General features: G+C 36.7%; 1 protein-coding gene and 2 pseudogenes across 1 annotated transcript; all 3 read right to left on the bottom strand.

Annotated features, from left to right (window-relative positions):
- Window positions 1-5,779: 5,779 nt before the first annotated feature.
- On the bottom strand, window positions 5,780-6,643 carry LOC141494690 (large ribosomal subunit protein eL6-like; annotated as a pseudogene).
- A 5,345-nt stretch (window positions 6,644-11,988) lies between these two features.
- Window positions 11,989-12,329, bottom strand: LOC141495109 (cyclin-dependent kinase 2-associated protein 1 pseudogene; annotated as a pseudogene).
- Window positions 12,330-77,629: 65,300 nt separating this feature from the next.
- HS3ST2 (heparan sulfate-glucosamine 3-sulfotransferase 2) lies at window positions 77,630-209,100 on the bottom strand. The gene is made up of 2 exons (XM_074196226.1): window positions 208,610-209,100; window positions 77,630-79,167 (listed from the first exon to the last, which is right to left on the bottom strand). Exons 1-2 carry the CDS (start codon window positions 209,098-209,100, stop codon window positions 78,549-78,551), a joined length of 1,110 nt encoding a protein of 369 aa, XP_074052327.1. The 3' UTR covers window positions 77,630-78,548.
- Window positions 209,101-288,358: the final 79,258 nt, after the last annotated feature.

The raw sequence follows: 288,358 nt of genomic DNA, 5'->3' as shown, positions 1-288,358 counted from the left end.
AGACTGTGCAACAAAAAAAAATCAATGCCTATTGAAAAATCAATTGGCTCCCTGGTGAGTAAAAGAAGAGGGATCAGTAAAATTAGTAAAGGAAGACTGGAAAAATTCCATTCCCTAGATACAGAAAGATTGTCTGAGCAAATGATGATTCAAATGAGGAAAATTTGAGTTGGAGTACCACCCACAGTGTCAGGAGAATTCACTCAAATTTATCAAAGTTCCAGAAGGATCTGGTTGCAAAGAGGGAAAAAAGTATGAACTTAAAGGTTATACCTTTCCTGCCTAATATTCCAACTGAGAAGGTCCCTAGAGAAAGTATCCCTAGAGATTAGGTCATTGACAAGTTTAAGATTGGAACTGCAAATCAGCAAGTAGATCTATGGATGATAATAGTCATCTTGGGCTATCCACAAGTTCAAGGGTCATGATCTAAGTACCAGGTCTATTTACCATTAACTTACGATGCTTCAAGGGAAATGGAAGCAGTGGTTACCCACATAGCCAGACAATACACTATTAGAATGTATGCAGTATTTGTTTTATACAACTGCAAATTATGTATTATGTATTATGTACCATATTTACAAATTATATGGTACCTTCATGTATACATTCATTTTTTTAATATATCATTTATATGTGCAAATTGTTGTGTGTCACAAGGGACTTTTATTTTGGTTTAAATAGATGTACCATTATTATAATTTTGCTTACAAAGCCAAGTCTTTTATTGGAAATACTGAATCATATTTGCTTATTATAATATGATAATGCATGGTGTAGTACATTGCTTATACAGTTTAGATGTAAATATGTAGGGAAAATTTTGGGATCCTCATTTTGACTTGCACTTATAGAATATTGGGTTTACAGAACTTGCCTAATTATATCTCTTCTTCAGTATTCAATGGTAACCCTGAGAGATTAGTTTGATTTTATTGCAACCAGATTGAATTTGCATTCTGCTGGGTTGTCTTCAATATCAATCATAAAATTAACTCTTTAATACCATCTAATCAGTGCCAGTTAGTATCTCTCCAATAGCAAGAGCTAATTAACTTCAATTAGATTTTATAAAGAGATATTTACTGAGAAGATAAGACAGGAACAAAAATATTTTAAAAAATTTGTCTCTCACTCTACCTCTTTATAATCTGGGAACATATTCTCCCCTTAACCAATTTACTATCTTAAAGAAATGGGCTCAAACTTAAAGTGTTGATAGAAAACATTTGGAAGTTGATAGAGTGGAACATGTACTCAGATGAACTCTTTTAACATATGAACAACTTTAAAATAGTATGTCAAATAGAATTCTGAAGTGGCAGAACAAACAAAAGGTTAGAGTGAAACATTTTTCTAGCATAAAACAACATTAAGAGGTTAGAGAGACCTGTAATTCAGTAGGAGGAGGCTGGCCTGGATCCAGGTGGATAAAAATTGAGGGATGAAATTAAGTGATAATGAAAGAAGCAGGAACAGTTTCAGCAGCTCTCCTTGTACCAGTTGCAGAACCAGGTCTGGCAATTCATTACCCTATACTCACTTCTAGATAATAGTTCAAGGGTGGAAAGAGGCACTTTTGGTCAAGAAGGAGTAGAAGCTGTAAAAAACAGTAATCACTCCTGATTCCAAGAGATCAGGAGCCCTGAGAAATAATATTGCTTTTGGTCCCAAGGGAGGAGGGTCCCTGAGGAACAGGTATTGATTGAAAACTGAAAGTTTCAGGGGCTCTTCTTGGGTAAGGAGCAGAAGGCAGAACAAGAAAGCAGTGACTACATCTCTCACTATTTCCCAGGACCTTGGAAGCACTAAAAATTTCCAAAACAAGTTCCTCATACAAAACCCTGAAAGCAACATTGCAAAAGAGTCTGAAGCTTGAGACAGAACCCTTGCACCACCCAACTGGAACAGAGACCAACATTAACACAAAGTTACTTAAGAAATAGAGTAGAAAAATGAGCAAAAAAAAAAAAGAACCTGACCATAAAAAGCTACTATGGTAGTAATAAAGAAACAGACTCAGAAAAAGACCATGAAAAAAATGTGAAATGGACAGAAGCCCAACAAAATTTCCTGAAAGCTAAAATGATTTTCAAAATCAAAATAAGAGTGATAGAGAAAATATTAGGTAAAGAAATTAAAACAAAAGAAAATTATGAAAAGAAAATTAATAGTTTAGTATAAGCACACAAAAACATTAAAGAAAATAATGGCTTAAATAATAAAATTAGTCAAAAAAGAAAAATAGGTACAGAAATTCAATGATGAAAATAACTCCTTAAAAAAGCAGAATTGGCCAAATGGGAAAAGAGCACTGAAGAAAATAATTCCTTAAAAATTAGACTTGGGCAAGGGGAGGTTAATTACTCCATGAGCTATAAGCAAAGCAATTAAAATATAAAGAATGAAAAAATAAAAGAACATGTTAATTATTTTATAGGACAAACAAGTGGCCTGGAAATACTGAGAAAAGATGGTTTAAGAATCTAAAAGTCACAGTAAAATTAAAAACCTAGACACATCTCAAGAAAATTTCAAGGAAAACTGCCTCTTTTCTATTACCATTCACTTTTCTCTAGAGGTCTAGCAAATCTCACTTTTCTAAGATGCTATTCATCTATTAGTCTTCTTTCTTGTTTATTTCTTAGAAAATTTGTTGATAGTATGTTCAAATATTTTTATAAGATAGGATTATTTATTATTTTATTTCTCTTCTGTTAATATGGGCAGTTTATGTTTTTGTAAAGATTCATTCAAATTTGTGTTTGATGGGAGTATTCAAAATTTAGGGCTTGGCAAAGAATGTTCAGTGATAGCGAAAGAGAAGATAGCTGAAAATGGTTTATTTAGTGAAGGGGTGATGACTGTCTGTTGGTTTTTTCTCTACTGCTTATAAACCTACTCATATCTCCCCCCATCCTGAAAAAAAATCCTCATTTTATCCTTCTATCCACATTATCATCCTATATATTTTTTGAACTTTGTAGCTAAACTCAAAAAAGCTATCAACAATAGGTACCTTTACTTTTTTTCTCACTCTCTTCTTAACTTTGTACAACCCATCTCCAACCTTATCCTTCTATTGAAATTGCTCTCTCCAGTGATTTCTTAGCTATAAAATCCAATGAGCTTTTCTTAATTTTACTTAACTTTCATGCAGTCTTTGATACTGTTGATCACACTTTTTCCCTCGATGCTCTTTTCTCTCCAGGTTTTTGATATATCAGTCTATTTTGGTTTTCCTCTAACCTAGCAGACAACTCACTCTTAGTCTTTGTTGGAACCTTATCCAGATCATGCCTTGTAATCATTGGTGTCCCTTAGGATTCTGTCCTGGACCCTCTTTTCCTTCTATATCACTTCACTTAGTGATCTCATAAGTTTTCATGGATTTAATTACCATCTCTATGATGATAATTTTCAAATCTAGTTATTCTGTCTCAATTACTCTCTTGACCTCTCACATCTATTAGTTTTCAGACATCTTGAACTAGATTTCCCAGAAATTTTAAACTCAACTTACAAAATGGAACTTCTCTTTTCCTCTAAACTTTTTTTCTCTCCTACCTTCCCCTTTATTGTAGAGGACAACCCCATCCTTTTGGCCCATCAGGCTCTCAATCTAGGAGTTATCCTAGACTCCTCACACCCTTATATCCAAGTTATTGCCAAGACCTATCAATTCTATCTTTGTATCTCTTTTTCTCCTCTGGTGCAGTGAGTACTCCTGGGAAAACTCTCAGCACCTTACCCCATTGTAGTAGCCTTTTGGTAGGTCTACCTGCTTTAAGCATCTTCCCCCTCCAATTCATTCCCCATTCAGTCACAAATGATTTTCCTAATACATAGGTCTCACCATGTCACTCCCCTACTTAATAAATCTCTCACTTGCAGGATCAAATACAAAATTCTCTGGTTACATTCAAAGCTCTTTGTAACCTAATCCCTCTTACCTTTCTGGGCTTCTTATTTTGTTTTTGTTTTTTTGGGAAGGCAATGGGGTTAAGTAAGTATTACATGTCTGAGGTCAGATTTGAACTGACTCCTGACTCCAGCGTCACTGCTCTATTCACTGTGCTGCCTAGTTGCCCCTCTTTCCATTCTTACACCTTACTCCCCACCACATATTCCTTGATCCAGTGACACTGGCCTCTTGGTTATTCCACAAAGAAGAAACTCCATTTCTCAACTCTGGTAATTTTCTCTGTCCCCCACACCTGAAACACTCTCCCTCTTCATCTCTGCCTCCTAACTCTTTTATTTTAAGATCCAGCTAAAATCCTACATTCAACAGTATACTTTTACCAAGGCCACTTAATTCTAATGTCTTCCCTCTTTTAATTATTTCCCTTCTTATTCTGTATATAGATTGCATAAATTTGTTTGCTTGTTTATTCTCCTATTACATTGTGAACTCCTTGAAGGCAGGGACTGTCTTTTACCTCTTTTTTGCTTTTCCATTGTTTATTATTGTATATGGGACATCATAAATAATAAATGTTTATTGACTGAGTGACTAGTGACCTGAGAGAAAATTGAAGTATTAGAGGGTTGGAGGTCTTAGTGAGAATGGAAACCAAAGTTAAGGGTCATAAGGCAAAGGGAAAGATAGAATGATAAGATATCATGATCAGATTAAGAAATTTCAGGTTTAATTAACATGAAAGTAAACACTAGCCTATTGCTGCTGAGATATAGAGATAGAAAATAGAAGATCTAAGGCCACTGAAAAGTGAAAGAATTTGCATATTCCATTTGGGATTTTTCTCAGGATTTTATTACAAATATAGCAAAGTAAACAGGTTAAAAACAGTAAGCAGTAAGATCTTGAGTACAGGCTAGGTCATGGTTGAGAGAGAGAGAGAGAGAGAGAGAGAGAGAGAGAGAGAGAGAGAGAATGAGATAAGGAGAGAGAGAAAAGGGCAGGTAGCCATGAGGTTTAGCTTAGTATGGCCACAAGGCATGGAGGCCCATTGTGCCCCACATGGAACAAGAAAGAGAGTGAGAAAAACCCATCCAACCAGATGGAAGTTAGAGTCAAAAAAGAAGAAGAAGAAACAAGAAGTGGCAGACAATTCCTGTTAAATACCCTTCTATAGTAAATTGGACAAGGAGTAGCTCTTGGGGAGTGGTCCTGCACCTTGTTATGTACTGGTGCTTCCTATCCCAAGGTACTCTATTCCCAAGTTCAACATGTTATTTCCTGTCACACCAGCATCTATGGTCAAGGTTAGGTGAAAAGGAAAATGGGAAACAGGATATAAACAACAGGGGTCGGTTTATATTTCAGGAGCAAATTCTTCCACAATTAACAAAATTTTAACAGTACTAAAGTTACATCCATAATTCTCTGCATCAGGCTTAGATTACTTTTTCTTACATAAAGTCTAAATAAATGTTGAATTGAATTTCAGCAAGGTCTATTTGTTTACTGTGGATTTGCTTTCTTCAACTTTAGTATCTTTAACCTCAGTTTTCCTCTTGGAATGTCAAATATAGAAAGGAATTTGGGAACCCCCTAGTTCTACTACTCCAGTTTACAAATGAGAATATTGAAGGCTAGATAGGCTAAATGATTTATCAGGCAGATGGCTAGAGGCAAAGCTGGAATCCAGGTCTTTGACTTCCAGTCCCATGCTTTTATACTCTCACTCTGCCTTTTACTTATACTTTGTAATTAGTCTTTTAATATAGCTATCATAGTAGTCATTCAACATATAGTTTTTGGGTTTTTTTGCTATTCCAAATATTTTAATAAGAGTTCTCTGCAAGGCATTTAGAATACCAATTTGTGAGGATAAACTCCATTGGAAAGAGAGAATACAGAATGCAGGTAACCGCGGAGCTGAGGAATTTTCTTGATTTTGGGCAGGAGCTGAGAGTCCACTGCTTTCTGATCAGCCTTGCGCTGCTCTGTAATCTCATATTTCTCTTTCTCTGTGTCAAAAATCTCTCCTTCTTGGTATCTGGGTTTACAGAGCCCCTTCTTCTTAAAGTAAGCATCAGTAAGATGATTTGGAATTTTTACACCAGAAAGGTTAACCCTAGTAGAGGTGGCAATGACAAATTTCTGATGGGTCCTTCATAGAGGAACCCGATTGATGGTCAGAGGTCCAGTCACCAGTAGCAAACCACTAGCCAGCTGCTTCAGGAAAACCACGCGCTTGCCCCTGTGGCGGCCAGTGAGCATAATCAGAACTGTGCCTGGGGTGATGCTAGAGCGAAGTTTCCTCACATGCTGGCTGAAGGGTTTTTTGCCATGACTTAGGAGTTTTCTGGGCACATCTTCAGTAGGGTAATACCTGGGCATTTTGCGAATCTTTACCACTCGGTTTCCTCCATTTTTATCACCACCAACTGGCTTTGAGATAGTAACAGGCACCCTGTCTTTCTTTTTCCTTTCAATCTGGGTTTTTGGTGCAGCATATTTCCGCTTGTACATGGCTCTGCGGGAATACATTGCAGACCTGGAGTATCTGTCGATCCCTCGGGCCAAGACTGGGTTTCGACTGCAGTGCTTTCGAGGTTTTTTCACCACCTTTTCAGCCCCATCTTCCTTTTTGGCCTTCCTTTCCTTTTTTTCCTTTCTGACCTTCTTTTCCTTTGGAGGCTTTGGGGAGTTTTTGCCCGCCATCTTGAGAGAAGGGGAAAGAGCCAACATATAGTTTTATGAATGAGTTAGTGAATGAAGGACAGAAATATACAGCTTGTAGAAAATGGGAGCTTTCTTCTAAGTACAAATAATAATAGCTCACATGTAGGCATATATAGGATAAAAGAATTTCATGATCAGGAAGAACTGGGTTCCTATTTTGCCTGTGATACTTACTTACCTATGGGCAAAACACTTGACTTTACCGAGCCTCAGCTTCCTTATCTGCAAAACAGATTATGAAAGTGCTGAGGCCACTAGGTTGTTCTGAAATTATGTGTGTATGTGTATGTGTATGTGTGCTTTGCCAACTTTAAACCCTATTTAAATAGCAGTTCTTATGATGCATATGGTGTTTCAAGATTTTCAAAGTACTTTTAACAGCAACCCTGAGTGTTAGACAGTATATGCATTATTTTCTACATTACACTGTTGAAGAAGAAAACTCTCAGATGCTTATTTGGAGATGCATAATCATTTACAAAATTCCTTTTTTGCAGGTCAGGCCTCCAGAGCCTCCCTTTAACAGAGAAGCCTGTCTCTGCCTCACATCACTGCCCTGAGAAGCTCTTTCAGAATCCCAGACTGAGCTTTTTGTTTAGATAATTGATACATACTGGTGCAGTTGAGCTGTTGTCATTCAGTTGGTCAACAAAGCCACAGATTGCTCTTTATCTAAACTGGGGTAAGAAGAGATGGTGTCTGGGACTGCTTCCCAAAAGAAATAGGACTAACCTAGACTTTAAAAGATGACAGACACTAGACAGGAAGGAAGAATATTTTTTAGCCATGAAAAGAAAGTTGTTTCCAAGTTCTTGACACTTACTGTGTTTCACATATTAAAGTGGAAAAAAAATGCTTATACGATGTACTGACTCTATAAAGACACAAAAGTTTTAAAATATAGTATTACCAACAATAAAACCAATATGTAGTTAAGGGAGAGTTAGTACATTTGGTTTGATTTGCCAGTTAAGTCAGAAAGTATAGGAGAGAAGATTGCAAAGGTCTATTAGAGCTAGTTTTTAGAAGTCTTTGAATGTTAGATGTTTGGGCTATTTCTATAGGCACCAAGAAATCATAGTATCATAGGTTTAGCTCTGGAAAGGACCTTGGAGGTCATTGAACACCACACATACCATTTTACAAATGAGGAAATAGAAGGCCAGAGGGGTTATAACTTGCTCAGGGTCACACAGTTAATTAGTATCCAAGATGGAATAGGAATTTAGGACTTCCTCACTTTTTAATTTTTAATTTTAATTCTTATTAACCTTCCTTCAGTCTTTGACACTGTTGATCACACTTTTTTCCTTGATACTCTTTTCTCCAGGTTTTTCCATATATCAATCTATTTTGGTTTTCCTCTAACCTAGCAGACAACTCATTCTTAGTCTCCTTTATTGGATCCTTATCCAGATCATGCCTTGTAATCATGCCCTATTCACTGAACAAAGAAACAATGCATTAATTAGAAAAGTAAACAATAATGATAATAGCTAATAATTATATCAGACTTTAAGGTTGCAAAATACCTTATATGTATGACCTCATTTTGACCCATCAGATAGAATATGCCTGCTCTATCTTCTTTTTCAAGAACCATATTACTCCCCAGAAGCCCGGTCATCATACAAACACTGGGGTGATAAGTGCTACTAACACAGACTCTTTAGAGTTTAGTGAAAGAGAGTGAGAGGAGGTGGGCCAGAGGAATAGTAAACTCCTTGAGGAGGATGGAGGAGAAGAAAAGACCATGTGATATGGGTATCAGTGCTCCAAAGAAACAAGGAGAGGAGTAACATTGAGTAAATAAGGACTTTGTCACTAATCTTTCTTCTTTGCTTGTATTTGAATTTCCAGGGTTGTGTTAGTTACATAGTAAGTGTGTTAAGATTTATTTATTAAGATAAATTATTGCACTCTTTTTTTCTTTGTCTCTCCATTAAAATGTGAATTCCTTGAAGTCAGGGGACATGTGCTTGATTTTTTTTTCTTGTACAGCACAACTTGAATTCTTTTTTTTTTTTTTTTTTTTTTTAGGTTTTTGCTAGGCAATGGGGTTAAGTGGCTTGCCCAAGGCCACACAGCTAGGTAATTATTAAGTGTCCAAGGCCGGATTTGAACTCAGGTACTACTGACTCCAGGGCCGGTGCTCTATCCACTGCGTCATCTAACTGCCCCACAACTTGAATTCTTAACAAAATAAGCTAAGTACTTAATAAATAAGAGCTTAAATAAATTATTTTTTGATTAACTACTTTTAGGATTCAGTTTTCTTATCATAACACAAATGAGTGTTAATTTGATGATGATGATAATTGTATACTTACAAGACCTATGATTTTTATCCAATGGTAACCACAACCTCTTCCCTTCCAAAATGACCTAGTAAATAGTACTTTATGAGTATTGTGACTAGGAAAAAAATCAACACTTTGTAGATAGTGATGCGTTTTTCCAACCTAGCTAATGATGATGCTTTCTCAGAATGGAATTCCAACCTCTGTAACTTTGAGTCTTTAACTCCAATAAATTCTTAGAAGCCTTAAATAAAAATTATGACTAAGTAGTTATTCCTCTGGAGAAGGAAATGGGAAACCCCTCCAATATCTTTGCCAGGAAAAACCCGTGGACAGAAGTGGTGAGCTGTAGTTCTTGGAGTCATAGAGAATTAGACACAACTGAACAACAACACCTAAGAAATTTTTGTGGAAAATGACATTCTGTTAATCTTCTGAGCAAATTATCCACTGTATGCCTCAGTTTCCTCATCTGTAAAATGGGGATAATTGCACCTGCCTCCTAGGATTGTTGTGAGAATCAAATGGGATCATATTTGTAAAGGGCTTTGTAAAGCTTTAAAGTGTTCTATAAAGTTAGCTATTATTGTCATTATTTTGGATTATTTATATACTAGACTATAGAGATAACCTGGGGAAATGGATGAAATTTATGGTGGAATGGATAGTGTACTGGATTTAAGAGTCCAGAGGACTAGGTTTCAGTTATTACTATATAACTTCATAGTTTTGTGATCTTGGGCAAGTAATTGAATAGCTTTCAGAATCTTTATTTTCCTCAACTAGAAAAATTGATACAATAATACTAACTCTGTTTAACTTCACACAGAGACTTTTCATATCTGAAAATTTCAGTCCAAATCCTTAACTTCCACCTATTCTTGTCTTCAGCACTTCTCCTGCAGAAACATTGGTCTTCTTATTCCCCAGGATTCTTTTAGGCCTTGAACCTTAACTCTCTGACCACATGGAGCCATGGCTTTGTCTGTTGAGTCCTTTCCAATACTGGTAAATTCTGTTCCATTCCAACTTATGTCAATTCCGGCTAAGTTGTCAATGCCTTTGACTGTCCTATGAATAGGTCCCCCAGATCACCTAAAACTACCCAGGAGTCCTCTCTTCTTTCCATTAATGTTATCCTTCATCTTAGGGAAGCTATTGTTTACTTATCTTTTTATCTATTCTTCCAGATGGAACTTTTTTCCTAGTCACTAAACATTTTTTTCCCCTACCATTTCTATTTATCTTTTGCTTTTTTTCAAGGCAATGGGGTTAAGTGACTTGCCCAAGGTCATACAACTAAGTAATTTTTAAGTGTCTGAGGTCAGATTTGAACTCAGATCCTCCTGACTCCAGGGCTGGTGGTCTATCTACTGCACCACCTAGCTGCCCCTCCCATCTTAAATTTTGTTTATTAAATAGTAATTTTACAAATTACTATGCATTAATTAGTGGTAATGATACATTTTGAAAATACTGAACCTTCTCCAAGCAGAATAACAATATCCCTGAATGTTATGGTAGAACATGTGACCCTTTCCAAGGTCCTAGATCAACCAATCAACTGATAAGCTCACACATCTCTCTGTGCTTGGGGTGGCTACTTGGCATAGTGGATAAAGCACCAGCCTTGGAGTCAGGAGTACCTGGGTTCAAATCCGGTCTCAGACACTTAATAATTACCTGGCTGTATGGCCTTGGGCAAGCCACTTAACCCCATTTGCCTTGCAAAAACCTAAAAAAAAAATTTGAAAACATCCCTTTGTGCTTGTAAACTGGCTTGGTGTCACACTGTTGTTGGGGTTTTCTCTGATAGCTTTATGGAATGGGTCGATAAGAAGAACCTCAAATAATATGTAGGCTGAATCTTCACCCACCCAAGACTTTTAGGACTTCATTGAGGCTTACCATACTCTTCTGCTATAGACTGAGGGCTCCTAAGAAACTTCATCTGATTGACATCATAGATTGCACCCTTATTCACCATGGTAATCATGAATATGTTAGAGGACATATACTTGCCTGGCCCTGTGTTCTAGGCTGTGAGCTTTATTAGGTCTGATAGTCTGGGGGCCTTGGTGAAGAGTAGATAATTGATAGTACTATCATCAGTGTACCTACAAGGAGGAATCAAATATTCACTTGTTTCTTCCTCCATGATTCTTGGATGTGTAACCTACCCTTACCTCCATCCTGGCTTTTCCCTACTTGATGACTACTACTTTCTAAAAGAAAGCACTATTAAACTATTTTTTCAGGAAGATCAGCTTTATTATATCAATTAATAAATATATAAATAATTCACATAACAGTTTTAGTCATTTATTCAGATTATTTTCTAAAAATCGTTCTATGGCAAACTCATCTGAAAAGTAACTTTGCAGTTCTTCATTTTTAGTAGGCTGATCAGTCATCTGTATTTATAATTCATGCATTTTAAATCGACTTCAAAGCAGAAACAATCATGCAAATGCTCACTCACTAAAAACAAAACCAAACCAAACCTACATTCTTTTTTTTTTTTTACAGTAGGGACTATTATCATGTAGCCCTAACTGGGAGAGACTCAACTTCCTGGGTTTGCAAATGCAATTGCCATTGACTTATGAATAATATCTATAAAGTCTTATTGGAGATTTTGGGAAAAGTCCAAAAAATGACATTTGGTTGGGTGCTTTTAAGTGTATTCAAAAGAAGAAAATTCAAGATTGGGGCAGGTTAGCAGGGCAATAAGCTTGAGTTGGCAGCAACAAAAGCAGAACTTTCTATACGCATGTTCTGGATTCAATATTAAAAAAGAAGTGACCTAGGTTGCTTGTAACTACTTATATGCAAATGTTAACTACAAAATTGCTTTTTCTTCTATTTTTATAGACTGAGGTGGGGATGGGAAGAAGAAAAGGGGAAAGAATCTAAACTTTTGGATCATTCAAAATAAGAGATTCAGATGAAAGTTTTGAAAGTCACCAGAGGAATGTTATTCTTTCTTCTTCACAAAGAAATGGAAAACTTTGGAAGTGAATTGGGAGGCTAGGATCCTGCAGTGTTCAGTACCAGGCATCTCTGAACTACTTCTCAAGCATGAATGATACCTCTTTTAGCCTCTCCATGTTGCTTTTACTCCCTGCATATGTTGTTCTGATCTCTTTCCCAAGCTCTTCAATGATAGTTTGAAGTTGGACATATTTGCTTTGGGGTACCTGGTTGCTCCCTGTGGCCTGGGTATAACCCAGAAATGGAAGTCTATAGTCACTGATCAGTTGCTATTATTTGGTGGATGCCGCCATGCAAGTGGAAAGAGAGTGGACGCTCCCAGGCAGGTTCAGGGATGTGCCAGGCATGTGGGCATTCAAGTTGGGTTTGTGAGACATGCTCTTGGAGACCAGAGGCTCCCAGAGTTTGCTGGACCAGTGATAGGACCAGTGATATAGTCCAGTACCTCCTCACCTGAGGACCCTAGTCCACTTTGTCTACAAATCCTCCCACCACCAAACTTTTTTTATATCATTACTTTTTTTCACATTCTCAGATTCCACCAATTTTTTTTGCAAGATTTTGAGTTTTACAATTTTTCCCTCTCCCTTCTCCCCCCACCCCCAACAGAAGGCAATCTGATACAGACTCTACATTTGCATCCATGATAAGCCTAGATCAAAATTGGATGTATTGTGAGAGAAGAATTAGATCCAAAAGGAAGAAAGAAAACATTAGAGATAGCAAAATTAAATAATGTATAAGATAACTTTTAAGAATTGAACATTCAGGGGCAGCTAGGTGGTGCAGTAGATAGAGCACCAGTCCTGGAGTCAGGAGGACCTGAGTTCAAATCCAACCTCAGACAATAATTGCCTAGCTGTGTGATCTTGGGCAAGTCACTTAACCCCATTGCCTTGCAAAAACAAAACAAACAGTGTGACCCTAAATAAGTCGTGTAAACCTTTGTCCCCCAGACAACTTGTAAGACTGAAATTAAAGAAAAATTGGGTGATCTACACTGGGAAAGGAAATTCCTCATTAGGAACTACCAGCACCAATAAAATCTCAAATCAGGTAAAACCCTGCCCCCTCCCTTTTTTTTTATCTGGAAGGTTGAAAATGTTTACTACATATTTTGCGGGTCTGAGTGAGATAGGGTTTTGAGAAGATAAAAGCAGCTGGTTCACAGCACAGGGTTACAAATTGACAATATCACCAATGACTTGAAAAGATATTTGTCCATTCCAAACTCCCAATGCCAGGGGAATTAAGTATTTTTGGAAATTTGACAGTTTCAGTAGTGTTGTTTCCCTTATGTTTATATTGTATAATCTTATTTATGTACATGTAATATTTCCCATTAGAATGTAAGCTCCTTGAGGGCGGGGTCTATTTCTTGTTTGTCTTTGTATCCCCAGAATCTAGCATACAGTAGCTACTTAATAAATGCTTGTAGGTTAATTGAAAAAGAAACAAAACAAACAAACAATCAAAAAAGAATTGAAAATTCTTCATTTAAACTCCACTGCTCCTTCTCTGGACACAGATGGTATTTTCCATCACAGACTCCCTAAAATTGTCCCTGGTTATTGCACTGATAGAATAAGTCCAGCATGGTTCATCATCACCCCATAATATTGTTAGTGTGTACAGTGTTCTTATGGTTCTGTTCATCTCACTCAGCATTAATTTATGCAAATCTTTCCAGGCTTTTCTGAAATTCCATCTCTCATGATTTCTTTTTATTTCATTTATTTATTTATTTATTTATTTATTTATTCGGTTTTTGCAAGGTGATAAAGTTCAGTGACTTGCCCAAGGTCACACAGATGGGTAATTATTAAGTATCTAAGACCAGATTTGAATTCAGGTCCTCCTAACTCCAGGGCTTGTGCTCTATCTGACTGCCCCCCACCATGATTTTTTAGAGAACAATAGTATTTCATTAAATATGCCACAATTTGTTCAGTCATTTCCCAATTGTTGGGCAGCCCCTCAATTTCCAATTGTTTGCCACTACAAAAAGAGCTGCTATGAATATTTTTGTACATGTGATATTTTTACCCTATTTCATGATCTCTTCAGGATACAGACCCAATAGAGGTATTGTTGGATCAAAAGGTATGCATACTTTTATTGCCCTTTGGGAACAATTCTAAATTGCTCTCCAGAGAGGTTGGATCAGTTCACAACTCCACCAATAATGCATTAGGGTCCCAGTTTTCTCACACCCCCTCCAACATTGATCATTATTCTTTCTGGTCATATTGGTCAGTCTGAGAGGTGTGAGGTGGTATCTCAGAGATGCTTTAATTTGCATTTCTCTCATCAATAATGATTTAGAGCAATTTTTCATATGACTATAGATAGCTTTGATTTCTTTGTCTGAGAATTGCTTTTGCATATCTCTTGACCATTTATCAATTGGTGAATGACTTGTTTTTTTTTTATAAATTTGACTCTGTTCTCTACATATTTTAGAAATGAGTCCTTTGTCACAAACACTAATTAAAAAATTGTTTCCCAATTTACTATATGTCTTTTGACTTGGTTACAGTGCTTTGTTTGTGCAAAACCTTTTTAATTTAATGTAATCAAAATTATCTAGTTTTTAAAATAATATTTTCTACCTTTTCTTTGGTCATAAATTGCTCCCTTGTCATAAATTTGACAGGTAAACTATTCTTTGTTCTCCTAATTTGCTTATAATACTGTCCTTTATGTCTAAATCCTGCACCCATTTTGACCTTATCTTGATATAGCCACTACTATACTCCTATCATTTATTTTCACATTTAAAAAGTAAAGCATAGTCTTAGAATACCCAAACAGACATCTAACCTAGAATATAAGGGAAACAACCAAAGAACCAAAGGATGCTTCACCACAAGAATATGTAATAGAGGTATTCTCTTTTACTCTTCACATCCAGGGCCATTTCCTGTCACCCTGATACATATCTGACCATTGGAACCAGATGACTTTGGAAAAGAAAGTGAGGCTGGTGACTTAGCATGCCCCCCCCACTCAAATTCAATTCATGTACTTGTCATAGCATTACCTCCCTGATATCATGGTCTTCGATAATGAAAGACAAACATCATCATCATCATCATCATCCATAACATAATATTACACTGAAGACTTCTGGATAGCATCTGTTCACTATTTCTAACAAATCCTACAGTGATGAGCATTCTTAACTTCAAGATTCTAGAAAGCTGAAAATGTGTGTCTTCTCCTTTCTAGATTGTGAGCTCATGGAATCAAGGACCCTGTCTTATCTAAATTTTGTATTGTCAATTTTGAGATGATGAAAATTGAATAACCAATTCTCACAAGCTGGTATGTGCTGACACTAGCACCCCCTGGATACAGATTCAAGGATAGGATGTATGATTACCATGGTGGGGTTAGCCTAGATTAGTTCAGAGTACCATTTATGAGATAGTTTGTCACCAGGTGATTGCTATGGAAATGCTTGTTTTATTTCAGAATAAAATAATTTAAAAAAAAACAACTATTCAAAGAAAAAAACACTTAAGGATTTTATTTCACTACAAACTCAGCATGCACCACAATGTAATATAACTGTCAAAAAAAGCAAAAAACCTAATTTTTCTTAATGCACATGAATAAAAGAGGGAGTGTCCAATATGAAGGACTTATACCTACTTAGAACACATTGGGAGTATCCATTTCATTCCTGATATTTCATATTATGAAGATCATTGACAAACTAGGCCATCTAGGAGGACATCTAGGACAGCAAGGGGACCTGAAATCATGCCATATGAGTAATACATGAGGGATCTAGTGGTATTTGACCAGGAAAAAAAGACAAATTAGGTTTTATATGATTCCTATCTTCAAATATTTTTCATGTGGAAGATATATAAGATAAAAAGACAGAACTAGGAGTAATGGATGATATAATAAAATAGAAATTGAATTTGAAGTCAGAAAATGGTTTCAAATTCAACTTTTACCACTAACTGTGACCTTGGCTAAGTTACTTAATCCCTCTGAGTATCAGTTTCTTCTCTAATTTATCTTTTTTTTGGGGGTGGGGAGGCAATTGGAGTTGTTACTTGCCTATAGTCACACAGCTAGGAAGTATATAATTTCCACATTTATTAAAGGAAGGTATTGAAAGAGATCAGTGGTCCCCATTTGTTTTTTGTTCTATAAACTCTTCAGAAACAATAACAACATGTTGTTTAACTCTCAGAATATTTTAATATACTCATTTTAGAAATTATTGTTTAAGGAATTATAAAACTTTTTAGTGTGAACCCCTTAAATCATACTCTAAATTCCCATGGGGTTCATGAACCACTAAATGGGAACCATCAGATTAGATGACCTCTAAATTCCCTTTTAGCATTAATTTACATGGCTCTATTTTACAAGCAGGCAGATTTCAATTCAACATAAAGAACTCCCTAACAATCAGCAATGGAATGGCATGCCTTATGAGGTAGAGAGCTCCTGGTCATTGAAAGTGCTCAACCAAATGCTAGCTGATTGAGTATTAGCAGTGGTGAGGAAGACATTAACCATAGAGCATGGATTGGACTAAATTGGTTACTAAGGTCCCCCCCGCCAATTTTAGAATTCTATAATTCTATGAATTAAGTGATCATAGAGTCAGGAGGAGAAATAGGAAGTACAATCATTAACTTACCATTAGGCACTCTAACCATAATGATAAATCAGTACACTCAGACCTTTGACTATAATTTTGGCAAGAAAATTTGGATGGGAAGGAATCCAGAAATATATTTCCCAACTCCTGCTCTCCCCCAGGAGGCAGCAGAGGACTGGGGAAAAAAAAAACTGAGTCTCAATTCCAAAGATTCTGACTCAGATCCACCCCAGATAATTACTACCTGTGAGATGTTGCACAAGTTTCTTAACTCCCTAGTTCTTTATTTCCACATTTGTGGAATGAGTGTTGAACTACATGACCTTTGAAGTCCTTCTAACTCTGATTCTTCTCTCCCCCACACCCAACCATATAAGTCATTCTAATATATCATTAAATTTAATAATTCCCATTTTACATTTAAGAAATCAAGCCTGGGGAGCTGAGATCACAGCTCATCTCTGAGCCTAGGCTGTACCTTCCCTAAAGTATTTTGCTGAGCCCCCTGCAGCAGTAACCATTTTCTCAGGTGCCCTCTCTGTGGCCTGCTGTTGAGCCTAGAACTAATGAATGTGGGGAAAGTTTGGCAGCAGTGGGTTCTGCAAGGGCACTTCAGCCTGTCTGTCCTTAGGCAGCAAAGAGGAGATGGCACATAGGGACATTCTGGGCTTCCGTTCCTTCTCCCCTCCTCAGGTAAAAGCAACTCAGTGGTTTACAAAACGGCACTTTAAACTATTTTTACAATCACATAAAAGAACTGGAGGGCGGCGGTGCTTCTCCACTGTGATTTAGATGCTAGTGGTAAATTGCAGCCTTTGACAGAAATGGCCAAGATTTATTGCCAAAATCAATAGCTGATTCCCACAGTCCAACAACTTGAAGAGCTGAAGAATATGAGGTTGCTGGAGGGAAAGATCATTCCTAGACCTGGGTGGGGGAGGGCAACACTAAGGCATCAGCAACCACATCTATCTACTCCATAAAATGTTGTCCAAACAGATCTTGCTTTGGTTCCCAAACTTCCCAGTATTCTAAAAAACATGTCTTTCCCTAACTTGCTGTGTGGGCTTTAATATCTCTTAGGGATCAGTAGAAGCAGCTGGAAAGCAGTGGAAGGACACTAGCAAGAACATGTCTGATTATTTTGTCTCTTAAGAGGAATTTTAGATAATTTCTCTCCTGAGAACCTCTAGGTTCTTCTGGAGCAGGGTTTCCAAAATAGTAGGCATGTATCCCTAGAGGGCTGGGAAATGAATCCCAGAAGTAATCAATAAAAGGATAGGAAGATGGCTCTCCTCATGGCTTGTCACCATCAAAATCCTATTCCCTTTCATTGATTATTACCCCAAGCCACACCACTGTCCCCCTCTTCCCTTTGGCTTCTTATGATTATGTAAGCTTCCAACATCTCCCTTTCTCATCTGGATATAATTGCCTTAAGGTACTAAGGGAAATCATGCATCTCACCAAAAGTGACATAGAGTAAATCTCCCCCGCCTCCAACATAACCTTTATCATGTCCTCTAGAACTGTGACTTTGACAGGTGCTCCTCGGTTGTTGACTCTGCATTCCTAACCCTGGTTCTGTCTCTTTCCCTCCCCACTTTTTGTGAAACACATAGGACGAGCAGGTATGTTCCAGTTGTAATCTCAATAACACAGTGTTTTGGACATAGTAAACTCTCATTTTTTGTTTGGGTTTTTTTCCAAGGCAATAAGTTTAAGTGACTTACCCAAGGTCACATAGCTAGGTAATTATTAAGTGTCTGAGGCCGAATTTGAAATCAGGTACTCCTGATTCCAGGGCCAGTGCTCTATCTACTGTGCCACCTAACTGCCCCCATACTAAACTCATACTAAACTCTTAATGAGATTTCATTCACTTATTTATATCACAGTATTATATTCCTCTCCCCAAGTTCAATCCTTTCCCAAACTTCTCTATTTCTGCCTATAGCACCACCAGTTTTAGTCACCCATATTCAAGAGTTCAGTGTCATTTTGCTTCTCACTCTCTTATGTTCCATATTCAATTGCTTGTCAAGTTCTGTCAATTCTTTCTCCCTAACAGCTCTCAAATCCATCCCATTCTCTCCATTCACGAGGCCACTACTCTTTTTTTTTTAAGATTTTGACAAGGCAAATGGGGTTAAGTGGCTTGCCCAGGGCCACACAGCTAGGTAATTATTAGGTGTCTGAGACTGGATTTGAACCCAGGAAATACTCTCTTTTTTTGACTCTAGGGCAGGTGCTTTATCCACTGCGCCACCTAGCCACCCCTAGGCCACTACTCTTTTGATTGGCCTATTGAAATATCATCTAAGTGGTCTTCCCAACTTTGTCACTCTCTATTCTAATCCACCCTTCACAGAGTTGCCAAACTGATAATCCTAAAGCACAGGTCTGACTAAATCATTCTCATACTCAACAAACACCAGTAGTTTCCTATTGATTCTGGAATCAAGTATTATTTTATCTTTTTTTCATCTTTTTAAATGTCCATTTCTGTATGTTTAACAATGTACATAATTATTACTAAAGCAGTGCATGTGCAGAATATATTTACATGAAGTAATTAAATTTATATGCAGGTAGTTGGCATGGATAGTGTGCCAGAACTGGAGTTTATCTTTCCAAATTCAAATCTGATCTCAGATGCTTACCAGTTCTGTGACCCTGGGCAAATCACTTAAACAAGTTTATCTTAGTTTCTTCATTAGTAAAATGAATTGGAAAGGAAAATGGTAAAACACTCCAGTATGTCTGCCAAGAAAAACTCAAATGGGGTCACAAAGAGTTGGACACAATTGAAATGACTCAACAACAATACCACCACCAACAACAATATATTGGGGGTGTGCTCTAAAATGTATTGATAGAATTTATGATCAAAAGATTAAAAACTACCATGCTAGATGACCATGCAAGAGTGAAAATATTTCAGAATTTGCCCCAGCAAGCATGTTAGTAGTGTATGTGGATCCCTTAGGTGATCAAGTAATGGAGGTAGTTCTGACCTTCTGAAAGTTCATTAAAACTGTCCTTGGATTGAGCTGAAAATTGGGGGAAGAAGTGATCATGGCAATGGTCTACATTACAATGGCCCTGAGATCAGGAATGGAGTACATAAGAGTCTTCTGGGATACCACATAGAGAGTAGAAAGGAAAGAAATAAGCTTTATTAAGTGCTTACTATGGGCCAGGCACTATTCTAATTGTTTTACAAATATTATCTCATTTGGTCATCATAACAACCTTGGGAAGAAGGAGCTATTATTACCTCCATTTTATAGCTGACAAAACAGAGGCAGACAGAAGTTAAGTGATTTGCCCTGGGTCACACAGCTATTAAGTGTCTGGGACAGATTTCTGATCTCAGATCTACTGACTCCAGTCAGGAGGATAAAAGAACTTCAGGGATGGTTTCAGACAGCTCTTAGGAACTCTAAAACTATGTGGCCAGACTCAGCCAGGGAACCAAGATTGTACATTAAACATAAGAGGCAACTCTTCTGTTTTTTAAGATCATTTTCTGTCCTGAAGGCTCCTTCTTTGTAGTCACATATAAATAAACTTTGAGATCTCTAATGTTTCTGGTGCTGGAGTTTCTTGACATTTTGTTTTGAATAATCAGTTACAGAAGCATGATCTGAATCCTGACATTATCTGTTTCTCTGTATTACCAATGTGTGCAAAAATTATCAATTGAATAGCAAAAGCATTTAGTTTAAGCTGAAATGCAAATAATAAAAGGTAGCCAGGGGAGTGGCTAGGTGAGGCAGTAGATAGAGCACCAGCCCTGGAGTCAGGAGTGCCTGAGTTCAAATCCGGCCTCAGACACTTAATAATTACCTAGCTGTGTGACCTCGGGCAAGCCACTTAACCCCATTACCTTGAAAAAAAAAACACTAAAAAAAAAGTAGTCAGATAATAGAATCATTTGCTGTCCCATGCACAAATGAATGAAATTTTCTACATTTCCCCAAATGAAAGATGGAGTAGAAACTTCTCAGGGAAAAATACAAAATGGGAGGGGAATATTGGAATAGAATTCTGCTAACTTTTCTAGGTAATCTGAATTATGCTGCATACACTTAACTTGATCTTATGGCACTGAGTTTGGAGGATACCATAGCAACATCCCTTGTTTTCTTCCCGCTACCATATCTCATTTTTAACCACAGTCTTTGCCTCACAGTGGTTCGGGAAAACTCTAGGACTCTCCATACCAGAGTCAGTAACTTCTCCTTGCAGCTTCCTGTTTCTTTCTTTTTTTCATTCATTTGCTTCTTCACTTTTGTCTTTCTCTAGAAATTTCCTATTGCCTGAGACTTTCTTCAACGAGCAGCAGCTACCATGTTGTGTCTGAGGTTGTAATGGAAAATTTCCATTAAAAGCAGCCTGACCTTTACCCGATCATAGACTCTTGTCTATCCCTATATAATGAACCCTTCACATTGCCCTCTCATGCATATCAAAGCTGTGGAAGAACTTTTCAGAAATCAAAATATTTTTTTTTCTGATGCTCTGTGATTCCCGGATCCTTTATTTCCCAACAAATTGTTCTTCACATGTTCTTCAGGAATCTCTAAACCCTTTGTACCTGAGACATCTTTGAAGAACTCCCTCTTGCCAGGGACATTGCACTTTCCCTGGAAACTACCTTTCTGGTAAATCTATTCTCCCATGAATGATACAAGGAGTGTGAAGAAAGGAAAATAACAAAGTGTGCTAACAAGGGAGTCAGACATGGAACCCTCTTAGTTTTTATGGGTTTCTCACTCTTCCAATCTCCTGCATAAAAAAAAAAATCACTTCTATTTTGTGCATAATGAAATGCATTAAAGCTTTGGTGGAACTGAGCACCATGCAATAATTGATACTCATGTCTGGTATAAAGAGGAGAGTGACTTTTATCTGTGAAGTTATTCGGTGTGAATGGAATTGGTCTTTAGGACTTGATGGAAATACTCTCTTTTTTTTTAATGACCTCTGGAGAGAAGTCTAGTAGTAAGTGATATTGAGAGAAGAAAATAGGAAGCCTTGGTTTCCAATGTAGTTGAAATTAAATTGATTTAATCAGTTCATGTCAGTATTCTATGCCTCAGTTTCACTATCTGTATGATGATAAGCAAAATTTACTGAAATGTTTTATTGAGACACCATGACAAGTAATGCCAGGGAAAATATAAAATAAAGAATTGTGTTTGTTGACTGGCTATCTTATCCAACCTATTTAAACTCTCCCCTTCTCTTCTTTCCCTCCTCTGTAGTAAGTCTTCTGTGCCTCTTCATGTGAGATAATTTACTCTATTCTACTTCTACCTTTCATCTTCTCCCAGTGTCATCCTATTTCTCATCCCTTAATTTTCTTTATTTCATCCCATCAAAGTTAGTTTATAATCACACTCATTGTATGTATACTTTAACTAATTTACATTCAAGGAGACACAGTAATTATAATATTCTGTTAGAAAACTGAACACCAGTCTTTATTCTTCAGTCCTTTAGCAACAACATCTAACTATTGCCCAATCCAACCCTTTCCCCAGTCCAAATTTCCATAATTAAAGACAGCTTTGAAAATCTAAGACAGATAGACTTGGTTAATTACCTTTACAGGATACTTTAAAAATATAGTAGGTGACTGATCCTAAAGATATAGGTTGAGTTATCTGAAAAGACATGTGATGACTACACACAAAAAATACTTCATAAATATGTTTATTGACCCATTAGACTGATGGAATGACAGATTGATTAGCATGTTGATTAAGAATGGCTGAGTGAGTAAATGACTAAGTGACTGACTGAAGGATTGGTAGAGGGACTAACTGAGCTGACTGAGTGAATAATAAGGATGAAGGAGCTGTGACAGGGAAGTGGATGAATCAGCGGTTGATTGAGTGACTAAGGGACTGACTGATAGGCAAGGAACTGATAGGCAAGGAACTGACTGATGGAGTAAACCTGGACATTATTTCCTTGTTGTCCTTGAGGAGTTCTGGATCTCATTTTCATTGTTAAGGGAAATAAACCATTTCTAATGATTCCATACGCTCCATGGCACTTTCTTCTCTGTAAATAATATCTGATAAAGAGAGGTGTGAGCCTACTTTACTGTAGCAGGAGCATATTTAGCCGTTAAGTGCTTGCTTTTCCACTCCATTGACTTCCCCTATTTATAGCCATTCCAGTGGAGAATTCTCTTCATAATCATTTCATGCCAGCTGCTGGTTTACTTATCCTATTCCTGAAGGATGACCTGCAGGTGCCTCCCCAATGCCACTTCTCCAGCATTAGGTTGGGATGACCCAACCAGGTAAAAGGAGAGAGAAAATTCATTGTGAGACTGACTTTTCTCCTCTGCTCTGAACCTCTTCTAAGAGCTTTCTGTATGCCCATGATGAAAATAATCATTCCCTAATCTGATTGTACAAAGTGTTGATGGAACTTCATGGAAACTGAAAGCATCTTGGGAATAGTGGGCACTAGAGAAAAATTGGAGTGAACTGGGATTGTTTAAACACTGAGATGAGACTATTTTGTGATTTCTTACATAGCATACTTTGTCTAACATTAATTGGTTCTGTAATAATGCCTTTGGCTGAAACAATGGTTTCCAGAATTTATTTCTAAAACAGATCTCTCTCTCTCTCTCTCTCTCTCTCTCAGTCTCTGTCTCTGTCTCTGTCTCTGTCTCTCCCCATACACACACACACACACACACACACACACACACACACACACACACACATACACACACAAAAACACCGCTATTTATGGTGATTGGTTTAATTAAATGACTTTAACTACCATCTCCATGCAGATACCCTATAGATCATTATCTAACTACTTCTTAGACTCTTTTGCTGGAGCTAAAGATCATACCCTTTAACCATAGGTTTCCTCAGAGTTCTCTACTGGACCCTTTTCTCTCTCCTCTATTACTATTCTATTTGGTGATCTCATTAAAACTAATATGCATTTAAATTTCACCTCTATGCTATTGATTTTCAATTCTACCTATCTACTCCTACTTCTCCATTGACCTCCAATCTTACATCTCCAGCCACCTTGCAGTCTTAAACTGGATATACACGAACTGGACTGGATGCCTTAACTGCCCCCCCCCTTCTAAGACAATAGTAACACTTTCTCAATCCCTCAGTCTTGAAAAGTAGAAGTCATTCTCAGGCTTCTCAATCTCTTATCTCCCCCTCCACCACATATCCACTCTGATGTCAAGGCTTGTCAGATTTGCCTTTGTAATGTCTCTCCCCTTCTTTCCTCTGATAGTTTCACTACTCTAGTCAAGACCCCCAGCATCTCACATTTGGATTTTTGCAACAGTCTTTTAGTGCATTTACCTGCCTCAAGTCTTTCCCCTTTCCAATACATCCTTCATTCAACCACCAAAATGATTTTACTAAAGTTCAAGTTCAATCATGTCACCTTTCTATTCAATAAACTCCCTATTGCCTCTGGTATCAAAAACGAAATGCTGTGTTTGGCATTCAAAGTCTTTCATAAGCTAGCTCCTTCCTACCTTTCTAATATTGTTATACCTTACTCATGCCTTATTCTTCTCTTTTTTTCTTTTTTTTGAAGTAGAATTATCATCTTTATTATATTAGCTTGGCCTTCCCATGAGCAACTGACATTTTCTCAGTTTTGTAGATCTGATTTTATTTGTGTGAAAAGTGTTTATGGTTGTTTTCATATAGTTTCTGAGTCTGCCTTGGCAGGTAGAATCCCCAAAATTTTATGTTATCCAACATTTGTTTGTTTTCCAATTATACATACGTATATATACATACATACATACATATATATATATATATACATATATATATATATATATATATATATATATATAAAACAGTATCTACCTATCATTTTTAAAGGTTTTGAATTTTACAGTTTCTTTCCCTTCCCCCCAGAAGGGTCTCTGATAGTCTTTACATTGTTTCCATGCTACACATTAATGTAAATTGAATGTGTTATAAGAGTAAACATAACTAAACCCCTCCCCAGAACATGAGAAACCTCAAGAATAGAGAGAGAGAAAAAAAATTGTACTTCAGTCTGTGTTGAGATTTCAATGGTTCTGTCTCTGGGGTGAGTTCCTTTCTTTATCATAAATCCACCAGAGAAGTTGCTTCAATATTTTTCGCTCAGTTGCTATTACTAGCAGCACCTCCACTCTATTCCTTCCCACTCTCATTTATTCTATTCTTTCTCTCCTTTCATCCTGGCCCTGTCCAAAAGCATGTTGCATCTGAGTACCCTCTCCCTCGATCTTCCCTCTCTTCTATCACCTATTCCCCCCTTCCCTCCCCCCATTTCCCCCTCATCCCCTCCCTTTCCTCCCATCCTTCTCCAGGGCAAGACTGATTTCCTCACCCTATTAAGTGTGTATGCCATTTCCTCCCTGAGCCATTTCTGATGAGAATAAAGAACCACTCATTCCCCCTTGCCTTCCCTCCTCCCCTCCATTGAAAAAGCTTTTTTTTACTTTTATGTGAAATCTCTCAGCTTCTTCTTCATCTCCTTTTCCTTCCTTCTAGTACTTTCCCCCATCGCCCATTGACTCCATCCCTTTACCACATCATACCATTATATTCCACTCCTTCCTATGTCCTGTCTATATATGCTCCTTCTAACCGCTCTTATAAATGAGAAAGCTCATATGAGTTATCAATATCTTCTTCCCATGCAGGAATACAAACAGTTCAATATCAAGTTCCTTCACGCCTTATTCTTATATGTACTTTTCGATTCAGTGACACTGGTTTCTTGGTTGTTCCATGAAGAAGATATTCTATATATTAATTCTCAACATTTTCTATTTGTTTATTTATCTTGTTTATAGTTTGTACATATTTGCTTGCATGTTGCCTTCTTCAATTCTAAATTTCTTGAGGTCAAGGACTATCTTTTGCCTCTTTTTACATTCCTAGTACTTAGCATAGGATCTACCAGGTGTAGGTGTTTAATATTTATTGATAATCTAGCCTTAGTCTGTCTCCTGAGTTTCCATCCAACATCACTTATGTCCATTTCAAATTGCCCAAACTAATATCCACTTCAAATGGACAAAAGATACAATGATTTTTGTCCTTGTTGAATGCGAATGAGTTTTGGAGATGGAACAAACAAGCTTATAACCTAATCAACTTTGAAAGGTCAAAGGAGCACTAGAAATCCAATAACTGAAGTCCACAGCAAAAGACTGGTGAGGAGCCAGCTCTAAGGACTATCCTGTATGACCCAGTCCAGCAAAATGAATTGATTTGGCAGCTAAGACACCAATCATGTCCTACACATAGTTATGCTACACCCAGTAGTTAACTTGGTGGGAGAAATATATTTTGCCAACCACTTTAAATTTCAATCCCCTTGTCCTAAGGACCAATGTGGTAGGAGAGCGTGAATTCTCACCCATCTGATCCCAGGTTCCCAGGGAGAGGTTCTAAATAGTCTGGTATAAAATGGAGATAGCCATGAGAATAAAGAGAATAAAATCTAGAATTATAATACAAAGCTTTTTTTTTTAGGTAAGATATTGGGAAGGACTTCCTGACAAGAAATTATCAAAAATGGATAAAAGATATGGAACCTCCCATGCTAGAGATTTTATAAAGTACAACAGATCCTTACTGTGGAGACACATTTCTGTGCTGTCTTAGTCTGAGTGCTTTGAATGGGCGATGTGTCCTTTCAGGCACATATATCAGCTACAGGAATCTTGAGAGTTCTTTGATAGCTCTGCACTTAATGGTGGAAAGAAGAATTAGATATTATTGTGTAAGTGCACTGAGTTCCTTGGAGAAATACACTGAATGATCATTACATTCCAAATGCAGCTGAGGCACTTGAAAACTTTCCTTATAATAGCTTGCTCCATCCATCTGAGCAAATATCATTATTTTCACTATCCAAAAGAACATAATGAGGTAAAGAGGAGTGAAGAGAGTTGAACCACATAGCTTAACCACCATAGTACTACAGTGTTCATCATCCAGGTCTTTGAAGTTCTGGAATCAGTTCTACTATCCTGCTTCCTGCCTTCTGTGCTTCTCTAAGAACCAGCATGGTGTAGCAGATAGGACACTGGATTTGAATTCAAGAACTAGTTCAAACTCTAGTACAGATATTTATTACCTTTATGACTCTGGACATTTTACTTAGTTTCTCTCTGCCTCACTTTCCTTATCTGTTAGATAAAAGGAGGAAAATGATAGATTCTAAGATCTCTTTAAACTATAAAATCTAAGATACTGGAATCTTATAAAAACAAGTCTATGTCATATCAAGGAAGAGACAACAGGGAAAGAATCCCAGATGCTACCAACACAAGTAGCTGTTGAGACTGAATCTCCCTAAAAACATATCATAGGTCTAATTAACTAAATTTCAGATCTGGAAAAGTAAACTGTCAGGAAGGATCAAAAGGGCTAAATTTAGGTAGACAATCTGAAAGGTCCTGGAGATTAGAGAATTGACAGGTAAAACTAGTAGTGATTAGCACATACTAGAAGCAAATTCAATTTCCAGGAAAGGGGCCATGTGTTCTCTTTCCTCTTTGAAATACTCTATTCTGTATTTGCATAGGTAAGACCTGTATTTGAAGTCAGAAAGAGGCAGGAGATCTTAATCATATCCTGTTTTTGATTAAGGGAGGGAAGCTGAACCTACCAAGAGAAAGTGTATAGTAAGTCTCTCAATCTTACACTATTCTTATCCCTCTTCATAACCACATTTTTTTAAATGTAGACTTGTTAGAAGTTATAAACATATTACAAAATTTATCAGAATCAGAATTCTTGTCCACATTCATTACAACCGTAGAGCAAACTCATTGGTATTGGAGTCAAAAACCTGGGTTCAAATTTCACCTCATTTGCCACCTGTTTAACTATGGTCAATTACCTCTATTTCCTCATATGTTAAATAAGGCAATTGATCTCTGAGATCCCTTCCAACTCTAAAACTGTTTTCTGAAATAAAGGTAGTGACATTCAAGATTCTTGAAATCAGTACTTCATCAGACTTGATTATATCCTGCCTTTGAACTCTCAGTAGAGGAGAGGCAATCTGAACATGGAAAGGATTTTCCCAACAAAATTTTGAGGAAGGAGACATAGAAGACTATATAATACATTCCAAGGGAGTCTAGTATTGAGAGTTTGAATTCAATTATCAAAATTTGATATAGATCCTTAATATTAACAATCAAGTGTATCAAACAGCCATCAATCTGATAGTGTTAGAGAAATGACCAATATTTTATTCTCAAAGAAAATAGAGACTCTGCTCAGTAGTGATAAGACAACTTTTTTTATAGGTTTAATTTGGCCTTAAACTACCAGATCACTCAGTGGTGGTGGGAATGATTAAAGGGCTTGATACAAGGTAGAGGAATATGGAAGGGTAAAAAAAGGGTAGTTTTCATAAAAGAGACTGTTTTAAGTTTAAGATATATTTACTAAGGATATCATGGATGAGATGTTAGAAGGCTGCCAAGACCCTGAAAAAATCCAAAGACCATAAAATGATGTCCGCAGGATTGTCTACACTTTGTTAGGGATGCTGTTTCCCATTTATGACCCTGAAGAAACCTGATGATCAGTGGCTCCTCCTACATCTATTTAATACATGTTTTGCAGTTGTTCAGAGATCTCCAGGGAGAGGGGGAGCAGGTAGGTATCAAATTTTTGCATGGTGACCTAAGTGCCCAATTAGCAATGCAAAATTAAGTCTCGTGTTCTTCTTTACAGCTAGGGGTATAAAGGGTATTATTATCCACCTCTTTTCAAGATTCTTTTCATCTCTTTATTTCCCCATTTCAAATAATAGTGTAGTGCTGAATCCTCCATGACACCATCCCATCCATATACTGTCTCATAATTCTGTTCATTGCTATGGCATTAATTTGTAACATTCTTTCCAATAAATGTTTCAATTCTAACTCTCTCCTTTTTTATTCCTTTCCCCTTCTAGGATATGCTAGAATCTAATCTTCCATTTATAAGTATTGTGCTTATGTGTTCATTTTTTATTATCTCTGTGCTTCTTATGTCAGTTGGGGCCTCCAGGGTACTTTGCCCCTACTTGCGGCCAGACCACAGTAATCCTGATTTAAGATCTTCTCACCTTAATGTTCCATCTTTCACTCTTTTTTTGTCTTTCTCAATGCTGGGGATCTAAGTTTGAGGATTCTTTTCTTTGCCTTTTCCCTTAGTATCTGTTCTACTAGGGGTCATAACGTCCTCCTTCTGGATCTATGAGAGGCAGTGTAAATAGATTGCTGAACTTGGAATCAAGAAGGTCTTAGTTTAAATCCCAGGTATGACACTTATTAGCTATGTGGTCCTGGTGTCACTAACCTCTCTGACCCTCAGATTCCCAATTGTTAAAAAAGATGACCTGTAAGGTTGACTTCAGCTCTAATTTTTTTTAGTTTTATTTCAGCTCCTTGAATTTTAAATTCCCTTGTCTCTCTTTCTCCCAACAGATAACTTATGAAGTTCCAAAAAAATTTTCCCCCTAGTCAGAGGTAGCCCCAAGAAGTAGCCCTTACTTAGAGAAGCTGTTCTAAAGTGTCCAACCCCACTAAAAGGAACATCCATCTTTTAACTATGTGGGATTATTCTGTGATAGTGGCCAGAGTGTATCTCCCTTTTGGATGGAATCCAATTCCTAAGTCTTCCTCCTCCAATAATTTTTCTATTCTTTCAGTCTCCAAGGAAAGGGAAGCAATTGCAAAGCTCCTTTCTATCTATCTTCTCAAGTTTTAGCCAGTTTCCTCCCAGACCTTCCTTCTTCATGAGAAATCTTACTATTGTTGTTATTTGTCTTTAATTCTCAAAGAGGACCATGCTATCAGGGATGTCATGTCATGACATGCAAGTGAATTGGATTTAAGTGAGGGAGGGCTGTGCAAAGTCACTAGCCTAACTTTCTACTCTGAATTCATCTGGTCTAGTAGTCAGATATGGATTAGGATGACTATAAGTGACTGAGTGCTATGGGAGACCTTGGTCAAATCACTCTGGTGCTCATTGATTAACTAATAATAAATTTCAGGTACATGTATATCTACAACCCACTTGGTCACTGTTTACATTGTGATTGACTCAGAGTGAATGTAAACTGCAATTATTTCTGTTTTGGAGGGGTCTTCCATTCCTGGATTGATTTGGAGGGGGGACTAGTAAAGAGGCAATTCTTTGATTCCTTTCTTTCTTACCTAACCTAGATCACTGAAAATATTGGTTTACTAATTAAGACATTCTTTCATTTTTTAAATCTGTAAAATAAGGGAAGCTAGCTGGCACAGTGGATAGAGTACTGGTCCTGGATTCAGAAGGACCTGAATTCAACTCCAGTCTCAGACACATAATAATTACCTAACTGTGTGACCTTGGGCAAATCACTTAACCTTGTAAAAAAACTAAAAAGAAAAAAATCTGTAAAATACTAATTCATCTCATCCTCTAAGTGACCTTTTTGCTTCTTCACCCTTTATCTTTTTCCCCCTAGAGATATCTTCTCTCCATCATCTCAACATCTCTCATTTTCTTTTTTTTAAATTTCTTTTTAATTTTTTCCTTACATTCAAAGATAGTTTTCAACATTCATCTTTTTTTGCAAGCTTTTGAGTCCCATATCTTTTTTACCACATTCCCTTTCCTCTTCCTTTCTCATGGCAGTGAATGATATGATATAGGTTGTACATGTACAATCATGCTTAATATATTTCCATATTAGTCATATTGTGAAAGAAAAATGGGGGGGGGGAACCATGAGAAAGACAGAAATGCTTTGCTCTAAATTTAGACTTGATAGGGTTTTTTCCCCCTCTGGATGTGGGTGGCATTTTCCATAATAGATCTCTCAGGATTGTCCTTGCTGAGAGGAGCTATGTACATCATTAACATCATTAGTTGATCAGATCACAATGTTACTGTTAATGTGTACAATGTTCCAAATTTCTCTCCAAAATGGTTGGATCAGTTCACAGTTCCTCCAATAGTGCACTAGTGTAACCAATTTTCCCACATCCTATCTAACATTGGTCATTTTTCTTTTTTTGTCGTTTTAGTAAGTCTGATAGATATGAGGTAGTAACTCAGAGTTGTTTTAATTTTCATTTCTCTAATCAATAATTATTTGGAGCATTTTTTCATATGTCTATAGATAGCTTTATTTTTTTTCCTGAAAACTGCCTGTTCATGTCCTTTGACCATTTATCAACTGGAAAATGGCTTGTATTCTTATAAATTTAACTCAGCTCTCTATTTTAAGAATGATTCATTCATTTATTTTTTAAATTTATTTTTATATGTATTATACATTACTAAAAATAGTCTTATTGTAAGAGTAAACATGATCCCTTACCCCCAACAAAAATAGAAAAACCTCATGAAAAATAAAGTGAGGGAAAAAAGAAAAAAAATTGTACCTATGTTCAAATTCCATCAGCTCTGTCTCTGGAATAGATTATATTCTTTATAATAAGTACATCAGAGAAATTGCTTCCATATTTTTTTCCCACAGTTGCTATTGCTGATTATATTTCCTTCCATCCATTCCTCCCCACTCCCATTTATGTTATTCTCTCTTTCTGTTCACTTTGACCCTTCTCAAAAGAGTGATATAGGGCAGCCAAATGGTGTAGAGGACAGAGCACTGGCCCTGGGGCCAGAAAGACCCAAACCCAAGTCTCCCCCCAAACCCCACAACTTAACACCAAATTATTGTAATTGTATTCATATAGTTTCTGAGTTTTCTGGGGGGAGGTAGATTCCCAAGTATATTATGTTGTCTACAGTTACTTTAAATTAAATTTCTCTATTTCTTGGTGTTGGGTTTTGTTTGTCATATATAGAAACACTGATTATTTATGTGAGTTTATTTTATATCCTATTACTTTGCTAAAGTTATTGTCTAAGTATAACACCACATCATCTGTAAAGAGTGACAATTTTGTTTCCTCATTGCTTATTCTAATTTCTTCTTATTGCTAAAACTAACATTTCTTCTCTTATTGCTAAAGCTAACATTTCTTTTCTTTCTTTTTTCTTCTTTTTTTCAAGGCAATGGGGTTAAGTAATTTGCCCAAGGCCACCCAGCTAGGCAATTATTAAGTGTCTGAGGCCAGATTTGAGCTCAGATCCTCCTGAATCAAAAGCTGGTGCTCTATCCACTGCACCACCTAGTTACCTCAAAAGCTAACATATCTACTACAGTATTGAATAATGAATGATTGATTGAATGAATAAATTATCTTATTGTGAGTACTTTGAGTTTATCCCCATTACATAAAATCCTTACTGCTGGTTTTAGGTAAATACTGCTTATCATTTTAAAGAAAACCCCATTCATTCCTTTGCTCACCAATGTTTTTTTTTTGCAAGGCAATAGAGTTAAGTGGCTTGCCCAAGGCCACACAGCTAGGTAATTATTAAGTGTCTGAGGCTGGATTTGAACTCAGGTACTCCTGACTCCAGGGCCAGTGCTCTATCCACTGTACCACCAAGCCTCCCATCACTAGTATTTTCAAGACAAATGAGTGCTGTATTTTTTTTCCAAAGGCTTTTCCAGCATCTATTGAAATAATCATATGATTTCTATTAATTTTGTTATTGTTACAGTCAAGTATATTGATTGTTTTTCTAAAATTGAACCAACCCTGCATATTTGGTTCCAATCCAACCTGATCACAGGGTATTATTCTAGTGATAACTTGCTGTAATCTCTTTGATAATATTTTTACTTAAATTTTTGCATCAATATTCATTAGAGAGATTGCTCTATAATTTTCTTTGTCTGTTTTGACTTTTCCTGGTTTAAATATCAGCACCATGTTGTGTCATAAAAGGAAACTAGTAGAACTCCTTCTTCACATAATTTTTCAAGAAGTTTATATAGAATTAGAATTAATTGATCTTCAAATGTTTGGTAGCATTCACTTGTAATTGCATATGGTCCTGGAGATTTTTTCTTAGGGAACTTGGTGATGGCTTATTTAAATTCTTTTTTTTCTGAAGTACGGTTATTTAAGTTATTTATTTCATCTTCTGTTAAACTGGGATGTTTATATTTTTGTAAATGTTAATACATTTCACTTATATTGTCAGATTTGATGACATACAGTTGTATAAGATAACTCTGAATTATCACTTTAATTTCCTCCTTGTTAGTGGTGGGTTTACCCTTTTCATTTTTGATAATAGTAATCTGACTTTCTTTTTTCTTTTTCTTAATCATATTAATCAAAGATTTATCTATTTTGTTGATTTTTTAATAAAACCAAATCAATTTTCTTTATTAGTTCAAGTTTTATTATTTCAACTTCATTATTTTCTTCTTTGATTTTCAGAATTTCTAATTTTATATTTAATTGTGAATTTTTAAAATAAATATTTTATTTGTTTGCCAATTATATACAATAGTAACTTCGGCCTATCTTTTTTGGTAATGTTTTGAATTTTACAATTTTATCCCTTCCCTCCCTTCCCTCCCCCACCCCCCCCCCACAGAAGGTGGTTTGATAATCTTTACATTGTTTCCATGCTCCATACATTGATCAAAATTGTATATGTGGAGGGAAAAATCATATCCTTGAGGAAAAAATAAAATGTAAGAGATAGCAAAATTAGGTAGGACAAAAGACAACTTTTTTTTTTTAAAAAATGAAGATAATAGTCTTTGGTCTTTGTTTAAACTCCCTAGTTCTTTTTCTGGATACAGATGGTATTCTCTTTCACAGATACCCTAAAATTGTCCCTGATTATTGCACTGATGGAATGAGCAAGTCCATTAAGGTTGATCATCGCCCCATTGTTACTGTTATGGTGTATAATGTTCCTAGCTTTAGGGGTAGCTAGGTGGTGCAGTGGATAGAAGCTCATTTAGTTCACCATCAGTTCATGTAAATCCTTCCAGGCTTCTCTGAAATCCCATCCCTCTTGGTTTCTAATAGAACAATAGTGTTTCATAACACCCATATTTGTTCAGCCATTCACCAATTGGTGGACATTCACTCAGTTTCAAATTCTTTGCTATCACAAACAGAGCTGCTATGAATATTTTTGTACAAATGATGTTTTTACCCTTTCTCATGATCTCTTTGAGTATAGACCCAGTAGTGGTATTACTGGATCAAAGGATATGCACTTTTTTATTGCCCTTTGGGCATAATTCAAATTGCTCTCCAGAAAGGTTGGATGAGTTCATAGCTCAACCAAACAATGTATTAGTGTCCCAGATTTCCCATATCCCTTCCAATATTGATCATTATTCTTTCTGGTCATATTAGCCAATCTGAGAGGTGTGAGGTGGTACCTCAGAGATGCTTTAATTTGCCTTTCTCTAATCATAATGATTTAGAGCAATTTCTTATATGACTATGATAGCTTTTATTTCCTCATCTGTAAATTGCCTTTGCATGTCCTTTGACCATTTATCAATTGGGGAATGGCTTTTTTTTTTTATAAATTTGACTCAATTCTCTATATGGTTTAGAAATACTAGTTATTTTTATTTTTGTTTTGGGGTTTTGTTTTGGGTTTTTTTTTTTTTGCCAGGCAATGGGGTTAAGTAGCTTGCCCAAGGCCACACAGCTAGGAAATTATTAAGTGTCTGAGGTCGGATTTGAACTCAGGTCCTCCTGACTCCAGGGCCAGTGCTCTATCTATTGCGCCACCTCGTCACCCCCAGAAATACTAGTTGTAAAAAATTTCATTTGATCTTGGTTATGGTGGTTTTGTTTGTGCAAAAGCTTTTTAATTTAATGTAATCAAAATTATCTAGTTTGCTTTTAATGATGTTCTCTATCTCTTCCTTGGTCATAAACTGGTTCCCTTTCCATAGATCTGACAGGTAAATTATTCGTTGATCTCCTAGTTTGCTTATACTATTGTTTTTTATGTCTAAATCCTGTACCCATTTTGATCTTATCTTGGTATAGGATGTGAGATGTTAGTCTAATCCAAGTTTCTGCCATACTAACTTCCGGTTTTCCCAACAATTTTTATCAAAGAGAGAGTTCTTATCCCAGAAGCTGGACTCTTTGAGTTTATCATACAGAATATTACTATAATCCTTTCCTGCTGTCTTATTTGCACCTAGTCTATTCCACTTATCCACCACTCTATTTCTTAAAATCAGTACCAGACCGTTGTGATGACTGATACTTTATGATATAATTTTAGATATGGTAAGGCTAAGCCACCTTCTTTTGCACTTTTTTTCCATTAAATCCATGGATATTCTTGATTTTTTGTTTCTCTATATGAATTTATTTCCATTTTTCTAGCTCATTAAATAATTTTTTGGAAGTTTGATTGTAAGGGACTAAATAAGTAGTTTAATTTAGGTAGAATTGTCTTTTTTATTATATTAGCTCAGCTTATCCATGAGCAGTTGATATTTGCCTGGTTATTTAAATCTGATTTTATTTGTGTGAAAAGTGTTTTATTGTTGCTTTCATAGAGTTTTTGAGTCTGCTTGGCAGGTAGACTCCCAAGTATTTTATATTGTCTGAAATTACTTTATATTGTCTGAAGTTACTGCCATTCACACAGCCAAAGCTTCTGCAGCTATTCTCAGGTTAGTCCTGAGCCTTATCCCACCACCCCTGGGCTGGCTCTCTGCTTTCTTCCCCCAGCTCACCCAATCTCCTCTGAGACAGACCTTGTTGGTAGATGATCTTCTCCCAGCTTCTTTTTCTGTGTTTTGTCAACCCAAATTTTGTTAAGAGGCTTGAGTCATATTAGTTCTGAGACGGAGCTAGGAGATCTTAGGACAGTGCATGGCTTCTCTCTGCCATCTTGGCTGGAATTCTGTGGATTTTTAATTTATTATTTCTCTAGCTTTTTTTAGTTGTGCCCAATTCATTGATTTCATCTATCTCTACCATATTCAAGTAAGCATTTAGAGATAAGAAATTTCTCCTAATAACTGCTTTGAATACATCCCATAACTTTTGGCATGTTTCAACCTTGTTATCACTTTGAATGAAATTTTTGATTATTTCTAAAACTTGTAGTTTGATCTAAAATTTGTAGTTTGATCTTCAAAATTAAATTAGTTTCCAATTAATTTTTGGTTTATTTTTTCATGACCTTCATTTTCAAGAGAAAAATTTCCTATACTTGAAGCTTTATTTAGCCTCAGACACATAAAAATTTTTATTCCTTAGTCTTTTATTTCTATCACAAATTTATTTAAACTTTTTTTCCTATTTGAAGAGTTGGTATTTTGAAAATTCTCATTTCTAGTTTATTTTAAATGAATGACTCAAATTTCCCTTCCTTAAAAATTTTAATTAACCACAGCTTTGCAGACTATATTGTTTGGGGAAATAAACTGGTGTCATTTATTTTTATAGTATCATTCAATTTTTTTTGGCTTTGATTTCTCTTAATTGAAGAATAACTTGAGTTTGATTTTACTTATGATGTGAAAGATTTTTTTTGATTACCTGAAATATTTGTCATTTTTTTTGTTCCAATTCTAAAGTTAGTGGGGGTTTTTTGGTCAGTTAAATTTGTGGTTTCTTTCTGTCAGTGTTCTGGGAAGTTTATATTATATTTTGACAACTGATTCTAGTTTTCTGTACTATTTTATATTTTTCTAAACTATATTTTTCTGGAATATCTAAAATATATGTGGTATAGAAATTCACTCTAGCTCTTTGGACTGGTTCACTAAACTCATGTGCCAAGATTGAGATTTCTAGAGGGAGACATACTCCATCAGAGTATTTCCCATTTATACAAGTTGATCAGTGTGACACCATTAAGATAAAACAGTTACTTATAAAACAAAAGAATAAATCATCATAAAATTTACTCACAGAGTGCAAAGTTCAGAATAATCAAACATCATTTTAACTCAAAAAAGGGAAACAAAAATAATTAAAAGATCAGAATCTACTCATGAGCCTGAGTAAGATTCTCCATCAATGTATACAGATTACATAAGAGATAGTAGGCACACATGTATAGAAACCCAGGAGAGAAATAGAAATGGGAAAAACTGTATCTAATGCAACTCAAAACAATGTATCAGCAGTCTTTATGCTGTGGTTCCCTTCAGGAACAATCTACTTCAAATAAAGTCCTTTCTCTTCTCCTTCTTTCCTTCTGACCCACATTGTTCTGGTACTCAACAAAGTTGTTTCTTTTCTCTCTCTCTAGTGGATAAAGTTGGAACAATCTCTTTTTGTTTACAGTCACTCTTAATAAGAGAGGCCTGGGAAAAAATGTTACTGAGTGTCAAGTAGTCCCTTTAAGTTGGGAAAATGCCAAACTCCTTTGATCTGTAAATAGAGGGGATTCTGCTTTGTCCAATCAGTTCCACACTCTCTTTTTCATAGCAAAGCACAGCATATAGTAAAGCACATATAAAGATTGTCTTTTCCCCTAGGCTTCTCCTTTTCAAACAACCACTGAAAAGTTTCTTTTTTTTTTTTTTAACTTGACATGGAACCAGGGAACAATAAGCTTTATATACAGTAGCAGAAATCAATTCCAAGCCAATGAACTTCCAGAATTTGCTCTAGCTTTTCTCTGGCCAATCAGTAATGCCTCTCTTCTAAACATCAAACTCTTAGAAAAGCAGATGAAAAATTGCCTGTCTGATCTAGACCTTCATTGTGATTCCTCTTGCATTCAGTTTACTCTCCTACTCCTTCTCAGGCTTCTTAATCCCTCCCTCTATTTTTTTAATTGCCTCTAAATTAAAGTCAGTGAGTTTTTTAAAAAAGTATTTTATAACACTATTTCAATATAATTGTTTTTCTTTTTAAATCTATCTGTTTTGTTTTATGCATTTTAAAGACTTTATTCTGAGAAGGGTTCCATAGGTTTTATCAGGTTGTCAAGGGATTCATATCACACAACCATTGCTTTAATGTAAGAAATACATATTTCTCTTAACTGTGAATCCAACAATCCTTAAATAATCTTTTCAGAGCCCTTAAGCAGTTATTTGATTTATAATTTTTCAGCCACAAACTTCAAAATTTTAAAAAAGACCAAAATGTTCTGTAACTATAGTTATGTCACTCATTGTTCTGTCCTAAAATATGTCCTTTCAATATATTCATCTTGAGGATAAATCTCTATCTCATCCTCAGAATATCCTATGCCTTTCTTTCACCCTGTGTTTTTTCATAAAACAGATTTTGTCATTTTTCCTTACAATTATGTTCTTTTTCTGGAACTTTTAGCAATCACATATGAAAAAAATGATACTTTATGTTTAGATTAATTTTATATCCTATCTTGAAGTTCACTGATCTTATTTTGCAGAGTTCTTTTGTGGAACTTTTCATTATTATCATTCTTTTAATTTGTCAATTTTCCTTCTATATCTGCATTTTTGCTTTCAAATTTTGTTGTTTTCTTTTTCAGAAAGCTTATTGTTTTTGAGTGTCTCTGTCAATTGTCTGAAATTATTTTTCTCATTGGCTGTTGATCTTCCCTGTCAGTATCCACTTTTCTTCCATCTCTAGACTGACTCCTAGGACTTCGTAGATTCATGAATAGCAGTTGAAGAAGGAATGGTTGAAGGTTGAGAGAGAGAGAGAGAGAGAGAGAGAGAGAGAGAGAGAGAGAGAGAAGAAGAAGAAGAAGAAGAAGAAGAAGAAGAAGAAGAAGAAGAAGAAATGGTAGGTTGATATAAGGGGGTTTGGTTTCATTTTAATATTCACGAAATATTTCCTGTCTACTTCAAGTACTCAGTGTTGGGTGTGTGGGGATACGAACATAGATTCAAGCATTTTATATAAAAACCAGTAGGGAAGGGGGCAGCTAGGTGGCACAGTGGATAGAGCACCAGCCCTGGAGTCAGGAGTACCTGGGTTCAAATCTATCCTCAGACACTTAATAATTACCTAGCTGTGTGGCCTTGGGCAAGCCACTTAACCCCATTTGCCTTGCAAAAACCTAAAAAGAAAAGAAAAGAAAAGAAAAACCTAGTAGGGAAGATGAGACATTTAAAAATACAGTATAGGATAGACCCTGAATTAGAGAATTAGAGAATCTCAACTAGAAAGGACCTCAAATGCAAACTAGAATAAAAATCTCTTCTATAATTTCTCTATGTCAAATAAGGTAGAATTCCATATCTCCCAAAGTATCTTCATTTAGATAATTCTAACATTTCAAGATTTTTTCCTTTATCAGGCCTAAATATACTTTTCTTTTTACAACTTATAGTCATTGTTCCTAGGACCAAATAAAATCCCTCAAATATTTAACATGAGATCTTTCTCCTTTTAAAGTTTATTTCTGTCCTTCTTCTGACTTCTCCAGTATAAGTATCTATAAGGCCCTTCATCTAAGGCCTCATGTAACAAGATTCATCAAATCTTCATATTACATGATTCCTAGGACTTTCATTATCTTGACTGTTCTAGTCCTTGTTTCAGTTTGTCACTGTCCTTCCTCTAAAGTAACTCTCAGTAAAGACATAACATGTAATATGTGATCTGACTGGGACAGGATACAACAGAACTGTTTCCTTCTTTGTCCTTTAAACTATGCCTTTCCTAATGCACCTTTAACAGGTACTAGAATTTTTAGCTATAATATCATATTGTTGACATATTGAGCTTTTAGCCCACTAAGACCCTCAAATCTTTTTGAGACAAACTGCCAGTTAATATATAAGTGTCATAAGAGTAATATAGATAAAATGCAATAGCAATTCAGAGAATGGAGACTCCTTTCTGATGAGGCATTTAGTATGTATTTCATGCTATGATGGGATTTGAACTAAGCCTTGAAGGATGAATAGGTTTTCCACAGATATAGGGGGAGGAGGGAGATATTCTAGGAAGAGGAAATGAAGATAGCAAGGGAAGGGATTGAATTAAATAGCCTCTGATTTCCCTGTCAATTCAGATTCTATGACTCTGTTACTACAGCTTAATGTCCTTGAATTGAAAGTGTTTTGTTTTTGTTTTATGATTGGGAAGGCGACAATCATGAAGCTAATGAAGATTAGGAAAAGGATAATTCTTTTCTCATTACTCAATGTAGTTTAGGTCCTTATCATCTCCAGGAAGGTCTCTCTGCTTCCATTCTCATCTCTAATCCATTTTCCACATAGCTGCCAATATAATTTTCTTTAAGTACGGATATGACAAAGTCATGTTTGTTAAAGTCAAAAGTCTTCATTATCTATCCATTGCCTTCATATTTTAAAATACAACATATCTTCTATTAAAGGAATCCATAATTGAATACCTCTTTGCTTTTGATATTGGTATTTAATAAATACAAGCTCCCTAACTTGGCACATAAAGCAGTAATTTTCTAATTCTTCTCACTTAACTTTGCATCAGCTTCTGTAAGTCCAATTTTTTCCTGAAATTATCCTGTTTGTCATTCTATCACATTTAATACCACAACTTGATCATCTTTTCTCCAATTGTTGGGCATCCATTCAATTTCCAATTTTTTCCCACCACAAAAAGAGATACTATGAATATTGTTGTACAGATAGCACCCTCTTCTCCCATTTGAGTTCTTTGGGTTTTAAAGCTATTAATTGTATTGCCAAACCAAAGGGTATGCAAAGTTTGATTGCCTTTTGGGCATAGTTCCAATGCACTCAGAATGGTTGGGTCAGTTCACAACTCCATTAACAATGAATTAGTGTCCCAATTTTCCCATATCCTCTCCAACATTTACTATTTTGTCTTTCTACCATATTAACCAATCTGATATGTGTGGGCTGGTATATCAGAATGGATGTAATTTGCATTCCTCTAATCAATAGTAATTTAAAGTATTTTTTCATATAACTATATATCTATATCTATATATATATAAAATCTCATTTCTTTATCTAAAAACTGCATGTTCATATCCTTTGACTATTTATCAAATTGAGAATAACTTGTATTCTTTGGTTATAAATTTGGCTCCATCTCTATATAATTGAGAAATGAAATATTTATTAGTGATATTGCTACTAAATTCCCCTGCCCCCCCCCAGCTTTCTGCTTTCCTTCTAATTTTGGTTGCATTGGTCTTCTTTTAATTTAACATAATCAAAATTATCCTTTTTATATCTCATAATGGTCTTTACCTTTTTTTGGTTTAAAATTTTTTTTCTTATCCAAATATCTGACAGGTAAAGCATTCTCTGATCTTCTAATTTATTGCATCACCCTTTATGCCTAAATCATTTTAGCCTAAAATTTCTTGTGAATCCATCTGGTCTGAGGCCTTTTGAGGGGGAAGGTGGAATTATTTGAGGTCTTGTTCAATTTCTTTTTCTAAGTAAAGGTTATTTAAATATTCTATTTTCTCTTCTGTCTACTTGAAAATTTTATTTTTTTTGTAAATATTCACCAATTATGCTTAGATTGTCAAATTTACTGGCATGTAATTGCTTTAATTTCATCCTCTTTGGTTGTACATTCACCTTTTGCATTTTTTTTGTACTTGTATTTGGTCTTCTTTCTTTTTTAAAATCAGAATAACCAATATTTTATATATTTTATTTTTTACCTATAAAACCAACCCCTAGTTTTACTCATCAGTTCAAAGGTTTTCCTCCAATTTTATTAATCTCCCCTTCAATTTTCAGCATTTTTGATTTGGTGTTTAATTGGAGATTTTTAATTTGTTCTTTTTCTAGTTTGTTTTTTAGCTGCATGCCCAATTCAATGATGTGCACTTTCTCTATTTTATTGATGTAAGCATTCAGAGATGTAAAATTTCCCCTAAGTACTGCTTTTACTGCATCCCATAAATTTTGGTATGTTATTTCATTGTTATTCTCTTAAATGAAATTATTGATTGCTTCTATGATTTATTCTTGGATAGACTCATTCTTTAGATATTAGATTATTTAATTTCTAGGTAATTTTAAAATCTATCTCTCAATGGCCCTTTATTGAACATATTTTTATTGAATTATGATATGAAAAGGATGAATTCAATATTTCTTTAATACCTATTTCTGCATTTGATTGTGAGGTTTTTATGTCCTAATGCAGGGTCAATTTTTTTGTATAGGTGCCTTGTACTCCTGGGAAAAAGATATATTCTTTTCTATCCCCATTCATTTTTTTTCAGAGGCCTATTATATCTACTTTTCTAAAATTCTATTCACCTCCTGGACTTCTTTCTTTTTTCTTTTTGTTTTCATTTCTCTTGAAAACATTGATCTCTTTTTTAGAAAAAAAATAATTTAAACTTAAATAGGAAATAGAAAAAGAAAAAAGCATTTCAATGTACCCAACAGAACATAAAAGATAATTCAATATAAAGCAATAAATTTCCATTTCAAGAAAGTCTCTATAATAAATATTACAGATTTTGTTCAATACTGTCTATCTTTTCTTTGTTTCCTTATACATTTTTTGCTGTGAATTTTTTACTTTATTTTTTCCCATTCCTTACCCTACTCCAATAAAGCTACAATTAAGGTAGAGATACACTGAGATGCATATATACATAGATGACTATACATATACCTAGGTATTTATAATCATATACATTTTTGCACATATACATTCATAGGATTATACTATTTCTGTTTGTCCTCTGTTTCTCTGAAAGTGGATAACATCTTTCTTCATAAGTCCAAGTCTTCCAATATTTTTCTAAATCTACCATTTCATCATTTCCCACACAGCAATATCCCTATCTATACTGTCTAATTATTTTAAATAGTCTAAAATAATATGAATTATTATATACAAATACGACATACATATAGTATAGTTTTCCTATTTTTCTCTTTTGAGTAAGTTTAATTTAGTTTTAATATTATTGAGAATATGATTACTATCCCTTTTTATATAATAAATTCTACTCCTGATCTGTATTTTATGTATGTTAGTATCTCTTATTTTATAGCATTTCCTGAAAAAACATATTGTTAAATTAAAATTTTTAATATATCTTTTTCCATTTTATGATACATTCATCCAATTCACATTTAAAGCTATAATTACTTGTTTATTTCCCTTCTTTCTATTTTCCTCACTATCCTTCTCATCTTATTCTTTTCCATCCTTAGCTTCTTTTTTGTTTATTTTTGGGGGGTTAGATTTATCTAGTTCTGTGAAGGAAAATGTGAAGTCCTAACTAGTATAGTTTTACTATTTTGTCCTATAATATTTATCTTTTCCTTTAAAATTGTTCATCCTATGGGAATTCAGGGAAGCCTGGAGGGATTTGCATAAACTGATGCTGAGTGAGATGAGCAGAACCAGAAGAACACTGTACACCCTAACAGCAACTTGGGGGCAATGATCAACCTTGATGGACTCACTAATTTCATCAGTGCAATAATCAGGGACAATTTTGGGCTGTCTGCAGTGGAGAATACCATCTGTATCCAAATAAAGAACCATGGAGTTTGAACAAAGTCCAAGGACTATTTCTTTTAATTTAGGAAAAAAAACTGATGTCTTATTGTCTGATCATGTTGTCTCATACTTTATATTTCTTCCTTAAGGATATGATTTCTCTCTCATCACACTCAATTTGGATCAATGTATGATATGGAAACAATGTAAAGACTGACAAATTGCTTTCTGTGGGGGTGGGGGAGGGAAGTAAGATTAGGGGAAAAATTGTAAAACTCAAAATAAATAAAATCTTTAATGGAAAAAATTGCTCATACTATACATATACATTTAGAATTAGTATTCTTTCCTTATCTCTTTTAATTAGATCTATGCTTGATTTTTATTAAGTTGCAAATTTTATTTAGTTACAAATATCATCTGTAGCTAACTAAATAGTTGAATCTTACCTTATGCTTTTATAAATCTTCTTTTGTGTCTTATATTTGAAAAAATCAAATTTTGTATTCTGTTCTGATCTTTTCATTGTTTGAAAGACTTTTATTTCATTTAATATTCATTTTCCCCTGAAGGATTATACTCAGATTCACTGGGTATGTTATTCTTGTCTATTAATACTAGTTCCTTTGCCTTCCAGAATAGCATGTTCCAAGGTCTCTGATCCTTTAATGGAAGAGGTGCTAAATCCTCTGTAATCCTAACTATGATTCCATAATATTTGCATTGTTTCTTTCTGGTTGGTAGCCCTATTTTCTCCTGGACCTGAGAGTTTTGGAATTCGGTTATACTATTACTGGGAGTTTTCATTTTGGTATCTCTTTCAGAGGCAATTGGCTAGATTCTTTCAATTTTTGTAATTTTGGGGGCCCATTTGGGGGCAATTTGACTTGATAATTTCTTGAAATGTGACTTCTATGCTCTTTTTTATTCATGGCTTTCAAATAGTACAATAATTTTTAAATTAGACCTTTTCGATCTGTTTTCCAAGTAAGTTGTTTTGCCAATAAGATATTTCATAGTTTCTTCTTTGTTTTTTCCACTCTTTTGATTTTGTTTGATTGTTTCCTGGTGTGTCATATTCCCCATTGATTAAAGACTGGTTACACCAATTGTGTATATGAATATAATGTTGAATTATGCTATAAGCAATGATGAACAGGATGAGTTAAGAGAAACCTGGGGTAGAGTCAAGATGGCGGTGTGAAGGCAGGAATTCCTGGAAACTCAGTCCCTAAAAAAAACTCCAAAAGCCATCAAATTATGACTTTAGCCAAAATTTAGAGGGACAGAACCCACAGAAAGACTGAATGATACAATTTCCTAGTCCAAGACAACTTAGAAGTTTTGTAGGAAAGGTCTATTTCATTGGGACAGGGGCTTGGAAAGAGCTGCGACACAGTTGCAGCACAGTTCAGCTGTGCTGAAGCAAACCAGCTCTAGCCTTCCAGGAACAATCCAGGGGGCACCTGGGTCCATGGAAGAGGGGGCAGTTTCCAGACCTCTTGGCCCTGGGATTACCAGGGACAGTTTGAAGGTAAGAGAACTCTGCCACACCAGAGTGAGTGTGGAGTGGAGTGTTGATCTCAGAACAATCCTGTGGTGAGACTCTCCAGTGGGTATCAGCAAAGCCATCCAGCACTTCCAGAGCTCCCAGCCTATAGATGGTAAGGGAGTCAGCTCTTTTCTCTCCCTGGGGCAGGACTCTGCTGTATGCCCACATTCAGATCCAGGTTGCAGTTGGGCTCCTATCCTACTACCATAGCTGAACAGGTACCTTCCTCACAGATCCAGGGCAGAGGGGAGGGCCTGTGGTCATGTACATCCCAGAGCACAGGCAAGAGAACAGTCAGGGCCTTTCATAAGAACTTGGAGGAATTTAGATCCCTGTGGGGTGTCCGAAAACCCCCCAAAGCCTTGAAAGTGTGCTAAATCAGTCATAGGCTGAGGAAATGTGCAAACAACAAAAAAAAGAATTTAACCATAGAAAATTACTTTGGTCCCATGGAGGACCAAAATACAAACTCAGAAGATGATAAAGTTGAAGCTTTTGTATCCAAAAACCTCCAAGAGAAAGAGAAAATGGGTTCAGGCTATGGATGAGCTCAAAAAGACTTTGAAAAGCAATTAAGGGAGGTAAAGGAAAAGTTGGGAAGAGAAATGAGAACCATACAGTTAAATCATGAACACCAAGTCAGCAGCTTAGTGAAAGAAATACAAAAAATTCTGAAGAAAATTACATGTTAAAAACCAATTTAGGTCAAATGGACAAAGCAACCAAAAGGCAAATGAAGAGATGAATGCCTTAAAAAGCAGGATTTGCCAGCTAGAAAAGTAGATGAAAAAGTTCTGTGAAGAAAATAACTCCTTCAAATGCAAAATGGGACTAAAGCAAGCCAATGACTTTGTGAGAAATCAGGAAGAAATAAAACAGTATCAAAGGAGCCAAAAATTAGAAGAAAATGTGAAATATCTTATTGGAAAAACAACTGACCTTGAAAACAGATCCAAAGAGATAATTTAAAAATTATTGGGTTACCTGAAAGTCATGACCAGGAAAAGAGCCTAGACTTCATTTTTCAAGAAATAATACAGATTTCCGGCCAAGATGGCAGAGAGAAGATAGGCACAGTTCTAAAGTCTCCTGATCTCTTCCCCATCTATCACATGAAACAAACCTCTTAAAATAAATCTGATCCACAAAACCCAGAAAGAAAAGCCAGGAGAAAGAACATCTACCTCAGGATTTGTCTCCGGCAGCAGCATTGGCCAAATTCGGGCGGGTGAGTCTGGGCTCAGAGGGAGGATCAGCCCCAGATCAACCAGATTAACAGCTGAATTGGAGCCAGGAGTCTGAGGGCCCCAGAGTTGGATCGGCTAGATTAGCGGTGGGGCTAGACAGTCAACTAGTGAGCAGAGGCACTGGTGTTGGTGCTGTCCTCTGGGAGCTTGCAGACAGGGCTGGGGGGAGAGTTCCATAGAGTTCTGGTGCAGGAGAACAGTGGACACCATCCCTGGGCTCCTCTGATCTGAGGAACTCAGAGTCCCATTAAAGCTCAGACCTCTTCCTGAACAAACAAACGCAAACTACTTCAGGCCCAGGTGTGTGAGCAGAAGAACCAGCCTAGCTGAGGAATGACCTCAGGCCAGGGTAAAGCCCACCATTGATTGAAGGCAAAAGAATTCAATCGCTCCAACTCCTCCCTTCAAGCAAAGGGAGAAGGCCTCAATTAAGGTCACAGATACTCCAGAGAAAACAACAAACACCTCCTACTGGCCAGCCAGAGAAATTGCACTCAGTGAGTAAAGCCTTTAGGGATCCCAAGCCCCTGGGAACAAGCCCCTCCCCAACTCAAGGTCTTAGCAAAATGAAGACAGGTCAGCAGAAAGGTGGATCCATAGAAAAATTCTTGGAAGGGAAAGACCCTAACTCAGAAAGACCTGTAACCTCTGAGGAAAAGACAATCTGGTCGTCAGCACAGAAAGACTTCCTTGAAGAAATAAGGAAGGAGCTTAAAAATTTGGGAGAGACAATTAATACCTTGCAGCAAGAAAACAAAACCTTAGAAAGTACAATTGGACAAATACGAAAGGAGAATAAATCAGATCCTCAATTGGGCAAATGCAAAAAGAAAATAATTCTCTCAAAATCTAAATTGGTCAAATGGAAAGCTCTTTCAAAAGTAGAATTGACCAATTGGAAAAGGAGTTGCAAAAGTTTAATGAAGAAAACTCCTCCCCCCAAAAAAGGAATGGAGTCTACAGAAACTAATGACTCCATGAGACAGCAAGAGTTAGTTAAACAAAATCAAAAAATAGAAAAAATTGAAGCAAATGTAAAATACCTCATCAACAAAACCACTGACCTCAAGAATAGATCGAGGAGGGGCAACATGAAAATTATAGGACTTCCTGAAAACATTGAAGAGAAAGAAAGCCTGGACTTAATATTACAGGATCTAGTGATGGAAAACTACCCTGATATCATGGAATCTGAGGGCAAAGTAGTTATTGAAAGAGTACATTGATCCCCACCAGAAAAAGATCCTAAAATGAAAACACCAAGGAATGTTGTGGCCAAACTCCAGAACTATCACATAAAAGAGAAAATACTGCAAGCAGCCAGAAAGAAACAGTTTAAATATCAAGGAGCCACAGTAAGGATCACGCAGGACCTGGGTGCATCAACATTAAGGGATCGAAGGGCCTGGAACGAGATATTTCGAAGAGCAAGGGAGCTTGGAATGCAGCCAAGAGTCTACTTTCCTACAAAGCTGAGCCTTCTCTTCCAGGGAAAAAGATGGACATTTAACAAAATGGAAGAATTCCAAAAATTTCTGATGAAAAGACCAGAGCTAAACAGAAAATTTGGACATCAAACAGGAGGTTCAAGAGATACATGAAGAAGTATTAAAAAGGGGGGGGGGTGGTAAAAGGAAAAAAAAATTGCTATCCAGTAAGTTGAAACTGGCTATATCCCAGCATTGGGGGAAAAAGATTCTCATAAATCTTGAGAATTGTAACTCTAACAGAGAGAATATACCTAGCCAGACATGATGGACATTCATGACCTATCCATGAGAATGCTATCTAAAGAGAGGTAACTGCCTTTAACCCCACTTGGGAGAAAGACTGTAATAACTCTCAGGAATTTTGACTCTATTCGATAGAATATACTGAACTAGAAGGGATAGACACTCAAAATTTTCTATCACTTAGAATGATCTAAAAAACACTACCTCCTTAAAAAGGGGACAAGAAAGAGAAGGCAGGAGGGAGGGGATTGAATGGGGTAAATCTCATTACAATAAAGATGTACCAAAAACCTACGGTAATAGAGGGGAAGAAGGGAGCAAATGAGAAACACCTGAATCTTCTTTTCATCAGACTTAGTTTAAGTCAACCTACACATACTCAGTTAACTTATAAAACATCTAACCTTTCAAGTATTAAAAGGGGAAAAGGGGAGGGGGGAATGGAGAAAGGGAAGGGGAGTGGGGGGAGGAAATAACAAAAGGAAGGGAAGGGAAAAGGGAAAAAGGGAAAGGGGAAAGAAAGGGGAAGGGGTGATATAGGAGGGTAAACACACTGAAGGGGGTGGTATTCAGAAACAAAATACTGTGGAATATGGATAAAGGGGGGGAAAGGGGGAAAAATACAAACAGAGGGAAGATAGCATGGAGGGCAATAAAGAATTAGTAATCATAACCTTGAATTTGAATGGGATGAACTCTCCCTTAAAATGTAAGCAAATAGCAGAGTGGATTAAAAACCAGAATCCTACAATATGCTGCTTACAAGAAACTCATTTGAAGCACAGAGACACATATGGAATAAATGTAAAAGGTTGGAGCAAAATACATTTTACTTCAGCTGAAGTAAAAAAAAGCAGGGGATAGCAATCCTTATCTCAGATAAAGCAGCAGCAAAAATAGATAGCATTAAAAGAGATAAGGAAGGAAACTTTAACCTCCTAAAAGGTACCATAGACAATAAAGTCATTTCAAAACTGAATATATATATGCACCCCACTGACAGCACCCAAATTCTTAGAGGAGAAGCTGAAAGAACTACAGGAAGACATAGACAGCAAAACTCTACTAGTGGGAGACATCAACTTTCCACTCTCAGATCTAGATAAATCAAATCATAAACAAGAAAGAAGTTAAGGAGGTAAATAGATTGTTAGAAAAATTAGATATGGTAAACTTATGGAGGAAACTGAACGTGGATAGAAACGAATATACCTTTTTCTTTGCAGTACATGGAACTTATACAAAAATTGACCATGTATTAGGACATAAAAACCTAATGATCAACTGCAGAAAGGCAGAAATAGTGAATACATCTTTCTCAGATCACAATGCAATAAAAGTCATATGCAATACTGGGCCAAGGAGATATAGACCCAGAACAAATTGGAAACTCAATAACCTCATTTTACAAAATGAGTGGACCGAAAACAAATCATAGAAAGTATTAACCATTTTATCCTAGATAATGATAATAATGAAACAACATACCAAAACCTATGGGATTCATTCAAAGCAACTCTCAGGGGATATATTATAGCTCTAAATGCTTACATGAATAAATTGGAGAAAGAGGAAATCAGTGAACTAAACATGCAGCTAAAAAAATTAGAGAAAGAACAAATCAAAAATCCCCAATTAAATACCAAATTAGAAATTCTAAAAATTAAAGGAGAAATTAATAAAATTGAAAGCAACAAAGTAGTGAATTAATAAATAAAACCAAAATTTGGTATTATTAAAAAACCAAAAAAATTGATAAGCCTCTGGTCAATTTGATTAAAAAAAGAAAGAAGAAAACTAAATTGCTAGTATCATAAATTAAAAAGGTGAACTCACCACCAATGAGGAGGAAATTAAACTAATATTTTGAAATTATTTTGCCCAACTCTATGCCAATAAATTTGATAATCTAATTGAAATGGATGAATATTCACAAAAATATATGTTGCCCAGGTTAAATGAAGAAGAGATTAAATACCTAAACAACCCTATCTCAGAAAAAGAAATTCAACAAGCCATTATTGAACTCCATAAAAAAAATCTCCAGTGCCTGATGGCTTCACAAGTGAATTCAACCAAACGTTTAAGGAACAATTAGTTCCAATTCTATATAAACTCTTTGGAAAAATAGGGAAAGATGGAACTCTGCCTAACTCTTTCTATGAAACCAACATGGTGCTGTTACCTAAACCAGGAAGAGTTAAAACAGAGAAAGAAAATTATAGACCTATTTCCCTGATGAATATAGATGCAAAAATCCTGAATTAAATCTTAGCAAAACGATCACAACAAGTTATCACTAGGATAATACATTATGATCAAGTAGGATTTATTCCAGGAATGCAGGGTTAGTTCAATATTAGGAAAACTGTTAGTATACTCAATTATATCAACAACAAACCTATCGAAATCATATGATCATATCAATAGATACTGAAAAAGCATTTCACAAAATACAGCATCCAGTCCTATTAAAAACACTAGAGACTGTAGGAATAAATGGACTGTTCCTTAAAATAATTAGAAGTATCTATCTGAAACCATAAACAAGCATTATATTCAATGTGGAGAGGCTAGAGGCATTCCCAATAAAATCAAGTGTGAAACAAGGGTGCCCATTATCACCACTACCATTCAATATTGTATTAGAAATGTTAGCATCAGCAATTAGAGAAGAAAAAGAAATTGAAGGAATTAGAATTGGGAAGGAAGAGACAAAACTCTCAATCTTTGCAGATGACATGATGGTCTGCCTAGAGAATCCCAAGAATTCATCCAAAAAACTCCTGGAAACAATTAGCAATTTTAGCAAAGTTGCAGGTTATAAAATAAACCCTCATAAATCCTCAACTTTTCTATATATGTCTAGCAAGATATAGCAGGAAGAGCTAGAAAGAGAAATCCCATTCAATGTAACCTCAGACAATATAAAATACTTGGGAGTCTGTTTGCCAAGACAGACTCAGAATCTTTTTGAAAACTATTATAAAACACTTCTCACACAAATTAAATCAGATTTAAATAACTGGGCAAATATCAATTGCTCATGGATAGGTAGAGCTAATATAATAAAAATGACAATTCTACCAAAACTAAACTATCTGTTTAGTGCCCTAACAATCAAAATTCCAAAAAATTACTTTAATGAGTTAGAAAAAATTGTAAGTAAATTCACATGGAGAAATAAAAAGTCAAGAATTGCCAGAAGCTTAATGAAAAAAAGTGCAAAAGAAGGTGGCTTAGCCCTACCTGATCTAAAATTATATTATAAAGCATCAGTCATCAAAACTGTTTGGTATTGGCTAAGAAATAGAGTGGTGGACCAGTGGAATAGACTAGGTGTAAAAGCAGGAGATGATTATAGTAATCTGCTGTTCAATAAATCCAAAGAGTCCAGCCATTGGGATAAAAACTCCCTCTTTGATAAAAAACTGCTGGGATAATTGGAAGTTAGTATGGAAGAAACTTAGATTACACTGACACCTCACACCCTTTACCAAGATAAGATCCAAATGGTAACAGGACTTAGACATAAAAAAACAATACTATAAGCAAATTAGAAGATCAAGGACTAGTTTACCTGTCAGATCTATGGAAAGGGGAGCAGTTTATGACTAAGGAAAAGTTGGAGAACATCACCAAAAACCAATTAGATGACTTTGATTATATTAAATTAAAAAGCTTTTGCACAGATAAAACCAAAGTAACCAAGATAAAAAGAAATGTAGTAAATTGGGAAACAATCGTTACAACTAATGATTCTGACAAAGTACTCATTTCTAAAATATGCAGAGAACTGAGTCATATTTTTAAAACAAAAATCCACTCCCCAATTGACAAATGGTCAAAGGATATACAAAGGCAATTTACAGATGAGGAGATCAAAGCAATCTATACCCATATGAAAAAATGCTCTAAATCATTAATTATTAGAGAAATGCAAATTAAAGCTTCTCTGAGGTACCACCTCACACCTCTCAGATTGGCCAATATGACCAGGAAGGATAATGATCATTTTTGGAAGGGTTGTGGGAAATCTGGGACACTATTACACTGTTTGTGGAGCTGTGAACTCATCCAACCCTTCTGGAGAGCTATTTGGAACTATGCCCAAAGGGCAACAAAAATCTGCATACCCTTTGACCCAGCAATGCCACTACTGGGTCTGTATCCTGAAGAGATGATGAAAAAGGGTAAAAACATTACTTGTACAAAAATATTTATAGCAGCCCTCTTTGTGGTGGCAAAGAATTGGAAATCAAGTAGATATCCTTCAATTGGGTAATGGCTTAGCAAACTGTGGTATATGTATGTCATGGAATACTATTGTTCTATTAGAAAGCAGGTGGGCTGTGATTTCAGGGAAGCCTGAAGCGATTTGCATGAACTGATGCTGAGTGAGATGAGCAGAACCAGAAAAACACTGTACACCCTAACAGCAACATGGGAGTGATGTTCAACCTTGAAGTACTTGCTCATTCCATGGGTACAATAATGAGGAGCAGTTTTGGGCTGTCTGTAGGGGAGAGTGCCATCTGTATCCAGTTAAGGAGCTGTGGAGTTTGAACAAAATTCAAGTACTACTCCCTTTAATTTAGAAAAAACAGATATCTTTATTGTCAGTTCTTGTTATGTCTTAGAATTCTTGTCTCTTCTCTAAGGATATGATTTCTCTCTCTTCACACCCAATTTGGATCAAGGTACAACATGGAAACAAAGTAAAGACTGACAGATTGCTTTCTGTGGGGGGGGGGGAGGGAAGTAAGACTGAGGGGAAAAGTGTAAAACTGAAATACTATCTTTAATAAAAATTAATAAGAAAAAAAAGAAATAATACAGCAAAATTGCCCTGAGATCCTAGAAGCAGAGGGTAAAATAGAAATTGAGAAATCACTTCCTGGAAGAGATCCCAAAAGAAAAAGTCCTAGGAATTTCATAGCCAATTTTCAAAACTCCAAAGTCAAAGAGAAAATACAAAATGCTGCCAGAAGCAACCAATTCATTGCTCTATATTCATGTGTCAATAGTCTGGATTAATTAATTTGGCAGCATCTACATTAAGGGCTCGTGGGACTTGGAATATGATATTCTGGAAGGCAAAAGATTGGATTGCAACTGAGAATCAGCTATCCAGCAAAACTGAACATCCTCTTTTGGGGGAAAAGATGGCCTTTCAATGATACAGCAAACTTTCAAACTTTCCTATTGAAACAACCAGCTGAGCATAAAGTTTAATCTCCCTGTACAGGACTCAGGTGAAGCATAGAGGGTTGAATCAGGACTAATTATGGGGAACTTAATGACGTTGAACTGTTTGCATTCCTGAATGGGAAGAAGATACTGATAACTCATATGAACTTTCTCATTTATAAGAGCAGTTAGGAGTATTTATAGACAAGGCACAGGAGGGAGCTGAATATAATATAGTAAAAAAGATGGAGTCAATGGGTGATAAAGGAAAGCACTGGGAGAAAGGGAAAGGAGAGGAAGAACAGGCTAAGATATTTCACATAAAAGAGTCAAGAAAGAGCTTTTGCAGTGGAGTAGAATGGGGAAAGGTGAGCGGGAATGAATGAGCCTTCATTCTCATCAGAAATGACTCAGAGAGGAAATAACATTCACACTTAATAGGGTATAGAAATCTATCTTACCATATAGAAAAATGAGAGGAAAGGGATGGGATAAGGGGGAATGAGCAGAGGGAAGGGGCATAGGTGATAGAAGAGAGGGAAGATTGTCAGAGAGGGTACTCAGAGAAAACACACTTTTGAACAGGGACAGGGTGAAAGGAGAGAGAGAAAAGAATAAATGACAATGGGGAGGAATAGAGTGAACGGAAATACAGCTAATAATAGCAACTGTGGGAAAAATATTGAAGCAGCTTCTCTGATTGACTTATGATAAAGAAGGCAACCCATCCCAGACACAGAGTTATTGGAATCTGAACACAGACTGAAGTGTACTTTTTTTCCTTTATCGCCACTCTTGAGGTTTCTCTATCGTTTTTTTGGGGGGATTTATGTTTACTATCACAAAAAGATTATTGTAATAATATAAAATAATTAAACCAAAAAATCCTAGTGATAGTGTTTACTCTGTGTAGTTATATAGTCAGTAGATATATTTACTGAAAAAAGAGATACCTGAAAAGATATGAATAAACTGATACAAATGAAATTGAGCAATACCAGAACAAATTATCATAAAAATAATTCAAAAAAATCATTTAAGAGAATTCTGATCAATGAATGATTATTCATGTCCTTATGAATTTACTCTGCAAAATGAGAAATACATTTTTAGACATGTTCAATATGGAAGTTTGCTTTGATTAACTAAGCATTTTTGTTCAAGAGCAATATTTTTTCTTTTTAGTAGTGTGGGAAGGTTGTGAGTCAGAAAATAAATGATTATTAATTTAAAAATCTATTTGAAAAGGAAAGTATGACAGTAGGTCCATCACTGACTGTAACAAAGGAGAAATGATACATCTGGTTTGACAGGTATGGAAAATGTTTGAAATGGTGGGCTATGTTCTTGATTGATTCTGGAAAAAAGCAAAGTTGGTCATACTTGTGTGCTCTTGCCTGAGGGAAGAAGAGGCACTGATAATAATTGAATGATGTCAGGCAGAAAGTCTCTCTCCTTCTGTGGCTATCTAAAGTGGATGTTGCCAGAATGAAAATTCACATGATATCTATTTAGGAAATTTTTCCAGGCTTCAAGAGAACTTGAACTCTAAGACTCACCATTGGATAAGAATCTAAATGTTTCATTTCAAATGACAGCCTGGTGTTGAGCAATGTCAAATGTAATAGGAAGTCAAAGAGAATAAGGTCTGAGGAAAGGGCATTGAATTTGGTAATTATGACCAAAGGGAGAGCAGCAATTTTGTCACAGACTGGAATGCTGAACAGAAAGTTGCTAGCTGCATTCTGTCCCCCCCATTTTTAAGTGAAGTCTCCAGTTATTTGCATAATCTCTGAAAGTGACTAGGAGCATGATAGAAACTGAAAGGAATGTTCACACTCTAACACAAAGAATAAATTGGATTCAAAGAGTGGCATCTGAGGCAGAAGAAAATAAGGTAGATAAAATATATGCTTAATGCCTAAAGAATGCTTTAGTATGGTGGGGTGGGGAGACCAGACAATAAATCAACTGTTCAGTAAAACACCAGAAGAGGGCAGCAGCAGAGATCAACAAGACAGTCACTCATCAGCAGGTGGCAGTGAAATAGAAAAGATAGACTAAAAGATACCCCATCTCCACCCCCATCCTCAATCAGGAGCATGTAGTCTGGAAAAGCTGCTCACATCATCTGACCAGTAGGTGACATGGGCAACTCTGTGATGATGCAGTAGTATCAGAAGCTGAGATACCTATGGGAACATCTAGTAAGCACCTTATATGTTTGTCCTCTTTCACATGTATTACACTAGTCCCTGTATATTCTCTATGCATGTGTCTTTCCTATCTGAGTTTCCTGGTCATGCATGTATAGTTTCCATGGAAGAATATAGGCCTATGAGCAAGAGAATTTTTCTTGTCATCATTAGATTGTAAGTTCCTCCAGGGCAGATAATGTCTGAAGTTCTTTTGTATGTCCAGTGCTTGGCACATATTCTTAATAAATGTTTATTGATTGATTGATCTATTGTTTTATACTGTTTAATTGAATGTTTTTTTGTTTTGACTTAGTATACCCTCTAGTTTGTCTGGTGAAAGGAACATTTTGAGGGGTTCATGTATCATAGACCCAAAGCATGCCTTGAACTTAGGATAGTTTTCTGCAGATGTTGTATTGAGAGTAGTCTCTCTGTCAATGGAGATTTGGAGAATACAGTCTTAGGAGAGTGTTGGGAGGAGGAGCTGAGCTGAAGAAAATTTGAGGAAAAAGGGAGTTCTCAGGAAGTTGAGGCTAAAAGTGTTATTACTGTGAAGACAAGAAATAGGATGGTACTTTGAGGGGGTAGGTAAGCCAATGTACACTTTATTCATTATGGATACACTGTGAAAATGTTTGAATTATAAATGAATCATTTAAGAAGAAAACCTAGAAGATTCTAGATAGCAAGGTCCATGAGCAACTTGAAGGGAATGGAATGGGAAGTCTAGATAAAGGTGTAAGATTTAGAGATGATGAGGGTCATTTCTTCCTCTGAGACTGGAAGAAAGGTAGGAAGGATGACTGAGGTATTTATTCCTTCTTATTATAGAATCATGCAATCAGAGCTAGGGCACTCTCAAATGTCACATAGAGTGGTTAGTATGATTTCCAATTGGGAGCACTCACAATGTTTTGAAGGAATACAGAAAACCTGAGGCATTAAAGGACACTAATAGCTTCCTCAGCTTCCAGAAGAATACATTGGTCTTTGTGAAGACCCTTGCAAAGCTGATCTCATCTCATTTGTGCCACATGAATTATCATCCTCTGTGGATTACTAAGATTTTAGGTTTTCCTTACCCTAGCCCATTCTACCTACTCCTTAATAGATATTTCTGGATATTGAGGATTAGGGGGAACATGCTCCATCTTGCTACAATAGAAACAGGGAATGGTGAAGTCATATTTTCATGCCTTCTCTGCAACCAGTCCCTTGCACTGATTACACAGCTATGGGTATAGAATTTTCTTTGGTTTCAGAACATTGGTGAACTGGAAGATTATTCAAACCTAACTTTAAGTCAATCATAGATCAATCTAGAAAGAATCTTGGAGATCATCCAATCCAATTTACTCATTTTACAGTTTAAGAAAGTAGAACCCAGAGATATTTGATGACCAGTCCAAGATCACACAGGTAGTGAGTGACAAAATCAGAATTCAAAATCCAATGTTTTTTTGCAATTCACTGCAATGTTAATCCAAATCCAATGATAACTAGGAAAATCCACAGGCTTCAGGGCCATGAAGCATCAGGTTACTGTCCTCCATATTGTTTTTGGTAATAAAGTAATGGTTTTTGAAACTTCTTGCTTTTAAATCACTCATTTCTGAAAATACTGTCACCCCTATATTCAACCTCTTTCTTCCTCTCCTTGCCACTTCTGAATTTTCTTTTCTTCCGAACTTTGAACAAAAAAAATTAAGCAACAACTCCCAATGTAATGCCTGATCCTCAAAGGAAAGCAATTTTCTGACTTAGTAAACCCTGATTACCTGCTAAAATCCTTTCCTATATTTCTCAAAGGAGCATCACACCAACCTACAGTTAGTCTAGAAAGGAAGGCCTACAAAATCATTCAGTGAAAAAAGTGTGCCATTTGGAAAAGCTTCCTTTATATGGCTAAGTTGAGTTGATTAGGTGTTGGAACCTTTTGGTTTCCTGGACCAAGCATGCAACACCTTCTTAAGTCACTTATTTCTCTTCAGACTAACCTCTAGATCTGACTTTTCCAGTTCCAGGCAGTTTTGTCCCCAGACAAATTTAGATTATCTTCTGAGGAACTTTCTGGCAATTCTTTTTTTAAGTCAAACTTCCCTCCCCAGGCACCCAAACTTAGAAGTAGATAATTGCTTCCCTGTTCATCTGGTTGCTCATACGGCTATGTTTTATGGGTCATATTTCATGGTCATGTTTTATGTAACCCTTCTCTACTCCATCTCTAACTTTGGCTCTTGATTTTTTTGCCCTATCAGCCATAGTCTTACAGGCTGTTCATTCCAATCCTTGTATTTAACTCATTCTCTTCATTCTTCTAGCCTTCTTCCCTAACACTTGTCATTTTTTTTCCTCTTTGCCATCCAGTCCCCATACCTGGCTGAAGCCCCTTCCATCTGTCTCTCTCTTTTCTCTCTCGAGTCTGCTGGTCTCCAGGTTATCCCTTAACAAATACAGATTTACAATTACAAAATAATCACATTCACATTCAGAGCACTCTTGTTTCAACCAAACAAGACTGAATAGAGAAAACACAGATAATTTGGGAGTTGTTTTTCAAACCCTCATTTGATGTCCTGGTTTCTTTTCTTCCATCCCTGGACAACAGGAGAGTGACTAGATTGTGAATCAGAAGAGGTAGCCTTTAATCTAGAATCCATTGTTGAATCACTACGTGACTTTGGGCAATACACTAACATTCCATTTTCCAGTTTGGTCATCTGTAAAAAGGAAGGGGTAGTAATTACCTCTATTTCCTTCAGGAGGATAAAATGGGAAGTCTTCCAGGTCCTTAGAGTACTTTGATAGACCAGATAGCAATATCAGGAGATATAAAAGATGTAACTGTAGAACAGATGTCAAGGCTTAGTGATACTCCATCTCACCAGAAAGGTTGTAGTTGGTAGTTCATTCAAATGATGTGAGCAAACATATTCACCAAAAGCCACTGGAGGAAGTTCTGGATGAGGAGTGAGTCTGAAAATCAGAAACGAATAGGAAGTCTGGGGGAGAGGGATAACAGATCACCCTGGAGGGGAAAAGTGAAGGTGAAGTAGAGAGCTTATATGAGAACTTTAGTATACTTAGCTTTGGGGGAAATGGTACCATGGGAATATATTTATCCTTTCGAGCATCAGAGCATATTTTAGCTCTTTCCTCAGTGAATTCATTCTTCTATGGCTTTGCAGGAAAAGTCAGTGATTTTTTGATTTCCCTTAAGTAGAATAGCAACCAGTCAACTATAATACCAACCAACCCTGAATAGATTGAATACTTCCGTTATCAAGGTATCTGGAAAATTATATGTTCTAGTTAACTGAAGATTAACCAACTTTCAAGAAAGTGGCTAAATGTTACTAAAGCCTTAGTTTCCTCTCCTTTAAAACAAGGGGTTCAACCTAGATGATTCCTAGTATACTTTACTGTTCTAACATTCATTAATTATATTTTTGTATTTTTGATATTGGACATCCTGGATTTTCCATGGAAATGAAAAATTATGAAATTCAATTTAATAAGCTTATATTAAGTACCCATAAGGCATATAGATGGAATAGTGGATAGAGTTCTGGGCCTGGGTAAGGAAGGTCTGAATTCAAATTTGGCCTCAAACACTTACTGGCTGTGTGACCCTGGGCAAGTCACTTATGTTTGCTTCAGTTTCTTCATAAAAATTAACTGGGGAAGGAAATAGCAAACCAATATCTTAGCCATGAAAGCCCTAAATGGGATTATGGAGATTTGAATTTGACTGAGAAATGACTCATTGACAACAAAACACCCACTTTGTACCAAGTTTTATCCTAGTGGTAGGGAAACAAAGACAAAATTGAAACAGGTTTTGCATTCAAGAAACTAGAGAAAATAAGGGTCTTCTCTGAGCTCCTGTCAGACCAGGGGTTAAAGCTAGACTTTTGCTGAGAAGTAGTGAGCCAGAGAAATATAGTAGACCAAGTACTGGATTTGAATAGAGAGCATAATTGAATTTCTCCTCTGCCAGTAAATACCTGTGTGACCTCACTTTAGGATCCTCTGTTTCATCATCTGTAAAATAATTATATAGGAATAATTGCCTCTAAGTTCCCTTCCAGTTTTGGCTCTCAAACTTCCCAACCCATTACCCTATGGTTCAGAGAAACGTGGAGGAGAGAGACCATGTTCTTGTCCTATATTTGTTTGAGTCTTGGCTACTGAAGACCCAATACAGCCTCAGAAAAGCAAATCTTTTGACTTCTCAAGTTAGCTATATTACTGAAGCAGTGGAAAGTAGGGAGAAAGGAAGTCAGGGATTCCCCAGGGAACTCTGTGGAACTGTTAGAAAAAGAAACCTGAAGGCTGCATTTCTGTCTTTGAATTCCTGGCAAAGACAAATAGCTAGCGAGCAGGGGCTTAGCAAAGGTGATTTAGAGGAGGGAGCCAAGAGCAGAAGAGAGATTGTTAGAGTGATGAATAGTAAAAATGATCATTCAGTGTTTTGCCAAGACAGAGGGCTACAGACATGCTGAGAAGGAAAAAAAACAAAACAGTTGAGCAGGAGCTCAGGAGGGATCTCATGAGCTATGACATTGGATATGCTTTACTTAGGATTATTTCTAAGAAAATCATTAAGCCTTAGAAACTGCAGTGAGGAGCTCTACTAGGAAGATGAAGAATGACAGAAGAGGCAGTCAAGACCTAAAGGCATTGATTCAGGAGCTCTGTCTTTTGAGTGGGAAACCTAACAAATTCATGATGCTCAACAGTTGTCTGCTTTTTCTCTCTCCTTTCATTTATTGATTCTTCTCTCTTTCCCTCCTTACCTCTCTCCCTACCTTTCTTTCTCCCTTTCTTCCTTTTTACTTTTCTTCTCCCTTTCCTTTCCCCTCTCTTCTTTTTCTCCCTCTCTCCATTCCTTCTTTCTTCTCTTGTCTCTTCCTACCTTTCTTCCTCCTTCCCTTTTCCTTCCTTCCTTCCTTCCTTCCTTCCTTCCTTCCTTCCTTCCTTCCTTCCTTCCTTCCTTCCTTCCTTCCTTCCTTCCTTCCTTCCTTCCTTCCTTCCTTCCTTCCTTCCTTCCCTTCTTCTTCCCTTCTTCTTCCCTTCTTTTTCTTTCTCCATCCCTTTACTTCTCTTATTTTCCTCTCTTGTTTCTTCTTCCTTAATTTTTAAGTACTTAATATGTGTCAGATGGAACAGCTAGTGATACAGTGAATGAGTTCTATGTCTGGAGTTCAAATCTGGCCTCAGACATTTAATACAGGTCACTTAATCCTATTTGCCTTAGTTTCCTCATTTGTAAATGAGTTGGAGAAGGAAAAGGCAAACTTTAGAATTTCTACCAAGAAAACCACTCTAGAATCTACCATTCTACCAAATGGAGTCATGGAGGGTCAATTAGGACTGGAATTATTGGACAATGTGTCAGACAATATTAGATGCTAACGATACAAAAGAATGAGTTTCTACCCTCATGGAGCTTATATTAAATTGGGGGGAAAAGAATAAATGCCACATAAATAAGCCAAAAATATATAAAAATCAACAATCAAATAATTTGATTGGTTTTTTAGCACCTAAGAACAGAGGGAAAGCCCTCTGTCATCCTCAAATTTTGACTGGACTGGACTGGACTAGACTTGACATAACTGGATTATGGGTTAAACTGGGTTAACCTAAAGTGAATTTTGATCTGAGCATGAGGTTAGGTCTGGGTAAGACTGGTTGATTTCTAGGTTTGTCTGGGCTGGAGTCTGGACTAAGCTAGAAACATAAGTCAGCTAGGCTCTAGCCTAAATTCTGAGATGAGCTCAGGTATGATTTGATTGTGCCTCAGGGTTTACTTGAGCCATCCTGGATATGGTTTCCTAAAGTTACAAAAGTTACAGCTCAGGGTCTTGGTAGCTCTTATCAAATTTAAAACCAGTCAATAGAATTGTGAGGAGCATTAATCTGGGGGAAGTTGCTCATGAATTGGGAATCCCCAGGATGTAACTAGCAGCAGGTGGCTCCTTCAGCCTTCTCAATCAGGCTGGACTTAAAGGGGTTGGTTCTGAGGCCAGAATGGCCTGTGTCCTTCTGAAGCAACAGGACTCAGAACTCCTTTTCTTGGCTAATTTTGTGTGAAGTCTCTGGAGGAAACTGGATGATTAGGGAGAATGAACCATCTGTCACAGGCAATTTTTGATAAATTAATTAGGAAAACACTTAAATTCTTTATATGCAAAGCATGTCCCTGAGGAAGAATAATTCAAAGTCAAAATCATGTGGGGTCTTGACCTTCCCACAAGCAGTCATGACTTACCCCAGGCAATCTCCTTCTTTGACTTCTGGCTTGGACTTGGACAGCATCACTTTACAGCAGTCTTAACTTGCCAAACTCTGGAGCTAAAGGACCTGACTCTCTGGGCCTCAGTTTCCTCATTTGTAAACCAATAGGAGTGAACTAGAAAGAGTATAAAGATGGAATGGGAATGGTTAGAGAAGTAGTGTAAAGTTGCCAAAAAAATATCACTGGACCTAGATACCAGTAAAATGTGGATTCAAATACCACACATTACTGACATGAATTTGAACAAGTCTTAGAGTCAGGAAAATCTGAATTTAAGTCTGGCCTCAGACATTCATTAGCTGTGATACCCAGGGCAAGTCATTTAATCTCTATTTGTCCCAGAAAAAGGGCAAATCACTCCAGTATCTTTGCCCAGAAAAATCCATGGACAAAGTTCATAGGATCATGTGGAGTCAGACATGCCTAATAAAAATAAACTACTCTGAACTGCAGCTTTTTGTCCCTAAAATTGGACTCATAGTTCCTACCTCATTGAGTTGCTATAAGGAACTGTTGTTTATACACTGTTATGTAAATGTTAGCTCTTTTAATAAACTAAAATTCAAAGGAAACCAAAACCCAAAAATTCCCTGATGAATCCTCTTCACAAACAAGTTCTGTGAGAGGGGAGGACAGAGTTTAGAAGCAGAAAGGAAAAATCTGTTAGGGTACTTGGTGGCTGCTGACCTGATTCTATTGGAGAATGGAACATGCTTTGCTCCAGTGGTAAAATTCTGGGGATGCTTTGTTTCATTGTTTGCTCCAACATTTGTTAACATGCAAAGGAGACAGCTCTAGCCAGAGGCCCTAGAAGTAGGAGGGTATCTGCTCTTCCTATACTCTTCTTCCTTCATTCCTCAGGTTGAATCTCTACTGAGTCTAGTCTGGCAAGATCTCTAACCACTGTCTTCCAGGGAGCAGTCTCATTTGGCACAGAAAACCAAGAAAGACAACTGTGAATCAGATCCATTGTTCAAGCAATGACCAATAAGTCAATCAGTCTATAGACTTTAATTAAGGACTCTATGTGTGCTAAGAGCTAGGCTAAATGTTGGGGATATAAGAAAAAAAGCAAAAACAATGCCTATCCAAAGAATTAGAAATTGAGGGGTAGAGAATGCCCAGCAATCGGGGAATGACTGAACAAGCTGTGATATATGAATGTAATGAAATTCTATGGTTATATAAGAAATGATGAGCAGGCAGATTTCAGAAAAACCTGTAAAGACTTACATGAATTGATGTTGAGTGAAGTGAGCAGAATCAGGAGAACATTGTACACAGTAACAACAACACTGTTTGATGATCAACTATGATAAACTTAGTTCTTCTCAGCAACACCAAGATCAAACCCAATTCTAAAAGACTTGTAATGGAACATACTATCCACATCCAAAGGAAAAACTATGGAGTCTGGAGGCAAATCAAGAATAATTTTCACTTTTTAAAATTTAGTTTTTTTCTTTCAAAGTTTTTCCCTTTTATTCTGATTCTTCTTTCACAAGATGACTAATATGGAAATCTGTTTAATATGATTGCACATATATAACCTATATCAGATTATCTACTGTTTTGGGGGAGTAGGGAAGAAATGGAGAAAAATTTGAAACTCAAAATTTTGCAATAATGAATGTTGAAACTACATGTAGTTAGAAAAAAACAAAATACTATTAAAATATAAAATAAAAAACCCTTAAAAACAGTGACTATTCTCAAGGAGTTCACTTTCTAAAGGACTCAGTTTTGGACTAGTAATGCTTCCAGTTCAGTGTCTGTGAGAAACAGTCTCTGTAGAGATATACCCTGCCAACTGTTCCTGCAGATGCTGTAATCACATCTATTGACAAGCCAGAAAAGAAAATTCTTTTCACCAAAGTCTTTACCATTGTACAAATGATTCAACATCAGAAACTGATATGATTCCATCAATGGAAATTCCATTAAATAAGAGGCATTACCTATCATCATCATCATCATCATCATCATCATCATCATTATTATTATTATTATTATTATTATTATTATTATTATTACTGCTTTGCTGCTACATCCTAAGGAGTATTGAACATTTAAGTCATGCTCAAGCTGAAAATGACCATATTTATTGCCTTCCCTATTAGAATGTGAGCTTCTTGAGGTCAGGGGCTGTCTTTTCTATTTGCGTACATCATTTATCCCAATGGATGCTAATCAAAGGAAATGTAAGTCAGTAGGTAAATAAAGGATATATAAAAAGTAGATGAAATGTAATCTAAGAGGAGAAGGTACTATAAATGTGAGGATCTGGAAAAGATCTCCTACAGAGGTTGAGATTTGAACTATGTCATAAAGTAAGCCAAGGAAACTACGAAGTATAAATAAGGAAGGAATGAATGCTTGTTTTCAAACTTAAAAGAATATAAATAAATGAACAAAAACTCATTTACTAAGTTCCACTGCACTAAGGGCTAGGAATGCCAATGTTAAAAAAAGAGATAGTGCTTGCCCTCAGAAGGCTTAAATTCTAGTAGAATATAAGGCACATACACAAGTAGTGCTTTGGTCTGGGGAGTCAGCAAATGGGGAGTGGAGAACTAGAATAGTACACTGACATCCTTCCTAGAAGCAATGAGACTAAAGATAATAATATTCTCAGAACAATCATTGAAAAGGTCAGAGTGAATATTTGTGATATAAGGCATTTAACAAGATAGTCTGGGTCAAAGTCTATACAGAATATGAAATAATACCTACGGTGGAGCTTTAGGGACAAATTGATATAGTGGCATGGATAAACTAGTTTTATTTAATTAACAATCAAGGCAGCCAAGTTTTAAGGTTAGAATTATAAAGGTAAAAAGACTAACCTTTTTTAGAGATTAAGGTCATGGATTCTGGGGGTCTGATGTGATGAATGTTGGTCAAAGGAAGTAGTGTAGCAGATGACAAGATGACCTGGGAGGATGGATGGAAGAGAATTGAAAAAGTCCATAGATACAATCTTTGTAGTTCAAACCCTCTTCCAGAAGGAAATTGAATGCTAGAAAAGGGCCTAGAACTTGTGCCCTAGTTCCTAACCTAGATTTTCTGACTCTAAATTTCCAGAATTCTTTTCACTATGTGATGTTGACTAGTTTCTCTAAACGGTCATTGATGGCTTTGTCATTCATGGATTTAAAAAAAAATCAACCCATATTTCCTGCTTGTGCCTCCTCTTGGGATAATGAATCTTATTAAGTTATTGCCTGCTGTATGAAAAAACTTCCTGTTATTTGTCCTATGCTTGCCTCCTTTAAAATAAAATAAGTATTTGGTGCCAAGAAGGTGAACGGGGTGATGGTGCCTTTCCCTGAGACAATCAGCTTTGGGCAAGTGGGATAGCTGTAGATTATCAGCTTTGACCCCTAAGAAGCCTTACAAACAGGGATAATATGACACCTTGGAATGAAATCTGTCCCACTGTATAACTGCAGACTCTAACCTGCTCTGGTCATCTCACACCTTCTCCATTAAAGTCTTCCTTCTCAGAGTCTGCCTTGAGCACCAACCCTGACACCCCCTAGATACAAACTATAGAATTCATCTGCTTCCTCCTTTATTCACGCTGACCTCTACTCTTTCTAGCTCCTAATTAATTCAAGCATTTCAGGGAATGGCAGATATAGCCTCCCTTTCCTCTCTTGACTTTCAAGCTTCCTGTTCACTCAGCTGCTTGTCATGGTGTGCTCCATTTGCCTACTGGGCTTCTGGACTGCATACTGCTCACTCCAGTTTGTCAAGCTTTCCTCTTATTATCACCTTCATTATACCTTTTCGTAGAATGCCACTCCCATTAGGAAGTCTTCCTTACAAATAGGAAGAAAATCTCCCCTTGATTTTCTTTCTCTCTCTCTCTCTCTCTCTCTCTCTCTCTCTCTCTCTCTCTCTCCCCCCCTTCCTTATTTCTTTCTATTTTGGGTTTTGTAAGGAAATGGAGTTAAGGATTTGCTCAAGGTCACACAGTTAGTAAGTATTAAGTGTCTGAGGCTGGATTTGAACTCAGGCCATCCAGACTCTAGGGCAGGTGCTCTATCCACTGTACCACCTAGCTGCCTTTCCCCTTGCTTTGCTAAGCTTTTATAATTTTCATTTCCCCCTATAGTCTACTCTGCCACAACTTGCATTTCTTTCTTTCCTTCCTTCTTCCTTCCTTCCAATGTTGGTGTCAGAATGATCTTGGTGTTCATCTTTGTCTTGCACTTGATATGTACTTAGTCCCCATGAGTCTATAGACAAAATGTCCCTATCCTAAATTATTAGTTTCTTGAGGAAATAGACAATGTTGAGTCAGAGAACCTGTGTTCAAATCTCAGATCTTTTATTTAACACCTGGATAATTTGGGGTAAGGTCACATATTCTTTCCATACCTCAGTTTCTTTAAATGAGGGGTTGGGTTAGATGATCCCTAAGGTCTCTCCCAACTCTATATCTATTATTCAGTGATATTGTTTAGCTGAGTCTGTACTCTGAACCCTGAAGACACATGCTTATTGAAGGTATTATAACAATGAATTTTTGAGTTGACAGTGAATTTCTGAGTATCACTTGGGCACAAGGAAGGGAGGCAAAGGGTATGATCTGCTAACTTAGATCCCCTTTGGAGGGTCCAGTAGGAGCAGACATTATGATTGAGTGACCTCCATTATGGTGACTTTGGTTTTAACCTTTCTGAAAATGCTCCCTTCTTTTCCTTTCCTGTATAGAACCTGAGACTCTATTCATAGCCCTACAGGAGAGAAACCAGAATTCCTTTACTATTCTAATGCTTAGTACCATTTTCACTTTCCCAGTAGTAATAGATAAGACTCCTTTAGCCCCCACTTACTGGGAAGACCTGGCCACTCCATTACTTGTTTCTAAGAATTACCAACTTCAATCCTTCCAGTAGAATAGAGCTATTCTTACCATTTATACTGCTACTATACCCTAAACACCCCCAGGCATTGTTCTTTGACTTATCACTGTTTCCTAAGAACCACTGGGACTTACATATTCCCTTGTACTACATAGTTAAGATGCCAGGCCCTTCAATTTATTCTGAAGTTGAATCCTCTTCTATATATGAGATCTGGGAGAGCAAGTAATACCTTATTAACACAGACATAGTAAACACTTAATATTTTTTCATTCATTCATCCAAGAACATAATGCAGGGTAAAGGGAAATAGTAGTATTTTATGTTGACCAAGTTCTTGGAACTCTTGAGAAGTAAAGGAAGTTGAATTCAGGGTCTATGTTGGTGACAACATAGTGGCCTTTGCCAGATTTACCATTCTGAATCCTTCTTGTCACCATAGTAAGTTTTTATGGTCAGATTCTTTTTTATTGTTGTTTGATCATTCTTTTTAAAGCCAATTTTTTGACTCTGAAGTTATGTTATGGTTGGATTCTGTTCCCAGTGTTGGGAAAAGGGACATTCTCCCAAACTTCAGGCTTTTTCACACTGCTGTTTTCAGAGTAGCTCTGGGAGGTTGGGTATTTTAGATGCTTCCCAGGTGGTGTGACTTGGGGGAGAGGTATAATCACTGCTCTCCTGATTTGGGCTTTGATTTTTACCCAGGAAGGGCCCTTGATTTCTTGATATTGCAATTGATACTGCTCCTAAGGGCTCTCGCTCTCCTAAGATTAGGATCAATACTGCTCCTCAGGGCCTGTGCTTCCTTGGCCCAGAAGTGACACTGTTCCTCAGGACCTTTGCTTTCTTATGATCAAAAGTACTCTTCCTGGTCCTTGAATTGTAACTCAGAAATGGGGACAGACATAGAGTTGCTAAACAACTTCCAGTCCCTCATCCAGTGCTAACACAGGGGTCTAGCTAATCTCTTTCTGACCAACTGTCAGGTCCCTTTAGGGTCACTGACTTGAGAACTTCCAAAGTAGTTCACTTCATCACCACCACCTGCTACCACCATTGGTATTACATCCATATGGACTCTGAGCCAGCCTTCATTTCAGTGCCACAGATCTCTCCTTCCAACTTCCTAAGTTGACTTAGCCTGGATGACTCCCTCACCTTTACCTTTTGTTGCTTCTGCCACTCCAGATTTAACTTTGAAGCATTATTTGAAAGTTCTTTGGAGGGAATGTTGAAAGTGCCCAACTGAATACTCTGCTCTGCTCTCTTGGCCACCCAGGTCTTTTCCTGATTTATCAATGAGGAGACTTTAGGATACAAGTTAGCCTTTTCTAAGCAGATATGGATCAGGAACAGCCATTCTGGAGACCTGATCAAGTGTCATGTGAATCACTGCTTCTGAATACTTAGTGCTCAGACCTGGAGGGGGCAATGAAAGTTGAGAGTGATGGGTAGAAGCTCTAAGCAGCTGGGAACTGCATTGAAAGAGGGCAGGGGCGGAAAGAGATGAGGAATCTAATAATTAAATTGAAAAATTAAACATCAGGTGTGAATGGTTGGAGGATTCCATCCGCTGAGATTCACAGCACTTGACATTCAATTATAATTGTGGGTTCTATAAAACAGGCCATTAACTGCAACTATAAATTATTATTGCTGTGTGGAATATACTGTTCACTTAGTAGCTCATGCCAAGGATAATGACAATTATTAACAAGAAGGAATATGCCTCTGTATCCCCTCACCCCTTGTTCCTTGGAGGATTGGCAAATAGCAGCACATTATCTTTGGGGAATCTATTTTTTAGTTTCTGTCCCCCATTTTCAATTCCTGAGTTGCCCCTTTCCTTTTGACAGTTCCTTATGCAAAGAGTGTGAGGGAGAAAAATAGGAAGCAAAGAAAGAAGGAAGGAAGGGAGGGAGGGAGGGAGGGAGGGAGGAAGGGAGGGAAGAAGGATGGAGAAGGAAAGAAATTGTTTTATTTCAAAACTGAATAATCTAGCTGATCTTAAAGTTTTAACTACTTCCTTGATAAAATCTCATATGTACTTACAACTATGGTACATATATACATTCAAAAGGGTATGCATTTAAATAATACACACCCATAATTATTATGTGCATTAACTAAAAAATCTTAGCATATAATACGTACAGAGAACTATGCAACATAATGAGAATACAAAGACAAAAATTAACATAGTCCCTGTCCTCTAGGATCTAATAAGGTCCTCTTTCTTTCCCTAATGCCAATCAGTCATCAACACAATTCATGGAAATCATATAAATATTTATTTTTTTAGTTTTTTAATATTTTAATTTTTAATTTATGGAATAAAATGATTGTATGTGAATTTTCTGTACAGATCTATTCTGTACAACTTGCTTTTTCTTTTAAAAATATAATAAATTTATGTAAATTTTTCCCCCTTTTCACTCCCCCTTGCCCTTGAGATAGCTGCCAACAAATACATATATAATATATGTGTGTGTATGTGTGCATGTGTGCATGTAAAATCATTCTATACATATATCTATTTATCTTTTCTTTCTCTGGATGCAGATGGTGTCTTACTTCGTATGTTCTTTGTAGTTAATTTGGATTTATTTATAATAATCAAAATGACTCATTTACTCAAGGTTGCTATTCAAACAATTGCTGCTGTTATATACAAAGTACTCATTTTTTCTCATTTTGTTCTTCATCATTTGTTATTTTCTCCCAGTTGAAAGTGTTGTCTCCCTTCTCAACTTTGCCTAGCATACCTTGGATCTCTCCTTATCCCCCCTTAACTCTATCTTTGCTTCTTAATATTTCTATGTACATTAATCTCCCATAAGTATAATTTAAGCTTCTTGAGGTTGGGGCCTATATCATTATGCTTTCATCCTCTTCTCATCCTTAACTCATAGTGCTATGCCATATATTTAGAAGCACTTACTTTTGTGTTAATAAAAATATTAAATTCATTGGAATCAAATTGGGAGTATTCACTCCATACCTCTACCTTCCTCACCCCTCAATCCAAGCAGGTAAGTGGGAGTGGTTGGCCTAGCCTGGTAAACTCACACAGGAAATACAACAACCTTTTAGAAGTATAAACTACAAAAGAGCCTGGAAAACTCACCCAATATTAACTATACTTCATCTTAGTTACTTTTTCTTCAAAAATATCATCACAATAACAACAATATTATAAAGCTAAACAACTTTAAAAGACTTAAGAACTCCCATCAAAGAAATGACCAATGACAAAGGAGCGTAATGAAATAGACTGTCCACCTCCTCCAGAAGAGGAAATGAATTCAGGGTGCAGACTGGAATATGTTTTTTTGGACATGGCCAATATGGGAATTAGTTGCATATATACATATATATATATATATATATATTTGTTACAAGAATTTATTCTCTTTTTCTTTTGAGGGGGAATGAATGCTAGAAAAATAAAAATAAAAATAAATAAACCCCACCACCACCACCACCAACCCCCCACCCTTTCTTTCAGTTCTTAACAACCGAATACAGTTTCAGATGTCCTATAGTCCTCATGAACAAGGAAGATTACTATACAGAAGTATGAAGAAGATAGAGTAAAATTAGAAAGACTTATTAATATAAGAAAAGAAAAACCAGGAAATCAATATATATGATTAGAATACCCTTCACCACCATCACCCACAGAAAAGAAAACTAGATAAATTGAATGTTATGCAATTATTATACTTAAGAAAGAGTTGTTCTTAAAAAAGATAAGAAAATATGTTCTTCCATCCCTTCTTTGAAGGGGTAGAGGGAACCATTAGCGTACATGGATGTGTAAAGAGTATAAGACCAGATGTGCAGCTCACCTGGCTCACATTTTATTTACTCCTATGCAGTAACAGTACAAATGTTGTCTTACGTAACTAATATGTAGGTTAGTTTTGCTAAGCTACTTTTCGTTCCTTCCTTCCTTCTTCTCTTCCTCTCTCTTTCATTCTCTTTCTTTCTTTCTTTCTTTTTTCTTTCTTTCTCTCTCTTTCTTTCCTCCTCCTCCTCTTCCTCTCCCTGTCTCTTCCTTCTTCTGTTCTGTTCTGTTCTGTTCTGTTCTGTTCTGTTCTGTTCTGTTCTGTTCTGTTCTGTTCTCTTCTCTTCTCTTCTCTTCTCTTCTCTTCTCTTCTCTTCTCTCTCTTTCCTTCTCTCCCTCTCTCTGTTCTCCTCCTTTAAATCACATGGCTCACAGGTTCATGTAATAAAATTCTCTAACCCAGGATAAGATTAGTGCTAATGAAGGGAAGAAGGCCAGGAAGTCAATCTACTTGGGAGAATTAGAACATAGGAAGAGAATGGAATGTTAAGGAGTCTCATAGTCTTGTCTTTTTGAGTTGCCATATTTTCTAGAAACACCAGTTCCAGAGTTTTCAAGAGGCCCTGAATGAGTCAAGGACAAAGTCACTCCTTGCCTCCCACCCCAAGACAACATAATTTGGTGTTTGCTCCCTAAACTGGACTCCCCATGTGTCCTTGGGAGTCAAGACAGGTGTCAGTCTGCACTGGATTGAGAAACTGCTTATACTACTGAAACCCCTAGAAATAAGTTAACCATCTTATTTTCATGGTCTAGCAGTTTCCAAGGGAAAGAAATGCTGCTTCTGTCATCACCTTGCTCCTCCTCTTGGGGTTTAGTTCTTTTTTAGTTCTTTTTTTCCCTAACCCTACCACTCCTTTCCTCCTCCCATGCCTTTTAGGAGGAGATTTCTGTTGTGCTGTCATAAAAATGCAAGTTTCTATTTGGATTGCAAACTCTGCACTTGCATAGGGTTCCACATGAATTGCCATTTTTCTTATAATAAATGCACTTAGAATGATGCCTCATGGACTTGTGATATTGTTTTTGGTTAATGTAATTGAGAATGGTGACAGAGTTTTGGGAGGACTATAAAGCCATCTTCAAGGTATGTCCAGACTCCTCTTTCCCTCAGTTTGGAAAAGCAGACTCCCAGTCCAGGAGATTTTCCTCAACACAAAGACATAGGGCTTTTAGGCAAGGGCAGTAAGATGTCACCCTGAGGGGCACACAGCTAGAAACAAAGCCACATAGTAGAGATTGGTCAAGTGTAGTCAGATCACACGCTGTATCAGTCAGGAGGGGCCTTAAAGTATAAGCTTCCCCAGGAAATGTTTGGTCTATATTTGCCAGTAACAAGTGGGTCATAAAAGGGTGATTAGAAAATTAGAGGGGATCCAACTTTCCTAAGTCTCAGTTTTCTCATCTAACAACTCCTCTCCTCTGTCTCAAAGTGTTGCCCTCTCAGCACTGCCACTATGGTGAGAAAGGAGAGTGGGGAAGGGAAAAGGACTGGAAACAGATGATCTAGGTTTGAATTGGGGCAAAAGGCCAGAGTCTGGGTCTTTCATTCTCAGTTCCTTCCTCAGTGAGCTGTGGACAGGGGCTTCTTGAAATAAACATCCTCTACCAAGATGAAGAGAATATATCTCTGCCTGTGGGTGCCCTCCCCACCAAATTTGTCTTATATTTATTTTAAACATTTTTTTCTTATCAAGTTATCATCCTGATAGAATGTAAGTTCTTGGAAGCCAGGGATTGTTATTTTGTTTAATTTCTTCTTTGTATTTCAGTATCTAGCACAGTGTTCGACACACACTACACATTTTGTTAATAAATGATGGACAGATTGAATCCTTACAATCATAAAGGGTCCACCCTGAAATGGATCTTAGAAATCATCCAACCCTCTGAAAGGAAGTAAATGAAGATTAGACGGGAATGGACTTGCCCAGGGGTCTCAGAGTCAATAAGAGGAAGAGCTGAGGTTAGACCCTGAGTCTCATGATTCCCCAGTCAAAAGTGCTTTCTACTATACCATGTTTCCTCTGTCATGAAGCAAAGTGAACAAATTATTTAAAACTATATCTCTTGTTCCCCATCTCCAAAGTAAATTCAACTATGTAAATACTCCCCTTCCCAGAGGTTAGGTGAAATGAACTAAAGTCTTTTTTTCCTCCCTGATAATCCTGTTTGTTGAGTATTTAGAGGCACTTGGGAGGGGGAGGGGCTCCCCAAAATCTCAATTTTGAAGGTATTCTGCCTCCATTGGGAAGGGATGGGTGTACCTGTGAGGAGAGAGAACAGGTTGGTTTTCCAATAAAGAATAAGAGTTTTGAAGATGGATGGGTAAATGTTGGTGGTATTTTTTTTGCTTTTATTTTACTTATTTGCAAAATAGTTTTGCATAAGAATAACTTCCTTCTTTATACCAGGTGAAAATGAAATGAAATGTGCTTGTTGCCATGTTTGAATTTGAGTTATCAGGAATCAAGAAACCTGAGTTCTACTTATGAATTATCTAAGCATGGGTAAACTCCTCCTCTTGTCTGTCTGAATCTTAATTTTTCTCATCTGTAAAATGGAGAGGGTTAATTTTTATCCTGCCAATCTCACAGATTGTGAAGAGTATCAAATAAGATAATATATTAAAAATCAGTTACATCAGGGCAGAAACTTGTTAATTTTTATCTTGTATCACCAGTGCCTAACTTAGCACTTTGAACATAGTAGATATTTTAAAAATGTATGTTGAATTTGTTGATTAAATGCATGTATTGTCATCATTGTTATCATTGTTGAATTTAATAATGATGTTGCTCTCTTCTAGGAAATGATTCAGTTTTTTTTCCCCAGGTCAAATTGGATGATTTCTGTTGTCAGAAAATAAGAGTAACCTGCTTCTCTTTTTGCCTTATCTCTCAGAAGTAGAGAGTTAAATTTAAGACTTATGTAACATTTTATGCCAATGAAGGCACTCCAAATCATGGGCTTTTCAAAGAAACTAATGGCATGATTCTTCATTTGGAGGACAACAGTGAGCAACTGTCTGTTAGAGTCATTCAAGGAAATAACATGCCAAGAGGGAGAACTCCTGGAACTGGCTATATTGAGGTAAGTTGGAAAAGTCTGGTGAAGGGTGGAGACTGTGAAGGCTATGTTCAAAGTGGAGGGGGATGCTCAGTTAGAAAACTAAACCAGTTTAGACACTCAGAGAATGTAACTGAGCATAAGCTAAGAGTCTAGCTCTTACAGAATAGAGTTCTGTATAAGCCTACAAAATCTTATCAGGAAATGAAACTTGACATATTACATGGAGTAGGCAAATAAATCATTTCACAGAATCTCAGATATGGAAGAGACTTCAGAAGGCATCTAATCCATACTAAAATTGAACAAGAATTCCCACTGTGACCAATCATTGTTCAGATGCTACTTGAACCTCTCTACCATCTACTATCTACTTCCCAAGATAACACATTTCACTTTTGCATAGCTTTAATAATTAGGAAGTTGTTTTTTTTTTACATAGAGCATCTCTGCAATTTCATCTGATCATTACTCTATACTTCCCTTCACCCTTCCACCATTTGCTTCCACTTTTGCCCTCTCTCAGAACATATAAACTCTCTTCCATATGATAGTCCTTCAAATACTTGAAGACAGCTGATTGGTTCTTGCCTTTCATTATCAAAGAAGACCAAAATGACATCACTATGTTTGAGACAAATTACAGTGTGTCCAACTGTGGCTGATCAGACCAATACAAGCTCGGGATGCTCTACCACAGGTTGGGCACAAATAGTCCACGTGAATACCTGAAGACAGCTACCCCTGCTCATAAGCCCTTTATCTTAGTTATCCTCAAATAAAACAAACAAATAAATAAATTCAATGAACTAGATGTTCTCCAAGGTCTCTTCATTCTGTGATTAGCACAGTGCTTAGTACATAGTAGGCAACTCAATAAATGTTTATTGATTGATTATAAGTATTCAACCAATCAGCCATTGAACAAGAAATTTGTTAAGTGCCTACTATACTAACTATGCTAGTTATTGAGAATCTTTCTTCTAAGTTAAGCATTTCAAGTTCCTCCAATTAATCCCAAACCATCTTGGCTATTCTCCTCAGAATACCTCCCTGTTTATTAATGTCTTTCATAAAATTTTGAAATCCAAAGCTGAATATTATATAACACTTTAGACATAATCTGACCCAGGCAGACCTCCTTTATTTGAACATTTCTCTTCTTAATGTTGCCTAAATTTTTATTTGTACCTTTTAACTGCCATGTCATCCTGTTGTCTCATATTACATCTGCAGTTCACTAAAAGCCTAAACTACTTTTCCAATGAACTTATGTTTAGATACTCCTCTTCCTGAAGCTAAATAATTCAAGTAAAGAATTTTATGATTATTTCTATTATAGTTTTTCTCATTTGAATCAATTCATCATTCTAACTCACTGAAATCTTCTTGAACTCTGACATTATTATTTAAGATATTATTCTCTCATAACTTAGCCATCCATGACCTTATTCCCCCGACTGATAAAATTTTTAAACAGCTAAGATTTAAAGACAAACTGCTGAGATGCTCCACTGCAAGAACTTTTTCATAGTTACTATCAATTAATTAATATCATTGATTTTGAATTATCTATTCTTTAGATCCAATATTTTAATCAATTACAATTTACTATATACCTAACTATATTAATTCTAGACTATTTCTCTCCATCTTATTCAAAAGAGTAGTAAGAACAATTTTGTTAAATGCTCTTCTAAAATCTTGGTATACTATGCCTTGATCTATAAGGATCTATATTTGATCTATAAAATTATCCTGTCAAAAAGGGAAATGAGGTTTAATTCTACTTTCTAGATTTTTGTCAGGAATTCCAGTCAAATTCATTGTTTTAGAGTTTGCAGACTCCTTCCTTTTTCTTTTTTTTTTGTTCAAAATTGGGAACTTGTCCTTAAGAAAGTAAACTTAATTTTATGGGGGGTGAAAATAAACTCAAAGTGAAATAGACCTTTGAGTTCATTTAGTCCAAACTTCTCATTTTGCAGATAAGGAAACTAAGGCATAGAAAGATTGAGTGACAAGGAGTAAATAGCAGAATCTTGAAGCAAATCACACTTCCTGACCCACACTCTTTCCACTCAAGCTTCCAATTCTGCTGTGCCATTCAAATTCACTATGATTTTTTTTCTAAGATCATTGAACATAGGTTTAGCAGTTATCCCCACAGTATATTGGAACCAGCTTGAAATGCCATGTGAGAGCCCATGTTAAATTTTGAATGTGAGCATTTACAATTCAGAATCAGCAAGAACTGCAATTCAGAGATTGATTTATTGTTTTGTTGATTGTCTAGACTTAAGAAAGCAATAGAGAAAAACATGAAAAATGTAAATTAACCTTTAAAGTGTGTCCTGTTGTACTTTTCCCCTCCAGAGAACCAGTTGTTAAACATTTACCAGTTCTTTCAGTTTCTGGGATTTATTCCTCTGGACCTGGTAATCTAATGCATTTAGAGTAAGACGTTATCTACCAATCTCCCCAATTGTCTTGGATTTTAACTCACTATTAATCATTTTGTTTTGTTCTTATTTGACAGATCATTTTTCTGTCATGATCTTGCCTTGGTAGACAAGGAATTGTGTAGTTATTCCTTCTACTTCATAGTTCTAGAATAATATTTTTAGAAGACCGCTGTTTGGAGTTAAACTATTTTTTAAATGTCATAAAGAAGATTTTCTTAAAGAACTTAGCACCTTTAATTTCCATATACTCAACTGATTCAATAATTACAACTTCAGAAACCCTGGTTGGTAATTAGTAGAGGTTACTGTATGTACTTGCAAGTAGCAAAACTGCTTCAAACCTACCTGTTCCTCTCCCTAATAAAACCAGACTCAATGAATGTAGTTTCACCTACTTTTTCTCTTCTTCCTCCTCTGTTTTTTCCCTTTCATTGCTTATTATGTGTAACTTCGATTGGAAATAATTCACCATTACCCCCTGAATACTGCATTTTGTAATATGTTTTAGCACTCCCATGGACCCAGAGAAATATAGAATGTCATAATTAGAAGGAATTTCCAAAGCCATCTAGTTCAACCCATATCTGAACATGAGGATCTCCAATATAACTATTCCATCTTATGGTCAACCAATTTCTACTCGATCATTCTTAGGTACTTATGGAAAATAATGAATGCTCCATGGTGTAACAGAGATATCAATGGAATCAGAATAGGAAGACTGGGTTTGATTGCTATGATCCTGTTGGATATCACATATATATACTTATGAACCCCAATTTCCCCATCTGTAAAATGGGGATAATAAATAGGCTACTTAATTCACAAGGTTCTTAGGAGGAAAATGTTTTGTATATATGAAATAATTAACTAATATTTGTATATTTTCTTTAGGTTTTCAAAGTATTTTGCAAATACTACAACCCTGAGAATTAGGTGCTATTATTTTTTCCATTTTACAGATAAAGAAACTGAGACAGACAGGTTAAATGACTTGCCCAAGATCACACAGCTAATAAATATATGAAACTGGATTTGAATTCAGCTCCAAATCCAGATAGAGAGGGAGTGGGTAGAGAGGGAGAGGACTTGTTGGAATATTATTGGAATAGTAATGAGTACTCCAATTGTCTAGGATTTGTTCCTTTTGTTGAGTCAAAACCCTCTTCCCTGTAATTTCTACAAGCCAAGCAAAATAGGTGTAATTACATTAGGAAGTCCCTTCTCTCCCTCTTTTTTCTAACTAGGTTATACTCAAGTATTATGATGGCCTATGCCTACTTAGAATGTACTTAGAAATGGTACTTAGAAGTGTGAGGGAAGCCTGTTAATAACCAAATTACCCTACCCTGTTTTCTCATCCCTAGCTTCCAGTCTATTAGTCTGTTAGGGGATAAGGAAGTCTTGGCTCTCTGACAACTTCTCATCTTTGACAACTTCTTGAATTCTATTAAAACAGATGACAGAGATGACCATGTGCTAGATTTCCAGTCCTTCCTGCTAGTTCAGTGACACCAAGAAAGGTTCTGGGACTAATGTTTTCTATAGAATGGAGCTTTCTCCATACTACCCTTCCCCCTCTTAAGTGAGTCAGATCTTAATAGCTTTTGGATATTTTTCTTGGTCAGTAAAGAAGAAAGAAAAATCAAGGGATGGATATATACTTATATCTATATTTATTTAAACATATCATGTATATATATGTACATACTCACATGTGTGTGTATATATATATATATATGGAGATAGACAAAGAGGGAGAAAGAGGAGGGAGAGAGATAGACTGGGAGGGAGGCAGATATAGACAGAAAGACACAGAGATAGAGGGGGTAGAGGGAGAGGAGAGAGAAAGAGAGAGGAGACAGAGACAGAGACTGAGAGAATAAAGAGAGAGAGTTACTCAAGAGGTTTCTTGGCTTCTATGAAGAGCTGTGAAGGCAGTAGTGAGGGGATCTTAGCTGGTCATACCCTTCTTGTGCCTGTTAAAAACCATGGATTTCAGGGATCGTTCTGATGTCAATCTTTCCACCTCTACTTTTGCCTACCTAGATCTATACCTCAGAGCTATCCCCAAACCTTGTCCTTGCTTTCTAGCATGACTGCTAGGGCAGAGTTATCCTCCTACTCCTTAGCATATTAGTTATGATGGCATGCCCAAGTTTACCAAGAAATGTCCTGAAGAAAAATGAAAGCACATTTTTAAGGACAAGAGAGAGAGAGAGAGAGCCATCTTTATTTCACATGAACAAGCATGAATTACATGCTGAACAAGAACACTAGTGCCAGTGAAGTACCCGTAACCACAAAAATCTGTGCTTTTATTCACAGGACCAGCTATCATTACAATGTGGCTTTCAAAGACATTGCTTTTCAGACGTCTCCATCATCATCTTCATGCTCCCAGGTTTCTCTTAGAGACTAAGGGCTCAACCTTCCTGGGGATGATGAGAATCCTTCCTTTCTCTAACTCCAGTGGAGGAGAACAGGGTGGGAAGGTTTCTCTCAAGGGTCTAGAGGATATGGGGTGGGGCTATGATGGAAGGACTCTTCTTTTCCCCCAGACTGTATTGGGAAGTCTGAGTCAGTGAACTCTCAGTGGGCATAAAGGGTAGGCACATGCCAACTAGGAACTGAGTTTACAAAGCCTTTTTTTGTGTAGACAGCACTGGGGATAGACTGGTTTATACATAGCAATATATTTGTAATCTCTGGGAAAATTCAATTTCTTCACAGACAGGTTGCGCAGGACTTCCCCTTTACTGCACATAAGTCAAACCCCATCCTGTTTTGAAGGACTTGGTGTATGATTCCCATATAGCAGAAACAGGTCCAAGGGTAAACAGGAACCTTGTTGGACCAAGGACAGACCTGTCTTGATTTCCTTTTTTAGGAGAACTGATAGGTCAGAAAAGGTCAGGTGGGTTTCCCTTGACCCTTTTAGCCCCAGAAAGGTTTTGCGTTGGCTGTCCAATGGTTGTTTTGAGGGTGAGGGGAAGGAAGAATGAGGTGATATGAGGTATAGGTAATATGGGATTCATGGGCATGTGTGTGATGATGGTGGCAGAGATTAGGACATGTGTACTCAAGAACTGTCCTCATTGAAGCCTGAAGAGTACACTCCCATCACAAATTGTTTATTCCCATCTGAAGTCCTGTCCAACAGTTTCATAAAATTTAATATTATATGGTCTATAAAAGTCTCGGAGCTGGTCTATCACCTCAGGATCTATCTGTACATGAGTTCTCCCTTTGGATTTTCCCAGACAGCGGGGTAGAATGCTACTCTCTGTTTTTTTCAAGCAAGGGAAGCCTTTGGTCTTGTTAAAATAGAAGTGCTTATCTGTGATGACCCTTTTGATGCCCAGGAAGTCCTGGACTCTGCCCATTTCCCCAGCAGGGTCTGTGATGAGGCGCTCACCACTGACAAAGTGGATCTGGGCCAGTGGAAAGTATTGAAGCCAACTCTCTAGGTGTACCACATACATGCCTATGCGAATGGCATTCCAAGACATGTCCACGAGTCCCAGGCTTCGGTTGCGGAAGGAGAGTCCCTCAAAAGTTGGGATGTCTGGCTTCTTGGAAAGCGTCTGAGTGTAATCTGAGATAGCCCGTGTAACGGGGTTTCGAACAACCACAATCAGTTTGGTATCTCGGGACATATTGAAAATTCGCCTTGGGGCTTCCTTGGTGACAAAGTAGCTGGGTGTTTTCTCCATTGTAATTTGAGTTTCAAGTGTCCTGGGCATAAGGCTTCTGAAAAGAAAAGACAAACATTGTCAGATCTTAGGAGATATGCATACTCCACCTAAGACTAAATCATTTTATTTCTGAGATTCTAAAGCTCTCAAGAAAGATCATAGTATATTCTATTTAGTTCTTAGCAAGTAGAAAAACATCTCCCCTATCAGACAGAAAGAAAAAGAAATATGGGGGGAGAGAGAGAGAGAGAGAGAGAGAGAGAGAGAGAGAGAGAGAGAGAGAGAGAGAAAAGGAAGGAAGGAATGAGGGGAGGAAGGAAAGGGAGGAAAAAAGGAGGAAAAAAGAGAAAAAGGAGAAAGAAAAAAGACAAAAGATAGAAGGGAAAAATAAAAAGGTGAGGAAAGAAGGAAAGAGAAAGAAACAGAAAAATAAAGGATAATGAAAAGGAAGAAATAGAAGAAAAAAGGAAAGAAGGAAATGAAAGAAGGGAGAAGGAAAGAAAGAAATGAGAGTCAGTGAAAGAAAAGGAGAAAGAAAGGAAGAGAAGAAAGAGAGAAAAATAAAAAGAAAAGAAAAATCTTTCTTCCTTCATTGGGAATGGAGACATCTATTTGATCAGATTCTTGGACTAGTCCCAAGGTCATCCTAAGGGTTCAAAATTATGAAGTCAGCAAATGTGACCTTATCTTATTCAATAAGATGACAAATTTTGATTCCAGAAGACTGATAGTAATAGCAGAGATGTGGAAGAATCTGGATATAGAGTGAATATATTTTATCAAATTTGGATAAGTTCAAGTTTAATTTGGCTTAATTTTACTTCTGTTTTGCACAGGGAGGTTCTTGATGTTCCCCTCCCTTGGTCAAGAAGCTTCAGAGGCTCCCAAATATCTGAAGGATAAAAAGCAAACTCCTCTTTTTGGTTTTTGAAGCCCTTCCCAATTTGACTTCAACTTCGCTTGGGGTGTGTGGTAGTAATTGGACATTAAACTCCATAATACACAAATGTGACTTATATATCCTTCTTTAGACAGAACTTTTAAATTCCTACTTCTCTGCCATCACCTGGGTTGTCCCCAATAACTAAAATGCTTTCCCTCCTCAATACCATGAACTAGAACTCCAAGTGACTTTCTAGGATCAGTTTAAATGCCACCTCTTTTAAGAGTTCTATTTTGCTTTCTTCCATCAATAGTGCCCTCAAATCCGATATAATTTCATATAGTGTATATATATATATATATATATACTTATCATTGAAATTATTACATACCCCCACTAGAACATATTCTCTTTGAAGGCAAGAGTTCTCACTCCTGTATTTTTATCTTCATTATCAAGTAAAATGTGTGACATATAGTAGGTATTTAATAAATTTTTATTAAATAAATTGGGAGGTTATTAAAAGGGATGAAGATATAGAAAAAAATGTCTTTCACACACTTGGGTTCCTGCCTTTACAGTTTTCTCTTGCTTCCATGGGTAACTATTATTTTTATATCCTTTTTTTCTTAGTAAATCATTAATTTTTTTTTTGTTCAGGCACAAGCTCTTTTGGAAATCAATTCTGTTAAAGTTGTCTGCATCTGATCTTGTGTGTATGTGTAAAAGATGGTTGCTAGGGGTGACTTGAACAGGGGAGGTTTTTACTGAATCTTAATTTCTTATGGTGTCTATCCCAGCAACTGATCCTGGAGATTTATGATGGGAAGAAGTATGTTTCTTTTGTCTTTAATCATTGAAATTCAACAGTGGAAAATGTTTCTCTATGGCACTTTGTAGAACTTAAAATGTGCACACACTCATGCACACACACACACACATACACACATACACACAATAGCACTTATAAAAGACTTTTCTCATCATAATAATCCTGTAAGGTATCTAATACAAGTATGATTCTCCTAATTTTACAGGTGAGGAAACTACATCACAAAGAAGCTACATGACTTGATCAATCTCCTTTCCATGCTGTCAGAATAGGAACTTAACTCTGAGACCAGTATGCTTTCTATTAAACCCTTTTCTCTGTCCCTAATTCTGTCTCTGATTATCTTTCTCTGTCTTCATCTTTTTCTCTCTCCTTCCCTGCCCCCTTCAAGAGATAAAGCTCCTAAGGCAGGAGCTTTCTCACTTTTATTTTTTTGTATGTCCAATATCTAGCACTGTCACACAGTAAATGTTTAATTAATACTTATTCATTCAGACATATAGTGCCAGTCATGGTCCTTTCCAGTGATACTTAGTTACAATCTTTTCCTTCTCCATAGAGAAGCATGGGTGCAGGGAAGGAGAAAGAGGGGGAAAGAGGATCAGAAGCAATGGAAGATAAAATCTGATATGGAAAGGATAGGTATCTTTTAATGACTTCTATGTGACTAATTGGAGAATACTATACTTGTCATTATCATAAAGGTACAGAATTAGTATTTTTATGCCAGGCTTGTCTCAAGTCCTGAGTTTGAAGGCACTATTGTACTGAAAACTATTATTAGTGTTGGGAGAGTCTTGAGTTCAATATAAAGATTTAGGATGAGTAAGAAGAAATATTCTAATCAAGTCTTGGGATAAGGCTATATTTAGATTAAGATGAAACTGTCACCAGGAAACATTTTAAATATTTTAAAAGATTTTTATATAAACATCTAAGTTTCTATTTAATATTTATGTTTTATCTGTTTTATTAAAGATAAAATTATTTGTAGAATATTATTCTAGGGACCTGGAATTGTTAGAAAGAGTACCATATACACAGTCCTTCCTCTCAGGGAACTTACAATTGTTAAAGGGATATAAGATATAAAGATACTGAGGATAAAACAATGTAGAATATGATAAATGATGACTATATGCTTTTTTCCTCATGTGGTTGGGCAAATGACATAAGTTACTTAGATCTCCTCTTGCAATAGATTCCCTTCAAAAAACCAAATAAGAAGGTGGTATGATCATTCGCTGAGCTAAACAATCATAACCAAAAGTCTACTGAACATGGATTGCTGGGTCATTAAGGACAAGTCACTCAAATAGTTTCCTGAAAAAGATTGACTTTTAAAAAGCAATATAATAAAAATGGAAATAGAATACTAATAAACTGTCCAATAAACACAAAAATTTTCTGTTTGTTAGTTAGCATGTTGACATTTATCATGTCTAGTGGCAACATTTATGAGGGGAATAGGAAAAAGAAAGCAATGGACTGAATTTATATTAATCAACAAGCATTTATTAAGTACCTACTAAGTGTCAGATATTATGCTAGGTGATGGAGTGGAAATATAAAAGTGACAGTCCCTAATCACAAGGAGTTTACAATCTACTAAGCTAGAATTTGTTTATTATTGTATTTTTTTAAAGCATTTTCTTTATCATAACTTTGTGCTAATGCATGTACAATTATTTCCTGATGAGACTATTTAGACCAAGAGAAGTAAATAGCTCTAGGCCAAGTAAATTTCAGAATTACATTTGAATTTAGGTCTTCAAATGCTATGTGATTTCTGAGGAAGGAAAAATTATTTCTGAAAGAGTAGATGTGGAAGGCTTCTTGGAAGAAGTGGTTTTTGAACATGATTTAGTTGGATATTTTCAACAGGAAAAAGGTTGGGTGCAGTTGGAGAGGATAGGTATTCCAAGTCTTAAGTGCAGTATATATTTTAGTGAAAAAGAGTAGTCTCAATTGACTTGGAGTGTGTATAGTGTGGGGGATGAGGGGAGGAGGGATAAATAGAAGAAGAAGAATAATATGAGACAAAATTGGAAAGGTAGAGAAGCACATACAGTACTGTACTTCCAGATGAAGGAGTCTGGACTTTATTTGGCATAGGAAGACAGAGAAAGATTTTGCTCAGAGGAGTAACATAAACAAACGTAAGCTATTCCCCAAACAAAATACTCATCTCCAGGCTCTGGGCCTCTTCACTGGATATTCTCTATGTCTTGGATACCCTCCCTCCTTATTTCTATCTTCTGGCTTCCTTGGCTTCCTTCAAGTCCCAAGTAAAGTCTTACCTTCTTTGAGAAGCCTTTCTCAATCTCCCTTAATGCTGGTTCTTTCCCTTTATTGATCATCTCCAATATATAACTTATTTTTACATAGTTGTTTTCATATTATTTCCCCCATTAGACTGTGAGTTCTTGAGAGGTAGAGTCTTACTTTTCTTTGAACTTCATCCCCACCCCAGTTAGCACAGAGTCTGACCCATAGTAGGTACATAATAAATGCCAGTTTAACTGACAAACTGATTGGACATAAAGACTATTAGTCTAACATCAATAGACAGGATGAATTGGAATAGGAAAGAATAAAGACCTGATTGGTTAGGAAGTAAATAGAGTATCTAAAGAAAGAGGTTATGAGGGTGTAAATCATGGTGATGATAAGAACAGAAATGGGGGGGGTGAATATAGGAGTTACTGAAGAAACTTCTTCCCCAGAGCTGGGGAAGAACCTGAAAGAGTTCTTGATTCTTTACTGTGGACCATGGGTTTAATGACCTGAACCTGGGGTTCACCTAATAAGTAGAAGTACTGTTCTTTTCTTGGGGACCAGAATGATTTTAATCTTGGTCAGTGGGTCCTGGTAATCACTTTAATGTCGACTAGTAGCAAGAGATACCTACTCTATTGAAGGTCAATCTCAGCTTCATTATTCAGGGGAAGTGGGCTACAACAGAAGACAAGAGCTAAGGTTTACTAGCTTTGTTCCAGCAACTTGTCCTAGATTAATTTCTCTTCCTCCACCATGGTATATTAAAAGTTGTTCATGGGGGCTACAGTATCTGTAAGTAAGAAGCAGGGGGATGTCATCTTCACAGAGCAGGAAGTTTGCTGGGGCTTGGGTATGTTCTATAGCAGTGAAGATGCTATAGATATCACATCTGTCAGCAGCACCTGGCCCTGCTCTTCATCAGCACCTATGCTATCAGCTGTTGAACTCCCCTTGATAATACCCTTGTTGCTTTGCAAGAGTCATTCTTTACTTGCACATGTTTTCTGAGTTTCCATTTAGCTTACAGGGTGCCTACGAAGGCATGCCTTCCTTCTGTCATCTGATGATTCACATAGTCAAGTGCATCCAAGGTAGAGTCATAATTAGTAATATTTATACCTGAGCCAAGGATCACAACACAATAGAACACACCTTCTTCAACCCTGTAAGACAAATTGTGGAAGGGGTAGGGCAGAGTCAAGCTAAGGAGGAGCTCACTTAGGGGTGCAGCAGCAGGGAGTGAGGGACAGGTAGCCCATTTGGTAGTTTCCTGTTCAATTAATTATCCTTGCCAACCAGATGTTAAGCTTTCTTGTTTCTATAAGGACCATAGCACTTTACATTTGGAACTCTTGGGGGAAACCCTGATTACCTCACCTTAGTTATGATTCTTGAAATACAGAATTCTCGGTGTATACAGGTTTTTGGCTGATTGGAAACAAGAAAGAAAAATGGCCACCAAAAAGGTTCTTCCTGGATAAGCTAATCAAGAGCAACGAAATCTGGCCAGAATAAATCTTGGGGTGTACATGAGTCAAAATTTAGGAGATTAAATCCAATAATTTAATTCAATAAAATTTTGTTAAGCATTTTCTATGCTAGGTACTAGGAGGGATATAAAGTTTAAGTAAGATATAATTCCCTATTTCATTAAACTTACAGCCCTATGTTCTTATAGAAGAAACACAAATAATTATATGACATTCTGGTTTGACAATGATACCTTCCTTATTCAATGAACTTCAGTAGTGCCCCATTGCTTCCAGAATTAAAAATAAAACTCTTGGTATAGGTTTTTAAAGCCCTCCATAACCTGGTACTTTCCTACTTTCTTACTCTTCGCTCCAACACTTTGCTGACCTCCTTTTGGTTCATTATATTACACACTCTATCTTTCAATTTCAGGTATTGTAACATGTGTCCCCCATGCCTAGGACTCTCCCTTTCATATGTGTCCTCTAACTTCTTTGATTTATCTCAGGTGTCAATTAAAATTTAGCCTTCTACAAGAAACCTTTCCTGATCTACCTTAATGTTAATGCTTGTGAAATTGTCTGTAATTTATCTTGTCTCTGTCTTGTTGGTTCTTTGCATGTTGTCACCTCCTTTACACTGTAAGTTCCTTGAGAGGAGGACATGTCTTTTACTTTTCTTTGTATTCCCAACATTTAGCACAATATCTGCCTCATAGTAAGTACTAAATAAGTATCTCTTGACTTGACAAATTATATTAGAATATTGCATTGGATTATATGACATTGAAAAGAAGACAAGTAATAACTGCTGTGAGGGAAAGGGGATCAGATGTGACTTCCTAAGGAGATGGTATTTGATTTAATCTTCAAAACTTGAATTGGGATCCAACACATTGAGGGATGGGGAGAGCATGTTTAATATAGGGAGCCAGTACCAGCAAAGGACTGAAGGCAGGAAAGCACAAGATCTGTGTGCAGAGCAGCAGTCTAGAGTTCATTTGGTTTCAAGTATAGAGTCGATAGAAGGCAAATTTAGGGGAAAGAAGGCAATTTCACAAGTTGGAGTAGGGAGAAAATGAAAATAAAGGTCTTCGAAGTAGACTAGGAAAAATTTTAATTTGGGATCTGCAGTTAGTGCAGCAGGTCAGTCTGGCTAGGATGGAAGGGAAGGCCAAGCCAATATGTAGCCAGGCAATCTCTATCCAAAAGCAATTATGAAAACTGTATTGTATTTAAAAATATCCTTGTTTGGGGATGGCTAGGTGGCTTAGTGGATAGAGCACTAGCCCTGGAGTCAGGAGTTCAAATCCAGCCTCAGACACTTATAATTGCCTAGCTGTATGGCCTTGGGCAAACCACTTAACCCCCATTGGCTTGGAAAAAACAAACAAACAAACAAAAAAGAAATATCCTTGTTTAAGAGCCAAGTAGAAATGTAATTTATTGCTCAGCTCTAAGGGTCTGAGACCATCAGCTGTAAAGATATATGGAGGAACCTAGTTGAGGGAGGGTAATGCAGAATAACATAAATGGGATTTTTCTATAAGAATATATATGTACAAATATACACATAAGTTTCAGAGAAATAATATTTTAATTTTGAGCTTACCCCATGGTTGTAATTAAGGACACTATCATCTGAGGTTAATTTCAGTTGGAGGTAAGGGAGGTTGAACTATGAGGTCCAAGGACTCCTTTCCCCATTGTTTGTACCAGGCTGTCCTGTACCCAGATTGTATATGGTACAAGGGAACATAGCTCCCATCCCTACTACTGACTTCTTGGTCTTTGCACACTGAAGTTTCCTTTTCCCTAAACAGAAGGCAGACTAGGGGAACATGACTCAGACTGTACTTCTTCCTCAAGAATCCTAATCTTCACAAGAACTTCCATATCTAAGGTAGAATGTCTCCTGATCTAGAACACCTGACACCTTCCTCAGCACGTCTAGACCCTGAAATTCCATCTACCTATGGAAGACAGTGGTTCAATATACTGTACTCCTGGGGCTCAATACAGGGCAGGTTTGAAGGATTAGCATCTCTTCAGCTGACCTCATGCCCATCTGCTCAAATCTGACAAGGATCAGGAATATCCCTTTTCTTCCCTTCTCTTTATGAATGAATACAATGGGGAGAAAATTGGCATACTTGATATACCTCTGGTTGCACGTAATTATTTCTGGTGTCTTAGATTGGGAACCTAAATCTAAGAACATAATAGAACCCTATGGACTAGTGGTGGTTCTTGCTGTTCAGTTATTTTATAGCCATGTCTGATTCTTTGTGACCTCATTTGGAGTATTCTTGGTAAAGATACTGGAGTGTTTTGCCATTTCCTTCTCCTATTCAGTTTACAGATGTGGAAACTAAGGCAAACATCATTAAGTGACTTGCCCAGGGTCACACAGCTAGTAAATGTCTGAGGTCAGATTTGAACTCAGAAGGATGTCTTCTTGATTCCAGACACAAGAACTCTATCCACTTTATCACCTAGCTGGCCTAGCTGGTTACTAGTGACCAAATAAAACTTTGATCTTTGCAACACTTACAAGTCAGAAATTAATGCTTTCAGGAAAAGATTGTAACAAGACTCAAAAGAGCAAAGAGAAAAAGAGCAAAGGGATAATGGGTTCTTCTGTGTGATTTACCATTCTAGCATTTTTGAACATGGAAGGTTTTTGTTTTATTTTGTTTTGTTTAGCATTTCAAAGGTAATTTCCCAATAGACATTAAACCATTCAGATAATCACTGGTAGCTATAAGCAAATTAGCTCTAATTTTTTTTCAAGCAGTCATGACACAATAAGATATTCTGTAAATTATGTATATAACTGATTCTAATAGTGAGTAACATTTGTTCAGGAATTGATCTGGAGGAAATATAAATTATTATTACAGTACTATGTTCAGCATAGTCACATAATACCAAATGTATTGAATGATGAATAAATGAGGAAACGAGTAACTTTTGATGGTATTCAAGACTAAAGGCTAATATAAAAAATTCTCTATCTCAAGGGTTCCTCAAGCTCATTTTAATTGGAGAAGAGGAGCCTTATGATACCTGCTTTGATCATGACAGTGAGTTCAGTCTCAAAATTCATTATTCTAAAGATTTAAAATCTAACTGAAAATAGAAGGAACCTCAAAGGTTATCTGTTTACAGCTAACCCAGAGCAAACAATCTCCTTTTGGACAAATTTCTATAATTAGTCATTCAATCTGAACTTGACAACGGGGAAGTTCATTACCTTCAGTCTATTCTGGAATATCTCTGATTATTAGGAAGCTTTCCTCATACTGAATCAAAAATCTTCCACTCTGTAACATCATTATGTTGTTCCTAGTTCTTTTCTCTAGTGTCAAGTGGAATGAATGTATCCCACTTCTGTATGATTGACCTCCAGATATTTAAGGACAACATTCCAATCCCCAAATATTCTCTTCTTCAATCTGAATATCCCTACATTTTCTAAATGAACATCATAATCTTTGGGCTTCCAGTACCTGTGCCATTTTGGTTATCCTCCTATGGATCCATTGTACTTTCATAATTCTTTATTCATGATTGAACGTTCAATTCAATTCAACTCCTCAAACATTTAATTCAACATTTACAGTTAATTCAACAACAACTCCTCAAACATTTAGCAAATACATAGGCCTATTTAATTATATATTTTTTCAGTTTCTTAATTGGAATAAGTTTGGGTTTGAGTCTTCAGAATTTTAATCTGGGAAGTTTCCCAAATCTCTTGGAATGATTTCCTTTGTAGTGTTGAGTTGTGGGACCCTATTTATCCTATAAATTCTGGGGAAAATTTCAATCTGGATAGTTCCCCAAATCTCTAGGAATGATTTCCTTTGTCATTAGCTATCAGTTACTTAGCAAAGTTCTACATATTTCTATTTTGGAAGCTAGTTGTTCCTTATTATTCAAAATTAGTTTCAGAATATTTGGTCTTCCCACCATTTTACACCATCTCCTCAGTCCTGCCTTCAATCACCTCCTCTCTTTTCTAAAATATGAAGTTGTCAGCAAGGTAAATCAAGAATTGATCAAACATTGTTCTCCTTACAAGGAAGCCTCTAACATAAGTACAGAGAACTGAAGTTTTCATTATCTCTATATCTTTGAAATTCAGCTTATCTGACTTCTGGAAAAAGTGAAAATGACCAGGCAGAGTGATCTACCCATGGTCACTTTTGTTTATGCCATTTTGAAAAATTCCTACATAATATAATGAATGTAATATGATAAAGTACTTTTCTTGAAGAGTGGTACTTCTTTGAGAAGTGGTCTTTGGGGGTCTCACATCTAGAAAAGATCTTAATTTAGATACATCAAGGTCACCCATTACACCCTGGGCCATTGCCAGTCACCTTGACCTTAGTCTTGCCATGGGTACATCAATAACTGGAGGAAACAATGACTTTATGCATCTCTACACTACTCACTTCCAAATTCATGCACAAGTCAAGATATTAGTCCTCTCTGAGAACAAAGGAAGAGCAATAACAGTGAAGTCTCAGAAATGAGATTTGAAGATACCATAGTGATAGCTATGAATTCTGTCCATTCAGTATCCATTCTTATCACAATTATGAGAACTAAACTTCTGGGAAAGGGGGGTGGTTTTCAAGATTTCATTTCCTTTTTTCCCCTTTTTAAAATATTTAATCATAGGTACATGCAAATGAGCAGGATTTGTGAACACAGCTTTTTTGCCTGACCCAATGATGCTAAAGTGATAGAAGGTAAAAGGAGGATTTAAGACACATGCACACAAATGCACACATGCAAATATATACTTATATGTTCACGCAGGCATATATGTGCAGTGCATATGCACATACACATTTACATGAACACACAAATAGTGTGTATACACACATGTGTATATACACATACATGTGTATTGTATAGAAATGCAATACACACACATATATACATACATATATATATATATATATATATATATATATATATATATATATATATATATAAATAAACTTTTGTTTTTGATGCTCCCAGGTCATTCCAGTCCTAAGAATCTGAGCCACTGATTTTGCTTTGACAGAGTTTAGGGACCAGGTGACCACCTTTGTAGTGATAAAATTTCAATTTGTTTCTTATGCTCTTAATGCCTGTGGGTTGTTTTTATTATTTTGGTATGTTTTCCAAGAGAGTGCTTCAATAAATAAACAACTAACTCTTTCTTTTTTTTGCATAGGTCAATTGGATAAATATTTATAGCCTGTCTAATTTTGCTGTGTTTCTTTTCCAAATGTATTACTTTAATTTGGGAATAATTACCATTTAGTGTATCCTATTTGCAAGTTGCTGAGTTTAGAGAGAGATAGTAGAATTTTAATACCTAGTTGAGTAAATGATCATGGAATAGAAATCTTGGTATCTGATGAAAACATAGAAGCCATCTCTTTTAATCCTTGCCAGATTTTCATTCAGTATTTGCTTGGATATTTCCAAGTATAGGCAAGAACATATCTTCCAAAAATGTTTATTTCATTATTGTACATGTCAAATGATCAGAAAGTTCTTCCTTGTTCTGAATTTTAAAACTATAGAGCTAGGAAGGATCTTTGAGATCCTGTAAGTGAGGTATTAGGTAGAGTATTGGACTTAGAGTCAGAAAGACTTGAGTTCAAATCCTACCTCAGATGCTTAGTAGTTAAATGACTGTGCAAGTCATTTAACCTCCCTTAACCTCAGTTTCCTCATCTATAAAATGATGATAACACTTTGCAGGTGCACTGAAAGGATAAAAGAGATAATATGTGTAAAACCTTTTGTAAACCTTAGAATATAATTTAAATGTTACAACGTAAGGTCTTATTTTAAAGCTAGGTATGCTGAGGCCCAGAGAAGTTAAGATCCTACTCAAATGATCACAACTATCTTGAGGTCAGAAACAATAGAAATCAGTTGTCTGGATCTCTAACCCTTAGCTTTTTCCCATTTTACTGAATTACTTTCTCTCAAATCTGCTTTTCTATATCATATGATTATTGGTTTTGGTTTTGTCCTAGTAACATTCAGGATTACTCTAATTTCTTCTTCCATATGACAGCTCTTCACAAGCTTGAAAAATTATTACAAATAATCCCCTAAGTCTTCCCTATTCTAGGCTAAACATTTTCAATTCCTTTATGTAATCATATTCCATATCTTGTTTATATATGAGAAAAGAAATTTTTCAAATGTCAATTAAGTGAGGAAAATATTGGGACCTAAGACCTCTCTGAGTCTTAGTTTCTTCAGCTTTAAAATGAGAGTGTTACATTACATTTTCTATAAGACCTATTCTGGTCCATTATCCTGGGAGGATAATGAACTTTTTTTTATCATATCTTAGCTCTAGTTTCACCCTGGAACACTCTTTAGCACTTGAGATTCCTTCTCTTTGGAACATACATCCATCCCTTTGTTTTTTCCAAGTCTGTAATATTACTCTGCCATAATAGCCCCCCTTCTTCCATTTGTAACTTCTTTCCATAGTCCCCATTTTCTGGAGGGGTTCCAGGTAGCCAATCTTCATCTACCTTCTAGCCTTTACTACCATGCCTTATGTAGGTATTTTCATTCCCCATACCCTTCCCTCTTCCTTACCCCCTCCATAAGAACATAAGTTTCTCAAGGGCAAAGGCAATTTTTCAATTTGTATTTTGATCTCTGAGACAGTGGGCACAGAGCCTAGCTCACAGTTGACATTCAAATAAATGATTGTTGCCTGTCTATCTACCCAACTTCTGTTATCTATAATTCTAAATCTTTCAATTATGTCATTGAGTCAAAGACTGAATAAGAAAGATTAATAGACAACTTGTTTCATCTACTGTTCAGCAGTAATCACCTTGATCAGGAAATCAGGTATCTGTGATTCCAAAAATAGTTCCTTAGAGGCTTTCAGCATAAAAATTAAAAGCACCTGTCCTCCTAAAATTCTAATTTAATCTTTTAATTAATCTCTGCATCAGTTTCCTGAATTGTAAAATGAAAATCTACCTTCCAAGGGTTGTCATGAGGATAAATGAGAAAATATTTGCAAAACATTCAGCAGAGTGCCAAGCATACAGTAGGTGTTTAATAAAATGCTTGTTTCCTACCTCCCTCTCTTTTTTAAATTAACAGTATCAATGTTATACTAGTTCATTTGTGCCCACACTCTATTATAAACTTCTAGTAGATTGACAGGTTCAGCATAATAAGGAAGATTAGTAGGATCCCAAATACATTGCTACCCATAACAAATAAAAATGATCAGTTGCTGGTTGACCCCTCATGAGACTTGCTTGCTTGGAAGTGAATAATACTGACATTTCCAAGATTCTTGTAACTTGTTCAACGGGTAGTCATCATATGATTTAGTGCTTAACTTTAGGCCTATTGTAATGTAGGTCCTTTTAGCTACTGCTTCTCAATATTACTAAGAAAGTTGGGAAGTTGACTAATACTCTTGTTTGTATAAATATTTGTTATCTAATTTATTCCATTAGATGCTTTGAGTTTAGCTCCTTGACTGCAATGATATACAGTACCACTGGAATCTTGTGGTTAGATCCCTTCATCCTGGGATATAGAATTAGGGTTCTAAATATTCTATCAACCCTGAGGGCTAGGGAGGAGGCCAGAACTGCTAGACCTAAATTTACCAAGTTATTTAGGCTCCAGAATTTCTCTAGGATCCATGATTTAAAGGAGAGTTCTAAATCCAGGACCCCAACTTTACTTAGCCCAGGTCAAGAGAACTCAGAAGTTAACCAGACTCCTAGTATGTACACAGCTTTATCCCCTACCCGTTCACAGAGTCAGAGTCAAAAGTCCCTGCCCTTGGAAGTCCACATATAACAAAGGAAATAGGGCAGATTCATACATATCATATGAATACACACAAGTGAGGAATACAGACTCAAGTCCTAATGGCAAACTGTACCCCAGAGAAAACTGATAAAAACAAAGCTGAATGTATGACAAAATTTGGTCCTAAGGTAGGAGACAGAAGAGGGAAAGCCTAGGGATCTGGTCAATGATCCCTGAGGAGGTGTTTAGACAAAAAATAGGTCCCTACTTTTCATTCAACCTCACTCATAGAGGCAGAAAAACTACCACAGCCATTTATCTTCCCAAAACTGATTGTGTGTTTGTATGAAAAAAGAGAATGGGAAAGGGAAAAAAGAGAGGGGAGAGGAGGTGAATAGATGGAAGGGGAAAGATAAGAGAGGAGAGGAGAGGAGAGGAAAGGAAGGAAGTGAAGGGGAGAGGAGGATGAGCACAAGCATTTGCCCTGAATTGAGAATAGCCATGTGAAGATGTTTAACAATGTATGAGTATGTGTTCATGTAATGTATTTGGAAGCATATGGCTTTAAATATGTGCATGTGAATGATTATTATTAGGAGCCTACAGAATTTCCAAATCTCTGATTATTACCAGGGAAATTAACTGGAAGAACTATTCATTTTCCGCTAAATTTATAAGATATCATTATATGTACTGGAAGATGTGTCTGCCTGGGGGGGCCCAGTGATGTATTGAGCTAGGCTGAGCTTGCTTGCTCCTTGAAGATAGTTTTAGTCTCTAGAGGGACAATTATATGAAGGGAGTAAGGAAGCAAGTCATTTTTTTTTAAAGAAACTAGTTCACAGAAGTTGAAACTATCAGACCTCAAAATGCTGAGAAGAGAACCAGAGATTTGACAATTACTGTTATTTTTTATGAGCCCTGCTATTGTGTGGCCCTTCTCTCCTAATGGATCAGACCCTTTCAGGTCAACAATCCTCAGATCCTCATCCTTAGAGAGTTATACAGGCTTTGGAAAAGTTCCTTGGAATATCTTCCATATCTTGGGTTCCTTCAATTGGCTCTGGGTCTCCTGATCCTGATAAGGCAGGTTGGAAAGTTGACACCTATGAAACTTACTATCATTACCTAGAACAAGTCACTTAACATTTGTGAAAAAGTCCATTTCCTAACCTCTAAAATGGAGCTTTTTGGACTATATAACAGGAAAGGACTTTAGGGGCTATTAAGCCAAGCTCCATCTTTTTAGAGATGAAAAAATGGAATGTTAGAGAGAATAAAAGATTTAGTGAAGATCACACAGCTAGTACGTTTCAAAAGTGGAATTTGAACTCATCTTCTTGATGTCAAGTCCAACCCTAATACCAGCTAGCTTTCTCAATAATAAGTTCTAGGTCTAGAACTTGAATTCTATAACACCTTGACTTTTAGGTTTCACAAATTCCCTGGTTCTAAAAGAATAAACAGTCAAAACCTTTGCTGCAAGTAGACAGACTGACACCTCTGGAAACCAAACTACAGTATTTCTACTCAGCTTCAGACTCTGGGCCTGGTTTCTAAGTATTCCATGAACCATTGCTTAGCAATGAGTGAGAAATGTCTATATTCCTTTGAGTGCTCCTGTTCTCCTATGCAGAAAACTTTTTAATTATTATATATTTTCTTATCTGTAGTCAGTTTGTTGAAGGCAGGAATATTTTGTTTTGGTCTTTATTCCAGGATCTAGAACAGTTTTTTTTCAGTCTGGCAAGTATTTAATAAATGCTTACTGAATGGATGGATGACTGTTGAATGAATAAACTGAGGTCCCTTGAAATCCTGAGAATACAGGACAAATTAGGCCCTGGAAATAGAAGATAGTGGTACTTCTACTAGACCATTTCTAGTGATGGGGAGTTCACTACCTCATGAGGCAACCTAATTTCACTGTTAGGCAGTTCAAATTGTCATGAAGTTCTTTTTTGCATTGAACTGAAATCTGTCTTCCCATAATTCCATTGCCCCTAGAGTTAAACAAAACTAATCTAATGTCTTGTCCACCTGATAGGTGTATTTCTACATATTGATATAGTTTTTATTATATATTATTATGAATTAATAATATATGTGTGTGACATAAAAACATTTGTATATAAATATAAAAGTATATAAAATGTATACATGTTTGTGTATATAAATGTGCATATATATTTACACATGGAGTACAGGATATGGTTTTCCTTGAACCTCTAGTGTGAAGGCTGCCAAGTCCTTTTCAGGGTTGCTTTCTACCTTTGATATCCACCTGAGTCACCTAACTCTTGCCTATGATTCCTAAAAAGCTATAGCATGCACATTAGCCATACTCAAGTAAATTGTTTTAAATACACACATGCACATATATGTATATATCTATCTATCTACTGTAGCTCCCAACCTGAAACATGTATTCTATCCCAATCTTATCTGTGATTGATTATATATATATATATATATATATATACACACTTATATTCCCTTATATATTGTTAATATGTAATATAATGATTTTCATAATATGGAAGAATATATTTATATAATATATATATATATATTTAAGACAGCTATTCTGCTTTACCTAAGTCTTGCCTTGTCAGGATAAACAATTCTAGTTCTTTCAAACATTCCTCAGATGTTATGGTTTAAATGCCCTTACCATTCTGGACAACCTTCTCTATGTATGCTCTATCTTCTTAATGTCCTTCCTAAAAATGTGGAGCCAAGAGCACAACTCAATAAACGTCAGATTTAAGGTCTAACCAGGATGAGACCCAGAAAAAACTATTACCTAACATGTTTTGAATACTATGCTTCTATTAATGAGGCCTAAAATGCCTATAACATTTAAAAATAATCTATACAATAAGTACTTCATAAATGTTTTTAAAATTTTAGTATCCCTGACATGCTGCTGATTCATTGTGGTTTTTAATTGACTAAAATCCTACTGTTGTTTTTGGTTTGCTCGAACCACTGTCTAGCCAGTTTAACACATGGCTTGAGGAGGGACAATATGGCAACTTCTATCTTAAGCAAATGGATGCTGAGGCAACAGCTCAGTGGCCTATGCGATAAAAAGTAAGAAAGCTGATCTTATCTAAGAAACAAAGCCAAGAGTAGAATTGGCTGGAAAGTAGGGGAAAACAAGAGAGGAACAAGGACTGTGGAATGGATGTTGCCAAGTCTATCTAGTGTCAAGAAGTTAGGATGAGCCAATTACCTTTGATAGAGAGACAGTGTCTAAATGCAGACTACTTTGTATCAAGCCCAATACAAACCACAGTCATCTCTGTAAAATTATTTTTCTTAAAACCCCATAACTGCTTTCTTTTCAAAACCTCAGTCTTGTTTTTAATGTGAACTAGGGGGTTAGAGGAGCAGTTTTTGGTTGACTAGAGGGGGCACTGTTAGGACATAGTCTATAAGTCAGACTTGGTAGGGGTTGAAAACATTAGATAATGAAACTGGGAAAAAATGGCAAGTGAGAAAGTTGGTGGAGGAGTTACAAAAATGAGAGATACAAATATGATGCTCCTTTCTCTGTCAGGAGTTCTTTGACACAGGTGCCTTTAAATATATGAATTTGAGAAGGGGAATATTGAAAACTGATAATTCAAGATCAATCACTCAAAAACACAAGAATTATCAGAAAAAAGTATACTTTTAATAACCAAGATAAAAGGCAAAGGCAGACTGAGCTTAGCCTGCTATAATAGGATCAAGCATCAGTTTCCTGTTAAGATTATCAGTTAAGCATGTATAGTTCCAGGAAAAGCATTTCCTTCAAGCACTCTAAGACAAGGAGGCTGGTTTTTAAACGGCAAAGTGGATTGTGATGTGAATTCTCTTAAAGGAAATTGGACAAGGGTGGGAGTGTGGGGAAGGGGACAAGAGAAAGCAGAAAGGTAGAGAGAAATTAGGAAATGGGAGAGAGGGAAAAGGAGACAAAGGAGAGGAAGAGATGGAGGGAGAGAAGTAAAGAGGAAATGGGAAGAGGGAAATGAGAAGGGGGAAAGGAGATAAGGACTTGGGGAAATAGGGATAGGGAGGAAGGAAGAGACAGGTGAGGAAATGGAAAGGAGATGAGGAGAGATAGAGAGGGAGAAACAGAGAGAAGATGAGACAGAGAAGAAAGGAAGAGAAAAAGGGAGTTAAAGAGATAGGGAGAAAGAGAGAAAGAGAGGAGGAATAAGGAGAAGCAGATGACAATAAGAGGAAGAAAGTTAAGGGAAGAGGAGATAAGGAAAAGAGGAAAAGGTAAAGAAGAGGTAGAGGGAGCAGGGACTTTCAATTTTATTTCTAATGACACAGAAGAGTCTTCCTCTCCCTCTTCTCCCCAACCAAACCTAATTTTTGCTAACCTACTTTCCTTACCACAATTTTAAACATTAATAATAATAATAACTGAAATTCACACAATTCATACAGTTTTTAAGGTGTTTTCAATAAAGAATCTTATTTAAGCCTCACAACTCGGTAAGGAGGTGCTCCAGATAAAAGAAAAGTTAAGTGATGGAGGCAGATTTTGAACCCAGGCCTTACTAAATTCAAGACTTTCACACTTTCCACTATTCCATGATTGATGCTATGATAACTATCATTTAGAAAGGAAGTGTTTCCCAATGGAAAAAAAGATTACTTTCTGTGGCTCATATTTTATACAGGAGTCTCTTGCATTTTAACTTGATTGTTTTTTGGTTTTTCTATTTTTTGGGGGGGGAGGGTTGCAAGGCAATGGGGTCAAATGACTTGCCCAAGGTCACACAGCTAGGTAATTATTAAGTGTCTGAGGCCAAGTTTTTTGGCCCTATGCTATGAAACTACTATAAGTTCTATTATGTTAATTTCATGAGTAATATATTATATAATAGGATTTTGGGAGGTTTTTTTGCAAGGCAAATGGAGTTAAGTGGTTTGCCCAAGGCCACACAGCTAGGTAATAATTAAGTGTCTGAGGCCGGATTTGAACCCAGGTACTCCTGACTCTGGGGCTGGTGCTCCATCCACTGTGCCACCTAGCCACCCCATAATAGGATTTTGAACTAGATTGGACTTTAGAGGTCATCTAATCTAACTTCCTCATTTTGAAGGTGAGGAAACAGCTTTAGAAAAAGGAAGTGAAATGCTCTGTTGTAAAAGGTAGGAAGTTGCAGAGATGGGAATAAAACTCAAGAGTTCTGGTTCTAGATACAGTATTCTTTCCACTATACTACTGAGGCTGAAAGGGAAAGATTATCATTTTCAATTTTACTGTAGTCTAGCAGAGTATTTACTGTAACCATTCCTGTTCTGTAGTTTCATTGGACTCTCTTCCAATTTCATAATGAAGTGACATCCAGGTATCTCCAATGAAGAAGAAACATAACCAATAATAAACACAACATGCTCATGTTGACCTGTTGAGCACACACTGGCATACTACAGACTGGAGGTTAACAGTAATAGTTTTTGGAGAACTTAAAATCCCTTAAACCTGTGATTAGTCAGTGGCATAGGCATAATACCCAGGAGAAATCTTCAAGTTTGAAGATCCAAATGGGGAATCAATTCATTTTTGTTTCTAAGATTGTCCTGGTCAAATCAATAAAATTCATTATTCTTTCTTGTGTTTAGAGCTCTTTGGGAAGAATAAACTATCATGGAGGAGAGAAAATATCACCTCTACTGGGAATAGAAGAATGGAAATAAATGATATCAAAGACCTACCTCAAAAATTCTCTTGTTCAGCATTGTCAACTTTGTAGGTGTTTTGTACTAGGATACTATGGGTTTTGTTTCCATTCCTGTGGCTTAACCCTATTTTCTCTGAGGTCAATCACATGCCCATATGTATTTCCATTGTTTGACTTTTGCTTTTGACCTTTGTATTTTATCTGGCCTAACTACCAGTTAGATTCTAGATTGATGCCCCAGATCTTGGACTATATTTCATGGTAAAGATTTGGCTTATGGTATTTGAGTCCTACCTATTTGTTATTCACAGACTGAGCCTGGATTTGCTTTTCAGAAACCATTTTCCTGCCTTTGTCCATCTCTAGTAAATGGACCATAGGCTCTGACTCCGGAAAATTCTAGTTGTGATTCAACCTTAAGGGTCTTCTCAGATTCCCACTTCTAGCCTTCCTACTCCTGCAGTTGAGAAAACCTCAAGATAGGAACTCCTTAGAAGGTGCCAGATACCCAATGTGGTGACATTTTATTAGCAAAAATCCCACTAGTCTTCAGGAAACCTCTCTAGAAAGATCTTCTTTTATAATGAAAATGCATATGCACACAAAAGAATCTAATTTCTCCCCTTTCAAATCCAGCTACTTTCATTGGCTCCAATCTGGGAATTGAACAATACTTGAAGGAAAGCTTCCCCCTTGCTAAGCAAATGAGTAGCCTCTGGGTACTTGAACATGTGGCTGGAATAGAGAGTTGCTCTGTTCTGATCAGATGAGTCCCCTTTGATTCAGGCACATGGATGAAGTGGGTAGTCACTCCCTGTGGAGCATAGCTGGAAGCTGAGCCATTTCAATACAAACTAAAGTAAACACTATTGAGAAAAGCATTTTGGCTCTGCTGGAAATCATCCAAACATAAGATGAGGAAGTCATTCAAGTACTAGGCTCTTTTATCTAAGGTTACTCTGTAGGTCAATGAAAAACAAAAGGAGAATCATGACAATCAAGTGACTTCTCTCCCAAAGAAAGGTTACCCCTTAGGTAAGGCAAAAAACAAAAGGGAAATCCTGGAAATCATGTAAATTACAAAAGATCAGAAAAAAACACATAGTCTTGAGAGGACAAATGCATTGAATCATGTCAATAGCAGCCATGGGATCAGAGATGAATGTAGGGGATTATTTGCCCTTCATGAGAACACAAGAGATCATACACAAGAGGGAAAGAAAAAAAATCATACACACATAATAGATGAGCCTGGTACTATGCATGTAGCAAGCACAATATAGGAAAAAGAGATAATCAGTAATACATGGATGACAATACCCAAGAAAAGATCTTAATACAGACTAAATAAAGTTCAGATTAGTGATTGTCTAATAACAAGGAAATATGGAGCTCATAAGAAAGTAAAACATATTGACTTTATCAAGGGAAGATACAAAATGAAGAGAAGGATGGAAACATATCTGCTATGTCCTGGATGGAATTGAACATCATTGGAACCCTGGATAGAATGGGACATCCTCTTGAGCAGCAAAATTTGTTGTTGAGTTTTTATAGTGTTCTTTTCTGAATCCAACAGGATTGGTCATTGGGGAAAGTGGGTAAGGAATTTGACCTGGGGACTGTTGCTATTTGATGCCAGGATGGAGGGAGAGAGGAGATTCCTGGACAATTGGAGATTAGTTTTATTCAAACTTGCTGCCAGGAGGAAAGGAGGATTCAGACCATTATTATTGATTGCACTGTGAAAGAGTGACTCAGTTTCCCTGGCAGGTACTTCTTTATTTAGTAGGCTGGGGAAGCTTGGGGAAGTTACCATATCTAGAATTGTTACAATATTACAAAGTAAAAGTCATGACCTCAAATACACAAGTGAACAAAAATAGACAATAAACAGGGTCAGCTAAAGATTCTAATTCAAGAATTTCATACTTGGAAGGGACCTCAGAGACCATTTGACTTCATTAAGCATCATTGATATTTGGCAGAAAGAGATTCATAAATGAATTCTGACTCTAAAAATATATAACATTCAAAAATAAGAAAAGATAAACATTGGTAGGAAATAGAAGTCAGAACTTGAATCCAGGTCCTCTTGGAGCATCTAGGTGGTGTAGTGAATAGAGAGCTAGGCTCAAGTTATGAAGACTCATCTTCCTGAATTCAAATCCAATCTCAGATACTTACTAGCTCTATTGACCCTGGGCAAGTCACTTAACCCTGTTTCCTTCAGTTTCCTCATTTATAAAATCTCCAGAAGGAAATGGCAAACCATTCCAGTATCTTTGCCTAAATGGAGACAGACATGACTGAACAACAAACACGATAAAAGGTTGTATTTACCTTTGATACTAAGAAGGAAATTCAAGAGGAAATGAAGATGAGAAAGCATTTAGGTGAGCAGCAATGGACAGAAGAAAAAATGTAATATTTATAGAAGGATTATTAAAAATTTGGGAAACAGATCACTTTCTTGCTATGGAAGCATTATATTGTTGTGATGGGGAAATTTGCCCATCTGGGCATCCATAGTATCCTCTCTCTCTATCTCCCCCCCCCCCGACTTTTTCTACTCCCGCTCTCTCTCCCTTTCTTCCCCTCTCTCTCTCTTTCAAGCAGAGTAGTTGATAAATTTTGTTATAATGAGAATCTTATACATCAAAAGGTAGAAAAGAAAAATTTCTATTCTGGATATAACACTGACTAACAAAGAACTGGTTGATGAAATTGAAAGTGACAGGAACCTTGGGGATAAGTAAGTGATAATAGAACTCATGATAGAGAGGTAAAGAAAAGCTAAGCCTAATTCACCCCAGGCTTGAGAAAACAGACATAAAATAATGTAGAGAAAGAAGAGTAGATTCCATTGGCATATTTTGTGGGAGAAGTTTGCCCAAGAAAAATTAGATACTTTCAAGAATGAAATTCTGAGATCCAAAGAGAAATATTCCCAAAGAGAAGAAGACCTGGAGGGAAGGGATGACTAAAGAGAATCATGTAGTTATGTAGGGATTCACTAAGCAACTAAAGAATTTTAAAGGGACTGCGTGGAAGATGAAGGCAAGGGCAATTAATTGAGAATGAATTTCAAGGAGTACGTCAGTCCTATAAGAATAGTGTCAAAGACTACTAAGGAAAAAGAAAAAAACAGAAAAAGAAGACTGATCATGAATAGAACTAATGAAAAGAGCTTTCAAGGTTAATACTGGGACAAGAGGAGGAAAAAAGAGAGGATCACTGCTTAAGGCAGATAATGAATGACAGTGACAAACCTGAACTACTCAGTACATACATTGCTTCTATTTTATCTTTCAAAAATTGTCTTTAGACTGGGAAGGATAGAATGAGAATGGATGGTATGAAGGAACTACCTAGGCAACTCGGTGGCACAGTGGATAGAGAACTGAACTTGGATTCAGGAAGATCTGGGTTCAAATTTGACCTCAGATACTTACATACTCAGATATTCAACTGGTTGTTGTGAGGATTAAATGCAGATTATTTATAAAGGACTTATTACAATGCTGGTTGCATAATATGCACTTAACCAATACATCATTCCCTTCCTCTTTCCTTTTCTAACCCAACTCCTGACTAAAATTAATTATACACTAAAATAATCATATGAAATTTCTAAGTTGGTAGTCCTCTGATGCTCTGGTGAGTAAGTCAATTTCTCTGCTTCTATGTATTCTCCCATTTAAAATGGAGTTGAACTAAATAGTCACTGAGAGACCCTTTCCAACCTTAGATTGTTGCATCCTATGGTCTGAAAAGATCCTTTGGCATTCTCCCTTATCCCAAGAATACTTTATATTTACCTGGTTTATATCTTGTATTTATTTCTTTACTTTTATATTGTTTTCCCCCAGTGAAATGTAAGTCTCTTAACATAATAGAATCTTTTGATTTCCTTTTATATCTCCTACAAATATCACAGTGCCTAGCCTTTGTAAGCACTAATAAATGCTTCTTGATTTTAATTGAATTAAAACTTGGGAGAATAGTTAAATTACCAAAGGAAAAGGGTATGTAATTTAATTATCAAAAAAAGAGACTGGATTTTCCAAATAATGGATTAATGAACTCTAGGATCCATTAAAAAAGCAGTGATTACTAAAAACCAGAATGATTTAATAAAGAAAAGACATTTAGACTAATCTGTGTTATTTTGATTGGACAACTAGACTGTTAGATCATCAGAATGTTACAGTCTTAGTATGCTTAGCAAAACAGTTGACAAAGCTTTTATCTATCCTTATGGTCAAGGGAGAGAGTAAACTAAATGTAAATGAAATTAGGTATACTTGGAACTAGAGCCCAAACTGAGTGACTCAAAGACTACTTATTAATAGATCAACCTCACCTTGGAGAGAGATATCCAATAAAGTATGCCAGAAGTCTGTCCTTGTAATATATGATATTCTTGTCAGTGATTTGAATTATGTCAAAGAATACATGTGTGTAGAATTGGCAGGTTGAATGAAGTTAGTAATAGCTAACTTGTTGAATGATAGTAGCAGGCTCCAAAAATATTTTGACAACTTAAAATGATAGGCTAAATCTAATTCAAGGAAATTTAATAGGGAGAAAAGTAAAGTCCTTCATTTGGGTACAAAGAATTACTTTCATATTATATATATATATATATATATATATATATATATATATATATATATATATATTTATATATACAAACATATACATATATACACACATATGTATGTATGTGCATATATGTATGTCTCTGTGTATACACACACACACACAATTGTAGTTGGGCAACTATTCTTATGAAAAAATTTCAATATTAGGTAGTAGTATGACATGGCAGACTACAATACTTGCTCACCTAGGTAGAATTATGAGAGTCATGATGTACCAGATGAAGCACATATAAATTCTGCACTATTCTGCCTTGGCTTGACCACATTAGTAGATCTGAGTACTACACTTTTGGAAGGACATAAGAATAATAATTCCAGAAAAAGGCAACTATAGTAGTGAAAGAATCAGAATACATATACAAAAAGATCAGAATAAGAAATTGGGGAAATGATATTTGACTTAGAACCAGAGCAGGAAAAGGGGTCTGTCATGGCAGGAAGAAGGATTTGTTCTGCTTGGCTCCCAGAGGACTGAATGAAGAACAATGATCAAAGTTTCAGAGTCAGATTGAGCCTTGATGTAAGGAGAAAAAAACTCAAAACCTTCCTAACAATTGGAACTGACCAAACATGGAGTGGATTGCCTGCAGAGGCCATTGGCTCCTCCACATTTGAAGTCTTCAAGCAGATGTTAAATGAGTACCAGGTGGAGGAAAGTTGATTGGGAACAGGTAGGAGTATATAGACTTAGGGACACCTGATTTTCAGAATGTTTAATTCCAAGGGTAAAATTAAGGAACCACAATGAGACTTGAATAGCTACAACAGAGCCACCATAGCCACTTTTCTCCAGAGGTCATAGTTTCTTATACCTGGATGATGGATCACTGGAAAAATGTGGGGAAGGGTAAATGTTTAAAGCACATTAGGCTTCACAATATAAATCAATAACTAACCACACTAGAGAGAGTTAAAGTGTGCATGTGGAAAAAATGGCATCTTATCTATTCAATTTGTGTTGTATGCTTTTATGTATGATTGGTTTATGGCTGCTTATGTATAGGTCATAGGAAAGCAGTGTGGGTTTCAAACAATCAATTTGCCTGTTGGTTTTCTCAAGGAACTGACTTAATGAGTAACTCAGAGAACCATTTTCACAGACTCAGAATTAGAAGGGACATCAGAGGCAATCCAGCATAGTTGGGACTTAAATTATGACTTCTTCTATAATATCCTTGACAAAGGGTCATCCAGCCTCTACCAAAAGATGTTTAGTGTGAAGGAGGGGAAATATATTAGTTCCTAGGACAACCCACTTCATTTCTGGGCAGTTCTAAGAGTTAGGCACAAAGCCTGGGACTTTTAATAAAGGCTTGTTGATTTATTGATCAATTAGGAAGGTATAATATGGAGCCCAAATTTGTCTCTTTCTTCAATTTCTATTTACTGCTGCTAATATTACTTTCTGGAGACAAGTCAAGTAGTCTAAGTCTTCCAGTGACAGTCCTAAAAGAAGATGATTATTATGCCCATTCCATCTCCCCAAAATATTCCCATTTCCTTCCATCAGTTCTTAAATGGTATGGTTCTCATACCCATTTCAATCCTTCTCTGAATGGACTTATTTATTTTTCTTTTAAAATATGACACCCTAAACTGATCTCAATATATTAGATGTTATCTGATGGGGCAGAGTGCAATGCAATGGTATCTTTCCTAATTTTGGACACAGACTTAATGTAGCCAAAAATCACATTTGCTTTCAAGACTTTCATGGTTACTGTTGGCTCATATTGAACATGCAGCCCCATAAATTCCGAGAGAGAGAGAGAGAGAGAGAGAGAGAGAGAGAGAGAGAGAGAGAATCATTTTTAAGTTTAATTTTATATTTGAAAAGACACTTCTTATTCTTTGCTAACTCACATTACATTCAAAACCATTTAATTCAAAGAACAAGTGCCAATTAGATAATGAAGAGAACTTAGCTTTAGGGCAAGTTGTAAAAAAGTTAGTAGGCAGTGGTAGTGAAAAACAGAAATCCAAACAAAAGAGATACTTAGAAAGAGCTGACCTATAGAAGTTGATCATTGCAAGAATGAAGATAATGTTGAGTGAACAGCTGGTGACTTTGCTAGAAAAAGTTACAGTTAATTAAAAGGTCTTTTGGATAATTGGTATTTGATTACTTAAACAAATTGTATTGTATCTGTATCAATTCCTTACATTTATTAAGAGACTAGTTATATGAGAGGAAGATGTGGAATGTCACATTCTATTCAACTCCAATTATGTATTGGGTTAGTTTTGCTGAGAACTAATTTTTTACTTTAAAATTCTTTCTTAAAAACTAGGCTACATTTTTAGGACTCTCAAAGAACTGGGGGGGGGGGGAACCAGTTGCCAGTAATAACTGGACAGTGGCTAAACAAGTGGCTACTTGGAGATAGTAGATTATTATTGTACTATAAGAATCATTGACTATGATGAATGGAGAGAAACACATGAACTGATGCAAAGGGAAGTGAGTAGAACCAGGAAAACATTGTAAACAATAGCTGCAACAATGTAAAGGTAAAAAACAACAACAATAAAAAATCAGAACTAGAATGCTGAGAAATTATTAAGACCAACTTGGGACAAAAAAGATACAAGAGGAATTATTTTCCTACCCACCCCACACATATTGTTAATAATAAAGAGTTTAATTAGACTGAGAAACAAGTTTAACACTTGAAGTTCTCTTAAAATTGCTTTTTAAGAATTGTCTCAGTTGACCATAAAAGTGTCATATAAATGGTATATTTAGAATGATCATTTGTTCAAGCTATTAATATATAGCTATGAAATTGCAGCAATATATTAAGAACTGTGACACTATGAATTGAAGATGGCCTTCTATACATGTTAGAATAACTCAACATACAATGGTATCTTCTGCCCCATAATATATCCGATTGGTTTGTAAATGTAAAGTATAAAATCAATTGTAAGGAACAAAGGACATGTATTCAGATTCCTGTTCTAAACACTTCCATTATAATCCCTGGAAAATTGCTTAATCTCTCCAGGTATCAGTTTCTCTACATGTTCTATCTGGGTACTCACAAGTATATATATATATATATATATATATATATATATATATATATATATATATATATATACATATATATGTATAGATATATATATGTATAGATATATAGACACAACAGTTATAGACAAAAACATACATGATCATTTCACATACTCTAAAGATATTTAGAATATATGAAATATGAAATTATCATGTACTTATCATATAGTAATACATATTGTCTTATCTGTTGTTTCTATTTGTGTATGTTATTGAGTACCCAGATAGGGCATCATCAAATAGATCAAAATATCCTGGAACAAAAAGGGATTATAGGATAACAGTTTTTAGACTTGAAAGGGACCTTAGAGACCATTTAGTACAATTCCCTAGTTATGTATGTGAGAAAATTAAGACCTTGAGAGGTTAAGCAATTTGCCATGGATACCAACAGAAGTGTCAGAACTGTAATTTGAACATGTGCTTTGTTCTTTACACTGTATGATATTACCTGTAAAATATTTGAAAACCAACAGGGTGTTGTATAGCTCCAAAGGTACCATTGTATATTAAGTCATTGTATCAGGTATAATAGCCCATCCTCAATTTAGACACTTCTACATGGACTAAGCTGGTTGTATGTCCCTCAAAATCTAGTCCTTTTCTTGAAGTTACCAGGGTTAGGAACCAGAGTTACTGATTTCATATTGTAAAAACAGTCAAATCCAGTAATCATTATTAAATATGCATTTAGTTTATATATATATATATATATATATATATATATATGTATATAGTTCTTATAAATAACTAGGAATCAGTTTAATAAAACAGATTTCCAGAGAGATTGGCCATGATTGTGAAGAGTAAAGATATACAGCTCTCTAAATCTTGGGCATTTAGTTCAATGGAAAAGTAATATGCCATTGCTATAAAAGAGTATTCATTTCATTTGGACAAAAAACATCAATGTAGTCATGGCATTTCCTGACAAGGCCAGCTAGGTTTCCTTCTTAGTGGTATCTTCTAAGGGGCCTATTGACAGTGCTGTTGTCAATAGAACCTCTAGTTGAGACAGATGACATGCAAAATGAAGACAAAGGAGAAATTGTGCAACTAGTGCCAGAGAAGGTTGAAACCCCAAATAAATAGGGAGATAATAAAAGAGAATATAACTGTCTTTGAAAAATTCTCTTTAACAAGCCACAATTCAGCATACTAAAAGAACTGAGCATTATGATTGCTGGACCACTGTTTGTGATCACTGAAAAACCAGAGAAAATGAGAGAGGAACCTCAGGAGTGGATAAGGGCAGATCAATTTCAAATCAGGGAAAAGATGGAGCCATTATACTTGACTTCAATTCCTGGTAAAATCCTAGAACATTTTAAATGTAATGATTAGTGAGCATCCAGAATAGGAAGCCATGATCACAAAGAGTCAGCATGGTTCTATCAAGAATATGTTATTATAGACTAATTTTATTTTCTTTTTTAGGTAAGGATAACTATTTTTGGAGATCAAGGGACTGCTGTAGATGTAGTTTATCTAGATTTTAGCAAGCATTTGACAGTGAATATATGCATACACACAAATGTGTGTGTGTGTGTGTGTGTGTGTGTGTAGCATTTTAAAGCACTTACTACCTGCAAAGCACTATGGTAAGTTCTGGGGATACAATTAGAAAAATAACTGCCTTGTTTCCAAGGAGTTCACATTTTACTTGGGGGAGACAGCATATAAAAGAAGGCTCAGTTTGTAGGACTGATGGAAAGTTCTAAATGAATTTAGGAAGTTGTGGCAGGACACATAGTAAAACCTGATGATCCTTCATCTCACTGAAGGAATACAGTTGATTCCCAAGTCATTTTGAGCAGTTAAGAAGTCTAATATGCTATGCTTGTGAATAATATAAAGTGATACAGGATAAAGAGTAACATATTTATGTGGATCAGAGCTGAGATGAATGGGGTTTTGCCCCATGGTGCTAACAAGTTGGGGTATACGCCTTCTCCCAGAAGGCATGCATCCCTTCCCTCAAACTCTAGAACAATTGCCTTCTCCATATCTTATTTTATAGCCCTCTTTTGGCTCAGCTTACCATATGGTGCAAACATCATCCACTATCCCAGGCACTTGTGTCTATTCCTGTTACTGTAACTCAAATGACCATTCTTGCTCTTTAAGCAGTGTTGGGGCAAAAGTTAGACTATGCTCTCTGAGACCAATTGCGAACCTAGTTCAGATTGTCCTCTTTATCAAATCCTACCATGCCTCACCTTAGCTCCCTTGTTTGTTTTGTGGTTTTGGGGATTGTTTTTTTTGGGGGGGGGGGTTGTTGCTTGTTTTACTCAGCTACAGGTAGAAATATTCCTACTGGCAACTCTAACAAGGGTTCAGAATTGGAAGAATAATCACACCCAATGTGCCAATAGTTTGGAAGATCACTAGAAGAGTGCTCTTCCTTTGGTCCTGAACTATGATAAGAAATCATAAAATCATAGCTCAAGAGCTGGAAAAAGCTTCAGAGCCATTTGTCCAACCTCCTAATTTTCCAAATAACGAAACAGAGGTCCAAGGAATTTAATCAACTTTCTTAGATACCATAAGTAGTAAATATTGGAAAAGGCATGAATAACACATTAAAATTTACAGATGACCCAAAGCTAGGAGGATTAACAAACATATTGGGAGAAAGGCAAATTCCAAAGAGATCTCAACAGTCTGGAATATTGAGCTGTTCCACACAATCTCCTAAGATAAAATTTGCAATTAAATTAAAGGTCTTACACTTGATTCAAAAACCTTAACTTCACAAGTACAAGAAGGAGAATAGTGACTCCCTGGGTCATCCTAAAACTTAGCTGGTACAATGAAGGAAGCCAGAGCAGGGATCGGAAACATCTCAGTTAGAATTTAACCTGTGTATCCCTGGACAAGTCATTTAACTCTACCTCATTTTCCTCATCTGTAAAATGAGCTGTAGAAGGAAATAGCAAACCATTTTAGTATCTTTGAAAAGTTGGGCACAACTGAAACAACTGAACAATAGCTATTCATTTGAAAATGACCTGGAGATTTCAAAGGACTACCAGATCAATATTTGTTACTGATGTATAAGGGTGGGGGGAGTTAAAGAGCTCATTGGCTATATTAACAGAAATAAAGTTTCCTGGGCTAAGAATCTAAATGTGAAGGGGAGGAAGCACCTATTCTTTGCCAAGCCCTGTGCTAAGCACCCTACATATATTACTTATTCGACCATCACAACAACCCTGAAAGGTAAGTTATTTGATAAACCCATTTTTCGGATAAGGAAACTTAGGTAAACAGAAGTTGATTGTCTTGCCCAGGATCATATAGCTTGTAAATGAGGTTAAATTTGAACTCAATTCTTCCTGGCTCCAAGTCCAGGAATCATCCACTGCACCACTTAGTGGTCTTTCCACAATTGCCTGGCCTTAATCAGACCACACATGCCTACATATTAGTCATAGCACCAATAAGCTTGAATGCAAAGGAGGGTGGTCAGGATTACAAGGAGCCTCAGAATCATGTTCTATGAGAACTAGTTGAAGGAACTGAAGATATTTACCTTGGAGAAGCAAGGGAATGTCTTATAGAACTTAAGGAGAATAGATTTAGAGCCAAAAGGCACTGCAAAAGTCATTTAACTCAACACCCTCCTTTTACAAATGATGAACCAGAGAGCCAGACAGATTAAATTGATTTGACTTATGTCTTGAATATTTGAAGGGTCATCATATGGGAAAAAAGGATGACATTTCCTGCCTGACTTCAGAAATCAGAATTGGAAACAATGGTGAAAGTCTCAGAGAAATAAATTTAGGCTTGATGTAAATAAGTACATCTTAACTACTAGAGCCATCCAAAAGTAGAATGAGTCTCCTTGAAAGTGAGGGCTCTCCTCACTAGAAAGTCTCTAAGCAAAGATTAAACTTGCCAGATCTGTTTTATAATGTATTTTTCATTCAAGTCTAGATTGAACTAAATGTCTGAGATTCTGGAAGACTAGAAAGTCAGCAGTGGAACTGGGTTGCCACATGTGGGAGTCCCAAGAAGACCCACAGAAGGATGTAAATGATGATCAAAATCAGTCAGTGCATAGTTCAAAGAAAGGAACCAATTTACGAGATGGCTGAGATGAGATAACAGGAATGTCAGAGCAGGTAGCCTAGGACAAGGAATGCTTCTGTAAAATCCAACAGCTGAGGAATAGTTGAACAAATTATGGTATATAGATATCATGAGGTACCACTATGCTATAAAAATGATGAAAAGAGCAATTTAAGAAAAAACTTAGGAAGAATTATTTGAACTAATGCAGAGTGAAGTGAGCAGAACCAGGAGAATATTTCATATCATAATAGCAATAATGTAAAAATAAACAGTTTTCAAAGACCTAAAAACTCTGATCAATACAACACTCAGTCATGATTCCAGAGGGAGGATAATAAAGTATGCTAACCATCTCCTTTCAGAGAACCCAGTAGAACTAATATGTAGAATAAGAACATTTTTCAATGTAGTCAATGGGAAAATTGGTTTTGCCTGTCTTAATCATTACAAGGATTTTGTTTTCTCTTTCTGGGAGAGGGAGGGGAAGGAGATAAAACAAATGGCCGATAATGGGGAAAAAATTAATAGAAAAAAATGAAGTCTAGGCAATCTGATGTAGTAGAAACTTTCCTATACTGGAAGTAAGAGACCTGAACTCTAGTTCTAGATAACTATGTTGTACGATTTTGCTGCAGCTGGGATGAAGAGGGGGATAGAGAAGTAGAGATAGGACGAGTTTTATCAGATTTTATTTTTTATTACACTGACTACAGAAGTCCTATTGTACATTTCACCACAAGAATAATGGATTTACCAACTGAAAAGATCCAACAGGAAAGGTTTTCTTTTTAAACCTCCCTGATTTGTTTAGAAGTCATTGAATGGGGTAGGGAGGAGGAGTAACTAAATGGGCAAAGATTAAAGTGTTCTAGGCTTTCTCCAGGACTGAAGACCTCAGAACCTGCTCCTTCTATCATCAGTAAAGTGGTTTAAGTTTTCCCTTCCTCCTCTTCAACTGCCTGACCCCCAGGCCATTAACTTCTGTGAAAGGGAGGATCGAAGGTACTTAGGAATATGCCCCATGGAGACTTAACTAACCAGACCCCAGTCTTGTGGATACAATTAATTATAACTGACATTTTTATTGCCTTTTAAAGTTTGTCAACCAATTCATATACATTGCCTTTTTAACTATCCTTGACAACTGTGTGAAAAGAGCTATAATTATTATGCCTATTCTGCAAATGAGAAAAATTAAGGCTTAGAAAAGTCATGACTTGCCCATCCTGTGAGTTGCTGGTGAGTGGATTAGAATTCAGGTCTTCCTGATGCCACCCTATTCATATACCATATCACTCAGTCCCCATAGAATTAGGGTATCATCCTTTTCCCCCTCCATTGGTCTTTGTGCTGGAAGAGAAAAGTCATGTCTCTAGGATTTGGGGTAGGAAAAAATAAACTGAACATTAGCTTGGATGGGAAACAAATGACTTAGATGGAAGTATTTATCACTGACTCCTTGTGTGATTTGGGACAAGTCATTTTAATCTCTCTGGGTCAGTTTTCATACCTATAAAATGGGAATAATAAAATCTTTCTCTTTCTCCAGAAGGCTGTAAAGATGAACATTATTGGAAAAGTCCTTTCTGTCCCTAAGGAGAAATAAGTTTTATATATGGAAAGTTGTTAGTGTCACCATTATTTATCCTTAGGGGCCTGAGGGACTTGTATTCTTAGAGACAGTATCTGATTGTATGTTTGATGGGGGGGGGCACTAGGGAATAGTGATGCTTCACATACTATAAGAGAAAAAGAAGAAAAGAAGGAGAAAGGAAGGGTCAAATATTAGTTTAATGGGAACTACTTATTTTCAAACCAAAAAAGATGACAAGCATGGAAAACTGAGTGGGGGAATGGGATAAAGCCTATCTTACCAATATATCTGGGCACAGAGACATGTAAAGATTGTGTTTGGGGTGATTTTTTTGGGAAAAGCATGAGAAAGTAATCCATGAAATTTGAGTTCTGATTCTAGATGTCACTAATAAGCAAGTCACTTCATCTCTCTGCTTCATTTTTTCTCATCTGCAATAATAACTTTTTTAGTTTACAAAAGCACTTTACAAATATTACCTCATTTAACTGTCACAACAACCATATGAGGTAGGTACTATTATTAACCTCATGTTATAGATGAGGAAACTGGGGCAGACATAATTCAAAGGACTTGCCTAGGGTCACATAGATGGTAAATGTCTGAGGTCTCCCTGATTCTAGGTCTCTCTACTGTACCACCTAGCTAATTAGATGATCTCTAATATGTCTTTCTCTTCTAATACTTTGTATTTTTGCAGTTTTGTAAGTTAACCCTTCTTTTTTTCCCTCATCAGATGAGAAAAATACATTTTCCTCTGAATGATCCAATCCTTATGGTGGGGTAGAAAGAGGAAGAAAATACTCAAAATATCTTTCTGGGTTTCCCTATAGTAAAGATAGTGACAGCCCAGTTGCTAAAATATCTTGTCAAGGGCAGTGTTGGGAAGAGTAGGGTGGAGATACTGATTTTCCAGCTAGAGTCACATGAGAGCCCCAACAAGTGGAAAGAGAACGCCCTGCCTTCTCCACCAGTGAAGATCTGCCACGTACAGAGTTGGGAAGCATAGGGGAGAGAAGGGTCCAGGAATACCTGGCCTCTCTGGCTATGTGGGATAGGGAGATTTGGATATAATACCTTAAACATCTGCCTTCCACAAAACAGCAAAGCCATTGCTTTAGGCAATCACTACAAGAATAGCTTGAAACTACAAGGAAATCCTTGTTTAGTTATCTATGAACAGTAACTTGTAAACCAATGTGATCAATCAAGGCATCAATCTTATCATAAACTTAAAAGCTGGAAGGTAATGCAAACACATCACTTGCAGGAGATGATAAGACAAATATGATCATCCCTGTGTGTAAATGATGTGGAATAAGTAATGGAGGTTGAGTAGTCTGAGGACTAGGAATTTTCATAGTATAAGGGCAAGAGTTGGGGGGACGAGGAAGACTGTAAATCAGACATTGAGAAAGGATGGAAAATGTCTTAAGATTGGATAAATAATGACCATCAGAGATATAGATTAGGTGATAAATTTGGATTCAAAGGAAGACAGTTTACTGACTGAAGGAGTTAGAACATCTGGAGAAAGGGTGGAGAGTAAAGATATTCTAATATTCCAGGCATAAGGAAAAAATGTAATCAGTATTGGAAAGGATGGCCAGAGAGGCAGTGTCATCCTGGAGGAACAGAGCCTCAGTGAGTGCTTGGAGATGGAAGGAGCAAGAGAGGAAAAGGCTTAAATTTATTATTTCGAAGTTCCAAGGGACAGTAGAAAGGGAAGGCAAACTTAGACAATGGAGAAGTAGAATTGAGGAATATGGAAGTTTGAGAGTAGATGGCTGAAGTGACCAAGGGGTGGGTGGACAAGGTGTTGGTCTGGAGTTTAAAGTTACTGGGATGGGGAAAACAAAAGGGATTAAGAGTATGCTATCCAGGAGGGAATGAGTCCAAGGAGAATATCAGTGGATTTGCAAATGAAGGGAGGAAACAGAAGGTTTCAGCAACTTTCTCTATAGCCTCCTGGTGGAAACTGCTATTGTACCTAGGAAGGTATCCTGAAGGCCTGTCTCATTGAAGTCACCAGAAGAAGGTGGGCATTTAGGAGCCTGGTCAAAATCTTTTTCCCGGGGTTCATGTGAAACCAGGTAGGGTCAGGAAACATTGCAGCCTTAATAGAACTAGAAAGGAGGTAGAAGAAGCTGGGTCTTGGGGCTCTGCCTCAGGGTAAGCACCAGCAGGGCCAGGCAATAAGGTCAATATGGCAGAACAGAAGAGTGTGCTACAGTACAATAGAAATGGAAGGCATAATTATTATTCCTTGCTTAGGATTTTCAACTGTTGAATCCATCCAATCAGTAAAGATGGAGGAGAGGGAGGAAGAGGAAGAAAAGAGATAGATTAGGAGACTATGTAAAAAGAAATGAAAGAGGGAACACCAAAGTATGCCTAAGAGACAAATGTGAACAGGCTGCCAAGGACAGTCAGTCAAATTTTGAGACTGATCAGAAATCTGATCTCCTAACTCAAGAAGGAATCAAATACTTAATAATCCAATGACTATCAATAATAATAATAATTGATATTTATAGAAGTCCTCAATTAGTTGCCAAAAGTACTTTACATACTATATTTTATTTGATATTAATTGGATTCTTAATGAAAGGGCTCAGGGCATACCCCACGGACATACATATTCAGCACTCTTAACATATACAGACACCACACATATACTTTTATATAACATGCAGATAAAATGATATGTATACACATGGATTCATATGCAACCACATGTATGCTATGAAACCTGAAAGCACACTTTGAAACACAGAAATGTACCCTTAATACACAAATGTGTAGATGTACATAGTCTGATAAATACCACATGGCCTCTCCTCTCCAATCCCACCTAAACCCAGCTGTGGAAGACTAGGTTTTATTACATGGACAACTCCCTTTCAAGGTGATTTTATCTTCCTTCATCCCTGTAAGATGTTACATATAAATGCATCCTAAACCAGTAATCTCAAAAAGGAAACACAATACTCTGTATAAAATGTCTCTAGCCTCATCCTCCATAGCGGAAACAGCTCTGGAGAAATCAATGCCATCTCTATATAGAATACAGCTAGGGCTCTGAGTGTGTGTGTGTGTGTGTGTGTGTGTGTGTGTGTGTGTGTGTGTGGACATGAGAGAGGCAGACTGAACTCTCAATCACTTCCCCAGCCCTGGACTTATTAAACCTGAGAGTATGGTGTGCTATATAGCCTCTGTGACTTCAGGGAAGGAAGGTTTGCCTGGAGCCATTGGATGCTTTCTCTTAAGGGGATAAAGCAGGCATTTCTCAAGCCATTCAAAACATAAATCAAGGCAACTCATTAAAATAATCCTGGGGCATCTCTCTCATGTCCTTATAGAAGTGGAGAACTGAAGGGGTGGTACGAACTCAGCTGATATATTATTTTTTTCTTTATTATAAGAGATGGTTCAATGTACATTGGGGAAGAAAGTGATATATTTAATAATGGAGGTGATGTGAAGGCAAAAGATCTCAATAAAAATGACAGAAAAATAAATAAACAATCCTAGGAAGGTGGAGGGAGAAGGGTCTATTTTATATATTATAGCTGAGTCTAGAGGAGTCAAAATTAAAGGGACCAGGATTAGAAATTCCAGCACTTGGAAGATGTCTCCAATGTTCTCATACATTCAGCAATGTCCCAGAAAGTCAATCCCAAGACAGGTCATGGTTTCCCCAACCCTAAGTCCCCAAGGCTCTCTCCAGAGTTGAATATGCAGGCTTAGGACTTGAGTTAGCTGTGACCAAATTGTTCCACTTCTCTCTGACCCAATTTCACAGTCCTGGGAGAGTTGTTTTTTCTTTGCTAGCTCTAGGAAGTGGACTTAAGGAGAAATGACAGTAAAAGTCTGTATTTGCTGTAGTATTTAAAGATTTATAGATTGCTTTCAAGTCAACCACACATATTTACTAAGTGCCTCCCACCTATAAAGTGCTGTGCTAAACACCAAGGATAGAAAAACAGGCAAAAACTGCCCCTGTCCACAAGAGGTTCACAGTCTAATGGGGAGACAATATGCAAACAACTATGTAAACTATGGTATAGTCAAGATACATTGGAGCAGGCACTAGAATTTATAGAAATTGAAAAATATTTCTTGCAAAGGGTAGGATTTTAGCTGAGCCTTTAAGGAAGCCAGTGACAGATTCCAGGTTTGACAGTGGGCGAGAGAAAATGCCCCATGTCTGGAAATGGAGCATGCTGAGTGAGGGACAACAAGGAGGCTAGAACTGTATCCTCCTCACTTTTCTAAACCTCTTATTTCTGATTTTTCCATGGTTTTGCCACTTAAAAGTTGTGTGACTTTCAGTAAGACACATTTTCTGAGTCTTATTTCTATAATAATTTCTTCTCAAAGTAATTGTTCCCAGTCACCCAGATTCACAAACTTAGGGTCTTCTTCACCTTTCCTTTCTCCTCACATTCAATCAGTTGTCAAGTCTTTTGACTCTACCACTTCTGGTCCCTTCACACCACCTCCTTCAGGTCCACATCACCTTTAGCCTGGCCTATAGGAATAGCCTTCTAACTCCAATCAAATTGCCACAGTTACTAAAATGCTATTCTTAAGTGCAAGTCTATGTCACTCCTCTGCTCAGTAACTTCCAGTGATTCCCTAGAGCCTCTTAGATAAAATGCAAATTCCTTTGTTTCACACTTAATGATACTATAACCTGAATTTGACCTAACTTTACAATCTTATTACTCCTTGCTCTTACTAATAGGAGTTCTGTAAGGATTATATTACATGGTAGAATTTCCCTTCTTCATAGGGGAGGACAATGACATTATACAACAGTCAGTCAATTAGAAGGACTTCTGAGGTTCCAAACTGTTTGACATACCAGTGATTCTTTGTGAGAGAACTCTAATAATAATAATAATAATAATAATAATAATAATAATAATAATAATAATAATGATAATAAGTTGTCTTTCACTCTCAAAGAAGACCACGACATCAAGTGATGTTGTGACATATACCTAACTTGGATTAAGATGGGGAATAAGGGTTATGCAAAGATACCATTCTCTCTATCTCTTCCAGAACCATCTGAACCCAGTGGCCTGATATAATAGGAACAGGATGACTGTTGTTGGCTTGGTTACAGCAGGAGATCTTGACCTTTTAAAAGTAAATCTTTCCCAGATTGCATGTATATCTATACACTGGGGTATCTTCAGGCTTAGGGGTTGAATTTATAAATGTCTATAGTTCCCAGGAACCACAGAACTAGCTTTGACCAGCTCAAGGGTTCCTTGAACAGCAGCTGCACACTCAAAACCTTGCTCAGAACTTTCTAAATATCCTGCTGCCTGTCTTATTGTGTCTACAGATGTCTTCTCCCTTAATCCCCACCAACACACACACACACACACACACACACACACACACACACACACACCCCTATATTATTTCACCCTTTTCCCATTCATCTGTAGCAGGTGATAATTCTGTTTCCCTCAGCTCCCTTAAGGGACATTCTCTTTCTGTGTAAGCTTTTCTCAGACAATAAATGCTTTATAATCTGACATCACTGGATTCTGTTTCATTTTAGTTCCCTCTTTTTGGGCCAGGGGATTTCCTTTCACACTCCTCTTTCACAGTCTAGTATTTCATATACATTGTGTAGATAAAAGAGCATTCTTGTCATTCTTTACATATGATATTTACTTTCCCTTCTCATCTCAGTTTTTACATAATCTTTCCTCCAAGTGTTCCTTCCTCACCTTAAGCTAGCAGGAACTTTAACAGTTTTTAGATGATAACAACTGATACCCACAGAGGTGAATTTATACAGGTAATAAGTGACAAAGCCAGAATTCTGAACCTAGGTTTCCTGGCTTCAATTCCAGGGATAATTCTATTGTACTGGTATTCTGCCTTGATTACTATCACATTTTGAGGTTTTAAAAAATGATTTCTTAATGGTTTCTTTGTGAAGTAATTATTATCTCCACTTTTTATAAATAAGGCTCAGAAAGTATGTCTTACTGACAGTCACATAACTTTCAAGTGCCAAAACCAGGACATGGAACCCATATGTTCTGATTTCAAATCCAGGATTTTAATTCACAAAACTGGTTACTAACTGTGAAGAATACTAGATTATAGAATACTGGGACTTATAGTCAAACTAGTTCAATCTAGTCAAACTCTTCACTTTATAGTAGGTTTCAGGTAGGGCAGAACCAAGGTAGGATTTACCCCAAATGCAGCAGCTAAGATTTGTAAACTCCAGATGGTGGCTTCTTATTTTATCTTATTATTGTAACTAACTGCTTGCTGATTAGTTATTTCTTTGCTTTAGTAGGACTTAGAGTTCTCTAAATTTTGTTACCTTTGGATAAAGTCTCAGTCTCCCCATTAAAGTCAGGATTCTGTCTGAGTAATGAGAATGATCTAGGATGTCTAGGGGAAGGACACCAGGATAAACACAGCTCTACTTGGGAAAGGATTTTTTTCAATTCCGTCCACCCTCCAACCCCCCTATCCCTACCCCCCCTCTATTTGCAGACTTCTAGACTTTCATCTTTGTTCTCTGCAAGCAAAAAACGTTGATACCCAAATCAGACATGGAACCTTCCCTGAGGCCTGACAGGCTTGTGGCTTTGAATCCCTCTTACCACCATTATCTGACTGACTAGCTGCTCAGCAGTAGGTTTAGCCTTGATTAGCCATTTGGTTCCTACTTAGAATCCTGCCCTGGAAAATTAATTATCATTTTTCCCAGGTGGACAAGAGGCTAATTGTTGGTGTGGGTTTTCTGTCTCTGCCTGAGGAAACTCTGAGGCAAGGGATGTGAGGATGCTCCCTGTTCAGGGTTTGGACCATTAGGAAAGACTGTGCAGAGCCTGCTAATGAGCAAGGACCAGGACCACCCCAGAGGAAAGAAATATCGATGACTGCCAATCCAGGCCACAGCTGACATCCACAAGGGGACCTTGGTATAAATCAATCCTGCTTTAGCCAAATGGTGGCCTAGGAAATATGGGCCATGACAAGGCAAAAGAAAAGACCTACAAAAGCAAGGAGTTAAGCCTGGTATACTGGAGATGTGTCAGGAAGGAAAAAGAAAAATCACCTGGAGAAGGAGGAAAAAAAATAAGCCAACAACCTAATATTTCTTCAATTACAGGGGAAATGTATTTCTGTAGCTTTACATCTAGGTATCTAGAAAGGAGAAAAGACTTGTTGACAGTTGTAAGTCAACATAAAACAAGACTGGGAACTTTGACATATCTGATAGGCAGTATCTTCCTTGCTCTGTCTTGTCAGTTTAAAAACACTTTAAGTTCTAGGTATGTTAATTAATGCAAATATTATATTATAATTTTACCAAAATTTATTATAATTTCTCCTACTTGTATAAAACACTTTAAGCACAAATAATTTCAAGCATAAATTATAATTTAATATATTTATTCTGATACCTTAATTTTTCTCCCTTATGTATAAAAATAACCACACTGACTCAATTGTTGTGACAAGTCCTTTTGAGGTATTCCTGAATTCTGGTCCATCATAATCTAAGTCATAGATTTAGAGCAGAACACTACCTAGAACTTAGCTACCTCTACTCTCCCATTTTCAGATAAGAAAAACTGAGACCCAGAGAAGTCACAGGAATATCATAGATATAGATCTTAAATTTCAAAGAAGTGAAATATATCACCACAGGTAATAAATGACAACCTTTAATGATTTTCTACTCATTAGAGAATATAGTTAAAATCATTTTACAGGGCATACAAGGCCGTCCACAACATGGCCATTATATAACTCTCTAAACTTTTCTTCCACTTTTCCTCTTCTACACCAACCACAGAGAAGTATTTATTGACTTCACCTAATCTTGACTTGTGTATTCTTATTTCTACATCTTTGTCTACCATGTTCTTCCTGCCAGGCATCTCCCTCCACCTCCCATTCTTTAGTTATCAAAATCTGAATTCAAAAATCCCAATTCATATCCCACATCCTCTGATGGACTTGTTGGTTAAAATTTATGGGATACTATTTTGTAATATTAGTTACCTTTTCATAGTCAAAGTATGAATTCTTTCTCTCTAACTGGAGTTTAAGTTCTTTAAGGGTAGAACCTAGGATTTAATTTTCTCATCAGCTAGTGTTTGGTGCAGTGCCTTGTTCACACTAACAGATGCTCAATAGGGAAAAAGGGGATGGAGACTAAATGGAGAGGAGAAAGGGAAAGAATGAGGGAAAAGAGAAGAACAATAGGAGAAGAGAAAGGGAAGGAGAGGGAAAAGAAAGAGGGAAGATGAGGGGAGGGGAGGGGGAAAGGAAAAAAGTAATGTTAGGGAAACAGAGAGGAAGAGAGAGGAAGGGGGGATAGAGGAAAAGGAGAAAAGAGAAGAAAGGGGAAAAGGGAAAGAGTTGGAATCTGCTGAAACTAGGATTATTTGGAGAGAATTTGCACTGGGTAAAACAAGTATTCACAGCTGGTTTAAGATCGAGGCAACACCATCTGTCCCTGGTTTGGGTATGGCTAACTGGAAGCAGGGAAATGAGAGCTCTCTGAGTCACCTAAAAATATCCTGAGTCCAAAGGAAAGAGCAAAGTAATGGATGAAATTATTTGATGGAAATAGGTCCAAGCCCAAAACCAATTATAAGCAAACAAAGAAAAGTAAAGGAAATTAACTGATTGATAAATCTGATCTCTGACAGAAGGAACCTTAGTGATTGAGTTCAACCCATTTATTTTTTTAAATATTTTTGTTTATTTGTTTTTCCAACAACATGCCATGGTAATTTTCATCAACTTTTTTTTTTTGCAAGGGTGAGTTTTAAATCCTTCCTTCCCTTCCCTCCCCTCTCCCCCTGACAGAAAGCAATCCAATATAGGCTCTACATGTGGAATTATGCTAAGCATAAATCCTTATTTCCAACCCTTTATATTACAGATGAGAAAATGTAAAGGGGATGTCCAAAGAGGGAAAGAGACTTCCCATAGTCACATGGTGAACATAGATGTTTCAACTCTCATTTTGGTTTTCATTCTTCCTTCCCTTTTGCTTGTATTTTGACTGAGAATATTAGATATTCATCAAAGCCACTTTTAATAGAGGTCTTTAAGACAAGGATCATGAGTGTGTGAAAACAATAAGCACCACCAGGAGAGTATTTTCAATGACCATGACATTCTAATGGTGGTTATATTAAAGTATAGGAATGTAAACCACTTTATGTTAAAGAGAAAAAAACTTAAATATTGCTACCACAGACAATTTCTATCATAAAACTTAGAGTCATAGATGAATAGAATGTCCACAATGGAAGAGTATGGGCATCCCAAACCATTATTTCTTTTTTCCTTTTCTTTTTTTTTGTGAGGCAATGGGGTTAAGTGACCTGCCCAAGGTCATTCAGCTAGTAAATATGAAATGTCTGTGTTCTATCTACTGCATCTAGCTGCCCCACTAAATCCATTATTTGCAATTGTGAAGCCACTTAACCAAATAAATTACCATAGTGAACTGCTGAGATATTACTTGAACTCAGATCTTCTTATTCCAAATTCATTTCTCTTCTCATTGTGCAACAATGATTTTCTCCATATCTATAATGATTAATGTTGGAATTTTCATCAAGGTTTTATGAATAACTTGACCACTGACATTCAGAAAAATTTTAAAGAAAAAACTTAAAATTACAAAAGAGCAATATGCAAGAAAAGTTCAACTCTCCAACCTTCACTAAAATCATGATTCTTAGCTAAATAAAAAAAATCAAAATTTCCTAGAGGAAAGAAATATTACCTAAAAGATGCCTCCCAGTTTTTAATCATCTTTGATGACAACAGAGCATAGTGGATAGGTAGGCCATTGGATTTGGTTTCTGTAATACTTGGGTTCAAATTCTACCTCAGCCACTATCTTTATTTTCATGGGCAAGAAACTTTCCTCAGTTTTCCCATCTGAAAAATTATCTTATCATCCCCCTTATTAGATTGTTAGCTTCTTAAGGGCAGGTACTATCTTTCATCTTTTTTTTTAAACATTCTCAGCTCTTAGTCTGGCATATAGCATTATTTATTGATGGACTATAAAATGAAATGACTGGACTCAATAAGGTCCCTTTCAGCCTTAAATCTAGAATCTTATATGTCAGATAAATTTTGGGGAAAAATTAAGTCCCTGAAAGCAATGAAAAGAAAAATGCTAATGACAATAGTCCTGGTATTATTAGAGAAAGTAGACTTTTTTTCTTTTGCTTTTGTCATAAATAAGGATACACATATTTTATTGATGTCTTTTTTTCTTGACATTATGGTCTTTGAATGCCCTCCTCTCTGAAATAAACTTTCTTTTATTACAGAGGAAAATATTTAATAAAAACATATAAAAACTGGATCTGACAATGCATACAATAGTCCATCCTAGTAGTCCCCATGATGTTTTCCCTGTCACATCCTTGCTGTTCTTCAGTCCCTTTAATATTAACCCTTTCTACTATTTCTTGCCAGCAAACACACTCAGTTTCTCCTAATTTCTCCCCCCAGAAGGGATTTGATTGACCCCAATACCTACTCAAATTTCTGTTCTATTTTTCTTCTACCTGTCTATTACTGTTGCCTTACCATCCCTGGCTTTTGTCTTCTCAAGACTGTCATTGACTTTGAACTGTATGTGGTGGTATTTTTCTTTTCTTTAAATTGTTTATTTATTATTTGTTGTTGTTAGGGAATAAAAAGGCATTAATAAAACTAATTTAGGGAGGGGGGAAAAACATAATAAAGAGGGCAAAAAACATTGCTAGTGACTGCTAAAATCAAATCATGTCCTAGGGAAAAATTGAATACTTGATATTTGTCCTGTAGTAGAAAAAAGTTCATGGAGGCCAAAGTAGTCAAGTTATAGTCTTCTGTATTCTTCTGAATCCAGATTAGCCTGCCCTGTAACCCATAAATTAACATTCCAGGGTAGAGCCTCCAAATCCTTCTTTGGCATCAATTATCTAAATGGGAGTTGAGAGGTATCCTATAGGGGTCACTGTTCTAGGTTCCAAACTCTTTTGTACAGGCTTTCCTTGGATGGGCCGGGGGGGGGGGGGTGATAAAGAGAAAAAAGAAGAAAGAAAGGGAGAGAAAAAGAGAAGCTAAAAGGAAGCAGAAAGAAAGGAAGAAAATGGAGAAATAATCAAAAAAAGGAGGGGGGGGAATAAAGAACTTAAGAGGAGATTCGGGGAGAAAAGAGGAGAAAACCAAAGACAATAAAGAGGAAAAGAAAGGAGAGATGAAAGAAAGAGAAAGAAAGAAAGAAAAGGAAGAGAACAGAAAGAGGGTAATAGAAATAAAAAAGAAGAATGGAAGTAAAAGAGAAAGGTGAAAGGAGGGAGAGAACCCTCCCTAAAGGATATGACCACTGTATTAATTGAAAACCATATAGAGTTGTAGTCTAGCTTCAAGTTTCTGATCATAGTACTACCCCAATTGGATTATACTTGTGGGGAGAAATGACATGCAAAGGTTGTTTCTGTTGTCCTCTATACCTCTCCTTTATTTCCTTTGGTGAGTTGTTGGTAATTAATATTCCTCAGACAGTATTCAATCAGCTACAATGCACCCAACTATTACACTCCAACCCCCATTTCTCCATATTGTCAACATAGATGTCATGAGAGATTTGACCAGATGTCTTATTTTGCTGATTCACTATGTTTGTCATTACCCTGATCTACTAGTCTAATAACATCATCAGAAAAGGAAATGAGGTTAGCTTGGCATGTCTTCTTCTTAATGAACCCACGCTGGCTCCTAGTGATCATTTCTTTGCTAAATGGTCACAAGATATCCAATTAGCAATCTGTTCTAAAACCTTGCCAAGGTTCAATATCAAGCTCACCAGTTTATAGCTTTCCACTTTTGAAATTCAAGATGATACTTGTCCATACCCAGGCTTCTGGCAACTCTGCCATTTTCCATGATCCTTTCAAGACTGCCCCCATAAAGTTCTTGTGGCCACATCTGAAAGTTCTTTCAGTAACCTGGGATACAATTTAAATGAGCCTAGAGATTTAAATTTACTTAAAATAATTCATTTGTTGCTTTCTTACAAGCATCTTTTCCAAGGAAGAAATAGAATAAAGTTTTCTAGCAGAACTGGATTGTTCTGTTCTTTCTGGGTCTATATTTCAGACACTGGTTGGCAATCCTATTTGTATCTATGTATCTTTCTCCTAGTGCTATTAGATCAGCCTAATCTAGATTTCCCAATTGCTCCCCAGATTTTATTGGCTTTGCAGGGCTGCTGTCTTTCTTCCCCTTAGTTCACCAAAGGCACATGTTGAATTTTTCACTAAAATTATTCTAACCATTAAGGGAAAATGCACTTTAAAATGAAACAAAACAGATAATTAATTTCTATATCATTTGAATCTAAATCTGAGAAAATATTTGCTATTACATAATGATTTACAGTTGCAAAACTCTATTACTTTTTACCCTTTCTTTTGTATGACATTCAAAAGTTCTATGAAGTTGGGAGTGCAAGTATCTTTGTGTCAATTTTACAAATGAGGAAGCTGAGGCTCAGAGAGCTTGGATGACTTGATCCAAATCAGACAGTTATCTCATGGTGAAACCAGGATTTAAATTCTCCTTTTTCCTCAAAGTTCAGTCCTATTTTTTGTGATTAGTATGAGAACACTCTAGATGGGAAGGGAGGTCACAGAATCATATCACAAAGGATCATAGATAGAAAGTTGAATGGGACAACAAAATAAATCTAGTCCAACCCACTCCTCTTACAAATGAAGAAACAGGTGCCCAGATAGGGTAAATGATTTGCCAGAGTCAAACCAAGTAGTAACTGGCAGAGACAAGAGTTGAATCCAGATCCTCTGAGTTCAAACCTAGCCCTTGGATTCAGGAGGGAGTCCAGGCCAGTGGAAATAATTAGAAACATTCAGGATAGAATAAGAATCCTAGCTATGTTGGAATTGGAATTAACATGGAAATTATGAGTGACATGGTTGAAAAGAAACATGGAGGTCATATTGTGGGTTCAGAGGGCCATGCTGAGGGATCAGACATGAAGGAGTAGGCAACAGTGAACCAATGAAAAATGTTGATCAGGGGAGCAGTTGAATAAAAATTGTGCTATAAAAGGAGAATTATTCTGAAGGCAATATGTAGGGTAGATTTGAAGTGTGTGTGGTGGGGGGAAGGCCAGTAATTTAGAGATCCACCATTTCTTTCATCATTTTTATTGTTTCTTTTTTTTTTTTTGGATCTTTGCCTGTTTCTCCAAATTCTAATTAAACCCAGGCTGAACCTAGGATTCTAATAAAGGACTGCCTGGCCATCATTCAACAGAAAGGAAGGATAACTTGACAGCTCTGGTTTTTGCATCTCTACCAAAGGGCCTTCTTCCCAGAATGTGCTTCAAATGAGAATTCTGATCCTTTTATCTCTAGAACTGAGTTTTCTCAACCATAAAACAGACTAAATGATCTTTAAGGTTCTTTCAAGCTCTAAATTCTATGGAGAATCTAACCACAGTTTTCTCTCTCTCTCTCTCTCTCTCTCTCTCTCTCTCTCTCTCTCTCTCTCTCAACACTCTCTCATGGAGGGTTACAAACTTAACTAAGCACTGTCCTCATAACATCTTTCAGAAGTAGGTAGAAAATCATTTGGCAGATGAGAAAATAGAGATCAAAATATTTGCCCAAGTTTCAGAAGCTAGTAAATATTAAAGCCACAGTTTTAATCTGTCTTCTGACCCCAAGTTATGTATTCTATCCCTAATACAACCTCACTATTCTTGCTTTACTCCTTGATCCAGGATCCTTTTGTAGAAGGAACTCTGAGGATCTTATTCAAAAGTTCTAGGATACTTTGTACTCAATATTCCATTTTCACGGAGCTGGTGAAGAGATAGATTCCTTTAAAGGAGGCAGTAGCCATTTCCCCATGATACACAATAATGTCATTTGCTTCCCCAACTTTGCTGAAGGCAGTGCTCTATTCCTTGGCAAGTGAAGCTTGGAGAAGTTACAGAGAATTAGTCATTCCTTGTTTGACATTCAGCCCAGATTGATTTTTTTTTTGACTAGATAAAAGAGGTCATACTTTGCCTCATTTCTCACCTAGCCTTAGTCATTGAATGGGTATTGCTTCAGTCAAACTAAAACATGGAAAAGACCTTGGTTTAGAAAAGTCAAAATCTCCCACTGTATCTTGGGCTACCTCCAGTCATCCTGATCTGTATCTTGCCACTGGACTGGATGGCTTTGGAGGACAAAGTAAGCTGATGACTTTGCACAGCACTCCCTCACTTCAATTCATTTGCAAGTCATGGAATCGCCTTCCAACCTAACATGCCCAATGAATCTTTCATCCCTAAGATCCCAAAGCACTTTATAGCAAGTGAACAGGAATCAACTTAGTTCAGAGCCATGGTTCCCTCTGGCTTCCTCCACCAGTCTTTTTAATAATAGAGCCTGAACAACTTAATACAGCTAATCTGAAAAGGAAAAAAGGAGAACCTTGTAACCAAATGACACTGCAGGGGGAATTCAAGCAGAATGTCATTACCCAAGCTGGAACCTAGCCAGGATACCTGGGCCTTGCAAAATGTGCTGCTGGATGTTCAATCAAGATATATAAGTATAGGCACACCCGCAGAACACATACACGTTCTCTCCCTGGGGTCTGGTGAGGTAAAACACATTTTACTGTGGCACATCTGTTCGTTTTTTTTTAAATCCCCAACTAATTACCCAGGATGCTCATTAAAAATTCCCATGCAGCCTTACTCAATGTATCATATAGCTATGACATGTCTTCTGTTAAACACAGGCTCCACTACTGACCAGTGACTCTAACAAGAAGTTAAATATGTTGTTGGGGGTGGGGGTGGGGAGGGGAGAAGGAGTCAGACAATATTCAAAGCCAAATTGAACCCAGTCCAAGGCATTTCCTTCTCTGTGTAGACAGGCCAACTCTGGTGGATGTTATACCCAGGAACAGATGTTTTGCTCTGGAAGGACTGGACGGGGGCTGTGGTGTGTGACAGCATGGGAAGGGGGCTGAGGAAGTGAAAATTAGCTAACTTTGTACATCAATCATTGAGTTGGAGGGAGTTGTGGTACCTTACTCTATTCTATAAAGGGCCAGGATAAGTCTCAGTAATTTGTATTCTGTCACTATCTCTAGTACTAAGCTCACAAACAGTCAAGTGAGTCTTCTCTTGAATTTCCTTGTTTAGAAACTGATGGAAATAACTCAGAGAATGTATTTAAATGGTATTGTTTTGATCTCCTTTAAAAAGTATAAAGAGGGGGTGGCTAGGTGGTGTAGTGGATAAAGCACCGGCCTTGGAGTCAGGAATACCTGGGTTCAAATCCGGTCTCAGACACTTAATAATTACCTAGCTGTGTGGCCTTGGGCAAGCCACTTAACCCCATTTGCCTTGCAAAAAAAAAAAACAAACTAAAAAAAGTATAAAGATCCAGAAGAAATATTTAATGGAAAGCTCTGTTAGAAAGAAGCTGGGAAGAAAAGGGAAAAATACTAAAAATGTTATGGAAAACAAATGAGATGACTGATATGGAAGAACTTTGTTAAGCAGAAAGTACTTGACAACTGTAAAGTATCTGTGCTATCATCACCACTACTACTACCATCATCATCATCATCACCATCATCACTATCATCATTGTCATCATTATTGCTATCACCATCATCATCACCATCATCACCATGACCATCATCATCACCACTATTTAACTTTAAGTAATAATAAGCAGAATACTTTCAATCTTACCATAATGATAATGATAATAATAATAATAATAATAATATTAACACTAACTAATAATGATGTAATACTTGGTGATTTGTTGGGGGATTTATTTATGTGTTTTTATGTATGTATTTATGTGTGTATGTATATATATATGTATATGTACATATGTATATTACATCTATATCCATATCTATATCTATCTATAATCTTCTTTTGATCTTCCCAACAATCTATAAGATAGATACTGTCATTATACCCATTAACAGATGAGGAAATGAGGCACAGAAAAATTCAGTGATTTGCCCAAGGTTACACAACTAAGTAGGTAAGCATCTCAAGTAGGATTTTAAACTATTTTCATGACTGCAAGTCCAACTCTCTCTATGCTCTAACACCTAGTTAAAAAGAAACATTAACAGATAGCCTTGAAAAATTTGTTCCTGCTTGGGCAACATTTTTCTATATTCATAAAAAGAGACAGTGGAAAAAGTATTGAAATCTTGTCTATACAAGTTGTATGCCCTATAGTCAACAAGTCACTTCTCAACTCTGGCCCTCAGGTTCATCATCTATAAATTAAGAAGGCTCAACTAGATGATAATGGAGTCCTCTTCCAAACTAAAATTTTTATTATCCTACATGAGACATGACTCCAAACTAGTTATTCATTATTTAGGTATTCTTTGATAGTAAGCTTGGGTAAAAAGGTTTGCTTCATTCTTATTAAGAAACATTTCCCAGGAAATAGGGTGGCTTTATCAGTGAAATCTCAAGTTTTGCAATCCCAGTACTGTCAATACATGAACATATTACATTATTAAAATTGGCTAGTTTTGTAAGGCATGGCCCCTTGAGGTTGGTTATTCCTCCTGAGACTCTCACTCTGATTTTGATACAATTATTGATATATGATAAGATACAATTGATATATATATGCATATATATACATATATATACATACATATACATATATATATATATATATATATATATATATATATATATATATATATATATATATATATATATATCTTCTGTGAAAATAGAACAGTTGAAGATGGGGGTGAGGGAGGAGTTTTATGCCTGTCCTGTAATTACTTCAGCCACTTTAGGTGAGACTAGTGATGATATCATTGACTGTAAGCAGGACTAGTCAGCATATTTCCAGAGCTGCATTGTTTCAAGCAAAATAAAAAGGAACCCAGTAGAGACCATATGAAAATTCTAAATTTGAGCCAACAAATCCTTTCAAGGATAGGAAGAGGGAAAACAAAAAACAAAGTATGATTATAGGCCAAGGTCACTTAAGTTTGGAGAGGAATGTGGCCTATATTTAAATAAATACTTCAAGAATCCACGATGTTACTAATATGGATACTTCTTTGTTTTACTATATTTCTCCAATAAGAGCACTTAACAGAGGTAGCTGGTGACACTGCAAGATAGGCCTTGAATCAGGAAGACTCAAATCCAATCTGACAATTATTAACTGTGTGAACATTATTAACTGTGTGAACATGGATCAATGATTAACTTCTATTTGTCTTGGCTTCCTTATCTATAAAATGGGCATAATTAGTACCTTTTGAAGGGTTTTGTGAGGATCAAATGAAGTAATACTTGTAAAAACAAAACCATAAGACATGACACATGATATATTCTCCAAGTACATTTCTGTTTGTCTATCTATCTATCTATCTATCTATCTATCTATCTATCTATTCATCCATCATCCATCTATCCATCCATACATCATTCATTCATCCATACATACATACATTCATACCTCTAACTATTGATTTATCATTTATCTAAGTTATCTTCCCCATTCAAATATAAATTCCTTAAGGACAGGGATTGCTTTCATTTTTCATTTTTTCTTTGTATCTCACAGTTTAACACAAAGTTTGGGAAATAGTAAGCAATGTATAAATGTTTGCCCATTGATTAGTTGATGGTAATTTTAATGAGTTGCTGAAACTAAAACATTTATCTTTTATTAACTTATTTTCTAGAAATGAATCACTCCTAACTTTTTTGTGCTGGTCGTCAGATAAAAGTATTGCAGTCTATGACTCAAAGTTTACTGAAGGCTTTTCCAGTTTGATTTGATGTTGTTCAGTTGTTTCAGTCATGTCCAACCTCTTCATGGTCCCATTTAGGGTTTTTTGTGGGATTTTTTTTGAAGATTCTGGAATGGTTTCCCATTTCCTTCTCTAGCACATTTTACAGATGAGGAAACTGAGGCAAACGGGGGGGAGTGACTTGCACACAGCTACTATACATTTGAATTACAGTTTGGTAGGATTAGGAGAGATTGCTTTTTACTGTTCAATGACTTTTGAAAATCCTGAACACCTTAATGCCAGTGATGATATATCAAAAATTTAACTTTTGTATTCTTACAAAATATTTCATTAGAAAAATATTAAAGACAAATTGTCTTTAAAACTATCTTGTCCTGTTAGAGTTGGATAAATTCACAAATGGAATTTATAATAAGTTTTTAGGAAACATATGACACAATGTGGTTCCCTACTCATGTCAATTTTACTCATTATCAATTATTCTAAACAATTTTGGTTGCCTATTTATTCCAGATAATCCCTCATTCTAAGAACTCATTAGGTTCTCTTGATCCCTCAATCTTTGAGGCTAAGGAGCTATAAGTTGAGCAACTACTGTCTCCATTTGTTCTCTTTACTATAGCTAATGTGTCCCAATAATTTGGAGAACTGCTCCAATTGAAAAATTCTCTAAGATGGCTTTTATCTAACCACTCATTTTCTTAGTGCAATTATTTTTGCTTCCTCCTGATGGTGAGGCTTGAAGCAAATGGTCTAGACAACTCATTGCTTCCATCTGTATTTTGGTCATCTCAGGAGTGGCCCTGTTGCTTTCTCTTTACTTTCTTTGCTTCCTTTCCTCATGTGATGAAAAGAAAGATGGTGGAAACTTTTTCCTATCCATCTCACTCCATGATTTGTTCAGGCCAATCAGATTAAAAAGCTATCATGGTTACCACTTTGCTTTACCAGTAATTCCATGAAAATATCTTGTTTCCTATAATTTCTTTTGTCTATAACAACAATAATTGCAACTGGCATTTATCTAAATATTTTAAGGTTTGCATAATTATTGGCATACATTATCTTTTTTGATAATTGTAAAAATTCCATTAGATAAGTGCTATAACTTATTATTATCAGATGAGGAAACAGACTTAGGTCAAATAATCATGGTCATCCATGAGAAAGTGCCTAAAATGCTATATTTTTCTGAATTCTTGTTGTTTTAATATAGCCAATTGTCCTGAATCCTGAGTCGAAGTATAATACAATATTCTCTATAGATAGAAAAGTTTCTGAAACCTTTCCCTCTCTTCTTCTAACGGTTCCAAATGTATCATATAGATGGAAGACTCTGGCATGTGGGAACAGGTAAAAAATGAAAAGCATTTTTTTGTGATGAGTTCTAGGTGGGAAGAATATGTGTTGGGCAGATGATATGTCCAATGGTCATTTATACAGCTTGGGGAATGTTCTCAAGTGGGTGCCCACTTGCACATTTCCCTTAACTTTGGAAGGCAACACCACCTTCTTCTACCTTTATTCAACCTGGAAATAGCTTTCGTAATTGTGGTTCTAAGAATACTGTTATTCACTGAGGCACTAGCTAGAGAATAGGTAAGAGAAAATGTATATGTATGTGTCTGTGCATGTATGTATACTCATGTACATATGTAAAGGGCATATCCACATGTGTGCATGTTTTTACATGCATATCCTTAAAACAAAGGCCAATTTTCAACACAATATTGTTCTCAGAAACTCTATAAAGAATTCCATTACTAGCCTTCTCTTCTTTTCCAATGTCAGTGGCACTCTACTGGACTTCATTTCACACACCATTTGCTTTCTGCTTGCTTTTTGCATATTATCTTTCCCCATTAGATTGTAACCTCCTTGAGGGCAGGGAATGTCTTTCTTTTTTCTTTGTTTCTCCATCCCTCCTTTTTTCTTTTTTCTTCCTTTTTCCTTTTCTGTCCTTCCTTCCCTCCTCTCTTTTCTTTCTCTTTTTTCTCTCCTCTTCTTCCCTCCCTTCTTTCTTCCTTCCTTCCTTTCTTCCTTTCTTCCTTCCTTCCTTCCTTCCTTCCTTCCTTCCTTCCTTCCTTCCTTCCTTCCTTCCTTCCTTCCTTCCTTTCTTCCTTTCTTCTTTCTTTCTTTCTTTCTTTCTTTCTTTCTTTCTTTCTTTCTTTCTTTCTTTCTTTCTTTCTTTCTTTCTTTCTTTCTTTCTTTCTCTTTCTTCTTCCCATCACTTAGCTTAGTGTCTGGTATATAATAGGCAACTAATACATTTTTATTGATTTGCTGACTTCGTGTTATTAAATGTCTGAGTTATGGAACATGAATCTCCAAACAATTCAGAGTTAATGATCACTCAAAAAATGAAGAACAAAAACATTATGAGCAGGAATTGACTACCACACATTATAAACATAAATCTAAGAAGAAATGAGGTAAGGATGTTACCCAAGAAATGAGTGAATGAAAGAGCAGGTAAACTGACCACATGGTAAAAATGCCTTTGTCTCACTATCTGTGCAAGATAGGGGAAGAGATATCTAATTGACTCATTGATGAAAGTACTGGATTTGGAGTCAGAAAAACTTGAGGTTAAAATCTACCATATCTCCAACATATAATAATTTTGTGCCCCTGGATAGATCTCTCTAAACCTCAATTCCATATAAAAATGAGGTAGTTGGGCTGGAGGTCCTTAAAAGACCTTTCCAGTTCTAAGTCTTTGATCCCATGGAAAAAAAAATATAGCCCATGTACTCCACTGGTATTCTTGGATTGTTTGCCTTGCCATACCAAGAGGAAACTGGGATATATTAGTACACTAAATAGACTCCCAGTGATGAAGTTATAGGAGGATCAAAGTCACCCAGGATTGAAAAGAATGGATGGATTGAGATGTATATTCATGCAAATGTGTTTTTATATGTAATAGAAGATGTCTTGCTCCTTTTATCTTAAATAGTGCCTAAGTCAAAGATGTAACTAACATTCAATAAGAAAGTTATTCCTATCAGCTCCAGAATTTCCTTCCTTTCTGCTATCCCTTTTGACACTAGGTTTATCAGACCTTCAGTGCTAAAGCAAAGACCTTTCCTAGACAAGGTGCAAATGTAGAAACTATTAGGCTGGGAATCATGGCAATATATGTGTATATATATGAGTATGGAATCCTTCAAGATCTGCTTCTGGGGTCTAATGCTTGCTCTGCCTTGGGATGTACATTCTTTATATTACTTCTTAACTTCATGTATATAATATGTGGTAGCCAACTCATACCCATGATATTCTTCTTCATTCTTTGAGTGATTGTTAACTTTACATTGTTTGGCAAATGTCAAGATCCATTACAGTGTCATATAATAACACCAGAAGTTATTCAATCAATAGAAATGTATTAATTGCATATTGTGTCCCAGATCTTGTGATAAGTGCTGGAAATATAAAAAACTGAAAAAGAAGTTTCAATGCTCACTGTGATGATGCTGTAATCTGTGTCCCCCAAATAAGCCTTTCCTAGGCAAGTACTAGTTCGACAAGGTAGTAACAAAAAGGAAGGTTATATATTCAATTTGTTTATTGCTCCAAAGCATCTGCTATTTTTCTTCACTTTGCAGGGAAACTTAGAGATTCAGATTCATAAACTTGCAGCTTTGAATTTAATTATATAGCTAAACTTATGCTATAAAGTGGACTCGTGCCTGCCTGGGGAGGTTTTGGAGGGAGTGAAGGAACTATGCCTCTAGGAATGCTTTGTTTAAAAGAGAATACATATGTTTAACTGAGCAGGTCTATACGTGGTGTGCATACAATACCGACATTCTGAAGGCAACATGCCTTCCTCTTCTTTACCTGAGGAGGGACAGAGAAGAGGATGCTTCTCTTAGCAGAGATATTGAATAGGTAAGCCTGGTCAGAGGTGGTCTGCAGCAATCTCTGTCTTCTAGTTGGGAGGCTATGATCCCTTGTTCTAGACACATTTTCTGGGATGTGCAAGGGGCCACAAAGATCACTGTTAAATCCAGACTTTCATAATCTGGGGTATTCTATTCCAAAGATCGTTACAGCATATTTAGAGCCATCTGACATATTGAAAAAATCTTCCCTATAGTAACTTAACATGCATGGCTGCTACTCTTTGCTCTAACAGTCCCAGTGACAGGAAGCCTACCTTCTTACTATTCAATCTGTCCCATTAGTTGAATAGTTCTGGTTTTTCCTATGGAAGTAATCATTTACCTAAGTGAGTATACAGAATAGAATCCCTTTAAATAACAATCTTCCTGGTGCATTTTAAATGGATGTGGCTCCTATCCCTATTACTTCATAGAGGCATGGCCTTAGGAAAATCACTGCACCTTACTGTGCCTCAGTTTTCTTCCCTGTAAAGTGGGGAGAGTAGACTAGAATACCTCTAAAGTCTCTTAAAATTTTGACATTTTATGATACTGAAATATTTGATTCCTGTACAAAATAACAATTATGGTGTAAAGAATTGGAAAATTAGTTGCAATTCCTCTCCTATCTATATCTTCCCATCTACTCTTCCCTAGAAATTCTAAAGATTTCAGTATTTCTTGGAGTTTGGCAGGGTTAGAAGATTTCTTTTGAAATCATGGAGTCATAGATTTATGTATTTTTTTTAGATTTTTCAAGGCAATGGGGTTAAGTGGCTTGCCTAGGGCCACATGGCTAGGTAATTATTAAGTGTCTGAAGTCGGATTTGAACCTAGGTACTCCTGACTCCAAGGCCGGTGCTCTATCCACTTCGCCACCTAGTTGCCCCGATTTATATATTTTCAATATGATCTCATCCATTCTCTCTACCCCTTTTGCAGGTAAAGAAAATGAAATCACAGAGGTTATCACTGTCCCAACATCACAGAACCATCAGCTATCAGAATCTGAACTCAGGTCCTCTGTTTTTCCTACTGAATTACATTGAATGACTATCACTTCATACACTGTAATCACTAGGGATCCAAAGAGGCAAAAGACAGTCCCTGATGTCAAGGAATTCATGACCTAATGGAGGAGAAAACATGAAAACAGTAATGTGCAAATAAGATTATATATATATATATATATATATATATATATATATATATACACACACACATATATATACATACACATACAGAATATATTGTAGATAATCAACAGAGGAAAAAGACTAACACTTTTAAAGGGGATCAGAAACAGATCACAAAAAGTGGAATTTTAGCTGGAATTTGAAGAAAGTCACTGAAACTTTGCCTCTAATGATTCAGTGATAAGCATTTATCCATAAAAATATTAGAAAGACATATTTAATCAATGTCACCATACCAAATGTATAATCTCTAAGTTACATGGAATCAAAAACTTTCAAAATATAGAGACCTAAAATAGCAGATCCAAATCATATGGGGATAGGATGAGGGAGATAGCATTCCCTGTTGCTAGACTGCAGCTAGACTGTAGAAAGTTTTCTCATCTGCTAAAAGAGGAGAGGAAATCTAAGATCCCTTAAAAGTCTGAATTGATTTTTCTAGGATAATAAAAATAAGCTCTTTATTATTTACATTGATAGAATTTCTTTTCCATGGGTGAGACAACTAAAGTTCAGAAGTTATATGCCATAATACATAATGACAGAGCTGAGTCTAAAACTTTTGCTTCCTAATCCAAGAACTCTATTATAAACCAAACTGAATTGTTTGGTTCTGTTCCAGTGACATGGTCCCTATCTTCCAGTTTTCTTCTCTTGAGGATTAGATAGGTCATAGACAGTGCCTCCAATGACCCAATGCCCCTAATAGTGTCTGAACACTTTCTGGAGCTAAAAGAGCTTTTTCCGGGGCCATGTGAGCAAAGAAAAGTCTTTGTGCCATTGAAGCCAGGAGACATCTACTACATTCTCTGGCCCACTACCTCAAGGTCCTGGAGCAATATTTCAACCACAAACATATTTGGAGGGAGCAATGAGAGAGAATTAGGCAGTGGAGTGGCTACCTCCAGATTAATTTACACTTCAGCAGTCCCGGAGAGTCTGACAGTCTGATGGATGGCAGTGCCTGCTGGGTGCCCGACAGCTCTGCTGCTGGCACTCGCCCCTACAATCCACACTTCGTAAACAGTTTGTCTCAGTGTCTAGCGCCATCAGTGCTAACTGCCATCCCTGAGGCAGACCACAGGCTAGTCTGCTGACTCGAAGAAAATGGGCTCCCTCTAGGCTTGCTGTCCTTGTGCCCTCAGACCTGTGAGAATAATGACTGACAAGGTTGAAAGGGAGGAGGGAGAGGGCGGTCCTGCATTCAATCTTACCTTAGCAACTCATAAGTTGTCAAATCCAGGAGGAACTTTAGAACTCAATGGATTCAACCCCCTCATTTTTCAGATGAGGAAACTGAGGTTCAGATAAGGGAAGTGACTTGGCTAGAGTCACAAAATTGATCAAGGGAAGATCTGGAATCAAAACATAGATCTCTTGATTTTGTGCATGGCCATTTTCATCCACCCCACTTTTCTCTAGGTGAGCTCCTAACAGCCAAAGGTTTACCCAAATCATATTTGTTTTGTTTTTAAATAGTTTGATAACTGGTTCTGTTCTTTGGCTTTGGTTCCCCAACCAACTTGGATTCTCACCTTGCTTGAGATGAGATAATTTGTTCTATTTTGTTTATCTACTGAATAACAAAGTTTAAAATGTCACATTAATTTTTCCAATAGTTACTAAATCAGAGAATTCCAGACCTGGATAACACCTTCATGAACACGGAGTCCAAACCCCACATTTTAGACTTTTGAAGTCCTTCTCCACTTGACTTAGCCTTTCATTTTTCTGTACACTGAAATCCAGTCAAATTGGCTGCTCAGTTCAAATATCAACTTTTTACACTGAATTCTTCACCTTTTTGGCAATGACAGTCAAATTAAATCTATAGATTCATTCTCATAATAAAGTTCTTTTCAGGGGCCACTAGATGGTGCAGTGGATAGAGCACCAGCCCTGGAGTCAGGAGTACCCGAGTTCAAATCCGGCCTCAGACACTTAGTAATTACCTAGCTGTGTGGCCTTGGGCAGGTCACTTAACTCCATTGCCTTGCAAAAACTAAAAAAAAAACACTAGAAAAAAATAAAGTTCTTTTCAATACATAAAGTAAGAGTCACAGGATTACAAAGGAAACATGTTAAAATAGTTATACATTTTTTTTAAATAGACTTTTGGATTCTAGGTTAAGAATCCCCTTTTTTTTCCTAAACCCAAATTCCACTGTTCTCCCTCTCTAACTTTATATTTAACTATCTAACATTTATTTTGTATTATTTTATTTCAAAAGGCATAAGTGAATTCTGAGAGCCTAGTCTAGTGTTTAACATAGTGCTTGTTGACTGACAGACAATAATGCACTGGATTTTGAGCACAATAATCTTATAAAGAGGATAGAAAGTAACAGCATCATTATCCCCATTTTAGAGATGGGGAAACTGAGACTCAGTGAGTCTAATGACTTTTCCAAGGACACAACCCCTTCATTAAGTTGGATCACCAGAAAGCAAGCACCTAAATCATATTACTTTAGTCCACTGAAGAATGACCTTCACTAAATTGCAATTTAATGTTATCTCCACTGCCTTTACAGCAAGGTCAATACCAGAATCATCCAACTGAACAGCTTTTCTGTGTCTTCAACTGAAATCTGTGTCACACATGATGGAGAGGATTAACAGCCAACAGGAAAACTTCTCAGACATAACCAAATGTACTTTGTAATGGGGAGACATGTGAGGGATGAGATTAAGATGGATTGTCCTTTGCATCCTTGATCTGCTATAGCAGGGGCTCATAACTTTCTTTGTGCCATAGACCCCAATGGAAAATTCTGATATAGCTTGTGGACCTCCTTCTCAAAAGAGTGTTTTTAAATAATTAAAGTGTTAAATTTAAATTAAAGAACTGTGATAATAAAGATGTGATTTTTAACCCATCCAAAATCAGAGACCCATTGAAATATTTCCATGGACCTTTTGGAGTTCTGTAGCCCCCAAATTAAAAATATTTATGTTAGGGAAAGAAATTATAAAAAGTATCTTAAGACTGGTCCTGAGAAAATACAAAATCATCGGTCAATTTGATTAAAAAGAACAACAAAAAACAAAATATAGGAATCCAATTAAAAACATTATTCAAGCTAGTTATTGGATACAGATTTACGGATAACATTTTTCACTTTCAGAACAATTTTAGTGTTATGTGAATGAGGCCTGGATAAAGTTTAGTGGCATATACCCTTGAATGATAAATCTAAGAAGGAAACATAATATAGTTCTTCTCTGAAGGAGGTAAAATGTGGAGTGAGGAAGGAGAAGTAGATGAAAACCTTCAAGGTAAATAATTTGCCAAACAAAAGAAAAATATCTGTGGCTCCAACCTGGCAAATTACAACTTGTATTTTTCTTTAAACTACTTACATCAGGTAGATGGTTGCTTTTATTGACCCCCTCTAAGAAAATGTCCTTAACTGCAAAGATGCTTAATTTTGTATATGGTCAGTCTCAATTGGGATCAAACAGACAATGAGATGTTTTTTAATTGAAATTTTATTTTATTTTTCAATTACATGCTATGGTAGTTTTTCAACATTCATCCATTTGCAAATTTATGTTACACATTTTTCTATCTCCCTCCCTATTCTTCTCCCTTCCCATGGGGATGAACAATCTGGTAAGAATTATACATATACATAAGTATTTAACATATTTACATATTAGTCATTTTGTGTAAGAGGAATTAAAAGTAAGCAGGAAAAAAAAGAAAACCCATGAGATAGGAAGGAAAATCATAAGAGAAGCTTCTAAAAAGAGAACATAGTATATATTCAGATTCCTTGGTTTTGTTTTGTTTTTTTCTGAATTTGGATGGCATTGTCCATAGAAGATGTTTCAGCATCAGACAATGAGATATTTAAAAATCTTATTTCACTGATATTTTTGTTTTTATATCAACTCTGATTCTTAATATGTCCCTGACATTCTCTCATTCAGTAAGTTGTTACTTTTAACATTATTAAAAAGGAAAGAAGGAAAGAAGCAGCTGAGCAAAACCAATCAATAAATCAATTGTGTTAGACAATATATGTAATATCCCACATTCCATAGTACCTTAATTCTGCAAGGAGGGGGAGGGAGGTACTTTCTCAGCTCATATTTAGAGTCAAGCTTGACCATTAATAATTACATAGGGTGTAGTTTTATTTCCCTCCTGACCTCATCCTCACAGAAGTCCTCAGTAAAAATCATCTGACTTACTAAAGAACAGAAGTAAAGATCAGACACTTCCTGAATTTCCCAGTGGAATGTGAAATCCAAGGGGAGGCCAACCTTTGTGACACAGAAATTTGCATGTCCAAAAAGACCCATAATCTTTTTTTTAAGCCAGTGTTGACCACAGGACACAATTTTATGTGGATACTTTCCCTGCTAGCAGGAAGTATGAAGTCAGGATACTTAGATTCATTTTTAGTGTTAAGTTCCAGATTTCATCACCAAGATAACAAAAGCAATGATTTATACTTGTAATGGCATGCAGGCCTGTCTTAGTCATTCTAAATTTTTTCATTCCCCAATCATGGTTACTGAACAGCTATATGTTCAGATCCAGAAGAAATAGGCAAAAGTCAGGATTAAAAGTCCCTTTATTTTGGGCTCCCAAATTAGAGATACAGTCAGAAAACTCCTTTTTAAAAGAATGAAGTCAACAAGAATCCTTATATCACAAATGAAATTTGATCATACATACAATTAACAAGCATTTATGTGTCAATTTGTGTTAGATTTTTGGGAAAACAAGGACAAAAGTTCCTTCCTACAGAGATTTTGCATTTCATACCAGTAAGAAGTCAAACATAGTTTTGTTTATGTACAATTGTTGGTTGGCAGGAAATTTTCCCAAACATGATCTATTATGTAATACTTTGGGACAACAGATTTACTGTCAAAATTATAGTGACATTTGTTTTTACACATATTAGAAACAAGTCAACTTAAAAGATAATGAAAAATAATCTTTTACACACAGTAAACTAAAAATGATTACAAAAGATATTAATCAATATTAGAGTGACTGGGAATGATGAGTACTTTAATACACTTGTTAGTGGAGCTGTGAATTGACCCAACCATTCTGAAAAGTAATTTGGAATTATTATTGGAAAATGACTAAAATATGCATGCTTTTAGTCCCAGAAACCCTGTTGCTAGGCATATACTCCAAAGAGGTCAAAGATAGAAAGAAAGGTTTCATATATGCCAAAATATTTATAGCAGACTTTTTGTAACAGCCAAGAACTCAAAACAGAATGGAGGTTCATCAGGTAGGATGGTTAAACAAAGTATGACACATGAACTAATGGGATATTACTGTGCCATAGGAAATGATGAATATGAAGAATGTAGAGAAGCACTCATAATTATATGAATTATTGAAAAGCAAAATAAGAACCTATATATATGTGTGTGTGTGTGTGTGTGTGTGTGTGTGTGTATATATATATATATATATATATATATATATGCACTGTAACATTATAAATAGGAAGAGCAAAAAAAAGATATTAAACACTATGCAATTATAAGGACAAAGCTTTCCTCCAAAGATAGAGATAATTGTAAAACACTAAGCAAACTGTCATTCAGTTGATGAACTGTTGTTGAGTTTTACTGAACTATTCCCCCCTCTTTCTGTTTTTATATCCTCTGATATAAGGATTGTCTTTCTTCATAAGGAATGAGGGATTAAAATTTGGAAATGAAAATGAAGAAAAAATCAATAAATTTTAAAAAATTAAATTTGAAAAATTAAAATCTTGAGGTTGTTTGCAATGTGTAATCAAGTCTGCTTAAATGTTGGAAAGGAACGTTGCAATATCAAATACAAAGAGGGACCTCATATTTGTTAGCTAGGGGAAAATCACTTGGTCTCAATTTCCTTATTTATAAAATGGGCATAGTAATAAATATAACCCCTTTGAGGTTTTGCATTTTGTAAACTCCAAACTCTAAAAAGATGTGTGATCTGGTCTATAAGATCACTACTTCCAAAATATGGTTCACAACCCATCCATGTCTACTCACCTGTGAGTCTCTTTGAAAGCCCTTTGTAAATGCAGGTTTTTAAGATATTCAAAAAACTTTTTCACACTACACTGGAAGTAGATTTCTTTTAAATTATAGACCAGCAAAGACATAGGTTGAAATCATCTATTGATTCTCCCTTGCTTTAAGAAACTGATTGTCCCACCTCTTGGTTTAATTAACTAGTAAGTGTCTGAAGCTAGATTTTGAACTCAGGTTTTCCTGATTCCAGGCTGGGGATTGTATCCACTGTGCCGCCTATTTTTGTTCATAGGCACATACACACATACTAAGTACAAAATCGTGGATTCAATCTCAGCTTTGGTAATATGGCACTCTTTCCCCTTTGTCATGATGCCTCTGCAACACTGACATAAACAACCCTCGAGAATGATCCATGTTGGGGAGGCTAGATGGTGCAGTGAATAGATCACCAGCCCTGGAGTCAGGAGTACCTGAGTTCAAATCCAGCCTTAGACACTTAATAATTACCTAGCCGTGTGGCCTTGGGCAAGCCACTTAACCCCATAGCCTTGCAAAAACCTAAAAAAAAAAGAATGATCAGTGTTTCAGAAGCATCATGACAAAGTTCTTTTTTAAAGATGATCAATGTGGGCATTACATGGCTATGCAAATTTGTTGATAATTTTCTTTATCTATTTTCAAACTGTTCATTGGGGGAGGATGAGTTTGAAGATAGAGAAATAATAATTGGAAAAATAATAAAACAGAATAAATAGGAAAAAGTTCTATTTGAGTATTAATGTATGTGTTTTCTTTCCCTTCTAGACTATAAGGAACATAAGGATAGGGACTGTGCATTTATTCATTCAACTTCCTGGGAATGCATTTTGTAACTAAGAGTCAGAGCAATATGCATTTTAATTTAAATACATAAATACCTAAATGTATGCATGCATATATGCATATATGAAAAGTTTCAGTTACCAGAGGTTTTTACATGAATGAAGAAGCCTCCTACTGATACCTGGTCTTAAACTTATTCAAGCAGTAGTTATATCTGAGGTCATAACAAAGTACTCCTACCAAGTATTTGAAAAAATTCAAACTTCTTTTTAGAGGAAAAATATTAATTCTACCTAAAAGTATCCCTGTTGTATATGCCCACATGGAAGATGACTGCCCTTATGTCTCAGGGCCAGCACCAGGTCGTCTGATTAACTTTCATAATAAGGCAGGGAAAAAAGCATTTTATTATGAATGTGCTGGACACTGCTAATTACTAGGGATACAAGCTATAAAGAAAGATAGCCCTTTTACTAAAAAAGACTTAAGATAGAAGATAAGATAAGACATAGAAGGGATCTGAACAGTGGAGTAGAGAGGGTGGTGAAGGTACTGCTGTAGAGGCAGAAATTCAGAAGAAGGTTCGTTGATCTGGACCATCCCCCAAAATGAAGAATCCGGGAGGATCTTGTCAATGAGAAAAAGAGACTGGCATAGCAGAGGGATATTTCAGAATGAGAAGTCTGTAGGGGTTAATGGGCATTCCAGGATAAGTCTAGGCAGAGGCATGGTTTTGGGGCCTGAAAAACCCTCACCCATACATATGTATGTTGTAAGAAGAGTACTCTTACTTTATACTTTTAATGCATATATGGAGAGAAACAAAAAAGAACAGCTTGGTGGCACAATGGATAGAACATAAACCCTGGAATGGGAAAACCTGAGTTCAAATTTGACCTCAGGCACATAACTCTGGCCAAGCTACTTCACCCTTTTTGTTTCAGTTTCTTCTTCTGAGCTGGAGAAGGAAATGGCAAACTACTCTAGTGCCTTTGCCAAGAAAATTCCAAATGGGGTTACAGAGTATAGACAAGAATAAACAATATGCTTTATACGTTTATGTGTGTTTATGCATAAACATATACACATTTATATACTTACATACATCCACATCATTCTATTTAAAATATATATGTACATGGGTGAGGACATTCCAAACCTCAATACTACATATTTACCTATAGACAAACACATATATCCCTCCATGTATAGTTAGTTTTATAGATACATATATGTGTAATTGCATATATGGAAGAGGAGAAAGAAAAATTATATGTGATTCTTCTCCCAGTTCTGCTTCTAAGACAAGTGTGCATACATACATGGATGTTTATACATATATACATATATATATATATATATATATATATATATATATATAGTGGCTATTATATATGAAAATCTAAAAAGAAATAATAGCTTTATATATAAAAACTACATGCAAATGTATATTTAGATGCATATATACATAAATGCATTAAGAGTACAAAAGATGTATATCACAACAACTCTCTGAAGTAGGTAGTTTAGTAAATTTTATGACCTAGGGCAACTGAGGTTCAGAGGTCTGAAGGGTCTTATCTAGAATAGTAGAGCTCTTAATTGCCTGATTGGGATGCAGTTGTGACCTTAGTGATCACATGGCCACTCACATCTTTACTCCGAAATATATGCCTCTTGCTTGAACCAACTAAGTATATCTACACTCCAGGGTGATCTAGAGTTGAGATAATTCAATGACAAATAGGCTGCTGCTAACTTAACTGAAGGGGTTCACTTAAGGCATCTGTTATTTGAGAAAGTAACCCTCGTGGGCATGTTAACTATTTATTCATATGGATTCCCTGAGTTATGGCCTTTGACTTAGACCACCAGAAAGCAAAATACCTGGATTATCTCAGTCCCCTCCAGAATCACCCTTGCTGAAATATAATTTAGTGTTATCTCCTCAGCCTCTACTTTGGGGTCGATAAAAGATTCATCCATTCAAAGACCTTTTCTCAGTCTTCAACTACAGTCTGTGTCACAAATCATGGAGGGGATTAACTATCAACAGGAAGGCTCCCTAGACATTAACCATCCTAAAATGTGATGGGGAGACATGAAACAGGTGAGATCACAATACCTGTATGTATATTGGGCAGTTGAAGATGGAGAAAAATGTAACAGAGGATTCGGTATCAAAGCTCTTTAATGTAGTTTAATTCATTCAAAAACTACTTATTAAATACCTCCAATGTACAGAGCACTGTACTAGGTTCAGTATAAAGTTTGAAAAAGTCATAGTCCATGATGTCTTGAAGCTTATATTCCTAAGTAAGGATACAAAGCACATGAGCATCAAGGATCTGTAAAATCATAGGATAATGGGTTCAGAGGGGAAAACAACCTTAGGGGCTCTAGTCTCAACCTATCATTTTTTGAGATGAAAAACTGAGGAACAGGGAAGTTAATGGAGACCACACACATAAGTGCTAGGGGTGAAATTTGAATTCAGGGCCTCTGACTCCAAAAGCAATGCTCTTTTTACTTTTAACATTTCCTCTTATAGGCTTCCTCCCTCCAGTGATACAGAACAGAACTCACAAATAATTTCATAGTTTTAAAGAATTGTAATGCAGAAAAATTTGTCATACTGCATTTAGCTTGATGATAAGGTGAATTTAGTGAGGCCAATCTTTTGATTGCATGTTGCTTAGTCATTTCAATTTTGTTCAGTTATTCATGTTCCATTTGGACAAAGATACTGGAGTGATTTGTCATTTCCTTTTCCAAACCATTTTTCAGATTAGGAAACTGAGGCAGACAGAGTGAAGTGACATGCTTAGGGTCACAGAGCTAGTAAGTATCTGAGGTCAGATTTGAACTCAGAAAGATGTGTCTTCCTGACTCTAGTCTATTCACTGTGCCACTTGGTTGACCCTTTGATAGCATTCAGTTAGTCATTAACTACAAATTCAAAAGTATTTCAAGATCATACTCTCTGTATTACCTTTGAAAACTCAGGTTCAATTCTGAAATACAATGAAACAAAGATATAAATAGCTATAAAATATAATATTGCATGGTAAGTGTATTACAGAGAAATTACATAAATTGTTATATAAAGTTTAAGGGAAAAGGTCATGACCAACAACAGGAAACAGAGAAGATTCCATGAAAAAAGTGCCACATGATCTGGCCTTTAAAGGAAAGGAGTATGAAAATGAAGAGAAAGATGGAGTGCATTATAAGAATAAAGAATGGAAACAGCAAAAAATAGAACAGCAAAGAAGCAGAAAAGTATAGAATGACCTCAGAGATGGAAAAATTAATGCATTTTGATTGGAGTAGGAAATGTGTGATAGGGCATCATTTGAGACAAACTTGGATAAGCAAGATGGCATGAGATTGTGAAATGCCCTTAAATCCAAGACAAGGTCTTATCTGTGAATAAATCTGTATGCTTCCATTTTTTTCAGACAATGAATTCTCTAATTCAACCAGATTTCCCTTTTGCTTGAGATACTATAAAACTAAGAGCTGAGATTAGGGCCTAGTACTTAGATCATCTCAAGAGTCTGCTAATTTCTTTTCCCTCTACTTTTCTTAATTGGTCTCTGGACAACTTTTATTCTCAAATGATTTCTCTTAAATTATTTTTAATTTTATAAATTACCTCCAGATTCTTTTGGAAGTAGATGTGATATAAAAAGCGATATGGAAACACAAGGAGGAAATGCCCTGGATGGCAGAAACAAGTTTTTACTCACTTCCTCTTTCCTCCAAGTAAATCATTATACTGACATTCCATTTTCTGAGTTAATCTCTGGTCAGTTTTGTGGTTTAAATTACTTACAAATTCTGGTCACCCCTGGGTGAACTGACAAAAACGTCATTTCTAAATTTTCTTTAAGAAGTATCTCCTTCTCAGGTGTAGGCAGCAGATCTCTCTCAGTCCTGAGTGAATTATAAGATTAACTACATAGCCTGAGGGCCCAGCCCACATTTCAAGGATAATTCAGACCCTGCTGCTCCTCCCACACTCCCAGGTCTAGGGAGTGGGCAACAAGTCAAGGTTACAGACACTCCAGAGAAATCTTCTAGCACCCCCTAGTGGAGTTACTAAACCCAGGTCAGTAAAGCCTCTAAGGTTTTCAAAACCAAAGGTCTGTGAACCAGCCCCTTCCCCAACACAAGATCCTAGTAAAATGAAGACAGGCCAGTGAAAAGGGGTTACATTGAAAACTGCCTTGAACACAAAGACCCCAACTCAGAGAGAGCTAGAACTTCTGAGAATATGAATTGGTATCTAGTACTGAAAGGCTTCTTAGAAGAGATCAGGAAAGAGTTTAAAAACCAATTGGAAAAATTGAGAAAAGAAACCCAAGAGAAAATTAACACCTTACAAGAGAAAATTAGCATCTCACAACAAGAAAACAATTCTCTCAAAACCACAATTGGACAAATGGAAAACTTTGTTAAAAATAGAATTCACCAATTTGAAAAGGAGTTGAAAATGGTAAATGAAGAAAATTGTTCTTTAAAAACCTGAATGTTATCTGCAGAAACTAATGACTTCATGAAACAACAAGAATCTGTTAAAATCAAAAAAATCAAAAAAATAGAAGAAAATGTAAAATATCTCATGGGCAAAACTACTGACTAAGAGAGTAGATCGAAGAGAGACAATTTAAGAATCATTGGGATTCCTAAACACATTGAGGATAAAAATAGCTAGACTTACTATTTCAAGATCTTTTGATGGAAAATTGCCCTGATATCATGGAAACAGAGGGCAAAATACTTGTTAAAGAATACATCAATCTCCTACTGAAAGGGATCCCAAAATGAAAACAGCAAGGAATATAGTCAATTTTCAGAACTTCCAGATAAAAGAGAAAATCCTGCAAGCAGCTAGAAAGAAACAATTTAAATACCAAGGAACCACAGTAATGATTACACAGGACCTGGCTGCATCAACATTAAGGAATCAAAGGGGCTGGAATATGATATTCCAAAGAGCAATAGAGCTGGGAATGCAGCTAAGAATTCACTATCCTGCAAAACTGAGCTTTTTCCTGCAGGGATAAAAATGGACATTTAATGAAATAGGAGGCTTCCAACTTTTCCTGACAAAAAGACTAGAGCTAAATAGAAAATTTGGGCTTCAAAGAGGAGACTCAAGAGACACATAAAAAGGTAAAAAAGGGAAAAGAAAAATTGTTCTCCAATAAGGTGAAACTGGCTATACCCCCACCTGGGAGAAAGATTCTCATAACTCTTAACAATTGTAACTCTTTTAGAGAGAAAATACTTAGCCAGAAGTAATGGACACTCATGACTTGTCTGTGACTCAGAATGATTTAAAAACAATATCTCCCATAAAAGGGAGGACTGTAAAGAGATGGGAGGATGGAGGAGATTGGATGGGGGTAAATCACATTATATGAAGAGGTACAAAGAACTTATTGCACTAAAGGGGAAGAAGGGAGGAGGTGAACATCACCTGAACCTTTCTCTCACCAGATCTGGCTCAAAGAAGGATTAACATAAACACATTCAGTTTAGTTAAGAAACTTATTAACCTTTCAAATAATAAAAGGGGAAAGGGGAGGGAGAGGAAAAGGGGATCTAACAGAAGGAAGGGAAGAAAGAAGGGGCAAAGGGAAAGAGGAAAGAATATAAGGGGACAAAGACACTGAAGGAGGTGGTATTCAGAAGTAAAATACTGGGAAATATGGATAAAGTAAAAAAAGAGGGGGGAAATACAAGCAAAGAGAAGATGACATGGAGGGAAATAAAGAGTTAGTAATTATAACTTTGAATGTTAATGGGATAAACTCTCCCATGAAAGATAAGTGAATAGCAGATTTGATTTAAAACCAAAATCCTACAATATGCTGCTTACAAGAAACTCATTTGAAGCAGAGAGATACATAAAAAGTAAAGGTAAAAGGTTGGAGCAGAATATATTTTGCTTCAGCTAAAGTGAAAAAGGCAGGGGTAGCAATCCTTTTCTCAGACAAAGCAGCTGTTGAAATAGATTTTATTAAAAGAGATAAGGAAGGAAACTATATCCTCTTTTATTTAGATTTTTTTTCAAGGCAATGGGGTTAAGTGGCTTGCCCAAGGCCACACAGCTAGGTAATTATTAAGTGTCTGAGGCTGGATTTGAACTCAGGCACTCCTGACTCCAAGGCCGGTGCTCTATTCACTGCACCACCTAGCCACCCCCAGGAAACTATATCCTCTTAAAAGGTACCATAGACAATGAAGCAATTTCAATACTAAATATGTAAACATCAGGTGGTTCTTAGATGAGATGCTGAATGAACTACAGGAAGACATAGATGGCAAAACTCTACTGGTGGGAGATCTCAACCTGTCTCTCTCAGATTTAGATAAATCAAACCATTAAATAAACAACAAGGAAGTTAAGGAAGTAAATAGACTGTTAGAAAATCTATACATGATAGACCTTTGGAGGAAATTGAATGGGGATAGAAAAGAATATGCTTTTTTCCTGCAGATCATGGCATTTACAAAAAAATTGGCCATGTATTAGGGCATAAAAACCTTATAATCAAATGAAAAAGGCTGAAATAGTGAATACTTCCTTCTCAAATGGTAATGCAATAAAAGATCACATGCAATAAAGGGCCATGGAGAGACAGATCTAAAACTAATTGGAAACTAAATAACCTCATTTCAAAGAATGAGTGGATCAAATGACAAATTATAGAGAGAATTAATGATTTCATCCTTGATAATGACAATAATGAGACAACACACCAAAACTTAAGGGATACAGCCAAGGCAGTTATTAGGGAATATATTATAACTTTAACTGCTTACATGAATAAAATAGAGAAAAAGGAAATCAATGAACTAAGCATGCACCTAAAAAATTGAGAAAGAACAAATTAAAAAACCCAAGTAAATACCAAATTAGAAATTCTAAAAATTAGAGAAATTAAAAAAATTTAAAGTAAGAAAACTAGTGAATTAATTTATAAAACCAAGATGGTTTTATGAAAAAAAATAAAATTTATAAACCTCTGGTTAATTTGATTAAAAAAAAGACAGTAGAAAACCAAATTGCTAGTATCATAAATGAAAAAGGTGAACTCATCACCAATGAGGAGGAAATTAAAGTAATCATTTAGAATTATTTTGTCCACCTATATGCCACTAAATTTAATAATCTAAGTGAAATGAATGAACATTTACAAAAATATCTTGCCCAGGTTATGAAGAGGAAATTAAATACCTAAATAATCCCATCTCAGAAAAGAAATACAAAAAGCTAACATTGAACTCCCTAAGAAAATATCTCTATGGCCACATTGATTCATAAGTGCATTCTATCAAACATTTAAGGAACAATTGGTTCCAATTCTATATAAATTCTTTGGAAAAATAGGTGACAATGGAACTCTGTCTAACTCCTTCTAAGATACCATTATGGTATGACCAGGAAAAGTCAAAACAGGGAAAGAAAATCATAGCTCTGTTTCCCTAATGAATATAGAAGCAGGATGGATGCAAAATCTTAAATAAAATCTTAGCAAAGCAATTACAGTAAGTTATCACTAGGATAATATACTATGACCAAGCAAGATTTATCCCAGGAAATCAGAGTTGGTTCAATAGTAGGAAAATTGTTAGTATAATTGACTATAACAATAACAAACCTAACAGAAAGATATGATTATCTCAATAGAAGATGGAAAAGCCTTTGATAAAATACAACACCCATTCCTACTAAAAACACTAGAGGGCATATGAATAAATGGATTGTTCCTTAGAATGATTAGCAGTATCCATCAACAAGCATCATATGCAATGGGAATAAGGTAGAGGCATTCCCAATAAGATCAGGGTTGAAACAAGGAAGCCTGTTATCACCACTATTATTCAATATTGTATTAGAAATATTAGTTTCAATAATAAGAGAAGAAAAAGAAATTGAAGGAAATAGAATTAAGAAAGAAGGAAAACTTTCACTCTTTGCAGATGACATGGTAGTAAACCTAGAGAATCCTTAAAAATCATCTAAAAAACTACTAGAAACAATCAGCAACTTTAGCAAAGTCTCAGGATATAAAATAAATCCTCAAAAATCCTCAACATTGATAATATATATATGTATGTATGTATGTATATATAGCAAGATACAACAGCAAGAAGTAGAATGAGAAATTCCATTTAAAGTAACTTCAGACAATATAAAGTACTTGGAAGTCTACCTGCTAAGGCAGACTCAGAAACTCTATGAAAACAACTATAAAATACTCTACACAAAAATAAAATAAGATTTAAATAACTGGGCATATATCAACTGCTCATGGATAGGCTGAGCTAATATAATAAAAATGTCTATTCTACCTAAATTAATCTTATTTAGTGCCTTACCAATCAAACTTCCAAAAAATTACTTTAATTATTAGAAGAAATTGTAACTAAATTCATATGGAGAAACAAAAAGTCAAGAAAATCCAGGCATTTAATGAAAAAAAAAAGTGCAGAAGAAGGTGGCTTTGTCTTAGCAGATCAAAAATTATACTATAAAGCATCAGTCATCAAAATTGTCTGGAATTGGCTAAGAAATAGAGTGGTAGATCAGTGGAATAGATTTGGTGCAAAAGAGACAGCAGGAGATGATTATAGTAATCTGCTGTTTGATAAACCCATTGTCCAGGTTCTGGGATAAGAACTCTCTCTTTCATAAAAGTTGTTGGGAAAATTGGAAGTTAGTATGGCAGAAACTTGGATTCGACCAACATCTCACACCCTATACCAAGGTAAAATCAAAATAGGTACAGGATTTAGACATTAAAAACAATATTATAAGCAAACTAGGAGATCAAGGAATCGTTTACTTGTCAGATCTATGGAAAGGGTAGCAGTTTATGACTAAGGAAGAGATGGAGAACATCACTAAAAACAAATTAAATAATTTAAATTAAATAATTAAATTAAATTAAATAATTTAAATTAAAAAGCTTTTGCACAAACAAAAGCACTGTAACCAAGATCAAAAGAAATGTAGTAAATTGAGAAACAATTTTTACAACTAGCATTTCGACAAAGGATTCATTTCTAAAATATATAGAAAATTGAGTCAAATTTATTTAAAAAAGCAAAAACAAGCCATTCCCCAATTGATAAATGGTCAAAGGATATGCAAAGGCAATTTACAGTTAAGGAAATCAAAGCTATTCATAGTCATATGAAAAATTGTTCTAAATCATTACTGATTAGAAGGGGCGGCTAGGTGGCTCAGTGGATAAACCACCGGCCCTGGAGTCAGGAGTACCTGGGTTCAAATCCGGTTCTAGACACTTAATAATTACCTAGGTGTGTGGCCCTGGGCAAGCCACTTAACCCCATCTGCCTTGTAAAAACCTAAAAAAAAATAAAATAAATTTCTTGGGGCGGCTAGGTGGTACAGTGGGTAAAGTACTGGCCCTGGAGTCAGGAGTACCTGGGTTCAAATCTGGTCTCAGACACTTAATAATTGCCTAGCTGTGTGGCCTTGGGAAGCCACTTAACCCCATTTGCCTTGCAAAAAAAAAAGTTGATGATAAATCATTACTGATTAGAGAAATGCAAACAAAAGCAGCTCTGAGGTACCCTCTTACACCTATCAGATTGGTCAATATGACCAGAAAGGACAATATTCAATTTTGGAAGTGATGTGGGAAATCTGAGACACTAATACATTGTTGGTGGAGCTACAAACTCATTCAACCTTTCTGGAGAGCAACCTGGAATTATGCCCAAAAGGCAATAAAATTATGCATACCCCTTGATCCAGCAATACCCTACTGGGTCTATATCCTGAAAAAAATCATGAAAAAGGATCAAAACATTACTTGTACAAAAACATTCATAGCAGCTCTGTTTATGGTAGCAAAGAATTGGAAATCAAGTTAATGTACATTAATTGGGGAATGGTTGAACAAACTGTGGTATACGTATGTTATGGATCACTATTGTTCTATTAGAAACCAAGAGGAATGGAAATTCAGAGAATCCTGGAAAGAATTGCGTGAACTGATAATGAGAGAGATGAGAAGAATCAGCAGAACACTGTACACCCTAACAACAACACGGGGGGGTGATGATCAATCTTATTGGACTCGCTCATTCCATCAGTGCAATAATTGATAATCATCGACAATTTTAGAGCACCTGTGATGGAGAAAACCATCTGTACCCAGAGAAAGAATTATGGAATTTAAACAAAGACCAAAGACCTATTACTTTCAGTTCTCTTAAGAAAAAAATTCTTATGTACTAAATAATTTTGCTATCTCTAATATTTTATTTTCTCTTCAAGGATATGATTTCTCTCCTAACACATTCAATTTTGATCAATGTATAGCATGGAAACAAAGTAAAGATTAGCAGACTGCCTTCTGTGGGAGGATAGGAAAGGGAAGGGAGGGTGGAGCAAAGATTGTAAAATTCAAAACCTTAACAGAACTTATGGGTAGAAACTACTATTGTATATAATTGGAAAACAAATAAAATATTAATATAAATAAGTATCTCTGTAATCCCTTAAATGAAACTGCCTTCTCTCTGTTGATTATCTCTAATTTATCCTGTATTTATCCTATTTGTACAAAGATTTTTTTTGTTGTCTCCCTCACTAGATATTGAGTTCTTTGAGATCAGTGACTGCCTTTTGTCATTCTTTATATCTCCAACTCTTAACACAGTGGCTAACATAAAGCAGGCACTTAATAAATGATCATAGACTGACTGACTGCTACTATGCTGTTCAACAAGATCTATACTAACGAACTCAAAAGTGATTTTTTCGGAGCAACTGAACCTTGACTCTATGGAGGAGATCTAGAGATTCTGGACTTTCTAGAAAGACCCAACTAAAATAATACATTTATTATATAATACAAAATAAATATAATTAAGCAGTTAATTTGTACAAAGTACAGTGCTAGGGGTTGCTTGGCAAATATTTCAATAAATATATGTTATTTCTCTAGAAGAATCTGAGTTGCTATCTTTTTGGTTTTTTTTTTTTAGTTTTTGCATGGCAGTGGGGTTAAGTGGCTTGCCCAAGGCCACATAGCTAGGTAATTATTAAGTTTCTGAGGCTGGGTTTGAACTTAGGTACTCCTGACTGCAGGGCCAGTGACTCCATTGCGCCACCTAGCTGCTCCTCAGGAGTTACTATCTTTGATCTTTACTACCTCTGTTGATTTTTTACCACCTTGACCAGAACCTGTTTCCATATCCGAACCAATTCATTTTCCTATCTCTGACTTCTTCCCTAGTCTGCTTGCTCTAAGAAAATTTTAGTGTGTCTGCACTTGTCCCTCTTGTCTAGACTTAGCCCAAATATCTGTTCTTCATTATTCAGATGCTATGTCTCAGATCTTCTCCTAAAGGGGAGTGTCAATCCAAATTTCCAAAACAATGATTGGATTATCTTCTGTAGAGTTGGATTATATTACCTCTTGCTAAACTGAACCATCAAGTGACTCTCTGGATAGTATAAATTCATTTTCTAAATCCAGGTTCAAATGTTTTCCATGACTTTACCAATAAAAATCTGAAATATAGGCTTTCCCAATGAGGATTTCTAAAGAAACAGAGAAAGAAGCAGTAGAGAGGGAGGGGAGGTTTCTATTTATATAATGATCATACTTAGCACATTAAATTAACTTGCACAGATGATCCATGAGCCAAGAACAATAAAATCCCAAAGAATCTTAGTCTTACATCTATGCTGGGATGGGATAGTCTGGGGAGACCCAAATTCTACAAACAATATATATTTATTAAGTTTCTAATATGTACAAGGCACAAGTACTAAAGCTCACTGTTGTTTAGCTCCTACATGGGTAAATCAGTCCCTTAGAATTCATCCTGGCTTGTGCCTCATTTGTTATGCTGACCATAGAATGAGGTGTTCCACCTACATCTGCTGACTTACTTTCTTCCCTATCTTCAAATTCTTTCTCAGCTTGCTTCAGGAAGATGTTCCAGCCCCACTATGACTGATCCAACCCTAGCTCCACATTCTGTTCCTGGTTACCAATCACAATTCAATCAATGACTGTGAATGGCAGACTCAGTCTGGTACTTTCCTACAGGGAAGCACCATTCTAGACAAATCTTACCCTAGTTGATCTTCTAAGCTTTTAAACTTTTATCATTAAGAACCTAAACATGTACATAAGAAGATAGTGAGAGATGGGTCATGACTCAATAGCCTCAAAGGTTCTTTTGGTTCTAAATATATCATCCTATGAGGTTCCTATAATGCCCTTTATGTCAGGGATTTATGACCTCTGATACAGACATAGTCAAGAGAATAAGGAAAAGAATTGCTCAAAAGGTATTACCAAAAATGCAACTGGCCTTATGTCCCAAATAACATCACTAGACCCTTTGCTATACTTTGTCCCTGAAACTTCAAGTAGCTTTCATCCTCTCCCAAAACACATGATTTTTCTCAGGGACACACAAAACAGGGAAAATAGAAATACTGACACACAAGGGAAATAGCCCTAGGTAACCAGACTTCATAGATACTCCCCTGACACGAAAAGGTCTCATCTGGCTCTCTTGCTTTCCCCTCCTTCCAACACAATCAGACCTACAGACTTAGTCAATTTAGGAAATATCAGTCTAGAGATTTGAGTTTTCACTGCTTTTATATGCTGCCCACAGACAGCCTCAGAATGGAAGAGAGACTGATGTAATTGTTAGAGCTACTAGCAACAGCTGCTCCCTTGCTACCCCCACAGCTCAATGGCCTGTTTCCATGATTGTGCACCAATGCCATCACTAAAATCATTTTACCTCCTGGCTCTCAGATTGATACTAGATGATCTCAGATGATCTCTTTCATCCAAAACTACAATAGAATATTTGAGATCTCACAATTCAAGAAGTGACAAAATCTCAGGATATTTGAATGCTGTGTCCTCTTCATCAATACAAAGAAGGTATTCCTGCTAGAAAATTATTAACAGTGAAAGATCCCAGATAGAGACTATTTAGATCTCTTTTAATTCATGAGTGCTGTCTATGACTAATGGTACTGAGCTGCTCCATACTAAAAGCAAAGGTTCTTTGGCAGTTGTCAGAACAATGACTGCCATTGGCCTCTCTTGTCTGCTATGACCACAGGTAGCCTCCTTAGAACTCTGTTGTGTTTAGTCTTCAGCACTGACACTGCCCTATAGACTCATATCCTGAATCACTAAAGACTAGACTTCTTTATCCTGGTACAAAGCCTGGCACATCACAAGTGCTTAATAAATTCTTTTTAATTCATTCATTCATTCTCCCTTGTCTTGATCCTGAGATTTTAAGATGATGAACCTAGCCTACCAGATCTCACTCTTTATTTTTATTTTATTTTTTTAGATTTCACTTATTCTTGCTTTGTCCATTGACCTAGATGGCAAACGTGACCCTACTCTTCGCTGGTCACCTGATTCAAACTCAATTGAGTTCTCATTAAAAGGCAAACATTAATTTGCCTCACCATTGCTTCCAGATTCCCTAGGATTCCTCTCTGCTCTTTATATAAATCCCGATCACAGTTACCATTGTTTAAAATCTGTCAGGAAAATGCTAATTTCATTGTGGGCCCCACTGCCTTTATCTCTCTATCACTAACAGGTTCCACCATAAATCAGTGAGGGGCAGCATTTATAAGTGATTTCCGAGTAAGGATATATTGGTGGCACCTCATAAAACTGCTGTTTCATTAATGACCCATCTTCAGGTTTGTTACAGTTTCATTATAAGAGGTAATAGGCCTACGTATTTAAAAAATGAAATTACAGGTTCTAATCAATTATGAAAAATACCAAATAACTGCTGAATAAATTAAAGCCAGGAGACAAGGGGTTGGTACTTAAGGAGACTCCTCCAGCTCAGAGCTCCTCAGAATGCTGAGGCAACAGAACCACCTCAAAACAGGGAAATAAATCAACACCTGGAATGGCAAGGTAGGGCTTCATCATCAACACATTCATCTTCAGGTGAACAGAGGATGCTAAATAGGTAGGGGATGGATTGGAAATTTAATTGCGGTTGACTTTAAAATCATATTTCTCAACTTTGCATTCTCTAACTTATTTACATACAAATAACATGTCACATATTTGTAAGCCCTATTTTTCTTGTAGCTTTGAAATCTTTTTGCATTCAATTATTCTGAGATTCAACAAAGGCTGACCCAGAGCCCTGTACTACAATTTCAGAACCCCTTTGGCTCTTAACTCTAAGAATCTCTACTCCTGCTCTTGATGAATGAGCAGTATGATGAATAACTGGGGAACACATGTCATCCAAATCTTATCCTGGTGGTTGTGAAGAAATATGATCAACAGTTCAATGAGATCATTCACAGGAGAGAAAGTCTTCAGATTGTCAATTTCTAAGAATGACTTTTGAAACAAGAGCAATTAATCTGAAGGTGATAGAGGACCATAATTTGTGTTAATGAGTTTTTCTTATTCTCTTCTATTATTACATATTAAGTGGTATGCCTGATCATTTCTATTGGCCCTTTTCTTGTCCTTTCCTAACTGTGACCTTGTTCACCCTAAATCTTAATCTGGGATTTTCTGGTACTCTTATCTACTTGATACTATTAAAATTCTACTGATCCTTCAAGCCTCAGCCTAAATGCCCCCTCATTCTCCAAGAAGTCTTGTCTTATGCCTGAAGTCAGAATTATAAGATCATAGATCTAGAGCTAGAAGGGACCTTTGAAGCCATCTGGTTCTACTTTCTCATTTTAGAGAGAGAAAATAGGCTAATTACAGTTAAGTGACTTAGCACAGGTAGTAAATTGCCAAACCATGATTGCTTTATTTTCAGATGTCTCACAACATTTTTGTCTGTACCACCGATGAACATATCACATTCTAATTTGTATAATAGGTTTTTATCTCTATATCATTTCCCCAAACAAAGTTCAAAGATTTGTTTCTTGAGGATGACTGTGTTTTACCTCTATACTCTACCCACTTGGCAAAGGACTTTGTATATTGTAGAGAACTGATAAATGTTTATTGATTTGAAAGGTAGGAAATAACATCTTCAATTTATATTTTTTCCTATTCAGAAATCTGGATTTCAGACACAAAAATAACAATATCCTCCTAATAATCCAGTTCCCAGAACTTTTTCAGATTCAGTTTCCTAAGAGAGCATGGAACATCTTGCAATTGCCTTGATCACATAAGAGATCAATCATGGCAAAAGTGAGAATGATGAGCAGAAAAAAATCTGGAAAGACTTAATGAATGGATACAAAGTGAAGTGAGCAGAATCAGAGGAACATTGTACACAACAACAGCAACACTGTGCTATGATCAGCCATGAATAACTTAGCTCTTCTCAGCTATACGATGAACTATGACAATTCCAAAAAACTCATGATAGAAACTAATATCTACTTCTAGAGAAATTGAATGTATATCAAAGCACATTATTTTTACTTTCATTATCTATTCTGTATTTTTTTCCTTTTGTTTTGTTTCTTCTTTCACTACATGACTAATATAGAAGCAGGTTTTAAATGGTTGCATATATACATATATATTTAAAACCTATTTAAAATTCTTACTTTTTTAGGGAAGGGAAAGAAGAAGTAAGGGAGAAAAATTGGAATTCAAGTTTTTTTAAACAGGAATGTTAAAAACTGCTTTACAAGTAATTGCAAAAAATAAAATACCATTTTTAAAATGAGAAATCCATATTTGTGACCAGAAGGAGCTGTTTTAGAGAGGACCCCACAAACATAAGGAACTATAATGAATTCTCATTCAATACCAGGTACTTGTACCATATTAAATCAACAAGACACACAACTTATCAGTTCAGTCAATCTAATTAAATCAGTAGCTTTCATATCTACAATGTGGTTTAAAAAGGATGTTAGTTTAAAAAGAAGATATTCTTTCTTTTTAAAAATCTCCCCAGAAGGTCTGATTAAGTACCTGAATTTATGTCATATAATAGAAAGCTTTGGATTATAGTTTCCAGCTCTAGCTGAACCATTAATTTGATCTGAAATCTTAAGACAGTCATGTCACTTCCCTAGACCTCAGTTTTCTCATCAATAAAATAAAGAAGTTAGAATTGATCTATAATACCTGGCCCCCACCCATTTGTATTTTATGATTCAAAAATTTATTTTTAGGTTAAGTCATTGAAGGTCTCTATGAAAGATGTGAATATATTATCTGAAAGGGGAACTGATGAAGCCATTACTCAAAATGTCTCCTGAGGCAATAACCAATTGGTCAGTTCAAGAATCATGGGATGATAGATTAGGCCCTTGAAGGGACCTGAGAAGTTATCTAGCCCAAATGTCTTATGTTAAAGGAAAGAAAACTAAAATCCCAAAAAGTTAAATAATGTGACTAATAACAAAGAGGCAGTAAAAATGGAAGAACTAGAATTCAGTAGATGAGGTACCAACAGCTAGTGGTAGAAGAAATTTCTTCACTAGGATGCCTTTGAACCCTTATACCAATAGTTTCATAAGTCTGATCCTACCCAAAAGTAGATGAATAATTATAGATTGAGCAAATTTCATATGTATATATTCAAATATGGAAATGTAGATATATGGAATAAGCAGATTATTTATACATGTATATATGTACACGTTATTTTATATTTATATACACTTATGTGTATATGATCTGTTTATTCTATATCTGTATATATAATGTGCATATAATCTTTCTATATGTGTATATGTAATCTGCTTACTCTGTATCTATTTCTATGTACATATATACATATATGCATTTTATTTTACAAGCATGGATATATATATATATGTATATACGCATACATACATATGTACATATGTATACAGTTAAGACCTTGAACTAATGACTGAAGAATTCCTAAATGAATGAATTTTGACCTGCTTTTAAATCAGTTTTCTAAATAAATATGTTGCTTTTTAGGTCATGATCTATCTTTAAGCCCAGTGATGGAACTTCTTAGACCTTTTCCTCATTAGTTATAACAAACTTTTGAGGACTCATGGATGTTATGGATGTCATCAATACCCAAATACCATTAATGTTGGCACCATCTTGAACTCTGCAAGTTTTCCCTGAGTACATAATCAATAATTTGATTCATATAATTGACTCAGCCACTTGTAAGAGAGACTCTGATTCCAACTCAGGAAACCTGATGTTCATAAAGAACTAGCACAGACCTTCCTGGTATTGCACAATTGACATCTAGATTAAAGGGATGACTGTGATACAAGGAGAAGATCCAACAGCAGGAGAGTATCCTTCCCATCATAAGTCCATGGGCCTGAATGGGAAAAGTTGTAGAAATGATTGTCAGGAGACACTGAGTATTCCTGACTAAATGTTTTAAAATAGTCTTTTGCAATGTGAGGAATTGCTTCCATGGCCACTGGGATGATCACAGTGCTTCAGAGAATCAGGGACATATCACAATTAGACTTTGAAACACTGAAAGAGGAGTTGTGGTCCTTCCATGCCTTAAAGGGCATGCTTCCTTCAATAAGGAAACCTATTGAGACTCTTGAATTGGTAATAGCTCAAAGAAAATGCATTAGAAGATGCTCCTACTAAAGATGCTCCTACTGAAGATGCCTGTGCTTCTTTGGGTCATTAACCCCATTCCACAGAGAAATTTAAAACTCAAAAGTTTTTTGAGCAAGCAAGGGCAACACTATGAATGGGAACTAGTAACTGCTGATGCATATCAATGGAAACAGTTTCCTAGACTTAAGGAGCATATGCAGACCTTGAATTGCCTCTCTAGGAAGGCCAAAGGCTGCTTGCCAAAAGAAATATAGCTTGGCTAAATCTGCTAAAGATTGTCCAAAATGGCCAAGAGATAAATTTTCTTTAAAAAGTCAAATAGTACAACATTTAGGAATGGCTTGGGAGTCCTTTTCTGTAAAAAGACCAGGAGATCATTCATTTTTTCATAATTTCATGATCTTGACCTAGAGTAGAGTCACTTATTGTTTTTGTTGGTAATTATCTTAAATGAATATCATTTTGCTTTTAATGTAGACCTTTTCTGCACACAATGTTATTTTCTAGAAAGATGATTTTAAAAAAGGAATAGGAAAATTAAATATTCCTAATATCCCCATGTGACCTAGCATTTTGTCTCCCTGGGTCATGTGAATGGGGCTGATTTAGTAAATATCCACTGCTAAACAGGACCAGGAAAGATGATCCAAGTTTCTGTTTATTGGATTAATTTAAGAAGATTGGCTATAAATTTCAAGATTGTTGTGGATCAGGTAGTTACTGGAGATCAGAGCAAGTGAATAGGTCAGGATTAGACTGAGCATTTGGAAATGAAGCACAAGTGGAAAAGAGGCACAAGTCAAAATGAGGCACAAGTGGAAACTTTCTCATTTTATTTTGATGGATTTTAGGAGAAATTAACCTATTTATTATGTGAATGTTTAAAAGCATTGAAATGATCATGAAGAGTTTTCAGTGAAAATAACATGGGAAAGAATTTCTTAAGCTGCACCTAGCTAAAAACAAGGAAGATGTATTAGAAGTCATCCAGGCAACTAGAACAAGAAAAACTTTAATGCCAGAGGTCAGAAAAAAGAATAAAGTTTAAAACCAAACCAAAACCAAGTCTATCAATATCGGTGACAGCCTGGTCTGCACTTTTTCTCTTCTACTTCTTCAAGTTCATCAGCCTGTCCTTATCAGTTGGAATGGTCCCACCTTCATCTGAGCATCCAGTCTAGCATAGGACAAAAACTTCCCAACTAGAGATGATGATTATTCAGTCTGGCTACTGCTGCACCCTTTGTCTTTACCCAGCTTTTGGTTTATAATCCCTGCTTCCTTGTCTCCCTGAGTTCTGACTTAACCTGTCTTGAATTTCTTGATTTCCCATACTCAGCCAATTTGAAATTGGATTATCTTTTGAATATTCATTGATTTTGCTGATTTCTTGGTCCCTTAGATCTAATCTATAGTTTAATCATTCATTTTTCTTGTCCTATTTGGTAGTCTTGCCAGTTCAGATTTCAGTTTTCTTATTTTATTTAAAGCCCAGTATTATAGCTATAGCCAACTATAGGTTGGCCTCAATCTATCTTTCCAGTCTCTTTGAACATTACTCCCTTTCATGCCCTGTAATCCAGCCTGAGGAAAATGATTATTTCTCTTATATTAATAACTAATTATTAATTGAGTTTATGATTTTTCCTTTTCTATCTCCTTATGCAAAAACCAGACACTTGCAGGTTATTCAGCTAGCACCTGAAGGACAGGGCTAATAGATGAGGTTGCTCAAATCCTCAGGATATATGCTTCTTAGGTCTTCAACTAGGAGACCCTATGAACAGGATCCAGTCTAAGTAAGATATCACCCTTTGGAAATAAGCCCCTATTTGTCCTTTGAAACTTCTATTAGGATTTATGGTAACTTACTAATGAAGTAGAAAATTAACTAGTAAGGTCTGGGTAGAGATGGATTTTTGTCCTGATTGCTGGAAGAAGCCAAGAATCATGATTAGATCATGTTCTCTGCAGAAGGAGTTGAAAATTTTTTTGCCTATCAGCTCATTGATATGTCCATCCCTCACTAAACTTTAAACAGAGTTCATCTCCGCCCTTAGGCATACTCCCTTTTCCAAAGACTTTTTAAGCATTCAGAGATTCATGATATTTGTCTCTGGTCTATGAGAGAAAGCCCAAAGACCATTCTTTTATTAATTATTCACTATCCATAATTAATACAATGATTAGTCATGCAGAAATTATGTCTCTTAGTTTTTTGTATGTCACAAGACAAAACAGATCTTCTCTCAATTCGGCACACTCAATGTTCTGTCTCTTGGTATATTTTTACTAACTATTCTACTTTCCTGAAATATACTCTCTCTATACTTTCAGCTCAACAAAACTCTCACTTCCTATATGACACGGCACAAGTGACCACTTTCTATATTGAAACCCTTTCTGATTCCCTCTCCCAACTGCTAGAACCCTTCCTCTCAAATTTACTTGTTTATATTTATTCACTTTATTTATCTTGTATATCTTTATATATTTCTCCCCTGTTAGAATGAGTTCCTTAAAATTAGGAATTGCTTCATTCATTTTTACTTGTTTATTTAGTGATAAATAAGTGCATAGGTGTAATTTGTCATTTTCTTCTTCAGCTTATTTTACTGATAAGAAAACTGAGGCCAACAGGGTTAAGTGACTTACCAGGGATCACACAGTTAGTGTTTGAGACCAGATTTACACTCACAAAGATGAATCTTCCTGAATTTAGGACAAGAACTCTACCCACTGCAACTCCTAGCTTCCCTTATATTCCTTCTTATCCACAAAAGTCCTGAATTTTAAACCTAATTTTCATATTAAAAACCTATTACTAGTATGTGACCCCCTGGCTGGGGCAGACTTCCATAGCCTAAACCCAGCCCATGCTCTTAAATCTTGTCTTGTCTTAAATCTCAGAAAGTGTGCCTGGTGTGTTCACCTGTATTGTGCTACCAATCTGCTTGTTTTGACTGAAATGGTATTTATGTCCTCCTGATATTTACTGAACCACTTTCCTGCCAAAAAATCTAATTCCCATAAGACATCAGCCTATGTTAATTATAATATAAACTATATAAGTTTTCATTCTACCAAACTATCAAGAATTTAGAGGGGCAAAGATAAGCATATGGTCAAATGTTCATGTAAAGAGTCAAGAGCCAGAAGAAGAAAGGGCAAACAATATAGATGATAAGGCATCTGAATAAATAATCAAACACTGGCAGATTTCTGCTACTAAGGTAGCAGAACTGAGGTTCCTAACAAAGCAAACAGATTCAAGACATCAATAATAATTTTTGTTTCTTTACAGTTTACATGCATTTTTTATGTTTTGTATACATGTTCTTATTTGAATCTCAATCAACACTATGGGTTCATAGCGTAAGCATTATCATCATCTTTTTTTTTTAATATATTGGGAAACCAAGAGGTTAAATGACTTGTCTTAGTCTGGTAAAACCAGAGTTTGAATCTACATGTCCTGACTCCATGTCCCTTTTCTCTATACTGCATTACATCTCTATAGCATTAGAACTTGAAAAGTGAAACTTGGCAAGTGGCCCTTGAATTGTTCTTGTGGCAGGAGGAACCAATGCTCTGTAGACCTGAAACTTGAAGATGGGGCACAACCAAGATCATGGGGTAGGGGTAGGGACTTACCGGACAGAAAATGGTTGTTACTGAAAGCACCTGACTTCAGCTCATCAAAACAAAGAAATATGTCAATTCTCAAACTGTCATGGTTTTTACCATGTTAGGCATGTCTAATTTATTTATTCCAAACACATTGTGCTTGGGAATTGTTGTTATTAAGAGTGGTTGCTTTTGTTTGAGTTGTAAGGGACTAGTTAACCATTGTTTGGAAGACAAATGTGGTTCACTTTGCTTTGAGAAGTTCTACCTGTGAAAAAAGGGTCTCAGAAGCTTGGATTTTTTAAGAATGATAACTGAAAAAAAATCTCTGAAAATAAATCTTCCATTTGCACATGTGCAATAGCAAATAAATAAGTCCATATAAAGTCAAAAATTTAAAAGCAAAAACAATCCAATACCCACCACATGATTACAATAAATGGAACTGACTATCTAACCCTTTGTATTAGAGGTGGAAAAAACTGCTGGGGCAATTAGGGCTTTGCCTATAAGAACCAGAATGATAGATAATTGGTGTTCTGATCTAGCCATTTATTTCAGCAAAACTAACACAAATTATTTCAGAGCCACAACCAAATGATTTCCTAATTGATGTGTTTGAACAGAATCATGTGAACTTGTTTGTCTTGAGTTTTTGAGACCCCTCACCCAATTTGTTCCATTGTGGGTTTACTTATCAGACTATTAATACTAGATGGGAAAATATTCCCTGTGGGTTCCTAACCTGAGTCCCCTAAATAATTACCTTGCCTGTTTGTGTCTGTTTCTAGCTAAAATGAAGGAAACAAGGTACCAGATCCAGTTGGTCAGAATGGGAAGAGTCACAGGGACTAATGAGAACTGGTCCTCATCTAAGCTAATTAGGGTCTTGTTTGAGTGTGGTACTAAGAATGTTCCTAGTCTACTACCAGGGAAAAAAGCATCTGAAGTCTTAGAAGTTAGGACTAGGCTGTGAATATTTTAATGTGTGGTTTTCATGTTATATGAATGACTTTTCACTTTAAAACACTACATATGCATCACCAAGACTCTCCCATATCTCTAGGCCTTCTTTTGTTCCTCTCAGGGGCTCTGAGTGACTTATTAATTATAAATGGAAATGGAAGCACTGAAACAGAAGTTGATGTTGGTATAATCATGCCCTGTGTTTGCATTATCATGAGTAGATTATTAAAAATTGATAAAGCAGCCATAATTGGGCTCCAGCCTCCCAGAAGTCACAGAAGAAACAGATGGAGCTTTTGGGCTAAATAGTAGATTATATTTTCTTACTCTTTAATATAAATCAGTTGAAAAAAATCAATTAGGAAAATGTCTTTCAGATTCAGTTATTGATATTTAGAATATTATCAACAATACTGTCATCAGAAGAGCTTTCCCCAATGAAAAGTCAAAGACTTGGAAGAGTTAATTAGGGCTAAAGGAATGCAGCCACTCTTGAATCTCTTGTGTCTACTGAATTTTGCTAAATATTTGGAATTTGGTCAAAAGTTAAGCATATATTATTTTTCAAAAACATTTCTTTCACTGTGAATCACAAGATTCTAATGAAAATTGCATTAATTTCCTCTAACTTTTAAATCATTAAAATGTCCTTAAGATAGCTTTAATGAAAAAAAGAAAACATCTGGAGGAAAGTCTTTTGGAAGAAAATTCTCATTGGGTGTTAGGAAGGAAGGAAGAGAGAGAAGGGGATGAAGGAAAGGTCTAATAAAGGAAGGGGAGGGGGAGAAAAAAGTAAGGATGGACAGATGAATGGAATTTGTATAAAATACATCTGTGGATGGGAGCAGTGATGGGAAGAATGATTTTATGAAATGTAAAGTTTACATATATCATATAAGAATAATCATATTACAGGTCTATACCACTGAAGAACTAAAATGAACATCACACAGAAGGAAATTAAAAGGCACATAGTATGAGTAGAGACTATAACATAAAATCAATAAGAAATTCCAAAGATAAGGAAAGGACTTCATCAAATAACTGTCACAAAAAGAAAATAGTCTGGCCACATGACAATAGCTAGGGGTGGTAGGTGGATGACCAAAATCCTCTACTGATACCTTCACAATAATGATAAAATTGAAGAAGGCCTCTCTCACAATGTGTGGATCCCCTGTGTTGAAGTTTGACAGGGCATGGATAAGAGTGTCATGAGAGAGACAGGCATAGACGAGATAGAATCTTTATCATTGAAAGAAAGCTCCAAATTGATGAGATTACCAATTCACTTAAGTATTTGTATTTTGGAAAGATGCTTTACCTACCACAACCACCATCTCCTTCCAAAATTCAGTCCCTGATCTCAAGAGCTTTCATTCTAATCATGAAAAAAAAATACATATATGTTTATATATATAATAGCTATTTAAGTAATATATATATATATATTATTATATTTATAACAATTTGTAGAAATAAGGGGGAGGGGAAAAGAGAAGATACTCACACAGAGACATGGTAGAAAAAGTTCCAAAGGTCAGGAATAAAGCCCAGAGTGGAATGAAGTCCTGGTGCCTTTTTGACTTTTTGACATGGAGGTTTTAGGTAGAAATGAATACTCAGAGAAAGGAGATGTTGTTTCTACTTCTTTGATATCTACAAGTTTGTGTTATCATCTCCATTCTTTTGATATTCAACTGTCCCAACTCAGTCAAGAGTACCTGCCTAATCCTTTCCAAAACTTTTTTCTCATTTTTCAGCCTTCCTGATGTCTCTGCAGTGCCCTATTTTGTTAATCACCAAATGTCTGCTGAAAAATGTTCTTTTACCACTGTACTTTCTAGTTCTTCTACTACTTCTCTGAACAACTCGGTGGCATGGTAAAAAAGCATGCAAGGTCTGAAGTCAGGCATGTAGTAGCTGTACAACTATGGATAATTCTTGTTTGCCCAAGTTCCTTCTCTATGAATTGAGTTAGAGAAGAAAATGGGAAACCACTCCAGTATTTTTGGCAAGAAAATCCAAAATGAGGTCATGAAGAGACAGAAATAATTGAATTGACTGAATGACAAGACTACCTCTCTGATAATTATTTTACTGCCTCTACTTGACTTCTTTTCTCTTTCTCCCTAACTACATTTCTTAAATAAGTATTTTCTTAAAGGCTTGATCCTCAGTCTACTACTTTTTGCTTTGTACTCTATCTCTTGAGGATCTCATCTATTTTTATGGACTACAGTTATGGGTGGAAAATTCTCACATTTATATGTGCAGTTTTCACATTTCTAGAGTAATGTTTTCACCTGAATTTCTTACTATCACTTCAAAAACATCATGTTTAAAATCAAACCAAACTCATTATCTTCCCTGTAAAACACACACACACACACACACACACACACACACACACACACACACAAAACACACACACACACAAACATCCCATATGTCTGTCAATAAAACCTTCATTTTTCTCATGACCCGCAATGAACTCACCTTTAAACTTAGGAGTTTGGTTTTTCTTAATTCTTCTCTATCCTATGTACAGTTTAATCACTTTGGCTGTTGCTTCAAAGTATCTCTTAGATCAATAGTAACTGAGATGTCCATATATGCAGAATTGTAAGGTTTACAAAGTGCTTTATGTATATTTTCTGCTGCTTTCCCCTCCCCCATTTCTATATGTTGTTACAGATATAATATGCATACATATTATATATACATTACTTATATAGCTTTCTTTTTTATAAATGTTGCATCTTTACTTCAAGTATTTGGGATATGAACCACAAGTATTGTTCCCATTTTACAGATGTCAGATACACTCAATTCAGTGAAGTGTCTTGTCCAAGAAAAGTGGTTCATTAAAACCACTTACCTGAGATAGATTCAGGATTCACTTCCTCATCCTAGGGAAAGTTTTTTTGGATTTGACCTCTTTGTTCCCAGGGATATTTGGCATTTTACTTACACTGCCAAAGAATATACCCACCTCATTCCTTTTCCTCTGAGTTTTATTCTTTTTGTCACAGCACACAAGGAATTCTATCATGAAAAGTACATAAAAGCCAATTGTGGTAATCCTAACTTAATTCACTCCTTAACTCTAAATAAAGTTGCTTTCATTAACTTTCCTGATGGCACTACTGGAAATGTTTACCTCCCTCAGTCCAAATATGGATCCATAATTCACACCTGTTTTTTCCTTCTTTGACCATTGTGCTGTTAGTGTTACAAAGTCCTTCAGAGTTCTTTTAGAATTTTAGCATTAGCACACAATCAAGAGTGAATAGAGGAGCAAAGTCCAAAGATCTTAAAATTGTGACTTAAACTCTTATAAGCAAAATATTTCAGGTTCTCAGGTTATCAGGGATACCCCTCCTTGATTCTCCTTCAATTTCACTTCTGCTAATATGTTCCTTGGGTGTTGGATTCCTTGGGCCTCTTTCCTTCCAGAAGGATACCACATTCTCATTGTTTCTGAGAATTTCCAATTTGTATCCTTTTTAGAGTTTTCTGTTATTCTTTAAAGTGAGACTGAGAAAGACCATGTATTCCAAAAGGAATATAATTTAATAGAATAAGGGCAAGTAGGTAAAGTTCATTTCATCTCACAGGCAGGAAACCATGGGTCATTCCTCCATAGTCACCAGAAAGACCTTCAGTGTCATTCTATCCTTGATGATGTGAAAGCTTTATTTAGAGTTAAGGAATGAGCTAAGTCAGGACTACCACAATTGGTTTTTATGTACTTATGATGATAGAACTCCTTGTGTGCTGTGACAAAATGAATAAAACCCAGAGGGAAGGGATGAGGTGATGTGTCATGCCCTTTGGCACTGAAGTAAAAATGCCGAATATCCCTGGGAACAAAGAGGTAAAGGCCAAAAACAACTTCCCTAGGATGAGGAAGTGAAACCTAAAACTGTCTCAGATAAGTGGTTTTAAATCCTATCTATTACATAAGCTAATAGTATGACCTTTCTTGGACAAGTCACTTCACTGATTTGAGTGTATTTGACATCTGTAAAATGGGAAAAATACTTGTGGTTCATCATGTGGAAAAGAGATTAAACTTATTTTGTATGACCTCAGAAGACAGATAAAGGGGAATAAAGAGATGGGGGGGGACAGAAAGAATGAGCTGGAGGGAAGAGGAAAGAAAAAGAGGGGAGCACAGAAGAGGGAAGAAATATTCATGTATTAAGTACTTACTATGGGCCAGGAATTATGCTACTTTCTAGTGATAGAAATTCATTTATAAACAAGAGATAAGGACATAGAATTTTGGAGAATATACCCATTTAGTGGGCAGAAAAAAATGTATATTGATTCAGCAAAGGAGGCTGAAAAGTGGCCAGAAAAAGACAAGAATGAGGTAAGAGCAATGTCTGAAGTCAAGAGAGAGTACAGAAGAAGATGCTGTTCAACAGTGTCAAATAGTATGGAGAGATTCTAAGTAGGAGGAGGATGTTGCAAAAGTTATCAGAAGTCAAAAACAGAAAGAAAGGTCTTGCCTATATACATACATATATATATATATATATATATATATATATATATATATATATATATATACATATATTTAGATTTTTGCAAGGCAATGGGGTTAAGTAGCTTGCCCAAGGTCACACAGCTAGGTAATTATATTAAGTGTCTGAGATCATATTTGAACTCAGGTACTCCTGACTGCAGGGCTGGTGCTCTATTCACTGTGCCACCTAAATGCCCCATACCTATTAATATTAATGATACAAACCATACAAAAAAAAGAATAGAAATAAAGTATTATTAGCTATGTGACCTTCAAATTTACTTCATTTTCTCATCTGTCAAATAAGGATAATGATAATATTGCCTGATCAACCTCATAGGGTTGATGATGAATGAAATAATTTTATAAGGTCATTATTTTTAGCATTATAATTATGAAGTTCAAATAAGATATTATATTATAGAACTGCCAAATAAATTGTGTGTCCAAAGGTTATAGAATATGATTGGTCATAATGAACTGAGTAGAATTTATAAGAATATAAGCCATTCCCCAGATGCTAATTGATCAGAAGATATGAACAGGCAATGTTAAGAAGAAATCAAAGCTATAGTCAAATGAAAATATTCTAAATCACTATTAATTAGAGAAATGCAAATTAAAATAATACTGAGATGCTACCTCATACCTATCAGATTGGTTAATTTCATAGAAAAGTATAAATTTGTGATACTAATGCATTGTTGGTGAAGTTGTGGACTGATCCAAACCTTTTGAAGAGCAATTTGGAATTATATCTAAATGGCTATAAAACTGTGCAAGCCCTTTAATTCAGTAATGCCATTACTAGATAGGTATCCCAAAGAGATTTCTTTAAAGAGAAGGAGCTATTTGTATAAAAATATTTATAGCAACTATGGCAAGAAATGGCAAGGAATTAGAAATTGAGGGGAAATCCATCGATCAGGGAATGGTTGAACAAGTTGTGATATTTGATTATAATAGAATGCTATTATAAGAAATGATAAGTAGGATGATTTCAGAAAAAAATGGAAAACATTACATATTCTGATGCAAAGAGAAGTGAGTAAAAGCACACAGTAAGAGCAATATTGTATGATAATCAAATGTGAATTGAATGCAATTTCAAAGAACTTATAGTGAAAAATATTATCCACCTCCAGAGGGAAAAACTGATAGAAATTAAATGCAGATCAAAGTATGCTGTTTTTCACTTTTTTTCATGGTTTTTTCTTGGTCTGTGTTTTCTTTTATAACATGGCTGATATGGAAATATATTTTGCATGATTGCATATGTATAAAATTTATATCAAAGTGACTGTCTCGAGAAGGGGGAAGAGGAAGAAGAGAGTGAGAGATTTCAAAATTTCAAAAGAAATGAACATTAAATTGTTTTTACATATAATTGGGAAAAATAAAATATAATTCATAAAAGTAAATTCAAAAAATATATAATGTTTAGGGGATCAATTCTGAAAGGAGAAAGCTAGGTTCCTTTCTATCCTAGGATCTGAGGATTCTTTCTAGGTAGTATTTTGCCTTATGTCTCAAGGTAAACCTGCTTGTTCACTCTAGTCAGAAGTGTAAAAGCATACATAAATGAGAGCTGCTGTTATTATTTATCTCATTGGAGAGTTGATGTAGCAGGAGTGTGGAATGTTGCATACTTTTTCAACTGCAGTGACTGTATTAAATAGGTTGTGCTGTCTGTTTGGGTTTTTTCCCCCCCAAGGAAGAGTGATATGAAAGCCATTAAGAAATTACTGTAATGGAGGTAGCTAGGTGACACAGTGGATAGAGCATCAGGAGTACCTGAGTTCAAATATAGCCTCAGACTTTTAATAATTACCTAGTTGTGTGGCCTTGGCCAAGCCACTTAACCCCATTTGCCTTGCAAAAACCTAAAAAATTACTGTAACGTGTTATACACCTATAGATACATAATTTTTTTAATGTGAAAAACAAAAGAAGTCAACAGAATTTCAGAATTTTCACTTGAAAGATTGTGGAAAGCCTTGAAGAAATTCATTTCTGACAATGCTAGGATCTGAAACTAGACTTCAAGGGGTTGAGAAGTGAATGATAGTGGAGGACATGAAGACTACAAGTGGCAAGGATTCTTTCTAGGAATTTGCTATAAAAGAGAGAAGAGATATAGGTCCATAGCTGCAAGAACTGGGAGAGATAAGTGAAAAAGATGAGAGAAATCTAAGTATGTTTATAAGTTGCAAGCCCTAGAAGGAAAGATTGAAAATGACAAAGAAAAAGCATATCAAGGTCTGAGCTTCCAAAGGAGAAAACCATGAGGTCACTAGTACAAGTAGGGAGATTAATTCTGGCAACGAGAAGGGCTACCTCTTTCTCAGAGACTGTAACAATGGAGGTGAGAATGGAAGATGATGTAGAGGTGTTTTGACATGTGAAGTAGGGGAGGAAAATATTTACTTTGACTGGTCTTTTTTTCTCAGTTTAATAAAGAGGCAAAGTATCTACAGGAGGAGGGTCTGATATAGGAAGTATGAGAAGAGAAAAAATTTTGGAATAGGTGCTTTGGGAAGTGTAATTAAGGAGCAATCAGAGAAGGAAAGAGAGCTGCTCTGCAGCAGTGAGAACCTGGTTGAGATTAAATAACATAAATTTTCTCTGCAAAATTGCCTAACAAATAGGGTTGTTTGTAAGCAAAGTGCTTTTCAGATCTTAAAATGCTATACAAATGTGTTATTGTTAGTTATATTAACATGTTATTTTTATTATTATAGTAATAATACTAATTGACATTTATCTAGGGTTTTAAGGTTTACAAAACACTTTATATATAGTATGCCATTGGATCTTCACAGCAGTTCAGAAGCAGATACTACAGATGTTTTCTCCATTTTACAAAAAGGAGGCTCAGAGGTTAAGTGTTATTCCCAAAGTCACATAGCTAGTAAGAGTTAGAGGCAAGATCTTAATGCAAGTCTCCTAGGATTCTAAGTTCAATACACTTTCTACTAAATCACTATACTCCCATTAGGCTATGGGTTCGCTTTGGCCATGGACTTCTTCTGCCTCTGAGCCCTTAAAGATTGAAATAGATAATGGTTCTGAGACATATTCCCAGAGAAGCAAATGACTATAATAATTGGAATACTAAATTCTGAATTCACACTCCCACAGTCTTCCAGGTACCTGAAAGTTATCTTATACAGGACTACCAAATTCTTAGTCCTCTCCCCCCTCCCTCCTAAAAAAAACATAAATCCTCTAGCAGTTTAGTATTATTGAGACATGGGATAATATGAGAGTATTTATTCATGTAGATTCTATTCTCTAGGAAATCCTTTGCTACTTTAAGTGCATTTATCATTCAACAAACATTTAAGTGCCTAACTATGGTAGGCAATGTATTAGGAGTTAGAAGTATAAATATAACTGAGTCAATCACAACTCTCAAGGAGCTTACACTCTATTAAACTCATTCATGATGAAGTATATACCTAAAAGCTTAGTTCCTCATAAAGGTTTTGTATTTTCAGAAAGCCATTAATGCCTTAATTCAAAGTAATTCATTTCTTTTTTTTAAGGTTTTTGCAAGGCAAATAGGGTTAAGTGGCTTGCCCAAGGCCACACAGCTAGGTAATTATTCAGTGTCTGAGGCTGGATTTCAACTCAGGTACCCCTGACTCCAGGACTAGTGCTCTATCCACTGTGCCATCTAGCCGCCCCTAAAAGTAATTCATTTCTAATGATGAGACGTCTGGCTTCAGAAATGGCTGATACCAAAGATAATTTGGACTAAGGGGAACCTGTAAAGTCCCTTGAATCATAAGAAGCTTGTAACTCCTAGTTTTCTCTGAGACAGAACAACCTAGATAACAGAATTAAGTCCTTTGGAGAAGTTATATGAGTGGGAACTTGGTTGCAGAGAGATATGATCATGAGAGGTCTATCTTCTATATACTTGAATCACCATGTCTATAGACAGATAAGCATGTTCCACTCTTTCCTACCATGCTCTTCCCTACCAGAGCAAAACAGTTTATTCTTCAGGCCACTTTCCTATTTTCTGAATTATTCATTTCCTGATAGTCTGCCCTCCAGCACCTAGCAGCCCTGATAATGCTGGTAACATTAAAGAGACACATGCTCTCTGACCCTTGATGTCAAACCTATGAAAATCATTCTCTGGAGGATGAACTTGAACCTGATATATCAAGAACTGATACTGTATCTGCCAGAATGGAGATTCCAATACAGATAATGATGCCATCTTATTATACCATATTTTCCCCAGCTCGGTTACATTGAAAATTCTAATCTCTGGAGTTGGCATATATGTTACACCATGCAGGTTTTACCATCTAAGCATAGTGTGACTAATACTTGCTCAACATACCTTCCCTCTTTTCCTCCCAGCTAAAGTATCTTATACAGACACCCTTATCTCTCTAGAGTTATAAACAAAAAGATTCCCTCAGTAGATAGGGTGACCCTATTGCCCAACCACTTGATTGATTGAATGAAAAAACATTGATTAAAGCTTGCTACATGACAGACAGCATGCTTAAAAAACAAAATCACAACAACTAGGGATAAAAGTACAAACAAACAAGATAGTCTTTGCATTCAAGGAACTAGAATTCTAAAGGGGAATAAAACATATAAAGGGGAGTGAATACTACATATAAAGGGGAGCAAGAAGAGGGAAGAGGTACAGATATATCATCATAGTTTATAAACAACTAGGAAATAGCCTGAATGCCTTGCTTAAGGTAAAAGTTCACCTCTTAGAGCTCAGCAGGCCAGGGATAATGTCCACATCATTTGATTCTATCTATGAATTCCCCAAACAAACCTGTTGGTGAGCATGTCCTCCTAACCAGATGGAACAAGCTGTATATGGTTGAAAGGAAAACAAAATGACATGTACAATTTTTGAAGTCATCTCCCACCCCCTGCCCTAAGCCCCAAGCTATTTCAGCTTCATTGATATTGAAGCTGTAATGAAAGGCTTTTCCTTTCATGCTTCCTCCAGCTGCTAAGTGCCTTCTATCACCAAATGCCTTGTACTTATTCTGAGTATATGTTATATATACTTATGCATGTATATGTTGTTTCCTCCCAACAGAGTATAGTATACTTTTTGATGGAAGATATATTTCCATGTTTTGTCTAAATATTGTTTAGTTATTGTAAGTGCTAGCTATTGTCTTCATGGAAAAGGACATGGCAAACCACTCCAGTATCTTTGCCAAGAAAACCCCAAATGGGGGGGGGGGGGTCACAAAAATAGAACATGACTAAAGCAACTGAAGAGAAAAAATTGTCTTCTTATTTCCAGAGTCTAACATAGAACCTCACAGAAAGTAGTAGCCATTTGAAAAATGTTTGTTGATCAATTGATTAAGGTCAGAAATAGGCACTGGTGGGACATTTGTAAAAATAAGTAGCAGAATAGTAGAAGTAATACAATTGTAGAAGAATAAATTCCTAATGTGAATTAGCTAGGGATCAGTCCTGAAGGAGAAAGCAAGGTTCCTCCTATTCTAGTATTTGAGAATTCTTTTCAAGTAGTATTTTGCCTCATTTCTCAAAAGACCCCAAGGTAAACCTGCTTGTTTACTCTGGTCAGAAGAGTAAAAGAATGAATCCTGGGTCAAAATAAAACTTGATATGATATGTAACTTTGACTAAAGAACAAGAAGCAAAGGCATCTGAAAGGAAATGGAAAGAACTCTTCCTAAATCTGACCCCAAGGTGGTGGTAAGAAAATTGACTTATTGGCATACCCTTTGATCCAGTAATACCAGTACTAGGTCTACATCACAAAGAGATCATAAAAAGTAACAAAAGTCTCACAAGTTCAAAAATATTTATAGCAGTTCTTTTTGTAGTGGTAAATCAATTGGGAAATGGCTGAACAAGTTATGGTAAATGAATATCATGGAATATTTTCATTTTGTAAAAATCATGAACACTTTAGAGAAGCATGGAAAGACATGAGCTAATGCTGAGTGAAGTGAGCAGAACCAAGAGAACATTGCACACATTCACTACAGCACTGTGAGATGATCAACCTTGATGGATGCAGCTTCTCTCAACACTTCAGGGATCAAGGACAATCCTGAGAGACCTGTTAAGGAAAATGACATCTACATCCAAAAAACAAACTATGGATTTTGAATGTAGAGCCAAGCATACTTTGTTCACTTTTTAAAAACTTCTGTTATAATTGTCCTTCCTTTCTCATGGGGTTCCCCCCTAAATTCTAATTCCTCCTTCACAACATGGATAATACGGAATTATGTTAAATACAAATATATATGTACAAATTTTACCAGATTATTTGCCACTATGGGGAGTGGGGAAGGAAGGGAGGGTGGTAAAAATATGTAAAATTCATAAACTTGCAAGTGAATGAATGTTCAAAACTAGCTTTGCATGTATTTGGGAAATTTTAATAAAATTTCAATTAATAAAAGAAAGAAAATTGGTTGCTGGCAATATTGCAGTGATGGTCAAATGCAAAAGACATGGCTACTCTGATCAGTACAATTGATCCAAGACAATTCTAAAAGGCTCATGATGAGGGAAAAATGTCATCCAACTCCAGAGAAAGATATGATGAACTCTGACTGCAAAATGAAACATAATTTCCTTTTTAGTTTTTTTATAAGTCTAATATGGAAATGTTTTGTATGATTTCACAAGTATAATTGATATCATATTGTTTGCTTTCTCAGTGGGTGGGGGAAGGGTGGGAAGGAGGAACAGATCTGGAACACAAAATTTAAAAATAAAATGATGTTTAAAATAACATGTGAAATTTTTAAAATAAAGAAAAAAACTAGGATGGGATAATTAATCAGTTATAGTTAGATTCTAGGGAATGCATCTTCAATATCTGACCTCCTTACCAACCTACCTTCAAAACTTAATCTCCTAGGAGAATCTAAAGCTTCCTTTCCTACTCTATAGATCTTGCTTAGTTTTTGCAAGGCAATGGAGTTAAGTGACTTGCCCAAGGTCTCACAGCTAGGAAACTGTTGTGCCTGAATCCATATTTGAACTCAGGCCCTCTTGATTCCAGGGCCATTGCTCTATCCAGTGTGCCACCTAGCTGCCCCAGATTTTTCACTATTTACTTCTTAGGTGATACAAGCTCCCTGGAGAGAGTAAGAATTCAATCTTGGTGGATTTACTATCATACTCTGAGCCTATATCTTTCTTTAGTCTGTTTCTTGCTCAGATTCCTAATGTCCTAATTTTCCTCAATTAAAATTCTTCTCTTCCTTAACTCTTCTCTTAATTCTCTCCCCTTCTTCTAGACTTAAAATTCTATTCCCACTTCCAACTTTCCCATCCTCCCCCTACAAATGACAAAATGTCAGGTTTTCTACCTTCACTGATCAAATTAGAGTGCACATCTCAGCTTCGTATTTAATCCTTGACATGAGTCAAGACATCACTCCATGATGTCATTTCGTTCTCTTGGAAAACAAAGGATGAACAACAATGGCAACTCTATCACTTTTCATCCATCTTCTGGGCAAAAATATATCTCCTAGGGCTAGCTAGGTGGTGCAGAGGACAGAGCACCCACCTGGAATCAGGAAGATCTGAATTCAAAGCTGGCATCAGAAACTTACTAGCTGTGTGAACCCAGGCAAGTCACTTAACCCCAATTGCCCCAACAATAGCAAAAAAGAATGTATCTCCAAGTACATCATGAATTAATTTGAATTATAGTTTGCATGTATATGTATATGTTTTTGTGTCGTATCTCCTTACCTCAATCCCCCTCCATTGCATTACAAAACCCATGAGAGCAGGGATCTTGTCTTACTTAAACTTTCTATTCTATTATAGCTCATCAGTTTCCTTTTCATGATGTACTCAATAAGAAAACTGAAATCCTGAGAGACATAGGTAGTTTTTTCATTGCTGATGTTAACTGAAGGTAGGAGTTTTAGGAGAGAAGGGAGGATACAGGAAATGAATGCTTGCTTTAGAAGATACTATCAGAGCAAGGGAATTAGCTTTCTGGACCAGCATTAAAGAATATAGGAATGGTGGACTCTTGACTAGGAATATTTGCCTTGAGATTTAAGAACATGATCTAAACATGCATGGGAAGGGAGAAAATGGCCCATATATGACTGCTTAACCTAATGTCACTTAGAGTGGCAGAAAGCATGAGTAATAAATAATATATCTTAATGCAGTGAGTTAAATGCAATCTCAGAAACATGACAGGGACTTTGTGTGTGTGATGTGTGTGTATGTATTTTGTATGTATATGTATGTGGGTGTATTAGCCCCAACTGGAATGTGTCAATGGAAGGTAGTTATTCCCTATTCAAAAGGAACAGAATAAGTACAAAGAAATATAGGGATAACATTGTATCCCTGGAAGACATATTCTTTTCTAAAAATCTATTCACTAGAGGGGAAGGAAAAAATGGACAATGAGTTCTAGAAGCAGATCACAAAGTTGGCACAAGGGGAAACTATGTAACAATAATGGGGTAGAGGAAAAGGAAAGGGTTTTTATACATTGACTAGGCATTCTACTTTACTAAAAAGCATAGAAGCTGAAAAGTGAAAAGCTTTTTTTAAAAAAGTGAAAAGCTTTTTAAAGATAAAGTGAAAAAACAAGAGGGATGCCTATTCTGGACATAATTAAGACCAATAAAGAGTAGCTGGAAGCTGAAGTAAAAGTGACTGGAACATTAGGAAGATGTAATTACTTCATTCAAGACTTTTGAGAGAACAGATTTCAAAAAATTCAAAGAAAGTATAAGTAGGATCCCACAGGTTAAGATTGTCCAGGGGAAGTCAGCTCAAGAAGGATGGGATGTGCACTGGATGCAATTTCTGATGACATAAGCACAAATGATTCCAATCAGGAAGAAAAAGTGGAGCATTCCAAAGAGAATGATTTAACATCAAAGGAAATTCATTGATCAACTGAGATTTAAAAAAATATGTAGAGAAGATGAAAGTTAGGAAAGAAAACAGAGGAAAAATTAGAAAAGTGATATAGTCTTACAAGAATAATGTCAGGAATAGTAAAACCTGGAATGAGATAAATCCTGCTATGAATGTTAATTGCAACAAAAAAGGGCTTTTTAGAGGCAAGTGGAAGATCAAAGAGGACCTTAACTTAGAATACATGAGATGGAACGACAGAGAAAAGATGGAACTATTTAACTCCTATCTGGCTTCTCTACCAAAGGATATTATCCTCATGATAATTATTGAATAAATTCAGGTAATAGGAAATTGAAAGCCAAAAAGGAGGAAGTAAGAGAATAGGCTGCCCTCAGTGCCTACAAAGCATCAGTCTGAGAACTAAATCCAGGGATATTATTGTGGATGGGATTACTAAACTCTGGTCAATAGGGATGTTTTTTGCTTGTTTTTTAAATCCTGGAGAAGGTATAGCATGTTTAGAATCATGGGAGGTACAGCAGGACAAGTCAAGTCAAGATGCATTTAGGAAATTCTGCAAATATAAGCAAAGTGAAAGACAATCTCTATCCTCAAAGAGTTTATAATCTAATGCAGGAAGACATCACAGAAAATGAGACTGAATAGTTGATGGAGTAAAAAAAATACCCTCTCAATATCTGGAGAGACAGAAAATAAATCCAGAAAGACAGAAAATAAATCCAGAATAAAATAGAGGAGTAAGCATGCTCATTTCGACACTTTTCACAAAATGGAAGCATCAAATAAAAGGAGAAAAAAGAAAACATCTCTATTTTTAAAAAAAATTAGGAAATGGATTCTTCAAACTATAGATCAGTAAATTTTGATTCCTAGTAAAATTCTATACATAGAATGGTTCATGAGTACTTAGAAAGGGAAATGGCATTCACTTTGGGACAGCATGGGTTCATTAAGAACAAATCAAGCCAGACTAACATAATTTTCTTTTTCAATATACTTATTAGGCAAGCTGATCAGAAGAATGTAACAGATATAGTATACCTGAATTTCAGCAAAGCATTCAACAGTCTTTTATGTTATTCCTGTGAATAAAGTGGAGAGAAATAGATTGAAAAAGCAGTATATCGAGGTGAATGCTTTTAAACCATTGTATGATCTGGCCACCAGAGTGATAATTAATGAATTAACAGAGGGGTATCTCTCAGGAAGTAACTCAAATATTTACAGCACTATTTCATATTTTTTAATCAATTACTTGGATTGAGGCATAGAAAACATGCTCAGCAAATCTCAGAATGCTGAGAGATAATAGAGAAATATAAACTGGATGACAGAATTTATCAGACAGAATTTACTAATAATGTCAGGAATAGTAAAACCTAGACTAAGGTAAATTTAGTAATGAATGTTTATGGCAATAAAAAAGGGTTCTTTAAAGAGACAAGTACATGATCAAAAAGGATAATTACTTAGATGTAATATAATGTTGCTCAATCATTTCAGTCCTGTTTGATTCTTTGTGACCTCATAATGTAATGAGATGAAATCTATTACTAATAAATGTAAAGTTCTTTACTTAGGTTCAAAAAATTGACTATACAACTACAGAATAGGGACAGATAGATAGGCAACAGCTCGTGCAGGAAAAAATATGAAACAGAATGAACTGCAAGTTTAATGAGTGTATGATATGTCAGCCAAAAATAAAAATAAAAAGTTTCTACAAATATGGAGTGAGGGAGAGCTGGTGGAATTAGGCATAGGATTTATAAGAGATGACAGCATGCAGGGGAGAAGAGTGAGAGACAGACAGACATAATTATAAGCACTGAATGAATAAAAAGGGAAAGTAATAATTATACTCTTGATTAGATCCTTTTTGTAGCAATGCTCCCAGTTTAGGGGATCAAAATTTAAGGATATCAACAAACTGCAGTGAATCCAGAGAAGTATACTTAAGAAAGTGCTGAGCTTAATAATCTTGTCATACAAGGAATGGTCAAGGAATTGAAATATTTAATCTTAAATACTATTACATCCATTATTTGCATTAGGATATGGTAGAAAGAGTACTGGATTTGGAATCAGATACCCTGAATTCAAATCTCAATCCCTTAGGTAAGTGACTTAAACTATCTGAGCCTCAGTTTCCTTATCACACTGCACTTTATATTGCATTTAATTAGACACACACACACACACACACACAAACACAACTGCACTTAGATTTTGTACTATAACTATGCAAATTTCATCCATATGCCCAGGACCTAGCACAGTGTGAGTAGGTATTTAAGAAGTGTCTGCTGAATTAAAAGTCAATAAAATTGAACACAATGCTGAATTTGACCCAGGAATCCCAAATAATTTAGCCTCCTCAGGAAGTCCTCCTCACACACCCATTGGCCTCTGTCTACTTTTGTCTCTGTCACTATTCCTAACACATATAGGAGCAGTATTGGACTACTTCAGAGAACATTCATTCCCAAGGACATATGTACATACAAATTTATCTTGCTGATATTGAAGTCTTCTTCATGCCTAGACCAAAGCCTTTAGCAAATTTTGGAAATGAAACCATCTCAATAGGGTTTCTAGGTTTTTCAAAATATTTTTTCAGTTTCTCTAGGGAATTTGAGACCAGGCAAGATGGGTTGAAGATATAAACTCCAAGAAGATTAGTCAGAGTCTCATTCATATACAAAGGTAGAGTCTTCTCCCTTTTAGCCAACCTAATATGTAAAAAATCAGTACTTACAAAAGAGATAAATCAAGGGTGGCAGGAGAGAATTATTTACTTCAAAAGGGAATTCACTAGAAGATTGCTTTTAAAGACAGTATTGTTGATGAGCTGTTTTTAAATGAAAGATATTTCTGGGTGTAACATACACACATATCAGAGAACCTACCCTCATAAAGAGTAGTTAGCCCAACCAATCAATTCAAACTACATCTGATAATACATAGTCCCCCATTTACCCAATGTAAGGAAACTAGTATATTTTATAACATCCATAGTCCCCCACTTACCCAATGTAAAGAAAATAGTATATTTTATCATCTCATCTCTGGGCCTGGAATGTTATTAGAATTACATAATACTTGGCTTTATTTTATTGTTCCTTTTGTCTACATTATCATGATTATTTGACCTTTGTTCTCTAAGAAGACCATGACAACAGGGAAGGTGATACAATAACAAGCTCATGAGTTGAATTTGAGCGAAGAGGTGGCTAAGTCACCAACCTCATTTTCTCCTCCAGAGCCATCTGGGTCCAGTGACCAGATATGAATCAGGATGACTGGAGATGGCCCTGGATGCAAGACAATCAGGGTTAAGTGACTTACCTAAGATCATACAGCTGGAAATAGTCAAGAGTCACTTGACATTATCATAGCCTTAGTGCTACACACACACACATACACACACACACACACACACACACACACACACACACACACATCAGTACATTACTTTTTATCAAAACTTGCGTAAGATAGAACTGAATATATAAACTTTGATTAATAGACTTTTCAGGAACATAACTTCTCCCTGAATTGTATGCAGTAATGAAAGCAAGTTATCTTGCTTTTATTGCACATGCTCCCCTACTGGTAAAAATACTTTTCCCCAGCCCCCATATCCTTTTTTCTTCCCTGCTCAAGCTTATATTGGCAAAAAAGCAATAATAACAAGAGCCACATTTACATAGTAAATTTTGCAAAGTACATTCCCACATGCATTATTATCCTCATTTTACAGAAGAGGGAATGAGATTTAGTCAGAGAGATAAAGTGACTTGTTCATGATCCCATGGCTAAGACATGTCTGAGACAGGATTCAAACACATATCTCTTGTCTCTGGGTCCAATACTCTAGGTATTGTCACAGCATTGGTTTTACTCAAGTACCTACTATGTGTTAAGTTGCTTTGTACTGTTATAGGGAGATAGTGGGGTCCTAATGAAGTCCTTCATCATATAACATATCAACAAGGGCAAATCAGTCAATACAAAAGCATTTATTATCTACTATGTGCTGGGATTTGGAGACATCCATAAGGAAGTAAAGTAAATTGAAACAGTCTCTGCCCTCAAGAAGCTTATATTTAGGGACTAGGGAGTAGAACACATTCATAGAATAACAAATGACAGATATCTACAAAATAAGTGCAAAGTGACTTGGCAGAGGTGCTGACAAGTGGGTAAATCAACAAAGGCATTCTTTAAGGAAGATGAAATTTGAAGCATAATAAGGGTTCTGCCAGGCTATGTGGCAAGGGGAAGGTAAAGGGAAGGTACAATCTAAGCAAAGGCATAGGCAGATATAATGTTGTATATGAAGACAGTGTCATATATGAGGCAAAATGAGACTATGTGACTGAGAAGCAACCTCCTGAAGAGGAAAGTGGTAAGCCTGGACAGAAAGGAAATAGCTTGTGAAGGATTTTAATGACATACAAAGTTAGAAACAATGAATAGGAAGAATCATTTGCAGGAATAAAAACAAGTTGTACTGGAAATCATGGAAAGTGCTATAAGATTTGATAAAAATGGAAGCAAGAAGAACCAGAGAAACAATATGTGCAATGATCACAGCAATGCACATCGAAACTATAATAACAACAATTTAAAAAAACACCTAAATATAACCTGATCTCAAAGACGACAGGAGAAAATGTACTTCCTTCTTTTCAGAGGTGGGGAACTATGGCTGTGGAACTGTGCAACAACAACTCTGGACTTAGTTGGTATAATGAATAATTTGTTGAACTGCTTTTTTCCCTTTCTTCTGTTTATTCTTTGTTACAAAGAGAGGATTATCTGGGAAATGGTGAATTAAAACAAAGATACAGGTATTTTAATGCCAAGGAGAGACTTTCTTATATTAATTTAAAGGTAATGATGAACCATTGAACATTTTTGAGCAGAGGAGTGATATGGCAAGATATGTATTATAGGAGTATAAATTTGGCATTTCTGGGGAAAATGGAATGGAGAGGAGAGATACTGAATGCAGAGATAGTCCAGATGAAAGGTGATGAGGAGTTGACTGGGGTAGTGGCTGTGTGAAAGGAGAAGTTGAAATGCTTATTGAAGAGGGGAAAATTATATGATTTAAGAATTAATTGGACATTAGGGAGGGAGAGTGAAGACTTGAAAATAACTTTTAGGATATGAACCCAAATAATTGAAAGAATGTTATATATCCTCAGGGAAGTAGAGATGGCCCCAAAGTCTTGCCCCTTCTGGCAGGGGCTAGCAGAAATAGCTGAAGAGGAGAAAATAAGTCCCTACAATAACCACTACTCCAGCAGGTAAGATCTCTACAAAATTATCCTCATATTGAATTTGAGAGTGAATAAACCATCCTCTCCATTGCATCATTCCCAAGAGCTTCATCTTCAGTTCTTTCCCTGACAACATTACATACAACCTCCTCTTTTTTGTTCTTTCTGTTGCTCCTTCTCTGTCACTCTTGTCCTTACATAGGAATCACTTTCTTACCCCCTCCCCAGAGCAGCCTCTCCTGGGACACAGCATCCAAGGATCCCAAATCAATAAATACTCATCATTCTTTTCCTTGGCTATGACTCTGGCAATAGGCACAGGCAGTCCAGTCATGAAACTCATAGAATGAGTGATGAAAAAGGATGTTCTAAAAAAAAGATGTTCTATTGAACCAATATAGCATGAATTCTTTGTTCAGCTTTGTAATTCAAAAGAACCAATCATGTTTTTTCTGAGCTAAAGCATCACACTCCTTTCCCTTTTCCACCTTTCTTGAAATACAGCAATAGTAAGCAAGGCATCACTTTGTGATTATAGGGAAGCCTTCTACTCCTGCTAAATGACAGATCTGATGTGTGAGCATATTCCAAAGGACTACAGGAAACTGAGCTTTTTGGAGGCTCAATAGGGTTCAGGGCCCTCCTGTTAGAGTTTTCTATTAATTATGTGGGGTAAATTTTAAACCTTTTCTCCCCAAAGGACCACGCATTCTTGATGTCTTGCTTTGCTGCCAGAGACTAAAGTGGGGGGGGGAGTGACCACTTCCTATAGAATGATACAACTGAAGTCAGGAAGACCTTAAATAAATACAAGTCGTGTGACTGCTCTTTTGGTCAAAGATCCTTTATCTGTAAAGTGAGGGGGTGTAATCACCCTTTAAGTTTCCTCCAACTTCTAGATCTGATTATTTTTAGGCACAGATTATACCTTCTTATAGAAAGGTTCAACCTGGACTAGGTATTGAGATGCTTTTTGAATTACCAGGTAGCAAGCAAACAGATTTAGTATGATCTTCTGCTATTGGCTATGAGGTTCCAGCTGTCTGATAGGCAATACTCCATTCATATGGCTCTCTAATGCTGGGGCAGGGACTTGGAATGGGTGAAGGATATGGCTTGCCACTACCATGCTTATCTTATACCTACAACTCAGGTCATGTCATTTCCTTATAAAAAATGCAAGGTTCTGTAAAGGATTTGAGGGTCACGCCCTTATTAAAAATGTATGATTCTTTCTGCCTCATTACAATCCTTCCTATTTACTTCTTCCCTTCACTTATCTATTTTTCTAGTTTTCTAATTTCCATCTCTATTAATTTCTTTGTGTAAGGGTAGGAAAGGAGAAAATAACATTTTGACAAGCAAAAATGGAAAGGATAGGGAATGTCAAATAAGTATAAAAAAGGTGTGGGCAAAAGAAAATCTATGCAGGCAATATAAAGTCATTTATTCACATATGGTCATATAGCCTAATCTCTTCATTTTGCATCAGAAACTTGAAGAAATTAAACCATTTGCCCAATGTCACACAGTACCTAGTAGTACCAGGATTTGAACCTATGTTTTCTGGAGCCCTCTGACTCTCATCAAATCATCTAGTTTCACTGTAAGCTATATTACAGAAAAGTAATCTAGGGCAAGATTGAGGAGCACCTTGAGTTTCAGGCTGAGGTGTTCAAACTTGATATGGCAGATAATAAGAAAGTGCTAGAAGTTTTTGAGTAAGTTGTTTTTGTGATCTGAGCTGTGCATTCAGAAGATTCATCAAGTAGCAGAGTACAGAATAGAGGAGAAAGGTGAGAGACCAAATGGTGTGAAATAATCAGTTGGGATAATGCAATACTCCAGGGACAGTGGTGCTCATAGGAAAGTGCATTGAATCTAGAGAGAGAGGATCTGAGTCAGAGGTTCATCTTCCTGGCTTTGCCATTGCCAACAGTGACTGATGCACAAGCACTTAATACTTTGTGATTTATTAATAATATAACTTTAGACAAATAATATTAGCCTTAGTTTCCCCATGTGTAAAATAGGAGAGACATCTCTCTGTGTCTCTGTGTCTCCCTCCCCTTCCCTCTTCTACCCTCCCCTTCTTTCCTGCCCTCTCCTCCCTTCTTCTCCCCTCTCCTCCCCACCCCTTCTCTATACAGCTCTCCTCCCCTCCCCTCCTCTCTCTCTATTCTTCTCCTTTCCTCTTCTTTCTCCCTCCCTCTCCTTCAGTCTCTCCTTCTTTCTTTCTTCTTCTCTTTCCCTCCATCTTTCCCTCCCTCTCCCTTTCTCCCTTGCTTACTGAATAAGCAAGTCTATCCTACTATAGCAGAGATCCCATCAAATATTTGAAGTACCATCATATCAAATATGGATTGCATTTGTTTGTTTTTGTGTAGTTACAGCTAGCAGAAGTACAATCAATGCATGGGGATTACAGGAATTCACATTTTAATCCACTCTAAGGAAGAACTTTCTGACAATTAGATTTTCCAGAAATGGAATAAAGATCCTTTGAGGCATTGAACTCTCTGTTAATGGAAATATTCAGGTAGGGTTTGGGTGAATATCCATCAGAGAAGGTATAAAAGAGATTCCTGTATGGGGTAGAAAGTTGAACTCAAAGACTTCCAAAGTCTCTTTCATCTTCATATTCTGTTCTAGAGTCACCAGACATCTATCATACAATGACTGATCTAATGGCTGATCTGCAGGTTCTTTGACTTCCTTGTCTTTCTGAGTCTGGCTAGATTGCAACTGAGGGATGCCATTAACACAATAGCCCCATATCAATAATATGAATAAATACCAGTAAAGGAAACAGATCTAGGACCCTCAGAAAATGGAGAATGTCATGAAAAAAACAGCTGATACATGGCTGGTCCCCCAAACTCATGACTCCAGCTTGTTAAGCATGATCCTATGCATCCAAAAAATTAATGTCCATTTAAAAATTTAGATCACATAATAAGCTACAGCTGCCACAATTATTCCCTAATTAAAAGCCTGACAAAGACAAGGAGCTATCTATCTATTTGTCCTAATGTTCCAGGAGTTACAAACATTCACAGTATCTAAGTCCCCAGAGAGGGGAAAAGGGAGAAATAACCATCAATAGACTAGAGTACCTTTTTAGGAGTGTTTTCCAAAAAATGAACATAATTGCCTTTGGGGACAATAAAAAGTTGAAGTATAGTGCCTCAGGGAGGCAGAGAGAGTAAACAGAGATATCAAAGAAGGCAAAAAGAAAAGAGAATATTTTATGTAATGTGAGGGCAAAGACTTTCTGAATCTTTTCAAGACCTTCCTCCCCACCTTACTGAGTATGATTAACATAACCTACAAAATGCCTGCTTTGTTTACTCCCTGTCTTGGAAAACTCAGAACATGGCAGGGTCCATTCAGTACTAAATGGAGTAGGTGTCATGCCTTTCTCTAATTTTTACAGGGAAATTTAGATCATTATCACTCTCAAGACTTATGGGGGCTAGAGATAGCATTAATCACCATTCATTCAACAAACATCAATTAGCTATTATGTGCCAGGGACTGTGATGGATATAAGGCATACAATGACAAAAAAATAGCCCCTGCCCTCAGGAAGCTCACATTCCAATAGGGAAAAATTTACAGAGAAGTAAATATAAAATATCAAATGAGATAATGCAAAGTAAAGTTGAAATAATTTCAGGAGGAGGGCAACCATCAAGGGAAGCAGGATGAATTTAAGATAGGTCTCATGTAGGAGATAGTAACTAAACTGATCCTTGAAGGAAACTAGGAATTACAAGAATCACGAGTGAGGAAGGAGAACCTGCATGACAATGGAAAATGGAATATCATTTTTTTCAGATACTAATGATAACCTGTATAAATACATGGAAATAGGAGAGTGCAAGATAAGATCAGAAATAAATGCAATTTAACTTGAACTTAAGATAACTGAAGGAGAATCTTCTAATATGAAATAGGTCTAGAAAGGTAGGTTGGATATGAACTGTGTTGTGGAGAGTCTTGAACAAAAAAATGCTATCATATTTCCCTGGGATGGAAATTTGGCATTGATGGATGGCCTCAAGTAGACCTTTCTAATAACATATGAGGTTAATAATCATTGCAAAAGATAAGTAATGTAAGAAGAAAGAAACATGAGAGATAATTGGGGATCAATGGGAAAAAATGGATCACCAAATGAAGCATCATTTGCCTTTGTAAAATCAAGAGAACATGGAATTATAGACTGAAAGGAGTCTTAGAGGTCATCTAGTTCAATCTCAGATAGGCCCAGAGAGCTATTGTGTCAGATTTAGGATTAAAATCATCTTCCAATTTCAAAACCAGTATTCTTTCTACAGTAACACTATCTCTTGATTTTCTCTCTTGAGTCTACATTAGCATTGACTCAGAAAAGGTAGGAAAGGAGGAGTGATGGCTTCCTAATCTCCAAATGCTAGTGATATCTTGGGGAAGGACAAATGGTCACTGACTATATATTATAGCCAAGGAATTGATTCCATTTTGAATTATGGAATTGTTATGAGGTCTAGGTTATGAGGTCTAGGCTTCAATCCAGGAGGAATCAGTCAAGTTATAAGCTCTAAAGGTTCCTCCAAGCATGAAGCAGAGTTTCATACTTAGTAGTCAGAATAATGGGATACATCTTTATAATACTAAAGGAAGTAAAAATTGGTCCTGCAATTGTAGGGAGAAGTAGCTTACATTTTAAATTGACTAAAAAATGAACTTTCCTCAGACATCTTGCAAAAGGAGTCATTCAAATATTGCCAAATGTTCTAGCATCCCTTTGGCTATTCTTCTCCCTTCTCAGTTCAGAGTAAACATCTGTATTCTCTGTTGTCAAAGTAACTCTTGAGTGGATGATGAGCCAGAACTCCCTGTAAATACAAAAAGGATGGTTTCCCACCTCTTGGCCTTCATCTAAATGGTAGATTTGAAGTATATGGATGAAACTGAGTTCTAGAAGATAAAGTAGAGGAATTCAATTCCCTTGTCCTGGACATAAACTGAGGTCTCCTAGATAAGCTAGTATCTGGGACAGGCCACCTCCAGTTTGCTTTCTTTTCTTTGGCAGTGGACCTTAGTAGATTTCTAAATGCAGCTAGTATGTTCCTCTACCAGTTCATTCAAGCTATATAGGGTATCAGCTACCAGAGCAGTTGCAAGGTAATAGCAACAGAGGCAGATCAACTGAGAGGAAATTTAGAGTCAGAAAAGTAGGGGGAAGGGGAGGCTAGGTGATGCAGTGGATAGAGCTCCAACCCTGGAGTCAGTAGTACCTGAGTTCAAATCTGACCTCAGACACTTAATAATTACCTAGCTGTGTGGCCTTCAGCAAGTCACTTAACCCCACTGCCTTGCCAAAAACAAAAACCTTAAAAAAAGTAGGGGGGAGAGAAAGGGAAGGGAAGGAAAAGGAAAAGGAAAGGGAATGGGAAAAGGAAAGGGAGAGGAAATGGAAGAAAATGAAAGAGAGAAGGGAAAGTGAGAGGAAGAAGAAAGGGAAAAGGGAAGGAAAGAGGGAAAGAAAAATGGTAAATGGAAGGGAAGGTAAAAAGGAGAATAAGGAAAAACAGAAAAAGTAAGGAAAGAGAAAAACAAGAAAGAGAAGGGATGGAAAAGAAGGGGAAGGGAAGAGGAAGGGGAGGAACAAGGAAAAGGAAAGGGAAAAGGGAAGGAGAATTGGGCGAAGGGGAAGTACTTACTATGGACTAAGCTTTATACTAAAGATAGGTAAACAAGAGCAAATCACTTCTTGCCCTAAAGGAGTTTATATTCTATTGGGGATAGTACTTATAAACACAGATAAGTAAATACAACACACACACACACACACACACACACACACACACACACACACACAGATACACACTGCATATATTCAAATTTCCTAGAAGAGGGAACTGCCACATGGAAGGGAGGAAGGGATGAGGAAAAAGCTCATGGAACTTGAGTAAAGGATTTTGAGAGGTGGAGATAGGGAATTAGTATCTCCTAGGCTTAAGAGTAGAAAGAACCTGTACAAGGACTCAGAATGAGGAAGTTAAACGTGATGTATGGGGGAAGCAAATAGAGTAACTTGGTTAGAGCACAAAATTATATGAAGAAAATGTGCCAGAAAGCTAGGAAAGTAGCCTAGTAACATTCTGCAAAGGACTTTAGATGCTAAACAGTGCAGGTTTTTTTTTCACAAAGTGTACATTTTATCCTAGAAAAAGTAGGGAACCACCAAAACTTCTCCAGCAAAGGAGTGATATGGTCAGAACCATGTTGCAGGAAGATAAAATGGAAGTGTTTACAAAAATTCATCCTGGGCCAGGCAATTATGCCATTGGGAGTATTCCTCTACCAAATTCCTTAACTGCCACCAGTTTGTGGTGGGTCCATAAATAAAGGAAATAAAAGATGCTGGCTGCCCAGGTTTCACAATTGCTTTCCGGGATATAGTTATCAACACCAAATCTTGTATTGACTTCTGGGGGTCTGTGGGCAAAGAAAATGGGAGTTCATCATGCTGCTGAGGTTACAAAACTCATCCAACAGCGTTGTTTAATTGCACCACTTTAGGAGACTAAAATCAATTCAGCATTTTATATTTTCATGCCCTCTGCTCTTATAGCTTGGCACCCAAGCAAGGTTATAGAGAGAAAGTGGCACTGAACTGTTTTATCTGCACTAATTAAACATGGTGCTGCCTGCTGATCTCTACACATTGATCTGAGAACAGGCCCAGACCACCACACTGGGGCCAGAGCCTGGTTTCCATAGGAACCACAAAGGAATGGGGTGGGTCCAATCTCACACTCTGTAACTTAGTGATCTTCCTAAATGATCATGGGGGAGCCTCCTGACCAATTCCAGAGACAGAATTCCTATGTTAGCACTAAAGAAAGAGACTCCTAGACTTCAGAGAACAAAGTCATGCTTCAAAAGAAGACATAACTGAATTGAGTCTGCCTTCAGGTAGCCGGTAGCTCCCCAGACACAGAGGAGAAGTCTGCCTAGAGATCCCAGGTTCAGTTCAGGAAGGACAACTGGGGCAGTCAGATAGATGGGTGATGAGGGTAATTATATTGTCTTGGGCTTCCAAACTCAGTAACCTGATCTACATATCTTCATGTTGTCAGCCTGTGACTTCCTAGAGATTTAGAACTGGAAGGAACTTTGGAAATTATTTAGTCCAGAGCCTGCCTTTTATAGATGAGAAAACTGAGGTCCAGTTTACTTAGGCAATTTGTTTGAGGTCACAGAGTTAGTAAGAAGCAAAACTGGAATTTGAACCAGGCCCCTGATTTCAATCTCAGTCCTCTTTCTACTATGGTTGCTGGTCTTTACTGGCCAAAACACAAGTCCCTAGCACTCCTGAGAATATCATTTAACATCCAGCCACTTTGACCCATGGACCCATATTAACAATTTATGGGTCTCTCCCTACTAGTACTGTCCAGCTGCAGATATTCTGAGCTAACCCCACTGTGAAAACCAGTTCTATCAATTTTAATGATTCTAGGTACCCTGATAGAAAGACATGATTTAGTATGTATCAGGTAAGTCAAAACCTCCTTTGAGACCCCAGTAAAGACAGATCAGCACCCTGAAGTCCACAACCTTGAGAATAGCAGTCCCATTCACAATAATTGATCTTTTTTTAGTGCTTGCTTCATGCCAGTCATCATTTGGGAGAGAAGAAAGAGTAATATCACTCCTAACATCAATTGCTGACCAACTGATACCAATGAGCATGCAAACCCAAGAGCCCAAGTGTCATCATCATCCCCTCCTAGACCCAATAGTCCTGCTTCCGGGTCAGCCTTCACCCTTGAAAAGATGTAAGAGATGCAGATGGGAAACTATTCCTGCAGATGAAACAGCCCTAAATACCCACCAAAGAATATCAAAGTTACTGGAAGTGACAAATGCTCCAACATCAGAAATGGAAATTATTTTTAATGCCTAAAGTAGAGGCATTGTTATTTGCTTTGTCTCTGTACTATAAGAACTAGAAGACCTTCACATCTCATTAGCAGCTGAAACCATCTACTTGAAGAATTATCATTCTGTATCCACATTACTTAGTGCAAAGTATTTAATAAATTTCATTTCATTTAATCATTCAATTATTTCAAATTCCACTCATTCTTGTCTCTAGGTAGGTTCAGGTGCTCCAAAATAAAGTGGAAGAGTAAAGATGGGAAGGAATGTAGTAAAAGAGTCCCAGTTCCATAACAGTAGCACTGAGACTATTCACAAGTAGGAAGAACCCTGTATCTAGAGTCAGGAGCCCTGAACTATTTATTAGTTGTGTGACTTTGGGCTAAACCAGTTCTTCTCTCTGGGCTGTATTTTAATTATCTGCAAAATGAGGATGTTAGACTACATGCCCTCTGAAATGTCTTCCAGCTCTTCTGAGAAAAAGAAAGAAAGAAAAACACAGACAGGAACAATGACAGAGATAGAGACACAGAGACAGAGATACAGACAGACAGAGAGACAAAAAGACAGACAGACAGAAAGAAACACACAGAGACAGAGAAACAGAGATGGAGTCAGAGATAGAGAAAAAGAAAGGGAAGGCAAGCAAAAGAAGAAAAGAGCAAGAGACAGAAAAAGCGATAGAAACAGACAAACATTTCTATATGATATCAGTAGTCTAAATAATCCACTGAGGAGAATTTATGCACTTGGAAGCAAGGAAGTTAATATCCATAGATTGAACAACAAGAAAAGCAAAATAATAGAATCAAATAGAGTTAATATCCATATACTGAATGACAGAAAAGCAACATAATAGAATCAAAGAACCTTGAACCTAAGAGATCTATCTAAAGCCTGCTTTGATCCCCTCAAGTTCCCAGTAACTTTCCTTGACAAAAAAAAATATTTGTTTGGCACATATTTATAAGTTACACATTTTCTCCTTAGATAGAATGTAAGCTCCTTGAGGGCATCAACTATTTCATTTCTTTGTATCACCAGCCTCCAACACAGTGACTGGCACATAGTAGATGAATAACAAATACTGATTGTTTGATTAATTGGTTAACTGAAAGGACTTTAGAAGGTAATCTGGTCCAATCTTTTCTCTAAGTGTAGTATTCCCCTAAAATGATAATATTCTTAATAAGTAGTTATCCAGACTCTCATGGAATTCTTTCATTGAGAAGCTAATTTCCATTTTACAAAGTTCTCCCTTCCATTGAGAAGAAATTTGGAATTTGGAATTCAAATAGACCCAGCATTTTGAGCTTATAAAGTATTTTGTTTACCTAAATATAAAGTATAATGCTACATTCCACATTGTATACTCATATTCATTTCATTTGAGATTTGCAAATATTAGCTCTACAGGTGGAATGGTAGTGGTGGTGGTACTGGTAGTAGTGGTAGTGGTGGTAGTGGCAGTAGTAGTGGTGGTAGTGGTAACAGCAGTAGCAGTGATAGCAGCAGTAGTAGTAGTAACTGTAGTAGTAGTAGTAGTAGTAGTAGTAGTAGTAGTAGTAGTAGTAGTGGTAGTAGTAGTAGTATCCTCCTTTTAAAGATGAGGAAACTGAAACTAAGATTGTGTCCATGTTCAATAGATCTCATAGATGTCAGAGGCTGGAATTTGATTCCAGATATTACCAACAACAAGAAGCAAGGATTTTTAATGTCTCTTATTTGCCAAGCATTGATAATGCCCGCCCTCAAGGAACTTATATTCTACCAAGAGAAAAAAAAAACATTGGCATAAGTCAATAAAATATATACAAAGAAAATACAAAGTAATTTGGGGAAGTAGAATTGGGAAGAAAAGTACTAACTACTGATCCTAGTTCTAGCCCTTGAAACAATAGAAAATATCCATTCCCTCCATCATTTTTAAAGTCCAGCAAATATTTAAAGACAGCAATGATGTCCCCTTGCCAATATTTTCTTTTTTAGGTTAAACAACCCAGTTTCTTCAACTGTTTTTTATGTTTTTTTTCCAAAACCTATATCATTTTAGCCACTCTCCTTTGAATATATTTAATCAGTCATTGTTCTTCATATAAATTATATACTTTAAAATATTTGCCTTAAAATAGCATTTCATCAAGAGGATAGGATGGTAGTGGTGTCATGTCATAAGAAGGAAGACTTTAAAATTTAGGATTTTCACCCTAAAAAGGTGCTTGTTGAGAGCAACCATGATCAAACTCTATGAAGCCATATTATAGAAGGGCATGGATACAACATGGAGAAGAATAACCACTTGTTTAAAGCATTTACAAATATTAGGAGGTCAAAGAGCACTCCTGGAAAGCTGAGGAAGGTCAGTTTAGGAAAAAATGACAAGAAATACTCCTTCATATAGCAGATGATAAACCCATGGCACTCATTACCACAAGAGGTGACATGGCAGGAAATATAAATTGATTTTAAAAGAGTTTGGACAGATTTATGAAGGACAGAATCATAAATGGCTCCTCAGAGAAGCTGATATATACTTGACCTTTAAAAGATGAGGTTGGGGAGGACAGTCAGGTCTTCCATAGTGCATCCCTTGTGTCTTTAAGCTTGATGGTTTGAAAGCAAGGACCAGTGCCTTTTCTCATCCACAGTAGGTACACATAAGCATTTATGCTCACTACATATTTACACACACACACACACACACACACACACACACACACATAAACACACACCATGACCACCCAGATTAAGGCTCCTCACATGAAAATTGCTAATTAATAAATATTTTGAAACTAAACCCCAAATTTGAAGAATCCTGGGAAGAGCTGGGGGTTCAGGCCTTCTTATAGATCCATGCTCTAGTGCATAACCCCTTCTGCAAGTTCATTGAAAGCCATGAGGAGGGAGAGATCTTTCTGATCCAGGGACTGATAGGAGAGTTAGTGCAGAGTAAAAGGAAGGAAAGGGAAATAATTATGGCTCTGATGGTGATGGGAATAACCAGAAGAGGGATGACTGAGGTCTGAAAACCAGACAGTCTAAAAACTTGATTAAGGGGTTATGGGAAGCCCTAGGAGAAGATAATAGGATAGGGATCAGACTGAAGAGATTAGGACCCTTCACTCTGAAAAGAGAAAAGCTGATAAGGGACATGATGAAACTAAAATCATAAAGAACAAGGATGGAAAATATGAAGACAAAACTGCTTACAAATTCTCAAATACTGAGACAAGAAAGACATGTTGGCAGTCAGAATTGGGAAAATCTGGCAACAAATAAAGAGAATCCAAATAAGAAAATTAGGGTTCAGGGCTAAGATAAGGGAGCTGGTAAGACAAAGTTGGAGAACTAAGATTTTAGCAGCATTGATTCAGATCTGCAAGGATCAGAGAGGTAAAATCCAAGGCCTTCAATTTACAGATGAGGAAACTGAGGTCTTCCCTAGACAGTAAGTGACAGAGCTGAAATTTGAACTCAAGACCTCTAACTCCATATGAAAATTCCATATGAAAAGCAACTTAGGCACTAGGGGAAAGAAAGGAAACCACTTCCTGGACCTTGGGTAAAAGGCTGGGTCTTGGTGAAAAAGGTCAGAATGGTTCTTGATACCAGTGTCTAAGTTAAAGCAGGAAGAGCCATGAGGCAGAGTTGTTGAATCAGGGGCCTAGGAGTCCTTATATTTCCCCATCCTAGATGTAATGGAAGTTGGGTCCTAGATAAAAGTAAATATTGTGAAATGGGTACTTTAGCAACCCTAGTTTCAAACTGTCAGGAAGTTCTATAAGGATGAATTCACAGAACAGAAGCTAGTAAGACCATAGGGAAAAGGGAGAAGAGAAGCTGCTTCTGGAGTTCTTCAACATGGTCAAAATCATGAGTGGAAAAGACTTTTACAAAGAAAAAGGGAGATGGAAAGGGACAACCGAGCAGGTGAAGTTGTTACTGTTTTGAGGGAAAATGCCAAAGCTTCTAGGTGACCATGCTTCCCTTACAGATAACCAGGAAAGGAGATAAAGGATAGACTTGTGACATTGTCTCCTGCCTTTCAAAGGAACCAGGTTTATAATATCTACAAGCTTTCACAAGCTTACCCTATTTCCCTAGGCCCTTCTAATAACTCTGGTCCCAGCCAGGAGCACTGATGTCCTTGACCAGAGCAGGGGACACTAATGTTCAAGTCTTATTCTCAATCTCGCTTGCTTAGATGCTGAGTTAATTTAAGTCTTCCCTAATCAAATATAGGTGAGCACAGCCATCAAAGCCTGTGGGAATTTCCCTGAGATATCTTGGCTGTTTTCTCCTCTGTATTCTTAAGTGGACAGTGCCTGGGAATTTCTCCCATTAGATTGTAGTTCCTAGAGGGTAGGGGATGTTTTGTTTGTTTGTTTTTGTAAACAACACTTGACACAGTAACTGATGAGTTAAGTCCTTCAATCTTTTTCTGTCTCTGTCTGACTCTGTCTCCCAGTCTGTCTCTCTATTTATCTATCATGCATCTATCAAACTATCTAGCTATCATCTATGTGCTTGTCTGTCTATCTTTCTATCTTATCTGTCTATAATTCTGAAGTTTTGGAGATGAAGGCTTTGTTCCTTTTTTTGTTTGTTTATATTTTTATTTCCACATTGATATCATATTTTGTTCACCTAAAGGATCAAGTAGCAAAGTTGCTCCTTTTTGCATCTGAAAAACACAGAAGTCTAGTCAGGCTGTGTTTCAGTGTCATTGTTTGATCTAAGTGTGAGACCTGCATATCTTACAAGACAGAAGAGATCCTGCAGGTGAAGCAGGGTATTCCTTTCTCTAAAGTGAATGCAGATCTAACCATACTATGGGAAGTTCTGGGAACAATTTCCTGCCTTGACATTCCATCTCTCTGAAATGGTGCAAACCCCATTTTTATGAGGTTCTGTCCCTTTTCATCTGTATGACCTTGGGTCAGTCACTTGACATCTATAACCCTCAATTTGTTTCTCTATCAGTAAAACAAAGGGGATGTGACCTCTATGGTTTCTTCCAACTCTAAATCTATGATCCTAATTTCTTCTCTCTATTCAATGAACTCTACATGAATTCCTCCTGGGTTCATTTAAGTCTTACCTTTGATCATTGTGAGACAGGCCATTCATTGTGGCCACCATTTCTTATGATTCTCTCTCCCTTTATCTTCTACCTGCCCTCCCCATTCCAAGTGTAATGACTTAGTGGCATCCAGAGATTCTGATACTTTAGTGTATAATGACAGGTTAATGGAGATGTTTGAGTTGCCATTTGGCTCAGAAAGTTTTGGGGGAAACAAGCTAAATGAGGAGTTCTGCAGCTACAGGGCTTTGCAATGACTTAACTCATTTGTCACGGAATTAATAATTCAGATCCCACACTGTTTCAGCTGGAAGCGGCAAGAGCCGACCGAGGGCTTAACCAACCACTTCTGAGATGGGGATTGATCCTGGGAAATGCTGCTGCCTCCACTTTAGCAACCTCACTCAGGCAAAATGTAAGTTGTTAGATGATTTCATATCTGCATTAGACCCATCAAAGCAGAAACATGATGCAAAATAAATAAATATGCCACCACAGCACAATGTCTTTCAGTGGCAGCATAGGGGAGTTTGGAAATATTTGGGGCCAGATTATTACAGAAGAAGAAAGGAAGATGTACAAAAGAAGAAAAAAAACAGCTCTGTTAAAGTAATTTCTTCAAGTCAGGAACCTTCACGTTTATCTTATGAGATTGAAAAAAAGAGAGAACATAAAGATCTTACCTAATTTGTTCAAGACAGGTGGGAATCTGACTCTCAAGGATCTCTAGGGAAGTGAACTCACCCTACCCCCTCAACTAAATCAGTATTTCTCTAAAAACCTCTTGATTGGAAGGTAGTCTAATATTTCTGATAAAGTCTGAAATCATGCATGAAGAAACCTTCATTGTTATTTGTGATAGGTATTTTCATATGCAGTTTCAAACCTTAAGAGTTCTAGGCTGCCTACCAGCCACCAAGCTTCTAGATATAATCTCAGTAATGAAAGAGTATATAATTAGAGCAAAAGTCAATGGACAGCTCATGTGTTCCATTGTCCTTCTTCCTCTGTGTGGCCTTCGGTCAGTCACTTGACATCTATGACCTTCAATTTATTTCTCTATCAGTAAAACGAAAGGGATGTGGCCTCTATGGTTTCTTCCAACTCTAAATCTATGATCATAATTTCTTCTCTCTATTCAATGAACTCTACATGAATTCCTCCTGGGTTCATTTAAGTCTTACCTTTGATCATTGTGAGACAGGCCATTCATTGTGGCCACCATTTCCTATGATTCTCTCTCCCTTTATCTTCTACCTCCCCTCCCTATCCAAAATGTAATGACTTAGTGACATCCAAAGATGTCAAAAGGAAGCAAAGAAATCTCCCGGTACATTGAGTGGATCTCCTGTGATTGATCAAAGGGCACGAGTTGCAGAAGCTGGGGAAGCATGATGGGTTGTGATCTATATTTTGGAAACAACTTATGATCACAGATTCAGTTGAATATTTGAGCATAAAGTGATTGTCCCTTATCTATCTTCACTTTCATTTATTAAGCCTTCACTACATACTAGGAACTGTGCTAAGTGCAAAGAAATATAAGAAAAAGCAAAAACTAGCCCTCGCCTCAAGGAACTTACTAGAAGAGAAAGCAGTACATAAACTCTTGCATACAAGATAAATATACAGGTTGTCCCCAAATTCTCATTACTGTTTTAAGTTCTAATGCTAATAGTTTGATGTCCCAGAAGTGTTAGTAAAGATCAAATTTTGTTTTGTTTTGTTTTTAGGTTTTTGCAAGGCAAATGGGGTTAAGTGGCTTGCCCAAGGCCACACAGCTAGGTAATTATTAAGTGTCTGAGACTGGATTTAAACCCAGGTACTCCTGACTCCAAGGCCAGTGCTTTATCCACTACACCACCTAGCCGCCCCTAAAGATCAAGCTGCCCCTAAAGATCAAAGTTTTACTGGCACAGTAGATAGAGTGCTGAGTCTGAAGTCAGGAAGGCTCTTCTTTCTGAATTCACATTCAGCTTCATACACTCACTAGCTGTGTGTGATATTGGACAGGTCATGTAACTACCTCAGTTTCCTTAACTATCAAATGAGCTGGAGAAGGAAACAGCAAACAATTGCAGTTTCTTTGCCAGGAAAACATCATATGGGATCATGAAGAGTAAGGCATGACGAAAATGACGGAACAAAATACTTTTGGGATACCAGGATCTCTATAAAGATGGAAGGTAAATTTACAGGGGAAAGCATAGACAGCTTGAAGTATCTGGGAAAGGTCTGCTCTAGGAGGTGGGCCTTGAAGTGAGTCTCAAAGAAAGTCAGGGATTCTATGAGACAAAAGTTGGGAGGCAGAGTATTTTTCCAATAGTGGTACTGGTTTATTGATGAAGCATTCCCAATCTTTCTTACTTTTTTTTCCTTGCAAGGCAAATGTGTTGAGTGACTTGCCCAAGGTCACACACCTAGGTAATTATTATGTGTCTGAGCCCAGATTTGAATTCAGGTTCTTCTAACTCCAGGGTTGGTGCTCTATCCACTGCAGCACCAAGCTGTCCCTCCAGTGTTTCAGAAGGTTTCCTAGTGATGAATGACTAGGGAAAAGATAGCTTAGTTTATGAATCTAGAACTGACCTTTTCTTTTTGAGTTTGGCCACTTTATCACATGTGCCTTAAATATTGAGGTCACCTGCCCAAACACCCTCCCAAAATACAGGGAAAGTACAGTGACTTGTTTTTTTTCTAAACAGAGCATTTCCCTGGTATTCCAATATTTTCTTGCTCTTTCTTTCTCTCTTTCTCTCTCCCCCTCTTCTTCTCCTTCTTCCTTTCTCCCCTGCCCCACCTCTCTCTCAATTTTCAGTTTACAAGACCACTCCACTTTAACCTTTCAGTTCCCCTGGGTACTCCAGAATTGATAATTTCATTCCTTCCCTTGCTCCCTAAGCTCCCTCATCCTAGGACACTCCTTTTGTTTCATTACCTCCATCTCTATAATTAGAATCTCCATGGCAGAAGTAGTAGCAGCAGTGACAATAGCCGCAATGACAGCAGCAACCAGCTTTATGAATGCTAAGGAACCCCACACCTTCAATGTTCAGTTTTAACTGGGACTTAACTGGGCTCTACCACTGATACCTAAAGAGGCCCAGGATAGTCATTATTCAGAGCTGGAACTAAATCAGATCATTATCAGTTTTGATAATTATCTAGCCAACCAAAGATTAGCATGATGATATTCTGCAATTGTAGACACCCACTGCTTTGCTCCAATTAAAAGAAGGTAGAAATCAGGGAAGTCATTGCTTTTGAATGGAAAGCTCATTTACCTTGCCAACATCATTTCAAGTAAGGGACTTACAAGAGAAAAACATCGGCTTCTCTTCCCAGTTCTGGGGTATTAAAGTATCCTTTCCATTAATTACTGTATTAAAGAGGAATCTGATGAACTGAAAATGCCCAATTGTATTTATTCAAATGATATTACCTGGGAAAACCCCAAAAGAAAGTGGAAACAAAGCTCCCCCTACTGCTCAGAAGATGCACTGCAACAGTCATGCAGTTGCTCTAATTGTCCTTGCTATCAGAAACTGCTAACATGGCAAAACCCCATTTGACAAAGGGCACTTGCAGTTTCTAAGATCTGAATGATGAGAGGAAAACAACAGCCAGATCTTCTCTCTGCACCTTAGAATAGTCTCATCTCAAAATCAAGAATACACTCCTTTCTCATCTCTTGTCTCTTAAAATCTGTAGATTACTTCAAGGCTTAGCTTAAATGCTACCTTCCCAAAGAGTGAACTATTCTGATCTCTTTAGTTGCTATTGCCCACCCTTATCACAAAAAATTAGATTGCCTTTACTTATATATGTTGTTCTTCCTAATAGAATGTCAGCTCCTTCAGGACAGGGAAAGGATTCCTTTTTGCCCTGGGACCTCCAGCTCTTAGTATAGTATTTAGCCCTAGTATATGGGAGGGATTTGAAAACTGCTTGTACAATGAATGCACAAAAATCAATCATATGCTGGTTTTTCTAAGTGTCCTGTGGCTAACTTTTCCCGGTGAATATCTCTAAGTTTAGTTACACTGGTCTTAAGATAGTAAAAAAAAAAAAAATCCAAAAATGCCTGTATCATTCTGATTTGGAGTCAGAAGAACATGAGTAGAGGTCTTCCCAGACACCACTACTTCTTAGTTGTATGACCTTCATCAAGTCACCTAATATTTTCATCACCTTCAATAGCCTTTATCTGTCACTTGAAGGATTACAAAACACTTTACAAATATTATTTAATTTGATCCTGGAAATTATCCTATAAGATACTATTATTGCCACCATTTGACACTAGAAGAAACTAAGGCACACAGAGTTTAAGTGACTTGCTTGGAGTCACATAGATGATATCAGGTGTTCCTGACTTAAGTTCCAGCCCTCTCACTGTACCACATACTTGCAACATCATATTCTTTATATTTAAAACAAGGATAATGATAATAAACTCCTTATTTCATAGGGCATTTGTGAGAATTAAATGAAATAACAAATATAAAATTTTTGAAATACAAAAGAATAGTATTAAAAATATTCAAATCTCCAAGATTTGAATCTTTTAATAAGTAATCTTCATGGATAGAAGGGCTGACTTTTTTATGTCATGGACTTTTTGGAAGTCTGGTGAAGCATATAGACCCCTTGTAAGAATAATGTTTTTTTAAAAGCTATAAAATGAAATGTTTAAGATTTTTCAATCAATTAAATTGCAATACAGTTGCTGATTTAAAGGGAAAAAACCATTAAGTTCTCAGACTGCAGATTAAGAATTCCTGATACAGAGGAAAAGCCCTCAATTTAGCATCTGAAAGCCTAAATTCAAATTATTAATTATGCCACTTACTTTCTCAGCATCACCTTGGACAAATCAATTAATACCTCTGGGCCTCAAATTTTTAATCTGTAAAATAAAGGAATTAGACTACATCTAGTTTTGGATTGGAAGATTTTCCAGTTTGTTAAGACCTTTCAGAACTTTCATTCCAGTCTCATTATAAGTAATCAAACCTTCCTCCAAGGTCTTGGGCAAGGGCTTCTTATATTTTCTAAGTCCAGGTCTGGGGTTCACTTGCCCAGTCTTGAGGAGTGGTGATTTTTAAGGGTGGGAGTTGGGAGTTTTTTAGTTAACATAGAATAAAAATAATACATGATATGAAAACCCTAAACTCGAAGCCCTCCCAGGAAGGGCTGCCAGTCTGATTCCCTTTAAACAAACTGCCTAAAACTACTTTAGTTCATCCCCTTTCCTGTCAGTCTGCCAAAGTAGACCCTGACAAGTATAATGTTAAACATATTCTGTGGCTCTGCAGCTTGGACAGATAAGAATTACTTATGAAGGGTAATGGTATTCCCAACTTGCTGATGGCTTTCCCCACCTATCCAAATTGCCTTCGGACTACAAATCCCATTAAACCATTAGTTCAGTCCATTAGGATATCATGGCAGCCAAATAGAATCCTCAGTAAAAGTTGTCTCTAGAGAAGACAAAAAGACATCATGTGCTCCAGTCTAAGGATGACCCACCTTGATGATGCTTAACTTTAAACTGAAATTTTATTGTTTCACTGGGAAATTGTAATTGTTGTGGTACTATTCCCCAGTTCTAGTGACATTCCTATCTAATTCACAGAACTCGAGTTAAAAAAATAATAAAGTCCATTCTTCTCAACCAAAATTAATTTTAAAAATGAGTCAACAATCAATCAAATGCCTACTTTGGGTCATGGCCTATATTGAACACAGTAAGAAGTCATCTTCAACTGAAAAAGAAGGTCCATTAAAAGTGGTGGGGAGAGAATTCCCTAAGATAGGAGAATGAAATTCCTTCCCTCCCCATCTCTATCTCCTAAATACCTTGGCTTCCTTTAAGTCCCAGCTAAAATCTCACCTGCTAGAAGTCTTTTTCTGATCCCCTTTAATGCTTGTGCCTTCCATTTGGCGATTTTGTCCAGTTTAAATGTCAGAATTGTAAATAGCTGTTTGCATGCTTTCTCTCCATGAGACTGTGAGCTTATGTATCCCCAACACAGTGACTGGCATAGATGGTTAATAAATATATGGTAAATGACTACTCCATATATCATAAATTTAGAGTAGGAAAGGGATTTATTTTACAGATCAGGAAACTAAGACCAATTTAAATGTTTTGCCCAAGATTGTACCTATGAGGAAAGACCAAATTACATTTGTATCAAGGAGGGTTTGTCAAATCCCAGCCAGAGGGAAAAAACCTAGGAAGAAAATCACTCTGAATTCCTCCTGTAGCTATAGTTAGGTCTTCATTTTCCTTAGGCATGACCCTGTTTCTGGGAGGCACACCTTCAGGGCTCTTCCCTGTAAGACAACTAGACCTCACTCTTAAATCAAACACCAACATCTATTAAAGAATACATCCTTCATCTCCCATACTCCTGAATTACAGTTCTCTAACCATTACCTATCAAGGATTCAGCACTGGCCACTCAGGAAGGCAAAGGAGAAGGCAGCCAAGCTAACCCTTTGGGGAAGCATCCCTAGGCTATGACAGCTCCGCTCACCCATAATTAATTTTCCACATTGAATTACAATGTCTGCACATATGCTGGAAGAATCTGTCATATCTCCTGGATGCTGTTTGGGGGACTGAGAGCTTACAAGGCTGATGGTGGATTTATGAACTCAGTCATTTCATAAAGAATGAAGAGAGGTGGGGGTCAGGAAAAAAGGCCAGGTGTGTCTCTGTAAGGCCACATGTCCACATATGTGCTCACATCTGTAATGGTGTGTGCTTGCATGTTCATCTGTGCATAGCAGGCCTGGTTCAAGTCTCTGAGTTTCAGATATTTAATAGTGCATAAAAAAATTATGAGAAAAGTGTTTTGCATTAAAGTCTCCATGCAGATGGTCCTCTTTCCTTCTGCCTCTGGGTTTATTATTGGGTAAAGTTTTGATTTACTGGAGATCAGCCATGTTTTTACAGTTTGATTTCTTGATTTAAACAAGCTGGATAATGTAATGGACCTTTTATTGCGCCTTTTATTGTCTCTCTTACTTAGACTGTAGGCCCCTGGGGCAGGGACTGTGTCTTCGACATTTTATGCAGCCCCAAGAACACCACTGATGCTCAACAAATAATAAATAACCTGAATAGTAAAAACCAGAATCCAAGAGTTACAGAATACACTCATTTTTTGATACTGTGACATCATATTAAGTTGTGCCAATTGTTACCCATTAACTTTATATAATTTGTGCATTCTAATTCTGTTGGATAAAATGTCAGGAGGGGCGAGATTCTCCATCAGAATAAGCCAAATCTTATAGTAAATTGGGCAGCCTGTGTTTGGTGGGCTTTGGAAGACCCTTAAAACTATAGGACAGCAACATCGCATCAGAGACCATGGTCAACCTTTATTTTAGTAAAGATATAACATGGTATGATATTTTCATATGACAGACAAGAAAATTGAGTCTTGGAGAAATTAAATGACCTGCTCATGATTGTAGAAGCAGAACAGAGGGAGGAACTAGAACCCTGGGAACTAGGTCCTGGGACTCCCAGAAAAGTGTTATTTGCACCACCATGATAGAAATCACAGACTCGCTAATCATAAATTTAGAATGGGGAAGGACAGCAGAGGATCATCTAGTCCAATGCCTTCATTTTAAACATGAGGAAAATAAGCCAAGATAAGTCAAATGACTTAGTCAAAGTCATACGGGAGATAATCACTGACTAAATTAAAATTTGGACTTACTCAAAAATCCCTCTTTTTTATCACTGTACTTCATGGTTTTTCTCCTAATTATACCTTGCAATGGAATTTTCAACTCCAATCTCAATGATACAATGAATTTATAAAGATCTGAAGTACTTACTACCTACAAGGCACTATGCTTGGCCTTGAAAATGCAAAGATAAAAATGAAATTGTGCCTGTCTCCAAGAAATTTACAGTTTACTGAGAGAATACAGCTGAATTCAAAGGGAAGAAACAGGTAGATAGGAACTAGGAATGCTACCAGCAAGTCTTTGCTCTATTCCAGAATTCTCTCTCAGCCTCTTCCCCTTCTCCAACTTTAATTCAACCAACCACCATCTCCATCACCAGTTCCAGCCCCCAAAGAAAGAAAACCTGGAAGGTTCCACCTAAGGAAAGAATGCCCAGTAGCTTTTCCTGGAAACTCATGTCAATGGGATATTGAAAGGCTGAAGAATATGGAAAGAATTTGGAATGAGAGTACTTGAAGTCAGATTCCCCACTCTGTTTCTTATTGCCCATGTGACCTTGGGCAAATACCTTCATCTGTCCAGAATTCAGTCACATCATTTGTCAAATTCAGGAAAAGGAGTTGAACTTCATGACCTCCAAGATCCCTTTTACCAAGGCTGCAGTTTTCCAAGGCTAAAATTCTTTGAAAATCTAAACTACTCCTCGTAATTCCACAAAGGGAGAATCACATTCCACAGGATTAAGCATTTTAAAAAAAGAAGATTCTGCCTGATACTCCCTTTAAAAGTTCCAAGGGTCTAGATCTATGGTAGGTAGGAGCCCAGAAGGGTCTTCAGTGCTTTTAGTTACAAAGCAATTGACTTATCCTCAGACATTATTCATGTTCAGTGAAGTAAAAGCAGAGTAGTTAAGGGTTATAACATGGTAACCCCTTCCCCTTGGTTTATCAATTTTGGCCTCTGAATAGGATTTTTACCTAATTCCTAAATATTATTCTAGCCTCTTGTCCAAACTGCAAGCATGCCAGATCTCATTTATCCTGATTATTCACAGTATAGAGGAGTTTGTTTATTGTGCTGAGAGTGAAAATTTCCCCTTCATTTCATAATTTCTCTACTCAACTTACCCCAGGTGACTAAAACCAGTCAATCAATCAACAGCTCTTTATTAAATACCTACTAAGTGTCAGTCCTATGTGTATGCACGTACACATATGTACACACACATACACACACACACACACACACACACACACACACACACACACATGAAACAACCCCAGCTTTCCTGGAGTTTAATAGAGGAGATAAGAGAATATATGAGAACAATAACAAATATAAAGAGAATAAATACAAAGGAGTTAAATTTATGGTAGTTTGCAAAGTAATAAGACTAATTACACTGATATACAGCAACTTAAAGGTTTGCAAAGTGGTTTCCTCACAATAAATTCCTCTTTGGAACTTATTTAATAGATGAGGTAGCTGGAGCCTGAACAAGGCAAGTGATTTTCCTAGGACCACACAAGTAGTACATGACAAAGATGAAACCTGGACCTAGTCCTAGTCAAGCTACCAATTTTTAGTCAGGAAAAGACTTATCCCAGAGTTGTGAATTACTGAAATAATTTCAAAGTATCTTGAAAATTATAAATAATCATAGCTATATTAAGTTTTATTGCATGTGGAAATAGTATCCAGCTTCAATCACAGTTAGACGAGTTTAAGTCTGAAAAGGGAAGAATTAAAAGTCAGTAACAGTATCAGACCTATTTTTTCTATTTTTCTAAGAAAGTCTGATCTCGGGGTATTTAGTGAATTTTTAATACTCAATCATCAAGGTATGGGGAGGGAGGCCCTTCCTACAAAGTTTTCATTAATAAGAGCAGAGTTTGCTTTATATGTAATCTTTTGGTAGTTGGGAACAATTAATATCCAGAAGGAAAAGAAAGGAGACAGGAAAGATATAGCAACCACCATCACCACCATCGCTGTTAATCAACTGAGATTTCAGCAGAATCAAAATGCAATTGGGGAAAAAACCACACTGCCCTCATAGCCAAGGTTCACAGTTACCAGGCTAAAACTCACACATGCCAAAGTTAAAAAATAAAAATTATACATCCCCAAATGACAGAAGGAAGAAAGGAAGAAAGAAAAGAAAAGAGGGAGAAAGGGAAAGGAACTTTTGGTCTGGAGGTTAAAAGGAACCTCATTCCCTCCTCCTCATATTGTTATGGTGTGGGTCCTAGAAAGAGCTTTGTTTGGGATGGGTGGGGGGCTATTAATCTGAGGGCAGAGAGCAATAAAGAACTTGAAATACTTGAATATTGTGACCTTGCATTTGCAGCATGCTTCACTTGCTCCACCAAGGGAGCCCAAGCCTCCATCAGGGAACTGGGTTATAACCAACATACAAAGGAGTACTGGAGGCCAGCCCAATTCCTTTCTCCCAAACCCAGGGAATTGTTACGTATCTATTTTACACTGTTAAGTAAAAACAGACAACTTAAGGGTTACAATCAGGTTACCATTTCCCTTTGACTTAATAATTTTGGCCTATGAATTGGATTTCCACCAATCCTTAAACCTTACTCTAATCTCATGACCATTATCATTCTCTATACTCTGTTTTGGAAGGGAGGTAAGGTGTGTCTTGGCTAAAGAGAGGGAGTTGTACCCTTTTGTTTCTAGTTCAAATTACAGAATCTCAGATTTGAAATAGAGATCATCTGGTCCAAATATTTCCCAGCTTGTGTAGAACTCCCTTTTACAACTTCCTTACTTTGCCTGCTTCCGGGCAGAAATACGGTGTTTAGTTTTTTTTCCCTTCGGAGGTCAGAGAAAAGTCTGATGACATTGATTTGTTGAACAAGGGTACAACTAAATATCAAAGTTGGCAAAGTTGGCAAAGTTGGTCTTTGGCAAACCCAATCCTAACAAACTCCCTCATTCCAATATCCAATGTCCTTATAGGATCATAAAATAACTTAGAGACTGAAAAGACCAAATTTCTCTTTTAGAAGATGAAGGAAGTGAATGAGGCTAAATCTCAAGTTCATACATGGGGAAACAGGACACCAGATTCTAATTCTTATTCTACCTCTAACTAGGAATGTAGCCTTTGATAAATCACTTGAGTTCTCTGCAGTTCACATTCCACATCTGTGAAAAGGGCAACTGGACTAAATAGTCATTCAGGGCCCCTGTCAGTTCTAATATTCTATTCTATCTATTAATTCAATTAATCATCAAACAGTTATCATTGTGCTAAGTGCTAGGAATTAAAAAGTAAAACAAAATAATCTCTCTCCTCATGGAACTTGGATTCTATTCAATGTTATTTAACAAATATTTATTAACTGCCTACTATATTTATTCTATGATATCATGATTTCTAGAGAGATGAAGTTTATGCCTAAGGACATAAAAGCTAGTTAGTGGTAGGATAGGACTAAAACTCATGTCTCTTGTCATTCCGTCATGAATTCTTTCTCTTATACACCTCCACTATCACATCTGGGTAAAGTATTTGTCTACAATACAGACTTCAATCTGCTATCAATCCTGGCACCTTCCCTCTGTCCATAATTAACTATAGATAAATATGTAAACTTTTACCTGATGATACATTATCTAACATATTCCTTCTAGCAAAAACAATGCCTTAACCCAATCCACATATCTCCAAAAGATCTCAGAGGGGGTGATTTAATGGTTGGAATTTCAATCTCAAGAGATATTAGCCTGATAGATAACTTTTGCTAGAATAATGTGTTCAAGAATATGAAACAAAACTTGGGACCAAAAAGAAAACTCTTAGAAGTCAAAGGATTTTCCTTGAAAATAAGGCTTAGAGGTGCCTTTACAGCACTTCTCTTTGGAATGGAAAAAGAGTAAGGAATCTGTCTATTTAATGTCTGGTTGAAGGGAAATAGGGAAGGAAAGTTGAGTAAACCCTGATTGTTAGAGTATCTGAAGAAGAGGGCCAGAAACCTCCCTAAGAAATACCAGGAGCTTGAACCTTGACTTTAGTCAGTGACTGTCATCCTGGAGGTTATGGGAAGATTCTTAATAACTCAGGTGGATGGACAGATACCTGGGAACACCAGATGGGGTTCAGCAGGGCTGTCAATGCCACCTTGGAGAGCTGCTGCCTAACTAAATATAAGGAAAAACTTCATAACTATTGGAGCTGTCCAAAAGTAGAATGGAAAAGAAAAAGTAGTGAATTTTCCATCCTTGGGAGTCTTCCAGCAAAATCTGGATCAAGAATGTGGTAAAGAAGATTCCTGTTTAAAAATGTATGTCCTCTCCAACTCTAGGATTTTTAACCTTTAATCCTATCCCTGAACTCACTCATTGACCTCCAGGATTGAGAGCCCATTTGGCATTGACTGACTTCAAAATGGAGCTCATAGGCTACCAGATCCATTTTCATTTTGGTTTGTCTGCTTTCTGTAAAGGTAAGGCTATGGAAAGATAGCAGGGATTTTAGAGGGAAAACCTGATCCTATTTCTCAAGGCGTACTGCATGAAAATAATTCAGTGCCATTCTGGAGTTACCTATATCCCTGATTTCAACCCCAGGAAACCCCAGTCCTTAAAGATCCCAGTTTCTACTGGCATTGCCAGGAAGAGCTACTTTCCTTTTGAATCCAGAGAGCATGGTCAATTTCAACCATTGAGGTTGAACCCAAGTCCCCCCCACACACACTCCCACATACACACATACATACAAACCCCTTGATCTAGGAATCCCATTCAGCACCCTGTCAGCAGCAGTACCTAGGAGTACAGGGTGCCCTAACATTTTAATAATGAAGTTTCCAGATCACCCTGATTAGCTCTAGCACAGACCCCTTTCCAGGAGATTGGTTCCAATGGTTCCTTTTGTAGACCCTCCACCAGTACAGCCTCATATACTGGAAGCCCCAAATCCCTCAAAGTCCCAGCTACCCCGTTAATTTCTTCAGCCTCACCAGGAGGGTTGCTACCATAATTAAAAGTAGAGAACTGTCGCTGGGAGGAGTGAGAGCTAGCCGCAGGGAACCAAGTGGGGAAGGTTGATGGGGATAGAAATGAACTCCCAAACCTCTCTGGGCTGTCTAGAGAATGAGGCTGCGGGTGGGAGGTGAAGAGAAAGGGTACCACAAAGCCGACAACTCAATGATGAAGCCACCAAGCCCTGGAATCTCAGTCCATGGCTAATACCATTAACCCTTGATATCCTGCAGAGATTCTCCATCCTGTCTGCTTCACTTACTGCAGAGGCGGCAAAGAACCCACGGCTGTGCCTCTTGCAATCCAACACCCGGCTGCCACTTTCTTCCCTTTCCCCTCAACCGGGCCCACTCAATCCTGTCTGCCACCGGCGGGCGCAGATGAAAATACTCCAACCAGATGGGAGCAGAGACTCACAAGTATCTCGAATCTCCAGAGCGCACACAGCCAGGGAGGGCGGTTCCCTCTCGGTGGAGGAGAAATGGGGAACACAGGAGATACTCAGGGACCAAGACCTCAGCTGCCTTGGGTCCGAGTGTTGTGGGATGCAGAACTCCCTACCGCGGAGCCAGTCCCACCTTCACAAAGCCCTAAGGGCAGGGATAAATCTCTCCTTACCTGTACCAGTCCAGACCCCGGTCGTAGTTCCGATCAAAGAAATGGGGCTCAGTGCCCACAGCTCGTACGTCGGGGTGTACGCGGATAAACTCCAGCACCGCCCGGGTGCCCCCCTTCTTCACTCCCACGATGATGGCCTGGGGGAGTCGCTTGGTGCCCAGCTTTGGAGTTCCGGAATGGTTGGTGGCGGCCAGGCGGGGAGCAGGCGCGGGAGCGGAGCTGAGGGCCGGGGCCCCGGGGGTGGCAGAGCTGGGCGCCGGCCCCTCTAGGCTGCAGTAAGGGGACTTCTGGAGAAGTTTCTTGCCGCCCACGTTCCGGATGAGGAGGCAGCGGTGCTCCCCGAGGCCGCGGCTTTGCAAGAGGCTGTCACAGCAGAAGAGAAGGCTGTAACACAGGTAAGTGCAGGACAGAGAGAGCGTGAAGATGAAGAGGAACCTGCGCGTCAGCCGGGGGGGAGGTGGCACTGCCCAGCCGAGGACTCTACAGGCCATGTCTCCATGGGCCCGGAGCAGGGGGCATGGTTTCCTGGGGGGCGCCGGCGGGGTGGCTCCGGACCTGCTGGGGCATGGAGGGCGCGACCCCACCTGGGGAGCAACAGTTGCGGGCTGGGCGTCGGGGCCGCCCTCTTCGCGGGGCGATGCCAGTCTGCGCGCCCACCATGCCCGGCTGCCCGGGACTCCCGGCGGCGGCGGCAGCTCTGGGACCAGGCGGCGGCTCTTCCCTCATCTCCTAGTCGTAGGAGAGAAGAGGCTACGGGGAGTTGGGGAGGCTCCCGGAGTGTCCCAGCTCAGACATCCCCGGCCTGCGTTGCACGGGGTCCGCTCCCGACCCCGGAGCCTCAAGCCTCCATCTCCCTCAGTGGCCGAGTCGCCCTGGGGGGCCGAGGAGCGCGAACCTGTAATCCCGGGGCGGGAAGGGGCGTCAGATCCCGGAGCTGGCGGCAGCTGCTGGCGGCCACGGCCGCGGCGGCGCCGGCTCACTGGCTCCCCGAGAAATGCCGAGCTGAACGCGCTGCTGGCTCTATTTAAAGGGGCCGCCTGACGTCAGCGGCCCGGGTCCCTGGAGCCCGCGCCCCGCCAGCAGGGACCCGGGCCCCTTCTCCCACGAACCACCGGACTTCTCTGGGGGAATCACGAGCAGCTCTGCTCCCCTTCTCCCTCCAGCCTCCACCCAGAAGCATCTGGCGCTGCCTGGAGCGTCTCAGTGCGCCCCAGCGGGAATCCCTGCCTGGCCGGTGCGCTCCGTGGGGAGCCCTTCTCCGCCCCTGGCTCCCCAGGACCCACGGGAGGGGCTGGACCCGACAGGGTGGAGGGAAGGGGCCGGCGGCTCTTCACGCACGCAGAGAACCAGCCCATAAACCCAACCTGCTCTCCCGGGATGGGACATCCACCTCCGCAAGGAGGCTCCATCCTCTCCCCCCTCCCCACCCCGCCCTCACCCCACAAGCCAGAAGTGGAACAACGTGCACACACACACACACACACACACACACACACACACACACACACACAAAACACAGAAACCCTCAAAGAGGCACACGCCCAACACAGATACCCACACATACCCACTAATAGGGACAAATACACACCCAGATAGGATATACGCCTACCCACCTATTCAAGTATCACAAGAGGGTTACACACATTCTAACGTTCCAGTACACACACACACACACACACACACACACACACACACACACACACACACACACAAGATCACATCTAAATAAGAGGAAACAGAAGGGGGACACGCGCACACTTGATTTTAACACACTCAGAGAAGACACGCAATCGTCACGAAGACACGTTCCCAGGACAGATACACAGACAAACCCTTTAGAGACGCAACCACGTCCCATCCAACACACCAAACACTACACTGTTTCGTACTTTTTGGTGGGGAGGAGTGTGAGTCTGGGTGGGCTAAATGGGGAAGCTCGGCGATCATTAATTAATTAGGTTCAGTTTCCTGTGAGAACATCTGAGCCACACACCAACTCTCAGACACTGAGTCACACACACACACACACACACACACACACACACACACACACACACACGACACACAAACAGGACTGTCTCTCACATGCTATGACGTCCACACTCACGCTGACATCCTCACGAGGAGACACTAGTATGCTTACACAACTTTATACCCTTTCCTCTATTGAACCAAGATTTGAGGTCCCAGTCATTGTCCCCACCCCGTCCGCCCCCCAAATTTAATGAAATAAAAGCTTTCCTCGTTTGTTTCAAAGGGGAGCCCCCTAGCGGCGAGAATGCATCACAAGGAACAGACTTCTATGTCTAAAAATGTCAGACACTGGTCTTCTCATCTCTTGGTGGTCTCCCCTGAGTACCAGTCATTTTGGAATACAACATGGGTCAGAATACTTAGGGGAGGAATTCTGAAGAGTGCAGTATAGTCAGAAAAATTTACAGAAATTGCCATCATCGCCACACAAAATAGTGCTAACTTACAACCTTCCGGCAGCACTATCTTTTTCTTCCTTCTGCATTTAAACTGTAATAGCTTCCACCTTTCTATTATCTAGGTCCAGGAAGGTGCATTTTTCTTTGCTGAGACAGTGAGGCTGGAGGCCAACTAAGTAAAAACAGCCACTGGAAATTTTGGTCTCCCTTGGGGGAAGGGGAGAACATCTACATTTTACAATGAAAGCAAGTTAGGATGAGTGCCAGTACCCACAAAGATAAAACCGTAATTCAAGAGGATGCTGAAATTTCAGAAATGCTTTTGAAATTAATTTATATTCAATCTAGAAGTATACAAGACACTATATCTGTCCAAATAGAATTCAAAACCAAAACAAGAACTTTAGAACAAAACCATATGCTACTTATCACATACTTTCTGTTTAATATAATAAAGATTTCTTTGTGATCCTATATATTTTATTCTATGCATACTTTCCATATACTTCACCAGACTGCTCAAGGTGTCTATGAAGCACATATAAGTACTCCCTGAAACTCCATTTAAGACCAATTGAGTCTTCATTCTTCCTCAGGTTGCACTTGAAATTTTCTCTGCCATAACTCAGAAATCTCTTCATCCCAGAAGCTCTCATACTTGGAACTCACATACTGGAAGTACCCCTATTCCTCACCCCTCTCCCCCTTATTGGATGGTGCCTTCTAGAACTACTATTATGGTACCCAGATTTTTCTATATGATGCCTCAATACTGGATAGCTTTGTATTATATACCATACCAACTTTTCAGCTTCCCTTTTATATGTTGTCTTTCCCCTTAGAATGTAAGCTCCTTGAGTCCAGGGACTGATTTTCTTCTTGTATTTTTCTTCAGTGTTTAGCATATTCCTCAGCTAATAAGTGTTTGTTGACTGAAATGGGGAAACAAAGGTTAAGAATCCCTGATTTAGAGCTAGAAAAGATTTCAGAGACTATCTGGTAGAGATCATTCATTTTGTAGATTAGGAAACAGAAGCAAGGAAAGCTTAAATAGCTTATCCAAAATCATATAATTAGAAAGCTTGCAGAAACAGAGTGTGAACCTAGTTTTCCTATGTCAGCCTCTAGATCTGAAGTGTCTTGCCTTAAATTGTGTAGCTAGTAGAGGGAAGAATGAGTTTTGAAAATAATTCAATTCTGTTGGCCAGTCCAGTGATTGTTACAGTGCATTGGCTGCCCTAATTGCTTCTTTCCACTGTAGCAGTCTAACAGCTTTTTCATTGCTGCTAGGCGTTTATGGATAGTGTTTAACCTGGAGTAAGAAAGACTAGCATTCAGATCCTACCTTAGATATTTTCTAGCTGTATGACCTTGAACAAGTCACTTAGCCTTTGGATGCTTCAATTTCCTTATCTGTATAAAAGGGATAATAATGGCATTTACCTCTCAGGATTGTTTTGACAGTAAAATCAGCCAATATTTGTAAAGCCCTTTGCAAACCTCAAACCTAAAAACATTAAATCTATTACTGTTATCATGCCTTCATTAAGCAGCTACTAGTGCAGAACACTATGCTAGGTTTAGGAGATTCAAAAAATTAGTTATTGTTCTCAAGAAGTTTATAATTTAGTAGGCGAGGAAAGATATGTACAAAAGATAATTATAGTACATATATAAACATGTGTGTATATTTACATACATGGATATGTAGTTTGTTTCCCAAAAACTTCATTTATTTATCAAAAATAGTTGGTAATTGGAAAAAACATTGATTCCAGTACTGGAGGACCTCATTTCCGATTCTGTTTCTGTCACCTACTATCCATGATCTTGGACAAGTCATTTAACCTCTAACCTCTCTGTGTTTCATCTCTGAAATGAAGGTAGACCAGTTTTACTAAAGAATAGATCAATGATCTGGAACTAGATAATCTTCTATATGCTTTTTGGCATTAAATATTTTCTCTACATCTACATTTCTCTAAATATATTTTCTACATTTTCTCATTCTATTGTAACAACACTTACTATTTATTTTCCTGATAAAAAGCCTGAGGCTCATAGAACTGGTGTCTTGCCTCAAGTAATGTAGTTAGGAAATAGCAGAGATTTGAAAGCATTTCAATTCAATTCCATTTAGATGACAAACTTGTTGAATGTTATGGTGTATACATTGTCCTAATTATAAAGAACTTCATATAATCCAAATGTAATAGAAGTCCAGAAAAGGCAGAGATCATACCTACAGATGTAGTATTGTAGCTGGGCTTCAAGTTGGGCATAAGACTTGTAGAGAAAGACCAGGCTGAAGGACATCCCAGGCAAAGGGTACAATTATCTGAGGAAGATATAAAGATAAGAAAACTTGTAATGGGATAAGTGCTGAATTTGGAGGGCTAGGGCAAGGAAAGACCTTCATCAGAGACTTGGCCAATGATAAAATTCAAGTTCACAAAAGAGTGGAAGAGGAAAGCAAAAGAGAAGAAATAAGTAGTTATTAAACACCTACTATGTGCCAAGGCACATTTATAAATATTATCTCATTTGATCCTTACAATAACTCTGAGGGGTGAGTGTTATTGTGATTCTCCAGTTAACAGTTTAGTGACTTACCTAGGCTGGATTTTATTTGAGGTTTGATTTTTAATTCAGGTTTGACTGATTCTAGAGTCAAAGCTCTCTCTCTCTCTCTCTCTCTCTCTCTCTCTCTCCATATCATATATATATATATATATATATATATATATATATATATATATATATATATATATATATATATAATACAACAGCAAGTGCCTCAAAAACTAATGAGTGTTTTTTCCCATTTATAGACTGAGGTAACTGGACAAAAATAAAGTTGTAGGGGTAAGGAATATAGGAGACTGTGTAGGAAAAATCAACAGGATTTGGAGACTAAATGTGGAAAGAGAACAAACAGGGATAATTGAATAGTACTCTTTTTTTCCTTCTGTTACTGGGGACATATTGAAAAGAAATAGTGGGGCAAGATATTTAGATTTCAGAGTCAACCTTTTAAAGATTTAACCTCTGCCCCCAAATCCAATGGTATGGAATTCCCTTATTGGTGGAGATGAATGCCCTGCTCTGATTGAGGACTCACAAAGAGGTCCAAATTTCTTTCAGTACTCTTAGGGATTCTTGTAGATTCAAATCTTTTTCAAGGAGTCACTTTGGTCTCCAGCTTCAGCATAGGATGGAAGAGACTAACTTCACTTCAGGTTACTGAAGGAAAAGACTCTGGGAAGAAATGAGAAAATCTGGCAGTCTTCCTAGAAGATCCTTCACCTCTTCCAACTCTACCCCAGCACAGGCAGGGCATTAACTTCCACTAATAAGAAGAGTCCTATATCAGTGGACTTTGAAATAGTAAACATAATCAATGGAAATGGTATTAAAACAGAAGAATGAAAACTGTTAAAAACCAATAGGATATAGGAAATGAAATTGGGGAAGAGTCATAAGGGATATAAAGGATGAGATGTAACAGAAGTCATGATTGCATATATGTAAATATGTGTTCATGAATGCTTGCAGATATATATGTTATATATATATATATATATAAAACAATATATCTGCCTATATAAACTGTCACATGTCACATATCAGAAAAATTTTTAAAGATGATAATTTAGGCTGACCTAACCTAATTTTCATTTTAGCATAAACTAGTATTATTAAATATGCATTAAGGAATTGAACTCGTCTATAAAAACAAAATATTACTGATAATTTAACCATATGTATAATTCTCATTTATACTTGGTGTTGACACTGCTTAATGTAATTTCCTGCACACGTGGGCATTGTTGAAAAGACCATGATGTATAGTATATATTTATATGATCACTCTAGATTGAGTTGCCTAGGATCATAATAATAAAATTTTTAAAAACCCAAAGGTTTTTATTTTATCTTTTTTCCAATTTTAATTATGCTGGTGATATGACTTCTCAGTAGAAATTACATAAATAGAAATAAATTTGGGTTATAATTATTCAATCAATAAAAGTATAAATGGCTATTCCTAATTATTAAAATAGAAGACAATTTTCAATCTTCCATTCTCTTGAGTAAATACTCAAATTTCTATATTTCTGTTGCTAACTATACTGGAAATGATACTGAAAGTAGCTTGCAGTATACTTAAGAAACTCAAAATTCACTTTGTGGTTGAGTTCACATTTAGTGGACAAATAATTACAAAGAAATACCCAGATTCTGCAATGCTAACTGGACCATGTGGTGGTTTGGTGATGTTGTAGGATAGCAGGTTGTGGCAAAACCAGCAGAGGGCAGCAGTAGCCTCAATGAGGAACTGGGGTAATTACCAGGATTCCAGGAACTATGGTGAGAAGTTAGAAGAGAGTTGTAACCAAAAAAGTAAGCTAATGAGGGGGTACTAAGAGAGAGAATTTTTGAATGAGGATGATATGAAACAGACTTGGAGTAGTGAGTACACAAAACTAAATAGATATACAATCTTAAGGTCAGGCATTCACAACAGAACCTGGTTAGAAGTTTAGAAATGCATGTGGGCCATCAAAACTATACACAGCAGAGACAACTGTCAAGGCTCCATAGATGGAGCTGCTCTTGACTGAGTTACTTTTTCCAAGATTGCAGGATCATGAGTTGGAGGAGATCTTAGAGAGCATCAAGTCCATTCAGATTATTTTACAGATAAGAAAAGTGAGGACAGTGAGACTCAAGCCTGAGTCTTCTGATTCCAAATCCATTGTTCTTTTCATTATGTCACATTGCCTCTAAAAATGATCAAAATTATATCACAAAAAATTGAGTCATAATCCAACACTGTTTGGCACATAATGGGTGCTTAGTAAATTATTACTGAATAAAATCATATTGAATCTAATTTTCCTGACAATGAAGCATTCTGGGAGAGTTCATAATAAGGAGAATAACTGCCGTGATAATTTAACTAAAGTTGATAAGATTGCTCCCCTGAATGAGAATATTCAGTGACTCCCTATTGTTCCAGTGGAAAACATTTTTTTTAAGTTAAATGGTCAACAGGTTCAAACCTTATCTTTGTGTATGACTTTGGAAAAGTCACTTAACTTCATTGGACCTCAATTTCAACATATATGAGATAAATTGCTTTTGAGATGCTGACAACTCAAGATCTCTAACCCTTCTGATTCTATGTAAACCATCCATGGGAATGCATGAGCTTAGACTTATGCATAATACTTACTCTGAAGTAAACTAGAAAGTATTTCTGCTGCCCTAGTTGTCACAGCATCCTATACCCTCCAGATTTCAGAACAGGCCCTATTAGGACCAAGGAGAGAGAGAGCTGGGCACTGGAGGACCAGATAAAAATTCCTCATTACCAATCTGGCACTTTCCCATAAGAGTGAAATTCATCCAACAAAGTGAAGAGGGAGTACTAAAGGATTGATGATCCAAAGGTTTTGAGAAAAGTTCTAATATATTCATTCAACAATTTGCACACCATGAGCTTGCTATTCCTCTTGAGTGTTAAAATTACAAAGTTAAACAGGTGAAATCGTCCCCAGTGACACAGTGACAGATCTCTCTCTCTCTCTCTCTCTCTCTCTCTCTCTCTCTCTCTCTCTCTCTCTCTTCTTCCTCCATATATATATGCCTCCATATATATATATATATATATATATATATATAATCATTATTCATAATTCCTTACCTTATGAATTTTTTTCCATTTTTGACACTGAATTTTAAACATAATATAAAATGATCAAAGATAATATGCATTTTTTCCTTCAAGGTCAATTTTCAGTGGTTTAGAAGATAGGGCTTCCTTGGTGATGGAGAGAGGGGAGAAGTGCTATCTATTTTCAACATCCCTTTTCTGAGAAAAGCAGCTGAGATGATGGTAATTCAGGAGAGTCTACCCAAAAGGTAGACTCTAACATGGTACAGTGAAACGAGCACAGTTTTAAAAAGATTTAAGCACTCTTTTCATGATTGTTATTCTTTGTTGTTGCAATCTATAATCAGAGACTTAAAGTTCAACTTGCAACTCTGCCATTTACTATCATATGACTTAAGGCAAATCACTAAATAACTTGGATTCTTAGGTTCCTCCTCTCAGCACTGAGCTGGCCATGAAAAGTCTTTGCTCCCTGGTTCTGTCTATATAGTCAACTAGTTATATCTATGTCCGATTTAAGTTCCTATAAGTAGCCCTTTTAGGTTAAGTTTAAGCAAGATGGTCATTGTCCCTTCCAACTCAAAAATTCTGTAATTTTGTGATGCTTTGCATTTCCAGTTTATTCTTTGCTGTGAACATTTATTGATAACATTTCAGAGAGAAAATTTTGCTAGAGAGAAGAGAAATCCTTAGAAGTGAGTAAATGTAATAGGGTTTGGGAGAAAAAGTTTAAAGGATGCCAAAAAGACCAGTTGGGATAATGATTATTATATTTGGCTCCTTCTGCTGGACACAAGCAGAACAAATCAAATACATCTTCTATAGGACAATCCTTCAGACACTTAAAAGCATCTTTAATGTCCTTTCTGAGTCTTCTTTTCTCAAGGTTAAACAACTTCATTTCTTTCAACTGATTCTCATATGACATTTTTATATCTTTTTTTGCTACTGTCATTTTTTCCACTGAAATCACTGTCCTTACAGTACAAGTTGTTTCACTTTGTTTAAGTTCATGTTTTCCCATACTTTTCCATGTTCTTCATGTTCATTGTTAATTAGAACACAATATTTTGTTACATTCTATTACCACCTGTGTGAAGTACAGCAGATCAGTAAATAGTTCTGGTTTTTATGTTCCTCATCTGACTACTGAATTGGCATGAGACATTCTAGCTTTCTTGTCCTATCTATATAGCCAACTCATACAGGGTCATCTACAGTCATCCTGACTACAATGTCTTTGGAGAAGAGAGTGAGACTGATAGCATTGCACAGCTCTGCCTCACTTAAATTCAATTCACTTGAAAGTCAAGACATCATTTTCTTGATATCATGGGTCTTTTTTGAGAACAAAGGATGAACGAAAATAGCTAACCAGTTGTGTGACTTTTCTTTGCTTATCCAATAACTGGCACCTAATTTGTTTCCAGTTCTTTCTTTAGAATCCTATCATATTGACTTATTCCTCCTCCCATTCACTGTTCTGTCAACTGTGACTTTGCACTAGCTCTCCCTCATGCCTGGAAGGCTCTCCCTCCTAATCACTGTCTATCTTAATCCACTTCATCACTTCCTTTAAGATTGAATCAAACACCATCTCCTCCAGAGATCTTTCTTCCCTGGTTGATAGTGCATCTGCACTATCATCTTCACCAAATTTTCTGTACCATGCCATAGAAACCTCTAGGCTTACTGCACTCTTGGACTACTCCTCACATAGGAAATACCCTTCAGTTCCACAGGTCTTCCTCTGAGTACTGGACTAGAACTTCCTTTTTTAAGGAAGATCAACTATGTCTTCATTTCTCCTCAGATTGCCCTGCTGACTCACCAAGACTTTCACTACTATAGCCCCCAGCAAATATTTTCAAATTCCACCCCCTTTATAGATACATTTTACGTGCTGTCTTTTCCCACATGTTATCCTTCTCCCCCAAGGAATTTATGTTCCGTGGAAGCCAGAAAGATCCTTTTTCTTGTAATTGTATTATAGTGCTTAGCATAGTACATAACACATAGTAAGCTCTTAAGAAATACTTGTTCACTTGATTTTTCCCATCCCCCCAGCTATTTACTAATGGCTTTGTCTCTAAAGTTATCTTCCATTTATTTTGTCTTTGTCATATATGATATAGCACAAATGTGATCTATGTCACATATAACATAATATTGTTTGTATCATATACATGCATGTGTTTCCACCACCATTAGATTATATGCAACCATCAGGAAAGAATTGGTTTTTCCCCATTGTATCCCCAATGCTAAGCATGATACCTTAACATAACAAAGGCTTACTAAATGTGTGTTGATTGAATTTTTCTATCATTAAGTTAGTTATTTTTCTTTTATTCCCTACTTCTTTGATAAACAACTCAATTTTCATTGTCTTTTTTTTAACTATATACCTCCAAGGGAAAAAAATGTCCATTGCTAACACTATGTACTGTGGATTACTTATAAACTCAGAGAAGTCCTATAACCCACTTTCTCATGCTATTATTTGGTAACCTAACCTGATCCCCCATAGCTCTTTTCTTTTCATCAACATCTTGGACTTTTCCTTGGGTAAGGAAAATAATTTTTAAAGCAGTCACATCCCATATGCTTATTTGCTAGAATCAGGACCCTATAGGATAGAGACTTGGTAATCAAAGACAGTCTTGACTACTGCTGGTAACATCTATTAATTTAGAAGGCTTCACTGGATCTTTATCTAATATTCCCTGTGCATTTATAATAGTCCTCAAGCATTTATTAAGTGCTTACTATATTCCACGCACTGAGCTGGATGCCAAATATTTAAAATAAAGCAAAAAACAATCTTTAAAGAAGAGAAAACTTCATAAATAACTAAGTACATAGAAGATATATACAGAGTAGATAGAAATTATGCTTATCCTTCATTCTCAATGAAGACCATCACATCAGGGAAGTCCTGTTTCAGGTGAGATTTGAACTAAGTCTTGCAGGAAACCACACAGACGAGGCAGAAGTCAGTTACCAGAGTATTCCAGGAATGGGAGACATCCAGCACAAAGATACAGATATGGAAGTAGGATTTGTAACTTGCTAAATTCCATAGGGTTATACATCTGTTTTGTATTTTACACATCTGTCTATCATTTTAGCCAAATCCATAAACCTATGGTCTGGTCAATAAAAACATTAGCTAGGTATTTTGAAGAAGTTTTTTTACAATGTCAAAGTTGTGACTTGGGACATACTGATACACAATGGATGGAGGCCAGATAACTGGATCAAGTGCTGTGCTTCAGACTGGATATGTCTTAGCAATGGGCTATTGTAAATGGGAAGATGGTCTCCTCTCCTCTCAACATGAATCTAAAAGGTGTGTGTGTGTGTGTGTGTGTGTGTGTGTGTGTGTGTGTGTGTGTGTGTGTGTTCAGCACATATACATATATATATATATATATATATACATATATATGAGTTGGGTTGAATGGAGTTCAGGGAGGGATATAGGAAGGCATTTTGTGGGACAATACATAATAATCTGGAGGAGAGAACACTGAATTTATAGTTAAATTGCGAAGCATTTGTAACATGCTTATTTAAACTATGCTAAGCTCTTGCTAGGGACCCAGATACAAAAGAGGCACAGTCCTTGACCTCAAGGAGTTTAAGATTTTAATTGTGGAACCTACTTATATTAGGGTAGAGATTGATTTATATTAGGGTAGGAAAGGATTTAAAGTAAGAACAAAGCAGATGATAATCTCTTATTTTTCCCTGCTTAACTCTAGCCAGAATTGTTGTTTTTCATTCTGGGCACTATATTAGAAGGGAAATTGATAATGTTAAAGAAAGCCCAGGAGAAAGTATCTAAGAATTTGAAGAGATCAGGAACTAAGGCATATAATCATTGAATTTTTCAATCAATTAAGTGTGTACCAGGTAGCTGTGTAACTTTAGGCAAGTCTCAATTCTGTTTGCCTCACTTTCCTCATTTGTAAAATGAACTGGAGAAGGAAATTACAAACCTTTCCAGTATCTTTGCCAAGAAAACCCCAAATGACATGATGAAGAGTCAACACAACTGAACAATAAAATTTAACAATAGGGCATCCCCTCGACCTTCTCTTCCAGAGAAATGATAGCATTGATTTGATTACAGTTCCAAGTAAAAATAGAAAGCTGTGGGAGGGAGCAGGTAAGAGGAGTCTGCAAATCAAGTGACTTAGCTCTTCCCAAGATTAATGGCTTGAGTGGCTATTTAATTCCAGATAGATCAAATCACCTTACTGAACCTCAATTTCCTCATTGGTCAAATGTGTATGTAAGATTAAATAATATATAAGATCCCTTACTGACAAAAATACAATGATCCTAGGATTCCTTAATGATTTGGAGAATCATGAGATGAGATAGTCCACACTGCATATGCAAATATCAAATGAGATAGTAGGTGGACACTTTCCCCTAAGATACAGACATGGACCCATTTGTGTTATGATACATTGAAAAAAGGTTTGGAAAAAAAATCATTTATTGAATTTCATCTGATACTCTAAGGAACCATGTCTTGATCTCACATCTTCCTTGAAGACTTCCCTGACCACTTTGGTTCATATTATCTGCTTCCTCCTCCTAATTCCCTTGACCCTTGCCTTACTGCCTAATTCCTGCATACCATTATTACTTAATTTTTCTTGTGTGCTATTTTCATTCCTATAATGAGATTACGAACTACTCAGTGACAGGGACTTTATGGTCCTCATAGTACCAACCAACAGGTGTGTAATAAATGTTTGCTAGAAGAATTAAATCATGTGATCCCTGCTAGGAAAGAAAACAATTTTGGGGACATGGCATGTCTGATTTCACAGTTCTAACAGTTTGTAGATATTTCTAATACTATCAGTTATGGTGCTGACTAGTTTTGAAATCAACCATTTAGAAATAGCCATAGATCATGGCACATTGTTCATAGCCTGCCCTTTCCCTGGTGGAATTCAAAATACCAGCTATAACCCTTGGAACTGTATGTTGCTACACCCTCTTCATCCAACGGAATACAAATGAAGGGGTAGTGGAAAAAAAGAGGGAGGGGACCTGGCTCACCATGATTGCTCCTCCCCGGCAAAGATCTTCTTTATCTTATATCTGAGAAGGAAAATTCAAAGACATGAAAGAAGTTCTCAGTTGTCCCATATGGACACATTCTCGCTTTGCTCTTCAAGCTTTTTTTAAACTTTTTTTTAATTTTAGGCAATGGGGTTAAGTGACTTGCCCAGGGTCACATAGCTAGACAATTATGTATCTGAGACAAGATTTGAACTCAGATCCTCCTGATTCCAGGGCTGCTGCTCTATCTATTATATCACCTAGCTGCCCCCTTCAAGCTTTTTTAATGACTGTGGTTGGTCAGAATCCAAAACAGTTAAATTCAGGTGAGATAGAAATCTGGCTACAGAGTCTGGTCATTATTATTCAAGATGGGAAAATCTCTTGACCAACCTTTCTTTTGGCTAATGGAAAAGATAGACACAAATCTTGCACAGATACATGAGTATTAACATACAGACACACAAAAGGAATACCTATATACATATAACTACATTAATTTATACCTGTTTCTACTGATACTACCTGTCAGTCTAGAATTCTAGACCCAACCCATACAGCTATGAAAAATAATAGAGACCTGGTTTATCCCAATATAAAATAATATATATCCTACTTAATGCCTATGTGCCCCTGGACAAATCACTAAAGCTCTCTATAACTCAGTTTCTTCATTGGTAAAATTAAGGAAGTGAATTGGAAGATAGCTAAGGTCACTTCAGCTCTAAACCTTATGATCTTCAAAGTCTTTTCTGAAAACCATATATTTTATACTGTCCTTGGATCATTTTAAATTTTTTTGTTTTGCTATTAAATATATGAATAGTTATTCAGGAAATAACATCATGTCTTTGCTATGCAGACAGAATCATCCAGATTACTTTGCCATCTAACCTTTGTTTTGCATTTTGGAGGAAGGGTAACTCTAAGTACATTTGTAAATACATATATCTGTTTTGTAGCAATCTTCCTGTACCTGCTTTAAACCCAAAGAACAACTTTTGTAAACCAGTGCTCAGGGACATTAGGTATGATCCTAGGATGTAGAGTGGCTTTATAGAATTCCCAGAATGGAATCACCATTTTGGAGAATTTGATGCCTTCCAAGTTCAAGGTTTAGATGTGTTCTCCTCCCCCTCAGAGTCTGTCTCCTCATGCTGGCCTGTCTCTTTCCTCAGTCTTGAAGGCAGCATTCACATTCAGCTTTTACAGATCACTCTCAGCCTATAGAGCTTAACAAAGAAAAGTCCTTTCAGGGAACCCAAGTGCTCACTTGAGACTTTCTCCTTGAGCAGAAATCTCCATTTCTCAAAGCTACTTCAGAGATCTAAACCTATTTTACAGAGGGACCCATATATAGGGTCATGATTGAAAGAAAGGCAGACAGTAAAGCAGTTAGTCAGCACAAGTCAATTGGACCTTCATGCAGATATTTGGGCAGATAGGGAGAATAGCAAGTGAGTATTAAGGAAAGCAGATAGATGTTATAAATCAACAATAGACTGACAAGGACAGGCAAAATAGACAGGCAACCAGGAAGCAGACAGGCAAGCGGATAAACTAGGAGACATGAGACAAACAGGTAGACAGGAAGCAGGTGGGTAGGCAGGAAGTCAGACCGGCAGGTAAATAGGAAATCAAACAGGCAAGACAAAAGGGAAATAGAGCAGATGGACAATAGGAAGAGGGGCAATGGAATGAGAAGTAAGGCTGATAAACAGGAAGTCAGGCAGGAGAGCAGATAGATGAAACAAATAGATCAGACAGACAGGTAAATGGGCAATTGAGCTGGAATCTGGACAGAAAGACAAGATGTCAGGCAAAACATCAGACATGTAGACAGGCTAGCAGTGAACTTGCAAGTGAGGCAAGTAGAAGATAGGCAAGATAGGAAGTCATGCAGACATGGAGGCAAGCAAAGGAGCAGGTAGACAATCACGTAGGGTAGATGGAGCCTTTTCCCACAAACCTGGTCCATGGTGCTCTTTCCTCCCAGCATCCTTGAAATGTTTGGGGGCCACAATCACATCTTATCTTTACTGGTGACTAGAAAAGAATGACTGCAGTTCATCTCTTGTCACTTATCATCTCTACTGATGGGAAATGTGTTGGGAGAAAAGGAAACAGCCTCATCAGTCATGGGCATCCAGGCTGTACGGTGACAGACTGCCAAAGTCAAGCCACAGAAAAGCGGGCTTTTCCATTTTCAGCCACTTTATTACCTCCTTGTGCTGACAGAGCCTCGGCAGCAAACACATGGCATGCGATTGGCAACATTAGCTGATATTGTATAAATAAAGATGGAGAAACTCCTCCAGAGTTTCCCACTTGCAGAGGGAAGAATTCTGCCTAAATGGGTCGTTTTGCCTTCTGTCCTTTGCTTTTGGCTCTCCCCCTCCGTCTCTCCCTCCTCCCCGCCTCCACCTCACTAACATGTTTGCAGTTTACACCCCATTTCACACAAACAACAGCTTTCTAGCACTTCCCTGCTCACATGGTACTGTTGAGCCTTGGCCGTGGTGCTAATAGGAGGATGGCACCAATTGCAGAGAAATGCTGCTACTGGGGGGGGGGGGGAACAGGATAATTTACTTCCAACAGCTTCTACCTCCTCCCAATCCATCTCCCTCCCCCACCCCCAACTCCTTTCTCAGGATATGATTAGCTGAAAGGTCATAGCTCATTTCAGGGAATTTATTAACTTGCCAATGGAGGAGACGTGGTGAAATCTATAATTTTTCCCCCTGGGTAAGCGTCAGATGAAAGAAGAGAAGGACAGGGGAAAGAGCAATAGGTTGTATCGAGGGTTCTTAGTTTGTCTGCAGGATGTGAGGTACCAGCTTCTACTTTGCTTAAGAGAAGCCATAATTTTAGTAATAGAAGAATTTTAGCAGTTCTCAATATGCCAGTGTTGTCCTCTGTACAATGGGAGAGAACCTCTCCTTTACAAATTTCCAGAGACTTAGTGAAAGTGGAAAAGCTTCGTTGATACTTTGAACTAATGGGGGAGGGAGGAAATACCATTCTGCCAGTCTAGCAAGGTCCCTCCAGAGATAACAATGAGGCTCTAGAAATATCATTGGAACTTCTAAAATCCTGCTCTAGGATTTGGGAAATTGGTTCTTGTCCTGAACCTGTCACTATGCACTTGCATGATCTTAGTTGAATAACTTTTAAAAAATTTCTCTGTAAAATGAGATTATACAAGATGATTTTTAAAGTGCTGTCCAGTATAACATCTATGAATTGTTAAACGATCTTTGAGCCATCTTTGTTAAAGAGTACTTATTTAATGAATTAGCCTTGGCAAGTGTCATTAGACTGAGAAATGAGGATGAACTGCTCACTGATGGGCCCCTTTGCTTGCCAGATCTTTGATTTCCTTTTAATATTAGCTTATATCCATATTGCTAAAACGTCTGTTCAGGTTTCCATAGCACTGGTTTTCCAAAAGGCGTGAATGACTGTATAGATAATATATCAATTTACCACTACTTCAGTTTACCTACCAATTTGTTATAAATCATGCTCACACATAATTTAAAGTAATCACTATAGATATGCTCATGTTGTTGCCTTCATCTGTTCCTCTCTCCGCTGAGCCAAACCCTGCCCATTCTTTAGGTATAATACCAGTTCAATTCTCAGATCCATTATGAAGCCTATGAATGGAATCCAGTTCCCCAGAGGACTGGGATATGACCCATCTGCTGGGGGTGGGGGGAAGGGCTAAGATGAAAACTCAAGAGATGAGTTCTCATATTCTGCAGCTTTATCAAAATTCTGTTAGGATCTTGAATTAAAGTGAAAAATCTCATGTATCAAACAATCATACTTTGCCCAGAAGAGCCAATTGCTTTACACTGTAGTTTAAGACAGAAATAGAAAAAGCAGAGCTATGTGAGCTTTACTTTCATCACAATTCTAAGTATCTCCAGGCTGTACACAGGTCTAGGGTCTCCCTAGATCTCAACCCAGTTCAATGCTCATAGTGGGTACCATTCAAAGCTACATTAACTCCTTGGGTCCCAAGTTCTTTTGAATGCACTAAATTTTAGTTGCTTCACAGACTACATACTATTAGAATGAATCTAGAATTTCTATTTATGTATTATATGGTCTTACAATCATAGAACCATAAAATTAAAATTATAGATTTTAAAAGTGGGAAAGGATCCTAGACATGTAGAAATGTGAGCATTTAAAAATTTAAAACATTAAAAAAAAGAAATTTCAAGAAACTTTTGAGTGGCTAGAGCACTGGACTAAGTATTATATTACTTTTGTTTGTTTTTGTTTGTAAGGCAATGGGGTTATGTGACTCTCCCAAGGTCATACAGCTAAGTAATTAATAAATGTCTGAGGCCAGATTTGAACTGAGGTCCTCCTGACTCCAGGGCTGGTGCTCTATCCACTGAGCCACCTAGTTTAAGTGAGTGAGTCACTTAACTGCTGTCAACTTCAGTTGCCATGTCTGGAAAATTAAGATGATAATAGACCTAACTCAAAGCCAAAGGAAATAAGTAAGTAGAGTGCTCTTTAAATCCCAAAACTCTATATAAATGCTAGGTATCAATATTATTATTCAATAAATTCATGATAAAAATGGTCCATTAAAAATGAGGCATAACCAATGGATGCATATGCAACACTGCTCTATTTAACATTTTAGGAGAAATTCAAAAGGGTTCCCTTACCCCAAGCACAGCACACTATCTGAATCTCCTGTAGAGAACTGATTAAAAGACATGGAAGACAGTAACACAGTTAAGGTAGGCTTGGGGGGATGGGGGGAGTAGGTAGTAAGCTCTGTCATTGAAGAGAGTATTTGAATCCATAACAATGAGCTCACTCATTCATGTGAGTATTTTGAGTCTGGAATTTTTAAACTGGAAGTAGAATTAGCCCTTCCAATTTTGTGTAGTCTGCCAATTCTATAAACAACTTTACTTAAGACATAGATTAAAAAATTTGTTAAACTACTTGGTCCCAAGTACAGATCCCTGGGTCTCTCCACGGACTCCTTCCAAGATGGCATTCATTGGACTTTTAGTGGCATCTCTTTAGACAATGCGATTTTTTTTTTAGGTTTTTGCAAGGCAAATGGGGTTAAATGGTTTGCCCAAGGCCACACAGCTAAGTAATTATTAAATGTCTGAGACCAGATTTGAACCCAGGTACTCCTGATTCCAAGGCTGGTGCTTTATCCACTATGCCACCTAGCGGCCCCTAGACAATGCTATTTAAACAGGTCTGAATCTAATAGTTGTATTATTATATGATTCAACAATAACTTAATCATTAACAATAATTTATCTAATTAATTTATAATCAATCTAATCATTAATAATTAAATAATTAATCAACTTGTCCTCATCTTTGTCTGTACTCTTGCAGCCCCCTTCTCTGAATGAGTTCCTCATTTGGGCAAGTATCCTAATCAGCCATGCTCATCTCTAACCCAGATCTGCTCCTGATTCTCTGGGCTTTTCTGACATCTTCTTTCCCATCTTCATTTTTTCCTCCATTTTCAGCTCCCTTTTATGTTGACTACCCCTTGCATTAGATTGTAATGAGAGCAAAAATTGTTTCTTTTTTTTTTTTGCTTAAACCTACACAAATCATCAGCATTTCTATTATTGCTAACAAGACACAGTAACAAGACAAAGAAAGAGAACTTCCATTTAAAGTAACTGCAGACAACATAAAATACTGGGGAGTCTACCTGCCAAGGCAAACTCAAAAACTGTATGAAAACAACTATAAAACACTTTTCACCCAATTAGAAGTAGATCTAAATAACTCTGCAATGAAATGATGCTGAGTGAGATGAGCAGAACCAAAAAAACACTGTATACTCTAACAAGCAACATGGGGGGTAATGATCAACCTTTGAAGGACTCACTCATTCCAGCAGTACAACAATCGGGCTGTCTGCAAAGGAGAGTGCCATCTATATCCAGATAAGGATATGTGAAGTTTGAACAAAGTTCAAGGACTATTCTCTTTAATTTAGGAAAAAAACAGATATCTTATTGTCCAATCTTGTTACCTCTTAGACTTCTTGTCTCTTCTTTAAGGATATGATTTCTCTCTCTTCACAGTCAATTTGGATCAAGGTACAACATGGAAACAAAGTAAAGACTGACAGATTGCTTTCCATGGGGGGTGGGGTGGGGGAGGGAAATAAGATGGGGGAAAATTGTAAAACTCAAATAATATCTTTAATAAAAATAAATTAAAAAAATAAATAAATAACTCTGAAAATGTCCATTGATCATGGGTAGGTTGAGCTAATATAACAAAAATGACAGTTCTATCTAAATTAAATTACTTATTCAGTGTCATACCAATAAAACTTCCAAAAAATTACTTCATTGAGCTAGAAAAAATAGTAACTAAATTCAAATGGAGGAACAAAAGGGCAAGAATATCAAGGGGATTAATGAAAAAATTCAAAGGTTATATATCAAAATCATACTAGAGCTAAAATTATTTTATTAAGCATCAGTCATCAAAACTATTTTAGAAGGGTAGATCAGTGGAATAGATTAGGTGCAAAAGAAACAGTAGCGAATGACTATAATAATCTATTGTTTGGGAAATCCAAAGAATCCAGTTTTGGGGATAAGAAATCACTCTTTGATATAAACTTCTAGGAAAATTGGAAGACAGTATGGCAGAAACTAGGCATAGACCAGCATCTCACAAGATGCCAAGATAAGGTTAAAATGGGTACAGGATTTAGACATAAAAGGTAATATCGTAAGGCAATTAAGAGAACAAGTAACAGTTTACCTTTCAGATCTATGGAAAGGGAAGCAGTTTATGAACAAAGAAGAGCTAGAGAATATTATAAAATGCGAAATGGATAATTTTAATAACATTAAATTGAAAAGATTTTGCACAAATAAAACCAATGCAGCCAAGATTAAAAGGAGGGCAGTAAATTGCGAAACAACTTTTACAGCTAGTGTTTCTATCAAAGGATTCATTTATAAACTATATAGAGAATTGAGTCAAATTTATAATAATACAAGTCATTCTTCAATTGAGAAATGGCCAAAGACTATGAAAAGGCAATTCTCAGATGAAAAAATTAAAGCTCTCCAAAGTCACATAAAAATGATCTAAATCATTATTGATTAGAGAAATGCAAATTAAAACAACTCTGAGGTTCTAATTCACAACTATTAGATTGACCAATATGACTAAAAAGGAAAATTATTTGTGTTGGAGGGGATGTGGGAGAACTGGAAGACTAGTCCAACTTTCTTATTTCGCAAGTGTGGAAACTGAGCCCTAGAGGGCATTAAATGATTTGCCTAGGGTCATAAATAGTAAATGGCAGAGCTGAAATTTGAAACCAGATTCTCTTATTTGGCTATTTTTTTAAAGTCAACTTTCTTGAAGTTGGGAGTACATCTGACTATGTCGTACATGCTCAAATAACATGGTTACTTTCTTTTGTAGTTCTTTTTCACTCAGTAACACAACCAATTCTTGCTTTGAAAAAAAATTATCAGAATTTACTCTTGTCAATTTCTTGTCTTGAAAAGAGGAGTAATAGTCACAGAAAGGCTCACTGATGTGCTTGCAGTCATAAAATGACATATTAAATAGCCCATGTTCCAGTCCAAATTCAGCCTGCTGGGAGACTTGAACAGGACACTATTTTTTCTGGGCCATTTCCTTTTAGTTCTGGTATTCCATGATTCTTCAATGTCGTGTAGACTAAATAATAATATAGGTTCAATTCTTCCTTTTGTGTGTAGGAAGATCCTAAAGACCCAACCTCTGGGAGGAAGTGGACTAGGGTCAGAGAAAGACAGATCAGATTATTGTACTCTCCTAATTATTTTATACATCTGGAGCTCTTTGGGGGCAAAGAAAAATGTTTTTTTGTAATGTTTGGTTAAAGGGAAGAAAGAAGAGAAGGTTTGGAAGAGAGGTGCAAACATAGAACTCACAGGCAGCATGTGACCAGCAACATTCCTAAGCATACCCAAGAAATCAAATTAAAATATAACCAAAATATTTAACAAACAAAATATAATAAAATATAGGCATTGCATTTTAAAACTAAATCAATATGTGGGATTTTAACGAATGGATTAGTGGCCCTCATCTCTATATGAGTTTGAACCACTTATTTTGGTGGACTCTCTTTGGGTACTAAAGACTACCAGTGCAATAGAGCCCTTATTTTGAAGAATCTGAAAATTTATCTTTGCTTTTTAAAAAAAGTTTATTGGGGTGGCTAGGTGGTGCAGTGGATAGAGCACCAGCCCTGAAGTCAGGAGTGCCTGAGTTCAAACCCGACCTCAGACACTTAATAATTACCTAGCTGTGTGGCCTTGGGCAAGCCACTTAACCCCATTTGCCTTGCAAAAAAACCTAAAATATTTTTTATTTATTTAAGGCAATAGGGTTTGAATGACTTACCCAAGTTCACACAGCTTGGCAATTATTAAGTTTCTAAGTCATATTTGAACTCAAGTCCTCCTGATTCCAGGATCGGCGCTCTATCCACTGTGCCACCTAGCTGCCCCCTACATTTCCTTCTTCATCTATTTAGCCTAAAGGAAGTCACTTACCCTCTCTGAGTTTCAACCTTTTCCTTTGTAAAAGGAGGGATTAGAGATGAAACCTTAAAGATCCTTTTCAATTTTAAAAGTATGATTGTACTATAATATAGGACTGTATACTCAGTACCAGTTGGTCATGCCAGGTAGGCTGTGAATCTTCCATAAGCCATCCCACCATAGATCTGGCTATAATTTCTCTGAAAAGTGGGGCTATTGATTGGGAAAGACTCATAGTTAGATTTGCCATTGCTGCTGGATACCGTCTGGTATTGCAGTTCCTCTCCCATAATAAGAAAGAGGGGAGAGAGAGAGAGAGAGAGAGAGAGAGAGAGAGAGAGAGAGAGAGAGAGAGACAGAGACATGTTACTGGACATGAAAATGGCAGTTGACATACTTCTAGGGATAATTTGAATATTTGTGATTTTTCCCATTACCATCTGACTTTGGAGTCTCATAATTTCATCCCCCCTCCTAGCTTTATTATACTTATGGCTTAGTAAAGAATGAGATTCTTTCTGTAGAGCACCAATAAGCACAAGGGGAAAGACAAAACTCCACAAACAAGCAACTAAACAACCTCAACCAGGCAGACTTCACACTAAACTCTTAGCCATCAACCCAGCTTAAGTTTCAACGTTCACCTCTTCACAGACAACTCTCAGCAAGAGGTTAATGCTTCCTTAAATTCCTCTTAAATCTTGGCTTTCCTAATGTACCAAATGAGAATTATGATGCCCAACCCCAAGTGCCCTTTTCACATCCTTCAAATCCAGTTTAAGTTCGACCTTCTCCAAGAAGCCTTCTCGCACTACCTAGACAGCAAGGAGCAGGTGTAATATGGGATAATGGAAGAAATGGTAGTTAGCAGCCTTAGGTACAAGTCTGAGCTCTGCTATGAGTTCTTTTTTTTTAAGAAAGATTTTATTTATTTTGAGTTTTACAATTTTTCCCCTAATCTTGCTTCCCTCACCCAATCCCCCACAGAAGGCAATCTGTTAATCTTTACATTGTTTCCATGGTATACATTGATCTAAGTTGAATGTGATGAGAGAGAAATTATATCCTTAAGGAAGAAAGATAAAGTGTAAGAGATTCTTCTATGAGTTCTTAAATAAGTCATTAAACCTTAGTTTGTGCTCAAACTTGGAGCTGTTATAAAGATCAAATAGGTTAATATATAAAAGGACCTAGTAACTCTAAAGTGCTGTATCATTGTAAATTACTGTTGTCACTCAGACTTGATGAATTTTCTCTTTTGTTAATTTGCTTAGTACATTAACTAGTATATAGTCATAAGCATCTTGTCTAGTTTGTTCATTATTTCTTACAAGTATAACTTACCTTTTCAACCGTATTAAATTGAGGGAACCATCTTGAGGGAAAGGATCCTTAATTTAGCCAAAAAATTTATTTAAAAATTATTTTCAATTAAATCTGTCTCTCTCATTGCCCCTTCCTTGTTCAGCAACAACCACAAAATGCAAAATAAAACCCTCATTACAGACATGCATAGTGCAGCAAAACAAATTCCCACACTGAACATACCCAAAAGAGTTTATCTTTCTGCCTTTTAAGTTAATCATCTTTTTGTAGGAGGTGAATAGGATGTTTTATCTTCAGTCTTCTGGACTAGTGTTTATCAGGATTTGAAGAGAGTTTTATAGTCTTTAAAATCAGTTAACACTTATTATGCGCCTACTTGTGGATAAAGCTACTGGGTTAGTACTGGGAAAGAAATAAAGTTTAGTTAAGATGTGTTTTCTGTCTTCACCAAATAGTTTGGTCATGTCTTCTGTACCTGCTATAGTGTCTAGACAAGAGTAGATCAGTCCCTGTGGATTTGTTTATGCTTTAGAACTATGATATCAAATGACATTCTGGCAGTTTCCATGGAACTGCTCTGCAAGCTTTATACTAGAATACTAGTATCCATAGATTATACTGTATACTAGAATAGTAGAACTGCTTCCCAACTACATACCTAATACAGCCTTTGGGGCTCAAGTTAGGGGCCAGAGGCCAATGATTCTGTTTCTTCATGCCCTACATACAGCACAGAGATGTTCTTCATTTCATGGGATACAATGTCTTTTGAATAGAAAAAAAGGGTCAGCAAACTTAGAAATCAAAGGGACTTGATATTAAGATATCAGCTCCTAAAGGACTCAGCTTCTTCCTAAAGACAGAGCTCAGTTCTCTTGAGAAACAGGATTAAAATCCATCCCCTTATGAAGCAACCTCCTTGTTTGTAACAAACTTCCCTTTCAAACTTTATATATATTTTTAGTTTTTCCAAATGTTTGTATGAAACCACAAGATTAGAGATTTTTAGAAGAGACCTTAGAGGTCATTAAGTCCAATCTTCTAATGACAAAATTGATGCTCAGAGTTGACAAATGATTTGTCCAGGGTCATATAGAATTTAAGTTCAGGTCTTTTAGGTGGCACAGTGGAAAGAACACTGGGCTTAGAAACAGGAAGACTCATCTTTATGAATTCCAATCCAACCTCAGATATTTACTGGCTATGTCACTGTGGAAAAGTCACTTGTTTGCCTCAATTTCTTCATCTGTGGAGTTGGAGAAAGAAATGACAAACTACACCAGTATCCAAGAAAACCCCAAATATGCCAAGAAAACCCCAAATGGAGACATAGATAGTTGGGCACAACTGAAACAACTCTACAACAATAATAAACAACTTCCTTCAAGTCCCAAAGAATTTTTCACTATACCAAGCTGCCTTAGTGTATATTCTCCTCGTAGAAGCTCCATGACTGTATCTTATGTAAATTTTGTATCTCATCACCAGGCTGGCACAGAGTTCTCTGTAAATAATATATGCTTAATAAATACTTGTTGAATGATGTCTTATAGCACTGGTTTCACTTCTCTTTGAGGTTTTCTTTTAACTCTAGTTTGTCCCTCTGGGAAGAAATTCATTCAACAAACATTAAGCACTTGCTCTTTGCCAAGCACTAAATTAGGGATATGAGGATACAATGACAAAAGGGAAAACATCTTTATTTTCAAGAAACTTACATTCTATTTGGAGTAAGTCTAGGTACAATGTACCCAGATGAGTAATTAATATATATATATATATATATATATATATATATACATGTATATATAATGTAAATATAAAATAATTTGGGGAATGATATAGTAAAGGGTACCAGCAATTGTGAATATCAAAATAACTTTTACTCCCAGTTGCTAAAGTTCCCTCTCCCCAGGTTACTTTCTACCTATCCTGTGGTTATCTGATATGTAATTATTTATTTGTATTATCTCCTTAATTAGAATATTAACATTCTAATTAATAGAAAGCTAATTATTTAGGAATTTCTTTGTATCCCTGATCTCTAGCAGCTTCTGGCATATGATGATGATGATAATAATGATAATGATAATGATGATGATGATGATGATGTTTGTCCTTCATTCTGAAGAAGACCATGTCATTAGGGAGGTGATGTCATGATAACCACATGAATTGAATTTGAGGGAGGGGGTGCTATGCTAAGGCACCAGCCTCATTTTCTCCTCTGGAGACATCTGAGTCTAGTAGGCAGATATGAATCATGATGGCTGGAGATGACCATGGGTGAGAGGCCCTGGATAAGAAGGGTAAGTGACTTGTCCACGGTCACACAGCTAATGTGTCAAGTGTCTGAGGCCACATTTTCTAGGGCTGGTGTTCTGTCCACAGCATCACTTAGCTGCTCCTGTATCTGACATAGGTATTTAATAAATAAGAAGAATTAGTATTTATATGGCATATTTAAATTTTTCAAAGTATTTTACATGTTTTATCTCATTTAATTCACCACACCTCTGTAAGGATGGTGCTGTTTTATAGATGAGGAAATTGAGCCTGACAGAGGTTAAATAATCTGCCCAGCAATATTCAGTTTAGAAAATGACTGAGTCAGATCTTTTAGACTGGTCCCGTATTCTTTTGGCTCCACCAGGCTGAATCCTGAAGGAAGGAAGGGATTCTAAGAGGCAGAGATGTTGGAAAGTTTCCTCATTTCCCAGTAAAACAGTACTGAGATAATGTTCATGTATCAAGGGAGGCAGGTTGAAGTTAAGGTAGAGGACAAATAAATAACCACACCAGGTTATTTGGAGGAAGTGGCTGGCTCAAAAACCAAAGCTCCTCCTACCTTGCTCCTCACCTGTTTATTTGAACTTCAGCTGTTCCTTTAGTGTAAAAGCTCTTCTTATGGTCCCAGAATGGGACAAGAATAACACAAAACTGAGGCAAGATGCTCCTTTTGGCAACCACATTTGTCTACTGCCACCCACAATGCACTTGAGGACAGCTCACATAAGTACACAGTAAAGCTTTAAATGTAGACTTGTAATAGAAACAGCAGAAAATGTCTGTCAAGAGATACACACAGTCTTGTCCTGGAGGAGAAAAAGGAACCAATAAAATACATGTTGGAAATAACAAACAAGATTAGAGGCAATATTTTAGCCTTGATGTCTTCTTCAGGTACTGAGTAGAATAGATCAAGGTTAGAATTTATTTCCACAGCCTAAAAAAGCCTCAGGGCCAAAATGTCACTGCTAATCCAATTTTCTATTTCTAATGTGTATGTCATTCAGCACGTTTTGATTCTGTAGCCTGCAAACTGTCACTATGTTTTTTAATCCTATAAGAATTGAACCATGTGGCCAGTCTTACCCACTACACAGGGAGAATGAATCAGATGTTGTGTCTCTGCATCATTCCAAAAGCCTTGTCACTTATGTGTCTGGGAATATCAACATCCTTGGACTCTCTCAGACTGGTGAGTTAGTTCTTCCCTATTCATGACATCTCCTGAGCCTATGTATCTTTGCACAGTTGGTCCTCATGCCTGGAAAGTACACTCTCTTCTGTACTTCACAGACATTCTAGCCTACTTCAAAGCATAACTCAGTTACTAAATCCCACAGAAAGTGTTTCTTGAGTCTCCCAGTTGCTAGTATTCTCTTCCTCTTGAAATTACTTTAACTTTCTACAGAGACGCAACATGGTAGAGTGGCTATTGACCTTACCTCAATATCAGGAAGAATGACTTGGTCTTCACTCTGACAAACTCTGACTGGGTGATCCTGGATTTCACTTAATCTCAGAGAAGCAAAGACACACTCTCTTTAACACAAAGTTCCAGAAGAGTTGCAGTTCTGCAGTGATAGAGGGAATTTCCCTAACCAGGAGTTCCCTAAATCTAGGACTAAATTCAGCAGAGAGGTAATTGTTAAGTTTTCATTATGAGCATTCATACCTCAGAAATCAGCAAATGCCAGAAAAAGGGCTTAATTTTTGTTCTTTCTGTTGTTGATTTGATTTCTAGACTTAAGAAAGTGATGGGAAAATGTTAATAACAGATTAAATTAAAAAGCATAACACGTACTTTTTTCCCAGAGTTTGGTTATTAAACATTCACTATCCTTCCTTGCCTATACCAATGAAATAATAAGTCAAGGTTTTTGTTTTTAAAGTCTTTATATTTACTTATCTGCTTATGTGTTGTATCCTTTCGTAAAGCAAAGGTTCCTTGAGAGCAGGCATGATTTCTGTTTTATTTGTGTCTCAGCTTCTAGCACAGTCCCCAATTTAATGTAAATATTAATTCATTGAATTGAACAAAATGGGCACCAGAATATGATTCAGGAGGCCTAGGTTCTAATCCTGCTTAATCATTACTCTGCTGTGGTATCATGATCTTCCCTTACCCTGTTTATGTCTTGGTTTCTTGCTTTGTATAAATACAGGGTTGGATTTGAAGACCTCTAAGATCTCATCCATCTCCAACAATCTCTGAATCTTCTCATTCCGAGATAAAATGATACTAATCCTTAAACCTTTATGGTTTTTACATAGCTATTCAATTTCCCAGCAAGTTCATGAAAAGTTCTTATAAACCTCTCCATGATATAATTCAATATCAAAGAATTTCAAGAAGACATATAATAATAATAACCAAAGAGAACAGTGTACTTGGAATCAGAAAAACCTAGGTTCAAATTCACTGGGTAATTCACTTTACCAGCAATTTGAGGTTCAGTTTCCACTTCTAAAAAATGGGAATAACAATAGCATTGTTATATAGATTAAATGAGATAATGTATGAAAAGTACTTTGCAAATCTTAAATCATTATATCAATATCATCATCATGGTCTTGTTGTCATCATGATTATGTGATGAAATGACTTTCCTGTGACATTTTATTTCTTCTCAAGCCTCTGGAGGCCAATCTATATTGATCAGGTAAGCATAGCTGCAAAACACATGGATGTTTATATCAGGATGTGGTCTGTTTTGTTGACATCCAATAGATCCAGCCACAGACAATCTATCTTAATCTGTAAAACACCCAAAAAGCTAGACATTCATCTGTCTGCAATAAGTCACTCAGACTTCTATCAGACTCAGACGGATTGGCTAAATGACCTTTTACAAAGCTTTCTGACCCTAGGTGCCATGATTTTAATGTATCAAATATGTCACCTCTTCCAAGGCAGGAGTTCAAAGAGTATCAATTAAATATTCCCTTATGGGGACTCCAATATGCCAGAACTGCTCTAGAGAAAGCATAGCACAGGTTGATTTTGTACCAATAATCTATGGCCTAGAGCTGTGGATGATCCTGAAGTTACAAGCTTGGACAGAAAAGGGATTTTCTCCTGTTCACTTGCCATGATGGTATAACTGATTGTGGGAATTTGGTTTTCACATGCTTGGCTGTTTCCTAAATGTCACTCTCACAACTGGCATGCAGAGGGTGTCAACTGCCAGAATCCATGTTCCAAAAGCATCCACTCTGTAGGGCTTAATTTTTTCTGCCAAAGGTCTCCTATTTAAGAAAGCTCTCTTGGCTGCATCAGTCCCACATTATCTTGGGAGTAGGACAATAAGAGTAGTGATACAAGTGGTATTTGCTTCAGAGTACCATGGAGAGTGGGGAGGGGGAAAAATCTAATTTAGTTACTTTAATAGATCAGAAATGAGAAAGGTAAGTGTAGTAAGCAGCAATTTGTCCATTTCAATAAGGAGAGGGACTCTAGTAAGGGGAAATGTATAAAGAAGGGAAAAATCAAAGAATGTATTATTTGTTGTTCAGTCATTTCAGGTTTGTCTGACTCTTCATGAACCATTTTGGAATTTTCTTGGCAAAGGTAATGAAAGTTGCTATTTCAGTCTGTAGCTCATTTATAGATAAGAAAATTGAGGTAAACAGGATTAAGTGACTTGTCCAGGGTCATACAACTAACTAGTAAATATCTGAGACCGGGTGTGAACTCAGGTCCTCCTAATTTCATTTCACCACCAACTTTCCCCAAAGAATGTAGACATCTCTAAAATAGGAATGTCTTCATTTTCATCATAGGGCAGTTAGGTAGTGTAGTGAAGGGAGTGCTGAGACTAAAACCTGGAAGATCTGATTTCAAATTTAGCCTCAAGCATTCATTAGCTATGTATGACCTTAGAATATTCACTTAATCTCTGTTTGTCACAGGTTTTTCATCAGTAAACTCAGGGTTGTTGTGAGACTCAAGTGAAATAATAATTGTAAAATGTGCCTGGCACATAGAAAGCGCTTGTTTCTTTCAATGGTGGAGAGTAATCTGAACAGAGACTACAAGTTACAGAGATAAAAGCAACAGTATAGATGCCCAGCAGTTGTGTTGCCAATTTGGTCAATATAACTTCTAGAAATAAGTTTTTAAGGGGCAAACAATGGTGGGGAAGACAAGATTTTTGAAACTAATGAGTATAAAAAAGGTATCAACTATTTTCATGTTTGTTTATTTATAATTTAACTGCAGGTTTAAACTGGGTGGCATGAATAGGCTGTAATTGGTATCATTATAAGGAATATCAACATCAATAAGATCATAGATTCATTGATTAATAGATTGAAAAAGACTTTAGGATAGAACTGGAATTCCAGGACTGAGCTGGGATTTTAGAACTTGGAATATTGTCACCAGAAGGGTTTTTGTAATACGGAATATTCAATCTTAGAAGTGGGTGGACTTTAGACTGTAGAATATTTAATAGTTTTCTGTCCCACCTTTTCTTTTCACAGCAAGGGTGAGCAACTAACTCAAAGTCACCCAGTTAGTCAGTGATCAGTTGAGGAAAGAAGCCAGATCTCATGATCTCAGTTTATTCTTCTTTATATTGCTCAAGTCTAGTTTTCCTCCTCCACTCACATAATGTGTCTCTATTGATGGAAAAAAGACAGGCTTTATTTAAAAATGTAAAGAAAAATAAATGACTCATCCTGTGTATTATTGCATGGTGTTGCTGGTCATACATTATTGATAGAATGAGTTGATATATTTGAATGAGTCTCCATATTCAAAAACACATCTCAGTTAATAACACAGAGACAGCTTGGCCTAAAGGAAAGAATTCTCAGAATAAAGAGACCTCTTTTCTAAAACTTCCTCTGCAACGTTTTTTGTTTTGTAGCCTTGGGTAAGTCACTCCACTTCCTAGAAAGGACTCATGTGCAAGATGGGGGCCATGCAGAATTGCCAAAAATAAAGTAGTTTATATAGGAATTTTTGAAAAAAGGGAGAATCAAGCTCACATCCAATAAGAATAACTGACATGTATATAGTAATTTATGGTTACAATATGCTCTGCCTGCATGATCTAATTTGATCCCTTCAACAGTTCTATTTAGGAAATTGGTGCAGATATTATTCCCTTATGACATATGGGGAAATTGAAGTTAGTAGAGATGATTTACCCCATTTCACATAACTAGAAATGATAAAGCTTTAATAAGACCAGTTTTGGGATTCAGGCTTCTTTCTCTATGGATAGGTATGTAAAAATCCTTCAACAAGCATTTTTAATTGATCTAACACTCAATAATCAAAAAATGAGAATTTATTAAAAACCTAAAATGCATCAATCCCTGTGCTAGTTTCTGGAGATACAAAGATAAGTGTGAAAAGTCCCTACACTCAAGAAGCATATATTCTACAGGAGAAAGTCACAGACATATATGAAAATATATACAAATGAAAGCAAGGTAATTTTCATAAAACACTAGCAAACACAGGCAAACACTAGCAGCTAGAGGGATCAGGAAAGATCTCTGGTTAAGAACTGAATTTTGAAGGAAACATGGGATTCTAAGAGTCAGAGGGAATATATTTATGAAAGATGGTCTTTTATATGTGGAGACTTGGAGAAAGCCAATTTTATTGGTTCAAATGTATGAAGGAAAATCTGTTCCTGAAAACAGGAAGACCCAAGTTTAAATCCGGCTTCAGAAATGTGACATTGGGGAAATAACTTAATCCTGATTGCCTCACATTCAGTGTTGTCTCCAATGGTCCTGATTCAGATCTGGGCCCTAGATCCAGAAAGCTCTGGAGTAGAAAGTGAGGCCGATGACTTAACATAGCACTGTGGCTTGTCCTGGCATCATCTCCCTGATGTCATGATCTTCTTTGAGAATGAAGGATCATCATCATCATCATCATCATTATCATCATCATCATCATCATATCTTCGCTACAAAACCCTCACTCAAATCCAATTCATGTGCATGGCATGTCATTACTTCTCTGATATCACAGTCTTCTTCAAGAATGAAGGACAAACATTATTATTTTCATGAAGGAGAATAATGTGAATAAGACTACAAGGATGGATTGGAGCCAAATTGTAAAGGAATGTAAATGATAAACAGGAGTTTGTATTTGATGCTAAAGATATTAAGAATTTTTTGAGGAAGGGAGTGACATCTGTGCTTTAGGAAAATCACTTTAAGCCAGAGTGGTGGCATATACCTAAAATTCTTGCTTCTAGATAGCCTGAGGCTAGCAAAACTGTTGAGTTCAGGAATATTGAATTCCATTGAGCCAAATTAATCTAGTATCCACATTAAGTTTGGCACCAATGTGCTAATCCCCCAGAAATAGGAGGTCATCAGAATGCCTAAAATGGAGAGAATAAACCTAGGTCAGAAAATAGAACCCATGAAAGTTGCTGTGCCATTTGAAGAAGGACTAGACTCTGTTCTTCTACTCTAGAAGAGATAGGGAGACCCAGTCTTAACCAAATAAACAAATAAACAAATTTAAAATCCGAGAGACCAGTTAAGAGATTTCCATGTTCCCAGTCCTGTGTCAGATGCAGTGATGGATATAAAAAGACAATATACAATATAATCTTTAATACACATATAATATAAATTTTATAATTTATGTAATAATATATTTTTAAAATATATTTAATATGCTTTCTATATTATTCAAATTATATAAAATCATGGCTTTATGTCATCAAAAAAGAATATATCTAAGACATGATCTCTACTTTTATAAAACTTAGATAAGAAGTACTGTATGTTATACATAATAAAATGCGCTAAGCCACAGGCATAAAATTAAATAATGAAGTGATAGTATGTCTTATTTTTCCTAGATTATACTTGATCATTTGCCAAGGGGAAGAAGAAATCTAGATTTGGTCATGACTCCTGCACTCAATTTAAGCAGAGATTGTGACATATTAGGGGAGCATACTCACAAAGGAAAATATTCTGTGGGTTTGTTATCTCTAGAGATAACAAAAACAGAAGACAGACATTAATCAGAGTGCTAGATTGCTACTCAGGAGTGATGTAGTGGGATCAGTTATTAGGGACCAACAATACTTGCAATCTTTAATATTGTCCTAAGAGAGAGGAAACTTCTCAGAAGGTGTTGCCAAAGAATGAAACCTTTGCTGATTTTGAGGCACAGTTTGATCAAAGCAGTTCTCTTTGATAGTCTCTATGGGTAAGACCTTGGACAGTTCTGCACCAAGGATTGATATCCAAGTCCCTTTATCAGAGGAATAATTACACCACAAGGGAAATACACCAGCAGGTATAATGAAAAAGCCACTTGGACAATCCCAATTCCATTCCCTGATCTCAGGGACATTGTCCCCTGCAACCAAATCCTATCTGTCTCCCATTCCATCTATCCTCCAAGACTACATGAATAATATCCTTAGGACCAGTCTTATAAATACTAGAAATGTAAACCATGTTTCTCCTTGGTTTACTTGTTTGCTGCAGGCAAACCTATCATATTAGTACTCTCCTCCAAGAGCTACAAACAGCAACAGTTTCTGGTTACATCATTTAAGTGTCCAGGTTCTAGTCCTTAACTTTCTAGGAGAAAATTTTCTCAGTTTTGTCACCTCACCTGTAAGTTATCAGATTCTTAAAAATTAATTCTTAAAAATTAAATAACACCAACCATTGTCACCAACATTTGTTTAATAAATGAGAATGCCAACTTCTTAATTTATAATAATAGATATATAACCTGTAGGATTGCTGGAAGCAAATTGTTTTTTGTTTGCTTTGTTTTTGTTTTGCACCTTATGAGCAGGTTTCACTCAAAAGATCAAATTGCAGCTCAGAAGCATGTTCAATAAGCTCAGAATAAGAAGAATGGGAATTTGATGTTCTTTCCATCAAACTGCAATAACTTGATGAATTGTTTCTCCCCCTCTACTCTGGAGTGACAGCTTGGTGCAGTGGAAGCAAATAAGGTATGAGACTCAAATACAACTTCATTTACTAATGGCCACCACCATCCTTTGATCATTGGACCTTGGTTTGAGGGCTCTGCTACTTACTTTCCTATTTTTGACCCTGACTAAGTCAAGTCAACAACACACTATAAGCCAGGTATTGTGTCAAGTACTGATCCAATGAATGGGAATAAATATTCTGCTCCCAAGAGGTTTACAGTCTAATGTGGGACACCTTGCTAATGACTATATACAAATAAGATACCTAAAAAATAAATTGGAGCTAAACACGGAGAAAGAATTCTTGCAGGAGCTGAGGATTTAGTTGCAACCTAAAGGAAGTTAGAGAAGTCAGGAGATAGAGATTAGAAGAAAGAGAGTCCAAGTCATAGAGAACAGTTAGTGAAAAGGAACAGAAATTGAGTGTCTTCTTGAAGAAAAGGAAAAGATCAAAGCAAGTGGATCACAGGGTATGTGGGATAGCATAAGACTGGAATGAAAGGAGGGGACCAGGCTGTACAGGGCTATGAATGCCAAAGGACTTTACATTTGATCCTTGAAGTTATAGGAGTCATTGGCATTTATTGAATAGAGGAGTAATGTGATCAATTCAGACCTAGTAGTAAGATTGGTTTGGGGAAAGAGCTGAAGCAAAAAAAAGTCATCTAATGTCTTTGATACTCAGTTTACTCATTTGAAAAACTGGGAGATTGGATCAAAATACCTCCCCAGTCCCTATCAGCTCTAAATCTAGAACCCACACTGATTCTTTCTATACCTAGTTATACTTTTTGGAATTAGAGCAGCCTCAGATACGTTATTTACTCTTTTGTTTTGCTTTTCCTACATGTGGGCTGAACTTCAATCATCTGAGATGACAGCCCTGATTTGGATTTATTTTAATACTTCTAGGATCTGTGCCTTCATTCTGTGAAATCTTTCTCTAACACAGATCTCAACCCTTCTTTTCTTTAGTGGATTATCTTCAGGAAATGTTACAATAGTAATTCAAAAACAAGTCAATTACCTAGTATCCAGCATTTTCAAAATTTTCTCTATATTTGCTAGACTGATCCTTACATGATAAATGCACAGTATTTTGTCAAGCCTATGTTTGAGCTTTCCTGTTTGATAGAACCTTCTAAAACTTGTGGTCTTCAGGAATAATTAAATTCAATGCAACAAACATTGATTAAGCCCCTAGTGTTATTTCAGGCAGGGCACTTAGGTGGCACAGTGAATAGCCTATGTTCAAACCTGGCCTCAGACATTTATTAGCTGTGTGACTCTGTACTGTAAAATGAGCTGGTGAAGGATATGGCAAACCATTTTAGTAGTTATGCCAAATGGGGTAACAAAGGTTTGGACATGATTGAAATAACTGAACAACAATAATATTTCAGGCACTATGCTAGATACTAAGAAAATAAAAACAAAAATTAAGACCTTGAGTAGGTTTACATTCTACTGGAAGAAAAGGTCACATATTATAGTAAGGAAATAAAAAATAAATACTAAGTGTTTTCAAGGCAACTACATAGAAAACTGAATCTGGAATCAGGAAAGCTGAGTTTAAATCCTACCACAGAAATTTATTAGTTGTGTGATGCTGGACAAGTCAGTCTGTCTGCCTCAGTTTCCTCACTTATAAAACATACCTCCAAGGGTTTTTGTGAGAATAAAATGAGATATTATTTGTAAAAGTACTTGCTTTCAAAGTGCTAAATAAATATTAGATATTATTAATTATTATTATTACTATTATTAAGAAAGAAAAGAATGAATATTTGTTAGATCTGTGAGAAGTCAGGAAAGGAATCACGTAGAAGGTTTCATTTGAGCCTGGTCTTGAATAGGTTTATGGATTACAAGAGATGAAAATGATGAGGGAGGACATAATGTTTGAGAAACCAAGTTCATTGTCATACCACAATAAAGCACTGTCACAGAACTTAAGTAAAGGACCTCAGACATCACATCAGAGCATCATAAAATCATGATAAACTCATAGAGCTGTGGCCATCTAAACTAATCTTATCATTATGCAAGTGAGAAAACTGAGGCCAAAATTTAAGTGACATGCCCCAGGTCACACAGAAAGTAAGCATCAGATAATTAATTAGTTATCTGATTCTTTTCTCCTTGATGATATGGAAAAAAAAAGTTTTAATAGTTTCATCAACAACACATATACCAAACAATCTATGGCTCATGTGAAGATGCCCTGTGGCCCTTAACTCTAATTCTGGGGGTTCTCTCCCCAACCTCAATCCTCCTTTTGTCTCACATTCATCTCTTCACTGACTACAGTCATTACATCATCTCTTGAGCCACATTTACTCCCATTCCCCCCTTTTAATAATGGAGTGAAAAGTTCAAAATAGCTCTGGTTCATGGATTCATTCCCCTACCTCCAATAAGCTTCTAATTAAAGAATTAAGACTAGAAACTCTCATGCAGGGCTTCTACATTAGGGCATTGCAAGATTGTCTGCCTTCTTGGCAGCTCCCTCCCTCCTCCCTATGCCTAAGCAAATGATGCCTGCTGCCATGGAGCAAAGGGGAAATTCAAAGCTGATTATACTTATGAAGGGAAAACCTTTAGGAAAAGACACTCTGCTACCTTGGCTGGGGACCACCTCTTACCTCCAACCCAGCAACGCCAAGGGCAATGTGTATATTACAGGACCAATGACTGAACAGGCTACCAATTAGTGAAAAACAACAGTCACTAATGACAGTTACTAATGACATTCACTGATTATTCCTGGTGATTTGCTAAATGTGTCTTAGAACTTGCCCACATACAGTCCCTGTTATAGACAAAAGCCAAAGAGGATTAATGCTACCCAAAGCAGGCTCTAGTAAATTGTCAGAATCAGAGAATTTTAGCATCTTAGAATTCTGGAACTCTTCAAGTCACACACATTCATCCAGTCTCTTTTTGAACAATTCCTGTCATAGGATTACTTAATTTGCCACATTTTGGAAAAGCTCATATTTTAGAAAAATTTTTCCTTCTGTAATTTTTCAATCTGGTCCTGGAATACAAGAATTCATGGTTCATCATTTTCCCAAACTTCTATAAGATAAATATCAGCTTATTTAAAGACAATCACTTCAGAGATATGTTAATACATGCCACAATTGACTTCTGGATGAGAGAACCCAATACAATTTCAATCATTAATGACCACCAACAGCCTATGACCTATTAACTTGTTTTTCAAAGAGTTAAAAAAAAAGGGTTGAAAGCATGTTAGTGTTAATATTGTGGGTAGGATAGAGAGCTCTTCTCAAAATCAAAAGTAATGGTAAAAGTCCTATCCATGGCATATAACTGACTAAGTGGGCAAGTCATTTAACTTCTGAAGTTCCTGAGATCTAGACCCACTTTGGTAAAAGGTATTTATCACTAGAAGCTCCCTGTATCAATGAAATCAGTAGTTCAGTTAAAACTTCTTTTAAAAACAGGTTAATTTGTGGGTTGTTAATTTCTTATAACCTCCCTCTCACTGTCTTTTCTTTATTTCTGCTACACTGATCATGGGGACTTAGCCTGGTGAGGGATCAAGAAAAATGATGATCAGAAGTGATTAGAGGCACAGATGCAGGACAGAATTATGGACAAGGAATACTATAAAGGACAGAGACTCAAAGGTGGCATGAAGGCAACTTCTTTCTACCCACCCTTCTCTGCAATGGGTTAACCATGGAAGAATCAGTCAGAATACCCTGCCAGTAACAGAGCCTAACCATGGAAGAAACAATCTTCAAGAGTTATAGTTCACATAGAGAGTGTAGTTTCCTATCCATATCAACCTATCCCATGTGTTTAGAAGCTCAATATATAGCTATTCCCTCCCTAGCAGCTGTGAGTTTCACTTAGACCAAGAAAACATTTCAAATAACCAGAGTAGATTTCTTCATCATTCAGGGAGGAAAATGGTACTGGAAGAGAGTTAAGTACTCTCCCATAAATACCACTTATGTGCTAAGAAATTTGAAATTTTATTGCCACCATTATATTTTAATTGTTCAAAAATTCCTGCTTTCCCTAATGTGAAAAATCCCTCTACCAATGTAAATCCCATTTGCCCTCCATCTTGGGAGATAGTCTTTGAGAGTTATTGTTGTCAAAGTTATTATCCCATAGATTACCTAATGGTAATTTAATGTTCTCCAATTTAGTTAAATTGACTCTTGGTCTATAATCCATCTCTATGTTATGATCAAAGACTTTTCAACTTAGGAGGACCTTCTAGATTTTGTGTTCATCAATCCTTTGAGAATCCAGCATCATCTCCCTACCCCATTGAGGTATCACATAAGAGTAGGAGTGTGCTGGAAATATTCATGATTACTACAAGGCTTCATTGGAATAGCCTTGGACAGTAAATCTCCCATGGTGGAATGTTAGGTAAAATGACAGAATAATGTTATATTAATTAGATAAATCAGGAAACATGTTAAAATATTTTTCCTCTTAGGAGTTTTCTTATGTACCATGCAACATACAATAAACATACACACACACACACACACACACACATACACACATTCTAAAATGTCCTAGGAAGAGAGTTTGAGAAGAAACTACCAAATAGGCTGGATGACTGTCCATCACTGGCCCTCTAAATTTCTTTTGTTTGAAAGAAGGAAGAAAAGAGATATTACCATCTGAATCCAGAGCAGTAACTAGAAATTCTTTTGCCTAGGGAAAAATCAATTGACCAGTAGGGGTAAAAGGCAAGGCTATTCCAATACAGACATTCTGACTACAAATACAATCATACAAGAAAGGTGTGACTCTCCAAAAGTATTGCACCTGGGTACCATATGTGAAGTAGGAGGAAAGGTTCTGGAGATGGTACATGAGCAGTTATGTCATAGAGCAGTGCTGGTGACAAGAGTATTAAGAGATGAGAAAGTCAGCATGAGAGGAAAGAGTAAACACCACTAAATGTTGACACCATAGGACAATGCCCTCAGTTGGTTCATACTAATAATGACTGCCTGCAACAGAGCTCTATCAGAGACAAAGCTTTTCAGATACTAATTTTAAAGCCCACAGATGCTTGCAACTGAGTGCTGTAAACTAACACTGCATCACACCATTATTCTTTACTGCCTTGAACCCAACAATTCTGAATTACTAACTACATGACTGAGCAAGTTATAACTTCTCTGAGACTTCATTGTCTCTTTTGAAAAATGAGAAAGCTGGATCTCTGAGGTCTCCCCTGGCTATCCTGTCACATTTGATACTTTTTTTTGGTTTCTTGTGTTGTCTTGATCATCATCCTTTTGCTTGGTTCCTTTCCACATGACTCTTTTAAAATCAATGTGAGCCCACTTGATGCAAAGCTGGTTATTTTGTTATAGGAAAACTTCCCTTGTTCTATAATATAATGAATAGAATAAAAGAATTGTCTGAGTTAAACTCTTATTTCTAACACTTATTGACTATTAGTAAGTTATTTAACCCCTTTAACATGTTTCCTCTTCTGTAAAATGTAAATAATAATAATATCTACCTCATAGGAGATTTCATTCTACTGGAAAGATAAAATATTCACAAGTAAGTAAAATATATGATTCCTATCCCCAGATATTTGAAAGATTTCAGTGGAAGAAAGAGCAGACTTAGAGATGCTAGAAAAAATATTATAGGCACAATGGGGGAAAGTTATATAAAGACAGATTCTGCATGAATAGAAGAACAAATATCCTAGCAATCAGAACTCTTCTAGGTTGGGATAGTGGACTTTATGAAGTAGTGAGTACCCTGTCATTAGAGGTGTGCAACTAAAAACAGCTGTTAGGAAGGGATAACATGGGTCAGGGAAGTCATATTGGATGACCTTTGAAGCTTCCTCTAGTCCTGGGAATTTGATTCCATGCTCTATTTCCTGAAGGAAGACTCCTTTTTTCCCCAGATTATATTCCTTCTTATTCTTAGAGGAAAGCATTAGAGGAGTGACCTGAAATTGCATCTCTGCAAAATGACTACATATGCAAGATAGTCAAAGACCAAACATTTGCTAAATGGCTTCTTCTATGAGCTCGGCAAAGCTTGGGTACCTACTCATTCTTTTCTGTTAGAAGTCCCCCACCACCACCACACTAGGCAGTGTTGGCAAACCAGTTACTACTATGACAGAGGAAGAGAGTTTACGGATTTCTGGGCATTTTTGACTGTCAATGAGAGGCAAATTTTCTGCATGGTTAGCTCCAGGCTCTTACCAGCCTGTTCCTTCTTCTGCCAGGCAACTTAATTAGTGACCTGACTACATGCAAAACAAATCAGCTTGTTGATTAGTTCTACATGTCAGGGGCCTGAAAATTCCCAAATTTGGAGATAAGTAGGCTCTTCTCAGAAAGTCCTCTGGAGAGTGAATCCCCCAAGAATGCCTTGGCTACAAAGGGAGCTTTTCTCTGCTTCATTAGGCACTTTCAAGTACTAAGTCCACCTTATAAGGCAAGAGCTCCTGGTTGACCATTTACTGTTCTTTTCCTAAATTCTCTAGGCCTTGGTGGGGAGGTCCCAGAATATCCCTAAAAAATAACCTAGACCCAGAGAAAGAAACATGTGAGGTCTAAACATATAGCTTTAAATGGTGAATGGAGTAGGGTTACAAACCCCAAAAGTCACAGATCTGGGCATCATCCCCTGCCTCCCTTCCTCCATTTAATCACTGGCATCCCATGATGATGGGAAAAGATTTTTATCTCACCAAGTAGATTATAGAGATTGTCTCCATCTAATCCTTGTAGGTCTGTCACTGATGCTGCAAAGAACAGTACTTGGGTGGGGTACACTCACTGGTCCCATGCTGTGCTTTACAAAGGTTATACAGAGAGACAAAGAAAAGGACTAGGCCTGAGTTTGTGATGAATCCCTTGGAAGACATTGTCTTTGGGTGGAGAGAGCCAGGTGTCGTCCCTGAAGGGAAACAGTGCAGAATCACTTGCCCTTTTGGTTTCATGTAGACAGGCAGCCTGGGCCCAGGGCTGTGTGAACAGACTTAAAACATTCTTTTGGTTTTAATCTCCATCTAAATCACGTTGAAAGAAAAAAATTGGATAAGGTTTATTTTTGATAAAAGACTTATTCTTTTATTGAAAAATGGAAAATAAAACTATTTTTAGTCTCCCCCCCTAAAATGGCACAGACTTGACAGGGGTTGACTGGTGGCATTTGTAAAATTGTCAAAGTGAATGATGAGGATCAAGCACATGCAGTGGTGGTGATCAAATAGACATGCGATTGTGATAAATGTAAAACCAACTATGATGGAATCTTTGAGTGAGAAGAGAACTTGAAGATTGTATTAACCAACCCCCTTCATTTTCCAGATGAAGAAAAAGCAAAAGCTCCAAGTAGTGCTGGAAAAGAAGCTATATCTCTCAATTCAATTCCAGAGAGCTTTCTTCTGGATCCCACAATGTCTTTTAAGAAAGGGGCAATTTGTCTTTTGGGTATAGAAGATTCTGGACAGCTAGATGACACAATGGATAGAGTTCTGGAGTCAGGAAGGCTCATCTTCATGTGTACAAATCTGGCTCAGGCATTTATTAGTTGTACTACCCTGGGCAAAGCATTTAACTTGTTTGCCTCAGTTTCCTCATCTGTAAAATGATCTGGAGAAGGAAATGGCAAACCGCTCCACTAATAATAATGTTTGTCCTTCATTCATGAAGAAGACCACAACATTAAGGAGATGATGCCATGACAAGTATGTGAATTGGATTTGAGTGAAGGGGTATTGTGCTAAGTCACCAGTCTCACTTTCTCCTCCAGAGCCATCTGAGTTCAATAGCCAGATAAGACTCAGAACAACTGGAAATGGCCCTGGCTGCAAAGCAATCAGGGTTAAGTGACTTGCCCAAAGTCACACAGCTAGTTAGTGTTGTGTCTGAGGATAGATTTGAACTCCTGTCCTCTTGACTCTAAGGCCAATGCTCTATCCACTGTGCCACCTAGCTACCCAAACCATTCCACTATCTCTGCTAAGAAAACCCCACACCAACAAGTGAGTAACATCAGCCCACTTCAAAGGGAGTAGAGTCTGTGTTTGTTGGACTGCTCTGTAAGAAACAGATACAAGCAACATCTGCTGATAGAATTCAGTGGATAGAATTTTAACTAGGAATTCTAGTTTCTCATTCCAATGAAGTTGAAGGGATCAGAAATTTTTAACAATATTTTATTTCTTTTTCAATATACAATAGTAATTTCTACCTATCATTTTTGTAAGATTTTGAATTTTACAATTTTCCCCCACCTCTCTTGCCTCCCCCCAGCTCCCCACAGAAAGTGGTCTGATAATCTTTACATTGTTTTCATGCTATACACTGATCAAAATCGAATGTGTTGAGAGAAAAAAATATATCCTTGAGGAAAAAAATAAAATATTAGAGATAGCAAATTTATTAGTATATGAGACACTTTTTTTAAAAAGTTGAAGGTAGTAGTCTTTGGTCTTTGTTTTAACTGTGCAATTCTTCCTCTGTATACAAATGGTGTTCTCCATCACAGATACCCTAAAATTATCCTGATGGAATTGGATGGAATGAGCAAGTCCATTAAGGTTGATCATCACCCCCTTTGTTGCTATAGGGTATACAATGTTCCAGTTCTGCTCACCTCAGTCCACATCAGCTTATCCAAGTCTTTACAGGCATCTATGAAATTCTATCCCTCCTGGTTTTTAATAGAATAATGGTGTTACATAATATACAAATACCATAATTTGTTCAACCATTCCCCAACTGATGGACATTCACTCAATTTCCAGTTCTTTGTTACCTCAAACAGAGAGCTTCTATGAAAATTTTTATACATGTTTTTACCCTTTTTTATGACCTCTTCATAGTATAGATCCAGTAGTGGTATTGTTGGATCAAAGGGTATGCACATTTTTATTGCCCTTTGAGCGTAATTCCAAATTGCTTTCCAGAAAGGTTGGACCAGTTCATAGTTTCACCAACAATGCATTAGTATCCCAGACTTCCCATATCCTTTCCAACATTGTTCATTGTCCTTTCTGGTCATATTGGCCTATCTGAGATGTATGAGGTATACCTCAGAGATGTTTGCATTTCTCTAATCAGTAATGATTTGGAGCAATTTTTCATATGAATATGGATAGCTTTGATTAATTCATCTGTAAATTGTCTTTGAATATCATTTGACTATTTGTCAATTGAGGAATGGTTTATGTTTTTATAAATTTGACTTAGTTCTCTATATAGTTTAGAAATGACTCCTTAGTCAGAAATAATAATTGTAAAAAATTGTTTTCCAATTTACTACATTTCTTTTGATCTTGGTTACAGTGGTTTTGTTTGTGCAAAAACTTTAATGTAATCAAAATTATCTTATTTGTTTTTAATGATGTTCTCCATCTCTTCTTTGGTCATCAACTGCTTCCCTTTCCATAGAACTGATAGGCAAACTATTCCTTGATCTCCTGGTTTGCTTATAAATATTGTCTTTTATGTCTAAATCCTGCACCAATCCAAGTTTCTGCCACACTAACTTCCAATTTTCCTAACAGTTTTTATCAAAGAGAGAGTTCCTATCTCAGAAGTTGGGCTCTTTGGGCTTAGCAAACATAACATTACTATATAATTCTTTCCTGCTGTCTCTTTTGTACTTAGTCTATTCCACTAATCCACTGATCCACTACTCTATTTCTTATCTAGTACCAGACAGTTTTGATGACTTATGCATTATAATATAATTTTAGATTAGGTAAGGCTAAGCCACCTTCTTTGTTTCCATTAAATCCCTCGATATTCTTGACTTTTTGTTTCTCCATATGAATTTAGTTACAATTTTTTTCTAACTCATTAAAGTAGTTTTTTGGAAGTTTGATTGGTAAAGTACTAAATAAGTAGTTTAAATTAGGGAGAATTGCCATTTTTTTATTATATTAGTTCAGCCTATCCATGAACAGCTGATATTTTCCCAGTTATTTAAATCTAATTTTATTTGTGTGAGAAGTGTTTTATAGTTGTTTTCATAGAGTTTCTGAGTCTGCCTGGGCAGGTAGACTCCCAAGTATTTTATATTGTCTGAAGGTACTTTAAATAGGATTTCTCTTTCTAGTTCTTGCTGTTGTATCTTTATATTATAAATGCTGAGGATTTTTGTGGGTTTATTTTATATCCTGCGACTTTGCTAAAGTTGCTAATTGTTTCTAGTAATTTTTAGATGATTTTCTTAGGATTCCCTAGGTATACTATTATGTCATCTGCAAAGAGTGAGAGATTTACTGAGATTTTATTTAAGATTTTTGCATCCATATTCATTAAGGAGCCTGGTCTATAATTTTCTTTCTCAGTTTTGATTCTTTCTGGTTTAGGTATCAACACCATATTGGTATCATAGAAGAGGTTAGACAGAGTTCCTTCTTCACCTGTTTTCCCAAAGAATTTCTATAGAATTGGAACCAATTGTTCCTTAAATGTTTGATAGAATTCACTTGGCCCTGGAGATTTTTTTCCTTAGGGAGTTCAATGATGGCTTGTTGAAATTTTCTGAGAAAAGGGTATTTAGATATTTAATTTCCTCTTCATTTAACCTGAGCAATTTACATTTTTGTAAATATTCATTCATTTCACTTTAATTATCAAATTTATCAGCATACAGTTGGGCAAAACAATTCCTAATTATTACTTTAATTTCCTCCTTATACTGGTGGTGAGTTCACTTTTTTCATTTATGATAGTAATAATTTGGTTTTCTTCTTTCTTTTTTTAAATCAAGTCAAGCAAAGGTTTATCAATTGTATTGGTTTTTTTTTCATAAAACCAACTCTTGGTTTTATTTATTCAATAGTTTTTGGGATTTCAATTTTATTAATTTCTTAATTTTTAGAATTTCTTATTTAGTATTTAATTGGAGATTTTAATGTGTTCTTTCTCAAATTATTTTTAGTTGCCTGCTTAGTTCATTGATTTCCTTTTTCTCTATTTTATTCATGGAAGCACTAAAAGATATAATAAATACCCTGATAATTGCCTTGGCTCTATCCCATAAGTTTTGTTATGTTGTCTCATTATTGTTATTATCTAGGATGAAATTGTTAATTCTATCTATGATTTTTTGTTTGATCCACTCATTCTTTAAATAAAGTTATTTTGTTTCCAATCAGTTTTAGGTGTATCTCTCTATGGCCCATTATTGCATGTGATTTTTATTGCATCGTGTTCTGAGAAGCAAGTATTCACTATTTCTGCCTTTCTGCATTTGATTATAAGGTTTTTATGCCTAGTGCATGGCCATTTTTTTTTTTTTGCGTAAGTGCCATGTTCTGCAGAAAAAAGTTTATTCCTTTCTATCGACATTCAGTTTTCTTCAAAAGTCTGTCATGTCTAGGTTTTCTAACATTCTGTTTACCTCCTTAACATCCTTCTTGTTTATTTCATGGTTACATTTATCTAGATCTGAGAGAGGGAGGTTGAGATCTCCCACCAGTAGTGTTTATCTGTCTATGTCTTCCTGTAGTTCATTCACCATCTCCTCTAAGAATTTGGATGCTATACCACTTGGTGCCTACATATTTAGTATTGAAATTGCTTCATTGTCTATAGTGCCTTTTAGTAGGATATAGTTTCCTTCCTTATCTCTTTTAATGAGGTCTAGTTTTTTCAGCTGCTTTGACTGAGATAAGTATTGCTACCCCTGCATTTTTCACTTTGGTTGAAACAAAATATATTCTGCTCCAACCTTTTACCTTTATACTATATGCATCTCTCTGATTCAAATGAGTTTCTTGTAAGTAGTATATTGTAGGATTTTGATTTTTTAATCTACTCTTCTATTTGCTTCCATTTTATGGAGAGTTCATCCCATTCACATTCAAAGTTATAATTACTAACTCTTTATTGCCCTCCATGCTATCTTCCCTCTCTGTATTTCCCCCTTTTTTACCTTATCTATACTCCCCAATATTTTGCTTCTGAATACCATCTCCTTCAGCGTGTTTGCCCCCTTATATACAACCCCTGTTTCCCTTTCTTTCCCCTTTCCCTTTGTCCCTTCTTTCTTCCCTTCCCTCTGTTAGTCCCTTTTTTCCTCTCCCCTCCCCCTTTCCTTTTTTAATACTTGAGAGGAAAGATAAGTGTGTATATGTTAACCCTTCTTTGAGCTAATTTGAGGAGAGTAAAATTCACGCCATTCTCACCTCCTCCCCACTTCCCCTCTATTACAATGGGCCCTTTGTACTTCTTTAAGTAATGTGATTTACCCCATTCAATCTCCTCCATCCTCCCATCTCTTTACTGTTCCCCTTTTTAAGGAGACATTGTTCTTAAATCATTTAATCAGAGTCACAGACAAATCATGAATGTCCATTACTTCTGTCTAAGTATAATCTCCCTAATAGAGTTACAATTCTAAAAAATTATGAGAATCTTTCTCCCAGGTAGGGATATAGCCAGTTTCATCTTATTGGATAACAGTTTTTTCTTTTCCCTTTTTTATCTTTTCATGTGTCTCTTGAGTTACCTGTTTGAAGTCCAAATTTTCTATTTAGTTCTGCTCTTTTCATCAGGAAAAGTTGGAAGTCTCCTATTTTGTTAAATGTCCATCTTTTCTTCTGGAAGAGAAGGCTCACTTTTGTTGGATAGTGAATTCTTGGCTGTATTCCAAGCTTCCTTGCTCTTCAGAGTATCTCATTCTAGGCTTTTTGATCCTTTAATGTTGATTCAGCTGGGTCCTGTATAATCCTTACTGTAGCTCCATGGTATTTTATTTGTTTCTTTCTGTCTGCTTGCAGGATTTTCTCTTTTATCTGATAGTTCTGAAATTTGGCCACAATATTCCTTTCAATAATTATTTTGCTCTCTGGTTCCATGATATCAGGGCAATTTTCCATCACTAAATCCTGAAATATCAAATCAAGACTTTCCTTATCCTCAATGTTTTCAGGAAGCCAATGATTCTTAAATTGTCTCTCCTGGATCCATTCTCTAAGACTGATATTTTGCTGATGAAGTATTTTGCATTTTCTTCTAGTTTTTCAATTTTTGGTTTTGCTTAATAGATTCTTGCTGTTTCATGAAGTTGTTAGTTTCCACAGATTCCAACTTTTTTTTAGAGAAGAATTTTCTTCATTTACTTTTGCAATTCTTTGTTCAATTGGTCAATTTGATTTTTTAAGGAGTTTTCTGTTTTTCCAATTGTATTTTTTTTTAGTTTTTGTAAGGCAATGGGGTTAGGTGGCTTGCCCAAGGCCACACAGCTAAGTAATTATTAAGTGTCTGAGGCCAGATTTGTATTCAGGTACTCCTGACTCCAGGGCTGGTGCTCTATCCACTGCACCTCCTAGCTGTTCCTCCCATTTTATTTTCCAAGGATTTGTTTTCTTGTTTAAGGGTGTCAATTTTCTCTTGTGTTTCTTTTCCCAGATTTTCCAATTGATTTTTAAACTCCTTCCTTATCTCTTCTAAGAAGTCTTTCTGGACTGGAGACCAATTCATACTCTCCTCAGAAGTTCTAGCCCTTTCTGAGTTAGAATCTTTGTCTTTGAGGTAGCTTTTGATGCCCCTGCCTTTCTGCTGGTTTTTCTTCTTTTACCTAGGATCTTGTGTTGGGGAGGGGCTGGTTCACAGACCTTTGGAGTTGAAATCCTTAGAGGCTTAGCTCAATGGTCTTAGTAACTCCAAGTGGACTGGCCAGTAGGGGCTTTCTCTGGAGTGTCTTTCATCTTGATTTGTGGCCTGCTCCCTAGACCTGTGGGAGTGGGGTCTCATTGAGACCCTCATCAGGGTCTCAATTATCTTTGAATAATGTGTGTTGGGCCTTCAGGTTATATAGTTAATCTCATTATTCACTCAGTACTGAGAGAGATCTGCTGCCCACACCTGAACTTGGGGGGGGGGTGGTTATTACTGTGTATGTTCTGGGAAGAGTCACTTTTTCCCACAGGGATTGGGGGGCAGGACTCAACTAGAAACAGGGAGAATCTGCTGAAAATATGGGGCTCACAGCTCTGGTGTTCCAGACCAAGTGAGCTAACAGTATCGATATCTAGCTGCCATGCTGGAGCTCTCCTGCCTGCTGTTCTGGAACTCCCCTTTTAGCCCTACTGGAGTTCTTCCACTTACCACTCACACAGCCAATGTGGCTGTTCTCAGGTTAGTCCATGGGTCTTACCCTAGCACTGGCTTTCTGCTCTCTGCCCCCAGCTCACCCACTATCCCTGTGACTGACCTTGTTGGTAAATGTTCTTCTCCTTGGGTCTTTTTCTGGGTATTGTAGATCTAAATTCACTTAAGAGGCTTGATTCATATTAGTTCTGAGGGAAAGATGAGAGACCTTAGCACAGTACCTGGCTTCTCTCTGCCATCTTGGCCAGAAGTCTGGGATCTGAAATTTTCTTTTGAGCAATTATTTCTCATACTAATGTTCATCCTGTAGCAAACATTTTTAGTTGTTTCAGTCATATCTAACTCTTCATAGCTCCCTTTTGTGGTTTTCTTGGTAAAGATGCTGGAGTAGTTTGCCATTTCCTTCTCCAAGGCATTTTACAGATGAAGAAACTGAGACAAATAATTTTAAGTGACTTACTCAGATCACAAAGCTAGTAAGGCCAGATTTGAACTGAAGATGAGTCTTCCTGGTTCCAGATCCAGTCATCTATCCATTGTGGCACATAGTTGCCCTACAAACATAAAGCTGTGCTATCCTTCTCATGATACTTAAATATGGTAGGAAAGAAACTCTCTTGTCTGAGATATTATAGGGGATACCTGTTCATGTAGGAGTTCTAGTCAATCACCTCTACAGTGTGTTCTGAATCCAAAATGCAATAATTACATCATTGCATGAGGAAAATTACCAGCCTATGTTTCTCCCAATCTACTGAAACTTTGGATGAGATCATCTGGAATCTGTCTACAACCTTTATGCTTGACTTTAGATGCTGCTGCTGTTGATGGTATCATGCTCTCCTCTTATGGCTGCTTACCTCAACCAGAAGAACACAATGTTACTAAGATCAAGGTTATCTGTTCAATTCCCATATAGAACAGTTAACTTAGCTTTGATAAATTTTTATTCTTAACAATAACTATTGATTGATTCCTTAATCTGGATATGGTTTTAGCCCATCTCTTTGACCACAGATTGCTCTCTAGCTCTATGCACTGACCCCTCATCCTAGCCTTGAACTATTCCACAAACATTGGTCACATACTGACCTTTCTCCCTGTCTAGAGTCTTACTTTTGTCCCAATTGTCTTGCTAACAGTATTGTCTTCTCCATTAGACTGTGAACTCTTTGACACCAGGGATTGTTTTTTGCCTTTTTTGTTAACTCAGTGCATGTTCAAAATAAGTACTTAATAAATGTTTGCCTGATTTACTGGCAACAAAATAAACCTTTATCCCAGCTGCAGATGCCCCCATCCCTGATCATGAATTACAACCCTAAACTCTGATCATATTCTGCTGCCTGATGCCAATGTGACTTGTTTAAAAAACATGAGTCAGCGGATTTTCATTAGTATGAGTCTATTTTCTTCAATAGTAGGAATCCTAGCCTTCTTCATATCTTCTTCTTCCATGCAATATCAATCAGTCAATAAAGATTGAATTAGACACTGCCAAAAACCAGAAATTCAAAGAGAAACAAAAAATACCTTTTCTGCCCTCAAGGAATTGTATATACAGAGATAGATACACAGTAGATGGAAAGTAACATCAGCAAATTTATCAAGTACTCTGAAGACTTTCTACTTCTTAGAGTTCCTAGGGATGCCTTTGACCCAGATTCACCATTTGTTTTCACCTCCTTTTCCAAACATATATCCTCAATAATATCTTTCATACTATTTGATGTACATGTTGCTTTTGATAATATTGGGTAGCAGTCTGGATTTGAAATCTGAAGACCTGGGTTCTAATTTTGTTCTACCCTTCATGCCTGTGTGACATTGAGCAAATCACTTTAACTCTGTGACCTCCAGTTTCCTGAACTGAAAAGTAAGGAAATTAAAAAGTGAATTTTAGATAATCTCTAACTTTTTCAGTCCTAAGATATGCTCTTCTATGCTTTACCCAAGATTTTCCCATTGACTTTTGGGACATTTGCAATTTTAAATTCTTACAAGGTCATGGTCACTGTGTTTCTGTGCTTCACAGTCATATAACATCGCCAGAAAAACATTAATATTAAACAGATATGTTATTGAGATATTTATCAGATTGGAATCATTAAGGGTTTCACTCAGCATCTTAAGCATGACCATTTTCTATTCATTTGAATCCAACTCATATCCCTTTTATATTGATTGTACCAGATATACATATATATATATGTATGTATGTGGAGAGAGGAATATTTTATATAACATGTAATAAATATATGTTATATGTGTATACAAAAGATCAGAATAGGAGACATATGCTCTCTTTACAAATATCACTATAATGTGTGTATTAAGCTTCAGCACATTTCAAGGTCTCCTCAATGAGATTCATGATTATTCTAAAAAGATGAGCCAAAAATACAAACAGGAAAAAAATGGATACCTATTGTCCAGATGAATGGTATGTAGTTAGATGACTAATCCAATGAGTTAGTATATCAGGGTACAACTCTGGAACAGGCACTATAGAAAGACAATGAATTGGACATAGGATTCAATAGAAGACTAGACTAGATTGCATTTGGAAAGTTTCACAGTGTTTTCAATGATATTCAAACAGCTCTACAATGCAAAACCTCAAATTTTCAACACAAATATTATTTCTTTGATGCTGTATGGTTTTGAATCTTTGAACACACACAAATGCTAAAAAATAATCCAAACTTTAAGGAGACTCAGATGACTAAGGTAAGATGCATGGTGGATATATGCAGAATATAACATATTTCCAAGAATGATCTATAGGAATGAAATGACATAAGATATAATATAGAAGAAATCTATGATAAGAAAAGGTCTATCAGGTATATCAAAATTAATAGTCAAAATTCTTTTACCACTATTAACATGGAAAGAGGCATCAGAAAAGTCCTCTCAAATGTTGGAAAGATCTAATTCAGAAGGATCAGTGGAATACCAAGGACAAGAATTATCCAGAATAATATACATGAAGGGGATGAATTGTTCACTATTGGAAGAAGTACCTAATGCAGCATAAGTGTCAGTGTTAAAGCTCACCTTTGCAATTAAATGATGACCAGTAAAAGTCATAGGTTAAGGAAGATAAACCCAGACAATATTTATTTTCCTGATCAATTCCTCGATTGATGTCACATGAAAAAGTTCTGTAGGTTTTAGTTAACCATAAGCTCAATATGAATCAAAAGTATGACCTTATCACCAAAAAAAGCTATATAATCTTGAGTTACATTAATAGTGTCATAGTCTCTAAAAGAGGGAAGCTAATGCTCCATTATATGTTTCTTAGGGAGATCACATCTGAAGGAATTTTGAGTTCTAGCTTGGGGTGTCACATTTTTTGTTCCTTAAATTTTTGGTAGAATTCATTTGTGAATCAATCCATCAGGCCCTGAAGATTTTTTTAAGGTTTTTTTTTTGCAAGGCAAATGGGGTTAAGTGGCTTGCCCAAGGCCACACAGCTAGATAATTATTAAGTGTCTGAGACCGGATTTGAACCCAGGTACTCCTGACTCCAGGGCCATTGCTTTGTCCACTGAGCCACTTAGCCGCCCCCGTGAAGATTTTTCCTTAGGGAGTTCAATGATGGCTTGTTGAATTTCTTTTTCTGAGGTAGGGTTGTTTAGGTATTTAATCTACTCTTCATTTAATCTGGGCAATTTATATTTTTGTAAATGTTCATCCATTTCACTTAGATTTTCAAATTTATTGGCATAGAGTTGGGCAAAATAATTCAAAATAACTATTTTAATTTCCTCCTCATTGGTGGTGAGTTCACCTTTTTCATTTATGATACTAGCAATTTGGTTTTTTTCCCTTTTTTAATCAAATTGATCAGAGGTTTATCAACTTTATTGGTTTTTTCATAAAACCAACTTGTTTATTAATTTAATATTTTTTGCTTTCAATTTTATTAATTTCTCCTTTAATTTTTAGAATTTCTAATTTGCTATTTAATTGGGGATTTTTAATTTGTTCTTTTTTCTAATTTTTTAGTTGTATATTTAGTTCATTGATTTCCTCTTTCTCTAATTTATTCATGTAAGCATTTAAAGATATAATCTATCCCCTGACAGCTACTCTGAATGAATCGCATAGGTTTTGGTATGTTGTTTCATTATGTCATTATCTAGAATAAAATAATTGTTGATTGTTGTTTGATCTACTCATTCCTTAAAATGAGATTATTCAGTTTCCAATTGGTTCTAGGTCTATATCTCTCTGACCCAATATTGCATATGCCTTATTGCATTGTGATCTGAGAAAGATGTATTCACTATTTCTGCCTTTCTGCAGTTGATCATTAGGGCTTTATGACCTAGCACATGATCAATTTTTGTATAAGTGCCATGTACTGCAGAGAAAAAGGTATATTCCTTTGTATCCCCATTCAATTTCCTCCATAAGTATATCATATCTAGTTTTTCTAACAATCTATTTACCTCCTTAACTTCTTTCTTGTTGATTTTATGATTCGATTTATCTAGATATGAGAGCGGGAGGTTGATGTCTCCTACTAGTAGAGTTTTGCTGTCTATATCTTCCTGTAGTTCTTTCAGCTTCTTCTCTACAAATTTGGATGCTATCCCACTGGGTGCATATATATTCAGTATTGAAATCACTCTATTGTCTATGGTACCTTTTAGAAGGATATAGTTTCCTTCCTTATCTCTCTTAATGCTATCTGTTTTTGCAGCTGCTTTGTCTGAAATAAAGATTGCTACCCCTGCTTTTTTCACTTCAGCTGAAGCAAAATATATTTTGATCCAACCTTTTACCTTTACTCTATATGTATCTCTCTGCTTCAAATGAGTTTCTTGTAAGCAGCATATTGTAGGATTCTGTTTTTTAATCCACTCTGCTATTTGATTACATTTTAAGGGAGAGTTCATCCCATTCACATTCAAAGTTATAATTACTAACTCTTTATTGTCCTCCATGCTATCTTCCCTCTGTTTGTATTTTTCCCCTTTCCCCCCTTTAACCATATTCCCTATTATTTTGTTTCTGAATACTGCCACCTTTAGTATGTTTGCCCTCCTATATCCACCTCCTCCTCTTTCTTTCCCCTTTTCCCTTTTCCCTTTCCCCTTCTCTTTCTTCTTTTAGTTTCCCCTTCTCCCCCCCATTTCTCTGCTCCTCCCCCTTTCCCCTTTAAATACTTGAAGGGTTAGATTTTTTTTAAGTTAACTTTAAGCCAAGTCTGATGAGAAGAAGATTCAGGTGTTTCTCATCCCCTCCCTTCTTCCCTTCTATTACAATAGGTATTTTGTACTTCATAATATAATGAGATTTACCCCATTCAGTCAGTCCCCTCCCTCCTCCTGTCTCCTTCATGTCCCCCTTTTAAGGAGGAGGTGTATTTAAATCATTCTATCTCAGTCATAAAGAATTCTGAGTATCCATCACTTCTAGCTAAGTAATTCTATCTAATAGAGTTACAATTCTTGAGAGTTATTAGAGTCGTTCTCCCAAGTAGGGTTATAACCAGTTTCATCCCATTGGATAGCAATCTCATGGATAAGTCATGAGTGTCCATAACTTCTGGTGAGGTATATTGTCTCTGTTAGAGTAACAATTCTCAAGAGTTAAGATAATCTTTTCCCATGCTGGGATATAGCCAGTTTCAACTTATTGGATAGCAGGTTTTGTTCTTTACCCCCCTTTTTTATTTTACCTTTTCATGTGTCTCTTGAACCTCCTGTTTGATGTTCAAATTTTCTATTTAGCTCTGGTCTTTTCATCAGGAATTTTTGGAATTCTTCCATTCCATTAAATGTACATTTTTCCCCTGAAAAAGAAGGCTCAGTTTTGGAGGACAGTGGATTCTTGCTGCATCCCAAGCTCCCTTGCTCTTTGGAATATCTCATTCCAGGCCCTTTGATTCCTTAATATTGATGTAGCCAAGTCCTGTGTAATCCTTATTGTGGCTCCTTAAATTGTTTTTTTCTGGCTGCTTGTAGGATTTTCTCTTTTATCTGATAGTTATGGAATTTGGCTACAACATTCCTTGCTGTTTTATTTTTAGGATCTCTTTCTGGAGGGGATCGATGTATTCTTTCAATAACTACTTTTACCTCTGGTTCCATGATATCAGGGCAATTTTACCTCACTAGATCCTGTAATATTAAGTCTAGCCTTTTTTTCTCTTCAATGTTTTCAGAAAGTCCAATAATTCCCAGGTTGCCCCTCCTCAATCTATTCTCGAAGTCAGTGGTTTTGCTGATGAGGTATTTTACATTTCCTTCTATTTTTTCTATTTTTTGGTTTTTGTTTAACAGGCTCTTGCTGTCTCGTGAAGTTATTAGTTTCCACAGACTTCATTCTTTTTTTTTTTTTGGAAAGGAGTTTTCTTCATTTACCTTTTGCAACTCCTTTTCCAATTGGTCAGTTCTATTTCTGATCAATTGAGGTTTTGAGAGAATTATTTTCTTTTTGCATTTGATCAATTGAGGATCTGATAAAATTATTCTCAATTTTTATTTGTTCAATTGAGGATCTGAGAGAATTATTCTCATTTTGTATTTGTCCAATTGTATTTTCCAATGATTTGTTTTCTTGTTGCAAGGTGTTAATCTTCCATTGGGTTTTTTTCCTAGACTTTCCAATTGATTTTTAAGCTCCTTCCTTATTTCTTCAAGGAAGTCTTTTTGTGCTGGAGACCAGATCATATTCTCCTCAGAGGTTCTAGGTCTTTCTGAATTAGGGTTTTTCCTTCCAAGAATTTTTCTATGGATCCACCTTTTTGCTGACCTTTCTTCATTTACTAAGACCTTGAGTTGGGGAGGTTCACAGAGGTTTGGTGTTGGGATCCCTAGAGCCTTTACTTACTGAGTGCAATACCTCCAGTCAGCCAGTAGGAGGTGCTGGTTGCTTTCTCTGGAGTGTCTGTAACCTTGATTGAGGCCTTCTCTCTCAGCCTGGAGGGAGTGATTGAAGCTGTTAAATACTTTTGTCTTCAATCAATGGTGGGTTCTACCCTGGGGTGAGGCCATCCCTCTCCCTATAGTCAGCTGGGCTGGATCTTCTGTTCATATACCTGTGCCTAGGGCAGAAGGTCTGCAATTGTGTTTGTTCTGGGAAGAGGCCTCAGCCGCAACAATTGAGGCATGGACTCAGAGTTCCTCAGACCAGAGGAGCCCAGGGATGATGTCTACAGCTCTCCTGCACTGGAACTCTCCCCGCCCCACCCAGCCCTGTCAGTAAACTCCAGCACCAATGCCTCTGCTCCCTAGTTGACCCACTGATTAAGCAGGTCTGGTTTTTGGGCCCTCAGGCTCCCATGGCTCCAACCCCACCACTAATCAGGCTGATTCGAAGCTGATCCACACTCTGCTCCTGGATTCACCCTGGACCGGAAAACAAATCCTGAGATAAATGTTCTTTCTCCTGGCTTTTCTTTCTAGGTTTTGTGGATTGTATTTCTGTTAAGAGATTTGTTTCATATCATAGATGGGGAAAGATCAGGAGATTTTAGAACTATGCCTGTCTTCTCTCTGCCATCTTGGCCCCCTCTAGGTGTCACATTTTTATAGTATATTGACAAGCTAGAAGATATCCAGAAGACTTCCATATGGTAAACAGATTCAAAAACAAAAGTAAAAATTAAAGAAACTGGAGAAGTTTAGTTTGGAGAAAAGAACACTTGGTGAGGGGAAATGGGTGCAGATTTGGATTGAATATAAGGAAAATAAACTTCCAAATTGTGATATATGTCCCAAAGTGAAATGGATTTCCTTAGGAATTCATGAATTCTCCCATAATCAGAAGTCTTCATACACATGCTGGATGAACACTTATCTAGGCTGAGGTAGAAGAAACTTAGGGTCATGTAACATGAATTTGATGATTATTACTTAATGTTCTGAGATTCTGTTTTTCCACAATTCCAAGAACTTTAAATATTTAGTCTAGAGAAGTCTAAAGGATAGTATTTAAAAAACAATCAAATGAAGGAAGAGGTTGATCAATGTAAATTTTGTAGACATAAGACAGAACCATATCCACTGGGTGGTTATTACATAGAGAAAGATTTACAGGGAGCCAGATTTCAGCTTGTTATAAAGAAAAAAACTTTCTCAAAATTAAAAGAGTTAGAAACACGTCATGGGATAATGATGTTCACATCTACGAAAATTCAAAAGTAAAAGTTAGATTACTTTTCAGTGATACTGTATAAAGAATTCTTGATCAAGGATGGGCTCATCAGTAATTCAATGAGCATTAAGTCTTATGTTCCATATACTATGCTAGGTATTAGAGATACAAAAAATCCATCTCTGTCATCTCTTCCATCTCTGCCAAAGCTCAAGAAACTTACCTTCTATTGAGGAAAACTATATGCTCAAGTAAATACTAAATATATATATATATATATATATATATATATATATATATATATGTATGAGCATATATATGTCCATATATATGTATATATATATATATATATATATATATATATACACACATAGATTAGATAGATGAAAGAAAGGAAGGAAGGAAGGAAGGAAGGAAGGAAGGAAGGAAGGAAGGAAGGAAGGAAGGAAGGAAGGAAGGAAGGAAGGACGGACAAAAATAAATGATCTAGGGCTTGGGAATGTTCCCTGTTCTGTTGTTCATGAATCTCTATCTATTCTATTAAATATCATTTAACCAGCTTACATTTCTCCAACATGAATTAACCAATTAACATCAAATTTACAGAGAAGGTAGAGCAAAGGTAGAGAGGTACAATACTTCACTGCCCTGATCAGGAGATTCATTTGCTACTCTGAATACTCACTTGATCCCTGAACAGAGTTGAATCAAATAATATCTTTGCTACTAAACATCCCTACAATTCCAACCCTATTGGCCCTCAGAAGTCTCTTCCTCCCTTTACAAGATATTCATCAAATCCTCTTCTGAATCTGGCAAAGCTCAAGGATAATATTTTTTCATGATAGGGTTAGGTTACTATTTTTAACAATGGCTAGCATTTACATACACTTGTAGATTGGCATCAGTATCTCCTTGGATTTTTACTGTAACCCTGAGGTAGATGCCATTATTATACCAATTTTACAAATAAGAAAAGTAAGAATTAAAGAGGTTAATATGTTTATTTGCCTAGACTCATAGAGCTAGTAAGAGTCTGAGACAAATAAACTTAGATTTTTTTCTGACTTCAAGGCCAGACTTCTATTCACTACGTTATCTAACTGTCTTTTCATCACTAATTGCCTAGAATTCCCAGGTCCATGAATATTTGGCTCAATGAGAAGACTATGTATAAGGAATTGAAGTTAAAAAAAGGCTTTGAGACTTTATGTTTCTTTGTTCCTAAAATGTTCAGAAAAAGGCAAATCCTAAAAGTAATTTAAACCTGCTGCAGCTTTTAAAGAAGATTGCATCTAGCCCACTAGAAAGGACGCATCAATGGGTTCTTAAAGTCTAGAACATACATTTATTCTATAAAAGGTAGCTAATAGCTTTTAGCAACTGCTGTTGAGTATGATAGAAATATGATAAAAGAAGAAGGCAATATTTCATTCCTTGGCATCATGGTAATAATACAAATGGTGACAAACTTATAATCTCCTCATGGCCAAAGTTAGATATTCCTCTTCAGGGTGATTTTTTTCTTCAAGGAAATGAAAATTCTCTTTTTACCTCTACACATTTCAAGAATGTGTGTTTTTAACTCTAAGGATTTTCCACTTAACACATACTGGTGACATTTGCAGGCCCACATTTCTAGAACTGCCTTACATTAACCCTGGCTAACATCATGCTACATTTCTTTCTCACCTCATAGAGATTCCAGAGTTGCTAAAAAGAGAAGGAAAGGCAGAGAAGAAAAAAAGAAAAAGAAACAAATTGTAGATATGTCATAAGGGGGAAAATGTGTTAGCATCTTCAGAATTCTCAGTTAAGATGACAAACTTCTTCAACTCTTGTTTGTGCCTATAAAATCTGCAACTACTATGGATATCCATTGGGTTCAGAAGGGAGCCTGGTATAGTGGGGAACACAGGGCTAGAAGTCAGACAATCTGAGTTCTAGTCCCACATTCATCATTTATTTGGCTCATGACCTTGGAAAGTCTACTGAACTTCTCAGAGACACAGTTTCACCCACTTGCAATATGGGTAGACTAACAACTGCCCTGGGTTACCTCAAGAGGGTGAAAGAGCAAATGAGTCAACGAACTAAAAAAGTTATATAGTCTGTGAAGTACCTTATGAAAGAGAAGTATTATTAATATTCCAGCATCCCAGATTTGTTTTCCACTCTTCTTAAACCTTGATAGGTTCATCTTCAAGTGGTTTTACCAACAGTAGAAATCTTGACTAAATTCTTCATTGGTTTCCCTCTGGTTAAAAATCACAGAGAAACACCCCCCCCCCAACACACACACACACACACACACACACACACACACACACACACACACACAGACACACACACTTAGACTTTGGGATCTAATGTAACAATAAAGAGCATTGATTGTGGGGTCAGATGATTTGTGTTCAAATTTCACCTTTAAGGTACTTGAGTGATTTTGGGTGCATCATTTAACGCTCTGAGTCTCAATTTTCTGAACTGCCAAATAGGAGAGTTTGGACTTTGAAGTACCTTCTAAGTTCTGGACCAATGATCACTTGATTCTACATAAGAACATTCAAATTGAGAATCTCCACCCAGGCCATACCATCATGTTTGGAGTTCAAAACTCTTCACCCAGGATTCTTGATGGTCCATTATTCAGATAGAGGCATTATGTGACACTATCATGAAGTTTTTCTTCCAGGCTAAAGACCCAAAATAGACAGGGAAAATTTGAGGGAGTTGAAGTCATTTCTGGGAAAACATATGGCAGCCAAATGGTTCTCTTATCATCCTAAATCTCCTACTCAATAAATCCCATTATTTCACTGTTACCTCCAGGATCAAATAGAAAATCTTTCATTTGGCATGTAAAGTCCTTCACAGGCCTGACTCCAATCTATCTTTCTAATCATCTGACAATTTATTCCCCTCTACAGATTCTGGAGGACAGTTAGGAGACTCAGTGTATAGAATACTGGGTTTGGAATCAGAAAGTCTCATCTTCATGAGTCCAAATCTAGCCTCAGAGACTTACTAGCTGTGTGATCCTGGGCAAGTTTATCTCAGTTTCTTCTTTCATTAAATGAGCAGGACAAAGAAATGGCAAATCACTCCAGTATTTTTGCCAAGAAAACCCCATTTAGGGTTACAAAAAGTTGTACCCAACTAAAGTGACTTAACAACAACAAAACAGATCTATATTGACCTTCTTGTAGTTCTTCAAAGATAAAAACAATCTCCTAACATATCTTTCAGTGGATGTGTCCTATGTATGGGATATTTTCTCCTCTCATGCTTTGACTATAGGCCTCTTTTGCTTCTGCCAAGACTCAAATCAAATTCAATTGTCTTCAGGAAGCCTTTCAATAGTCTTCTCCACTGCTAATACCTTTCCTTCAAAATTGCCTTCAACTTACTTTGCATATATCTTGTTTGCACATAGGTTTTTGCATATAGTTTCCTTCATTAGTCAAGAACTGTACATTTGCTATTTTTGGAATCCCTAGCATTCAGCACATTCTTCCTGATACACAGAACCCTGTGAAATAATGAGGGTTATCATGCTGAAAAAGACAGCCAGAGGGATGAGTGACTTCTTCCCACCTTCCTATCATATAATGTTGAGTAGATCATGAAAATTGGGAAAGCATTCATATTTAATGTCTATTTAAGTTTTATTTCAGAGTACTTCTTAATCTTTTTGTATTTCATGTACTCCTTTGGAGTTCAAAAATATGTCTGATTGAAGAAAATGGCAACTTTCAGTTAGTAATTGTGAAACAAAGATTTAATTTTTTCCATCCAAGTTCACAGACCCCCTTAAATCTATCCATAGACCTCTTGGAACTCCATGTACCATAGGTTAAGAACTCCTGATTTAGATGATCAATAAAGCAATAAACATTTATTAAAATGTCTGTAATGTACAGATTTTCACAATTTTTGAAGTTGTAAACCAAAAACTTTAAAATGTGAAATAGACCCATCCATTCTGCTTGAATATACCCCATCTCATTAAATACTCCATATTTTAAATTAAATTGCACATTTATTTTTTGGAATTCAACCTGTTAGGAATCCAATTGGCCATTGATAATAAAATTCCCTGAGTGGACAAAATAATTGAACCCTCTTCAGAGTAGATAGTTGCAGTCTCACTAATACAAAGTTCAAGGGACAGCTAGGTGGTGCAGTGGATAAAGCACCAGCCCTGGAGTCAGGAGGACCTGTGTTCATATTTGGCCTCAGACACTTAATAATTGCCTAGCTGTCTGTGACCTTGGGCAAGTCACTTAACCCCATTGCCTAAATAAAAAAAATAAAACAAATACAAGTTCAACAAGTTAGGCAAGATTGTAGTTTTTTCTAAAGTTTTAGAAAATTTTATCTGAATTTCTACTCGGACTGAATTTCACTAATTTTCAAATGAAATTTATCATTTGCTTCAATAATTTAAAAAGCATGAGCTTAACCTTACTGCTTCTGAAGAAGAGAAAAAGAGATAGAGGATGTAAGAGAGAGTATGCATATGCCTATGCATTGAAAGGGTAAAATTTCTGGTTGATATTCTCTTAAGTAAGAGTATGCCCCAGAATGGGTTTGGAAGAGAAACTTTTAATTATCATGGGGCAGAACAGAGTGGGAATCATATAAATGATAGCACTTCAATATCTCTTCTCAATTGAATTAAACTTATTTCTTCATGATCAGAATTCCAAAGTTATTACCTACTTGCCAGAATGCTGAAAAGCTAAGAGAAGTCAGAGAAGTCTGGCCATTGGACTTAAAAGCTGAAATCGTGTCACTCATTAAATGCCAAAGGCAAAAATTTTAGCTTTGAGAGTGAGCAAAATTCAAACCCTTCATCTATTAGAAGCTAGTGCCAAGAATATTGGTCTAAAATATTCTTCTTCCCCTAAGCCCTCAAAACACTTAGACTTAAAATCTCAAAGCTGAGAGGTTCCTTAAGGTCCATCAATTCCAACCCCACTCCACTTTTAAGATGAGAACTAAGAAGTAAGTATTATGGTCAAGGTCATATAGCAAACCAATGAATATCAAAGAGAAACTCAGAACCTGTCTGGTCACCTAGACATTGCCCTTTCTAGAAACTCTTGCAACTGAATTTGCATCAACTGGAAAGATGAACTAACTGAAATTCATCTTCAATATCACCTTGGGCATTTGCTTGGACTAGTCATCTGATGTTTAAATGTAATTGTTAAAATGTAGTGGCAACATATAATCTGTAGTCAAAATACTAGGGCTAATTTCTTTTACATAATAATAATAGTATTATTATTTATATAGAACCTTAAAGCTTGCAAAGCATTTTGTCCTGGATAATAAAAAGAATCCACTGAAGTAGGTATTCTTATTACTCATTTACAAATTGTGCAGCTGAGGCTAGAAGGGGTTAAGCAACTTTTCCAGGGTGAGTCAGAGAGCTAGAACATTTCTTTTTTTAATATTAATTTGTTTTATTTTTATTTTTATTTTATTTTTTGTTACATTTGAAGTTCTGATAGCTTGCTTCCTCTTACCCTTGACACCCTGAAGTAGAGAAGGCTACCACTTGAAATAGATTTATCAATATATGTAAACTCATACTATATATCTTCTATTTATCAGTTCTTTTTCTGGATATGGGTAGTATCTTCCTGCATAGGTCCTTTATAAATGATTTGAGTATTTATGGTACTCAGAATAACTTGGTTGTTCACAATTATCCTTAAAATGGTATTGATGTCCTTGTATACAACATTCTCTTGATTCTGTTCCTTTCAAGCATGGTAAATACTTCCTTCCTGCCTTCAAATCCACAGCTCTTTCCACTATACCATCTAGCTGCATCTGCCTCTGTGTCTGCCTCTGCCTCTGCCTCTGCCTCTGCCTCTGCCTCTCTGCCTCAAGAAATAGGAATTATAGAGGCCAAACAAGTAAAATAATAGCTTCTGGATAGTTATTCTAATTATGAAATATACATAGGATAATAACTCACATTTGTGTTCTAATTTCAAGTTTTCCTACTTCTAGGTTTTCAACACACTTTACTCTCAATATCCCTGTAAGATAGCCAACACATGTTATTGTCACCATTTTACAAATGAAAAAACTGAGGCTCAGAAATAATATCCATTGTAACATGTCTTGGGAATGAGATTTGAACCAAGATGTCTTAATTGCAGGCTTGTTCAGTCATTTCAGTCAAGTCCAACTCTTCATGACCCAGTTGGAAGTTTTCTTTACCTTCCATTCTGTCCCACTCTGCTTTTTCTGGAAATTTATAAGCAGTAGTAACAAAAACTTATTTTGTCTTCTAGCTGCCCAGGTCTTCTTGTATGAAATCAGAAGAGGGAAAAAAAAGGAAGTAGAAGGACTCATTCAATATCTCCTAGCCATCCTATTGGGTCCTTTCAATTTCCAGTCCTTCCACTTCCTAGTCTGATATGGTTTGATCTCTTAGCCATTTAATGAGATGGACAAAAAAGAGGTATTTCTCCCCCTTGATCTGATTTTTCCAGTTGTATTCCACAACTACAGCAAGGCCTCTGCTAATATAAAATTCCTATGAATAGCCCTGATTCTCATCTTAATGATATCAAACAATGAACAAGTATTTATTATATATCTTAGATGCTTAGAATACAAATTGTTTTTCAGTCATTTTTCAGTCATATCCAACTCTTCATGACCCTCATTTGTGGCTATTTTGACAAAATTACTGGGTTATTTTGCCATTTCCTTCTCCAGTTGATTTTATGGATGAGGAAACTGAAGCAAACAGGATTAAGGGACTTGTCCAGGGTGACACAACTAGCAAATATACTGAAGGCCAGATTTGAACTCAAATCTTTCTGACTCCAGGACCAGCACTTTACCAACTGTACAACCTAGCTGCCCTATTATGCTAAAGAAAAGATTGTGTGTGACTCATAGTAAAATGTGTTTCATCTTTACTTTAAGCTAAGGAAATTGATTGAGATGAAAGCAGGAATCCTATATGATTGCTCTATGAGCTATGCCCTGCATAGAATAGATGCTCAATAAATATTTTTGAAAGAATATTCAATGGCTTTATATCAAGTATTCTTATGCATCATTAGGTTTGATATTGATTTCAATTCAATACTAGAAGATTATTGGATTCTGACTGGATGCTACATCTTCCATGAAATCTCCCTAATCATCTCAGTTGAAAATTATTGCTTTTTTTTATAATTTATAAGAGGACTTTACCTGGGTCTCACCTTTGCCACCATCACATTCTATGTTATATTATAGTTATCTATTTTCAGAACACATTGCTTTCACCATCACCTCTATCTTCAGTTGATTATAAGCACCTTGTGGGAAGAGATTCTGCTATTTTTGGTCTCCCCTTATCACCTCCCCTCCAATAGTATTTTGTCCTCCTTGCCTTTAAGAAAATTAGTCATCTTTTTCACTTAATGGGGAGAGAGCTGATAAGATTACTTCACCAAAGCAATCTGGAAAATCCACACAAATTTTTTTAACCCTTCCTTTATACCAGAGAGAAGGCATGATAAGATAAAATATGTTGATATTATACAATACTACAGATATATTTTATGTATTTATGAATTTGTTTTTCTTTTTTTGCAAGGCAAATGGGGTTAAATGGCTTGCCCAAGGCCACACAGCTAGGCAATTATTAAGTGTCTGAGACCGGATTTGAACCCAGGTACTCCTGACTCCAGAGCCAGTGCTTTATCCACTGCGCCACCTAGCCGCCCCTATTTATGAATTTCTAAACTCTTTTCTGTGTCATCTACTGATGTTCCTGTGTCATCTGTGACTTCCACAAAATTCTCCCAAATTCATGTTTAATTTGAAACCATGTATATATTGAAGCTACAAAGTTGTGATATGGAAGGGATAACTATATTCTTATTTAGACAAGATACACACAATACATTTAAATAACAATAAAAGATAGTGTATGAATTGAATGCACATAAGAGTAGTACAGACAGTAAGTGCTATTAGATATCAGGAGGGAGTTATCACTGTAAGCTAGAAGAGTCAAGCTTCACCACAGAAGTGGGAATTACACTGAGCTTTGAAGGACATAAAAACTTTGCAAAAGAGAAGAATGTTTGAAGCAAAGAGGAACACCATGATCAAAGATAGTAAAATAAATGTTTCAGAGCTGATTGCTAAGGGACTCTCAAATTTTTGGTGAAGATGAAGGTCCAGACTTGTGTGAGGGGGGGTGTAGAATGGTGATGGATAAGAGCTTCACTTTTCATCGACTTTTCCTTTGAGGACACATCTTTCAAGTCTTCCTGGTTTATAATTTTAAGAGAGAAGGTGGAAGAAGTCAATCCTACTTTATGTTCTAAAGGAAAAGAATATGGGAAGGCTTGAGAGGAGTTGGCATCCTCCATAATGTGCCTATCTCCAGTTTTCTAATCTAGAAGCTTCAGAAGGTATTCTTGGGCAAGATTAAGGATAATCTATCCTGGGTGAGCTGAGTTATCTTTTCCCCAATAAAATAGCTTCTTCACACTCTTTTGTCTTGTATGTATTCTCTATGTGTACTTTCCCTAATTTCTGTTTTACAATGATTGGGATTAATGAGTGCCTTTGATATTTGCTTGTGTGGGAAAGAGGAGAAACTTTGGATATGAAACTTGGTATTCCTGTTATCCCCTACAGATAACAAAGTAATCAAAAGTTAAACAAATTGGGGCAGCTAGGTGGCGCAGTGGATACAGCACTGGCCCTGGAGTCAGGAGTACCTGGGTTCAAATTTGACCTCAGACACTTAATAATTACCTAGCTGTGTGGCCTTGGGCAAGCCACTTAACTCCATTGCCTTGCAAAAAAATAAAACCCTAATAAAAAAAGTTAAACAAATTGAACCTGATTATATCCCCTATAAATGTAAGCATTTATCTTATACATTTAAAAGAGAACAAATGAATACACTTTTCCTCTGGTACTCCTCTCTGTAAAGAGAGCAGAGTGGTCTCTGTCCCCAACTTCCTGCTTCCTCTCCTGGCAGGAATAAAAGTCTCCCTTGGAGAAAAGTGAGGGGGGTAGAAGAGGCTAGGGAATGTCTATTCTGGCTCCCTTCAACCCACACAAAGACAAAGCCCTTCACACAGATGGACTTCATTATACATGTAGGGTTTTCTTTATCTATATAAATATACTGACTATAGAGACAGTGAGATCAGCCTGGTTGAAGTGGTTTAAAGAATAAACTAACAAAAAGTGAATGAAAAATGAATGAGTGAGTGAATAAGCATTTATAATTAAGTACTTATATTCAAAGCACTGTGCTAAATACTGGGGCTACAAATAGAAAAGCAGGAAGCAGATCTCAAGAAGTTCACATTTTAATATAAAGAGACCACATATAAAGGAGAATTCAACATGTGAATACATGAAGAACATGTGTAGGATAGTAGCAAGAGATGAATTTAGATAAATTGAGGGGGATCTGAATGAGGTGGTGAGCTTGACTGAGAGGCAAAATTGCTTGGGCTTTTTCCCTATAGGGAATGGGGAATGACTGAAAGGTTTTTTTGGAAACAGGTAATGACATGATGAAAGATTAATCTGGCAGCTGAGATGGATCTGAGAGACATTCTGAAGGTAAAAACCTTTAAGACTTAATATAAGGAATGGGGAGGAATGAGTCAAAAATGACACCAAGGTTTCAACCTGAGAGAATGATGGCACCATTGTCTGAGTATTGGGTTGTGGAATCAGGTTGTTTTGAAATGGGACAGAGAAATGATTAATTGATTTGGTGGTATCAGTACAATATCTAGGTGAAAAATATCTATAAGGAAACTGGAAATACAGCTTTGGCACTCAGAAGAAAGCTCAAGGCTAGTATTAGATATTTAGGAATCAGTCACACAAAGGTTAAGATTTGTAACTAAGGAAATGAATGATCTCATCAAGAAGCATATGAGCGAGTGTAGATTAAGGGCTCTTGACCTGGTTTTCTTGTTTAATATTTTGATGACTGTATGTCATTGTAATAGGTTTGCTTTGTATTCTCATGTATTTTATCTTACACATTTAAAAGCATTTTTTCTGCAAAAAGTTCTGCAGATTTCACCCAATTGCCAAAAGGGTCCATGACCAAAGAGATTAAGAAATCCAGTAATAGAGGGAGAAGAAAACCATGTCAGGGACTTAACTTCTAGCAGTCAAACTGGAGCAGTATGGTTCAGTGGAAGGAGTATTGAATTTGGACACAGAGGACTTAGGTTCAAATCTGAAGCTTATGTATTACCTGTTTGACCTTTGGCAAACCACTTAGCCCCTCTGGGCCTTAGTTCCCTCCTCTATAAAATAAAAAATTTGTGCTAGATGGTTACTGTAATCTTTTCTAAGTCTAAGTCTATGATTCTAAGCTTCATGTTTAGGAAACAATATCTTAAACTATTCTTAGATGGTGAAGAGATCACTAGGACACCAGGAAAGAGGACAGAATCAATATAGATCCATGATGCCATGGTATTATTGTCGGGGGTGGGAAGATAGTGAAAGTATCAGGAAGGTAACTGGAACAATAAACCTACTTCTTCTGCCTTCTGCTTTTGGCAATCCATGGCCTCCATGTACAGCTCTGACCCTACTCTCTGGAGAGAAATAATAGAATTGGAGAAAGCCTGAAGATGGGCATGGGATGGCATTATATGAGAAAAGATTACAAAGATAACAATATTTTACATCTGGATAGTGCTTTATAGTTTATAAAAACAGCACTTTCACAACCATTATCTCATTGATCTTTATACAGAAGTTTAATCTGGAGGAGCAGAAAGCATAATCAGTCTATGATAGCTGCCCTCAAGTCCCTTCACATGAAGGGTTACTTCGGAAGAGACAGTTTAGACTTCTTTACTTCAGCCACAGAATAAAAAGTTAGAATGATTAAAGGAAAGTTACTTAGAGGAAGATTTCAACCCAGTATAATGAATCTTTCCAACAATTGTCCAAAAGTGACAGGGAAGTCTTGGGAAAGAATGAATGAATAAATAATGGATGGATGGTTGGATGGATGGATGGATGGATGGATGGATAGATGGTTGGGAGGCTGGGTGGATGGATGAACAAATAGATTTTTTTAAAACATTCATTAAACATTTGCTATGATAATGCAAAAGTCATCTATCTAAGCCCAGAACCTCAAAGACCTAGTCTAGGTGTTCATAGGAGGTGGCTGAGGATTGCTGAAACAAGGTGTTTGATTTGGAAGTGACCCAGAAAAGATATGGAGGGCTGATTCTGAGGAAGATAATGAATTCTCTTTTGTCAGAGGCTAGATGATTTTTCAAGATATTATAAAGAATTTCATCCCAAAGGATTCCTGACCTCTCTTAAGTGTCTGTTTTAAACTGAATCTCAGTTTCCACATCTCTAAAATAGGACTAATAATTATTCACAGATTTCTGCTGAGCAAAATGCTTTATAAAGATATATATGAGAGCTATTTTAGTATTATTTATATTGAGTTTCTAGTATTCTGACTCCCGACAGTACTCTTTTCACCATCCCATGCTGACTCTAATGCAATAGACACAGAGAGAATGAAAAAAAAAATCTGATTGTTTTAAAATTCATCATGATGAAAAATTGCTTCTCCCTCTTTGCAGAAGTGGAAGCCCATGGATGTGGAATATTATATATTTCACTCTTTTATTGAGACATTCATTCTTTTTGTTGATCTGTTTTTTCCCTTCTCTTTTATTCTTTGTTATGTGGTAGGATTCACTGGGCAGTGAAGGAGAGAGGACTATATTCATTAGTGAAAGAGATATGAAAACAAAACATATTAATCATTTATTTTATATCACTATGAGAGAGATGGAGAAGGGGACTACATATTTGCTTTTCAAACTTTGAAGCCAGGATAAATATTCACATTGTATCTTAAGTAGAGTAATTTCTGAATAAGGGGGGAAAGCAATCATTCCCTCATACCATAGGTACTTACTTAATAAATATTATTCTCAAGGGGGTAGACCAGTCTTGGGTGAAAATAGATGGTATTAAGTTAGAAGATAAAATTATGAGTGGAAGATAAATAATGGGATCCATCTCTCAGTACCTCTGTTAGAAGAAGGGTACTAGGCTAAATGAAATATAGTTCTGATGTACAGTGGCACATTTAATGAAACTCATTCCTGTCTCCAGTCTCTCCCCATCCTTCACCCAGCTGTCAAGCTGATGTTTCTAAAGCAGAGTTCTGTCTATACCACTCTGCTGCTCAAGAAGCTTCTGGGACTCCCTCTTTACTCTAGAATAAAATACAATCAATCAATGAATCAATTTATTAAGTATCTACTATGTCACAGGCACTGTGCTAAGTGTGGCGATATAAAAAGAGGCAAAAGATAACTCCTTACCCTCAAGGACCTCACAATCTAATGGAAGCGACAGCATACAAATAAATATATACAAAACAAACTATATACAAGATAAATAGGAAATAAACACCAGAATTAAGAAAAGATGGAGAAATCCCCAGGTGGGATTTAAAAGAAGCTAGGGAAATTGGTACGTGGAGCTTCCATTCAATCATTCCTTTCTTTTTATTATTATATAATTATTTTATTTGTTTTCCAATTACATACAATGGTGGTTTCTACCAATTTTTTTTTTGCAAGGCAATGGAGTTAAGTGACTTGCCCAAGGCCACACAGCTCGGTAATTATTAAGTGTCTGAGGCTGGATTTGAACTCAGGTACTCCTGACTCCAGGGCTGGTGCTCTATCCACTGCACCACCTAGCCAACCACTACCAATTATTTTTTTTCAAAGTTTTGAGTTTTACAATTTTTCTCCCTTCCCTCCCCCTTCCCCCAAACAGAAGGCAATCTTATATAGGCTTTAAATTTTTAACCATGATAAGTATAAATTGAAATTGAATGTGTTGTGAGAGAAGAATCAGATTCAAATGGAATAAATAAAACATTAGAGAAAGCAAAATATATATACATAAGACAACTTTTAAAAACTAAAGATAATAAACTTTGGTTTTCATTTGAACTCCACAGTTCCACTATTGTTTATTAGAAACCAGGAGGAATGGGAATTCAGGGAAACCTGGAAGGATTTGCATGAACTGATGCTGAATGAGATGAGCAGAACCAGAAAAATATTGTACACCCTAACAGCAACATGGGGGTGATGATCAACCTTGATGGACTTGCTCATTTCATCAGTTCAACAATCAGGGACAATTTTGGGCTACCTGCAATGAATACCATCTGTATCCAGAGAAAGAATTGTGGAGTTTGAACAAAGACCAAAGACTATTACTGTCAATTTAGAAAAAAAAATCTGTTATCTTATTATGTAATTTTGCTATCTCTTATACTTCATTTTTCTTCCTTAAGGATATGATTTCTCTCTCATCACATTCAATTTAGATCACTGTATACCATGGAAACAATGTAAAGACTAACAGACTACCTTCTGTGGGGGCACAAGGGAAGCAAGAATAGGGGGAAAATTGTAAAACTCAAAATAAATAAAATCTTCCTTTTAAAAAAAATAAACTCCACAGTTCCTTCTCTAGATACAGATGGTATTCTCCATCACAGATTCTCTAAAATTATCCCTGATTATTGCACTGATGGGGTGAGTAAGTCCATCATGGTTGATCATCAGCCCATGTTGTTGTTAGTATGTATCATGTTCTTCTGGTTCTGATCATCTTACTTAATATCAATTCATGCAAGTCTTTTCAGGTTTTTCTGAAATCCTGTCCCTTATGGTTTCTTATGGTGTTCCATCACATACATATACCACAATTTGTTCAGTCATTCCCCAATTGATGGGCATCCTCTCAATTTCCAATTCTTTGCCACTACAGAGTTCCTATGAAAATTTTTGTACATGTGGAATTTCTACCCTTTTTCAAGATCTCTTCAGGATACAAACCCAAGAGTGGTATTGCTTATCAAAGTGTATGCACATTTTTATTGCTTTTGGGGCATAATTCCAAATTGCTCTCCAGAAAGTGTAGATCAGTTTGCAACCCCACCAACAATGCATCACTGTCCCACACTTCCCACATCCTCTCCAACATTTATCATTATCAATTTTTGGTCATATTGCCAATCTGAGAGGTGTGAGGTGGTACCTCAGAGATGTCAAGTATTCCTTTCTAGGAATATTGAGCATAAGCCTCCTTATAGAACCCTGCCTTCCAACCAGCTGACCTATTAAGAGTCCCCATCCACCATATTCCAATGTGTGCCATCATTCATCTAAATTGGTTGTTCTCTATGCCTACAATAGACTCCCTCCTGACTTTCAGCTTGGAGAAGAAGACTGAGCTTTCCTCAAAGTTTAGATTAAGGACAATGTCTAACAGATCCTCTCATTTTTATATTCCCCCATTATCTTTTATTTATTTTTATGTATTTCACATTTTCTTCTCTGTTTGCTTTTCTCCCATAAAATGTGAACTACTTTATGGCATGGAGTGGGGTTTTTTTTCCTTTGTATCCCCAATGGTTAATACATTACCTGGCTCATAGTAGGTGCTTAAAATATTCACTAGGAAGCAGTCCAATTTTGAATGAAAATAAATTGTATTGAATATTTTAGGGAAAACATTATGAATGATAGATAAGGGGGCACATCTCAGAGTAAGAAATGATGCCAAATGGAATAAGATTCTGATCTACTCTGATGATTTTTATGTTCTTAAATTACCTAAACTAATCCATGCTGAAATGTTAATGACTAAAAATAGCTAAACTGTTTATTCCTCCAAAAGTATTTTCTAACAGGATAATGTGTGTCCTCAAAAGAATGAATCTCTAAATGTGGAATTTCAGGCATAGTAGCAGGCTGTTGAGGAGGTGTTTTAGGACTGGTTAACCTTTGCCAATTAGTCAGTCAGTGTTTATTAACTACCTATTATGTAGGTGACAAGTGTGAAAATAGAAAGAAAAGTAAAGACAACTTCTTTCAAGGTGCTCAGTCTAATGGGGGAGGTAATAAACAAACCACTCTGAGCTGACAAGCTATATACAGGATAAGTTGGAAATAATAAACAGAAGGAAGGAGCTAATATTGAGGGGGATTAGTAGGGGTTTCCAATAGAATGTGGGGTTTTGGTCGAGGCTTGGAGGGTGCCAAAGAAATGAGAAAGCATGGGTTTGGGTCATTAGGGATAGCCAGGGGAAAGACCAAGAATTAAAAGATGGAGTTTCTTGTTCAAGCAACAGCAAAGAAGAATGGATCATTCTACCTTCCATCACTTCTTCTACTCCCCAAAGACTGGAGTCAATTTTCTAGATAGCCTTGGGGGTCTGTGCACTTTTTCTCCATCATAATAAATTATCAAAAGCAACACCTTCTCATGTCAAGAATCTCCAAACATCAAGACTTTCTTCATGCCTAAGGGAGACATATTCAGTTACAGATTTTCCAGGACACCATTACCAGAGATGAGGCAATCCCAATGGGATTTAGGAAAGAATAAGAGTACAGACAGCAAATAAGTAAGGTTTAAATAAAGCAAAAAACTCCAGAGGGCAGCAAATTCAGTTGACTAGGCAATGATGAGACAGGGAGAGTGAATGGAGACCTTACTATGTCTGATAGCATGGCAAACAATAAATTCTGTGCAGACAGATCACTTCTTGATTGCGTCAAGGAGCCATACAAAGTTCCAAATGTATGTGGCTGTATTAAATTTGGACTAGAAATACCCTTCCTTTTCATCTGCTCATCACTGGTACAAGTCAGCCCCAAGTCCCTCCTGTCTCAATACAGTGAAAGTTTCTGGGCTTCCACTTTCCATGATCCTTCAGTAACTTCTTCCACCTGGGAAAAAATGTCTTTCTCTTTAAACCTCCTTGCTGATAAGGGACAACAGTGGAAAAATTCAAGAGATCTGATGACAATGAACTTATATTAAAATCCCAGTTCTGTCTTTATGACTCTGAGCAAAACATCTAACCTAACCAGAACTCAGTTTTTGCATCTGTAAAATGAGGAGGGTTGTAGTAGATGATCTCTAAAATTCCTTCTAGCTCTAAAGTTTTGGTCCTATATACTTCTTTGAATTTGTTTCCTTATCTGTAAAACAGAGATAACAAAATCAACACAGCATATGTTGGAGAGGTAACTTCAGAGAGAGGAAGATCTGGGTCTAGGTCATCCTGGTCAAGTCACTTAATTTCTGTTCCTCTAGGCAGCCCTCTGAGATTATAACTTGCAAAGCAAGTGTACTGATAAAAATATCTACTTGTGAGTTTCCCATGACAATAGGATCATAGATCTAGTCCAAAAGCAAAAAACAAAGTTTTTCTCATGGAATTGTTATGAAAAAAATGCTTGAAAATACTCAAAGGTAGGTTATTATTAGATAAAGTAGTGCAAAACAAGAAACAGCAGCATTATCAGAGTAATATGACATCAAGTTACTGTTCTATTATGCGTCTCCACACCTGGATGTAGATTGCCCTCAGGGTGAGAGAAACCTTAAGATGTCTCCTTCCTGGAATTAGGAAGTCACAGTGAATCTAAAGGGCAATGTGAGCCTCATATGTCTGTTTTAAAGGAAGCTCCACCTGCAACCTGTCATTGCAATGATGAATCTGCTTCCATTTATGACCCTGGTTTTCTTTGCAACCAATTATGCTAAAACATTTCCGTATTAATACATGTTCGTTTATTTATGAGACAGGCCTTTACTGGATGGTGCACTAGCCTCTCAACCTTGTGGTTCTCTGGTCAATCCCCATATTAATCAATGGCAGGAACACGGCATGATATTCTGCTATTTCTATCTAAATCAGGAACCAAAAGCCTGGCCTGACTTTCTCCATCCACTGAGAATCCTGGAGGCCAGTGGGACAAGAGGCCTTCTCTTTCTTCCTTCATTATATTGGGTGTCCCTGACTCTTTAGAATGCTCTGCCATTACCCTTGGCCAAGCTATGTTCCTGCCATTCCATAAAACATGACTAAATCCTCACCTTTTTTAAGAATGCCTTCCAAGATGAATGTCTGCTGACAACTGTTCTGGTCCTGGTGTACCTCAGGTCAGTCCAATGGTTCAGGTTCAGAATTGGAATGTCACAAAACACTCATAGGCTGTATAACACTCCCCAAATAATTTACTCAATGATAAAAAGGAGACTCAATAAGGATATAGTACTGATTTAAGTTTTTGCAGCTCCTCTCCATCTCCCCATCAATTATGGGAACAGAAAAGAACATTGACTCATCAGGCAATAGGGATCCTGAAGAGCATTCCTCATGGGCGAGGACACTCTAAGCAACTCAGAAGTCATTTTTCCCACTCAATCAAGTTTCCAAGGTAATTTACTTACCCCTTTATGGAGAAAGTAGTCCAACCTTCATGAAACAAATGTTACTTCTACCACAAAACCTTTCCCCTCATTTAAGGTTCAGCTCAAAGACCACATCCTCCAAGAATTCTTCATAGATTCTCTCAGATTGTTCTCATTTGATCATAGGTTCACTGTATTGTAGGTCATAGTTTTAGAGTTGTAAAGGATTTTTAAACTCATCTGGTCCAATTTCTTTATTTCATAGATAAGAAAACTGAGGCTCAAAGAGCTATGTAATGACAGAACTAGAATTCAAACTCAGATTCTTTGACTTCCAGCTCTCTTTCCACTGTACTCTGTCAGAATGTCTGAGTCTCACCCTTTGTACTCCTTATACACTCATAATTTTAATTTGTTTCATATTCATCTTTGTCTTAACTCTCTTTTCTTCCCCACCACTGTCAAGTAACTTGAGAGAAGGAACTATGTCTCATTTATCTGTAGTGAGGTGATACAGTGGATGGAACATGGCACATGGATTCACCAAAATCTGAGTTCAAATCCAACCTCAGATGCTTACCAGTGTGTGAACCTGGGCAAGTCACCCAATCCTCTTTCAGTTTCCTCATCTGTAAAATAGGAATAATAATAGTACTATCCTGCCAGGAATCAAATGAGATAATATTTATATGTACTTTGTAAACCTTAAAGTATTATATAGATGCTAGTTATTATTATCAATTTTTATAGCAGTCAGCTTAGTACATTTCACTTAATACAATGGTTCTTGAGTTTATTGACTATAATAGGTGAAAGGAGAGATGGAATGGATGGACACATGGATTACTCAATGGACTGATAGATGAATAGATGGACAAATAAATATATAACCTCATCTCATAAGGTGACCTCTGCATATAAAAAAGGAACTTATTTTAGCTCTAGTGTTGAGGAATAATATTCATTATAATGGTAGTATAATGGAAAAGATACAGGAAATCAAGACACCTAGGTTAGGGCTCTAATTTAACTAAGAGAATGTAAGTTCCTTGAGGATAGACTCTATGTCTTATTTATCTTTGCATATCATATGGGGCCTAGATGGGAATTTTACAAATGTTTGTTGAATTGATTTCTACTTACAAGCTGTGAAAGTCACCACAGCTTTCATAGCCTCAATTTACTCTTCTGATAAATAAGGATAATAATGCTTGTACCATGTACCTTGCTGATCTTTCATGTTGAATGTATTCTATAAATATTGAAATATGATTTTTAAAGGTTATATATCACTATTATAGCAAATTTTTGCTATATGTGGAGCTAGTTTTGAGGGTGTATATCTATCTATCTATCTATCTATATATTACTCTTCACTACATTAGATATATCACTTCTTTGCTGGCAAAGTGGATAGAATATTGGATTTGGAGTCAGTAAAATTTGAGTTCAAATCTACACTCTAAATTTCTTCTTCTGCAAAATTGGAATATCAATAGCAAAAACAGCTCAGAAGTATTGTGAATATCACAAATGAAAATATTTATAATGTACTTTGCAAACCTTAAATCAATAAATGTCTATATGTCTATGTATATATATATATGCTATTTTAGCTATTTTTACTATAATGTACTGTATTTTCAATATAATATCAAATTTCAATTAGACATTCCTAAATGGTGCCTCTCTGCATTTTTCAATGACTATCTAAGGGCCTAAGAAAGAGTCTTGTCTATGGGGACAGTTGTCCTGACTGACATGGAGCTAACAGTTTTGTAGGATAAGACATAAATAGAAAAAAAATAAAAACATTAAGTTAAAGTTACAAAGAGGCAATTTAGGTTTTATATAAAAAATAACTTTATATCAATTAGTATCCAAAAGTAGAATAGGCTACAGAGAGGTAGTAGATGTCCTTTGATGGAGATATACAAACAAAGCATATCACTTAACCTTGATAGACTTGCATCCAGGATCATCTCCAGTAGTCCTGATTCATGTCTAGCCACTAGTAGGCTCTGAAGGAAAAAGTGAGGCTGGTGACTTAGCACAACACCCCACCCCCCAAATCCAATTCATGTGCTTTTCATGGCATTACCTACCTGATGTCATGATCTTCTTTGCAAATGAAGGACAAACATTATTATTATTATTATTATTATTATTATTATTATTATTATTATTATTATTACAAGCAAAGAAATTATGATCAGTTATGCCATAAAGGGATCATATATTTGATGAGTTATCTTGCAGAGGGAATTCTTCACTTACAAGTTGTATTGAATAGGCTTTGAGCTCCATTCCAACTCAAAGATGATGTGAGTTACTTACAAATGCAACATTACATGAGCTAATCAAAATGTTCCTATTATTATCTAAAGGAATCAGGGAAGGCTTCCTGGAAAAAAAGTAGCATTAGAGTCCAGCTTTTAAGGACTTCTGTACCTGTTTCTCCATCCATACATAAGGTTTAGTTATTTAGCATAAACATAAAAAATATGTGACCCAATCATGTATGGGAACCATAATGAAGCCGGGTAGAGAAGAAGAGGTTACCACCATATTTGTTAGAGGGCCCAGCTCTAAAAGCAACAACATGAGTATCCTCCAGGGTCTGAGTGTAATGTGTTATCTTTTGTTTTAGTAATAAAATGTAATCTTCTAGAGAACAGAAACTCCCTGCATCAACACCAGTGGAAGAACATTTGCCTGTGTTTTCACTCACCTCTTCCATTTCTCCAGAAACTTATCAAAAAGAGCTCTTGGTACAGAAGTGCAATGAGCACTACCTCTGGAGTCAGAAGATTTGGGTTCAGATGTTTATTATATGCATGACCTTGGGCAAGTCACCTAACCTCCATGCCTAGTCCTTACAGTTTTCATCTATAAAAGGAGGGAGTTGGACTACATGATCTCTTATGCTTCCTTTAACTGCAGAAACAAGAAGATTAAATTAAAGATTATATCATGGAAAACTAAAATTAAACATTATATCACAGTACTTGTTTATAAAAAGGAGATCCCTTCACTCAATGAAATTAAAATTCCATGGTCTTGAACCATTTTAGATATTCTGGGAGAAACATTAGGATGAAGTATTAGAAATCAACAGACTCCTACAATCTAGAGGGCTATTAGATCCACCTCTCCCTCAGTGAATTTGACAATTCCTCCTCAGAGGCTACTCATGAAACTCCTGCAATTTATATGAGAAAGTTAGAAACAAGAAAAAAATGTACTTGTATATGGAAGCACATCAAAGCTAATGTATGCATGACAATGTAATTATCATGCATACGTTTTAGTTAAAAACCAGAGAAAATGTTAATCTCCAAGTAAGAGAGAAAGATGCATGGAGAAAAAAAAATGAAATCCATTTATTCCAAATCTGAAATGCAATTAGCTGATAATAACCACCATGGTGATTACTAGCAAAACTGAAATGAAGGCCACTTATTTTGGATGCAAGGAGCCTCCCAAGCTGCTAATGGCTCCCTCAGCAGCAGGACCAACATATGCCAAACATCTGCAGTCCAAATATCCTTTTTAAGTTGAGTGTGTATGTGAATAAATATACAGCTGCTTTCTACTAGGCAGGTTAAGTAGGTTTATAAGAGATATTTTTGCTCTAGGAAATGAAAAACTACTCATCACACTGATGTTCACAGGCTAGGTGGAAGAATACTCATAATGATCCAGGAGGCCAAGAGCTAGGAGAAAAGAGTGACCATTCTGTTAATAGATAATAAATAATAAATTTTTGATTGATTGAATAACTCATTTTATATAGAATGTAGACTTACAAAGCCATACACATACAAGATACAATTTGATATTCACAATAATCCCTTAAATTCAATAAATTTTATTCATATAAAATTTCATTTATTTTGTATAAAGCAAGGTATAATTATTTGCTATGAAATAGTATCTTCATTTTATAGGTGAAAAAACTAAGATTCAGAAATATTTAGTAATTTGCCAGAGGTCATATAGGTAGCAGAAACAGGACTTAACCCATATCTTTTGAGTTCAGTCCCTTCAGTAAACTCTTATGCTTTCAAGATGTTAGGGGAGGGAGGAGGAAGTACAGCTAGGTGGCACAGTAGATGGAGTACCACTCCTGAAATCAGAAAGACTTGAGTTTAAATCTGACCTCAGATTCTTGCTAGTTATATGGCCCTGAACAAATCACTTTAACCCTGATTGCCTCCAAAATGTGAGGAAGAAGAAAGAGAAGGAAGTAGCATCTTCTCATTATGACATCCCTTTACTTTTTTTCTTGCCTTCTATAGTTTTGTCTGCTTCCTTGCTCTCTATGGAATCATTTATGCTCACCTCTGCCTGTTGCTTCTCTTGACCACAGGTCTCAGGTTTCCTTTGGATCCAGTGATGTTTGGCCCATTGCTTAAATGGGTCCAAACAGGTAAGTCTCTAAATTGTTCCCACCATTTCCTTGAGGATTCTATAGTTGGTACTAGAGTTTCTCAGGTGCATATCATTCTGCATTTGCCTCATGTAAAGACTTTTGTTCAAATTCTAGTTTTTTTACCCTTCTGTAAATACCAAAGTAAATATTACCAGGATCAAGAAGCCAAGGTACCTATCTGCAGAGGCAAGAAGGCAGAAGCAGCCCTCATGGGAACCAATCTCTTTTCAAGGCTAAGATTGGCAGTAAAGAGCAAGGAGACACAGAACTTATTGGTTGGGAGTTTTATAAGCTGTCTTATTATATGCAATTTGTAAAGAAACTTGTCCTGAAAGGACAGAGAATAGGAGAGTTGGGTACCATGGGTACCATGGAAAGAGCACTTGCCTTCAAAGGACTTGCAAACACTATCTCTGATGGTGCGACCTTAGGCAAATCATTTAACTTCCCTGGACCTCAAGTTTCTCACATAAAAAATGGGAGGGGTGGGTTAGATGACCTCTGAAGTTCTTTTTTAGCTCAAAACTCTGATCTCTTTGCAGTCACCATTGTAGTCTGGAGGGATGTGAAATTCCTAGAGGCTTAACTTGCATTTTATATATTTCTGCGGAAATCTTGGATGTTAGGTTATTGAAAACTGCTTGATATCGTGGGTCTAGAGAAGATGAAAGCAATTCAGGAATGAATACATAAATAATCTTACATCCTTAGCAGAACCTCCTGAGCTCTTCCCTGTGTCAAAGACTGTGAATTAATCAATTAGTGAAAAAGCACTTTACCATAGTAAGTAGCAAACACCCTACTAAGTGCTAGAGGGTACAAAGAGAGATGGTTCCTGTTATCAAAGAAATAAAGGGAAGAAAACACCTAAAATAAGGTTCAACTACAGGATGGAAGCAAAAGCCTACATGTCCTCAGGTGACAGTAGTAGAGTAGATGACTTCAGGAGGCAATTGTAGAGTTGATGACTTCAGGAGGCAATAGTAGAGTAGATGACCTCAGGAGGCAATGGTAGAATATATGAAAAGGTCCAGAGGTGGTCCTGGATGACATCAGATCAATGAAGTCTGGATGATATAGAGATAGGATAAATAGTAAACTGAATTTGTCCTATCCTGGACAAATGGTGAGGCCTTCTTAATAGAAAGAATAGAGTTGGTGACTCCCATTTCATACAAACCATCTGAGCAGTCAAGGAATCTGGATGGGTTCTGGTCACCCCAAGACTCTGGGAGGAAATAAAGGGCCCCCCAGTTCTGTAAAGGAAGGAAGAGTGGTTTGTTATATGTAATTTATTCAGATGTTTAACCTTAGGGTGGGAAGAAAAGAGCAGATTGCCTCTCCTTCCTACAAATCTCTATGGGTTCCTCCAGGGTTTCAAACTACACCCTGTATGGAATACAGGTTTGGATCATAGGTTTAGAGCTAAAAAGTACTATAAATACTATCTAGTACAACTCATTTATTTTACAGATAAGGAAACTGAGGTTCAGAAATCTCATGGTCATACAGATAATACATATCAAGTGGCAGAATATGAATCTAGATCTTCCTAATTCCAAATCTAGCAATCTTTCCACTACACCACAGTGCTAACCCCAACTTCAAGGATAAATAGATCAGAAACAACCACTTCAATTTATCTTCTTTTGTTTCATCATTCAGATGCTAAGCAAGCAGGCCAATGAAATATATTCCATCTCTATCTGAATCTACTGATGACATAGCTCAGAAGTAATACTGATGCTAGGGATGACAGCAAAAGACATTAACTTCCTTATGCAGGATCTGGGTAGAAATCAGGCCAGTCCTAAACATCAAATTGCCTAGTTTTACCTAATAGTGAGGCTTCCAAAGTCCTTGTAATGAATTCTAAATAAAAAAGGCTTAAAAGGTTACAGTGTCCATACTACATATATTAAGCAATAAATAGTATTTAATGGGATGTAATTCTGCTGTAATTGACCTGCTATTACAGGAAGAGAATGTACATCTACCCAGGCAGACAATTCAGCCCGCAGGCAGCCTTGGTGCCAGAAAAACCCAAACCTATATATCATGTGGGGTTCTGTCTACCTATTCCCTCTAGGTTTCTAATAAAGTCACCCAAGAGATGTGCTCCAAGAGTCATGTTTCAAGATGCACTCTGCATCTGGCAGCCCTTTCAACTTCAAGACTCTGCTTCTATAAAGAGATGTCAGAGGTCATTTTGTCCAGTCCATTCCTGAGGCTTAAATCCTAAAGCATGACTGTTAGATAACATTGAAAGAAGATTGTAGACCTATGTCTTTAGAATAGGTTCTGAACAAATCAAAGCTTCCAGGGAACAGGAAGAGATCGCCTAAGCCCAGCACTAACTTCTATTCAAGTCCATTTATTAAATCCCTAGCATATTCCTGGCATCATACTAAGTGGTCCAA

Source organism: Macrotis lagotis, chromosome 8 (assembly GCF_037893015.1).
Source record: "Macrotis lagotis isolate mMagLag1 chromosome 8, bilby.v1.9.chrom.fasta, whole genome shotgun sequence".
In the NCBI taxonomy this organism is placed as follows: domain Eukaryota; kingdom Metazoa; phylum Chordata; class Mammalia; order Peramelemorphia; family Peramelidae; genus Macrotis; species Macrotis lagotis.
Note: the sequence above shows the minus strand (reverse complement) of the source record. Positions and strands in the feature narration are given on the sequence as shown.

What these genes read in the sequence shown, in the direction of transcription:
- HS3ST2 (XM_074196226.1), bottom strand. Translation starts at nt 209,100, where the DNA reads ATGGCCTGTAGAGTCCTCGGCTGGGCAGTGCCACCTCCCCCCCGGCTG. An exon ending in CGGGGTCTGGACTGGTACAG is followed by an intron (nt 79,168 to 208,609) that starts GTAAGGAGAGAT and finishes TTTTCTTTTCAG; the next exon opens with AAGCCTTATGCCCAGGACAC.